The sequence below is a fragment of the Betta splendens genome, chromosome 7 (genome assembly GCF_900634795.4).
Source record: "Betta splendens chromosome 7, fBetSpl5.4, whole genome shotgun sequence".
In the NCBI taxonomy this organism is placed as follows: domain Eukaryota; kingdom Metazoa; phylum Chordata; class Actinopteri; order Anabantiformes; family Osphronemidae; genus Betta; species Betta splendens.
Window position 1 is genome coordinate 2,515,364 of NC_040887.2, and position 277,787 is coordinate 2,793,150.

Sequence of the window (277,787 nt, forward strand, 5' to 3'; positions counted from 1 at the left end):
GACCAATAACCTTGTTGTTTGTTTTAAATCAGTGAATTTAAACTCAGTGAATAGTGTCGAAAAGGAGGCATCAATAATCCGTCAGTTCAGCACTAACAGAATTGGATAAAAGCAGTTCCTGTTCTTCCCACAAATGCGAGTGTGTCATCGCTCGATGCAGTCGTGACCACTGACCTTTTAAAACAAGTGCCCTCTCTCTCGTTCCATCTCTCTTTTTCACATGCAGTCACATGCACCGTCTGCCAAAGCTCTGCAGCAAGGTCACAGTTTGCCCAAGCAGACACACTGGAAAGACACAGGCCGCAAAACAACAACAAACGCCCCCGCTCTAAACGTGTAAAACCAGCCTTCAAACCGCTGCCGTGCTCTACTTGACCTCCTTCGTTTGCTTCACCAGGAGCCGGTGTTCATGGGAAATGGAGAGCAGTACATCTGGAAGCCTCCAGAGGACGACGACATCATCACCTTACAACCCGCCTCCACTCCGTGGAGAGAATGGACAGGGGCACCCGTCTCCCCCAACTGCTAAGGAGGTAGTTCACATGCATCTGTGTTCATGTGTGGTGCTGGTTCAGGGGGAAGGGATCAGACAGCTGTGTGATTCCTGCCTGCATTTGATGGGCCTGCCAGCCTAACATCACTGCCCTGTGACCTACATGTCACATGAGGCTCCTGTTTACAGCCAGAGGTTACATTACATAGATCCGGGCTGAACCCTCACCCCGATCTGCCAGCCTGCAGAGTCCTCCTCTCAGTCTGACTGCGCGGCGGCATCACCTGCTCTGGAGCAGATCGCCGCTTTGCATTCCTAGAGATGTTCGTTAAAGGTCAGCCCATTGGCATCAACAGGCCTCGCAGATAGAAAATGATCTTCCCTGACTGGAAGGCGGGCTGAAAACTGACCTAAATACACATCATGAATATGGTATAGTATGTCTGGTGAGATGTGCTTTCACACGCAGCAGCCCCACCCCCCCCTCTACACTTTCAACCTGTCTTTTACTGTGGACTGAACACAGCGCGCTGAAAGCGCTAGCGAAGCCTGCTGGGGGTTCGAAGGAGTAAATCTGAGAAGATGGAGGCTTGTGTCTAAATAGACCACTGACTATAATTAGTCTGCGTTTGAGCTTCTCTTTCCTATTATTGTCTTTGTGTCAGGGAACTTTTTCATTCCCCTTTTTCCATCTTGAGAGGAGGCCTGAATTCTAACCACTGCCTGATTTCTTTCATCTGAGCTAAAAGATAAATGAAAGCCTATTCAGCTCTTCCCTGAGACACGTAAGGGTTAAAAAAGTGAGCGCCGCGGCGCTTTAAAGCGGTTTCTTGTGTGAGCCAGCGCTGCTGCATGTGGAGATTAAGGGGTTAAGTCTCTGCTGTTGGGCTCATAAATTAAACTCCTCCTCTGCGATTCAGGCTGGCACACAGAGTCGCTGGCCTTGAAAGCATTCTGCTATCTCTCACTTAGTTTAGTTTTTTCCTGACTATTTTTTTCCTTTTACAAATGTATCTTTTCATTAGTGGGCCGTGTTTTTCCATAGCAGAGTTTGTTGTTGCCCTAACTTGCCCGTATACTTTGTTTCTTTCTGGAGTTTGTCAGAAGGTGTTGAGTTTCCACTCCCACCTCACTCCCCTCCCCTCCTCTCCACTCCCTTCCTGGCTATTAGGAGGCGCTGCCTTCCTCAGCCAATCACGATGCACACAGTGTGTCCTACCAGATGAATATCAACTGTTAACAGACTGTTTGGAAACTCGTGCCATATTTGCTATTCATAAAGTTGATCACACACAGATGCATCAGTTGTACTGTTGTGTTTCCATGGATAATCAGTGTGTGCAGATATTCAGTTTGACTCCCGAAAGCCTCAGTGTGAGCGGAGCGCTAAAGCGGAATGAGAGGAGGCGTAACAGAAAGAGGCCCAGACACAGTGGAGGAGAAAAGCAAACATACAATGCACAGGCTTCCTCAACAGCTGCAGCCCAGTTTTGAAATCCCCATCATCTTGTGACTTCCTTCCTCTGCTGCACAGAGCTGCAAATTTGGTGTGCACAAATGCACACACACACACACACACACACACACACACACACACACACACACACACACACACACACACACACACACACACACACACACACACACACTTGTAAGTAAGCCAGGGTCTTTGTTTATCCAAAAAGGTCACACAAGAGACGTGTGGGGGTAGGGTGTGTGTGTGTGTGTGTGCGTGCGTGCGTGCGTGCGTGCGTGCGCGCGCGCATGTGTGTGTATGGTGCTTGAGGTTTGACAGAAACCTTTACAGGCGTTTTGCACTCTAATTATATTTCATCAGCTAAATTAACATCTTATCTTCTATCGTTCAACCTCAGGATCATATGAAAAAAGAAAAGGTAAAATGAACATACTGAAGCAGAGATTAATCCATATGTGTGTTTTTGGGAGAGAATGTTTGCGCAGCCAGAGTTTCTCAGGGACGCTAGAGCAGAGCAGCTGGTCTGGGCGTGAACACGGAGTGTAAACATGGCCATGTCCCACAATCCTTTGCTCCTGTGCCCATCTTGTGGAATTTTGTCACAGAAATGCCAGAGGTCACTGCACCAGTTTCTGTGCATTCCCCACAAGACTTCACATGTGCGTTTCACTTGTTGGTCCTAGATAACAGCTCTAACCGTGCATTGAAGCACACACCGACATGCAGACACACTGTGTGTGTGTGTGTCACAAACACAAACACGCATGCACCTGCCGTCAGTCAGCACAGTAACTAAAACATGGACCAATTCAAAGCAAATGAAATGTGAACAAAGTCCATTAGTGAGCACAACTGAGCGGTTTTTGGCCAGCATCCAGATCTTTCACACCATAGCCTGCTGTTCTGTTGCCAAAGCAGTTGTGGTGACATTTTAACAGGTCCATCCACTATAAAGTTAATGCTCTCTCTCTCTCTCTCTCTCTCTCTCTCTCGGCCTAGACACCAACTGACTGATAACACAGTTTACTCTGTCTTATCCTATCCTTCCAAAATAGGTCAGGTTGCAGCATAGAACAATCCTGGTCAACATGTGTGCAGCTCAAGCTTAATAAAAATATATGGTTGTGCTTATAGATTTTCACCTATAACCAAATCAAGCAGGTTAACTGTTACATTAACTGAGACGTTAGGTGCAGTTCTCCGTGTCATTAACCACTGATATATTCGGCTCTCTCCTTCTCAGATTGCTGACACCTACTCCATTGTGTGTAAATCCCAGAAGAAGAAACCCCCTATGGAAAATAATGGCGCAAAGACCCTCCCGCGCTCGTTTGGCAACGCTTCCCGGAGCCGAGGCCGAGGAGTCCAGGGCCAGGCACGCTCTCAGGAAGAAACCCTGCTATGAGCCGGTGGGAGACAGGTCGTGGTCCACATGCGCCGTGCCCGAGGCAGACCCTGCATACGCTACTATTGACACCCATCGGAAACGTGAGCAGGGGGCAGCGAGTAACAGCACAACTGGGGGTAGTGCCACTCTCAGGAGAAAGAAGCAAACACAGCCGCAGCAGCAGCAGCAGCAGCAGGTCACACCAGCAGCACCTCAAGGCTCAGGATCCACCGCTGTGCCTGCTAGGAGCCTGCCTGGTGGGGAAAACTTCTATGAGACCATCAGTGATGTGAAGCAAGGGGCCAGTAGCTCCAGCACCACCACCATCTTCACCTTCAATGACGGGATGGAGATGTACGTCACTGGCCTGTAGCTGACTCTGGCAGGAAGGCCTGAGGGGGATGTCACGGACATTCCTGATCACTGGTCTACAGGTTGCTGTACATATACACAAGGCCCTCTAAAGACACACAACATGACGGTCCATTCTGTGTTGACATCAGGTACAAACAGGGTCTTAATCCAGGTTCAGACTTCCCTTGATTGGTCTGTACTTCAGAACCAGCCTAAGCCTAGTCCAGCCTAACTATGGACCAAATTCATTTTAACCAAAAAAAAGAAAAGAAAAGAAGAAAACTGGAATAGACAACCTTCATCCTAACATGTCACCTGCCACACTCACCTCTTTGTGCATCATTTTTCATAATATCTTTATTTTTGTATGAACACTGCAACCTTTAAAGAGTTTGCAGTGTCGAAATCAAAACCTGAGAAAACACACTTTAATATATTTATCAAAAGAATTGTGCATGTATTGTTCAAACGTATACACATGAGAAAATACACAGTGGTAGCAAGGACGCTAGCAGTATTAGGAGTATGATGGACACTAGAGGCTACTGTCACTAAAATATACATAGATGCCTCATCGTATGCTTTGACATATGGAGATGAAAACAAATATTACAGCTCTCCCTACGCAAATATCCAAAACAGGTTCCCTGTGCCTACTGGCCTGCTGCCAGGCACCGTTGTGCGCTTTGTTCTTGCTCTATAGCACAGCTATAGAGCGCGGGCAAGTAAAATTGTCTCAATAATATATATATTATATGATTTGTTACGGATCCCATTATTTGGCAGGTATCCGTATCCAGGAGCACAGTAGCACGCTGCAACAATCCCCCCGCGCACACAGACACACACACGCACGCACGCACGCACGCACGCACACACACACACACACACGCACACACACGCACACACACACACACTTGGCAGAGTCATGCACGGTGCGCTGGTCAGGTCAGGGACATCGAGTGAGTTGTACAAGAATGATATGTGTGTCAGCTTTCACAATACAAGACCTTTACTGTATTTCTGGAATAAATAACAATCAGATATTTTGTAAATGAATAATAATAATAATAAGGAAGTGAAAAAGTATTTACAGTAACACAGGATGTTTCATTCTGTGCAGTTATTCTGTTTTTTGGGCACCGTAAATGTTTGGTTGTTGAACCATTGTCATTTTGCACAAGACCACTGCAGGGTAGGTTGGTTTGATTAGGTATTAAGGTGCTGTAAAGGGCATTTCCTAGCATTGTTCTGATCCAATCTCTGGTGTCAGGTAAAGCCAGAGCTCCCCTTAACTCACCAGGCTTTAGTCTGGTGGTTGAAATAGCAACTTGATACTTGGACTCCTAGAAAAACAAAGAACTGGGCATAAATATGTCCAGCTAGTGTCCTTTGGAAGGTTGCCCCTTGCTGTCTGCTCCCCTCTCTCCTAAAGACTCAGACACGGAGTTCTCTTCCATGAAAAACATCATCTTTCCCATGTAGCTTTGGAAAGCCGTCTGAAAAAAAGAGAACATAGTGGAAAAAGCAGTCTTAATAAATGGGCTTAAGGGAAAGAGGCAGATTGAAAGACCTCAGAGCGAGAGGGGAAGGATGGGATCATCACACTGTGAGGTAACCATGCAAAGAAGCACAGATTTAGGGAAGTGGGTAACATGCTGTGGTGTCAGAACGTATGTAAAAACAAATGCACTCTGTATTTTAATGCACTGTTTTTTTTCTTACCTACTGATAATGCCATTGGTTAAATAGCTTCATGCCACTGCCATGAATACTGTCCGTTTTGTGGTTGGTGCAGGTTTTTTCCTGCTTGATCAAAAAAGTGCATGCTTTGATATATGGAAACAAATATTGTGGTACTTAATTGCTCTCTTGTTTGTTGATCTTTTCTGTTGCTGTTTTTTAACCTTTTTGAGTTGTTCCCAAAGCAACATTGGAGGAAAGCCACGGAGTTTGAGGGCAGAGCATCGTTTATGCTGCTCTGGGGGGAACAAGAAAGAGGTTGTAGGAGGGAGACAGAAGAGCAGCCAGTAAAAACCTGGATGAGGATCACTGGAACTGGACACGACCCAGAAGACCCTCCTCATCCTCCCATATGTCTTTGTGTACGTGCACACGTTGGGCAGACACACATGCACTGCAACACTGAGCCATGTGCGTCTCCGGGTTAGAGGAGGAAGCACACTTTGCTTCCACTGGGTCCGGCCCACTCCCTCCCCAGCTATGTTCGTCCTCCAGTAACCATCACAGACCTCTCCCTTCTCTGCTACCCCTCGCTCCCTCGCTTGCAGGGGAGGGACTTTGATGTCCGATTCTGAGGGACTCAGGGAGTGTTATAAGGTTTTGGTTTGGGGGGGGGCTGTACTGTAGGTCAGGCCAACCCCACTCTGATATCAACAGTGCACCAATGGTGGAACCGCTGTCCTGAAATGAGAAATGTCCAACAGCTGAGATGCATTAACATGCTCTGCTGAGGCTTACCTTAAACAATGCTGGCATGAAATCACCATCACACCTAATCCCTCTCTTTGGCTGTCACTCCATGTGTCACGTTTTCTTTGAGAGAAAGCACTGATGTGATATATTTGTCGAACACTGTTATACACTGATCGAGGCTGATGTTCGTTGCACAAGCAAATACAGTATGATGATGTAAATGTGTAAAATACTCTGTTGCTGTGCTGATGTTGTTCCAATGTAACATACAGTATATATTATATTTCTTGAGAAAAAAAAGATGGTTATCACAGACACATTGTTCTTTGTGGATGCAACATGTTTCATGCTTTCCATGCAGATACATATGCTGTTGGTTAATTGTCTTCAGATATAATTATGGGCCAATACTGCTGTGACAGCTGTAGCCAATGTTGTATGTTCTTGAAGCACAGGGTTTAGATTAAAAATAATAAATATAATAAAATATAGTGTGACAGTGAAGATATGCAAAAGATTGTAATGTTTTATATTAATCTTCATAAAATATTAAAGTGAGTTTTTACTTTTCTAATAAAGTGGCACATTACAACGTGTTTGTTGTCGGTAGCCTTATTGCCTTCTTTAGGGTATCAATAGGCACCACTGCAGTGCCAGTTATTACAGGTCTTTGAGCAGCCTCGCAATAATAAGAATAGCTCTAAGCAAACAAAGGTTCTAATAAAAAATGTGTAAAGCTAAGCAATAAACCAGGAGTGACTGGGTTCTGCAGGCATTAATATATTAAACATGCATTTAGAGAGAAAGGTTGATATGAAAGAAAACACATGTCAACAAATGCGTTCATGAATTCCACATATCTATGGGCTCTGTAAAGACAGTTGTAAGAAAAAACATATATATAGAGTGAGCACAAGCTGTTTAGTCTGTACTTCTGCAGTGTCTACAATCTTCACCCTGTTTTTATTCTACAGGAAGTGGAGACATGAACACCATGAAAAAAGAGAAATAAGCATTTTTTTTATATTCCCATTGCAGCATAAACCAAAGTGTCCTCTGTTGTATTCACAAAGACAACCATGAGATTTACATATATTTTAAATCAAACACAGACCTACTGCAGAGATATTGTCTTGGACACTGGGAGAAAACTATTGTAGTTTACTTCACTTGCTCCCTCGTGTCCTGTTAGTAGTTTTCATTTTAAATGAAAGTTTTATATCTTCAATATACGATATAACTATATAACAAATATATAAAATGCACAACTGCGGCAAATAACAGTAAAACGCATATGTTTTGTCTGGTGCTTAACATTTTAACTACCGGAATATGCTTCTCTAGTAACATAACAGAGGTTTAACTTAAGTGGAAGTAATTTGGACGAAACGTGTTTACTCCTTCGCTAATAACGCGCTGGTAAAGTGCAGCTCCGGCCTGTTATGCTGCCATTTGATTTGCACAGACATAAATGCGCAGTTAGCTGCTGTGGCCCGCAGGCTGTTTTTCCTCCGCGCCCCCGCCCACTCGCCTGCCTCGCAGACCGGCTCGTAGTCTACAGACACCGGCCGGTAAACTGTTGGATACGCCCCCTCCCTCTTCCACCCACTCTGTTTGGAAAAAAAAGTGATTGGCGTGGTGAATCCGACCAATCGGCGGCCGCCTCACCGTGGACGCGTGCCAAAGTGCAATGTTTATGTACCCGGCGGACCAATGGCAGCGAAGCACAGGGGGCGTGGCATTCTTTTGGAGAAAAGAGGCAAAACAATCTTTCATCCTCCTGACCGGGCGGCTTTTTGGATATCCTGAGCAGTGGCGGCGGCGGCGGCAGTGGGAAAGTACACATGTAGACTAGAAAAGAGGGCTTTAAACAGACGCGCAGAAAATCCTGATAAATGTATCTAACGCCAGCAATTTGCACTAAAATCTTCAAGCAGCTGGTTTTCTTCGTTTAGTCCCCTTCGCCCTGCCCGAGTATGGATTCCAGATACATTTTGGAGAAGCCGTTGACCGGGCCGAGGGTCGGTGCCGCGGACTTTAGCTGCCGGTCAGGCCGCACCGTGCTCCACACGGCGGAAAAGAGCGGTCCCGTCCCATACAAACACGCAATGGACGGCGGTGCCGCGGCGGCGAGAAGCGACAAGGTCTCTCCAAAAAGGAACGGCGTGTCTCCGGGGGTTCGGATATTACAAGACGTGGAAAAAGTAAGTGTGTCTTGTTACACGTGCGCGCCGCCTCGCGCCGCTCGTTTGCCGGTAAAGTCAAACGAGCCCAGCCAGCGCGTCGCCTGCACCGTCAACCGGGCGTTGCGCTGCACGGAGGGTTTGGCAGTTCCCACCGCCCGTACACGCCGTTATCACGTTATCACCGGTAAATACGCCACAGTGATGCTAGCAGGAAACTCCAGCTACTGCGCATGATACTCTGTGGTGCACTGGGCGCTGCTTTTACACTTTTAATCCCTTTTTTATAAGACGTCACTAAGTCCACTAACTTCCATCGGCGCGTGCTCCTTGCTAATTACGTCGTATCCAGACCGTGTTAAATGGCGGCTCATTCTGTGTGCAAAGTTTACGGGGGCGGGCCTTCAAACTACCAGCCCGAACCCCTCCCCCCGCTCTCTGGGCGGAGCTACAGCGAAGGCTTCCTGGCCACACCGCGTCCCGGCGCCTCGTGCACTTCGAGTCTACATGGTCTTATGCTGTTTTTTCTAAATGCGGAAGTTTTTATTGTGCAGCCTACTTTAACCTGCGTTGCATGTTTATCTTTTGCCTTTTCAGGATTCAGTGACGCATGTGTGTTACTCATTACAGGATCAGTCATTAAATACTGTCACATGGTTATAAATTAACTCAGCAAAATCAAATATGGACAAATGGGCAATTTAAACACACACTCTTTCTATGTAATAGACGAAATTTCATTCAGGTTTGTTTAATTTAATATAGGTTTGACATTAAGCACAATACTACGCTTTAATGTAGGATTTGTAAATGCATACAGTACTTCTATTGTATACATTTTTGTAATGTATAAGCAAATGCTGATGAATACAAAAAGGCAGATATTTGCAGCACAAGTTTTTATTTTTGGGATGATGTAGTTATCGTTTTAATGACGTTAATAAAGAGTATGAAAGTTTTACACACAGTTGTTTAGTTGCAGAAGTTGATCTAAATCACCTTTGCGGAATTTGTAATAACTGCCCGCTGTTGAAGTACTGTTATTTTTTTACCCTAAACACTTTAGAAATGTGTATAAAAAGCAACAACAACAATGGTAAGATATCATCTTATCTTATTTTCCCTGGCGATTCGTGAAGGTTTTTAGGTAGAACAGTACACTTAGCTCTCAGTTAGTAAGAAAGAAGTCTTAAATTTAATGTCAAGTTCTGTATATAGAGTGACGTAAATGTGCTTTTTGTCATCTTACAGAATGGCCTGGGAGACCACAGAGACACTGGTTACACTGGTATCCTGAAGAGGGCTAGTCCCACTCACTGCCCTGGCATAAACAGGCAGTTGCCATGTGGCTTCATGCATTTGGACATCAGGAACCCAGGGAAACAGGCAGATCTGGTCAACAGCTTCAGGGCAACACAAGGGCTGAATGCACCACTGACAGAAAAACAACCCCTCCCCTCCACCCATATCCCTGTCCCCAGAAACAGGTATGGAAAGACTGAAATTGTGGTTTTTGACTGTTGCACATTGTCTAAGCAGGTGTTTGACCTGTGTTAACCTTTGGCTTCGGATTTGTGTGTAATGAAAGCGTAAGACTATGGACCACGCTGTTGACTATGAAACCCATTTTTGTGTGCACATCTTCTAATTTGACACAGCAGTTGAGGTGATTGAAGCAATCGACATACATAACAGTCATGCTCGACGCCAAACATGTAATCTTCAGCAGCATTTTGAGTAGAGTGGAATTCACCCTGTGGCTACAAATGCAGAGTGGTTTGGGCATGAATGGAGGTGGGGTGTGCTGGTCAACTGACCACATGTTTGGTGTTCCATCCGGAATAGTTATGAAATATGCCTTAAGAGAGTCAGTTTTGGAGCCAGGATTGCCCAATCACTTGTCTTAAGGAGAGACGGAGAGAAAAAGGAAGGCGATATTTACAGCTGCGTTGAGGTTGCATTGGATAAGTCAATTAGCTACAAGTATGTATTTTATGGGCAGTATGGTGTGGTGGTGGTTTGCACTGTTGCCTCACAGGTAGATGAAACGTGAGTTAATTGTTTACTCTGAATTGCCCATAGGTGAAAATTTAAGCATTATTGGTCTTCTATTCGTGAGTTCTGTGATTTGGAAATAAATGTGTAAGTTTCTGTGTACACTTTGTAATGCATGTAATGCTTTGCTGTGATTAAGTGTGGTGTTTTTAAAATTTCATCATTTTATTGATGCTAGGGCTTCACATCTTTTTCACAAGCTCATTTGTGTTTTGGCTCTTCTTTTGTAGTCCTTGGGCAAACATGCATGCACATACAGAGCAGGCAGAAAGTGCATCCAGGAACAGGCTCATTGCGCTGATAAGTGGTTATGTAACAGGGAAGAGGACTGGGAGAGGCTGCAGGCGGTGCCTAAGCACTATTTCCACAGCTTTGGGGATTGCCTGACTGTCAGACTTACACAACATGTGTACAAACTGAGTGGGTCTTTGTTTAATGCATATTGGGAATTATTTCAGAGCTTCAATGTGTGGTAATTTTCAAAAATTTGCACGAATCGGTTTTAAATTAAACTAGTGGAATAGTAGGGATAGTAGGCCCGCTGTATATCTGGTTAGAACATACTCATCGCACAAACTCTGTGAAGCTGGTCATGAGGAATTGTCTTGGAAAGTATTCAGGACTCAATGTGGATTTAATGCCCAGTGTTGCTGCAGTTGCTTCTTTTGCGTTAACATTTATATTAATAGTTGTATTGTACTCAAATAGCTGTTCTCATCCCTGGAACCAGATTTAAACCTTTTCTACACTGTTTACCAGCACCTCGGCATAAACGCTTTGACATGACACTACACAGATGCCGAAAGAGGTTGTGTAATATTATATAACTTGATGGTCTGATTAGCCATGCTTCTGTCATCTTCTGGTGACCTTTCAGATCGCTTTGCTGTCTTTAACTTGGATTAAATTGGATTTTGTTGTGCAGAGGCTCTTCTTTCTGACCATGAAACAGTCAGTCTTTTTAGCCTTTAGTGAAGCGAGTGTTCATTCTTTAAGGTAAACCTTTCTGATTCCAGCTCTGTCTTATTCAGATGTATGTACGCATGGTAATCGTCACTAAGTTTGAAAAGGCACTCTAGTTGTTGCATAAACAGTATTTTGTTTTAAACAAATAGACGTACGCAGTTATACAATACACTTTCAGACTGAAGTGAGGCACCTGTTCTTCTCCAAGTAATGGTCACAGTGGCAAGGTTGGGTTTGACATCCCAGTGTGTGTACACAGCAGTGAATGAGGGTGTGACCTATCCTGCTCAATGCCCAGATTTAGATAGAGTCAACAAAACCATTTATTTTTCATTTGCTCCCCATCAGTTTAGATAATCCCACCATTGTGCTGCAGGATTAAATCTGTTTAAAGAGATTTTACAGATGAAGTTGCTCCCCACTTCTACACGCTTTACAACAACTGTATCAGTTGCATAATGTTTCTCACATACATCAGTTAGTGCATTCACATCCTGTCTTGTCAGTTTGCAAAGACTGCAAACTAGGTCATGTCTTATTGACATGACAGGACACATACTGGAATATGAAAGAGCAAGAACTATTACAGTCATTCTTTCATGTGCATATTATTCATCTAAACACATAACCTGCCCAGCATATTTAAACACTGTCACCTTCTTCTCTGTGTGTGTGCGTGTGCGTGTGCGTGCGTGCGTGTGCGTGCGTGCGTGTGTGTGTGTGTGTGTGTGTGTGTGTGTGTGTGTATCCCTGTCTTTCTCTTGTTCTGTCTGTCTTTAATTTGTCCACTCTTCCTGTCAATACTCATTAGTCTGAGATCCAGTGAACTGATAACAAAACAAAGAGCCGTTTGAATGAAGAGAATAGAGGCCTGATGAAAAGAAGGTGGGAGTATTGTTTTGATGGGAAAAGCTGAAAGCTTTCTTTTCCTTATCTGTCCTTGGGCAGGTACACTGTCACCACAGTAGAGAAACATGAATAGAAAAAAACTGACTCGGCATAAACACGACATTGGAGGAAGCGGTCGTGGTTGGGGGCATTTGGCTTGTTTTTGACACAGTTACTTCCCTGCCTGCAGCCGATAGTTTGAGGCTGGGCAGGCGTGCTGGAGCAGAGTCCTCCACCTTTCCACCCCTCCTACCACTGCACCACCTATGCCTTCTTCTCTCCAGGGACAGCCACTTGTTGAAGTCGGCGTCAGAGTAAGCGCTACCTGCCCCCATCCTGCCTGGGATGTCTGGTACACGTTCAGATCGCTGACATGGCCCTTGAGCAGAGCGGTGCACTCACTGCAGGCAGCTGTTCTCTCGTTCCTGTGGTTGTTTGTCTTCAGCTAGATGAGTGCAGGACATAGACCACCAGTCTTGAGGGCTGTCCTATTGATTTCTCTACATGCACTTGGCTCTGCATGTTCAAGTGTCTGTACACAGGCCTGAAAAGTACAAGTAAATAAATAACTAAATACTTACTTACATACTAAGTATTGCACCTATTTTTATGTAGGAGCTGATAAGTGATCTTGCCTGCAGCTCTCAGCCTTCGGCTGTTCTGTCTCCTGACCTTTATTTACTAGTTAGCAGTTAACTGGAGCGTTGTCTCATTAGCTTTTATATAATTTTATGACTTTGCACCACACAAATGGAGGGAACAGCTCAGCCTGACGCTTGCTGACAAGAGGACATTTATTTGTGTGATGCAGCATTTTATTATTTATAGCTGCTTTTCTTGTTTGCAGACTGCAGGAGCTTAGGCTCTTGACACATGCCAAGGTGAAAGGTTGCCCTTAGTCAATGGAGTCATGCGGGGGGAGGGGCCGGCTCGTGTCAAACCAGGACACGGGCCGGCATCTGGCATGTCAGCTCGTTCAGCCCTGTATCTGGGTTACGTGTTGCACACACAATTTATGACAGAGTGAAAAGGGGAGTTCATCACCCTGCACTCTAGTGTTATCTCTGACTGATAGGTGTATAGAGAAGAGAAAAAAAAGGTTTTCACTATTTTGCTCTGCTCTGCTTTTGCTCTGAATCATTCGTTCTTTAGCACCAATGAGGCCTCTAGAAGAAACTCTGGATAAGAGGTGCGAGTGAATGAGAGTCTGACAAACTTGGTTTCATACTTTCGTGAGTGAATGTAGCTCAGTTTCAGGTCTGTTCTTGCGCTCAGGTTGGGATGAGGTTTGGTTTGACTCACAGGGGCTAAGAAATGTGTTGTGTGAATGAGTGTCCTCACAAAGATAGAAGCCAGAATGAGTCAGTGTCATAAGAGCAGAGGATTTAAGGAATGTTTTCAGCAGCAACTGTTCGGTTGCGACAGCTTTGTTACATAGAACAAGTTAGAAGTGTTTCCATCATATTGTACTTCACATTAACATACACGTTCCATTATTCATGAGCCTTTATACCTCACGCTGTGCATATTGGTGGAACACTCTACAGCTGTCTCTTGTTGCTGAGCTCTGGCACTGCTGCTGCAAAATGCTTTTGGGCTTGCTCACCCACACTAATAGACACTTACATAAGGCCTTCAGTTCTGCCTCAGTAGCATTAGGAGATGCCACAGTTAACTATCTCTTCTCCTTGTTATCCGGTCTTTGCACCACCCGCTCTTCATACTAGCAGCAGCTGCGCTGTGGCCTTTCCCTTTGTTCGCCGGCCTCTCCCATATTTCCCACCTTCTTCTTCATATTCCTCCTACAATTCTTTCTTGATCTCTCATAGAGATAGTACCATTCCCTTCAGATCGTTGCTGTTCTTGGTGAGTTATTGACTTATAAAAAGGCTTCAGATTATGTTACAGTAAAGTCAGTTTACAGTAATAGTGGTGCTTTGTCAGTAGACATTTTTTATTTATATAGCGTACTTAAAAAAAGGAAACAAAAACTTAAACCACTGATTACGTTTGACCAGATAATCTTGTTCATGTGCATACATTATATGTTCTGACCAAAAGGATGTAACCGTGGTCAATAAGAACCAGAACCACCAACCCACCGAGGGCTGTATTCACTGTGCCTGTATGCAGTGTCAACAACTCCTGATGAGTCCACAGAGACCTGGATCAGGTCGTCACTCTTGGACAGTCTGCGGTGGAACTTGGTGGCGTGGCATACACTGGCAAACCATGTCCCATAGGTGCCTATTAGGATTTAGGCGAGGACATGTCAGTCAGACAGTGCCATGCCACCTGTTCCTACTTGCACAAGGCAGCAGTTACCAGTTCTGTAGTTGGGCTGTAGCCCTTTGCAGGCTCTGTCAAGCTCTATCAGTGTAACAGCCGCTCTCCTGGCATCGTCTACTGTACCTGCTCGTCAGACTCAGACAAACTGGCGACTGTACAACTGTATGTGCCATCTTGGAATAACTGGACTACCTGTGCAACCTGCTTTAGCTTCTAATACTGCCTCATGTTGCCAACAGTGACAAGAACAATGACAATCTCAAACCTTGACTTGCCACCACATGCCAAAACCTGGCACAAAATCCATCCTATTCAAGCCACTTACTTTTGGCGTTCCATTGCACTTGTTGGCAGTTTTAGCTGCACCTAAGCAGGTGAAATGATCCACAACTGCTTGCGTTTAACTAAGTGGACAGGATGATGAAAATAATTTGTTAGATTCTGTCAGATATCAGCTTTGCTGTTTCTTTTTTAAAACTCATAGATGCACATCTTCAGCATGTTTGTGATACTGTTTAATTAGCAGTGGGCACTGACCATATCCATTCATAATGTAGTAAATGATGCATGTTCAGTATTTTACTCACTGTTAATCAAGTTCAAAGTTTAATTTTTCTGTGTCACAGAAGTTGATTAGCTAATGAAATTAGCAATAATGCAAATTTTGCCTGTTTTATTACATCTCACTTTCAAAGATTCACCAGAACAGTACAAGAAAGTTTTCTCATTGAATTCTGTCAAAGACTTTCCATGGTGGCTTTAAAAGTAACTTTTCTAAAGTAACTGCTTGCAGAATTTGCTGCAAGCTCCTAGTTTCAGGCATTTCAGTCACTGCACCTATAAATATCCTCTCTCTCTCTCTCTCTCACACACACACACACACACACACACACACACACACACACACACACACACACACACACACACACACACACACACACACACACACACACACACACAGTGTCTTGCGCAAGTCTAAGATAAGTCATCCAAGTCTGCTGATGACAAGCAATGAAATTCAGTCCAGGCAAACAGAGGGAAGTCTGAGAAACCCCTAACATTTAGTTTTAAAGCCACTGCATTTCTGTGGTACATTTTGACATGTTTTAGTTTTGTGTCAATGTAATCTTTGTAACCTTTAATATTAACAGTCTGAGTGTCCCTTTCCCCTGCCCCTTATTTGCTCCCTCTTAATTCCGTAACCTGTGAAACATCACAGCTTCCTTCACCTTCATCTCCAGGCTTGTAATTAAAGAATTATCGGCAGCCGTGTCCTTTAGATTCTTATTGGAAGACACTTGCACTGATCTTCTAGCATCCACATTGATTTTCTGTTGACATTGTAAGTAATGTGGGCATTGCCTTTTCAAAATGCCAGAGTCTACAATGGACTGTGTATTAAAAAGCTAAAGTCCTGCACAGATTGCTGTTAATAATTTATTTCTATAAGATTCAGCATGAATAAGCTATTTAAGGTAGCAAGCCACACCCAGGCTGCTACAACCAGCAGGCCAAGTTCCTTATAAGCTTTAAGAAACCCCCTGTCTTTTAGTATGTTTTTAGTGTGTGTGTCTGTGTGTGACAGAAGTGTATCGCCACACAGACCACTGCGTACTTTAAATTACACCTGACCTGCTACATATGATGATCATGAGACCTTTAGTTGAATGATCCTGGGACAGGAAGGTGGATTATGTTAAAACCATCTTTCTTCATGTTCAAAGGGTTTGTATGTTGCATGGGGCCTGTGGTCCCAACCCTTTAGCTATACTGTAAATGTTCAAAAAATAAAGATCCCAACATTTGTAGTTTAAGAAGAATAAAGGCTTGTGCGAGTAAAATTTGCGTCCCTCAAGATTTCATTTTTAATTTGATTTGAGTGAGGTCTGCATAAGTAGTAAGTAGTCTGACTATTGTATGCTAGGAATTTCAATGTGTTTAAATTACTTTTTTGCTTTTGAATCTTTTTTAAATAGTAGCAGACACATACCCAAGGCCTTCTGTGACCACTGCCAAGATAACGTGGACATTGGGGAGAGGTAGAAAGCATTCATGCTTACAGCACCAACATGGCACTGGACAAAGCAGTGAGTGCGTAACGCTGTTAAGCCAGAGCAGAGTCCTGATCACCTAAACAGGTCCAGGGCCATGGGAATATTCAGAGACCCATCATCCTGTAATTCCTCCTATCAGCCGCATTTCCACCTACACATTTACACAAAGACGCAAATATTCACAAATTCTTCGTCTTTTTTATATTTTCAAACTTCAGAGGTGAAGTCCCTTAGAACCACTTTGCATGAGGTTTGTCTTGTTGGTGTTTTATGCATAGACACAAGGCTGGTTCGACATCTCTTCTGCAAGAGCTCCAGTCTTTTCTCGCCCCTGTCTGAACTGCCCCAATCCGGTTTGGACCAAGAATCAACACCATGGTCACAGTATATATACTAACTTGTGTTTACAGTGTGTTTTGTTCACCATAATTACACCATGTGGAAAACTGCGATGTCAGGAGTGACACAGAGACAAACATAGACAGAGAAAGAGAGAGGAAAAGAGGAGCACAGCGAACCTGAAGCCTGTTACCAGCAAATTTAAAATTTGTGACAGTGTGTCATCTCTTTCGAATTATTACAAGCAAAGTTGCATCACCGTATTAGAACCCAGTCTTTATTTGCAAAATCCATTTACTGCCCATTTCATAGACTTATCGAGACATAACTTACCAGACACAACCATTAACGTGGCTTTACCAGAACCATACATTTATTAATATGACATCCTCTGCCTTTTTCTGTTTGTGTTTGTATGAGTTGAAGAGGCAGCAGAAACAGTTCAACACAAAAACACGGCATGGTTTCCCTGGGCCAAGTCTACCAGCTTTGTTTGGCAGGCTCTAGTATAAACTAACACCCTGTTTAAGAGTCTGGATTTTTAATATCCTCTCTGAATTCTCATGGAGGATCCGTTCTCTGTATCCTCGTGTCTGTCTGTAAGTAGATGTTTTATCATCATCATCTCTCTGGTGGTTCCATGATGTGGTCTTATTGCCTCCATTCGTCTTATTAACTATCCCACTGCACACATTGCAGGCTTTTCAGAGAGGCCATTTCTACTCACTTGTTCATGCACAATGTTGAAACAGTGATTACATGGACAAAGGTGAATGGCAATTGTTGACAGATTATCAGAACATTCACAAGACCTAAATATTATATATGTATATATGCACACACACACACACACGTACACATACAGAGAGAGAGAGAGAGAGACAGCTATATAGTTTGTTTTAATAGTTACATTATTATCACTGTTAGTTTACTCTATGTTTTTGTATTTATTGAGTTGCAGATATTATTGACAAATTTGTTTGAAGCGTTTGAAGGGTGCACTCTTTTTGATTTATTTTTTTTTCACATGATTTCATCACTATTTATTTCTGTGTCCAATACCAGAGTTGCACACTGGTGTCTTTGAAGAGTCACAGACACTCTTGCAAAAAAACAAATGTAAACAAAACACGCTTTCTTGGGTTTGCAGTTCCTCCTGGCAGAGCATGTCTGGCTGGGAGGAGCCAGAGGTTTCAGCCGCACAGGCCTCTCCACACTCCCTCAGAAGTCCTAAGCCCCGCTTTCATTAACTGCTCTTTTCTGCTTCAAGCAGTCTTTCCTCTGAGTTCCCCCTCTCTCGCTTTCTCTCTCTCTAGAAAAAGATTGTGATCAGTTTATTTTTCTGGCTGGAGTCTCTGTCTTTCTGATGCTACCCTGCAGATATTTGAATTCATGGGCGTGAGTAGAGCAGAGAGGGTTTGGAACAGCGTTGGTTTGCTTTTGCAAAAACACAGGAAACCAAGTGAGGGCCTGCGCTGGCTTGTAATGGCACAAGGGCACATTTCGAGACATAAAGAATAAGGAACAAAATAAGAGGATGAGTCCCGCAGAAAGAGAACTGACCGTTTGTTCACAGCCCTTTTAATCTGTTATAAGTTGCAAGACATGTTTCCTTCTGTTTCCTGTGGTCCATGTCTTCTCTTCTGCTCTGACCTGCTGAATTATATATTAAAGTGTTTTGTGGCATCCGCTCTGTCTTTACTGTACTTCTTTATCTTTTCTTTTTAAAGGTGGAAATGGGATTTTTTGATAACATATGCAATTAACTTGTCTTTCTTTACTAATTCCGCCACAAATCAGCAGCTGAACTTCTCATAAAGCTCTGGAGCCAAGGCCACTACTCAGGAGATACCACCCCCTATATTCCTCTTAGCAACAATATTGTTATCGAAGGGGACCGACAGCCGTTGCAGGAGACGTTGCTATGACTACAGCACAAGATAATCTTATTGTGCAGCTGTAAGTGACAGCGGGGTAATAAAGTAGTTGGTGGTCAGTTCGCCCAGACATATTAGAGATTTTCCTTTAAGCCAAACTAAGCAGCGAATGCGTAGTGTATCTGCCAATTAAAAATTTCGATAAAGTGCATTAATTTAATTTGTAAAATTTAGCTTTTTCCTCATAAGTAGATGCAGACATGGCACAGGGGGTGTTGCACGATCTACTGAGTCATCAGTCAGTTAATTACTTTTGTTGGATCAACATTTCCCTGCTGTCAAACTGACATTACTCAATATGCGCTAACCCTTTTTTGTGGATATCTGACCTGTGAATTTTTGCTGCCAAGTTGGATCTGCTGTCACCATCCTTTCTGTGTGGTTTATAACTTATAGAGCAGACATGGGGAGTTAAACACCACAGGGAATCATGCCTTTTGCTCTGTGTCCATCACGTATTATTTTGCCAGAACAAAGCTGTTGTTGTGCTTGTCCCTAAGGCTACAGATTGCATTTGAGGATCAAGAGAGAGAAAGAGAGGGCTTTTGTCCCTGGACTGAATAGCCATTACATTCACAGCCCACATTAAAGAGACACGGCTACTGGCTAAGAGCCTCGCCCTCTCCACAGGGTCCAAACCCTGTTGGGTGACATATGTATAGACTGCACAATAGTGGGTAACTTATGAAAAACACAGTGATGCTTACCTGAGTTATACATCAATACATTTATACTTTATTTACATTAGATTACAAAAAATGGGTGAAATGCAAAACAGGAGAAAGAGAAAATGGGAGCAACCAAGACAGAGGCATGGGATCGTATCTGTAAACATGGTGGGTGTAAGCTTGTGCAGGGTCAGTAGGGGAGGCTGTTTATTGCCAGTCATGACCATCTGCCTGCAAAGTGAACAAGGAAGTGTAGCAGAGAGAGTGAGATGTTACATAATACATTGCATTTGAGGCAGGATGATGGGGGATGGCCTAATTGCCTAAGTGGGTGTTCTATTAATACTAGGTATGGATGGTTCAGCTGCAAAGTGGGCAAACATTCACCAACATTGAGTTCTGATAGCATCAATATGCAAAATATACTATTTTAACTGCATTGTGCTGCTTTAATGGATACCTGAACTGAAAAGTTAAATATTTGCATATACTGTACAATAATGCATACTGGCTAGTCCCATGTCCTTATAGAGGTTGAGGCCAGCTAAAAGGCAAAAATAAGATAAGAGGTGCACGAGAGCATGTGACTGAAAAGTCTATGGTTAACAATTGTTGTGTGGGTTTGTGGTTCCTGTCTCTTTTTGTCAGCCTGCCTCATATTCTCTCCCTGAGTGTGTCTGAGTGGATGAGTAATGTGAACAAATGTTTGAGAGATGAGTTAATGAAAAGCTTTGCCTAAGCAACAGCCTGTCCCATCATACAACATATTACTTCTATTTGTATTTTACATGTGTGTTTGCATTTGTTTATTTTGTTTATGTACAAGAGAGAAGCTGAAAAATAGCAAAAAGCAAAACGTCACAAATGTGAACGTGTAACATATAAACGACTCAGTGGTGTTTGAAAGATGTTTTTCTGTATTTGCCAGTTAATTAGTCAAACACAAGTCCTCATGCCAAGCCATGGCACGCACGCACACGCACATGCAAAAAAGATTGTCAAAAGTAATTCTGTGTTTGCATCAGATTTTCTTACATGTCTAGACATGAAGCTATAGAACAATAGAAACACTCGGTGTAGGATAGGTTCTCCTGACCACCTTTGTAGCCCCAGATTGGCTGCTCAACCAACCCCCCAAAGCAATTCTGCTTATGTCTACCGCATCAACTCTGCTCCACTTTGATTCTTCCTGATATCGAGCGGATAAGGTGTGTGGTCAGCCAACTCAAAACAATGAAGCCCACTGATACTGCCAAGCCTTTTCCAGTCAGCCTCCCCCTCTTCTCCTGACCTTCTAAAACTAGCTGGTTTCTTCCAAGCTGTCTGAGTAACACACCGTTTTTGTTCCCTGGTAAAACAAGATGGCCCTCTAATGTGTTACCCAGGTCTTAGAGTGATAATCCACCACAGATTTGTCCATTGACAGGCAAACAATGACCCACTGTAGCTCTGTAACTGACAGTGTAAGCAGGTGTGTTAGTTATATCCATCATACACATGCAGAACGATTATTTCAAATTGCAGAACAGACCCTGAAACGGTCAATACGCCACTGATTGGTTTATAGCTCTCTCTGTGTGTGCTTTGTGACAGTTGGCCTGTATATCACAATGTGCTCTAAGCCAGGGGGTGTCTGCCAGGCTGGTAAGTAGAGGAGAGGTGCTGTGTTAAATATAGTGGGACAGCCCTGTCATCTCCCCAACAACAGCAGAGAGCAGGGTGGGGCCGGCGTAGCGGGAACCAGACCAGCCACAAGGTAGCATCATATCACCGTCAGCAGCATCAAACCAAGCCCAAATGTCCCGTTGGGGCCAATTTTCCAACTGTGTTGGAACTGACGTGGAATAGTTTATTCTATGTGATGATGCACTTTAGATCAGTAAGGTCTACAAAGTTTATGCTCTAATTATGTATATTACAGATGCACATGCTTGGATAAACGTTACTTTCCCCTTTTCTAAACTCAGAGCTTGTCGTCGCTACTTGTCTTGGCTCAAATTGGTTGACTCCCTCCCTCCCTCGCTCCCTCCCTCCCTCGTTGTATGTGCCTGGGCTTGGCTTGTTGACTTAAGCTGGCCCATGTGTTGCGCTGCTGCCAGAGGGGAGGGTTCTTGGCGCAGTCAAGGCCAATACATGTCGAGAGAGGAAGGAGGTAAGAGGGTGGGTGTGAGAGCGTAAGTGTATGGTTTTGTTTGTGCATGTATTTAAGTGTGCCAGCTGCCCCAACCAGAGGCATCCACAAACACTTGTAACACACGTGTGCACGCACACATGCGCATACAGTACGTATGCACCTTAACTCTTAACAGTCCTTCGTGGTTGTAGGGAAAAAGTTATTTGCATTGCACACTGATGGTACACTTCTTAAAATACAACGGTGAGTAACCAAACCTAGAATTCCTGCTCTTGCTTTGACAAGACGGAGTATGTGATGTTTTACACAGTGGGACTGATTTACTGAAGTTTTGCATCTACGTAAAACACATGTAAATGGTGCAAGCTGAAATTTCAGGGAGTACACAATTTCTTACCTGCAGTTTGGGAGTTTGGAGTTTTTATGTGCCACATGTTTATCTGCACATGTGGGGGAGCACTGTTGTGTTTATCTTGTCATCACTGAAATTTCTGTATGCAGTAAATATATCATGGTTGGGCTGAAAGGATCTAGTTAACATCCACTGGTCTGTCAAAAGCCAAAACCTGACACCCCAGCCCACCCCCAGCCCTTCCCCACCAACCCTGTATACATACATTCACCGCACACACAGGCCATCTTTGTTGACAGCGGTTTCAGCTTCCCAGTCACCTCTATCTGTGCTCTAAAAAAGGCGTCCCCAGTGTAAACCTGTTCAAAAATTAAACCTGTCGTAAGAAGATTTGGGCAGATTTCCTGATGTCAGTGCAGTCACTCCTCTCGGTCCATGTTTAATGTTTCCACAGTAACTTCACAGACAGAAGATCAATGAAGAGGCTGCGTCATTTGCATTTGGCTTGATGTGTTCTTGCGTGTAGGCATTGGACTGCGATGCCATTAGCTGGGTTTACGACAGCTGAATGTGGCAGCCATCTGCTTCTAACTGTAAATATTAATATCAAAGTAAGGCTGATAACAACAGGGGATTAGCCTCGCCACTGCCAGCCTGAGTAAGAGTCAGTCAGCGATTGGCCCCGTGACAGACGGGGTCCCAAACATGCCATTAGTGTTGTTTATCGCTTAACACATGCACACTTACGAACACTAGCACCAGATGTAATGAAGCTGCGGTGGAGTGTCATGGTTCTGCCGGGAACCAGAAAAAGGAAAAAGCTCAATGTCAGGAAATCGGGAAGGGGGGCGGGGGGTCATTAATGGGGGCTGCTGTGTGCTGGTATCTGGTTTAATGTTTGTGTGTGTGTGAGAGGGAGAACAGGGGATATCAAAGGCTAAATTAGCTCTGAAATCAGCTAATAGGCCAGCTGTCCTTCCAGCTTTTGTTTGGTTTTTAATCTGTCTCTGAAAACCGAAACACAAAGCAGAGTTGTCAGCACTGTGTCTACTAGCTACATGTATAAAAAAGTCTTACTAATAGCAGAGTGGACAGGACTCAGGATACGGTGTTTTGAAATACAATTTCCTTTAAGTCAGAGCCAGAAATCAAAGGTCTGCTGCTGCTTGACCGTATTTACTACAAACAAACAGGACCCTGCAAATCTTTGTAATCTGCACGCTAACCTGCAAAAGCTTCTGCCCAGGCAGCGGTGTGGCAACCGTTCCGTGCATACTCTGTGATGGCATTTGATAATTGTAAACAACAGTTTCTCCAACTACCCACATTGTAGTCAAAGCTCACAAACATACCCACACACACAAACATCCGAAGCCCATGCTTTCAGATGTTTAAGAGTACAACTGCTAGCATATTTTGTGGGAACATCACTCTGGAGGGTGCAAAATATTTCCTTGTATCTGATGCATTCCTCTGCAATTTGTTTGCTCCACATCCAACACATTCTGATCAGCGTGGGAGCCGAGATACCGTCTCAAGTTTTCCGGTGTCCATAAAATGCTTTTAAATCTATTCACTTCTAAGACCAAGTCTGAGTGTGTGTGTGTGCAGATACACGTATGCTTGCTGATTTACTGCATACTTCTGTGCATGTTTGTGGACTCAGGAGTGAGGTTTCCACGATATGTGTGTGTGTGTGTGTGTGTGTGTGTGTGTGTGTGTGTGTGTGTGTGTGTGTGTGTGTGTGTGTGTGTGTGTGTGTGTGTGTGTGTGTGTGTGTGTGTGTGTGTGTGTGTGTGTGTGTGTGTGTGTGTGTGCACTGAGACTCAGTGGATCTCTGCCAGGGCTTAGGGCTTGGCTGAGAGAGAACGCTTCAAACCAGTTTACTCTGGTTGTGTAGTGAAGTCTGGGGGCGGGACGAGGACCTCTTAAAGCTGCAGACCAGCCCTGCTTTTGCCTCCGTCTATGCAGCAGCGTATGTGCTTCGTGTCAGTACCTCTGTGCTAGTGTGTGTCTCCAAGTGTCAACATTTTACGACTGCTGGATTTGTGCATTAACTACAGAATTTAATAGATGGATACTGAGCTTAGTACACGGGCTTTAATAAAAACATGCTGGATTTTACATGAGAATTGAAATCGAGTGCACTCCAGTGTGTATGTGTGTCTGTGTGGGTGTTCTTGGCTCTTGAACAATTTTCCCTGTATTTTGCTTTCAAGGACGGCAACAACAGAGGTGAGGAGTGCAAAATAGATTAGACTGAGAGAAGTGTGGTGAGGCAGAGACTGCTTCATTGCAGGGTGACACATTATGTGCTGTTTGGTCACATTTTTATTAGAACACCGGATGCCAAAGCTCACTTTGGATGTGAATGTGCTTGTGAGTGCGTTCTGTGCGTGTTTTGTACAGTGCCAGTTCATGTCGGCAGTATAAATAAGGCTCGAGACGAGAGTGGACTGCTCAGCATGAGGTAGAGTGAACAGGAAGGGAGGAACGAGCATCACTCTCCCGCTCTCTTAAGCAAGGTTGCACAAGCTGTGCAGAAACACCACAAACCCCTTTCAGTCTAGCGCCTTCCATTACATCCTCGTGTACACAGATGCAAATACTCAAACGCACACAAACAGCACGTTGCCCAATATTCAGCTTATATTATGTCAGGAGTCCATGTGCTCCAGCTACTTATTGTGTTGGATTTCTTTTATCCATCATCCGAATGTTTTCTAAAATTGCTCCTAATATTTCGGGGGCCAATAGAGATTCAGATTTTTCTCCAGGGACATACTTGATGAGGCTTTTTTAAAAAATAAGTTTCCATTGCTTTAAATAGTCGACCATTAGTTTTACAGGAAATGACTGAAGTTTCTTGGTTTCTGCTGCGTTCGAGGTGAATCGGGGACAAGTGCACCCGGCAGAATGTACATCAGAATCCTTTGTGCGTGGTGGATGAGCAGTTTGTTTGTGTGTTTTGCAGGAACCCCTCAGGACATGCTGATAAGGAGGTGATGGCTGCTACTGTGCTGACCTCACTGTCCACGTCCCCGTTGGTGCTCTACCCTTCTTCTGCACCCACAGGTGAAATCACCGCCTCGTGAGCTCAGTTCACCCTCACGCTCTGACGCCGAGTCGTCACCTGCTCTGCAATTCACAACACAGGACTATTAGTGCTACACAGTTATCCTTTGCATGTGTGCTTGTTTACCCAAGCTCAGCATTTATTGCCGACTGTTGAGCCTTGACCATATCGCCACAGCTCATTCTGCCGTTTCCAGTATTGCTGTGTTTGCTATCAGACGGTCAAAGTCCTGTTAGCTTTTTGGCATTTGTTTTTTACCCTAGCATTAAAGCAACACTAGTTTTGCTCTAGGTATCACTTCCTGTTATTATCCTAGGAGGCCTAATAAATACAGCAAAACACAGCACGGTGTCACTCACTATATCTTGTCAGAGGATGCTGTGGGTTTGGGGGAGCTAAGCTTGATAAAAGCCTTGCATAACAAAAACTGTTACACAGAGGAGATACTGGTTGATGTGAGTGCTTTATCAAGCCTCATAAAGATGTCTGGCTGGGTATGAGTTACATTATGTATGTATGCAATAACAGTTTTGTGCTAATTGTAATTTGTTTCTGTCAACATTAAAAGTTAAACAGACATGACTGTGATTTCTTTGTTTGCTTTGGAGAATACATCTGCACTGAAATGAGTATGAATTAGATATGAATAATAACTCTGCTGGTCCATACATCTAATACTAGTTGTATTCTGTGAATTGCAGTTCCAGAGCCGGCCAGCAGGGGTTGGAAAGAGGTGCTGTCGGCTAGCTACAGCAGTTCCACCAGTGGCAACTGGAGCTGGGATGCCAGTGACCAGTCGGTGCCCTCCACACCTTCCCCTCCACTCTCCAATGACACCAACAAGAACTTCCTGCTTTCATCACAGGGCGACGATGTCAACGAGGATGTGACAGAAAGCCCTCACTTCATGTTTGAGGACCCCATACCTAGAAAGCGAAAGGTAGAACCCTCAAAATATATATTTTTAATGTCAACATTAAAACCATTATAACCAGACGTTATAACCACCTGATACTGTTTTACTTTTTATCTATCAACATGTTCCTTCAGAATCTGATCATGACACTGTCCTGACTACACACAGCCATGGGTATCGAAGTGTTCCCAGATGATGGCCTCTCCACTTTTAATTTAAATGAACAAAAAGCACAAGTAACACATTGGAGCCATAGTTGTAAACAAAGAAAAGAAGAAAAACAGCTCTAATGCACTTATTAATACTATAAATTAGTGGCAGGGAGAGACCTTGGCAAATGAACTAGAAACATTCAGAAAATGTAAACACCCTTCAGTTTAACGGCCTTTCACTTCGTGCTCGTGTGGATGATGGATTATTTTCTCTCTTTCATGACTCTGGCTCTCATTTTCTGTTCGCTGCAGAAACAGCCCAGAACATACGGAAGTCTTTTCACTGTCAAGAAGCTTTTCATGCCCTTTTCAGCCTTTACAAGGGGGAGAGGTTGGAAGGTTTAGTGAAGGGAGGAGGCAGACTGTGAGAAGAGATGAACAGCAAGAGTTTACAAAAGGTTCAAAGGATGAATTAAAATGAGGACAGTCAGATGCTGTAGTGGAGGAGAGGAGAATTGATGCTCAAGGTAGAGACAGGAGAATTGAATCACAATGTTTCCTTTAGCCACACAGTGACACCTATACCATCCAGTATGTGGGAGTCCTTACCTTTCAGGAGCAGGGCAACAGTTAAACTTATTGAGCTGCTGCATACATGAAAGGACACCAAGGGTGATGCTGTCAGAGACCTATGCCATTCATAGCTAAGCAGAAAGGAAATGAAATAGGATGATGTTTGGAGGAATGTAGACGTGCATTACGTGGAGAGCGGCTGAAGCGTGAGCTAACTTGCCGACTAGATCAGTGTTGTAATAGGGCTGACACCAGCCCAGAGGTCTAAACCTTCTGTGAGCAGCGGCCCCTTGGGTTGTAGGCTGTCTGAGGTTGTGTTATTAAACATGGCAATCACCCGTCTTACTGTGACAGCATTAAGTTGCAAGAAAAATGATTGAAGAATTAAGTGATTTGTGATTGTTTGTGAGATTAAAGACCAGCTTTTCTGTGTAGTCTTTACGAGGAGGGTGTTTTTAATGCACATAGGATTAATATGAATGAACTTAAAATGAGTGATTGTGGGGGGAAAATAGTTCCGAGAAGTTGTACTTGTAGGATTGTGCTGTTCTGATCTCACCCACCTCGCTTGGTGCTGCACTTTCTGTCCATCCAGCTCCGCCTCTCCTCTTCTTGCCCCTTTTTTCCGTAGGTGAAAGCCGTTGAAAGGCAACGCGAGCGCACACCCACAGCCTTTCATTAGCAGCGATGCAGGCCCCTGCTCGCAGACAGCTGCCTGCCCCCTGATATGTGAAAGAGAAAACACATTCAGCATCCACTCTGCTCATCCCGCTGCATGTTAACCAACAGGGTTTTCTGGCTTTTATCAGATTAAAAGTATCAAATATTTACCATACAGGGTTTAAATGAGGTGATCAGAGGTTAGAAGGAGGTCAAAGGTAGCATGCTCTTGTCTTTGTTTATGGAGGGGAAGTTGATGCACATGTGTTATCAAACATTAGGGGGAGCCCCAGCCTGCACCATGGCACCAAACGATATCCGGTATGGTTGATCTGCCCACAGTGTGCGGATATCAAGTAGAGATCAGAATGCTGTATTTGCTTTGCTATTTTTTTCACTTAAAGGGGGGAAAGGTACAGTTTCATTGTATCCTCTCTGTCTCTCCTTCCCTTTTACTGTGTCTAAACGTGCTGCATATCACATTTCTATTTTCGATACTCCAGAAAGAGATTTTTATGTAGCGTTATAGAGTTTGCAAAAGGGCAAAAGGGATGCAACCATTCAGTACCTAAAGTACTTAATCGGTGGTACAGATCGCACTGTAGTGTATGTTAAAGTCTGCCCTCCCAACATTTACAACCTAACATCTCTTTCAGAACTCCATGAAGGTGATGTTCAAGTGCTTGTGGAAGAACTGTGAAAAGGTCCTCAGCACCTCCTCAGGGATCCAAAGACACGTCCGCACCGTCCACCTGGGGTGAGTCGTCACCTTTAGTAATCCTTTCAGCGGCTTCAGAGTGACCATGTCAAACTCTGTGATGTAAATAGTTTGGTGTGGCAGGAAAGTGACCCAGCGCAGCCTGGACACTGTCCAACCGCCTGTCTTCACACTGGATCAGCTGAGCTTCTGCTGCTTCACACGTCACCGTGCATCATGCCTGGTGCTTCAATCTGTGCAACGCGGGTTTATGATGTAAACATGCTATAAATATATGAAGCATTACATGTGGTTCATAGCAAATGATTCATATTATGAACACAAGGCTTGTATTCACTGATTCTGCAGTCAATCTAAAATTATACATTTGAATCCTGTGAAATAAAAAGCACAGAGCATAGATGGTTTTGTTAAGGATAATTTAAGGGATATTAAATATGATACTGTGATGTTTATGTTGCATCTGTTAGTAGTAAGATAAGAAATATTGTTGCACCAAAACACTAAATTTAACCTCAAACCTTATTCAAGGATCAAGGTTTTATCACCAACTTTTTGTCTGAAGGCTTCTGCAGTGAACTGTCTTTCACTGCCCCCTGCTGTTCAGTCGAGCTGCTGTCAGTGATTTCTAAAGCTCTGCTTATTTGTTAGTCAGAGGATCTTTATAGCATCAGGTGCAGAGAGTCTTGATGTAATTAGTGCTTTTTCATAAAAGTACGGTTAAAACCATGAACAGATAAATGTCAGTCTCTTACATCACATACATGAGCCAATTCACATGTTTGACTCCTTGTTTATATAATTCAAATGGAAGGAAGTCATTCTCTGCTTTAAAAAAATATCAACTTGAGCGTAACAGACAACGAAAGCGATGCTGAAAGGATCGTTTTTCTGCTTTTCTCCCTCAGGAGAAACAGTGATTCAGACTACAGCGACGGAGAGGAGGACTTCTACTACTCAGAGATCGAGGTGAACATGGACAGCCTGAGCGAGGGCCTGTCCAGCCTCACGCCCACCTCCCCCACCACGGCTGCCCCCCCGCCCGTCTTCCCTCCGCCGCTCGCCGACGTCCCTCACTCCGAGCACATTAGCGTGAGCGCCTCGCAGAGCCACGCCCCGACTCTGCTGAGTCAGTCCGCTCCCTCCACACTCTGCCACATCCGCACTGACCACGCGTACCAGGTGACTCACGCACGCACGCAGCAGCACACACACACGCGGTCCACGCGTTTTACATGTTCTGCCGCAGCGCCAACAATAAGAATGAAGCTTTGTGGATCTTACTCAGACACAGAGAAGTTGCAGTTGTCTCTTATGGAAACTGCAAAGAGAACAGTGTAAAAAAAGTTGTGAGGTCAGGGTGAATTACTCCTACACCAGTGTGGGAGTATGTAACTGGGAGATTTTCTTTCTTTCCTTGCAAATATTAACAGAATGAGGTTAGAGTATTATAAAGCAAGTAAGCAATATATTACAGAGTTAATCATGCTTGACTTCCTGCTCGCAGCATTTCATTTAAACTGCTTCATAGGGTTTTTTGTACATGCTCCTTCGCTCCTTTTCTCCTCGACCTTTTCTTGTTTTCCTGTGTCTCTCAACTGTATGTGAGCGCTGTTCACTTCAGCGCCCTCAAAGGTAAAAACTAAACCGTTTTGGTTTAACTGGTCGTTCAACGATTCCAAGCTGGATTCAGTTCTTTGCAGTGGTTCAAGGTAGTGTTGAGTTTTCAGTTGCCATGACAAAATCAAATGCACATAAACGTAGAGGTGTATTGTGCTTATAACACTTTGTATTGTCTAATACGTTTTGCCATTTCAGAACCTTTGCATCGTAGCCACAAGCATCTATTACTGAACTTTAGTTTCTCTGCACTGTTTAGACCTTGAGTCATCATCTGTGTGTGTGTGTGTGTGTGTGTGTGTGTGTGTGTGTGTGTGTGTGTGTGTGTGTGTGTGTGTGTGTGTGTGTGTGTGTGTGTGTGTGTCTGTGTGTGTGTGTGTGTGTGCGCGTGTGTGCGTGTGTGTGTGCGTGTGCGTGTGAAGGCACAGTTGAGGTTTAAATGTCTTTGCTACTAATCATATGATCTTTTTTCCTCTGTATCTTCTGTTGTTTTCCTTCCTCTTCCTCCTTCTTTCTGTTGTGTCCTCTTCTGGCTATTGTGGGGTGGTTGTCCATGTTCCAGGCCACTGCTCCAGTGAGTATCCCAGTGGGTCCTGAGCTGGCTGGCTTAGGCAATGGTAATGGAACTGGGCCTGGAACTGGGCCTGGGCCCGGGAATGCCATCAGTGTGTCGTGGCAGTCCCCTCATGTCATTTTCAAAGGCGCCCCGGTGAGTGAGGCTTTGTCTCACGCCTTTTTAAGAAAAATCTGAGCAACCCTCCTGCTGTTTCTTCACTTGTAGCAATTTGAGCTTTTTGTTGCTTTGTTCCCTCGCTTTCTCTGTTTCCTCATGCCTCATAATGTTTCAGGCATGAGGCATCATTCTCTCTTTGTAGAGCACAATTCAACAAAAAATGCTTTTCAAGGTTCATAACAGAAAACTGTGCCGTGCATGTGTTTACAACATTCTAACATGCTACATGCTACATATCCTATTAATTATAGCAAAACTTAGATAGATAGATAGATAGATAGATAGATAGATAGATAGATAGATAGATAGATAGATATTTGAGGACTGAAATAGTGTAAATTCCAAACATTGTTGTTAATTCTCGGGACGAGGAAGCATCGTAGTGCAGAGCTCCACCATGTGACATTGGAGCTCTTCTAAATCATAGGAAATAAATAGTTTTCTGCCAGTAAGATATTGTAGGAATGAAAACACTAACTGAGGCTGCTTTACTTCTGTCTCGAAGAAGAAAAAGTCAACAGTATTTAATGCCGGAAGGGAAGACAAACAACGCTGATCCTTAACACGTTCACAGCTGTCACTAAAGCTGTCTCTGTGCCGTTTACCCTTTGTGTTTGCCTCAGTCGCATCCATGATAACTAGAATGCATAAAAACTGGAAGTAAAAATGATCATTGTTTATCACAGAGGTGTTTTCTCTATAGTGCTGTTATTGTATTTAAGCTACACATGATAATAACTGTCGACTCAAGGCGCTTTGACTGAAGGCTGTGATACAGAGCAATGCAACTGTGCCTCTCCACTTGTGCAGGGCCCCGTGACTCACGTCCGGACAGTCAGCATCGGTGAAAAGCGGCAGCCAGCATCCAACACACACGCCACTGTTAACAAGAACCATGCTTTAATAACTCCAGCAGCTAAGTCAGCACCAGGAACCAGGTACGTAGCAGTGGTTCTGCTCATGTCCGGTCTGGCCTCTGCATTTATATTGACACGTGTGTTTGTGACACATTCACACGACTTCCAGCTCACTGTGATGTACATATATGCATGTGTTTTGCCTACGTGGGTGTCAGGATGTCTGTGTGCGTGTCCTTATGCTGTCACATCTGCTGTTACTAAGGAAACCCCGTGGGGAGGCAAAGAAGTGCCGAAAGGTGTACGGTATGGAGAAGAGAGACATGTGGTGCACAGCCTGTCGCTGGAAAAAAGCTTGTCAGAGATTCACCGACTAATCCGGCCCCTTCCCGCTTCGTGAGATGAGCGCTTCTACACTCAGTGAAAGTGAGGGGGACTCTTCCACTGAGGAGACGAGGGGAGTTTCCTCCTGATGGAGCCCTCTGCGCTGCTTCAGCCCGGCAGAGGCTTCGCCTTCTCTTTTCTATTTCCAAACCGGTGGGTAAAAATAAACAAACAAAAAAAACTCTCCGAATGCAGGAGACTTTTTCCAAGACTAAGACATTTTCACTCTCTTGATGGAAAAAAAGGAAACGATTGAATTGAATTCTGAAGGTTCTGATTTGATTTTTCTTTCGCCATTTTCACAGCCTCAATGCAAAGCACCATTTAAAGACTAATGATACGCTTTTATAGTATACTCTGTCTTTGTTATAGGAGCATCCTGTAAGCTACTGCATATGGGGGGAGGTCACGGCTCTTTGTGGAGGTTCAAGGATTAACACCAGATTCGCCTGGTTAGGTCTTTGTAGCATATCCGTTTTTAGTTGCCACAGCAATTTATGTGAGGTCAGTAGAGAGTCTAACAGTGTCCTGGATATCAAATGCATAAACAAGTGTTATTTTATTTCTAAGGACCGGGTTATGAGTCTGATTGAGTACAGCCAGCCATACTTTTAATGCACAAACCCTCCCACCAGGAGCTTCAAACATTTGCCTTGTCCAAAAATACTTTTGAGAGATACACAATATATGAGATATATTCCCTCTCTTCCATTTTATACTTGTGACCTAGAAATATGCACCTTGAAAAAAATGTAGACACAGTATCTGCCGGAGAGAATAGGTCTCTATGTCTTATGCAGAGATTCTTGTCAGCAGTTACTTGCTAAAGCAAATAGTAGTTGCACTGTGCAATCAGCAGAACAGCATTTAAATATTGTCTTTCTTACTTTGTGGGTTTTTTGTAAATGAGGTGAGCTGACTGTGTTTCTTACCTTTGATGGCCATATGTTCTGAAAGAGCTGAACTGCCCTTAGAGTCTATACCTTTAAATGTAACACATCAGTGTGGGTAAAAACACACAGTTTGTTACTCAACAATCACTTCTGACAGTCAGTGAGTCAAACTGATTCATGTCCAATGTTTAGAAACCGAGTGGGGCCAAGCTTTGGTCTCTGGACAAATTAATATTGAATATTTGTAGATATAAACTCTTTTCTAGGAATCAGTAAGTTTCCCCCAGATCGTTATTAGATGCGGTGTTTAACATTTTATAATAATCAGTCATCTAGTCCAGTCAAAATAAATGAAGTCAGTGCAGATCAGAGGTGTATGTGGTCAACTTTATACTGACTTATAGAACAAAGTATCGCAAATTCCCTTTAGATTTGCAAAGTGGTGTTATTTTACAAGGCCTGTAAAAGTAAATGACAGTCCAGGTTCCCAAGCTTTAGATAAAATATAGATGGTGGCATTTTAGAAAGTAAATTTGTTACTGATAAACCTTCTTTTAATCATATTTGTTCAACAAAAGCACTATTCTTTACAAATGTTGGCCAATCTAACAGCCTTTAATTTAAACTATGAATTCTTATTACTTCCCAAGATATAAAGCAAAGGACAGAAATGCGTTTTGCTAATGTTAACAATCAAAGAAGCAGACAGAGCTGTGCATTAGTGGCTTTAGGCCTAGTGTTCAGTAACTCCTGCAGTCACAGAGATGAGCTTCTTTATTTCCCCCCTCATTAGTAGCATGAACCTGCTGCTCTAAGTCGACTCCAACATTAGCTATAAATAACACTTCTGATGGATTCAGGAACCACCTTTCCCCATCGAGGCTTTAACAATTTATTTAAATCATTAATTTGCCTTAATGGGCTTCAAAGTGTGGACTCTGTGTGTCCTCGCTTCAGATTAGATGCCTCACAAACAAAATGTGCTGATGTGAGTCACGATTTTATTATTTTGACCTGTGTGCTGCTTGTGAGCAGCTTTTCGAACGTAGATTCTGTTTCGTGTCCTGGGCTCCTCAAGCACTCCTGATAGTGACCTGACCTGATCGTCATAGCAACAAACGCAGTGCCTGTACTCCTCCGGGGAGCAGGCTATCTTCAGCAGACACTTCTGGACCGAGGTACAGTGCGACATCAGGCCTCTGTCGCCATAGAAACACCTGCGCTGAGCTTCGTCGCAGAAAGCAGGGAAACCGATGCATGGCTGTTAATCGGGGGCTTGAAGTCAGCGGGTGAAAAAGCATCAGCGAGGAAGCCATTCGTTTCTGATTCACGCCACCACATTGATCTGAAAATTAATTATCCTGCCAGTTGTTTACTCCACTAGTATCGCAGATAAGCTAGGTCTCCCTCTCAGCCAGGGCCGGCGGAGGTCGGCCTCTTCCTGTCTGAAACTTCACCAAGTGCCAATGACTAGAACAGAAAACGGAAAAAGCTAAACTGACCTGATGAAATTGCACTACGTTGCACTGCGTATAGACATGTTTTTATACATGACATTTTTTATACACAAATTTGAATGATTCAAACGATGGGAGGGGAGGGGCGTGGTCACTGCCCGGTGGGGTCGAGGCTCGGGACCTCTGGGTCATGCGGTGTTGAGCGTCTGGGCCGTGCTCTTCGGTCCGTGTGGTACAGGAACGTACAGCTGTGTACTCAGTCAGTCACTCCGCCTTCCCTTGGAGAGATCCAAGGCCCGGAAACGGCGCCTGCCTTGTCTCAATAACGAGACGCACCAGCCTCCCTCAGTAGCTACACCTCATCATCTTTATATTAGATGCTTTACAGTCTTTTATTGCCTGGAGGGTTTTTTTGTTTTTTTCCATAAAGTTCATCTTTGTGCTTCCTTTACTTAAAAAAGAAGAAAAAAAACAAGATCATGACTCTTTTATATTTTGCTGAGCTGAGGTAGTAACTGTGTAGATTCTGTTATTAGTGCTGGATACCACTTTTAACTCCTTCATCTCTGGTTTGGCCATAGACCGGGGGCACGCAGCCCCTCAGCTCTCTCTCCATCCTTAGTGTGAGCACTTTCTGTTTCCGCCAGCAGGGTTTGAGGCCGGCGCTCTGGGGCCGTTAGCGCGTGTGAAGCTAACGGGTTCCTGGGCACAGCGGCCGCTATTCCACCTCTTTTTGAGTTGCACTAAACTGGCCCAGCATCATGAAGCGCGCGAGCGCCTCTGGGCTTCACGGCCACAAAGAATTCTGGGTATAAAGTTGAGCTTGTACACAGGCGTGGACAACAAAACCTTATTGGTAAATTAGCAATTTAAGAGCTTTGACCCAGAAACTGAAAAGAGGAGAGTGAAGCTGTGTGTTAATGGGGAAACCAGAGCTCTGCAGGAGACGGGAAGCAGACGTGAGACACAGTGACGATACAGATGGATTTGCAGTTTCAGGGCTTTCTTGTACATATGCAACATGAGAACTGTGTTGTTTTCTTTGTTGTTGTATCTCTGTTATATGAAAAGGAAACGTTTTTTATAGTACAGTTGCAGAATATTTTTTTTTCTTTTTTTTAAGTCAATTGAAAAGCTATAGTGGAACATAACACGTAAAGATTCATTGTATATTGTAGCTTAGAAGCAAAGGGGAGAAAAACAACTTGTTGAATGTAAAACCTACAAAAAGTCTTTTTGTGTGTGTTATAATTGCTGGCTTGTGTTCACTGCCTGGACTGAACCTGTAGTGCGTCCTCAATTTTGCATCCAAGTCTTTTAACACCCACAGACAACTGTCGCCACACAGCTAAATCATATCAGATAACACAACCATGCAGTGTTGCTTTATTATACACCTACTTTGTGCAATGAGATGCTCACATAATGCACGAAGAGCGAACGTTTCTAGCCTGCACTCACGCACGCCGTTGCAGTCTTTTCCTCCGGGTTTGTGTGCTTTTGATGTTAAGTTGTCGTTAGGCAGGATGATGTCCAGCTTTTTGGAATCGTCCTCCTGCCCTGCACATTCCAACACACAGCACGCTCTTAGTGTCTTCCACTTGTTTCCTAACACACGTATTCCTCCTATTTCCTTCAAACTACCGTGATTAGTTCCGATCACCTAGTGCTTTTCCGTTCTTGTGCTCTCCAGCTCTACTGTGGTGCCACCCAAGCCTTTACCCAGTGTATTAAGCTAAACTAAACCCTTGAAATGTGCATTAAAAATAGCCTTCAGTTTTTGTATGTGCTACTTTCCTGAATGTCAGTTTTCACTTGTGTTTACACCAGCAGCAGCGAAGCCAATAGATCTCCTTCCAAATTAAATGTAATGCATCGCGATGGCAGCTCCACTCAATTCTCAGCTTCTTCTCCTTTATTTTGTCCAGGCTTTCACCCTGTGTCGAGCTTGTTTCTCATGTGTTTTACTGAGCCTCACACTGGCTGGTGTGAAAACTGACTTCTGCTTCTTTTTGTTCTCTCTTTGATTGATTGGTTGTCTGGTTAAATCTGAGGTTGTTGCGCTTGTTTAGCATCGCTTACTTTTCTCCGTTTTTTTTGTATTGTTAGGAGATACAACACTGAAGGGTTTCATGTGTTTTCCCTTTTTAGTAACTGATAACTCGAGGCTGATTTTGGTTTACCTCTAAAGATGCTCAGAGAGTTTAGAGGGAAACGTGACGTCAGCCTTGAATCTTGGGAGGCAGGATTTTCTCGTGTGTGTGTGTGTGTGTGTGTGTGTGTGTGTGTGTGTGTGTGTGTGAGCTCGGCCTCTGGTCTTTATCAGCAGTCCCACGCACCTGGAGGAAGCAGTTTCTAATAAGTGGTGCACTCAAGGAGTATTTGTGTGAATGTCAAGCCTATGATCAGTGCTTGAGAAGATGGATGACCATGTATGATGTCGATAATGTGATCTATGTGATGTAATGTGACAGAAAGAAAATAAACATGAATGGAAGAAGTGTGATGGCAGATTCTTTATTTAACATTGATACATGATGTAATTAGAGCCTCTGTCGATTAATTACTTCAGGAGATTAAAAATCAAACAAAGGTAATTGTGGTCAATAGCCTTGATCAATTTTTCTGTCCCTTCCTGTCTTTACTGCCCTCTTGTGGACGACAGCTGGTAATAAATCCAGCAGCCAGTATCAAAACAAAAGGCACAACACACATTTGTCACTTCTTTACAGCAGCAATTTCAAAATTTATTGAGACTGATTGGTTCTTGCAAATAATAGTCAAGCTAGTTCTTCCACTAAACATGAAGTTAGAAAGCGGCGTGGACCTGCTGGGCCAGCCCCAACATCAAAACAGGAGGCTCATGGTTGACTGTAAAAATGTTCTGTGATCAGTACTATCAACCCAAAATATCTGCACAAGAGCACTTAAATCTGCCCGGAACGAAACAGGTGTAAAAACAGGACAGTTTTTTTGATTATTTAACACATTTTGTTACAAACACAGGTTTATGATAATCATCAATATAAAGTCAGTATCATATTGAACAATATTCCCAATGAAAATAAACAAACCTCAAGCTTCAAGTGCGACCTTTTACAAATGAAAGACCTTTTGAAACTTGAGAGAAAATAAATAATATATAATAGTAATATAAATTCATATATATGAAGGTATACACACATCACTCTTAGAAGAACAAAATCTAAAGTAAAAAGCGCCAAATTTGAAATATAGTATAATATAGATATACCCATATCTATGGCTTCATGATTTGCACGTGAATCAAGCTATACAGGCTAAATGAGGATTGCAATTTGTACACGTCTAGAAATACCCATATTCATCTGCAATAGAGCAAACAGTTCCAGTTTTGCATCATGTGGAATGAGACAGTTGTGTGCAGATGCCGAAGACGTCGCTTTGGTATGACAGAATGAACACAGGCATGCAGTTAAGACCACGGAATCAGGGCACAGGAGGTCGTCTACACGCGGTGGGAAGGAGAATCTAGTCGCCCGTCATGATTTGTCTCATCGAAGTTTGATCCTCAAACATATTTTTTTGCACCACTAATCTGATCAGTCGCGTCCCCATAATCTCTATCCGTCGACACAGACACTCGGCTGTCTCTCAGAAACAAGCGCTCTCGCAAGCACGCGGGTGAAATGTCATTGAGGCACATATTGAGGGGTTGATGGCAGACATTTTCCTGAAGCACAACCCAGTATGAGGAAGAAGACGTACAGTACAGATCGTGAGAAAAGCGCAGGGTCGGGGAGTCACACATTCATCCAGGCGTCTCTCAGTGGCCGTGACAGCACCACAGGACAGAGATTAGTCGCTGATCACGGGCTCCTTCCTCACCCACCCCTGACATTCATTAACATCCTAACCCCCCAAATTACAACTCTTTGATAAATGGGTCAAAGAAAAACAACCAAACACAATAAATAATACAAAAAGGAAAAAGAGACGACTACCAGACTTGAAGACAGCATCACAAATCAAACGCTGAGCTGCTCAGTGGGGGATTAATGGGAAGTGCAGTCCACGGCACCTGTAGCGTAGAGGCCTGATGGTGGAACAGTTCCCAGAGTTCCTTCCCTTCACGTGAATAAAGGAGTCGCGCCCGTAGAAATCCAGCGAGCAGCGTCGGCGCGCGCTCGCCTGCAGGCCGGGTTTCTACCTGATTGTGTGTCATGCAGGGAAGCGATTTCTAGATGCAGTCTTCAAGCTGGCTGGTCCTTTCACACAGCCCTTCATATTCACAATAATACCACAACATGTGCACCTTTCCACACTGTGACGAATAGTGACAGGTTTCCAAAATAAAAACAACCCAACAACAAAACTGTTAATCACAACAATAGATCCAAAAGCACCTGCACACACAGACTGTGAAACAAAAGCACTTCATGTATACAAGGTACTAGATCGTTTTTGGTTTGATATAAATCAATTAGTGTACATTAGTGATGCAAAAAGCGTGTGCTGAATATACGTTTCAATCAATACCTAACAGAGAAGATTGACGTGAAGTTGTTTTTCCCCTTGGTAAAAAAGCAAGTACGACAGAAAAAGCGTTAACTGGCACAATAAAAGGTTGAGAAAAGCCCCATGGCTTGCTGTCCACAACAAGGCAAAGTATAAAAGCTTCTTTTTTCTTGTACAAGATAGAAAATATCAAAAAAAGAACACACAATAAAGCTTAGCATCCAGCACTTAATAAGAATTAATAATAGTAACATCAACAACAGTAATCATAGTTCTGATAATCATAATAAAGAGACGTCTCTGCCTCGCTTGAATTGTCAATAACTTTGCCAAAAACAGTGAAAGAATAGAGAAAAATCAATATAGACTTCTTTTGGACACTGGACACAGACATTCTTGCATTGAAACGCTCATCGGGTTTCAAACAGCACACGGAGAGTGAGAGGAGGGGACGACTTCAATAAATAGCAGTTAAACAAAACAAATTAATATTAACACTCTCTACAAATATCAAATTCAAGCACAAGTTCCAAAGCCGGAGAAAACATGATCACGAAAAGAAAGATAATACCGTGGAGAGTCTGCATATTCTGGACTTCAGAAACTGGAATTATGTGAGCAAGAAAAGCAAAAACACGTATCTAAACAAAGGCAGTTCCTCCTTTAGGTGCGAGAGACACGGCTCTCAGGTCCCGACTTCACAAACTCCAGCGTGAGACACAGAGAGAGACGGAAAAAGCCAATAGTGCGGACGCGGGTGCGTCGCGTGCTCGCGGTCCGAACGGAGACGCCGGCCTCGGGTCCGGGAGGTTCTGAACCCCGGAACTCACACTGTTAAAGCCGTTTCCGGTCTCTCTGTCTCACACCAACACTCGTCACCTCCCCTCCTTAAAACACCAAACATCGTATGTACATTTGTCCCCGGTATCGGTTGGAATGAATCGATAGAAACCATGTGGTGAACTGAAGTGAAGAAAGGATTAAGGAGCCCTCGGAAAGGCCATATGAAGAGCGGTCTGCACAGACTCAGTGATTTCTATATTGTGATAACAGTCAAGAGGACATAAAGTATATCCTTAAAGGTAGGTGCGGTCACCGAGTTGTTCAGGTAAAGATCGGATCAAAAAATGTAAACCATGGGTTCAGGGCTTCGATAGGAGTCAGTTGTCATAAAGTGCAAGTCTGTGGCAGTAGGACTCTGCGTCAACAATGTGCCGTCGGGCCGCTCGGTCCGGACACGCAGCTCTGCGCCGGGTTCAGGCTCCGTGAGAAAGGTCCGAACGCGCTCCTCCTGGCTCCTCCCTCACGCCGTCGCTGATCCTGGGTTTCCATGGTGATTGTGACGGCCAACGCACAAAGTTGCAGTCTAAGCGTGGCCCGTGTCCTTGGCAGCGTCCTTGTTGATTCTCGTTGCGACAGAGTAGAAAAACTACTGGACTCGGGCCCGAACCCGTCGAGGAAAAGAAAACACGTAAAACACTGCATCAGAAGAAAAAGGAGGTAAGCAGGAAAGGCTGGCGCTGCCGCCGCCGCGACCGCCGCCGCGACCGCCGCCGCGACCGCCGCCGCGACCGCCGCCCTCCTGTGGCAGTCGAGCTGGAGAGGAGCCTAAGTGTGTGTGTGGGCGTGTGAGTGCGTGACTCCTAATGGGTCCAGATCATTGTCGTGCATCACCCTGCGGCGCTTCCAGTCAAAGGAAGGCCCGTCCGCGGTGGGACCGTCGGGCAAAGAGGGCAGAGTTTGGCGCCCGAGAGAGAGAGATCGCAGCACATCTTGGTGACGGAGCAGGAGCCGGGGCCAAACTCTAGGAGATCCAGGCGAAGTCCCTCTCGCTCCCGTTCTGCTGCTCCCCCTCCGGCGCCGAGGAGTCGCTCTCCTCCTTCTCATTGTCCAGAGCTCCGTGTGCCTCAGCGCTGATCCCTGAGTCCTTCCACTTGCCCCCCTCCTCCTCCCCCTCACCCATCATCTCTCCATCCCCCTCCACCATCATCTCCTCCTCGCCCTCCCCGTCGCCGTCGCACTCCGCCTGGTCGTCGTGGAAACGGTCGCCGGGGTACAGCTCCTCCTCCGGGGAGATGTCTCCGCCCACCTCGCCGTTGTGGTCCAGCAGCGCGGCCATTCCTCGGCCGGAGCAGTCGGCGCAGACGCCGTGGCGCCGGGAGCCGTGCTTGATGCCGACGCTGGCGGCCGACATGAACACTCGGCTGCACACTTTGCACACGTACTTCTTGTCTTTGCTGTGGACCTGTTGCGTGGAAACAAAGTATTTAAAGCGGTTTGACGTGCGCTCAGAGTAAAGTAGGTGCGCTGCCCCCTGCTGGCGGGGCCGCGTGCGCGCTCACCAGCGTGTGCCGCTTCATGTGCTCCCTCCTGGTGAACTTCTTGCCACAGATCTCACAGGGGTAGGGCCTCTCCCCGGTGTGGGAGCGCATGTGCCTCTTCAGGATGCACTGGTGCATAGCAGAGAAGCTGCAGTAGGGGCACTTGAACTTTTTACGGATCACCGTGAAGTCATTCACTGTGGAAACAGAAGGGGGGGGGGGGGGGTTAACGCTGAATGAAACTCGTCCTCATAAACCTCGACGTCACTTCTCAGATATTACATTTAATTAGCAGCATGGTCTAGTAATGTACCATCAATTCCCAGGGCCACCCCATATTCAGTCAAAGCTACAGTTACCCTGGCAACAGCGCTTCCTCCATACTAAAGCAATAAAGGCAAAGAGATACTATAAACACACGACACAACAGTCAGTCTGCCTCAGTTTCTGTGGAAGGTTTGTGCTGGGAACAGCAAAAACACAGACGAAAGGACAAACACAGACAATGACAATAAGGCTGACACACACACACACACACACACACACACACACACACACACACACACACACACACACACACACACACACACACACACACACACACACACACACACACACAAAGGGAGTGTTCAGCATAATAAAAACAAAAGAGAGGAGAGGAAGAGCCAAAACACTGGTGTTCAACCATGAGCCAGTCTTACGTGGAGCTGGACTAAGCTAATTATCTCAAGGTCTAGACTTAAATGGTCATTAAGTCAGATGAAGGGCGTCCAACTAAACATATGTGTGCGTGTGTGAAGCCGAATCAAAGCATGAACTAGTACACGACCGTGAGAGATTAGGGCAAACACACTGGGACATGCTGCAGCTAAAGGAGGGACCCAAACACACACTTATGGATTTTTAGAATCTAAAAGCGATGAAAGATAATTACCTCGGTCTGCAAATCAACTCCTGCTCTGATTTAAACGCTCGACAGCACGAGAGAAACAAAAAACATGCACAAAGATACAAACAAAAAAAACGCACAACAGGTCTGAGCATCCAACAAAATGCAAACATTGTGTGTGTGTGTGTGTGTGTGTGTGTGTGTGTGTGTGTGTGTGTGTGTGTGTGTGTGTGTGTGTGTGAGAGCGCGGCATCTACTTGAAAAGAGAGAGACGACAGACAGAGATGTTTTCACCGCTTTCATTACAATTTAATTACAGCAAAGACAAACTACAGCATGATCTCCATCCGTTTAGAAAAGTACACGTCTCTGAACAGTGCATTGATCATTTGTCAGTATTTACACACAGTAGTAGCCTCCACAGCAGGGCCCTGGGCCTCCGTCCGTATCAGCTGACTCCGTGTGCTACCTGAGAGTGGGACCTCCGCTAGGCAGGGATTTGGCGTTTGGGAGGTTGGTTGTTCCCAAGAGACGCACAAGGTCCACGTTATCTGCACACATTACATGCATTAAGCGCTGCGGCCGCTCCAGATTATTAGCAGGAAGCTAATGAAGCTGGGCTGTGGAGCTGTGGAGCGGTGGAGCGGCCTTCTGGACACGCGCAGAGGGCCATTTTGGCAGAACCGTGTGAGTGTTGAATGTTAGCGTGTTGACGGCTCCCTGGTCCTCAGCTCCGTCCTCATCCCTCCACTGTTCCCACCGCTGCATCCCTCACCCTCCACCTCAGAACCACACTCAGGGACATCAGCAGGGTCATGAGGGTCCGCCCTTCAGCGCACACTTCAGGGGTCACGGGGTTAAGAAGGGTCGGAGCCGTGAAGGACCCATCACTGTTCCTTTGCAGCCACAGACAGCGACTGGACGACGCGGAGGCTCTGGGACAGCGGAGACGGGCCGAGGAAAGATGACACCACCCAACCCCCATCTACACCGCGCTGCCCTTTTGTTTTTACTGGCTTTGTCTCGTTTGTCCCCTCCATCTGACCGGAGGTGGTCACGTCAACGGAAGTTTCCTTCAGATACTTTTATTGGAGTTCCTTCATTTCTTTCAGGCCCGTTCCTGCTGCTGGTTCAGGTCTGGAGTCTGACTTGCGGGGCTGCAGCGCTCCGACGCTCCTGCAGGTGGTGTGGTTGTGTGGGCTGTGAGCCGCAGCAGCGCCTGGCTGAGCGTTTGTGTGCTCATGATGCAGCGGTGCACGCAAAGATAAAGATCTTTCTGCTCAAAAGCGGAGCGGAGCGGAGCTGAGTCAGGCCGGCGACAGTCAGACGAGACCACGGAGGTGGAAAGAAGCCCACCTGCTGGTGAGCGTGGCGTCAGTCAGCGGTTTGCATAGCAGCTGAGCCCGAGTTGGGAGCAGTCGTCTTAAAAAACTATTTAGGAGCTTGTAAAAAAGTGTGCGTTTGTCTTGGTGTCCTCGTTTTTGGCATGAGTGGGTCCAGATCCACCCTCAGACGTCCACGTTGATGCCGCGGCTGCGACTTTCTGCTCTCATCTCCTGCGAGAGCTGCCACAGCGGATGCAGAAGGCCGCCCTGAGACGGGTCCAGCGCCGGGTGGGTTCCCAGCGTGGGCCCCAGCCCCGCCCCCAGCCCAAGCCCCGCCCCCTGGCAGCACAGCTTCACGTGCGTGGCCAGGTTCTTCTGGGTGCTGAAGGCCTTGGCGCAGGCGGGGCAGGTGTGGCCGCGCTCCCTGGAGTGCACGGACGACAGGTGCCGGTGCAGGTCCGTGCGGTCTCTGAAGTGCTTCAGGCAGTACATGCACTGCATCAGCTTCTTCTTGAAGTGAATGGTCTTCTCGTGGCGGTCCGCGTTGGACTTGAGGGTGAAGCTGGCCGGACACTGGGAGCAGAGGTAGCGCGCGGGCGGCCCGTCGCCGGAGCGGTACGCGGCCGGGTGCAGGTGCTGCTGGTGCTGCTGGTGCTGCTGGTGCTGCTGGGCCGCCGGGCCCGGCTGGTGCTGCTGGGCCGCCGGGCCCGGCCAGTCCAGGGACAGCGCCATCAGGGACAGCGTGTGGCGGTACTCGTGGTCCCTGAGATGCTCCAGGCTGCTGAACAGCCGCTGGCACAGGGAGCAGGCGAGGCCCCGCGAGGGCCAGGCGTCCGCTCCGGCCTCTTCAGCCGGCGCCGGCGCCTCGGGCCCGGCGCTCCCGTCGCCCGTCTGATCCGGCTCCACGGGAGACGGCTCACCTTCCAGAAGAAGAGCGAGAGGGAAAGTGAGAGACACAGAAGCTGGACGAGAGCGAGACACGGCCGCTTCAAAGCCTGACTCGTACCTGCGCTGCATTCTTTCATGTCTTCTTTATCTTTTACACCATCCTGTAACACAAAACAGCACATTATGCCCCACACACACACACACACACACACACACACACACACACACATGTTGCTGCAGATGGCAGGGATGCTGTCTGGGCATGCAGCAGCACAGGAGGCAGGTGAGACAAGCTGAGAGACAACTTTTCCCCCGCTCTCGAGAGACACGAAGACATGAAAAAGGAAAAAGAAGTGATTTAAAGAGAAGCTGTTAGACAAACACAGGTGACAGCGCTCACGTTGATCTACGGCCTTAATAATATTATCTGCGTGAGGCTCGTATCGTCAGCGCACCCTTGGGTGCCAGCGAGCAGTCGTCCTCCCGTCTACGTCTCACTAAACTGCATCCTTCCTTCCTTCCCTGCTCTTCCTTCACCCCCTCCACTTCCACTGGCCCCTACGCTCCTCCACCTCCTCCTCCTCTCCAGAACAGAACACCATGCACTGGGCAAACAGATGGCTTGTCCGTAGAGATGGGAGGCAGGTCCACTGAAATCAAACGCTGCTCCTAAACGCTCACCCGCACACAGAGCCTGGCACCGAACCCACACACACACACACACACACACACACACACACACACAAACACACACACACACACACACACACACACACACACACACACACACACACACACACACACACACACACACACACACACACACGGTGAGCAGAACAAACAATTTCCCGGGCTGCGAGAGCAAACCTCTCATTGTCTACTAGTATTGATTTTGCTCAGTCTCATCTCACTACCTCAGCCGTTATCTGCCATCGTGAGTAGATGTGTCATCTCTAATGCAGCCACTGTAAACTACGATGCCGCTAACGCTGAGCTAACGCCGAGCTAACGCCGAGCTAACGCCGGCTTCGAGCTGAAGCTGCTTCTAGCTACATTAAAGAGGATACGGAGAGCGCGGCAGGAGCAAAGATTTGTGAATCTGGAGTGAAGAGAAAGCAAACAAAGCACAAGGAGGAAAAAGACAAACAAAAGAAAAAAACAGGAAATATGCCAAATTCCACACAGAGATCTGGATGCGGAGAGAGGTTGAGCGATGACGCGCTTGTGTATAAAGCATGATGAAAAACAACCCACTGACCCTCAGAACCGCTAGCGTGTCACCAATCACTCACTCCAGCGTCCGTCACCTCTCAACCCCCTCCTGTGTGTGAGGACGGCGCGGCGCTGCCCGCGGGACGCCGCCGCCTGGAGACGCGTTCCCAGAGAGCAGCGCCGCGCCGGAGCTGGACGGCTCCACGGAGCGCTTACCTGGGGCCAGGTGGAGGGCCCGGGGCCCTCAGGGGCCTCTTCCACCTCCATGTCCAACAGCGGGGGGGCCCCAGCCCGCAGACCGGGGGCCTCCAGGGGCCGAGGGTCAGAGGGGAGCAGCGGCGTAGGTGGGCAGTATGCCGATGATGATGGTGGTGAAGATGGGAGATGAGGAGAGAGAGGGAGAGGAGAGGGAGAAGGAGAGGAGCCAGCCCCCTGTTTGTTATGAGCTGTGGCCCCCGTGGCCCCTGGCCGGAGCATGCTGCAGTAGTTGTTGGAGCGGAGCCCTGAGGAGCACAGGAAACGAGTCTCACCCACCCACTCACGTACAACTGCAACTCTGCTAGCAGCTGGCCACCAGAACACAACGGCAGAGAGTGGGCAGGGGGGCACACAGAGGCTGCCAGTGCTGCTCTACCAAACACTACGGAGAGGGGGAGGAAGAAAAACTCTGAAGTTTCACTTTCCACCAGCCGAGGGGAAAGGGCCAGGGCTTCTCTACGCTCGCTTCCTTCGCTCCTCTGCTCTCCCTCTCCTTCCACCCACATGCGTGCACCGAGGATGGCAGTGTGTGTGTGTGTGTGTGTGTGTGTGTGTGTGTGTGTGTGTGTGTGTGTGTGCGTGCGTGTGTCCGTGTGTGTGTGTGTGTGTGCGTGCCTGCCTGCATGTGTGTGTGTGTGTGTGCGTGCGTGCCTGCATGTGTGTGTGTGTGTGTGTGTGTGTGTGTGCGTGTGTCCGTGTGTGTGTGTGTGTGTGTGCGTGCCTGCCTGCATGTGTGTGTGTGTGTGTGCGTGCGTGCCTGCATGTGTGTGTGTGTGTGTGTGTGTGTGTGTGTGTGTGTGTGTGTGTGTGTGTGTGCGTGCGTGCCTGCATGTGTGTGTGTGTGTGTGTGTGCAGGCATATCCTCTGTAGTGTGGAGGGAGATTGTTTTGGAGAGGAGCCATCTTGCAGCTCAAGACTTTTTGCACACGCAGGGTAAAGGACGACTGTATCGACCATGTAAGATGTTTACCAGCAACAAGTTGAGATACACTCTGTGAACACTTTCACATTTCCTACAGGGCCGTGAGCAGTAACCATCCTCGCTGCTGAAGCGGCTCCGTTCATCAGCAGCCAATCGCCAGCATCGCCTCCTTTTTCCCGGCGTGTTCTTCACGCGCTGCAGGTCGTTCCCCGCGGTTCCTGAGTTCTCGGGGAACGTCCCCAGAGTTATGCAGTGGGTTCTCCATTCACCGCCTTCGCCGCTGCACAACCGTGGACGCATTCCCGGAATGTGAAAGCACCGCGCCCGACACTCCCCACTCCCACCCACCGAGAGCACGCGAACGCATCGTCTCCCGTCTCTGCCCCAAAGACAGACCGGAGGAGGCGGCGGAGCAGGAAGCAGCTACAGGTGACGGGAGGCGCCTCAGACGCAGGCGGCAGGAGCTGGAGGGGTTCTGACCAACAACACGCTGTCATTCCTGCAGTCGTGTCGCTGGGTTTAACAACGCAGCTGTGAGAAACCTGCGTTTCCTGAGAACGGGGTCAGGAGCAGGTTTGCTGAGGGTTTAGGAGGCACCTCAAGGGTAACAGACAGACTGCCAGTAGCTAATCAACTAAAACTAGGTAAGCCAGTTAGAGGCAAATAACCAAATAGGATTCCAGGCTTCTCCATGACTCCACAGCAAATAGGTTTAATGACGCTGTTTTAGCAAAAACGTCACTTTGTAAACTCTCCTTCAAAACGTCAGAAAGTGAACACTTTGAATCCACATTTGAGACACTGATGTGAGAAGATGTAGGAATGAATATTGAAACGTAAAGGTTTGTGAGGATCAGATGGCGCTTGATGAAAGTTATTTCCATCTGTATTGACGCGTGTTTCTGCATCGCTGTTCTTCCTTAATGGCAACGTGGGACCTCAATTTTCGGCCTCCAGACTTTTGTTTTTTATCAAATGGAAAAAAACTAAACTTGTGTCACACTTATAAATACTGTACAAATACCAAATCCCCGGAGCTCTGCAGCCGCAACAGTGATTGTACAGAGTAAATCTTTTCCAGTGTAGACGTGAAGTGATGGAAGTGACCAGTGGAAAGGAAAGTTCAATAAGTCAGTATCATCCTATAGTTAATTGGATGTTCTTTACAGCCGGAACACGGTGGCAGCGTGGACAGGTGCGCACGATGGTCAGGAAAATCCATTGTCTGGCATTGATTGTCTGACGCACAGATGGAGAGTGGGGCCAAATCCCAACCATCTTAATTGGATTACGGGGGGTGATTGACATGGAGACAGGCTCCACTGTATTCTGGCATTCCACGATGGAGGCTGCGGCTCATGACGCCTGCAGAGAGGAGCAGCGCGCCGTCAACAAAGCCAGGGTCAGAGCGCTTTGAATTGCTAATTGTCAAAATGTAAATGGGAGGTTTTTAGCGGTTAAACTGAAGAACACTCGTTCTCGGTTTGGTCTGATGTCTGCATGTGTACCCGGTTAGGAACATGTTTTATTAAACAGCAAATTATACAGGAAGAGATGAGAGCGAAGGAAGACAGAAGCTCCATGTCAAGGCCTTGCTTTTCCTCCCTTGAATCCCCCCCCCCCCCCCCCCCCCCCCCCCCCCCCATGCACCTAAATCAATACTTTCACAGGCTTTAAGCTGAAATAAAACAGGGGGAAGAGACAGGAGCACAGGACAGAGGGGAGGGAGCGATGGGGAGTTTGAGGAATGGGTGTTAAGGAAGGGTGAAGGAGAAGTGGATGGAGGAAAGAGAGGGAGGGACGGCCGGAGAGGGAGTACGGGGGGGGGGGGGGGCAGGAAGGGTGAAGGAGAAGCAGGGAGGAGGAGAGGAGGAGGAGGACGGAGGCAGCGAGCGGTGATCTGTCAAAGCAGGCAGACTGATCCTCCGCCCAGTAATCTGAGGTACAGTGTTTGTTTATCTTCTGTCCTCATTTAGACGGGGAGCGAGCGGGAGGGACGGGAGGCTGCTGCCCATTTCCCCAACCCTCAGCGTCTGGGGAATTCAAAACCGGGTTTGGCTAACCGAACGCCCCCCCGAGGTTTCTCTGGTGACAACTGAAATACAGCTGTAAGACCCATTCAACATGTTTTTTTCCATGCAGGGAGCAAATGATTAACATTCTTTGAATTCTCTAAATAGCCTATTCATATAGTCAAGGCTGAGTGTGTGTGTGAAGTGAGTGTGTATCAAAAAGCCTTATTCTCTCTGGCGCTCGTGAGGCGTGTGTGTGTGTGTGTGTGTGTGTGTGTGTGTGTGTGTGTGTGTGTGTGTGTGTGTGTGTGCAGCCGTCTGATTCTCCTCTTTAAGCCAACAGAAACATCTCAATCCCACACACTTAACACTCGCACAAAAGGGGTGATGCCGTGCGACGTGCACGTGGGCCCGTGCACGCGCGCGCCCCTGCGAACGCGTGTTCCGCTCTATTCAGTCCTGGCCCTGTCTTTTATTTTGAAGGTGAGTGGGGCTCAGCTCAAAAGGCACCGACTAGGCTCCGAGTTGTACCCTTCCTTTGCTTTTCTTCCGCTCACAAAGACGTGCAGAAGTCGGGACAAAAGATCCAATTACCGGCCAGTAAAAGCAGAGAAACACAAACACACCAATTACACGCGCACACACGCACGCACGCACGCACGCACACACACGTCCTCACTGACAGTAAAACACTTGTTAATGTCGACAAACAGAGTTCAGTACTTTACTGTTTGTGACAATGGGTTCATCGTTTTAGTTGCTGTAGGAATTTGTCCTGCCGTCGATGTGCCGAGAAATCGAGAAATTCCAAGAGTGAAGTGAAGTGAAGTTGTTGCTTGTCACAAGTAACTTACACATGAATTAAACCAAAAGCAGTTGAAACCAGCAGAGTCACGGTCACGTTGGGAGAAATGAGTTGGTTTGTTGGTGTTGCTGTCGCTGTGTGGTGAGATACAAAGGTAGCGACATACACACACACACACACACACACACGCACACACACACACACACACACACACACACACACACACACACACACACAAAGGAACTGTCGCAGAAAAACAAACACATTTTGTGGCGACAGCGAGAGCGATGCCAGCAGAACGCGCTGCCGCTGAGTCACACACACACACACACACACACACACACACACACACACACACACACACACACACACACACACACACACACACACACACACACACACACACACACACACACACGTCTGGCAGGTGACGAGCAGGTGCTCGCCAGCTTCGCGTGTACTTCAGTTGGGGTCATAATGAGTGTGTGGGACCAAGCAGCCACTTACAGGACAGGGAGTGTCCTCCTTTGGGCAGGTACTCGTACAGCAGCGGGTTGTCGTCTCCCATCATCTCCGCCCGCAGCGACAGCAGGCTGTTCTTACTCATCAGCGCCGCCTTCAGATTGGCCACCGACGACATGGCGCCTCCGCCGGCGCCGCCGCCCGCCTCCTCCGACTCGCCGGGGCCCATGAAGCCGGGCTCGGCCGACAGCGCCTCCTCCTGCTTCAGGAAGAAGTCGAGGCGCTCGCCGCGGCTGTCGGAGCTGTTGGGTTCGGTCACGTCCGCCCCTGGAAGAGACGAAGTAACAGAAGAAGGGTGAGAGCGCTCCGTCAGCCGTCAGTGACTGACGCGGAAATGGCTGTGAAAAGCACACTAAGTGAAGTGTAGGTGGTGGAGGACAATGCTTCAAAGCATTTCACACAGCGCTCCTTTAACTTCATTTGAGGGATTACATGCTTCTCAAGGCTGAAAATCCTGACACGCTTGGATTAGTGAAACCATTTAAAGGAGATAAAACAGGACGCTGGTCAAACGACAAAACCCCCAACACTGTACTCACACACTTTGGTCGATTTGAATGTTTCACCCGGCGGCGATAAGAGTCTGAGCAGAACAGACCCCACGTATTAAAGCCATTCTTTCAGAGCTCTGAGCCGAGTCATAGTTTACACTCCGTGTTTCCAGCAGCGACTTCCAACACGTCACCGCTCTGATTCATCCCGTTCTCTCCTCAACTCCCTAACGTACCTCATCATCAGCAGTCTACAAAAATACAGGGAGATCATAAAGAGACAGCGCGAGAAGGAGAAGAAGTCAGACGCGGCGCGTGAGTGTGTGTTTAGCCGTCACTGTCATTGAAAGCAAAGTGTGCAGAGAAGCTGTCAGCGGCAGACGTGTCGCTGGAGGTTCCACTGCAGATCTACAAGACTGTCAGACCACAGCGCCGACGACGGCTTCGCTCAACACACACACACACACACACACACACACACACACACTGACAAGCAGATGCAATTAATTGACATTTAACTGATGACAGGTAGCTCTCGCTAACAAAGACTAAGACAAAAATACCCGCATGTGCATCACTAACTCAGAGAAGAACGGCCTGTCTACACCTAAAACAAGCGTCTGCACACACTCCTGAGCCGATGCACGCGCTGCTTTAAGGAGGGTGTGTGAGTGTAATTATGTTTGATTGTTCCGGACAGAAACCTTCTGACGTCCTAATACATAAGTCTAGCGCTCCACAAAGGCCCCGCTGCGACAGCTGGAATCACGCTCGGAGCTGATGGGAAATAAACAAAGTGAGGACAGAAGCGGGCGAAAAAATATAATGGGCGCAAAGGAAAAGCACCAAAGCGATGCCTGATGCCCATTTTGAGCACAGTCAGGCCGAGCGCAGTGTTTCCTGTGCAGCCGGCGCTCGTGTGCTGCAGCGGGAGTCAAGGTGACAGAGACAGTGGTTTGCCTCCACGTCTGGAATACCGATGGGTACAGAGCCTCTTCACAGCTTACTGGGTCAGCGCTGACCCCCCCCACCCCCCCCACCCCCACACACACCCACCACACATGCTGTCAGTCATTTTTCATGCTCACTACAGATAAATGATCGCGGATGGGATGGATGGATCCACGCACATACATATACAGGAGGCATCAGAAAAAGCGTATGGATATAAGTGATGATGCAGGGAAGGATGCGGGGCGTGACAGATGAGCGAGACACACATCTGAAGTAATCAGCGAGTAGCAGATACAGAGAAGAGATAAAGAAGAAGAAAGGAGAGAGGAGACATGAAGAGGGTGGAGAAGAGAAAGGCAGAGGAAGAAGGAGAAAAGGCAGGGGAGTGCAACGCGGGGGTGTGGAGCTGTGGAGGAGGCTGTGGAAGATGCACACAAAACACCCCCCCCCAACCCGCCCGCGCACACACAAACACACAAAGTTAATTAAGGAGGGGGTGTAGGGGTTGGCGCAAGGGGGCACGAGGTGCAGGAATTCATTAGAGCGCTGCCCCCTCCTTCAGTGGGCAGCCCAGCAGCCACAGGAGTCAATCAATAACATAGATCTGCTGTGGGCCAACAACAAACACGCACCAACACACACACACACACACACAGGGAGAAAGGAGAGGCAGAGAAATGGAAAGAAGAGGAAGTGAGGGAGCGAGAGAGAGAAGAGGGTCACCTCTGACCCCCATCTCCCGCCACTCATCTGTTCATTGGACTAGCGAACGACCCCTGACCACTTTTTCCCCACATCCCCTGGACACGTGCGTCTACAGATGGAACATGTCCACACTCCTCACGGCCGTACAGTAACAATGCACACACACACACACACACACGCACACACGCGCGCGCACGCACGCACGCACACACACACACACACACACACACACACACTCAGTGGGAGTTATGGAAACGTGAGCGCTTCGTGGTTTCCTGTAAATCTCCTTTCTGGTACTAAAGCGCCTGCGATGCTCCTGCATTCAGCACATTGAACCGTGCTGCATCTGCGGCTTCATCCACGCTCCCCAACAAGTGTGAGGTATTAGAAATTGACCATAAACAGGCTTCCGCATGGAATAATCCGAATATACACATAATCCTCCTTTACTTATGTAAGCGCTATCAGACATGCATAGATGGTGTGGTACTTAAACCTCATCCTGTTCTGACAGATAAAATCATTTACCACCCTGGAAACAGTCGCACCTAATCCCATGCACGCAGCTTATGGATTTCATCATACGTGCGCAGGGTTGGAGGATTTGCACGTACACATATTGTGGCGTCTTTGAATGCAATAGGTTTATCCGGAGTTTTGGAGCGGCGCTGGTTACATCACTCCTTTGTGCGTGAACGCCGGGAGTTAACGTGACGCTTGTCACGAGACAACTCCGTGAATGTGGCTGCTGTGGGATGCGCCTTTGAACCGCACGGTCAGATGCGAAAACAATGGCGTGCTCCTCATCGTCTCCTGCTCCTTTATTCCACCTGTACAGCACAGTGGTCTCCGTACAGTGGAGGGAATTTTCATTTTCCCCTTCATAAAAGAGTCCGAATAATTTAGATTTCTGCTTTCTGAAGAGATCCTCCGTTTAATTTGGTTGCCATGGTAGCCGGGCACCCTTGGCTTCAACATTTATGCTAAATAAAACCCCCTTTTAAAAGGAGAGACAAATATGTGGAAATGGTGGTTCTCTTTGTTCGTGTGTGTGTGTGTGTGTGTGTGTGTGTGTGTGTGTGTGTGTGTGTGTGTGTGTGTGTGTGTGTGTGTGTGTGTGTGTGTGTGTGTGTGTGTGAGCCATGCTGCAAGCTATGTGGGGGCTTGAGTGGGAAAAAGCAAAGGCGGAATAAGACTTGCCTTGGAATAAAGGATGTGTGTGTTGAACTATACTTCAAATGTGTTGAGAGGGATACTGCATTTATCATCCATTGAGAGAGTTACAGCTAATGGACAGAAGATACAGTTTTATGCGCTGTGGTTGGAGGCTGTGCTGTATATCTGAGCGCCCGCGTGTGTGCTTCACTAGGGGAGTCGTGTTATTAGGGAGTGCACTTTGACGCAGTAAAGAGGAGGCGAAAGAAGGCCTGAAAAGGGAGGTAAGGGTCAGCTGACCCAGTTTGACCTCTGACCTTGTGTTCTGATTGTACTCCAGAAGCGTGTCCGTGAGTGTGTGTGTGTGTGTGCGTGTCACAAAATATGCCTCTTCACTCTCAAGATGAAGCTAAACGCTCAGCGAGGGAGTTTTCATTTTCCAAAAATACAGTTTTCTCACAGATAAAATGAATAAACACAAACCGATACACGCGCACTTCAAGTCACGGCCTGGCTGTTGATGGTCACACTCCTTTATCACCTACACGCACGCTCACACGCGCGCGCGCACACAAGACACCACGCCTTCAAATCAACAGAGACAGTAGCCAAACACAATGGAGAGAAAAAGTCCAGGGTGGTTAAGCAACGAGTTACTGAGGCTTGTCGACCACAAGAGAGCTGTCAGAGAAGAAAGTAGGGCCTGTGTGCATGTTTGAGTATGGGAGTACAAACAAAGGAGAAAGCCTCAGTGTGTGTCTGTGTGTGTGTCTGAGACAGAGAAGCCTTGCCCCAAGCCCGCCTGCTTAATGGCTCGGCCGCCTGAGGTCCAAAAGGACGAGGCGTCACAAGAGGCGCGTTGTCACAGACTCCGCTGCCACCGCGTCGTCCCAATGACACAACGGCCACAAAATCAAAGTTCCTCCTTCACCTTTCTCTCCACAAACAGCTCCGAACACTTGTAAGAAAGCGTGATTAGCGCGCATTTGTCCTCGAGTGGACAAAGAGGGGAGGGAAGGTGGAACTTGCCTCCTCAGCATGCCAGAGTTTGAGAGGGTAAAAAAGTAATTTCAGCTGAGAAGGGGGAGTGAGGCATTAAAACAGCTCAAGAATTCAGAGGCAATTTAAAAAGCAGTGTGGGAGAGGGGAATGAAAAAAATGCTGGGTTAAAAGGAGGGAGGATGGAAAGTAAAAGAGGTTGTTATTCTCTCTCTCTCTCCCTTACTTGCTCTCTCTCTCTGTTGTTTTTAGGGACTAGCCGGGCCACAACCTCCAGGAGAGATAGGGAAGAGTGGGTGGAGTTGGTGGGGTGTGTGTGTCTATTGGATGGGGAGGGCAGGCATAAATCAAGCAGAGCCTGAAGGCTTTAGAGGAGGGAGGGACAGAGGGAAGAGAGTGGTAAAGGACAGGGAAGAGAGAGACAGAGAGAGATGATGGTGCTGCTGGTGGTGGTGGTGATGGTGGTGCTGCTGGGGGCTCAGAGAAAGAGAGAGAGAGAGAGAGAGAGAGAGAGAGAGAGAGAGAGAGAGAGTGGGTGGAGGGAGGAGAAGAGAGGAGAGGAGAGGAGCACAGCGATTGCAAGAGTGGTGGGGTGAGAGGTGGACAGTGGGGTGATGGAGTGTGGGTGGGTGGGTGGGTGAGGAGAGGTGAGGGGGAGGTTACAGAGGCTGTGGGAGGGAGGGTGGATACTGATGGTGGGGATGAGCGAGTGAGTGTGCGAGCACGTCTACAGTGAGCCAACGAAATGAGAAAATTCTTTCTGCGCGTCGAGACGCCGCCGCCGCCGCACAAGATGCGGCCGCTCGCGTGGCTCAGAGAGCGGCAGCGCAGCTCCCATCGCTCCCAGTAGCCCATACTGGACCGAGGTGGGACGAAAAAGGGCGGCTCAGCGCGTTAGCAACGCATTCAGTATCCAGTACATGATGAACTCAGGTGAGACGTTGTAACTGGGAGCTCCACAAATTAGAGTCCATGAAGGTCCACGACCTCCTCAGGCTCCAGTCTTTAGACACGAGAGACGCATCATTAAGATCTGTGTCAGATGTGTGAAGACCCAGGATGCGCTGATGATAAAGCGTATCCTAAATGTCCTCAGAGGCGATGACGTAAGAGCCTGTGCTTCCTTGTTGCATCAGGGCCAGTTAAAGGTGCATTCACCTGTTATCAGGTAGAGCTAAGTCTCTTCTGCTATTGTTAAGCGCCTCTCTGTCCATTGAGATCCTCAAAAATACACGTTCAAATGTATTTTGTTTTTGAAATTAGCTGCCATGCTAAAGAGGGAGAGATGGGAGGTAAAGAGGGAGCGGGTGAGTGCGTGGGGGAGGGAGAATTGCAGGGCTCAAGGTAATCTGGGGAGTTAATGCAGCTTAGAGGGACTGAGAGGAGTGGGAGGGAGGTAGAGAGAGAGGGGGAGAGAGAGAGAGAGAGAGGGAGTAAAGGCAAAGAGAAAGAGAATATAAAAATAATAGGGTCAGCAGGGAAAGAGTGAAAGAGAAATAAATGAAGATGTATCAGAAACAAAAGCTGAGGCAACTAAGGGGGAGACAGAGAGAGAGAGAGAGAGAGAGAGAGATAGAGAGAGAGAGAGAGAGAGAGAGAGAGAACAGGAGTGTAAGGGCTGGAAAGATGGGAGAGTGGAGGGGGGCGAGTTAAGAGAGTGTGTGAGATAAAGAGTGGGCTAATGAAAGGTAGGGTGAGGCTGAGCGAGTTGGTGGATAGGAGGGAAGTCGAGAGAGAGCGAGAGAGAGAGAGAGAGAGAGAGAGAGAGGGAGAGAGAAAGAGGGAGAGAGAGAGAGAGAGAGAGAGAGAGAGAGAAAGAGGGAGAGAGAGAGAGAGCGGGGGAGAGGTCTGCATGGGGAAAGAATGCTGGGTGGGGAAGGAAGGCAGACACGCAGGGCTTTGTGCTAAAAGCAAAGAGGGAGAGATGGAGAGATTGAGGGTTAGAGAGAGAGAGAGAGAGAGAGAGAGAGAGAGAGAGAGAGAGTGCAGTTATGTCTTGGCTTTATCCACAAGGGAGGAACTGGTGAACGGGCAGGAGCCCAACAGCCCCGTCCAGCCGGGCCAGGGTCACGTTTGGAGGGTGAGGTGGAGGGTGAGGTGGGGGAGAGAGTGGTTAAAAGCAGGGATAATGGAAAGTGGAGGAGGAGGACGACAAAGGCTCTGGGTGGGGAAGCAGCCTGTGGGTTAACACACTCCACATGGACTCACAACACAAACTCACAACACGGACCCACAACACAAACTCACGACACAAACTCAACACGGACTCACAAAACGGACTCACAACACAGACTCACAACACGGACCCACAACACAAACTCACGACACAAACTCAACACGGACTCACAAAACGGACTCACAACACAGACTCACAACACGGACCCACAACACAAACTCACAACACGGACCCACAACACAAACTCACGACACAAACTCAACACGGACTCACAAAACGGACTCACAACACAGACTCACAACACGGACCCACAACAAAAACTCACAACACAGACCCACAACACAAACTCACAACACAGAACCACAACACAAACTCACGATACAAACTCAAAACCGACTCTCAACACAGACCCACAACATGGACCCACACCACTGACTCACAACACAAACTCACATAATGGACCCACAACACGGACTCACACCAAACACGTCTGAGGAAACCAACCAACAGAATGAAGTATGAATCAGCTGCACGCTGATTGTCAGGTATTTAACCCCACACAACACACACACAACACCTGCTATAAACTATGAGGCTTCAGGTCCGTGTGTGCACCTGCTCCGTGCGTTCATTTAAATGTATCAGATATTTCCACAAATAATTGTCTTTTTTATTAAACCTCCCCAAATTACCTCCAGCGATTTAAATTCTAATCTGGCTGCTTTGATCTTATGACCATAATAAAGTCTGGCTTCTTTTTTTGTGCTCGTGCATAAGTATGCAGAGCCTCTGCTCCTCACGCCTCAGCAGCGACACACCAGTGAGGTGATGTCCTACAGGTCCGTCAGGCCGCCATCAGCAGCAAACGTCCCAATAGAGGACCTCTTTGGATTTGGTGAAGCTAAAAAGCCCGAGAAGACGTGCTGCGATCAGGGGGAACAGGTGAGCGGAGCGGAGGTGGAGGCAGAGACAGACGCCGGTGACGGAACAGGGCGGTTCCGTGGGTTCTGCCGAGGGCTGTTCCGTGGGTTCTGCCGAGGGCGGTTCCGTGGGTTCTGCCGAGGGCGGTTCCGCGGGTTCTGCCGAGGGCTGTTCCGTGGGTTCTGCTGGGGACGGTTCCGTGGGTTCTGCCGGGGGCGGTTCCATGGGTTTTGCTGAGGGCGGTCCTGTGGGTTCTGCTGAGGGCTGTTCCATGGGTTCTGCAGAGGGCGGTTCCGCAAGTTCTGCTGAGGGCGGTTCCATGGGTTCTGCCGAGGGCGGTCCTGTGGGTTCTGCTGAGGGCTGTTCCATGGGTTCTGCTGAGGACGGTTCCATGGGTTTTGCTGAGGGCGGTTCCATGGGTTCTGCTGAGGGCGGTTCCGTGGGTTCTGCCGGGGGCGGTTCCATGGGTTTTGCTGAGGGCGGTCCTGTGGGTTCTGCAGAGGGCGGTTCCGCAAGTTCTGCTGAGGGCGGTTCCATGGGTTCTGCCGAGGGCGGTCCTGTGGGTTCTGCTGAGGGCTGTTCCATGGGTTCTGCTGAGGGCGGTCCTGTGGGTTCTGCTGAGGGCGGTTCCGTGGGTTCTGCTGAGGGACGGTTCCATGGGTTTTGCTGAGGGCGGTTCCATGGGTTCTGCTGAGGGCGGTTCCATGGGTTCTGCTAAGGGCGGTTCCGCGGGTTCTGCTGAGGGCTGTTCCATGGGTTCTGCTGAGGGCGGTCCTGTGGGTTCTGCTGAGGGCGGTTCCATGGGTTCTGCCGAGGGCGGTCCTGTGGGTTCTGCTGAGGGCTGTTCCATGGGTTCTGCCGAAGGCGGTTCCGCGGGTTCTGCCGAGGGCTGTTCCGTGGGTTCTGCTGGGGACGGTTCCGTGGGTTCTGCCGGGGGCGGTTCCATGGGTTTTGCTGAGGGCGGTCCTGTGGGTTCTGCAGAGGGCGGTTCCGCAAGTTCTGCTGAGGGCGGTTCCATGGGTTCTGCCGAGGGCGGTCCTGTGGGTTCTGCTGAGGGCTGTTCCATGGGTTCTGCTGAGGGCGGTTCCGCGGGTTCTGCTGAGGGCTGTTCCATGGGTTCTGCTGAGGGCGGTCCTGTGGGTTCTGCTGAGGGCGGTTCCGTGGGTTCTGCTGAGGACGGTTCCATGGGTTCTGCTGAGGGCGGTCCTGTGGGTTCTGCTGAGGGCGGTTCCATGGGTTCTACTGAGGGCGGTTCCGTGGGTTCTCCTGGGGACGGTTCCGTGGGTTCTGCAGGGGGCTGTTCCGTGGGTTCTGCCGGGGGCGGTTCCGTGGGTTCTGCTGAGCCCACTGAGCTCAGGCTGCGGCCCCTCTCCCCTCTCTGCTCATCTCTCTCCCATCTCATAACATTAAGACTGTGCCTCTCTGTGCTTGTATCCTTGGCAACCTGCCTCCAACAATGGAGAGAGCTCTGGCCTCAGCATGGGAGGACTACGGCGCCGTGGAGAGGAGAAAGCGAGGGCACGGGAGGAAGCGGGAGACGGGGGAGACGGGGGAGACGGGCGAACATGCAGATCCCAATGAGGGGAGAGGGAGAGAGCGCAGGGTTAACGAGAGGAAGCGGTGCAGACAGATGAGGCGAAGGTGAGGGAGACAAAGCTCAGTGTAAGTGGATCAGTGGAGGTGTGTGTCACTGTGGAGCCGGCCGGCGCTGGACGGATCCGGACCCTGGATCTCACTCCACAAGCCTCTCGGCAGCACGGACCGCGAGCACGGACACAGGAGCCGTGCTCCGGCGACATGGATCAGAGCCGCTTCCAGATGATTATGGAAAAACATTATAAATAAAAAATGTGAGTCACAAGCTTTATGATCCCAGGATTCTGGAGAGACCTTTGCTACGGACCCATGCTGTTCTGCACGTGGAACAACTGTCATTAAGGAACAAGTGTAAGAGGTGAGAAGGTAGAAAATGACTGCGTGGACGGAGGGAACCCCCCCCAGACCGGCCGCAGCCCCTCTCCCCCAGAGGACCCCCCCCCCAGCGCAGCCGAGCTGAGCCATTGAGATTAATTGCTTATGATCAAATCAGCAGAAGCTGTGCAAATTAAAGAGCGCTCCCCCTCCCAGAGCCCCCCCCCCCCTTCACCTCGCTAACACCCCCCCTCCCTGCAGCCAGATCCAGTGGACACTGCATGTGATGAGCCCGGGAGCTTATTCAAGGCTACAAACGTGTCATTTCCTCTTTCCCCAGAGAGAAGCACAGAGCTCTGAAAGGGCTCGAAATGGAGCAAGGGGTCAGCCAAATGGTGCAAACACACACACACACACACACACACACACACACACACACACACACACACACACACACACACACACACGCGCAGTAAGAGTGAGTGCCCTGAGCAGAACTGCTGATATCTCACCCCACTTCTCCAAACTGCTCGTCTCCCTGTTTCTCTCTCACTCTCTCATTAAGAAGCCATTAGAGAGAAGGGCAGAGTGAGACCACATGACCCCTCCCTGCAACACACCCCTGAAAGGCAGAGAGGCATAGATGGAGCAAGAGAAAGGGAGGAAGAGGGGGGCGAGCGATGCAAGCAGAGTCCAAGGCACAGGGAAGGGAGGATGAGGGGCAGAGATAAGAGGGTAAAAGGGAGCGACTGGTAAAGGCAAAAGGTGGGAGGCACCGAGGAGTCAGTTTTATCTGCCTATAATATGAATTTATTCCATGTTTCCAGTACAGACTCTGGTATTTCTTAGCGAATGACAGATCACATCACAACCACCATGAGAAACGATACAACACATACACGTTTTTTGCAGCGCGATGATTCGCGCTGCAAAAAGGTGATAATATCCCACAGCACCGGCAGCTCCTCGTCTCTGCTTTTGTAAAACATTTAACGACTCAGATTGGATGATTAGAGCTGTTTGTGCGCTCGGCGGACGGGGAGAGAGGATGAGACCTGCTGGAGAGAGGAGGTATGCATGAGTCAGAAGTGAAGCGAGAGGTGGAGAGGCGTGCGATAAGTAGCAGCGACTTCAGGAGAAGGGGATAATTTGGGAGTGGAGGGGAAGACGGCTGGGCTGCTTCCTTAGTCGGACACAGGAATGTGGAGCGGGCGGATCCCAGTGTGTGTGTGTGTGTGTGTGTGTGTGTGTGTGTGTGTGTGTGTTTGTGCCAGACAGAAATCTCTAACCCCCACAGACTCCGGCTCCGCTTATCAAGGCCTGAAGCGAGGGGGGGGCGGGGGGGGGGGGGGGGGGGGGGGTCTGGGTGGGGGGGGGGTCTGGGTGTCCCCGCACTATCAAACCCACCTCTGGCTCCCGTCGCTCCCAAAACACGCGGCACGGAGCGCAAACCTTGAGAGCCAGCGTGTGTCGGGCCAGAGGCGCGGTGGGAAGGCCAAACAGTCCGACCACAAAAGGAGAGCGCTGCCAGGGTCACTGACAATTACAACATGAGCACATGCAAACACAGACTGTCTGCCTCGCTATCGCTCAGGCCTTCAGTCAGAGTCTGAGCCTCCGCGTTCAGGCCGAGGCAGGAAGGAAGCGCGTCTCACTCAGGACGCCAGTCAATAGCATCAATAATGAAGCTACAGGTACGGTGCTCGTTGAAGCAGCCGGTTGATGTTTACTGTACACACAGTGGTTGATGGTGCAGACAGACGGGGCTGAGGAGAGAAACCACAGCCAGGAGATGCACTGCTTCAGCTTTGGTACGTTCTCCATGCGGTGTAATGGGGGGGGGGGGGGGGGTTCTGGGTCAGACAGTGGGAACAATGGAGCTGTGGCCTCCTTTAATGAACCAAACAGCAGCACGTGGGTTCAACAAACAAAACTAAACTAAACTATTGACCGACTGTGAATCCCACCACATGATGTGTTCAGGGCCGTTCAGAGGGCGAGCTGGCGTTTAGGCCGTCACCACAGCGAGTACAGTCACAGAATCCACTGCACCGTTCAGACGCTCTCAAGTTCAGCTGTTCAGTGAGTTTATGGTCTGACCTCCGTTTCTGCTCCACTAAGATCAGCTGACATCTCAGTAGTTTTGCAGACATAAAATAATAAATATCATCTTTTTCCTCTTGTCACCTATTTGAATGTATTAATTACTAAAAACATTGATGTCCCCCTTAAAAACATAATCAACTAAAATGTGAAATTAAATCCAAATGAATTTTTTGTGGTTTTTAATCACTAACATGAGCTTTTAAGGTCACAGATTAAAGGAAATGTTCTAACAAGGAGAAGTGAAATAAATGAATTTTTAAGACATTACAGTCAAGGTTGTTTGAAGTATGTCTCTCTCAATCTCTTAATTTGTATATAAATTAAGACCTGAACGTTTTTTGCAAATCAGCAAAGCTATTATTCTAAAGGAGCACATTGAACAAATCCAGACCAGTGTGGAACATCCACTTTATTAACACCATTAGACTCAGTGTTGGAAAATTAAATATACATACTTTGCTCAACATTGAAGCCAGTTAACGTTTGGCTCCTCTCTGTCCGTCAAACCTTCAACCTTTAATGGTTTTGTGGGAATTAATGACAAAAGCTTGGAAATAAAAACTCCAGTCAGTGATTGACACTGCACATTTGGAACAGAACCTGGAAGTTCTGGTTTTACACAACAAATAGACACAGTCGACCGCTAATGAGGAAGAAGTCGAACCCGCAGCTTTGTTTTTATTTGAAGCCCATACCCTCGACGCGAAACCACACAAAGACGCACGCAGAAGAAAAGGCCGGAGCCCCGACGAACGAGATGAGCCAAAACAGAAGTGACAGCGTGAACTGACGAAATGGAAAGGAAGGTCCAAACAGACAGAGGGAAGGAGGGATAGAGGAGAGGAGGAGGGGACAAATAGTTGTGAAGGACAGACTGTGGCTTCCAGGACTGTCTTCAACGCCTCTATAACTATCAAACCCAAAAGGAACCACACAAAAATACACACACAAGCTCTTGTGGATGTACACAGCACAAGCCATAATTGTCCCCTGTGGTGATTTTGGCCTCTCCCTCCTAGTTTCTCATTGCTGTTGGCCAACTCTTCTGTATCTTTAACACTTCCTTTTTTTTCCTCTTTTCAAAAGGCGGAGGGGCGATTTGTCACAAGAGAAGGAATGAGGGATGAAGGAGAGAGAGAGAAAGGAAGGAGGTGTGGGGGAGAGGAGGGAAGGAGGGAAGGAGGGAAGGGAGAGAATGAGTCTGGTGGAGGAAGGGAGACTTTGCCCTGCAGCGGGAACACTCCCATGATTGTATGTACACATATGTGTGCGTTTGTATGCAAGCTGCACCTCAGCCAAACGGACACACCCACAGGCTGCCGACCTCCACATCCTGTTCGGGTTGTCCGTTTGTCCAAACACCCCCCCCCCCCCCCCCAACGGGTCTGATGGGGGTAGAGGCTGCACGGTAAACAGAACAAAGGCACCTTTCTAAAATAAACACACTGGAAAAGAGGAACTTCAGGTCGACTGGAAGTGAGAAGAGAGGAGGTTTACTGTAAAGAACTCCCCTCCCTCTCCGTCCGTCGCTCCGCCGGTGTTCATGCATATCTCACACTACGCTCGGCCCCCGCGCCGGCTAGCGAGCGGCGAACGCCGGGTACAGTGTGACACATAAGCCCCAGCGCGCGGTGCTGCCAGGCTCACGGCCACAGGGCCCATTACTGCCTATCAGATCAGTGGAGGAGAGGGAGCAGCATCACAGCGCACATCCAGTGTCCAGGAGAAGCCCTGTCTAAATCTGGAAAAGAAGCAGGAACAGGTCCTGCTCAGATCCAGGGGGTCGAACGCACCACATTACGTGTGAGAAACATGTTGCTGAACAGAGAACTCTCCCAAAATCCTGCTACTGTAGTTTTATGTGTTTGGTCGTTCAGGTTGAGTTTTAAAGTTGCCAATAGATCAACATATCACAAATGAGTTCAAACAAAATAGATACGAAACAAACAAGCAGCGCTCATCATTAAACTTCCTGTTTGCAGCCGCCAAACCATTATAATAATAAAAATTACTAAATTAACAGTATTTCATGACGCATAACCAAAAAGCCCCTCGTCTTATTTTAGGTGGCCTTGAGCTTTAAAGCTAATAACAGAGACGCCTACTTTGATTCAACTGATAAACGCAGTCGACCACAAGCCTTAATATATCTGTGTATAGTCATCTGGGGTGGTGGATGCAGTGTAAAGTGTGGGGGTGGGGTTGTAGCTGCGAGGATCCTGCCGTGAATGTTCAGCCACAGAAACCTCCTGACCCACCCACCGATGCACCGTGCCAACAGGACATCCTGCCAGGGTGCATTCTGGGTAATTTAATTCTTCAACCTGTGCGATCAATGCCAGACGGTGCAGACATAGTTTGACCACATGTGTATTTGAATGCAATGTGGATTGTCCTGTGCAAATATTTTATAGGACCTCTGCAGGCGTCATGCGTGTGTTTATATTCTCGCATGTAAGTCGGTGGGTGAGCGTGTGCAGCATGTGTGGGCTGTGGCTAAGTCACACATGGGCCCAACCCAGGTACACTCAGGGTGGGATGGCTAATCTTTAACCCCCCACACACTCACTCGCGCTCTCTCTCTCTCTCTCACACACACACACACACACACACACACACACACACACACACACACACACACTCCTTCTCCTTCTTATCCCCACCCAGCAACCCTCCTCCGTCCTGTTCCAGGGGCAGGAGGTGGAGTGGTGGGGGGTGCTGACGTTTTGGAAAAAAGCCATGGTCGGTGGTGGGGAGGGGGCAGCTTCCTGTCCAAAATGGCTCTTTTAAAGCCAGAGAATTATAAATAGAGCAGGTGTCAGTATTGAGAAGTGGAAGAGAGAGAGAGGGAGTGCTGTGAGAGAAAAAGACAGACAGCAAGAGTGTGAAAAATTGTGTGAACGTGTGTGTGTGTGTGTGTGTGTGTGTGTGTGTGTGTGTGTGTGTGTGTGTGTGTGTGTGTGTGTGTGTGTGTGTGTGTCTGTGTGTGTCTGTGTGTGTGTGTGTGTGTGTGTGTGTGTGTGGCATGGCATGATGGAGCAGTAGAAGGGGCTTTTAGCTGGTGGACTGCCCATCATGTCCAGCAGGATGTGAGGTCATATGACAAAGATGGCTAGTGGGCGGTGAGAAATAGTTGGTTACCACGGCGATAACTAACTTTTATTTCCATTTGATGTGGACCAATGACGAGGCTGATGCAAGATAAAGGGGGAAGAGAAGTAGTACGTTGTCGTTTGTCCCATACGAGCAAACAGAGCATTCAACCCCTTTTTTTCTAACGTACAACTCAGGAGGGGGAGAAATGAGTGTTTGTGGTGGCAGGGGACAAAAAGGGGGAGGAGAGGATGGAGGGGAAACTGAGGGAGGTGGGGTGAGTAGGCCACAAAAGTCAATAGGGTGAGAGGAAAGGACTGAAATCATCTGTGCAAGCAGAGGACAAAGATGCAGAGAACATAGGGGGTGTGGGCGATCAAGACGCGGAGAGAGAGAGAGTCCTGGAGTACAAAGACACTGAGAGACAACTGATAATAGACTGACTGTGGAAAAAGTGAGTAAGATAAACGAGAGTCATGAAGAAAATGTAGAGGGAGACTCCTCAACACGATGTAGTCACAGTGTCTAAGCCACAGCATGTCAGGCACAGAGCGGAGAGAGGGGTTAAAACGCAAGTCCACACAGTCTTAAATATTAAATCTATTTTGGTTTTTAATGAAGGAGGAGTGAATTAGGGAGGAAATATGAGAGTAGATTATTAAATGAAGAGGGAGAGAAAAAGTGGAGAGGTGTGCGACGGGTGAGGGGGTTGAAATCTGTTCACGGTGTTTTAAATATTAAACCTATTTCAAGTTTAATGAAGTGCAAATACTACGGGGAGAGTCTTAACTGGAATACAGAGCGGTAGGGGGCGAAAGGGGGATCCGATTCATTATTTCAAGTGTTCACCTTTACACTGCAGAGACTTGGGGAGAGGAGCGCCGGGAGAGAGAGAGCCGGAGAAGAGAAAAGTGAGAAAGTTTACGTGGGAGTGCAAACTAGAGGGCAGCCTTCAAAACGGCGGCCCGCGGGCCCCAGGTGAGGGGAGGGGGGGGGGGGGGGGGGGTCTGTGAAGATGAAGGCCTGAACCCAGAGCCGCCAAAACGCTCGCCCGCTCGCACAGCAGCAGCTCGGTCCTGCGAGCGAGAGCGTGTGCGTCCGTGGGCATGTGCGTGTTCGCGGCGGACGAGGGGAAACACACAGCAGAGAGGAAGACAGTCAGATAAAGATGTTGGATTTCAAAAAAGATTCTCGATGTAATCAATGTGCAACAGCTAGAGGGAAATGGAAAGAACAGCCCACGTGTGATTGAACTGTTCGTGTCTACATAATCAGATGCTCTAAGCTTTGTGTGTGTGTGTGTGTGTGTGTGTGTGTGTGTGTGTGTGTGTGTGTGTGTGTGTGTGTGTGTGTGTGTGTGTGTGTGTGTGTGTGTGTGTGTGCATCACACCGGCCATGTACCGGATTGCCAAAATCCCCCAAGCTGCCACTAAAGGTCACTGTGTGTGTGTGTGTGTGTGTGTGTGTGTGTGTGTGTGTGTGTGTGTGTGTGTGTGTGTGTGTGTGTGTGTGTGTGTGTGTGCGCTTGTTTGTTTTTAATACCAGCGAGAAAAACAAACAAAAAGTATTTCCAGTGCTGTTATTATGTGGGATAAAGATCAAGTTGGTGTTTGCCCCAAGTATAAAGGCACCGAAAGAGAAATCAATCATTAGCTCGTGTTTTCAACATCTGAGAGTGAAGGTGTCACACAGTGAATGAACACTGCGTCCGCAACAGAGGTGACACCTGTGAAATGAATGAAGGCATAGAAAGTAAAGATGATTATTTCAAAGATGCAGGACGAAAAGAAAAATATGAAACGATTTCTTTATGTATAGTACACGGAAACTGTGTGTGTGTGTGTGTGTGTGTGTGTGTGTGTGTGTGTGTGTGTGTGTGTGTGTGTGTGTGTGTGTGTGTGTGTGTGTGTGTGTGTGGGTAAATCCTCAAAGATCGAGTCAGGAAACAGAAATCTATTTTAGTGAGGACGCTTTTGTCAAGCGCATATTTTTAAAAAAATCAACTAATAGTAAATATTGTAGAATGTTCTGACGATCTTATAACTAGTCTGGAAAATCTGACAATAGGCATCAAGATTAATATACTTTTTTTTTAACAACTGGCAGGTTTTTACCACAGCGTCTTTGATTTGCAGGAGCTTTTTAATGCAGGTCTGGAAGAAGCAGCGAGGGCCAAACTAAAAATAAGTTCGGGTAATTATTAAAAGGTGTACGACATAAGCAGACAGCAGCTGTAGAGACTATTTAAAACTCTCCTCCTCAAAATTGTCACTTCTAATATAGGACGTGCCGAACAACACGCGCATCACAGGGATGCAAACAGCGCCGCTTCCTAATTCACATGTAACATGAAGTCAGACTTTTGTGTCGGCAGACGAGGTGAGCGCAGGGTGGGACGAGATCAAGCATTAGCGACGGGGAGAGGAAATGAAGTCCAGCGCTTAGTGACCTCAAGTGAACACAGCAGATGTTTGCAGGGGAAAGGGATCTTAAGACAACAAATCCTAATTCCGGAAGCCGCGTGTGCCAACACGGGCACACGGCATTTTCATACAAATGCTCGGACACGGCTTTGTGCTAATTCACTGATCCTTTACACGGCCACAGAATAATCCAGCACAATCCTGGGGCCGACATGGCACATACGATGTCTAAGAGCACAGCGTGGACGTAGAACGCAGATGAATGAGAGCCAGGAGGTGAATATGTGTCCAGGCACTTCTCATCAATAAGGAATGAAGCAATTAAGCTAATCTCAGACTGAAGGTGCCCTCTCTCCTTTCTACAGTAGCATATCCCTTCATGGAAACCAACCACTAGACTTCATGGAACAGCAGCTCCGCCACACACTTAAAGGAACTAATAACCCAAAGCCCAGACAACAACGGCTCGTTATACGAGGACTGGAATGATTCATTGATTGGTTCACAGTGTCATGAACAGCAGCAGGAGACGCGCAGGTGTAATGAGTGACATTAGAAAATATTAATCCTAACATTTCATGAACCATCAAATTATCACAATTTATATTTGGTCATTAGATTAATTATAATGAAGTTTCAAGTCAACATTATTTCATGATGTTTTTAAATGAGGCTGATCTGAATCTTAGCCACTCAGAAACTCCTGCTGTCGACTTCTACATTTTGTCGTTAGAAACTTGAAATAGAGTCACTTTCTAATTTGTTTTCCTGCCATGTGGCTTTACATCTGATTTGGATCTTCTCATGAAGGTGACAAAATCCTGGACTTAAGGGGACTTACGACTTAAGCAGGCAAACTCTTTTAAGCCCAAAGGGATCATGTGTATTTCTGACCCTCCCTTGGTCCAAGTAAAATTGTAAGAACTTGTGGGCTGAACCTGTTCATCTGTCCTCCCAGCCCTTTGCGCAACACACCCACCTCCTGCAATCAGAACCAAACACCCAACAGTAAAACCGTTTCCTGCGTTTCACGCGCCACCATCTGAAACAAAATATTAGCTCAGGTGTTACTTGATCTCCTACTTCTAAATGGCACAATCAGCCCTAAACAGTTGCTAATGTCATGATGCAAAGAGTCCCTTTTCCTCCATACTTCTTACTCTTCATCCTTCTGAGCCCGTTCCTGGAACTCACCTGAACGTGGGGATAAATGCTGGTTCTTTGGCTTGAACCCGGTGAGACTACACCACCAGCAACACTACACTTCCTCTAACCTTTAGGTGAGAAAACACCTCTCCGTAATGGCTGCTTCACCACAGCCAGAGTTAAACTCTACCTTCTACCATAGTTCAGATCTGTACAACTGAGTGCATGTGGTTTTGCGTGTGTGTGTATCTGAAGCTCAGCACAAGAAGTACTTGAGCATCATAATAAGATCTGACAGCAGGTCACAAAACCGAGGACCTTGAGGTAAACAGATGAACCCCCGTAGCCCGTACGGATGCTCTTTCCTCTCTTTTTCCTCTCTCTCTCACACCACCTCTCTCATCCATCACTCTCGTTCCCTTTTTCCTCCTTTCGCCCTTTCTAGAAGGTCCTTCCCTAAACCCCAGAGAGAAGGGGAGGAGCCCGGGATGGCGAGGACGCGCTGGTAATCCGTGCAGTGACCCAGGTCAATTCAATTATCCTGTTTTCTTTCGCTGTGCGACGCGTGTGCCCATTTCACAGCCAACTCCCTTAATGCGCCCAGGATTAGCTTCTCTTACTTTTAATGATCTACCTATCGACGCCTTGGGCCCCACGGCACACACACAGATAGACACACAAACAGACAGACACACACGCATACAGGTGTGTTTTCATGTCTTAGCTTTAGTCTAAAATAACTCATTAAATACATTCTGCAAGGCTCACAATCGGGGGAGGCCTTCCTTAAATAACTGCACGCTCATGAGTGTGTCAGGTGTCCATTTGTTTGTGTATGTAGGAGGCTGTGTTATATAAACAACAGTAAGAAGGAGATTGTACTAACCACCTGCATTTACCCATCACCTCACACCTTCAAGATTTGAGATAATCATCTTAGGCCTAACACGCTGTAGCAGAAGCTCACTAATCTCAGCCCCAGAGGAGGAAAAGAGGTCATTTTCTGCCGGTAAACTGTGTGGATGGTGGACACGCACCGAAGCGTCCACATGTGCCGAAAGGCAGCGAGCACTGTGTGTTTGAGCCGCCGTGCACGGCTGCTGCTCTGCTGGTGAGACGTCAGCGTTCTCAAAAGGAAGCATAGATAAATTAGATTCTGCTGTTGGTTCGGCAGCGGCAACAGCTCCCACCCAATTATCTAACCTAATCAGATTATCTCACTTGTCATTGACTAATTACATGACTGGATAACTAAGTAGGAGCAACATTACTACTGCAGCAACTTGGACAAAGTCTTAAATCAACTATACACACACTGAAAAGCTGGTCTATATTTTTGCGGATCTAGATGCCACTTTGTGCAAGTTTTGGGCCCTCTTTTGTTTTTTGGGAAATAGAAGTATGCGTTTGTCAGCCTTACCTGGGATGTCCTGTCCATTGTAGTTCCATCCAGCCACAGCCAGCATGGAGGGCAGAGGAGATCCCGGCCTACTGTCTCTGTCCCTCTCCCTGTCCCGCTCTCTGTCCCAGTTCCTCTCAGCCTGCTGGGTAATGTGTCTCACTGTGTCCTTGTTCTTCCTGTTCTTCCTTCGCCCTGACCCTGACAGCGGTGGCCAGTGCCCTTCCCCGCCTCCCATGGCACCACCTCCAGTCCCTTGCTCCCCCTGACCTTGGGCCGCCCCCCGCGGAGTGTCCCGGGGATGAGAGGAGGAGGCGGGAGACACCTGTTCCTCTTTGACAGTGACAGGCCTGTAGTCGTGTGGCCAGGCGGGCTGGGAGTCGTGGCAGGCTTCCTCCTGGCTCTCGTGGCTCTTGGGGGGTTCTTGGTCCTCTTTGCCATACGTGCTGCCTCCCTCGTGGCAGCTGGCGATGGCTGAGTCCCCAGAAGAGTTGGCCGGGCTGGTGCGTCGTGCCAGCCAGGGGGAGGTGCTACGACCAGACATGATGGAGGCCAGAGCTTCAGAAGCCATGCCTACTATTCCTCCTGCTCCTAAACCTGCTCCTGCAACACCCCCTGCTCCCACTAGACCCACCCCTCCAACACCGCCGCCGCCGCCTCCACCTATGCCGGCGGCAGCAACGGCTCCCATTTCAAAGTCGGCCAGCTCGTCTGCCATCTCCGAGCGGATGCTGATGTCCAGAGCTGCCTTGATGAAGCTGTGGCAGGCCTGGACAATGTCCGTCATTTGCAGGTAGCTGGCGGCCGACATGACCTCGATCACGTTCTTACTGGTGAGGGCCAGGTGCGCTGAGTACATGAAGTCCAGGATGGCTTTGAAGCCGGTCGCCGTGACGATATCCAGGTGAGTGACTGTCGTCTGGTGGTGAGGCTCTGCCCCTTTTTTAACCTGAAGTGAGAGGAGAGGGAGCGTTCACAGCAACGTGGCCTTTGTTTGCCCAGCGCATTGTTTCAAAGAACTCACTTACCTGGCAGTAAAGAGTCTTGAAGTAGCGTGAGGAGCCCAGGAGGACGTTCTTATGGGCCTTGAAGATCTTTCCGTCCACAATGACACAGGCGTCGCAGAGGATGCCGTGCTGCCGCTGTTCATTGAGCTCTCTGAGGAGCTGACGGTAGTGAGAGGAGATCTCCATGTCCTCCTTCCTGTTGTTCATCTGTGTAGCTGAACAAAACCTCTCCTACAAATGTCTGCTGAGAAATGAAACGACATGAGAGAAATCAACATGGTGGAAAAGCAGCAGCAGGAAGATGCTAACTAGTACAAGACTAGTAAAATCTGGTTGATGGTTGTAGTTATATAGCTGGTTTCTGTTCAATGTAACGGGAAAAATAAGCAAATTTAGCTGAACCTCTCATTTAAAGACAAGCCAGGGCAACGGTATCTCAGTAATGAGTGTGACATAAAAAAAACGACATCAATAGAAACCACATCTCAACGGCTGTAGTTTGATGTCTAAAAACAGCTCAATAACAAATAGTCAAAAAATCTCTGTGTTTCAACCGTGTCTGACAGGTTCACTGGTGTGTGTGTGTGTGTGTGTGTGTGTGTGTGTGTGTGTGTGTGTGTGTGTGTGTGTGTGTGTGTGTGTGTGTGTGTGTGTGTGTGTGTTAGAGCTCATTAAAAATGGCAGTTGAAGAACGTACGACTTTTACCAAACAGTTCAGAGGAAGAAAAACACCTCATTTAGTGCAGGACGACTTCGCCATTACATTTATCAATAAACAGTTTCATTTCCTTGTTAGTTTTTCATTTCGTTTCAACTGTGCATATTCAATCAGTCGTCTAGTTAAGGCAGAAATTCACTCTTGACCCTTCACCCCAGTATTTCTGATCTCACAGAGTTCAGTCTAGGTTGAGAACACAAAGTTTTTCTGACAACTACAGAGACAAAGAACCTCTAATGGCAATTTGTGGAGCTGCTCACCATTAGTGAATGAAGGCCCATTGCTGGAAAAATTCAATATTTTTAGTATTTACTTTCCATTAGCCCATAAAATGAATTTACTAAATGTGATCTTATGTTTAAGCGGATATAAAGCATTACTTCCTGCGTCTTTTGTGCTGCAGGTGAAGGCCACAGTAGGAGAAAAGTACAGTATCGCTATGTCAACGCGTTCAGCATAAGCAAACACAAGCTCGCACACCCACAAGAAGCAGGAGGCGAACGCACACGCTCAGCCAGTCCATTAGCCGGAGCATTAGCAGCCGCCGCTCCCGCTCTCGTCTCGCGCGGGGCTAAATCGCGGGGACGCGGAGTGTTACCAAACGCAGCAGTGATTTGTTTTGGGAACGCCACAGCTGTCAACCCTCATGGGCCGTCGCGGGACACGACAGCTCGCGTTGGCCAAGGTGACAGCAGCGTTTGCTCGGGGGCCGGCACACTTCAGGTCATGTTTAGCAAAGCTCTGCTCAACCTGATGGCTTGTAAGATCAGATAAATCCACAGTGTCTCCCACGTCCGCTTGGACAAACACACCTCCCATGAACGGCGGCGAATAAGAGGATGGCTGAAAAAGAAGGAAACTTCTGTCCCACACCTGATCAATACAGCTTTCACTTTTAGGGGAGTTTCTATAAGTTAGTAGCCCAGAGGAAATATAATAACAATATTAATAATAATAGAATTATAAACATGCATCATTAGGTGATTGGCAAGATGCATGAGATGAGGCAGATAGGAAATTTAGATAAACAGATTGATAATGGGTTTATTTGCAGATGTGTGTTGTTAAATGTTAAGTTCATGGTGTAAATGTGAAACGGTGAATATGTTTGTTTATGTCGTTAAAATCCAAACTGTTACGGGTGAGTATTAATTTGCTAAGAAAATGATGCGGGGTTTTATTTTGGTAACCGCGTATTTTTTTTAGGGAACGAAGAAGAAGAGGGAGCAGGAGCAGGTGGAGGCTAACGCTAGGAGTGCGCACGAAGACAAACCCAGACGCTGCGCACCCATAGCTTAGCTGCTGGGAGCGACAGACTGTCGGTCTGGAAGAGCAGAGGACTGTGTGGCGGCGGAGGCGAAAGTTTGAGCGGTAACGGGAGTTAGCAGCGCAGGACGGCAGCAGCTAGCTAACGCAGCCGGAGCATGCGTCGTGGCATCAGGGAGGAGGAGGAACCCAGGTATCACATTTGAATCATTTTATTTACTGCTCGGACGCGAGAGAAACTATCATTAATCCAGCAACGATTCGTTGTTTTGGTTTCATTTTGAGTGGACATTGATACTAAGGACAAATAATAAGTGTCTACTTTTGTAAAACTGGTTTGAGAAGTGTTTTATATAAATATATAATTGGCTAAAGATTGGATGTTTAAGTTGCTAATATCCACTTTATTTTGCTTACAGTTATGTGGTGAATAACCATTTATATTAAGAATTTAAGAGATGATCAAGTACTGCTGAAGTTACCCAAGATTAGAAAATATGAAATTCAATATTTAAAGTAAAGCTGTGTAGATTGATTAGAAATTAAGAACTCGGGGCCCCGTCTAGGACATGATGGACGGGCTACACATAAAACTTGTGAGGAGGATAAAAGTTGGATGTGAATGCGGAATTAAAGTGTCCCTCGGAGTCACAAAAGGCAAGTTTTCATGCAAGCATTTCTATCCTCCAGCTCACACATTTCTTAGAAAAAATGTACTGGCAGTCTAACCTTGAGATAGTTTCCTTTCTGTGTTGCCCTGATGGAGGTATTGAGTCTTCACCTCTCACCTTTGGAAACAAACCGAGCGGCTTTAAAGACACAGTAACTCCCTTCCTCATCTCTCTGCTGTTCTTCTCTCATGGCCACGGGCACATTCAGCTGTATAGTCCGATCTATAAGCCAGACTCCCTCTAAGGGGCATAACACAGAAGAAGTCATTTATTCAGTGAGAAATACCTCAATACCTCGCTATTCCACATTTTTTACAGTCAATGTGAACGGTGAGATAAAGGGTCACAGCACATGTTGGTCAGCAGCTCCCATTCGAGATGCACAGCATGTATTGGTAGCACAGAGTAGGCAGTGAAACGGAGCCAGCTTCATCAAATGAGAAGCTGAAATCATGCCTGGCATCGCTCGAGTGCTGCGTTCAGGATCCTCCAACTCTCCATTTGTGTCTGTTGGCGTTTTCAAACTCATTGTATCGATATGGAACAATGAATAATTCAGCAAGTACATCTTAAAAATATCACACAAATGTGTAACTTTTTGTTTCTGTGCTTTAAGGTCTTGTCAAGTTTTTAGTTCTGGAATGGTTCTGGCTTTTCCACCAAAATAAGTGAGTTAGATTTTAAAAAGTTTCAGGGACTATTGTTGAACTGTGCTGAGCGGATTAGTCAGTTGTGAACTTTTAGTAACTCTAAGCATAACTGGGAAACGTGCCATGGTTCCAACTTTTCAAACTATAATAAATAAACTTATTAATCTCTGTGTGGTTCCAAAACAAAAACTATTGACCTTTTAATTTAAGAAGTGGAAACTGACAAATAAAAGAGATAAATAAACCATCTGCTACTGTAGATACAAACTTAAAGTACTGTTTCATTTAGAAATATTTAGGTGCATTTAGTTAAATACAATTTATTGTTTATTGCTCAGACTAAAGTTTCCTGGAGGTACCTGTCTCTACCCATCAGTAGGTTGCTGTGCTGCTACACAGGAAGTCATGTTTCTCAGTTTGGTTTTCAACATAAACATGTGGTTAGTATCGTAATATGACATCACCTGAGGCAAAGGATTCCTAGAAAGAGAGGCAGAGATCCAACACCATGTTGCTCCAACAGACTTGGACACACACTGGGTTGGTTCCTAGGCAGGTGGGGGTGGGTGGGGTATTCAAAGCGCTGTGCTCTGCCCTCTAAACTCTTTGTTTGTCTAATTGGCTCCTTTAATTTCAGTCATGTCGCGCTTCCTCCAGTCAAAGAGCTGTTTTCCAGAGGAGCCGGTCCCCACGCTGCCTCTGTTCAGCACATAAACGCCCACAAGACTCTCTCCAGTGTTCATCCTCTCTTTTCATTGCCTCAAAGATCTACTCCATCTCACCCCACGAGCTTAGACCATCAAACGGACCAAAACCCACTCCCTCCATTATGTGACTACAGCCTTGATTTGTAGCACATTTCTTTCCAAATATACACTCAACGCATGAAGGGAAAGTAAAGTAAAATGAACTTGTCAGACAGGCAACTAAAGTAAGAAAGGCACAGATGTCTGTGTCTCATTCAAAGCATTAGCAGTCTCACCAAGGCTACAGAAACTAAAGCCTGCTTTCAGGATGTCACAGAGCCGAGAAAGAAAAGCTTTTCATGCCTTTATGAAATTTCACCACAGAAAAGCAAGGAAAAAGTCATCAGAAGACAGGCTGACAGTCTGCGAGGGCTGATTCGTGGTCAGAGACGATTGTTTTCAGTAAAGCATGCCAGTAGAGCTCCCAGTCCCTGTCACCCTTCTGAGGCCAAATCAGAAGTGACTGCCCTCCTTAACCCCCCTCCCTCCCCCCCATCCACGCACAATCAACAGCCCCTTTCCCCTCAATACTACACACAGGCTGTCCCTCCCCTCTAAATACACAAACACATGCATTCACACGCTTAGCAGAGTCGTCATGGCATCACACTCGGTTTGTCCTGGTCCCGTCACAGAAAAGTCACTTTAGGCCTCAGCCAGACAGCTAAAGAGATGAGACATGTGATGGAGTGAGAGAATGGGGCTTCCTCCTCCTTGTGTTCCTCCTAATGCGGCCTGTCCCTCCGAGCCACTTCTCTGCCTCCTTGACCACGCAGGACCGAGGGGAGACGAAGCGCAAGGTCCTTGTGGATGAAAGGAAGACGGACACTTTGTTTGTGCTGGGTTTAGCGCACACGGCTCCCACAATGGGCCCATGCTGTGATGCTACAAGGTATCCAGACATCACACTAGATTAAGATGCTCAACGCATAAAACGTATTCACACGTTGTGATAATACATGATTGCACAACGTATTCTAGCAAATAATACTCGAAGCTCCTGGTGAAACCTGTCTGTTGATTAACTCCCTGTTATTCTTGCATGGTTCATGTGTGTGTGCTATCGCTATTCAGGCACACTCATGCACTTCCAGTTATATTAGCGGCATTTGAATTAAGGAAGAGGCAAATTATCATTTAGTGGCCACTGTGCTGCTTTCAAAACGGCCATTCTCAGCTAATCACTCTAACGTTCAGACTGTGGCCGTCTGGTTTAGAAAACTAACAATTCAACTCATTATTTGATAAAAAATGGCTCTGACTGGATGAGCATGTCAAAGCGACTGAATGTAAGCGGGAAAATGAAATAAATACATAAATAACATGCCAGACGATTTCTCATTCAATTAATTGCAATATAATATGCAATCTGAAACAGTGTCTGATGAATATTTACTACAACATTTAATGTCATTGTTTTTCTGCAATAATATTTTTATAATAATAGATAACTTTGGTTAATCATATTTGTAGCAATAGAGACGAAAACACCCAGAATAACCAGCCTCTATTCCCAGGTAATGTTCATCACTCTACGACCGAGATTAGCTATGTTTTTCACTTCTCATTCAAAAGTGATGAAATATACAGCAACACGCTTATTCATTCAAAAAGCTTTGTCGATATTTTAAACAATATTTTGTAATATTTAAATGCAATTTTCCACTGGAGATTTTGTGGACGCAATCGACTCAGTTTAACTTCAGATTATTGCACTAAGTCTGGTAATTTGTCGAGCATTTGTTGAAAATGTCTTGACCGTGCATTTTGCACATGATAATGTACTGCACCCAGCGGAGCATTACGTCCGGCTGATGTGTCTTTAATTGTCGTTAAATTCTCTGGCACACACGGGTAAACTAAAAAAATAGCGCACACTAATTCGCATTTATCGTTGGCTTCAGGAGGGATTACTGAAAATGCAGTTCATTTAGAAAATAACCAAAGTCATCATGTGACAATAAACTGAATGTAGCATGAAAGAAAACAAAGCAAATGAATTTAATTATTAGGTTTTCTCAGCTCTATGGACATTTGACACACAGTCATTTTTGTTCTAGTCAGTGCTGATTATTTTGTGGGAACTCTGGGCTTATGCCATATGTACTGTAGATGTGTAAAGCAACTGTATGCAAACGCATGGCTTAACAACCTAAAATAGATCATAATATGCTGTTTATAGTGAAATAAGAAGCTTTAAAGGTAATTTTGTTCTGAAATAGAGTTTTTAGGAGCAGCAATGAAAATAGTAACTTAAGACGCACCCACATCTTTATGTACCAATCTATGATCAGTTTCTCGTTTCTACTTGAAAGGGTTCTTTGTTAGCGATGAGATCCCTCCTTTTCACATCCCCACTTTTATCTTGGCGCTGTAGTTGTAAATCAGCAGGGAGGATGCAGTAAAAACTGGCCAGAGATTGAAGAAGTGAATGAATTTGCGGTGGAGAGAGGAGGGAACGTCGAGTTTGGATTCAGTAGCCAAGAGCTGGCATTTATATTGTCATCAATCCCAGCTTCATGTATCAGCTACAACATTTTTATCAGTTAGGCTAAAAAGGCAACGCATTCCTTTTTGTATGTTTTCTAGTAGTGACTTGCACCAGTACACTATCATATCAAAGCAGTTTCTGTGGACAGGGCAAATTGTTGGCAGGGCTGCACTAAATGAATTATGCATTATATAGCTTAAAGCTTTCAAAACAAAGTGAAATAAATGATGTTAGTCTTAGCCTCAAGAAAAATCTATTAAGACAATCTTAGAAATGATATGGTAATATGTTTTAAAAATTAAGTGGTGCAAGATGAGAGACTTGGTTTGTTTGGAAATGAGCATGAGCAAACAAGTTGAGCCGAGGGAAGAGAAACGAAGATAAATGCAAAGGTAGACTCGAATAAAGGAAGAGATGAAGAACAATGCAAAGTAGAGAAAACAGAGCGAGTGGTGGTAGAGACAGCGAGGCCAGAGAGACAGAAGATAGAAAGAGGGGGCGACAGGAAGAGTGGGGAGAGTGAGTGAGTGACTGAGTGAGGGAGTGAGTGAGTGAGTCAGGCAGCCAATATTTTTTAAACAGCTTTGCTTCCACTCAACTGGGCATCAAGGCCATTATCCCGGGGTTAATCCCCAATCCGACGGAGCTGGCAGCCTCCCGGGACAAGCCAGGGTGGCAGCCCATCAACAAGGCAAGCACGGACAAAAATAACACACACACACACACACACACACACACACACACACACGCACGGGACACACACACACAGGCAGGCAAACAAGCTGCAATTAGACAAAATAACACGACACAGCTATTAACTGTCAGTGGCTCGCTCGTAGATTCCTCATCCTTTATTTATTCGTTAAAAATAAACACTTGTTCATTTTTTATCGGTGACTTCTTCGCGTGTTTCTTTTATCACACACCCTCCATCTGTTCACCTTTATTCTGTCCCCCTTCCCCACCAGCTCTAATCATGACACATTTTGCGCCGCTACCTTGCTCTGCCTTTCTCTGCTTGCTCTCTGTTGCCTTGGCCGGTATCCAAGGAGCCAAGGTGGAGGAAGAGATTGACTCAAAGAAGGATAGCCATGTCGTGTGGCGAAGCACCAAAGACGATCCAGGAGGCTTAGGGAGAATTAGCGCTACTCCCTTCATCCCTCACTCTCCCTCCTTCGCTTGCATCCTGCACGCTTTGCCAGGAAACAATACCTGGACCCTCCCCGTCGACACCTGAGGACCTCCCCGTGGCTCATCGTGCTTTTCGCACATGTTCGCGTTCCGTGCACCTGCCAAATTATCTGCCTCTGCGAGCCTCCTCTCGCGCAACCAAAGCATATGGTTCTGCACCTTGTCCTGTCCCTTTTAACCACACAGGTGTTAAGCCTGGAGTGATCTTATGGAAATCCAGCCGTAGTAAGGATGGATTGGGATTATCCTGGAGTGACCAGGAAACTGGCTCTGCCCTGGTGATAACCTCAAGACTAATGGCACAACATCACCTCTACCTCCTCCAAATGACCTCAATGGTGTCAGTGATATTATTAAACAAGAGCTCGAAGAAAGGTGTGAAAATGCTGCAGCACATCACAGCAATCCCTCTGTTTGTCTTTAACGTCGCCCTCGTCTTTAAAGTCCTGCATGTGTCTACAGTATGTGTGCACTTTCTGGGCTATCTTTCTCTCTAGGCCCCTAAGCCTGCTATGTCTCCCATGGTAACTCCCTGACTGACGACCCGGGGCTTAGCCTAAATTCTCTCTCTATTAAAAGCTGTGAAATGCAAATAATGAAACATCTCATTACCACTGTCGGAGAACCCAGAATGAAAAGAGCGGAGAGGGGCGAATGAGAGGACCGTAAGACAATGAAAGAGGGCTTTACAAGAGGGGAGGGAAGGTGAGAGCACAGGGAGAAACGGAAATAAGGGAGTGGAGCGGGAGGAGGAGAAGAAAAGGGGAAGGGAGGCAGTGAAAGGCAGGGGGAGAAGGGAGGAGAAGAGAGGTGAAGGCACGGAAACAGATAGTCGCACAGAGAGGCCTTTGTTTGAGATGTGTTGCTGTTCACAGAGAGAGCCACCAGGACCGGCCACCTATGCAAACAGGGGAGGAGTAACGCTGGGAGTCGCTGTGGGAGGTGTCGTTCCTGTTCCACTGCCGTGGAATAATTACGAGGCCAACGTATGCATGCGCACTGTCTGATAGTTCTGTCATTTCCACGGTGGCTGTTGGCGAGTTTCACTTCTTACCAAGCGCTGTCGGTCCAAACATGCGAGGCGCTACTTTCTCACAATTACTCAAGTTTAAGTCTCTGCGTGGTACAGGGAAGTGAAATCACCTTCAGGAAGTGTCTGCGTTGGGGGTTACAGGTGGGAGGCGAGTGCTGCTTGTCTCATGTGACAATCATCGCATCACTTTGCACTGGTCTCTGGGTGTAAAAACCCAATTTCATCACTCCAACAGCTCAGAGACTCATCTGGTGATGTACGAATTACTGCTATCACGGGAAGGTGGAGTTTTAAGGTGTGGGATTCTGGGAACTCGATGTATTGTGTAAGGGTTTTTTTTCTGGTCACAGTTGCATCATGGTTTGTCCCTTCTGATTTCCAAAGATGTAGCATACAGTTAATTTGAGCTATTTACACTACACTTGCTCTCAAAATAGTGTTATTAGGGAAAAGAGTCAGACAATCACAGAAGACGTACAGAAACTGAAGGAGGAAGTACGTAAGTGATCACAGAGGTGCACGGACACGATTGCCCTCATAGTTTTTCATCTGTGCAGTGGGGGATTATAACTTATTGGACAACAGCTGATCTCTAGACCTCCGTGAGCTGAGTTGGACACAGTGTGTATTACATCCAGGGTTATACAAAGGAGGATTTCACTTTCATCGATTCTGCTTCACTCTCAGTAGACTTTTGGTGCTTGGCAGATCCTGGTAGCGTTTCATAAAGCACCAAATGGCTTTGTAGCAACAGTGACAATGACAATACGCGGCTACGGATGGGCTCAAGACTCTCACAGAACACCCACCCTGATCTGTGTCTGCGTGCATGTGCACGGGTGTCCAGACTCTTTCATCGCTCTTAACACAAAACCTGTCACAGCAAAAAGCAACCTGTCACGACTCAGCTAGACACGACTGTACATGACTGTAGCACGCAGAACACAAGCAGCCTGTACCCAAGCTGTTAAAACAGTGACTGTAGCCACCAGCTCCAAAGGTCTCAGACAAGAAGACACACACACACACACACACACACACACACACAAAGAGCAAGAAAACAGTATGGAGGAAATGAAACTACAAGCTATCAAGGGAGAGAAAATGCAAAAAATGAGCATATGGAACAATGAACAATCCCAGTCCTAAAGGAACAAATGCCTGAAGGACTGAAAGCTAATTGTTATTTGTTAAAATGTGTGGTTTTGGTTGATGTGCGAGTGAATGACTGAATGATGGTGACTCACTGCTGATGGCCGGTCGCTATCTGGTGCCGAGGCGGGTGTCCAGAGAGAGTCTGTGCATGTGTGTAAGGGTAACTTGGTGTGACTGTCGCTCTGTCAGACAGCAAACAGAGGCATCTTTCTCAAATCCACACTAGGCCGCGGCTTACGATGAGCTCACGAAACGAGGGGAGCAAGAAAGGAAATAAAAAAAGCTGCGGCTTAAGTGTGTACTCGCAACTTCAACAGGCACACCCTCCATCCCCCCTGAGCAAATATTAAGAGAGACTTCACTCCGCGCTAATCTAATTCACAAACACTCCAGAGCACACACAAAGAAGAAAAACACATAATTTCACTGTATAAACTCAGCCCTCAACATGCACCATTTACTTATAACCAACATTCCTGCAGCCGAGCGTACACCAAGCAGCAGCATTTACATACAGATAGAGAAGTGTTTATTAAAAAACATTTGTATATAATGGCCCGAGGCTGCGTTGTCACTCATCAAGCTGATCAAAAAGTAACTACTATTCAGCGCTGATGAATCTCAGAGAGCTTTTGCGAACCTGTCCTTCAACTACAGAAATAAAGGAGGTGAGATAAAGGGAGAGGAATCAAGGGGAGAGGAGAGGAGCATCTAAATATGGAGACACTCGCGTTCTGGCGTCGGAAAAGATGGTGGGGGGGGGTATGTATAACAAAAGAGATGGCACCAGTGTGTGGGGGAAACAGAACATGAGTAAGTGGAGGACACTGCATCAGCGCGTCTCACAGAGGAGCAGGGCATCGCTGACGACTCTGTCCGAGGAGGACAGAGGAGCGGAGTCGCCGGCGATGCCTGGCTCCGCGTCGCCGCCGTTCCACGCTTCGCCGTCTGACGCCGACCGAACACTCGTGAGGCAGTTTCAAGTCGCTGCCCGACTTTTGGCTCCAGGCGACCGCGTCCCGGCGTGATTGACGAAGGCCGATGTTGAACCAGACAAATGCCTCACCTGGATCCTCCGCGGGGTCCCGGCTCTCCCCCCTCCTGTCAGCCTCCCCCCTCCTGTCAGCCTCCCCCCTCCTGTCAGTCTCCCCCATCTATCTGTCTGTCTGCCGCTTCACTCAGAGCGTGTTTACCCGAATGCAGTTTGACGCCTGACTGTCACCTGTTGACTAACATGAATGGCTGCCATGGCTCGCAGCACAGATCCCCCACCCACCAGGCAGCCGTGGAAAGTACAGCAAATTCTTAAAAAGAAGTGGCGTGGCCAGACGTCAGAGACACAAAGACCAAGGCAGAGACAAAAGCGCCACTGTGTAAACTCTCATCATCGTGCTCACCATTGCTAAGGACAACACCCACCTTGGAAACCTAATTTTGAAGAAGTCGCACATTCCCACATTGTGAGGCAGCGCCAGTATCAGGTGTCCGTCCAAACCACCAAGCACCAATCAACCACCACCCCCTTCGTGACACACCAGTGCACACACCAAAACAACCGGTGGGAGGTGGTGCGATACAAGACGGGAGGGAGGAAGGGAGGGAGGGGACGGGAGTGCGGGGGTGAGAAAGAGAGAGTCAAATAAAACAGAGGGGGGGCAAAGGGACATACCCAGGTGGAGACAAAGGCAGAGAGGAGGACAATGAGCAGAAAGAGAAGGAGAGGGGAGAAAGGAGCAACAACAGAGGTGACGAGAGCCCAGTGCGTTCAACACAAAGGCAGCGGCGCTTCTGCGTGTTTTGACGTTTGTGCTCGTGTTTGGGGAATTTGCCCCTCGCCACTGAAAAAGAGATGTGAACCTACTCACTTCTGTTCACATTCAGACCGGCTTCGCCTCCTTTGTTCGTAAAGGGAACTACTGAGACAGGAGAGCTCATAAAATGTCCAGAAACAATGACAGAGGTGCACTTCCACGGCTGATCTATAAAGTTCACAAACTAATACTCTGAGGATCTTTTTCACAGTGCTGAAAAAGCCCTTATGCATCAAAATACCCCCCCCTCCCCTCCCGGGACCTCACCCCTTAACCTAAAGAGGAGTTATTCTTACTTGGATGGCACAACTTGGCAGGTAAAACTACACCAGGCCCAAAAACTGTGCTCCAGCTGAAAGAAAAGGAACCCTGCATCCATGGTTACTCGCTGTTGAGTTAACAGGATGTCTAAATATGAGCTGGGGTCAGGGGGAAGGATAAAATGAGAAAGGGAACAGGGAGAGGGTAAAAATGAGAAAGGGAGTAGAGGAAGGGTAAAAATGAGAAATGGAGTAGGGGAGGCCACAGGAGGCACCTGGCCCACTTACAGCACAGGGAGGGGGTGGAGGAGGAGGAGAGGTGGAAGATTAAGGAGTGGGAGGGAAAAAGACAAGGAGAAGGTGGAGGAGGAGGAGGAAGAGGACGAGGACCTGGTGGGAAAGAAAGGCAGGGAGATGCAGCAGGGATTGAGCAGAGGGCGCGGGGAGGACGGCGGCTTGGGAAAAGGAAGGAAGAGGGAAAAAGGGAGGGATGGATGTGAGACGGGAGGCGAGAAAGATTAGATGAAATAATAGGCAGAGGTAGAAGGGCAACGGGGGAGGAGGGGGGAGGAGGAGGAAGAGAGGTGGCCTTGTGATGCGGAGAATGGAGGTGGTGCACGAGTTGAATGCGTGTCCCTGCACATGTGTGCGTGTGGGAGTCTAAAATTATGACGAGAAGCTAACACCTCACCCAAAGTATGAATAACCGATCACAACAGGCCAATGTAGGTTCAATCTCTTCTCCCAGCACATTTGAGCAGCCTGCCTTTACCACTAATATCCCACTAATACCACCCACAGTCCTCGCTCCACCTCACATCAATGAATATTTCATGTCCTGATGGCACTTTTAAAGCAAAAACTAATTAGCAAATCCAAGTTGATCTGGCATTAGTCATATCAGGCCAATTAAAAGCCCAGTCCTACTGTACATGTTAATGGCAGCGAAGTGGAATAATTGTATGTTGAGCAGGGGAGAGAATGTTAAACAGGCCTTGTTAGCAGCACTTTAGCACTCTAGCCTGAGTCCATGGCTGGATTACAAAACTCTACAAAGCAGGATAATGTTCATCAGGAACACACACACACACACGGAGGCACACACACTTTGAAAAGCACCAAACGAAAACCCCATCCATTAATTATAGTGTCACCATCAATTCCATGGGGTCAGGTCTGATACTTATAGCTGAAGAAGAAAAATATTTCCAGGGAAAATGATGGTTTTATGCTTCAGTAATAATATTAAACAGGGATCCAGATATTGGCAGGAGCTCACAGGTCAGACGTTGTGCAGTATTAGTGGGAGAAAACCATTTTCTGCTCCACACAGTGTCTCTGCGGTCAGCGCGAGTCAACACAAGGTTGTAGAGGCAGGATTTGTGTGGCGCTAAGCGGAGAAAGGTGTTGGTTTTTATTTGAGTCTCTCCAACCTTCGCTCCGCTGTGTGTGTGTGTGTCTGTGTGTGTGTGTGTGTGTGTGTGTGTGTGTGTGTGTGTGTGTGTGTGTGTGTGTGTGTGTGTGTGTTATTTTATGCAGGAGTTTAGATTGAGACAGACAGCACTGACACACACAGACTAAACTGTGCCGCACAAAAGAAACTGACAGAATAACAAGGGCTAGAACTCTTTTGGAGTGGATGTCTGTTTCATCAACCCCCCCCCCCCCCCCCCCCCCCCACCCCCCCCCCCCCCCCCCAACCCCCCTACCTCCTACTTTCCCCATTCTCTCTTCTTCACGTTCCCTCTTTTCATTCCTCTCTCTGCCTCCCCTGTCTCCCTCTCTCACCTGGGCTTTGATATGGAAATCTCTCACCAGCCAGAGCCGGAGGCTAGTTGACTGTTTCTAAAGATGTATTTGCTCAAAGCTGCTCAATTTCTCATCAAATGCTCACACTGTGTGTATAAAAGAAAACTCTTTCACTGGGAAAATAACAACTAGCGACCACGTACCCATACACAGCTTTCAGCGGCCTGCACCCCCCGACTTCAACAAAGAGGCTTTTCAACCCCAAACCATCAAGGTCTTAATAGCTTATATAAATTTGACTAAAGTGACGATGACCTTTCTGCGGCGAGGCAGGCTGAGGACCCCACTATCTTGTCCGTGGAGCACTTTCACGAAGCGTGAGTGTTTTGTGTTGACAGCACTTTCCAACTGGTTTACCGGAATTAATTACTGTGCTTTAAGGATCCCCAACCTGAGCCAAACAAAGTGACAACTGGAACCATTCAAAGGAAAACAAAACAATTTGTGGGAGGTTTAGGAACAAGTGAAACATTTGGGAGTCGATCTAATAGTTACAGTAGATTGGAATGATGAAACATTTGGTCTGTTTCTGATAAGGGAACAAAATCATGTGTTGTACAGCTCATTCACAGACAGTATGATGAATGTTAAACCTCAATCCAATCATAATTCCTATAAAAGCATCAGTCAGAATATAAATAAACCTAAAATGATCTAATGGACTAAAAGGAGGAAGGAAATGGGTCCAGTTTCTATCTCGTCCTTCGTTGTTTGGTTACTGACACGGAGCTAATTGAACGGATGATACAGAACGCGCACGCTTCAGTTCCCACCGCGTGAAACAACGGCAATCGTCACTTTGCTCGTTGCGATATTTGTTTTTGACGACGTCTGAACAAGTGGAAACATCGAACAGTGACTAAAGCGAAACCCACAATTAGGAGGGAATTAAGCAGAGAAGGAGCGATTCAATTTCAAGGCCTCAAAGACTTGGGACGTTGATGCACTTTATAAGTGCTGTTACAAAATGTCATAAATTCCAGCATTGTGTTTTGCCGCATCGATCGTCACGTTCCACCATAAAAGAAAAACGCCCTGGTGCGAGTGCACAAACTGGAAGTCCTCATCTGTTTTCTCAAGAACGCGGGATCCAAAAGGTGTTTTGCAATTTCAACTACTTCTGAGAAACATTCTGACATGTTGCCATTTTCCCTGCGCTAAACAGCCCTTTGTGTTTATTTATAGCAACAATCGAACGGTTTTGTGGCGTTTGGGCTTTTAATTGTCACGCGTAGATCGTAACACGTACGACAAATTACCTTGGAAAAAAAAAATAAGTTGGACAAAGGACAGCACAGAGCAGCTGTGTTATTTATGGTGTCGTATGTTTAGGTGCGTTCATGAATACGCACGTATGAAATATTAACACGCATGTGAAAAGACATGAGTATTTGTGCAGTGGTGGGGTTGAATTCACCTGTTCGTTCTGCTGGGGGGGGGTCAGATAAGGAGATGTAGAAGACAGCTGTTACACACACACACACACACACACACACATCCCCCACAGCATCCGCGTAACCCCGAGGGGATTAGGAACACCTGTATTCAGCGCTGCACAATGAGCTGTAGGAGCAGTTAAGCTAAAAAAGCCTTGGGAGTTATTAGGAGCTGGGGGAGGGAGCTGCTGGGGATGTGGGGGTTAATGGGCTCCAAACTGTCTCCACACAAGAACCAAACGTGAGAATAACAATATTCAGGAGGTGACAGAGAGAAGACAGAGTTGTCGGAAAAGCTCCGGAGAGACGTACGACGCGTACGCGCGAAAGTAAACGGTTCATTTTGCAGCGCGTTAGTCAAACAGGTGTTCCCATTAACGAGCGAGCGCCGAGGGCGCATGGAGACGAGCGGCGGGGGATGAATGAGCGGGAGCGGCTGCCGTTGCTGGGCCGGGGGCTTCTGTGTGCTGGGCCCGGCCCGGGCTTTGGGCCGGGGGCCTTGGGCCGGGGGCCTTGGGCCGGGCCGGGGGCTTTGGGTCGGGGGTCCGGGCCGGGGGCCGGGGCTCGTCTCTGCTCCGGGTCACGCACGCCGGGCGTGAAGGGGCTGTTTGTCGACCGGGTCTGCGGCGCCGACCGACCCGCTAGCACGCGGCCCGGCCCACGGCCTGCAGCGCCGCCCACGCGGCCGCGGGCCCACGCACACGGCCCTCAGATCGGAACCCGGCTCCTCGCTTCGCCGTTCCCCCCGTGTGTGGATAACATTTAGCGCAAACGGCACCGCCACCTTCAACAAACACCTCCGTCAACTTTGACCCGGGAGAAGCCCAAAGACAAATTTCACCCACTTCTTGTTTAATCAACTTTAGAGGCTTCATTCAACACGAGCGGAAAACGCTTTCCAACCGTCTCCGCGCTCGTTCGACGCACACGCAGATTTTTTTTTCCCATCTTGGAGCCGATCTCGCCTACACGCCTCCTCCACTCATCCTTGTGGCTGTTGTCTCGCTCTGTATTATTCCGTTTCCCCGCGGAACACAGATGGAGAAGGCGCAGACACACACACATGCACAGACACGACGTCCACCGCTCGGGTTCCAGTGAAGCTGCACAGCCTTCGCTCGTGAAACCTCAGCTGGACGGCAGGTGTCGAACCCCACACACGCAAAGCATTCTGGGAGACTGCTTCAATGCTGTGACGGCCGGAGGAGCGTTCTCCTGATCAGGGCTGATCGTGCACGCACTCAACCTTAAACAAACTGATTGACTGTATAGAACACATGATCATATCGAGTCAGTTTGAAAGGACGAACCGGATAAATCCAATGACGACTAAGACAGCTTCTAAGACCCGGTCTCTTAATCCCAGAGATCCAGTTAGCGGATGACAAACTGAGGATCTAGTTTTAGATCTAAGTGGCTGCGTGAGCTCAGCAGGTAGCTTTTAACTCAAAGTCAAGACAGGCTGTGATGTTAAGTTATTTACTCTAAACTACACAACCAAATAACTACAAACTAGATTACTTTCATACAGCGGCTGCCAGAACTGAGAGTCAGTTTAATGGTTTGATTTACTTAAAGTGAGTAGAACGTTAGAGGAGCGCGTGTCCTCTCAGCTGACAGCTGGTGTCCCTCTGCTGTCATCTAATCAGCAACAACCAGGCTTAACGTCCTAACAACCGAACCCTCCCGAGAATCACTTGGACTCGCCTTATTAGAAAAAAGTTTGGAGCCATCGGTACCAAGCGAAAGGTTCGAGGGGGAGCGGCGCCGGTGAGGTCTCGGTTCGCGGAGGACGCACCTGGCGGAGGCGCGAGGCGCGCGCCCGGCGTGGGGCTGTTCCCCTCTCACACGGTTAAGAATGGCAGAAAATGGAGGAGGACGGAACTGGCCGGTTTGAGGGCAGACAGCAGACACACACACACACACACACACACACACACACACACACACACACACACACACACAGAAGCGGAGGGCAGAGGCGCTTCACTCGCCAAATAAACAGAGAAAAAAAAACACTTGACGCCACACTTTTCAACTCATTCTGATCAGATGACGATCAGCGGCACCTCGGCCGTTACAAGAATTACCCAAAAGCACCATCTGCAAACAAAATCCCCCCTGTCTGGTCCGCGTCTCTGGGGTTGGGTGTTGACGCAGCAGAAATTTCCAGCTGGAGAAATCCCCCGTTCGGAGGCTGATCGAGGGGGGCTGAGCCCTCGTCCTCCAGGCTCTGAGCGCCTTTAATAATGAATCCCCTCCAGACGGCGGCTCGCAGCATCACCCCCGTTCTGTGCCACGATGTGCGTGCATGGCGATTTCCTCCCACAGCAGCAGCAGCAGCCGATGTGGCAATAGGCTGTCACGTTGTTCAAACTTTGTAAATATCGCCCGGTTTCGCCAGAGTCGATCAGCTGGAACCGAGCCCAGTGGACAATTGGGACAATAAACCCGGCGTGTGTTGAGAAACGTCTTAAAGTAAAAGACGCATCGAAACATTGTGCACACTAGACGCGTAATAAGTGCTGTCCGTCTCCTCCGCTGTGTCAAATGACTGGCGTTTCAGAGCAGCGCGGACACGCGCGCACATCATAAAGTAGATATTAATTACACGCGCGTCCTGCGTGGTCGTCCGCGTCGTGTGTAAATGCGCGCGACGAGTGACAGCTTTTCCACATATCGGCACGCGCTATCGACAGCTGGCTGTCACGTATGGAACAGGTAGGCGTACTTTCAGACGGTCGCTCGGCTATTTAGCTGTCAGAATCCACGCGTGCTGTGGCGAACGCGCCGCAAGCGGACTGGAACGACGGTAAGAAATAATAACAATAAAGCGCAGGCCGCGGCTCGGGAGCTCCCGATGACCAAGTGCCGCGATTGCGAAGAGTTGCATTGTGTCACGTCTCCAACCTGCGCGCAAACCAACTATCACTTGTGAACGCGACGGCTCCGCGAGGCACAAAACTAATTATTGACCCGATACGAAGGCGCAGAAATGCCGCGATAGTCGCCGAGGGTGAATGTGAACGAGGGTCGCCGGAGAAAGAACGGGCTGCCGCTGATATAAGGAAGTCAGACGTACCTGTTACCCCATGGGGTCTGGGTGGACGCGGCGGCGGTGCTTCGGCGTCCAATCTGACGTGACAGCGTGACAGAAGAAAGCAGAGGATGTCCACGGCGCGAGATACTGTCCTCCCTCTCCCCTGCGTGGCTTCTTTAAAGTGTTATCCCCCGTTTTCTCCCACTCCCCAGGCTTCTACGTCCACCAGCCCCTTTTTCTTTCTCTCTTTCCCTCCCCTGCTTTTCCGTGTCTTGGTATCAGGAGCCTCCCCCTCCTCCTCCTCTGTGCATGTCTATGTCTCTCTCTCCGTCTCTCTCTATCTCACTCTCCCCCACACGCACACGCTCGCTCGCTCTCTCTCTCTCTCTCTCTCTCTCTCTCTCTCTCTCTGGGCAGAGTCAGGAAATGAAACAACGTGAACGCACTCTGCTTTATTATCCCTTTGATCTAGAGAAGTCTAAGCTTTATATACAGACGTACCAATGGAAAAAAAATACAAAATAAAATTTTATATGATGATAATGATAATAACTGAATAATACTACTACTAGGGTGTGATGTAAGCAGTGGTGGTGTCGCATCCGTGTGTCGGTGGGGTCCTCTGGCTTGTGCGGCTGCTGTCATAGGCTTCCTGATGACCAGGGACTTACTCCGACTGACCCCCTCTTGTGGCAACAAGAAGAAAACACGGCCAGTCGCAGGAAAGACGCCTGGCGTTTACACTTTGACACTCTTCATCTGGTTAAAAAAACCTTTCAGAGCCTTGTGATGTGCTGCACGCGGGCCAGTTTTTTGGCAAAAAGTCTGGGGTATTTCCACTTGAGCCTGATGCCTCCCTTTCACACGGTGGATTTTTTTGTTTGTTTTAAGCGTTGGGGAAATTACGATGTGGCACATTTGAACACATTCACATACAAGTGAGGGAGACAGACGTGGGAAGTAGTTGCATTGCATTATGGTATTTACGTTTACAGATGTTGAATGTGCAGCTGATTCACCTGCAGCTTTAGAAGAGTCAGTTAAATGAGGTCAGTGGTTGGACAAACCTCTTTCCAATGCTTCCTGGACTCACCGAAGCCTAAATAAAAATGTGAATGTGAAAAACAAGCGGTTCTAAGTAAAAGTAAAGCGTTAAAGTGACATTTTACTTTTTCTTCTGCAGCCAAGTGTGACTCAGAAATATCTTAGTTATTAGGACGTTCATATGGATGGAACATTGTGTAAGCAGCCTTTAACGGCAGCAGTGGGCTGAGGTGCTGCAGTAGCTTCTATCTAAATACAGCTTCAAACAGTGGTTCATAATGAACAGGTATCTGAATGTGACAGAAACACTGACAACAGGCTTCAGCTGAACACATTCTGAGGTCAAAGGTCAAACCGGTTTAATATTAATAAAACTATGGTGTGTGTGCGTGTGCGTGTGTGTGTGCGTGTGTGTGTGTGCCAGGAGTGGGAGTGGGTGTTTAGGGCATCCTCGTGTGTGAATGTCTGCAGTAAAGAGGAAGTGTGTGAACTTGTTTCTTAGGAAATAGTCGTACTCACATTGTGACCAGGAATCGTTGTAGGTTTGAGGAAGTGGGAGAAGTTAAAGGGAAGAAAGAGGTGGCACAGTCAAACATGCAGTGTGTGTGTGTGTGGGGGTGCGTGTTTGCGTGAGGGGCTCTAGATATAGTGATGTGTGGCATGACACAGCAGGGTGTAGAGTCGTGCCTCCATGGATCTGGGCAGTTGGCTGCTGAGAACCGGATAACGGAGAATGTCAGGCCACGTGGATTAAGGCTGGAGGTCTGTAATGCCCAGGCTCGCTCGCTCGCTCTCTCTCTCTCTCCCCCTTTCGCTCATTTGCTCACTCGCTTTATCTCTCTCTCTCTCACTGTCTCTCACTCTTTCCAAGTAAGGTCCACAAACACAATCCCTGCCCGAAACAAGCTGCTTTACTCAAAGCCGCGCTTCCTCACGCCAGCTTGGCCTTCCAGCTTGTCTGACACGACAGGCCCGGCCCCGGCCGCCCTCTCCAGCGCCTCCCCGACCCCACCCTCCCCCCTCTCCCCCGCTCCGCTCCCCCCCTGTCCCCTCATGGATGGGTTTAGGCATCATTAGGCCACTTACACATGTATTCAGTACTAGGAACACTCATCCCAGCAATCCACTCAGGAAGGAGAGCAGTGGAGTGTGTGTGTGTGTGTGTGGGGGGGGTCTGCACGGTGAGGGGTTTTGTGTCAGTGTGTGTGTGTGTACTTACATTCAGACCAAGTCCTTGAAACACAAGGTGATGGGTGTGTAGCAGACTGGCATTGAGGAGGAGGTCGTTGCAGAGTCTGAGATGCTGCTCACCCGAAGGGACGCCGCTTTTCGCACCCAGCTCTGACTTTTACAAAACGGAAGTACCCGGTTGTTTTTTCCCCTGAAGAGGCCGGAGACGAGCCATTAAAAGTGGAGCAAAGCACACGTCTTTGCACAACACAGGAAGTGAGACCGGGTCCTTTTTGTGACGCCGCGCGTTTGCGCCGCGACAAAGGGACGAAGAGCACAAAACGCACTTTAGGAAAACTTTTTGAAGTGGAGCATTAATTTTCCGTGCCGGCGCGGCCCCCCGCTGAGCAACGCCGCCGTAATTGGCCGCATCGATTTAAACAGCGAAAAAAATCTACAACTGTCGTAAAAATAGCACGAGGCGCTTTCAAAGCCCCATCCACTACCCTTCACTATCAATTTACCAAGGGGAACAGCTGTGTGGTGCTGGTGCCATCCTAGCCCTGCTTGTATAGAAAGCACAGCCCGCGGCTGAAAGAACACTATCTCTACCAGGTGCAGGCAGGGGATGGGGGAAGGCTTTACAAAGGAATATTTGGCACAAGGTGTGAGACAACAATATGTGTGAAGGTGCAGCTTAGTGATACTCAAATCAGAATTGGGAAGCGACAAGGCATTTAAAAAGAGTCCTCCCTCGGAGAGAAAGAGCAAATTAAGAGTACGGGAACCGGGTCCATTGATGGTGGGAAGGAGAAGAGGCCGGAAAGGATTAAGGGGCAAGAAGACGGCATTAATAAAGGAGCAGAGCCGGCCAGGAACGAGCAGGTTCCTCAAACAAATCGTATATGAATGAGTAACAATGAAGAATGTCACCGGAGAAGCAGAATGAATCAAGGTGATTGGATTTAAGGGATGTATAATCATCTGGATGGAACTGGGAAGGTTGTTGTGCTCGCTGCCCACACGTTGTGTTGCTGTGAAGCGGAGGTGCTGTCCTTGTGTCACCCCTTGTGGGACCCCCCCCCCCCCGCTCCACCGTCTGCATGCGAGGGGACGGCTGCGCTCATCACCTCCTCTGTGATGGGAGCGGCGCCTGTTCCTGCTCCGGAGCGAAGGCCGGGCGCTCCTTCAGCCCTGGACGTCCAGCCGGGGGGGGTTCCAGCCCCCGTCTGCCCCCCCACCCCCACCCCCCGGTCACTTTACTTCAGGGGAACTCAGATCTTCCCTGTTTATCTCCGCTCTGTGTGCGAGTCCCACATCACACTGGCCTCTCTCCCTCCGCATCTCGCTATCTCCATCTCTCTTTCTGCACGTCTACCCTTTTGATCCCTTCCTCCACTATCCGACCCCCTCCAAATCTCATTTACTCTACTGGAAGTAGTAAGAGAGGGAAAAAAAGGAGAGAGTCAGAGAGAGAGGAGTACAAAACGACCTTCTCTTCCCCGAAGCAAGAACATCTTCTTATTGTGGAGGTCACCGTCTCAGTGCAGCCCCACGCTCTGAACACTACTCTGCTTGTTTTAATGATGCACAGAGCGGAGGGCGAGGGAGGGAGAGAGAGACAGAGAGAGAGAGAGAGGGAGAGTAAGAGAGAAGAAGACAGCGGCGGGTGGAGGGGTGAGATGGAGGGATCGGGCTATTTTTTCTACTGACTCTGCTCACCCCCGCCCCCTCTCCCACCTTCCCTCCCCATGTTATGCTCAGAAAGTGCACCTCTCTTCCACATCCATCTTGAAAGGTTCTTCTAAGCTGTCTAACCTCTCAGCAATATTATATATTATGGCTCGCCTCAACCCACACTGAAACCTGGGTTGCTATGCTACAATAATATGACCTCTCATCGCTTCTCCTTCACTACATTTCCTTTCTCATTGCGTCTTCTAATTTCTGCAGGGAGGCAGGGGAAGGGGTTAGCAGCCTCCCCTGCTCAGCCTCCCCCCACTCGCGTCGGGCCTCCGTGCCTCTTTAATGACCTTCCTGGGCTCAGCGCTGCTGCTTGATATGACCTCGCTGACCGTGCGGGGTCGCGACCCCATTCCACGCCACAACAAATTGCGTTTGACCCTCGCACAGAGACTAGAATGTTATTTGTATCACTCATCATCCTTGTTTGTAATAATCTCGCTATCTATGTGTAATTTTTTTCTAGGAAATGTTAATCTGCCAAATTACCTAAAATAAAACAAGTAAAACCTCAAAATGATTTTTTAATATAGTTTATTACAATCATAAAGTCAATAAGCACGTCCTGCTGCTTTCTATGAGCACCAATGTGAACAGGACTCAGAGGCGGGGATATTGATAGATATAGGTTAATATGTGATGCTGGTTCTGAAGTCTCAACCCAAATCTTAACGAACAGCCAAAATTCCCTGTTACATCATTCCTGTTTAATCCCTTCCCCCTCCTCCTCCCTCCCTCCCTCTCTGCCATCCTCTTCTTTCTCTCTTATCTCTGTTGGCCCCGTCTCTTGGGGGTCGTTCGTTTTTGTCATAATCACCTTGGAGATTGGGGACCGGTGCCCATGGCAGAGCTGAGCTGAGCGGAGGAGAGGAGTTTAAAAAAACGGAGAGAGAGAGAGCGAGAGCGAGAACAGGGGGGAGGCGGTGTTGAGATGAGCAGCGGAGGACAGTCTTGCGGGGGGATGACGGCTTGTCTGGCTCAGCCCCGGCTAATGTGAGGGGACAGCCTTGGCTTTGCCTTAACCACACTCGCGCCATCGATGCCAAGCAGAGCAGGGAGGAGAGAATAGACGGATGAAACGCTCTCCCTTTCAGCGCTGCCTTCTCCCACCCGCACTGACTGCTTTCGGAGGCGCGTGGGGCCCCGATGTCACACCCTGTAGGTGTTTAAGCTGCTTACTTACACCGAGAAGAGAAAGAGATGAGGCAATAGAAGACAGGGAGACAGAAAAGGAGAAGGAGCTGCAGAAAAGATGAGAGAGGCAGAATGGGAGAGAGTAAGAAGAGGAGGGGGCGGAGGTCATGGTGGTGGGAGGCTGTAATGTGTAAGTATTCAAGTTTGACTGTCTTCACATGGAGGAAGGCTTGTGTTACGTGGGGGATATTCATCACTCATTATGCATGTTCAGTCTGAGTGTCTGTCACATATCTGACTATGACAATCATGAACATGTCATGTTCTCAGGCAGTATCAGTGCAGCTGAGGGAAAGTTCCCAGACTTCAGGCGTAGGAGCGGCCGACGGGCCCGAGGCCCGAGGTTTAAAAAGGGGGCGGGTCAAAGGTCACGAGGCCTCGCTCCACCGGCGCCTGTTGATCCTCTGTTCCGTGAACTGCCTCCACGGTCGGAGCTGGCGTTTCTGTCCTCTCAGCAGCTTCTTGTTGCTTCTCAGACACTCCCTCCTCAGGTCACTGGCTGTGTTTGTCCCAGCCCTCCTTCCTTCAGCCCGATCCTGCCCCCCCCACTCCTCTCCTCCTCGCCTGACCAGTTCCTCTAATTTGGTTTCTAATTTTTTTTCCTGTACCTCATCTCCTCTCCCCTTAACGACACGGGGGTGAAGTACAGCCCCTCCTCCTGTGTGTGTGTGTGTGTGTGTGTGTGTGTGTGTGTGTGTGTGTGTGTGTGTGTGTGTGTGTGTGTGTGTGTGTGTGTGTGTGTACTCCACTTGTATGTAAATCCCCTAAACTACCCAAGGTTTTCTAGCTGCATAGTCCTTCTTTCAAAATGATGATTTGACAGCGAAGGCCCTTGGGAACACAAGCGCCACATACAACTATGTGTTAATATGCATCTGTTCAGAACACGAACTCACACAAACACAAAAATACACAAACAGAAAAAACACTCAAACAGTACGAGCTGTGTTGTATTACTTTGTCTTACATCTAAGGCATCAGGCTGATTCTGTGTGTGTGTGTGTGTGTGTGTGTGTGTGTGTGTGTGTGTGTGTGTGTGTGTGTGTGTGTGTGTGTGTGTGTGTGTTGTACCACCATTTCTTTCTGTGCGTCTATGTTACAGTAAATTGAGACATTCAGGAACGCAGTCGATGGACAGACACAGATCACAGAGGTTTGACTGTGGAACAATAGGAACGCAGGGAGAGAGAAGGAGGATGTGAGGGAAGGTGAACAGAAACCCTGATCAATACGTTGTCCAGGAGCAGCTTGAGACAGAGAAGGAGCAGCAAAACTGGAAGAGGGAACGAGACGAGAGGAAAAGTGGGTCAACTAAGGAGACGGAAGGATGAGTGTTTGCAGAGACGGAGGGAGAGAGAGAGAGAGGCGGTCGGAGCCTCAGTTCAAACAAGAGCAGGGTGAGGCAAAGGGGGGAGAGAGACGGAGGGGAGGAGCGCGAGCTGCTGACCCCGGTGACCCCCGGTGACCCCTGAGCAGCGATAGCAGGGGAGCAGGTGAGGAGCGGGGGGCAGACGGGGGTCAGGTGTTGAGGAGGGTGAGGAGGGTGAGGAGGGTGAGGAGGGTGAGGAGGGTGAGGACCCTCCAGCTCTGAGATCAGCTGATCCGCACTGATCACCGTGAAGCATCAGACGTCACCCTCACGTCTGCCTCCCCCCTCCGACGCCTCCCCGCGCGGCGTCTCGGTGCTCGTTCGCACGTTTGGCTGCGAATCATTACAGTCGCTGCTGTTTCTCCAGCGAGAGCACTTTAAACCAAAGCGATTGATGAGAAACCGTTTCCCGCTCGGCGTAATCGCCTGCCATTTACCAGTCGTGTCTGATTGTGCAGCGAGAGTGAAATAATCCCATGATGCCACATAATATGTATTCAGTAATTAGCAGATTAGTAGTCATTAATCAAGTGCCAACAATCACAGTTAAAGCTGGATTAACAAGTAGGAAACGCAGGAAACTGCCCGCGGCTCCAGGCTGTGACTCCGTGACTTACCTTTAAGTCGAGCAGCGTTTCCTGCCGGGAAGCGATCCTGCTGCCGAGCGTCTCCTTCTGAAGACGGTGACGGCGATTCTCTAACAATGGATGAATCTCATTTAGGGCTCGGTTTTAGTTGACTTATGTTATTGGCATATTACATGTTACAAACCTATGATATAACGTGATGTAAAGTCAGTGATGGTTATTAATGATGTGTGTTGTTGTTCTGTTCCCTCATAGAGGCCATGTTCATCTTTAATTCCGTCCCTTGAGATGAGAACCGGTGGCATATAAATAAAATGAAGGTGTTGTAATATGTAGTAATTAATACAGCTCCATAAACTGAGTTCACATCTGACTTCTTTAATGCGTCTGTAGAACAATAGAACACGTCTTTGGTTCTGTGTGACAGTAACACAACAGTAGAAGTTGTGGGATGCTCTGGCAGCCTCATATTATGTATACAGAGCGTTCTTTAGCTTCCTCCCTTCGTGACTGTGGAGGCTTCGCTCACATGCACGTTCACCCACTTATTGCGTCTCTATCATGTAAAATCAATAGGTATCGCAGGATGTTGAGTAGCACAGCAGCAGTGTGTGCTGTGAGCGTAATGACCACGAGCGCTCCACGTACCTCCATCTTCTCTCCCACACCCTCCCTCCCCCCCCCCCCTCCTCTCTTCTCTACTCCCTCCGTCTTGTTTTCTCTCTCTCTCACACACTCTCCCTTTCTTCAGCCTCCTCACAGTCCAGATGGCCTAGCTGCCCCCACACTCACTCCCCCACATACACTCACTCCATGCACTCCACCCCACTCCTCCTCCTCCTCTCCCCTACAGGAACAGCACTCCCTTTAGAGGAATATACCCCCCCCCCCCCAACACACACACACACACACACACACACACACACACACACACACACACCAAAAAACACCACTACCACTCTGCTCACACACACATTCACACACCTCCCCACACGCAGACTATTCAACACATCTCCACTGTCCCTCCACAGACCACAGGCTTATATACGCCCACTCATACACACTGACACAGAAGATCTCGTTCAGAATTCTCCTCTTCTGCAGCATAATGTCTGATGGGAATATCGTAGAAACACGGCTATTGTGTGCGATAAGCGGCGCGGTGAGACGCTGCCAATAATCAGATCAGAGCACGCTTGTTCCTGACATTTATGTCTCTGCTTTCGTGGGTTTATTGTTTCATTCTTGCCAATTAATCCGTAATAAATCGATTAGTGCGTCTCCCTTTGACGGGAGATGTTGATGAGTATCTGCTCATCGACATCTTGTGGTGACTCAGCTGTTGCTAAGCGCAGACAGCTTGTCTTTCAGCGAGACGCACGTGGTTGATCGCTGGGTGAGACAGCAGCCGGGGGGGGAAACGCCTTGAACCACCTGCGCAGACGCATGCTGAATGCTGGACGTCTGCGCTGACGCGGCACCGGGTGCGAAGCAGCCGAGGAACAGGTCGTGATCACGCTGGAGACGCTGCTCCGAGCCAGAGGTGTGACTGCTGCTGTACAGAGGAAGAGGGCTATTGTTGGACAGTGTGTGTGTGTGTGTGTGTGTGTGTGTGTGTGTGTGTGTGTGTGTGTGTGTGTGTGTGTGTGTGTGTGTGTGTGTGTTCATTGGCCGGGGAATAAAGGAAAGCGAGGCCGAGCTGGCGCAGCAGCGGTGTTTTCTGGGGTTTATTGTGGCGCTGGCGTGAGGGGGAGTGAGCCGGGGAGGAGGAGGGTGTGGTTAACGGTCGCAGCGCTCACAGGAAGCCGTGAGGCAGGGAAAGGGGAAGTGAACCACCCCCACACTGTTCCAAGGCCATGGCAGCGCTCTCCTCAGGGCTGGAACTAACTGACCTCAGCTCAGCGCCACACCTTCAACCCGCACGCACACGCGTGATGCACGGCCGCTGTGCACGTAAACAGTTATTGGCCTGTTGAAAACCGGCCATTAAACCTCCGTCTGCTGTAAACGCTCTGACTGCACATCACTGAATCAGACGAACTGCTCTCACTGTCTTCTGCTCATTACATTACGACCGACTGCACTGAGGATGCAGCACGTCTTAGCTCTGTGGCTACAAACCTGCTACAGTATCTGTTGTAATAAATCAAGATGCTGCTACTTGTTGTTAAACTCATCGTGGAGTTTAGAACAGAGACGATAAAGTGGTGACTGGTCGACTCCTAAAAAAACAACATGATACTAAATGAAAACTAGAAGATTTTATGGAAATGACAATATGTGGTTGTTTCTTGCATTAAAACCTGGCAGCTGCTCAGATTTATAACTGAGCAGCAGTGTGTAAAAGCATCAACACAGAGAATTCTATGTTGTAACCCAAAATCCTCATAATACTTGATTATAATACTTTTATTATCATGGATTTATTCAATGTTTTAATTGTACCTTCTGCTGTGTAAACTGAAACTGTGTAAAACAGGAGGAGAAATCAAAGCTGTGTAATGTAGAAAAAACACAAGACAAATTAAAAATCCAATCTATACATTTTTATTTTATAAAAATCCATTTAAACAAAATTAAAGATGTTTTGGAATCAGCGACAACAAATGAGGAGTTGTTTTATTTTTAAACTCAGCTTCAGTTGCGGCCGCGTGTGCGTGAAGTGGAGCGTCGCTGCTCGAACCTTCGCACGCTTTAAGCAGCCGCTCACGTTGTCGTTCACTGAATTCATTCCAGGCCGAATGATCCCAAACCTCTCACCAGCTGACGCCCAGACCCTGTACGCGTGCTGCTGTACTGGATGCCGTCGAACCGTGCGGCGCTGAGAACGTTTCCTTTGAAATTACTGCAGTGACGGAGATTAACACTAAGATGAAGACACTTCACAAAAACAAGCACGTTTCTTCCTCCAGTTCTCAGTGCGATATAATAACGGCGTCAGCGTGGATGTGACCCTGCTCATCCTCTCTGGACAAAATGCTATCTTGGTGACCAGGTTTAATCGCTCCACAGAGAGCTGGAGCCCATCCCGACCTTTGACCCCCGATGAAGGAAAGGTCACAGGGGTCACACACTTCTCCGGCCCAAATTTTGCACGCCTATTTTCCTCTGAATGGAGGTTTGGAAAATCAGTTTCCACGGGTAACGGACTAGTGAATTCAATGTATTATTGTAACAGAGTTGTCTTTATATGGTTCCTAGATGTGAAAACGGCAACAAAAAATCGGTGTTGTGGTGAAGACACAAACGTAATCTAACCTGGATTCATTTTCTGTTCTATTTTCTTAGAGGCGTAAACGTTTGCAGCTCTTGCTTCGTTAGTTGATCCCAAAATAAAAATAAGACCTGAGGCCTTAAGGGTTCAGCGTTTGCAGCTACTGGTAGAAGTCATGGCCTCCTGCGTCTGATGCGCTCTTTGTGTAAAACCTGATACTGTGGCCGCGCATGCTATCGAACACTGTAGCTTGTTATTTAGTTGCTGGGATAATTAGGATAAAAATGGAGACTATATTTTAAAGCTTGTATCTGATTGGATTTCTGGCGCTTCTTCCATTTCATTTTAGACCTCATTTTAAACTTCATTTTACAGCTGTGCGTTTCCGATTGAATAACATATTAATCTCAGTGAGAGGTCAGAATGTAAAAAGATATTGCACGTTCTCTCTTAAAAAGGATTATGCATATGCCACAGATACAGATTTCAACAGAAATGACTTTTACAAAGCAAATTTTGAAGAATGTCCTTCCTGGAGCCGAATGGCCACAGCTCAATTTCCATGTAAAATGAATTTTATTGAATGTATGATTTATTAAACAGTTCAGAGAACAATGGAAGAAAGATGAGCGATAAATCTTCCAGGCTGAGTGACCAGAAGACTCTACCGACTGTCTCTTAGAGATGGGAAACATCTGCTTGAGAAGCTGCAAATGCTTTGGTGCATCCCAAGGTTGAATGTCCCTGAATTATTTTAAGACAGTTTAGTGGTAAAGAATAAAATTTATATTAAATAATAATATTACATTTTACTAGCAAAATTTACTAGCATAATTGATCAGTTCAAAAGAACAATTTCTATTCAGATATTTAAAAATATTACAAGATTTATAAGCGATATTTTTAAAGAAGCATGTTTTATGTGATTTACTCATAAAAATGAAAAACGTTTGTTAAATTCAAAAGCAATTTAATGATTGCAATCATTAAAAGGAATTCAAAACTTTATCTGCATCCGATATTAGTATCAGCCAATCATCTGCGTCAGCACATTGAGCAAGAACTGACTTGTGAAAACAAAACAGAAAAAAAATATTATTATTCCATAAATCTAGGTTCTATTTTCTGCAGAAAAACAAGCGACACATTGAAAACACAATTAGTGAATGGATGACATTAAAATCCAAAGTGACTCTGACAAGTAGCTTTCGCGTGTTCTGTGGTTGGTGTGTGCACTGCTCCCTCTACTGGTAATTATGCAAAGTTATGATGAAGGAAACCATTTGAAAGGCACAAATCTGTGTAAGGTGTTTAATATTGCCATTTAGGAAAATGATATATATTTTTTATGCAGTGCTACACATGCAATACTAAGCTTTTGTAGTAGAAAGAAAATGGAAATGTGCATTTAGCTCATAAAGCCAAACCACAAAGTATTCATCTAAAAAAGCGCAGTGGTTTCATTGGATGTGCTCCACCACAGTCCGAGGCTTTGGAGGCTCACACTCTGCTGAAGCGAGTTAGCGTTTCATGGGCTGACGAACCTGAGATTGAGCCGGACACCACCATTCTCAGGATGGACAGTCCTAGAAAGAACTACTCCAGAGGTACGACATGACTGGACGTTCGCTCGGGCCTCGGCTGCAGCGTCCAAACTCAGCGTGAGGTTGAAGAACAGATAAAAACACGTCCGTCCTGAGATCAACGAGGCAAATTCCAGAGCAAAATAAGAAATCTCAGTAAACTGAGTCTATTTTATGGCCACGTGGAAGAAATATAGTTAATAAAGCAATACTGTTGACTAATGACTAGTGAAACGATAAAAAACTATAATTTGTGGCAACAAATGATTGTTTGTTGCTTTTATTATTATAATTCTGAATCTTTTTTCACATGTTAGGACGTTAGTTTACCTTAAAATGATTCAGGAGTGCTGAGGTCATTTTGAATGGTTGCGGCATGGAGATGGTCGGATTTTGGCGCCAGGATCAGAAAAAAATAAATCCGCTCAAGTTAAATTGAAAACAATGCCAATTATGAAAAAATGTCTTTCATAAAATAACAGCTACTATGTTTTAGTGAGTATTTCTTCTTCTTTCTTTTACAAAAATCTATACAAGGCTTAAAGCTGGGTTCCGTAATATATCAATACAATCTTCACACACACACGATAAAATGAAACATATCATATCAAACATGTCATATTTTCTCATTCATAAAACTCTACAGCACATTTGACTCGAGTTCCTCAGTGAACCCGAAGTTCAGCCAGAGCGAAGGAAACGCAATGAGTGCATGTTATACAAGAGCTTATGAGGTGAATTCTCATTACACATTCTGCAGACAGAGAACACACACATGCACGCAGACAGAAAGAAGGAAGAACAGACAACAGCAGAATGATCCAAACCCTCCTCACATGATTCACAAATACTTCACCCGCTGAATAATTCATCCTCAGATACTGAGCACCGTGCTTCTACTCACCATCATTCACAGTCCACATACAGTCAGCGCACATTAGCCAATCAAACAGCAATAAAACTATAACATCAAAGGTCATCAAAACATTTTCCTGTTTCCTCAGGGCAATGATGAAATGCTGCTACATGAACGTCTCCTTACCCAGAGCAGAGCTCCTGACCCAACATGTGGAGGCGCCTTCCTTCATGTGAAGTCGAGACCAACAAGGGCACGCAGGCAGAGGTTAGAGCAGCATGGAGCAGCGCTGGCGACATGAGGATGCAGAAGAAACACAGGTCTCTGGGTTATAACGGCCACTCCTGCTGCCTGCACCAAGCTGTGACCTCATCGGGCTCTGTACTACCAATGGGGATGCAACTCTTACACACTCAGACGCAGACACACACCACCTTCCTGTTTGTCAGTGCTGGTGGTAAACTTTCCACTGACGGCTTCATTCAGGTGCCGATGAGGCGTTCGTGCGTTTTGTCTTAAAAAGTAAAACACATGTGAACTGCATTTCAAAAACTTTATTTGGACAAATGTCATCACGCAATGTGAGACGGCGCTTGCGTGTGTGTGGGTGCGTGGGTGGGTGGAAGAGAAAGATGAAATTTTGCAACTGCGGAACAAGGCGAGCAAACTAAAACCTCTTAAACTTCTGCAAGACATAAAAAATACAAGTTTTCAAAAGTCTGACAGCTGAATATTTAACACACGCTGAACTAGAATCAAAATGCTGCCGACGAGCTTCCTGATATTCTTAGCTCTCGCACGTCTTTTCACTGTCCTTCTCACGCCTCCTCTCTCAGAAATAGATGCCTCTCGGGGGTCAATATCTGCCTAATAGGCTGCTGGTTCGTAATTGTCCATCAGCCTCATCAAATGTGTGTCAATCACGCTTTACCGCGGCTGACGTCTTGACAGCTGTCAGAGTGATAATTATGGAAAGTGATGGAAGATATCAAGGTTACTTTCCATGAGAAGAGGACAACCACAATATCCTTCCTGTTCATTGTCAAAGTGTAGGTAATGTGTCATTCTGTGTCGAAATGTTTGATAGAGGAAAAAATATTCAGCCTGAGTAATTACTTCATTTGCTTTGTGTTAATAACGGTATTTTTAAATGGGTCTGTCTCTACTGTAGCTCATTAAATATATGGTAACTTTAAATGAACTGATGCATTATGACACATTAAAACCTCCATTTCACTTTTATTAAATATACTCAAATAAAAAAAATCATGCTGCAGAAGAAGCAACACACAACGACTCGGTCTGTAACACAATCAGTGGATTTTCAGTGCACAACATGACTAACGAGCTGCACTCAGCACTAAGCACAAACTGTACAGGAGCAGATGGTGAGACAACGATAGCAACCAACAGTACTTGGAGTTTACACACGTCTCAATTTCATCCTAGTCCCTCAACGTTGTACAATAAATACTATAAATTGATCATTTGTAAAAGGGAATATCATATTAATGGAGGAGTCACTCAACCGTGTTTTCAAAATGCACCTTGATGTCGCCCTGCATCACATAAGCACGCTGTTGAAAGCGATCGGACCCGGTGACAGACACCGGCATAATTATCCTACAAAGGACGAGGCGATAATAAATAGGCACCAGTTGTTACAAGCATTTCTTAATCATTTAAATACTGACACATAGTAAAAAATATCAGGCACGAACAGGTCACTTTCTGGAAGTGGATGCTCCTCACGAATCCCTTGTTAAACGAGCGACTCCATCACAAACACAGACGTGACAGTGCAGGTGACCCACTTTTATAGCAGTAGAAGCTGTAGGATTCAATGGTCACGTAATCTATAGTAAACTATGTAAATGGAGTTGATGTTCCATGAGTACATGCTGATATTGCACGTGTTCAGAAAATCGTCTTTTTTCAGTCGGTTGGGTCAAACCTCACATTGACAAACGAGAGAGGCTGAAGCAGAGTTAAAAACACTGACAGATACACCTACACGTTTCCGACTGAAGGTGCTCATGGCGATGGAAGTTGAGCAACTTAAGTTTGTGTTCCGAATTTACTTTTGTGAAAGTTGTGAGAAAAGGTTATGTAGTAAAAATAAACTTAATTCTCCTTTACGGCGTGTGCAAAATTCACATTCAGCTGTGTCACCCACAGTACGCGTCTTAAGGCTAAATATATCACATCTCCAAAATTTAAACCAGATTGTCACAATTTAATAAGTAAAATAAAACATTTAGACTTTAAAACAAACTGTACATATAAAAATATTTTAGACTTCAACTTTCGTGACATTAGATAATATCCTTTAAAATTTCAACAAGGTGAATGTACATTAGAAACATGTGAACCTGTCTTCAGTTTGTTTGCCGGGACGTCGTTTGGCCCAGATTCAGCGCGACGCTAGCAAAGTGTGCACATCGTCCTGAGCGGCGCCGGCCTGAGTCCCACAGTGACAGTGATGTGTTAATCAGTAGCTGGGCTCGTCCATGTCCTCATCGCTCCAGTCCGGGGGTGCGTCTGTTCCAAAGTATCGATCCCCAAAGTTTCCTAGAGAGAAACACACACGTGATATTAGTTCACGCAAATGGAACAGATTAGCATTTACACACGCTAGCAACTTCCCACCATTACTCACCTATACCAGGTATGATGTGGAACAGATCGTTGACCTTCTTGTCGACAGCCGTGGTGATGATTTTGACCTGTGGGAATGCGTAAGCCACTGAATGGACTCCCATCTCAGCCATGAGCAGAGATACCAGCAGAATCTTGTCTTCCTGAACATCATGGTCCTGAAAATGAAAGCTGGCTACATTAGGGACATACAGTAAATCACTACAGGCATTGTTTTTCCTTATAACAATGAAGCCCACCCACCAGCAGGACTCGCACGGCCATCATGGCAGCAGCTCCAGTTGATACAGTACAGTCCATCAGAATCACATGATCTTCACTGATGTCTTTGGGTAGACGCAGGTAATGAAGCTGACAACGTTTCGAGACAGGATGTGGGTTATTACCAACATGTGAAATGCATGACCAGTACCTATACGTAGGTGAGATGTACAGAAATTCCCCAACCCCAATTTCCTGGAAAAGTCGCGCAACAGTCAGCAGTATAAGAAAAGACGAGAGGAACCCATTATCAGAACAGTGCAAACGTGAACGGGCACATGTTGGTTTAAATGCGTGACGGTGATGGTGCAAGAACGTTGGTAGGAGTTGTGTTTGGAGCTGTACCTCTGGTTCCCCTGTGTCCTGGTTGGTCTGGATGAGGATCTTGCCTATGCGGACGTCTTTGCAGACGGCCCTCAGTGCAGGCTCCATGGTCTCCCCAGCTCGCAATATGGACACACCTGTGATCTATAAACATGAAAAAGTAACATCATTAAACATGGAGTCGTTGTATCAGTTTTAGTGGAGACTAAATTCTTTTTAATGATCCTTCAAATAAAATAAGTTGAGGACACAGCAGGAAGTAAATGGAGTTCACTCACCCTCTTCCCGTGAAAACTCCTGCCTTCATAATCTTCTCCTTGGGGGGTCTCGACTGTGTGGACCTGAGATAATATGAAGAAGCATAACAGTGTGACCAGAATGCTAAAGCGGGCTATAGAGGAAGAGGAAAATGAGCTGCACTAAATTACATGTGGTGTGTGTTTGTGTACTAAAGCCCTGCAGGTTATGGTTAAGGTATGGAAACTTTCCATTGTGGTGATGTTATGTTCCATGCTGGTGTGCAGACCACTGTGTGCATCTGTCTGAGTCGCCTTTTTGCTGTTACCAGCACTTATTTCGCGTGTCATGTCTTTGTTGACTTTTACAGGGATTACACCTTTGTGTAATGGTGTCGTTCGTCTCAGTGTTTTGCACCTGTGACGGGAGGAAGGACAGCGCTCTCTCGATTAACAGACGCATCAGCCTCTTGGAGTAGAAGATGAACTCATCGCGGCTGGTTTCCTTGTTCCTGGACGTGGGGGTTCGGAACAGAAAGGTACAGAAGCGTTAAAGCGGTGGAGTTTTGCTCCCACTCAAACAGATGCAGGTATTAATGGTTGCAGCTCTTACCTGATGATTGTGTGCATGCCCCTGACCTGGGGCGTGCTCTCCAGAACACTTAGGGTCTGTGGCAGGGGTTGGGCCTGGTGTGCAGAAGCTAGGGCAGCCCTGTAACCACGGCAACAAATACAAGAGTGTGGAAAGTGCAGGGTGAGTGGAGTGGGAAAAGGGATGATGGACAGACACATGAGTGCGAGCGTGATTAACACATTTCTGCACACGTCGTAACAGTATGGTAAGTTCACACAGCAGCGTGCGCACATACTGTATGCACATTTAGAAAACAAACACACCCTCACACACACACAGACCAGTAAGTACATGCACAAATCATTTTTCAGAAGTAGTTAGAGCAAAGTTGATAATGGTGGTGTAAAACCACTGTAATAGGATTGCTTGGGAAAAGGCAGACGCAGAAAATTGCAAAGTACACAGTGCCAGTGTTGAGTATGTCAGTGGAAATTACAGTAGCACAGAGACCGTGATAATGGAAAGTAACATCAAAATCTGGTAAGTATATACTAGCGTTTTACATACATATGCAGATATGATGTATGATATGATACAAAGGAAAGTTTCACAGCACAACATACATATTGTAAATGCAATATGCATGATTGTTATTTTCCATGACAGGTCTCTGATACTTGCAATAATAACCCAGTATGCCACACTCTAAACATCAGGCTTCATAATCTAGTTAGCCAACGCTACCTTGGGCTCTAAATACTCAGTGGTGCAGCAATATTAAAACTACAGTATCCATAATGTCACTGAGATAAACATTAGCCAGATGCAAAAGAAAGATAAATCATAGCAAATCTGCTCACATATCCCAGCGGAGTTTCCTCTATGGGGAGAGTTTTTCGACGAAACACAATAACGATCGTGACAAAGAAAACACAGAAAGACGGACAACAAACACAACAAATAAGAGGAGGAAAAATGAGAAAAGACACAACATCAGGTGAATGAAGGGATTATCGCACACAGTGAAAAGTGTGACAGCTGAAACTTGAAAATGTCAAGGCTCTAGTAAAGACGCGGTGGTAAACTGACATTTGAAGTAAAATCATATTTCCTATTTGTGACTTAGTGACACTGAGAGAAATCCCTGCATCAGACCACGCTCTATAATATCTCTACAGGTCGCTCGGGTTCAAAGAGCTCGATGGAGTTTTGGACCAGTTTTGACATCTATACACGTGCATCCATTGTGTGTACGCGTGGGCGGTGCACAAGCTATCATGCGGCTGTCACTCTTTCACCATGTAGAACTGTAGAGGTTGGTATTTCAGCTCACAGGCCCCAGCACATCCTGTGTCTAAAGACAGACACCAAGCTCACTTCCTCTCGCTCTGTGTCTTAGATACTGTGGCCGACATTCAATGGAAAAACTCAGCGCTTTGTAGTAGGCTATTGGAAACTTTCTCTGTGGCTGAGCTATGTGATAGTCAACAATAGCTGTAGCAAGAGCTTCCTCTCGCTTGCTTTCTCTTATAGTCGCTGAAAGGAGGGGTCAGTGACTTGACTTGCTGGTATATTTTTAGACACAGAAGGCAGGAAGAGTGTGAGTTGTCATTTCTCTAAAAGGCAGAGAGAGGGAAAACCAACATCTTTACATTAAATGCTGGCTGCACCACATCACTTCCAAACTTTTGATCTACTTTCACTTTTATTTCCTTCATTTCATGCTGATGTGACCCAGGTCTGTGCATTGCACACTCGCCTATGACTTGCTCCTAATTAGCCATATTCAGTTTACAGACGCAGCACAAGAGTGCCGCCTTGTGATGTGCCGTGGCAGCCAGCAGCTCAATACACACTAGAAGTTGGTTTTGCAGACCTCTTGCTCTGTTCCTCCCAGTAAGAAGCTGGAGCTGTTGGGAAACTGGGCAGATGGCAAGGAGAGAATGACAGACAGAATAAAGGCCACTCTACCTGACGCTGAGCTCGCGCTGTGAGCCATGGAGGGATTTGGGTCGGGGGTGGGGGAGAGAGTGAGAGTGTAGTCCATCAACAGCATGTGAGTTACCGTGTGTGTATAGTGGCTAGGAGAAAAAGCCAAGTGCACTGTGGCACAAAGTGCTGCCCTTGGGCAAAAATGTGTCTTTAGCACAGGTTGCAAACAAATCTGACGTCCACTCAACACTACGAACTATGAATTTAATATTCCTATTGTAAGTCCACATTGTTGTCGCATGGCATATCTTCACCACGGGTAACTACTCATGGTTCATTTGATCAGTCAAACTGTAACTGCATTAGTGGAAACTCTATAAATTCTATTAATTTAACTTCTGGGTATAGCGGATATTTAATTAATCAAAAATGACGGCATATTCAAAATGAGATTATTATGCTAATAAATTACACAGGTTGGCATTTTTATCTCAGAAAAAAACTATTAGCTAGACTAGATAAAAAAATTGAATAACTTAAATGAAAATGAATTTTTAATGAATAAAAACACTATTTTTATTCATCATATATTTCTTATTATTTTCCAAACATAATATTTAAACTTAACATCAAATAGATTTAAATTAATAATAAATATTGACTTTATTTTTTCGGGACACATTTGCAGCTACAGTTACAGTACCTCCTCAAGCACCTGAATAGTGTTGATGTGTAAGTTGCGACCCCACTAACTCCTTCACATTAATAAGAATTTAATTGCAACGGTTGGAACCTAAATCTTGTCTCCGCCAGCGCTCACACGCTAAATAAATGCTCCCAGAAGGCATTCATTGAATCCAAATAGACCTCTTCACTAAATGTTTTCAGCTAGTAATTATTTACCTGATTAGCTTTTTCCATTTAACTCAGTGAACGAGTCCGGAACAAATGTGCACATTCATCCTCTGCTAAACCTTTGCAGTACACTGCCTGTCCACCAGAGGGGGCAGTAGCTTGCAAATGTTGCAAAAATGGTTGGAACTACTTTCATAACAGTTCTAAATATCCACTCAGTGTCAAGGATGAGCTCGGAGAAGAAATCTAAAATGAGTGGCTTTGATCCTCTACTGAGATGATGTTAGAACATAGCTGCCTTGTTAAACTGGCATGACATAAATGTGTGAGTATGTCCAAGCTTGATCTCTTACCTCCTCCAGCTGACTGTGGACATGCTGCACGATCAGGTCAATGGCCACCATGTTGCCACCACCTAACAGGACAACCCGCCAACATAACATGTGATGAAGACTGGGGTCACTGTTTTGTTCCTTTATTAGATCACATAGCAGCAGTTTTGTGTGCACCCACCACGTGGCACCACGATGTCAGCCAGGCGCATGGTGGGCTCGATGTACTGCTCAAACGCCGGCTTGACAAACTTGTTGTACTGCTTGATGACGCCCTCAATGTCTCGGCCCCGTTCTGAAATGTCCCTCCTGAGCCGACGCACGAGCCGGATGTCAGAGTCCGTATCCACAAATATTTTCATGTCCAGCAACTGAGAGAAGAACACAAACCAGACAAAGAGGTGTTCACGCGAAGCAGAACCAACAATGTACGGTGAGTCTTCACTGTAATTCAACCTGTAGTTGGGCAGCATGCAGGTTTTGATATACAACTTATATATATATGTATGATAACGAGTTCCTGTCCTGTGCTTTGAAATTTGTTTATATTTAAATCTAAAGGAACATCTGTCAGGCCTGTTTTGCATAGTCAGACCTGGTTGGTTACAGAAAATGAAAAAAGGATTCTCAGACGCGGACAAACGTGTTTGACCGTGTGCAGGTAACAATAAACGCCAACAAACCAGCTGAACACGTTAGCGAGACAAAAACACGCCTACCTTCAGGAGCTCTTTGTCGGCAAATGACATGATTCCCTCAAAGATGATGACGCTGGCTCCATACACAGTTTTCTGTGGGGGAGAAATGTGCATGCAAAGTGTGATTCGTGAAAGAATTTCTGCCCTGTACGGAGAATTAAAAACAACACGACGCGTCTGTGAGGACAGACGAGCGCTGTGGCTGCCGATCCCTGCGTTGTCACATTTTCAGGTGTGTTTTCATCCTCACCCATTCTTTCTGTCTCCCGTGAGTTGTGAAGTCATACACTGGGATTTTCACACTCTTCCCCTGCTTGAGTTTGCGCACTGTGTGCGTCAGCAAATCGAAGTCAAAGGCATCAGGGTGGTCAAAGTTGTAGTCGTTACTAGCTGCTAGAATCTGCTGTTCTGGAGTCAGGACCTGAGGAAACCCATCAAATGTGCAAAGATCAATCAAAGGAGTCATCAAAGGCAACAGGGCGTAGACACACATACACTACAAACAACTACACATCAAAAACACACAACTGATTAAACACTGCATGAAAACATGCAACATGAAAAACACTTAATGCTCAAATGGTTTACACAGGCTTGTGCAAAACCACTTAGACACAGATCAGCGTTCAAGAGCAGTTGAAGTTAGGGAACCTAAATTTAGGAGGACATCATGCGCCCTGTGACGTCTGTACCAGGTGGTGTGTCTGTGTGTGTGTGCCCTGAGGCTGGTTGAGCATTAAAACCCCAGAAGTGGCATTTGGCAGGTTCAGAGCAGCAACACCCCCTTCTCAAATGAACTGATTACACACTTAATATTACAAGCTGGAGTTACAGGTTCTCAGAGAGCTGTAAGCAAACACGAAGCGCCCTGTTCCTCCCTATTAGAAACAGGAGGAATGGAGTTAACATGACTCTAACTGGATATAAAATGGAGAGCAAATGTTCTGCATGCCGCCCTCTGGCAACGCTGTGTGCAAAGTGGAGACTCACTGGACACTAGTAAACCCCTCCGACTCTGAAGAGCCAGAACTGCTGCTGTCAGACTGTGACAACATTACATAACCAGCAAGTGGGTGGAGGTTTGTGGGGCTCACAAAGGCTCCTGCTTGATTACGCTCCCGTCTTTTCTCCCCAGCGTGATTTCTACTGAGCTTATCCTTTGCTCTTCCACTTTCTGTGTTTTGTCTTGTGAGTTTCCTTCTATCCAGTCTCTCCTCTTACACTCATTCTCCCTTCGGGATCCAACAGGAATTCAGTTTTTTCCCTCTGCATTCCTTCTCACTCTTTCTCAACTTTCCCTGAGGTTATGAGGTGGTTAGCAGCCATACAAGACAATCATGAGTAATGAAACCAAGTAATTAACTGAGGCCAGTGTCCTCATCTCCACGATCTAAACTTGAGAGGATGTAAACATAAACACAAATTCTGCAGCAACACACATTCCACACAGATGAATACCTTGTAAAAGGAGTCCATTGACAGAAGTACAACCCAAGGAACATCGAGAGCTTCAATGATTTTCCTGGCTACTGTTGTCTTTCCCGATGCACTGCCGCCACACAGACCTGCAGCAGAATATTAACGTTAGGACCCAAAGGCATTTTGCAATCATGTTTAATTAAAAAAGTGCCATTTAGAAATAGTTTTGGTTGGGTGTACTGCACTAGCCCTGGCCGCAAAGAACAGCCTGTACACTTGTGTCAGGGTTACTGCTGCATGTGATGACACATCCAGACAGTTTTTTCTCCTATTCTCTTGCAACAACATGAAGCACTGGGTCCAAATCCTCTTGGCAGAAAAACAGAGACACCTTTATTTCAACGCTAAACGTTGATAATGACACTGAATGTGTTTGTCAATACCCATTACCTGCAAATATAGCGATTGCTTATTTCTGCAAAGACACTCTCATGCAGAGTCTCAGTAAACATGTTTAGGTGTTAGACTTGATTCTTGTTACTATTCTAGGGCCAGTTTTAAACCTTCAATTAATAAAGAACATCATTTGAATGAGCCAAAGATACAGAAGTGTGAACTGTGTCTCCTACCAATGACAAAGGCCTCTTTAGACTGGGTTCCATGTTCGTTGTACCAGGGCGGGCGTCCGGCGGTGTAGATGGTCCGTTTGGACGTGCGTAGGAGAGGAGGTTCGGACTTACACTGGCTGGTGGTCCTTTTCCGGGGAGAAAGGCCTGTGCTGACTGAGGGGAGAAGTCGGTCCAGTGACCCGTCACCACCTCCACTGTAAAGAACACACGCACAGAACACATCACTGTCTGCAGTAAAGGAAGGAACGTGTCTGGTTTCAGTCGCATCTTATCAAGTGCATTATAATAATGCAGCTTTTGGTATAAGCAAGAAAGGTGGCTTTCATTTTACATAAAGCAGGATAGGATATGGATATTGTGCTACCTGCACCATGGGTTAATGTTTAGTTTCTTCAGATGAGCTTTGTACAGTCTACAAGTAAAACCAAAGTACACTGTATCTTCAGTCTAACGACATCGTGTGATCAGCACGGCTGCTTTACGTGTGAACGCGGTTTCCATTCTCATAAACAAATGACAACAAGCTTATTCAAAACAGGCACGAGGCTCTTGAGGTTCGTGAGTCCGGCACACATCAACTATATCACTAATCCATAGCGTTGTCTGTGTTACACACTAATTACAACCAATAGCTATGAGATTTCCCAGACTGTGTGAAAATATTTTTACTCAGTGCCCCACCCAAAAACCAAAGGCTACACATAAAAGGAGAATGTTCACATAATCCATGTGAGCAAGATCAAAAACACAGAATAACAATTTACCATCATTTTAAACTCACTGACATCTAATTGGACAGGGTCTGAGGAATCACTTGTGGATTATCTTTACAAGATACGATTGTATATATGATACCGACAGTAATGAGCAAATACAATCAACAAGAAACGCTGAGGAGGCAGCCTTATGTTACAAACACATGCTTCTCTGTGTCAGAAAACCAGGTAACAGTTGCTATCAACACTTACTGCAGGATCCCAGACATCCACACTTCACTTAGAGACGACTGTAGGAAGCCAGACGCCATAGCTGAACTTTATGCAGTATAAGAGGGCACTTCTTCCCCTGTTTATACTGCGTTATCCAGTCAACAACAGATCAGTATATGCAACATACAGTAAACCTCCCCAGGTGAAGTGCATATAGGTCACAGTTGAAGTACATACAAGAGAGCAAAGATTTGTCTTATCGCAGAGTTGGAGCCAAAGAACCGGGCTCAGACTGAGGACACCTAGATGAATGTCATGTATGAGGCAGCGCAAGTTATCTGTTAAAACCAAACCAAGGTGCAATAAAAGATTAGCTAGGTAATTACGCTGAATCGTGGCCTTGTTCGGTGGTTACAGCAACAGAACAGTCAACAATGACGCTAAACATTACAGACAGTGCTCTTTGAAAGTGTCTTTGTTTAAGAATGGCTTGACATGAGGTCACAGTTCAGGGCACCTGAGTCCCACACTGTGAGACGATGCTCGCGGAGCAAACAGTGGCTCCAAGTCACAGTCATTAAAACACTGCAGCATGTACTGTTGCTTAATGCTCATGTCTTTCCATGAAACTCTTTTTAGTTTGACAGTTATTAGTTGCAAATAAACGATGACTCACAATCCCCACATTCATTTGACCCAACCCAACCTTAAGCCTACTGGGGACAGGTACAGGTTGGTTCAGTTTGCTGTTGTGGGAAACACATTTTAATATTATTTAAAATATTTATATTTTTGACAATCATTAAAATATATACCAAGTTGTTTATGAGGTTCACCAACCTAACGCAGTCTCACCCAACCGTCCTCCAGTGGCTCCTCCTTTTATGAAGCTTGTCATGTTTCAGATTTTTGTTTTAAAGAGGCACTGACTCACATTCATTTGCTCTGGTAAATCATAGCACTTTGAAGTATTTTGTGACATTTAGCTTTTTCTCACGAACATAAACAAACACTTTGACATTTTTACAGTTTAAAGAACTACTAAGTGAGAGCAAGGTAATATGTCATGTTTCTGAAAAAAGGAGAATAATCATTCATTTATATCGCCATATGTGAAACTTTGAGACTCTGAGAGATCTGACTTGTAGCATGAATGTCAACAACACTGCTAAAAGCTACTAAACAACACTGTAGGCTATATTCCAGCTGCAGTTATCACTTTCCACTAATCCACATTTAAAAAAACAACAACTAACTTTCTCTGCAAAAAGCAGCTTTAATTTACCACATGACAAATTAATTAGGAAAAAGATCAAGAACAAGGAAAAAGATCAATAATAAATAAATAATTGCACTTACCTGCCATCAGATCTCAAAGTCCAACAGCCAGATATTCTAGCTCCCGAATAAGCCGGTAGTGAATTCATACTTGGAGACAGTATAATTGCGGCTTCCACTTCATGCAGTGCACAAATTGTGTCTTACTCTTATATTTTTGCCTGCCTATGTGTATATTATACACTCAAGCACAACAAAGCGCTTAGCAGCAGTGCAGTCTGGAATGACACATCCAGAGAGAGAACGTGCTAAAGGGTGGGCAATGTAGAGGGTAATCAGCTTTGATGAGAAACGAAACTTGAAACATCTGTTTAGCTTTCTGTTTCTTCCATTCAGTGGAACAACAGGGGGAGAGAAAAGGCACTGCAGCTCGGTCGAGAGAGAGCACGCTCTGACTCAAACTGCTGCAGAGCTTTTCCCTCCTCTTTCACTCGCTTTCCACTCCTCCCAGCCCACAAATGTAAGAGGATAACCTCCCCTCCAGATTATGTTCATTAGGCGGTATTAATAGCACCAGGTTTAGTGCCAGACCTTCCCACTCCTGGCACACACACACACACACACACACACACACACACACACACACACACACACACACACACACACACACACACACACACACACACACACACACACACACACACACACACTGTACACATGCCAAGTTCGGGTCATCTGTCTGTGACAGTCAGTGTCACAGAGCAGAAGCGAGTAACAAACACTGTGGAAAACCAAAACAAGAAAGAAAAAACTGTAGGGAAAGACAAGCGAGCTATTATCCGTGTCTGATGTTGACAGTTGACTGGATTCAAATAGAATGCTTCAGGCTGTGTTGGGGAGGTAAAGAGAGGGAGAAGATGACAGGGAGGAAGCGCAGAGGGGACGTGATGTGCTTTTTCCCCTGCAGGGACTCACAGTGGCTCTGTGTACCTTACACCAGAGTCTGGAGACCTGAGCACGACAGCAAACACACACATCCACAGGCGCTCGCACACAAACGGGGAATAAACAAGATGATGAAACCCAACACTACCTCTGCTGCTCTATCAGCTGACAGTCTGAGGAATAGCCCTGGGCGCACAGTTAACAAACAGACACACACTCACACACGCATCACACACACACACACACACACACACACACACACACACACACACACACACACACACACACACACACACACACACACACAGCGGCCATAAGATGTAAAGACAAGTGAACGGTTGCGCTCAGAGATCAGAGGAGACGGGCTCGTTCTGCAGTGAAGCAAGTCCAAACTTAAAAACGGTTCCAGGCACAGGCTGCTTACAAAAACACACTGCTCAGTAGCTTTCCCCACATGTGACTAAAGCGCACAGATATTTGAACGTTTTTACTTTGTTTATTTCCTTGGTAAAACCACAGAAAAAGACAAAGAGCCTCGTGTTCCGTCAGAGCTTTCACGCACTATTGTAAATGTTACTGTCGTGTTTTTATTGCTGTGGAAGACAGCTGCAAAGCGCGAAAGCTCCGTGGAAACGAGGAGCCTGCACGCGCTGCTATGCCAAACATCCAACCACCTCTCTGTGGCCACAAACACAAGCGCTACGCTCATTACTAGGCATTCATTATTCATTTGCCGCCGAACGTTGAGGTTTTCATTCATCTGGTGCTGGTTGAGGCTTTGCTGTGCTTCTGTCTGGATTACATTATATTCAACGAGCCAGAATGTCTGGCTAGAGCTGATTACATACTGTTATGAGGGTTTTCTGTCAGCCAGGCTTCTCCACCTTAACTGTGCAAGCAACACCCTCTTGTGGCACAGTAAGACAACCAGCAGCAGCCCAGTTGTACAGTGGCTGAATACAGTTACACTGTGGAATACTTACTGTAAGTATGGCCTCTATTAGTCACCTGAACACGTTGCTTTCCTGCAGTCTCGTGTGACCTTGCACAGACCAGCGTATTTTAGTCAGACACGAGGACCTGACTCATAGTGAAGACTTAAAGCCACCATGCTCTTCCATTTGCTAGCTAAAGCTGAAGCTGTCCCTTCCTTCTCCTATATGCCTGATTTAGCCCATTGCCATACATTAAGCTAGCACGTCCCAGCTAACCGCTAGCTGTCTAAATCATCTGATATATTTCCCAGTTTGGCGGAGGTGAACATTTTGTTTAGGGGACACCTCGTGTAACATACTGACCAGTACGACAACTATCACAGCCAAACACGAAACCGTTAAAACGACGAACTTCGACTACTCACGGTGGGATTAACTAACATATGTAATAATTCAGCCATTACACTCTTACTTCAGGCTAATATTAAAGCGACTTGTTGCCGTTTCAGCGACTGCACCCATCAAAGCACACAGCGTGTCTCCGTACAGATGCTAACCTACTGTATAACTGCCAGCGTTGCTAAAATATATTTTACTACGTTAAAAAATAACCACATAAAATGGAAATAAAAGCAAAGACAATTACCCGTGTGACACACAAGAAGTTCTCGCTTCGTTCTCCATCTTTGCGAGTCTTTCCTCCCTGCGAACGGCAGACATTACTACAGTACTCTGTTGACAATCAGGTGAATACAGTTAGCGCCGAGGCATCATGGGATTTGGAGGCGAGTCGTCTGACACTGTCCCGGGCTTCCACCAGAAACGAGCCTTAAATGGACTTCAAACCCCGAGTGCAGCGCTACCGACAATGACCGAGACAGCAGCGTGTACAGTTTCACACTCACACAAGGCCGTTCCAATGTTAGCAGGCCACGTGTGGATTAATATCACATGTGAATACAGTTTATTCATTTAGAAACATTCATATATTATCTCTGAATTACACTGTATATCAAAACGTATAGTATATAAACTGTAATATACGTATAGCAAAACACTTCTCGTACTTTATGGTGCAGTGCAATTGATTTATCAGGCAATTACAACTTAAGTTGTGCCATGAGGCTACCAATGACAATATTGTAAAGTTTAGAGTTAACACTGGGTAAAAGCTGTAGCACATCATTTACATAATTACATTATAAAACGTTTTTCACAGGAGGTGTTTTGATGTTATGGTAAGTAAAACAGAAATTATCTCATCAGTTTCTACTATTATGCAAATGTTTTTTTGCACTTAAGCTGTTTACCTGAGCAACCTCGGATTTATTTTGTATTATTACAGGAAGGAGTCCTGCAGCACAGGGTCCTACCAGCATCATTGCTCAGATGAAACAGCCTGAGTTCACAAAACAATGACTATGACTATATTTGTTTGGAACTTACCTGCCAAGTAGTTTTGAAAACCCTTAAAAAAGGTGATTTAATACAGATTCAAAGGTAAATATGCATCTTGACACCACAAAACCAAGATCCAAACTTACACTGACACAGTTGATGCAAGTTTAATCAACAAACCTTTATTAATTAGTTGAGGGATACTAATGCACAGGTAATACAACAAGTTTGGGAGAAAAAGTGTAACAGTTCAGACTCAAAGGAGGTCCTGGTGCCTCGTACATTAGGTACTATACAGATTAATTTCAAATATGGAAATCTTTAATACATTATTAGTATCATTTTACCTGTTACCTATAACCAGTTATGAGCTACAACATCATTTCATAAAACTCAACAGTTTCGTCACAATGGCACTGACAACAAAGACAGATGCCATTTCCTGCTTTTAAAGTAGGTAGCATATAAAATGAACCACTGTTGTCCAATAAAGGGTACAGTTGTCAGGCTGCCTAGGGGGATTTATAAGGATTAACATTGGTTGTGGAAATAACATTGCTGACAAAGGGAAGACACTTGAGCCTGCTGAATCCCCAGGTACAAAAGTCACACCACACACAGTCCAGGTAACTAGAAAGCGCCAAACAACACTCCTATTTCAAGCCTATTTCATGATATAGTAAGTGCACTAAATACAGAAACAAACACACATACATACGCCTTTTGTCCCATATTGAGTAGATAATAATAAAGGACGCTCTCACTGTGTTTGTCATTGTGTACGGAAAAAGCTCAATTTAAGTGACTCATCAAAATGGATAAAATAACAGTGTATGCCGACACACAGGCCTACAATGTTCTTTGTGGTGTACAAATTTTTTCAACCTTTTTTTTCATTTCATAATATGTAAAAAGCATTTTTAAAGCAAACAAATAAAATAGGGGGAGTGAAAAAGCCATACAATTTGAGAAGACACATCAATATTAAAATATCAGCAAGCCAACAAAACCAGCTAAATATGGTGTATTGCTGTACTCTCTAAACATGTTGCAGTTAGCTCACACTGCGGGATAGATATGTGTTTCCACATCATAGGAAGACGGATAGTAAAGGGTGTGATAAAATATAAAATACCCACTGTTAAAAGCAGTGCTAAACTATCATATTGCGACACCAAAGCTTGTCAGGTAAACACAGTCAAAATTATGTTATTAATGAAATGAGAAACAAGCAATTGATCAACTGGTTCTGTGCCACAGCATAACACTCGACAAGAAGTGTTACCAAGTCTGACATCCACTCGTTACAAAGGTGCTGTTTAATACACACGCACACACACAAACACCCACCCACACACACATACATAAGATCTTGACAAATTCTATTGAAATGGTCCAAGGACCAATCAGTGCTTGTCTTACTTATCCTCTTCACCAGTGAAACCTGGATAGAAGATAAAGGTCCAGAGACAGACACATGCATAGTCATCCCCACCTGAATAAGCTCCATCAGTTGATTAATTATGGAGGAAATTCAGCTCAAATGTTCAATTTACAATATAAAAGTTTGGGGATGACTCCACCTGGGATACAAAGACACATTTCAAATTGAATGTTTGTTGAAAATGTTCTGCTGACATCAGTGCGTTTTTCAAATGATGAATATTGACATGTGTTGGTGCAAAATTTAGAAGACTTGCCATTAGGGAGAACATGGCAGGATGGACTGATGGACTTATCTGAGTTGTATCAAGTCCTTAAGGTAGAGTGGCAAGAGAAGCACCCTTTATTAACTCTCCAGATTAACCTCACAACTATATCCAAAGCTATCAGGTTGCTATCTAGGTAACACACACAAGCGAATATAAAATAGATTTGTGATATTTCCTTTTTTAAGTAAGCAAGTCATTATTTTTATGGACATAGACTGCAAATATAAATCAAGCATTTATGGGTTTCTCATCTGCTCAAATAGCGAACATAGCTGTAGATTCAAGTATTTACTTTAAGTTTGCTGAAGTGAAAATATTCTCTGATTGCACACATTTTAGATTTGAAAAGTAATTAGATAATGTATCCTTTTAAAATCTGAAGATAAACTAGCAATAAGTGGCAGAGCAGACGTTCAACAGACCAGCTATGGCTTTGTGTGGCGAGTCATAATTCTATGGCCGTGTTGAAGTGCAGACAGAGTTCACGATGCTGCTCCATGTAAAGACAAATTCAGTTCATCCTTAAGCAAATTCTTCTCCACCATAAAACATTTCTGTTTTTGTGCCTGACAGCCACTCAGTTAGGTTGAATACTCCTGGAGTGCAAAAATACAAGAGGGGCACATCAAGGGTTCAGGGTTAAAGTGCAAGGCAATTACTTTGAACATCCAGGAATTAATTTATAAACATTATTATATTTGACTCTTCATTTGCATTTTTATGTTTCATAAAAGTTTTGTTTTCCTCATCCTCTCTATAAAAGATAGTATTTAATTCTTTCCTCAGCTCTTTGATTCAAGCTAAAGCAGTAGCCACAACATGGCCTCCTTTGAAATGGTGTCACATCATTTGATTGTGCTGCAATGGTGCAACAAGCTTCACACACTATTCATCCTTCTGTCCAACAGTTAGCTTTGCCAGTCTTATTTTAGACAGAGTACTTCAAGTTTTCATATTCAAACAACACAATGCCATATTCAGAATCAATGTTACTAACTTACACCTTACAGATGATAATCTCAATCGTTTTAGGGTATTCTGCTTATTGACTTCAGTATAAAAGAATCTTCTGATACCCAAGCATGGCTGTCAAAGCAGATACCTTCCATCTTCACGTGATACAGAAAGAAAAAAAACATCATTGAAGTGACATCCACCTAACTGTCAAAACAGCAGAGTGGAACATGATCATCATGAAAGACCATTATTTGACAGTTTATGACCATTGTTTAGTTGAAACATAAAAGTAAACAAAAAAGGTTTAACTATGAACAAGTACAAAAAAAATCTAGGTCAAAACAACATTGCACTACACACACTGCAAATATTCTGATTGCTCATGATCCAATGGGAGGAGTCAGGCTTGGAAATGACAGATGGCATTACTGTAAATATATATAGATATATTTATGTATATGTTTTATATAGATAATGTTTATGTACATAGTACAGTTTATCTGTGAAAAAATGTGAAAACACTAGCTATTGTATCAACCATGCTAATAGAATATCCTTTTTAAAACCTCTCAAACACAACTTGAATGACTCTTTATTAGTTTGCAGAACTACCATATTACAGACTATAAGAAAAGCTACTGTTTACACAACGCTGTCACTGTATCAGTCTGAGTTTTAGCTTTGATTGCTAAGGACGTTCTTGCTGTGTGCCTTCAAAGAGACAAGTGGAATGGAGAAATAAAACACTACTGTCAACCATGGGGGTTCCACACAAAGAGTTAAAGTCTGTACTAAATGGTTGACTTCTTCTCTTCTTGCAGTCGAGGTGTCTTTTAGCTTCCTCGCATCAGCGTCTCATCCTCTCTGGTTCCTGGGTCCACAAAAGCAGAGCTACTCTGACAATGAAAACCTCTTGGGTTTGCTTCGTCTGGCAGAGGAGGGGACGTGCTGTCTGACTTGGCCTGACTTGGCGTTGTCTGTTGGGTCAGGGATCAGGGTGGCGGGCTGTGTTGGGCCCAAGGAAGGAATCATGGAAAGGCTTGAGTTTTGACAAGTGCCAAGTGCTGCAGGGTGCGTGTGAAGGAGGGCGGGCGCTGGCGGGCGCTCTTTGGGCTTGCGGCCCCTCTTCTTACCGGCCGTGGCACCGTTTCTCACCTCGGCTTTGATCCCGTTGTTCTCCGGTACGTTACTCTTGCTCGGACAGACCACTTGACTGGCCGCCGCCCGGAACCAGTTCTACAGCAAAGACGCAGTTTTATTAGTCACAAACAAGAAACTAGACAAGAACTCGCTGCCATTAACAGGAAGCTGTTTTCACAATGACTCAGGAACCAAAATCATCAGATCAGTTAATATGGACGATGGTGCTGTTTCATGAATTACATCACAGTGCTGACATCTGGCCCATGTTTTGCGCTAGAACACATAATTGTACTTCAGTAAGTACTTTCTTATATGCAATGCATTTTGTGAAGCTGAGTTTTGTGTTTTTAAATTGCACAGTACTCGTAGTTCTGTTACAGTAGCTGACTGCCTTTATTTTGGCCTAGTGGCTTTGCCAAACACATGTATGTTTAGCCTGAGCTTTAATGTCAACCGGACATTTTATTGAAACAGCATCCCAGAGAGAGAAGGGGGGTGGGGACTCCAATGAGTATTTTTAGTCTCAAGGCTAGAGGAGCTGTTACATAAAGAGGGATTATATTGGACAGTATTGTATCGGTAACACGACAGAATAAAATATAAACTTTAACTTAGGCATGATATGACACAGGAGGGTGACCTTTCCAGCCCACTGACCCACCTGTGAGTGTGTCTTGCTGATGTGGTACTTCACCCCGCTCTCAGAGCTGAACTCTTTCTGACAGATCAGACAGGTGTACTTCCCCATTTCTCTACCACCCTACGACAGAAACAGTGTATAATGTTGTGCTGTGAAAACAGTTACAGAGGGGACAAACCGCCCTGAGCTGGTCATTAACTGGATAAACAGTAATTCAGGGTGTGTGTTATGTGTAGTAACTTTGCTGCTGTTGGCTGTTTGTACCTGGCTGCAGTTGGCGAGATGGGCCTTTAGTCCTGATACACTGGAGTAGACGGCTTCACAGCTCTGAAACAAAACACACGCAAACGGAGCGAAACCCTTGCTGAAGATAATCAGCACCATAAACCACAGATCTGAATCAACTTTATGATGAATTCAGTTATTGCTCTTACTTCATTGGTGCAGCAGATGAAGCCCTTCTCCTTCACCTGGTTCTTCCAAGCCTCCAGAAGCTCCGGGCTGAAGTTGGGGAGGCCCGGACGGGTATAATTTAACTACACAACAGAGAACATTCATATTAGCATGTGTGCTCAGGTTCTCGTTTAGGCAGATTGGGTGCGTTGTGCACACGTCCTCACCCTCTTGCTGTCGGGCACCAGGTCGTCCTTGATGCGGCGCTTGGTGCCCCAGTCTTTAGCCAGTTCGTCCTCTGCTATTTCCTGCAGGTGGAACACGGCCACCTGAGCCGACCGGCGCCTCACTCTGCCACTGGGGGTCCTTTCGAAATCTTCCTCCGGGTTTTTAATCTGGGCTGTTTTGATTTTGTCCCGATCCCTCTCCTTTTGTTTTTCTCTCTGTTTTTCCCGTGTTTCCCTTTCCTTATCCTTCGGCTGGTTGGACAACGCATTCTCCTCCCAGTCATTTTTCTCAAAATGGCTTTTTTCCCTCTTGGCTCCTGATGGCGACTCCTCAAAGACCACCTGAGGAGGAGTGTGGACAAGTTACTGACTCAAACCTTCCAAAATAAGCTAACGAACAGAGGTCTCCTACACATTTCCTGTTCCTTACCCTGTCTTTGCCGGTGTTGTTATTAGTGTCAGGAACGTTGTCCTTGTTGTTGGCGGCTGCCGTGGCCGTCGCGGTGGAGGTGATACCCGGCGAGTGTTCCGTTCGCACGTGGTAATCTCTGCCAGCCTTGGAGCGGTAGCTTTTCCCACAATGCTGGCATAGAAACACGGGCTTCTCGTCGTCAGAGAACTCTCCTCCACAACGCTTCTGGTGGTACTGGTAGCCCATCAGACTGGAGAAGTGGGCTGAGCAGCCCTGTTCGAGTGAAGCCAGTGGCAGAAAAAAAGATATTAAACAGAAAACTGGGTATTGGTTAATATTTCATGGTTATTCAGAACAGAAAAAAAGAAAACAGGAGGAAACAGTAGAAAACTGCTCATTTGTCAGTGTGAAGACATCACTGTGGAGATTTTTATTTCACTGCTTTCTCTTCCCTCCGCTTTTTAGACTCCACTGTGAGTAATAGGAAGCAGAGTGTTGATGTGGTTTTGGGCTACATTTCAAGAACAAGGCTTAAAGTAAAAGAAGCAGGAGGGAGGGAGGTAAAAGGAAGCAGACACAAAAAGAGGAGCCTGAGGAAAAGGGAGGCACAAAATCAAATCTGGCCGATGAGGAGAGAAGAAAACGTGACGCGAGAGGCAGAAACGTTGGACGCACAGACATGAAGGAGAGAAGGGAGGGAGGCGTACAGTACCTCGCTAGGACACTTGATTCGGCCCATCTGCTTCAGGACTCGCCGCAGCCTTTCTCTCTCTTCGTGCTCATCGCCCGTCTGGCCTTCGCTCCCCGAGGGCTGAGGGGAGACGAACACAACGTCGCATCAGCGTTTCTCCGCCACAGCACCGACGCGTCCCCCCGAATTCAAACGCCGCCGACCAAAATGTGTTTTCCACCGCACTGCGCCCGGATCATTAAGCGGTTCCACGGGAGGCGCTCACTCAAGGCATGTTTATGACAACTGTCAAACTCGTGTTTTCACTCCAGCGTCGGCTGGTGCCAAACCTCAGCCGGGGCCAGAAGCACAGATGGCGAGGCTGCCAGAGACCAGACGAAGGCGCTGCCACTGCAGGGCGTCCGCTCTGAGGACGCAAACCTGGAGCGGCCTGCGTGTCCTCACGTGTCCACACAGGCAACGAACGGAGGCGCGACTCCGGCCTCTGTGCAGGTGGGAGGACGAGTCGTGAGGCGGGTCGTCCATGTAGCCCGTCACTCAAGGCTCCAGGCAAGAGGAGAGACGCGAGAGTGCATCAGAAAGGAGCAGGCGTGGACGCTCCATCCCAGCAGCAGCCGTGACATCAAGGTCAAGCTCAGCGGGGGACCGGAGTCCTTCTCTCAGCGTGCTGTGCCTTCCCATGGTGCACTGGGGCTTGGCCATGTGTCCACACAGACAGACACACACAACCCCAGGTCAGAGCAAATCCTCCCATTAAAAACCTTTATAACACTTCATACGACTGAGGGATTTAACATCTGACCACAGCAGAACTTACAAAGCTTTGCTTTGCTCTGTGGGACTGGACAGCAGCCAGTAAGGTCAGACACGTGGAGACTGGAGACACTAACGACCCATTCATCTACACTGTCTGCTGTACACATGCATAAGCCCAGGCGGACACGCACTGGGCTCCTGATACTAAACAGGCAGCGTTGAATTATTCAGGAAACCTCATAGTGCTACCATAGCACTAATGCAGGACTGTCACGATAATATCTTAAAGAAGCTCTCTCCTGTCAGGGTTAAGACATGTGCAGAAGGAAACGTGAGCACTTCAATGACCAGGGCACCGACGCACCGATCAACCGGCTCGAACGCGTGATCGATCACACCCACAGATCGAGTTTTATCTATGTGGGTGCAGCAGGAGCAGCTCAGTGAACCCAGAAACCTGACACCTGCCGAAGCATATGGCGGATTATACCGACTCAGACGTTGACCACCGCTTCCTGAAGGGTTCTGTGGTGTAGCCTTGAATAGCTACTGTAACAGCCCTGACTCAACGTCCGAAGCATCACAATCCGTCCTCCGATGCATTTCTCCAACATGACTCACATTCATGGTTTGGGACGTCTGTGTGTTAGTACCTTGGTGCTGTGCTCAGCCATGGTGTGGTAGTTGAGGCCGGCCTTAGACCTGAACTGTTTGTGGCACTGCTGGCACTTCAGCGCGTCCTGGAGCTGCAGGGGTTAAAGAGTAAACACCAGCTCAAATAACACTTCTATTAAAGGAACAAACCAGTGGCCCACATTTGCCGCCTTTGGTCTTTATTGCTATTATCAATACAGCGTGATGTCATCTATAATCTAATAGCGTCTGTACAAATGTGGAGAAACGGGAAATGTTGTGAAACTTCAGGAGCCAATTTAGTGTTACACAAAGTTCCTTCACGTAGACTTCTGTCCTCACCTCTGTATTGATTTGGTAGTGTAGTGAAGTGTAGGTGTGTTGATGGTGAGCGACCCGGTGGTAATGTGGTGATTCTGTCATTGCTTAACGGTAGTCTGTCACTTTAATGGAGTCACACGGAGCCATTAAATGTCCCTCTGAGGGCCCAGGTCCACCGCACCACACACACACCGCCACAGGAAGAGCTCAGCGCATTAGAGATGCATTTGTTTGGCGCTTCCACATGGTTTATTAACAGGACCACAATGAATGGAATGTAGATAAACCAGACACGTGTCCAGTGACTTCTCCTCTGAGCCAGGCTACTGGATTAGCTTCCATAGTAGGAACAGTGGCGTTAAGGACATTACGTAAGCTTTCGCCCGATGCCTGATGTTGTTTCTATCCTTCCAATCAATGTATTTACTGTAACGGCTCCCCAGACCCTGCACAATGAGCTCCTCAGGGAGCAGGATCTAATATCACCGCAGCGGAGGCTATGATCTATTGTGAAAATCACAGCTCTGGGTTGAGGGAGCTTCACTCCACGCTCCCAGCTGTTTGTGTTGCTATGATACTAGATGCACTGAACACAACCCATTGTGTCTATAGCACAGTGCCACATGTGACACGCTAGGCTAACAGCACTTAGCATTAGCTCAGTATTTACAGCCGCAGCACTGGAATCACGCCGGTGTTGGCGTCTTATTAGCGCCAACGCTCTGGCGGCAGCTGTACCGACCTTCCGGCAGATCTCCATGTGTTTCTTGAGGCCGTGGATCGTTTTCCTGGTGACGATGGAGCAGGTGGGACACACCACTTCACCACGCTCCGAGATCGCTCGCTGCCACTGGGAGTCCGGAACGACACCTTCAACACAGGCGTGCAATGTCAATTAGTTCATCCAATATTACTGGTTTAATATCTCTGCAGGCATCAGACTCTCACTCTACTCAGTATTGTTGCACTCTTCTGTCTTACAGTTGATATGTGGGGAAATTCTCTTTATCATAGTTTAGAATCGATATGAAGCTATGACGTTAGCTCTGGTGACAGTAAATCCAACCTGACTGAGCTGCGGCTGGGTCCTTCTTGGAGGAGTGGCTTGTGTTGGGCCTCCTCTGGTGCTCCTCGCTGTGTACGCTCGCCTCCGGTCTCTTCACGCGGCCTGCTTTCAGCTTCTCCTCCACTTTAGTCATACCTGCAGCACACACGCGTTGGCAGACACTTAGTCATGGCAGTAATTAACAAGACTTAGGAGAAATACAAGCAGCGAGGACCAGATGGAGGACAACACTGAACAGGAGCAACGCTAGAAATGGAAAGGAGGAATGTGGGAAAGTGACAAAAAGGTGGTTGTTTGAGCTGGACTAGATCAGTGACTAACCAACAAACTGTTATTTGTAGGTAGTTATGGTTTACAACCCAGTGAATCCTACTTATATGAGTCACTGCGCATTTTCAGCATTTCTTTCAGACAGAAAGACACAGTCACTAAAATAAGATGTGCATATTACGTTTGCCTGCTGTGAGTCACTGATTTATTTAGATGTATACCACCTCTACATTTAGCATTGATCAGCTTCCATAGGGAGCGTTTAATGTCAAGCAATCAATACTGTACCAGTGTGTTTTCCACATTTTTACCTGTTTATTAATAATATAACGTATATGAGACTGCACAGTGTTGTCTGCATTTTTCCTAAGACGCCTTTGCTTCCTGCTGCAGAAACAGGATGAAGTGAGGCACTGGCTGGTACCTTTCAGTCCAAACGTTCCGGATATGGAAGGCTGCTCGCCAGTGAACTTCTTAGGAGTTTTTTGCTTCCGTCCTGGCTCAAAAGGAAAACAGAACAAGAAATGGTCAAACACATAATTGTGCCAGCACATTGGTAAAACCCCAAATAATGTGCTGTAATCTTACTGTGCCTCGTTCGCTCCGGGTCCTCGTCAGGGAACGGAGGCGGAAGGCTGCCGCCCTCGCTCTCGCTGCCCCCTGCGTCCGACGACGTGCTGCGGGACTGGGAGTGCTGGGACTGGAGCGGCTGGTGCTGGTGGGGCTGCTGGGACGTCTGGCTGCTGCCGTGCTGTTTCCGCTCACTCTTGTGGTGGGTCAGCTCCCCGTTCAGAGCGGGCGCGGACACGTCGTGGGTCTTTTTCACTTTGAAAAACACCGGAGACGGGGGACTGTTCTCCATGGGCCTGAATCCACAGACAGAAGGAGGACAGTTCGGCCAGTCAGCGTTATGACATTACTAGAAACATGATGTGGGTCAGTCTAAATCCCAGTCACCTTTTCTTGGGGTTGGACTTGACGGGAGTCTTCTGAAGTCGAGCCTGCTCGTCCTTGGGCTCCGCACCCGCTCTGTCCGGGTGGTTCCACAGCTTGTGCTTCTGCAGGCGCACCTTTGTGGCAAACACTGCCTCACAGTAGGGACAGCCATGACTCAGCTTCTCAGCTATGGTGGCCTACAAACACACATATGAGGAGCGGGGATTCAGGGCGAGCTTCCTCCCTGCACACGATCAGATGACAGTCGGTGGGAGCAAAGGAACGTTCACTTGGCTTATCGTAGGCTCGGGCTAATCAGCCACATATGCTGTATCATTACCAAATATTTTGGAGCATCTCCTCTTTCATGTGCACTACCTACATGGGTCAGTCATGACTGGCTTTAATTGAGGGTTCTCTCCAGTACTATAGCGAGTGTTAAACTCCGATGCTTAAGGAAGAAATAGCTACAAAGCAGGAAGGAGCAAAGTTTAGTGACTCACCCCCTGGCAGCGTTGATAGTGGTACTTGACGCCATAGATGCTGGGAAACTCTAACCAGCACCCTGAACACGGACACTTAACCCTGGAGCGGCGCTTAAACTCTTCCTTCCATTGTACTATCATATGGGCCTGCTCAGGGGTGAGGAAGACAGGTTTGAATACATGCAAGGATTATCGCTACACTCTACTGCATATTGCGCATTTTCACGGGGAGCTGCTCCTGTGCAGGAAAATGGGAGCCCACTTCAAACACCCACGCATTTCAAAGAGAGATACTCACTGGGATGCTTCTCAGCTCCTGCACGTCTGCTTTAGGACGACCTTTCCTCCTCCCCTCCGCTGGCTCATCACACACGCGGCCTGGCGAAACGCGGGAGGGAAGCATTTCTGAGTTAACACCGAGCACAGGCAGCAGCGCAGCCCCGCGAAGCGAGGTGCGTCCAGGACGGCGCTTTCCTCCAGCGCGTCCAGATGTGTGTCTGCGAGACGCAGACGGGGAGGGCAGCGAGGCTAAAGGCCTCTGTTGAGCCAAATAGATTAGCTATAAATCGCTGGAGCCTGTGTGAACCTCTGACACAGCACGCAGCAGCCGACTGCCTCAGCACAGGCTCTCCCCCCTCTTGTGTTTCTCTCGTTTTGCCACTTTCCACGCTTCCCAGCATCTCTGCATGTGGACCTGGAAGGACATCACCTCTCTGTCACTAGCGCTGCACTCTATCGCCTTCTATGCGCGGCGGCTGGAGATGGATGCGTGCACGTGGACAAAAGGAAAAGAGCAGAGGACGCTGAGGGAGAGAGAGGCGCGAACTGCAGAGGCAGGTGACTTCTTCCTCTGACCAAGCAGAATACTGAATGACATTGCTGCAGGTGGAAGCTGAGGCTGTACTCCACAACCATATATCTCTCCATGTGCTCTCAGCCCCCTGCATTGATCTGGCGAGACCAGATAGCGGCAGCAGATACGCAGCGAGCAGGAGACGGCGATGCTGCTGGAGCCGTTTCTGTCATATCAGATCTAGAAAATGTCACAGCAGCGATGACAGATCTTCGGGGGGGTTGGGGGGATGGGGGGGCAGCGGTGGTCTTGCACAGGCTCTCGTTTAAATCCTCTCCACTCCCCCTTTGCTGAGGAACACGGCGCTGCCAACGCTTTATTCCCCTGGAATCTCATTGACAGGCAGAGACAGGGCGCCCGCATTCCTGGTGGGGCGTGTGCGCGTCGGCCCCGACGTGGCTGCGAGTGCTCCATGTGCCCACTCGGATTATAGAAACGGTCGGAGCACTTCTCATCAAATAAATGAACTGACTTGCTGTCACCGCCGCGCACACGCTGGCAAAAGAGCACCTTTCAAGGAAAAGGCGCCTCTCTGCCAGTGATGCTAATAAGAAACTCTCCAGTGCCGACCCTCCACGACCTCACTTCCTCATTTCCCTGTGTTTTATTACACAGTATCAACTTTCCCTTTTCCCCTCATTTGTCTTGTTTTTTTCTCCCTCGCGAGCGCCGACACGAAGCCAGGCTGACGGATTACACGTAATCTTTTACTTCAGACTCGCAATAATAAGGCAGAGAGGAAAAAATAAGGCCCGGCTGAGCGGGAATGAATGGGACGAAGAAGCGCGGCGCAGTTCGTGGCACGAGGTGTAAACACAGGCATAAAAAGCACACGCTGAAACACATACGCGAGTACACGGAGCCATTACCAGCGTGTGCGAGTGTGATTTGTGCGCGTTGATATGAGTTAATATTCTCCCGGCGACGGAGCATTTCTCTATTAGCTGTGGAGCAGCAGCTGGAGAGGTGATGCAGTCGGCGATGCAGCTCTTACGCCGAGGAGGAAATTGAGCGTGCATTCTAATTCCTGTCTCAGAAAATAAAGGTCCTGTATAAGAAAGGCATAATTAATGAATTCTGCTCCTGGGAAAGATATGTTCCTGTTGCTATGGGAATAAGATCCACTTGTCTTAGTTACCATTATCAGAGGCCTCCCTCCACCAAGCAGAACAATTAAGCCCACATACACAGTTTAGGCTACAATGCAAGCAGGCATTCACGCCCCAGACGCGGCAGCGAAAGCGCAAGTTTTAAATGGAATATGTTCTACGGTCTGGGGTGAAATGGGCAGCGGGCGGTGGCACAGCAGCATCGCAGCAATCACAGCCATTGTCTCGGCATGAAACAAAGCGGGCCCATTGTGTGGAAGCCGAAGCCCCAGTTCTCAGGCGCGGGCCGCGGGGATGAAACAGCTGTTCAACTAATGTCAGCGCATGAGTCGCTCCCAGCTGTCTGCAACTGTTGCTCCGCTCGGCTTAATCCTGACAGGGGGGGGGGGGCAGAGCAGGGCCAGAGAAGAGCCGGGCCCAGGAGTGCTGGCAGCTGCCTAATGATCTCAAATAACCTCGGAGTTCTCCTAGCTACGCCTGCAACCGCTCCCCCTGAGTGCAAGGGAGCACATTAGCCGCACACAGGAGCGCACAGAGCAGCCATTTGTTTTCCTGCACAAACACTCACACAGACGTCTTTGTCTGCGGCTGCACAGCGTGCTTCAGACGCACTGTACACGAACAGCAGTGACACGACTCAGTGGAAATGCACCGACGCTGCCTCCGTCACACGCTAGGTGCAGAGTGATGCACCTGCGCAGGACGCACGCTGGGAAGCCTTTGATTTCCTGATTCACCCTGAACGCGCCGCGGGGCAGCATTCACCAGCACGCGCTCGCTCTGTGTGTGTAAGACACACGAGTCAGCGCTTTGACACCAGACACACACACACACACACACACACACACACACACACACACACACACACTCACACTCACACACACACACACACACACACACACACACACACACACACACACACACACACTCACACACACACACACACACACACACACACACACACACACACACACACACACACACACACACTCCTTTTGAAGATGTCTCCATAGCTTCCTCCCAGTCAGGTCACACTTGTTGACACACACACATCAAATTGGAATTCCAATATATTTTTATATACTCTATATCATGTTTCCAAGACTTAAGTAACAATAAATCTATAAGTTTAGAATGACTTAGTTCAGTTAACATCGAGGATCACTCTACAGAGATCGTTCTAGTAAACAAAGACTAATTAATTCCTTGTCTCAGATTCACTGAACTCACTGCTCTGTACTTTACGGATAATTACTTTATGTAGGAGGTCTTTACAGTAGCAGCAATAAACCACACTTAACGCATCCAAATGCTGAATACAAAGCTGAGGCTCCAAAGTTCTGCTACGTCTGGTGACATGCGATACCTCCACCGTCTCCTCGGCCCTGAAATGATTTTAGCCCTGCACATCAGCTCCACGTTACATATCGCTGGACACCTGATCTTCTGCCTCATGCCCACTTGGCCAATGTCCAGTGACGTGTTCAGTGTCACCCAATCACAACAGCTTCAAACGTGTGGTCAGTGGATTCCAGGGGGACGATGTCGACAGGTGAACTGTCGGACAGAGGACGTAGCATCAAAAAACACAGGCCAGAGCACATTGGCAGCGTGGACCACACACATATGCACGCACAGGCCCCCGCGACCACTACATGTGTTTATGCACCAGTGTATACGGCCCTGCATATGGGAGCCAGACATACAATGCCTGCTCCAGACTGTTTGCGCTGCCCTCCTTATGGACCGTGACTCACCAACTCCGTCTCTCTCCCATTCGCCTGTACTCCTCATCTGCCTTCCTCCAGCCTGCCAAGTGAAGGTGTGACAAATTTGACAAAGGACTCTCCTGAAGAGAGACGCAGCATCAGGCGGAGAGCAGCCCCAGAATTCAATTTAATTTCAAAACAAACATCTATAGCTCTTCATCGATTTTATCTTTCGGGATTTCAACAATTTGGGACGCCCAAAGCACCGGCAGATGAGCATTTCAAAGTATAAGTAATATGAGAGGAGTACAGGCCGAGGTGGGAGGAGGGGGGAGGCGGGTGGGAGGAGGGGGAGGAAAGGAGGAAGGATGGAGTGTGAGACGCTGCAGCGTAAGCAGCTGTACTCGCTCCGTTTCTGATGCCGCTGTGACTCCTTCTTCCCAAAGCAGGCGGTCGGCGCCGCTTTGATTCGGGCCCTTACAGACATTATGATCCCAGATCAGTTAGGATGCGGCACAATCCTCGCCACAGAACCAGGACAATCCCACACATCCTGGCTTCACTTGCTGAGGTTTTCGCCATTGTTTGCAAAAATCCCAGGACTAATCTCTGGCTTACACTTAGCAGTGCGCATATTTTACTGTAAGTTGTTTAGAGCTCTAGCGGAACAGTACAAAATAAGAAAACCAGGACTCCACTCGGCGTATTAATACGAAAACATCTGAGAGAGAACAAGAAAGAGCGAAACAAAGGGAGCAAACCTCCCTCACGGACCACATCCTCTCAGACGTCTGGTGTGGCAAGGTGACAGCTCAACCTCAGGACTCTAGGAAAGCACACACACACACACACACACACACACAGACACACACCCACAGACAGACACACACACACACACACACACACACACACACACACACACACACCCACCACAACCACACACAACACACAACACACCACACACACACACACACACACACCACACACACACACACACACGCACACACACAGACAACCACACACACACACACACCGCACACACACAGACACACACACACACAGACACACACACACACACACACACACACACACACACACACACACACATCTGCAGCCTTTGTTTCTAAGCATCAAAGCATGGAGGCCTTTTAGTGAAGCACCTGTAGAAAGGCTGTTCAGCCAGAGGCCTCGCATGCAGATCATGCAAAGGAGCATTCATTAAGAAATGAGACACACACAGAGCCGCTGTTTGGTTCAGCTTCCAATAACAATCACAAGTTATAACATAAAAAACATAAAGCGATGGTTGGAAGTCATGCGTTTCACATGCATTCATAGCGACACTGTAGCAGATCACACCCTTTGTGTGTAACCACTGTTATATGATGCTCTGCATGTTTTCTAGGAGCTTTGTGTTTCCCCCGGAGCTTTAAGACGCTCTTCTTAAATCTTCAAAGCATAATGACATCAAACTTCTTCCACGGGCAATGTTACCAGCTAAGCCTGTCTAAAGGCGAGGAAACCCCTGCTAATGTTCCAGATAAGAGCAACTCTCCAGCCAAGCCACAATATTCTTCAGCTGCAGCACAGAATGCAGATTCCTATCGCGTCCAATCCAACTGTGCTGGAAGCTGCGCTTAACAACGGACCCAACAAAGCCGTCTCCGCGCTCAGACCCACTAAACGCCGCTTCTAATTACTTTAACAGTAGTTTGGAGGTGATTTACTTGAAGCAGCGTCAAAGCCGCTCAACTGTGAAAAGTGAAAACAAAACAGACGCAGAGAGCGAAGAGTCGGGTTACGTGAAAAAGCCCCGTGAAGACCAGAACCACGGCGTCACCTGTGACTGCGCCACCTGAACACACACACACACACACACACACACACACACACACACACACACACACACACACACCGCTCCCAGCCATCCAACCAGCGCTGCTCGTGCAGTAATAAAGCAGCAGAATCTGGGAAGAGCCAGAGAACGGCCTGTCTGTCAGTCAGCGAGCGAAAACAATGAGCCGCCGCCAGCATCCAGGACTGGGAGCGCTGCTGCAGCTACAGTATTATATTAAGACAAATAAAAGTAATCTAGCGGTTATTAAGTGGTTTTGACACGTTGTGTGCCGCTCATATCATGAAGCTCCAGCCTGGAGGGCGCGAACGGAGGAAATGAACCCGAGCACCTAGTGTCGCTCTGCTGCTTCGTGCATCTGGAAATGAGTTGCTATTTCGTAGCAACCAAACAACTGGGTCATATTAGAGGAGCCCCAGTTTTCCAGGTCTGTCTGAGTCTATTAACAAAGTCGTGATGATCTCCTGGTTACTGGATTGAAACACGATTCCGACCCTCTCTTTCCAAAATATTCCCCTTCCGTCCAGATGGCTCGACGCTCCGCTCCTGTCAGTGCTTGTTTGTTTTGGTTTCCTCGCTTTAAGGCACTGATGCTGTAGTTTCCAGGCCCCTCTGTGATGAGAGGGCTGGAATTACATTACAAGCTTTGACCCTTACTGTAGTGGATGCGTTGGTTCACTTCTAGCCTTTACCGCACAGAATCGGCAAAGCTGGGTCGCACAAACAGATGCTCCACCGTCCTTCACAACCTGCGACGGGAAACAGTCGTAGACAAAGGTTGCGCGGCTCATCACTCACTGTGTTTGTTGTTGCTGCTGTTGTTTTCGGGGCCCGGCGTGGTCCTGACGGGCTCCTGGGGGTGTCCGTGTTTGGGGTTACGGCTCCTTGGCAGACCCGAGGAAGGCAGCTTTCCGAGCCTGGGGCCGCTCGGGCTCTCCATGCCTGCGATGGTGGTTGAGGGGGTAGAAACACACAGGAGACAGAGCGCTAGAGGCCATATTCTCTTCTGATGCTCATTAATCCTGTTCCATTGCCTGTCAAAGCGTTATTAGCAGCCCCCACTGCACCAGCAGTTTGTGATGATGCTGCCGCCTTGTTCTACAGTGCACTTCCTTCATGTCGGCCATCAGTGCTATTGGACTGGAGATTATCTGAGTGGAGGCACACACATCATCTGCAGTGGTAATGAGAGTGTGACCTTCCATGTTTCATTTCAAAATCAATACACTAACTTATACACGAACTCCATGCTCTGCCCATTAGACAAGAGGTGAGTCAAAGGGAAGCGGGGCCACAGAGAGCCCTTCCCACGCGCGCCCATCTTTCTTCATGCGATGCATCCACACATCGTCTTTATACCATTATAAATTAAACATCATATAACCTCCATGCCACTATCGTTCTACTACCATGTTCCTGTCCTGGTAGTGAAGTCTCATTCCCTGTCAGTGTGCACCTGAGTAATAGATGAAAGCTGACAATCACTAATTATGTTAATTGGGAGCGACTACAGTCCGACGTGCGTTCTTCTAGCACATATTCATGTCTTCCCTCTAATGAATTACAAACGCACACAATGGGTCACAAAGTGGAGCTCCCCCGTATCTGCTTACACGCCTATTCACCGCGCCGGGCGATGACGGCTCATCCATCACCGCGATGATGTGCTCAGAGTTTGTTACAGGTTCTCGATAAATTGGGGCTAAAAGGCGCGCTGAGCTCGGCTCACAGCTGCAGAGAACGTGCACGCAGCACAAGACGTCTTCCTTTTCCTGTATGGTGTGGAGAGTATTTGACTAGTGAAAATAAACAGATGTGGTGAGTGAGATAAGGCTGCAGAATTATCACAGGCGCAAATGATTTCAGCTCCTCGTATATTTAGTGGCTTTCAACGGGGGAGTCTAGTTTTTCTGAGCAATGCATTTGTGCTTTTATGTTATAAGCTGCGTGCACATTTTTCTATAATATCGTCCTAAATGTAACACTACAGCTTCTACATGTGAACGACAGTCCTGCATCACCCTACACCGAGCTAGACACAACAAACCCCGGTGACACCCACACACATCTCCTCACACAATCTGCTGACAAACACCCTGGAAACAAGTATTTTAGCTCCGCACGTGGCGCACTGCCATGCTGGCGAGCAACTACAACAAGGTTACACAGTTGCGTGCTCGTGGGGCTGAGAATGAGAGCGGAAATAAAAATTAAATATAAAAAAACAACAACAACAACAACAACAACAACAACACAACAACTCTGCTCCACTTTCCAGCCACACCTACCTGGACTGGACGGTCACCCAGCACCGGGGGCCGGGGGGCCCGGGTCACCCACGTGAGGGGGAGCGGGGTCACGAGACGCGGGCACCTGAGTGGGCGTTCTTCCACCGGTGTTTGTTACATGGCAGTCACACCTGCCGCGTCACGGAGCGCTCGCGCCGGGGTCGGGGGCCCGAAGGGGAGCGGACGGTGGTCAGCGTCGTCCCGTCCCCCCCGCTCTGCAGAAGGCGACGAGGCGGAGGGGGAGAAGAAAGCGCGAGGCAGTGGGGGAGAAATGACAGCCTCGCCTGTGCATGGAAAAAAATCCTGGATACTTATTCCTTATTCCCAGCTCCCAGTGTCCGTGCCCCCCTCCGCCTTTCCCGCATTAATATGTGCACCACGAGGCGCTTCTTCGCCCTCCCGTCACGTTCAACGCTCCAGAAATGTCAGAAATCTCCGCCAAAGACACACAGGTCCCCGACTCCTTGAGGGAAAATATTAGAATACGGGATGGTTTATATAGGCAGTGAAGCAAAATGGCGACTTTATTACGAAGGAGGAGTAAAAAAAATCCTTGCGCTGGCTGGAGCTGAAGGGAGGCACAAAAATACGTTCAGTGCAGTAATTTCGACGGCTGCGAGACAGTAGTTGAGAGTAAAAGGAGACGAAACGCGGCAGAAACGGCGAATGTCGCTCGGTTCGGGTCCACTTCTCGCTTCCTTACCGCGGGATTATTTCGCTTTTTTATACGGATATTATCTCGGCGGCCGTGTACAGTATTACAGTAACGTGTGTTGGGTCATGCGCGAATCCACTCCACCTTTGACAGTTGCAACTACAGTCTTGAGGCAACTTGCGAACTCTCGCGTGGTTGTTTCCTATCATCCGCTGATTAATATCGGGAGATTGTGTCTAATAAACTCGCTGCGACGCCGGCGCGCGCTGCTCCACCGACGTAGCGCCGATCCGCTGCTGGCGTAAAAAAAAAGAAGGGCCAGCGTTTAAATTCCTTAAATCGAGCCTCGCCGAGCGTTTTTTCCACGCGGTGCCCGCTGAACGCCGTGGCCACGCGTCCTCCAGCCTATCGCGCCTCAGCAGCTCAGACGAGGAAGGTGATTATAGTCCAGCGTGAGTTGGGCTGTTCTAGCTGTCAGTGCCTCACTGGAGGCCGGTGCTGTAGTCAGTCAGCGCCAGGAACCACTGGAATCTCAAACACATCTGAAATGTGTCACATCTGCATAGTTAGAAGCGGACGAGCTGTGCGCAACGGGATTTGTTCCGCACCGCACGCACCAGGCTTTTATTTTAGAAAGTCGCACAGCCTCGTTCCAAAACCCAAGGTCAATAATACACATGCTAATGATACAGTTGGTTAATGTCAGATAAACTATGCGGATGAGCCGCTGCATTTTAATTGCTCCAGCTCAACGTTGGCCATAGGCTGCTGCTCTTTCCCCATTAAACAAAACCAATAATACATGTTTCACTTAATGACGTGAAGCCACATATTTATTGAATCCCAGCTCAATAAATGAATAATTCATCGCATCACTGCCACCTCACTCGCTTTCAGTAGAACAACAGAGGGCTTCTCTTAGTCTTTGATTGGTGCCAGTCATCATGACCTAAAATTTCCTATTAGTGGAAATGATCTGAAACCATGATGTAATGGATGTGACAGTTCCCAGCATGACCAGTGCGGGGCAGGAGAGCCTCGCTTTCCAAGTCCTCGGTGAAACGTTTCGCCCTCATCGTCACTAATACGTGATAATTGCTTTAACTTGTGTTGTTGAGTTGTGTTCTGATTTGTTATATTAACTTGTGAGACAGAATAGCTCCACAAAACCAGGTCTTCTGTGCTCTGCCTTCCTTCATCTTTTATTTATTTACAATGTATCACTTCACATTGACCCAATTATATTTATATTTTTAATATTATATATTATTATAAGCCTACAATTAATGCAAAGCCTGCAGCACAGAGGTTGTTTTGCTTTAGACTTGTTTTTATGCCAACTTTGTGTGCGCCAACCGTCCACTAGGTGGCAGTGCTCATCTGTGAGTCGCCACCAGTGGGTTTGAGCTCTAAGAGGGACCCTGAAGCCACATTGTCAGTTTTCCAGCGGGTGGACGCATTTTAGAGCATTGTTGGTACAAGCTCAGCCAAGTAGACGATGAGCCCGAGCTTCTTCAGCCGACAGTTGGACGGTAGAAACCAGCTGATGGAGTTAAATGTGGCTCCTGTTCCCTGATGATGAATAGTTCACAGGGTCTCGTTGGGGCTCTGATTAATCCTTTTACCATGGCAGTGATGTATGTTCCCTCTCCTCCTCTGCTTAGTGAGCAAAATCTGCCTACTGGTTTTTAAACCTGGCCAGGTGAAGTAGTCTGCGTCCCCCAAAAGCTCTTAAGGGCACATCCAGCAGACGACTGTGTTATTTATCTTTTGACCTTTGCAGTCAAGTTGAGTGAGCACTCGCGGTTTCTTTACCAAATATTAGCACACAGCAGGAAAAATACAGCTGGATCAGCTGCTGATGTGAAAGGACACTGGGTTGTTTTTTTATTACAGTGCTGTCAGAGGCTTGAGATCCATTTGATCAAAGCTACATAAACAAGCTGGTCAGAAACTCTTGGAGAATAATGACAGAAGACAAGCTTTCAAAAATTCTAAACATCACAGGGAAATAAGACAGTTAACAATAAACGGCATCCAATTAGCTGCACCATCCGACCATCTGCTCCTCGTCAGGGCGGAGACGGCCCCTGTTCACTGAATCTGTTATCATGCATGTGCCTTGTTATTAACAGGTGAGATGCTCTGTGTCTCCAGGTAATTGGATCCCAGTGCGTTTGTGTGAGCAGGAGACAGGACTGTGTGTGTGTCTCCAGAGGGAAGATGCAGAAGTTTGAAGAGTCGTGACTCATGGGTCCTGAATGACAGGCCAGAGCGCAGGTGTGAGACGTTCTGTGCGGTGCTGGGTTCTATTGGGCCTCTTCCATCTTTGTGCATGATATAACAGGTCTATGTCAACGTATGCAAACGCACCTTTTAAGGTGACAGTGAATTAATGAATCTGTTAATTAACACTGTGGAGGATGGGAGCAAAGGAAGCATCAGCTGAGGCTCGCTGGTTAAAAGCCAAAGCAGAGCAACGCGGAGGAAGCCGGGTCCACGGCTGCTGTGCTGCCGTCCTGGCTTGGAGCCTGAACAGGTTCCAGCAGCGGGGATTTCAGGATTAAACCTCTGAGGTGAAGCACGTTTCGTGCCTCTTAAATCACAGCCGCTGAGTTTGTGGGTGTTTGTGTGCAAAAGGAATGTTTTAAAGCACAACCTGAGAAAAACAAAGTGTAAAAAAGAGGATTGGAGCTACATGTGTGTCACAGTGAGTGGTTCGTGGTGTGAAGACCAGGCAGTCAAAGCTCTTTACACTCATTCTAATGCAATGTTGTTCCAGTTATGTGGAAGTGATTGAAACAGTCACTGTTACGCTTTATTCGCTCTCACAGAGACCTGTCTAGTTTTAGGAAACGAGCATGATGATGGACTTTTCTATTGAGTTACAGATGTCAATGTATTGGTGAATACATTTACAGGCCTAGTTTTACAACCTAAAATGTCTATAACTCCTTCAGTATCAAGTCAAGATAAACTGGAGTTTACAAAACAAAGTCCTGCTTTAAACGTGCTGTAGCAGAGATTCACAGATGTTGTTTGTTTTGTTCAGACAATTTCACGCACACCTTGTTTATTAGTTGTTTTTGCTTCAGTATATTTGAAAACAAATGAACAAACACTAGGTTTATATGAAAATCAGGCAACACTAGATTTCATTTCACTTTTCTTTCAGTTTATTCTAAAAAGACATTGTTCGTCCTGTTTCATACCACACGTCCTTCTATCAACAAAGCAGATACATATCAGCCTCTAAAATTCAGTTTAGGAGTAAAACATACATGTTAATATCTGCGTATCCAAAATAATACAGAGCGTTTCCTCCTTTGTAACAGTCAGTGGCTCACATTAGCTGGACATTCTTGTCCAAGGACAGAAGGATGGATGTCATAATGGGAGCGTCTTTCTCTTCATTTGTGTGACTTGACCTTAAAGCTGCTGTAGCGTAGTTTTCTGAGCATTTGAAACCAGATCCTAGAGTCACATCAGGAACTTAGCGTGACTAAAAACCAGAGCACAGAGACTGTGATGACAGAGTCACACACACACGGGTCAGAAGCAGCATTATTACTGGATGTCGGCCATATTGTGCATCCCAGCTGTAAAAAAAACCCTCTTCATTTTCATCTCTTACAGTTCAAATTATTGCTTTTCAAGCTCAGACTCACACTAACTCCATCCGTTCCATTAATTAAAGACTAGAGTACTGTCACAGTATACACAGGTTAAACTGCATGTTATTCTACAATGCTCGTATCGAGTATATGCTTTTAATTTCTCACTGACATTTTGCAGATAAGTCACGAAACAAACAGACTGACTGTGTGAATGACATTCAGCTGGAAGTGTTATTGTTGATCCTCCGACGTCCTGAGAGGAAAATGCACTGTGACCTACATTATGAGCGAGGGATCGATTATACTGTCTCTGCTCGGACGCACTTCACACCACATCTACTTCTAAACGGCTCGGTGTCGCTTCGCAGGGAGACTGAGCATGGGATCCGTGCATGGGAATCTGTGTTCACGTCCTCCATCTTCAGCGTCAGCGGGTTCAGAGACGTACGTGATGTAAAATCTGACCGGAGGATTAATCAATGACCCAAACCACAGGAGACGTAACCTGCATCTGTGCGTCTGTCCAAATAAACCTGTGTAAGTCTTCATTTTCAAGGTTCTGTTGGGTTATGATGGAGCATATAGAGTGTAGTAGTGAGGGGCCAACACCACAACTATGACTGAATCTTACATCTTATCACTACATTACAGTTTGTGTTCCTGCCTTGAGCGGACTCTGTCCCTGTGAACCAGATTGGCCCCTGAATGAGAGTCCTCCTCCTCATATTTGGCAAGTCGTCTATAGGCCCGTCCTCTCTTTCACCCATTGAGCCGCTCCTCCGTGGCTCCCAGAGACGCATTGTGACAGGGGATGAGGGAGCAGCTGCCAAACGTGGCCAGGGATGAGCTAAGAGAAGTTCCCAAATGAGGCTGAGGAGAGAGGGGAAGGAAGGAAGAGGAGGCACATAATTAGGATTCACAGGGATTAAAGCTCTGAAGCTCATTCACACCACCAGCATTAGCCACAGCGTCTGCTCGCATGGAGGACGCGCCGCTGGCCTCTCCTCAAAGTCCACTGCTGGGGTTTGTTGTCTGCTGCCTTGAAAACTCATCCACTGGAGTGTTGGTTCCTGACACTTGACTCGTCCAGACTGACCACGCAGCAAGAAGAGCGCTGGAATAAACAGACTTTAGTGTTTCTGAGGGGAATTTAACTGCCAAAAGAGACATTTTACACAAAACCTTATTCTGTGTTGGAGTCACACCAGTGTTAGTTCAACTACTCAGAGCTTTAATTAGACCTGAGATGTGGAAATGAAAACTCACATCAAATATGGCAAAGCCTTTATTATAGCAAAAATACATATTTTCTACATATTTACATGATTGTTACATACATTTTAACTCCAAATGCCCCATGTGGCCTTAATGAATATAATATAAATTACCCAGAGGTTTGGACTTTTTCATAGTGCCATAATGTGTGTTTGTCCCTCTCCCTCTTCAAAGGAACAGATGAGCCAGGTGGTTTCCGTGACAACCAGCCAGTTTGTTGCATCCTGAGACGACGGTGAGTGTCAGCAGGAAGAGAGGCTGCTCCGCGCTGACGTCCTCCTCTGGTGATGAGTGAGGGAGATGGGCCACCTGTCTGGAAGCGCAGACAGATGCACGGCGGCGGCGGCGCGGCGGCAGCGAGCCCGAACCAGGAAGTCACAGCGATGGAGAGGCGTCGCTATGACAAAGGAGCTGCCTGGTAGAAATCATGCTAAACAAACAGCAACTGGGCGAAGTTGGTGGAGACGAAATGAGGCTCGAGGTTCATTCACATCCTAAATCAGACGCACAGCGCGTTGGCAGGCGCCATATGGCGCCACGAGTAAAGCTTCGCTAGGACGGGCGACATCCCGAGAGTTTAGAGCTGCAGGGTCATTGAGAGCGTCTCCCACGGCAACCGAGGGGCTCAGACGACGGAGGGCCGAGGGTCGAGGGGTGGTCGGAGGTTATTCACGGCGCATTTGGTTTCAGGTAATTACCTCAGAGACCGAGAAACACAGCAGATGGCGACACAACAACAGACTGATGAAAATGGGACGTGTGGAGAAGGGAAACGAGACTGACAGTTTATTCTAAAGATATACCAACAACTGGAGGCGGAGGAAGGAGGGCAGAGCAGCAACTGGGCTCTGATGTGAAGCTTCACACCGGTTCAGTACGAGGCTCTGAGCGCTTCCACTGACTGATACAATGAAGCCGTAGCTGCTGAAAATACATGAAATACAAAACAGATGATTGATGCATCCACATCCAAACAAAGGGACGTGAACCAAAGAGGCAACACTGTGGCTTTCAAAGCGTCACATACAAGACGGGGAAACACTGCAGTGGAACGTACACCAGTGGGTTCATACCAGGAATTTGCATTTGCTTTGAAGCTCTGATGTAAATTTCTGGGCTGTGTGCATTTTTCAAACGTTAGCAGCATTAAAACTTGAATCCACTGTGGTTCATAAACTAAAACTTTGCCCAAAGTTCAGTGATGCTGTAACGGACGCGTGGACGTAGATGTGCTGCATCATCACACAGTTTCCTGCTGCTGTGTCTGTAGCTACGGCCAGAACCTCAGGCGGACGGCCCGGCCCGGCCCGGCCCGGCCCCAGAACAGTGACTCTTAACAGGGAAGGAGGTTTCGCTTTTTATTTAAAGGTGTGGAACAAAAGTGGAACCAGAAAAGTCAATGAACAGTGAGAGCGAAGTCTCTAAAAACCAAAGTGAAACTCTGAACTCTGAACTCTGACCATAAAAACACAGAGATCATTTTAGAATAACCTCATTTTCTATGGGTTCCGTGAAACAAACAATATCAACTCTCTTTCAGTCATAGACAAGCGGCTCCTAAATATTCTCCCACGTCCTTTATGGAGGGGATAAATTGTAACAGTGGTAATGTGACTCCATGTGGAGTGTGAAATGTTATTGCGTTGCTGTGAGCGGCGAACGCGCCACAGACAGATTAACACGGAGCTGGAAGCCGCTGTAACGGCGCCGTCACAGCAGCTTCTGTCCCTTTATTAACCTCCTTAACGGTCTCATTTCTTAATCTGTGATCTGCCACGTTCATCCTCACGGTTCCTCCTCTGTATCTGCCAACCATCCACCGCTGCACGCTGCCCGTCTCTCCCCACATTCAGATGTTATTCCTCTGTTTTTTGTGCTTTTGTCTTTTTTACAGCAGTATTTTATGCTTTTTGTGTAAAACCTCACTGACGGCAGCTCGTTACAGTGCTGATGTGGATAATGTGAGAGCCTTGTGAAATTGCAGAGATTGGTGACAAACTGGCATCAAATCCAAGCGTATTCATTTTTATGCTCTTTTCTAAAGTTATTGTGGGATCAATATTTAATTCTCGGTGAATGCATCGCAGATGAATCAGACCTGACAGGTGGTGTGACAAGTGGCGCCACTAAATCAAAGCAGAATTGTACATGCACTGGGAGAGTGGTTCTGAAGGAGCAGCTGGAGGTGTGAGCGGTGCCGCGGGTTGAGACGAGCAGCGACGAGTGTGACGGCACATTCTGAGCGTCCATTATGTGAAAACTCTGCTTGTTTGTTACTCACCTCCAGCCTCGGCCTCCGCTTCGCCGTCGCCTCCCATTTTACAGTCAAAGCATCGGCCTCTATCCTCCATGCTGCACCACATCCCATGTAAAGTAGGCCCAGTCTGTGCTGATGCTTTTGAATGCATGGTGCTGACAGGCACCCAAGTAACAGGAGCTGATCTCATCTAAGAGCTGAAAGATTTAGTTTGTTTAGACTGATCAGCTGATTTTAAAGTTCACACCACTGGACTCCAGCTCAGGGATTTGAACCTGTCGGACCCGAGGTGTGGGCGGCGATCTGCATTTCCGCCCCCTCATCAGGCTTTTCATGAGACACCTCCACCCGGCGCCACCTCCACCGCCCCTGAACCGAACCCCGCGGACCTCAGGTGTCGCACGAAGCCGCCAAATTAGCTCGACCTCAGAGCTCGGCGTCGGCGCCTGCTGAACTGGCAAATTACATTTGCATTGCTCTATTAATAGTAGGGTTCAACTGCAATCTAATTATTGCTCCAGCCAATAGCGTTGCTGCGCTCACTTCAGTTCCATTCAACGTGCCAATGATTGGCATGAAAGTCACAACAGTATGAACAACCAGAAAGTAAACACTGAGCTGAAATGAGGGGAACAAAGAAGAGAAATAATAATTGTCTTCATTAGTCAAGGTTGGGCTGGTGGTTCATTCATCATCAGCGATTAGTAATATTAGAATAATAATTAATATTAATATCATTCCTCATGTTAGTTTATATTCGATTCTTCTTCATTGCAGTTGACCCCAGATAAGTAGATTCTATTGTAAATGTCATCCCACAGTCGGGAGCGCGTTCGTGTGACGTTCAGATGATCCTGTTTGTCTTTTATATCACAGATTTCCTGTTTAATCTCCCTCCCTCTCACTTTTCACATACAGTAGCTGCAATCCTTCTCTCACACAATGCGCTTCCATTCACGGCTGACAAACACTTTCAGATCCCAGAGGTCGGTCAGGAAAAGATTAAAATGGACGCCAGACCCTCCGTTATTTATATAATATCTGTCAAACGCTTAGCGCGAAGCCGACAGCAAACAACAACGAGCAAAACTAAAAGACGAACGGCAGCGGATGAAGAGACAGCGAGAGCGCGATCTTGTCAGACTGCAAGGATCACTGCATTTACTTGTTTGAATGCTGATGATTGTAAGAGCGCACTCACCATCAGTTCATGAGGATCAGCTGATTGCAAGAACAACTGCACGAACACAATGTTCTATTTTGGTCCAAAGCACTTCATCAAGTGAGATTGAACACTTAGAGCAAATGGCTGTGATTTTTTTTGGAAAGCTCTGATTCTCAGGATGCTCAGAAAAGAGGAGAGCAAAGCATCCGAACATTGATTTACACCAACAGTCTTCAGATTCCCTTTCACTCAGGAGTTCAGGCAGGAGAATATGGGTCACGATTGAGGAGAGTGAAAAACAAAAGTGGATGAATATCATCAAGCGAACGTGCTTTAAGGGTGAATTTTGTCCTATTCCTTTAACCCAAAGGGACATTTTATTGCCAAAGCTGGAGTCTTCACTGAGCCTCTGAAAGGCAGTTCTATGAGAGAACATTGTGGTGACTGAGTCACAGCCGCCAATGAGCGCCTGTGAATCCAGGTCAGCAGCAATTGACTGAGCAGGTTTATTGACGGCTGGATAATAAAAGTGTTTACCTCCGTCATCGTTCAGACCTAATCCAAGGCTCCCATCAATAAAATACACTAACAGCTGCAGCTGGAGGTCCAGCTCCGTCTGTGGCTTCAGGCCTGCGTGACGCCCGGCCGCCTCCCCCCAATTCAGAGCAGCGGCCTCACCCGCTGCTTCTCACCCCCACGGTCGCGCGCAGAGCAAGAAGCGGGACTTACTTCTACTGAGCAGCTGCAGGTTGCGCACCTCCTCTCGGACCTGCAGCTGCAGCACCTGCTGGAGCACCTCCTGCCGCAGCGTCTCCTGGATGATGCCCATCCTCTGCAGCTTCTCCCCGTTTAAGCGCAGCAGCGCTCGGCCTGGCAGGAGACACACAGGGGGCGGGCGTTTACACAGAACCCTCACACCTCTAATTGCTAAATTCACTAATGAGCTCATTTGCTCCCACGCAAAGAGATAATAAAGTAAATCGTATCTTCTTATGAGACAAATAACCGGGAAGAGGAAATCCGCTCAGCTCTGTCTCATCTCTGTCCAACTTAAATCTAGACACATTCTTCTTTCTTAAGCACTTTCCCCCTTTTGTCACAGCCACACACTTTAAGACGCGCGTTTCTCTCGGCACTGGTTCATGCAAATGTCAACGTCCGTGTTGGAAACGCATTCACGGCCATATGTGGGTTCGTCGCTGAGGCGCCGCTTTGTCGCCTGCACTGCGGTGGAGCCGTTAGTTAAAGACTGTGGCACCAGGAGGATTTACTGAGCCGCCTGTTTTCTGTGGCTGCCTTTTACTACCAAGTTTGGCAGTTAACCCTGGGGACACACATTTAACATACCATTACCCACAGTAAACAGCTCTTACAAGCAGGCGGCGCCGCATGACGCGCGTGACGCGTGTGCGACAGCGTCCGGGTCGCGGCGCGCGTCCTTCAGACACGGAGGGAACCCATCATATGTGAGCAGCTCTGCACTGCGCCCCACTCCATAATTAGACCCGTTACTCATGCTCCCAATGCTTCCAGCTCCCTCCCTTGGACATTATGTATCTAAATGTCGGCCGTTTGATTTCTGTATTTGTGCATTATGCAGGTTCAGTAGAGGTTCCACACAGTAAACGTGCTTTATTTATCCACTGAAGCCGATAAGTGTGAGCAGAACAGAGGATCTAAGCAGGTTCTGTGTCCTCTGTCCCTTTGAGCCCATGGAATATACGGTAAATGTGTTTAATAAAGAGCCCGTGTTAAGTTTATGAGGGCAGAGAGCAGGTTTACTGCTGTGACTGACTGAGGCAGGTGTTATATGTAGTGAGCCTCAGTGGAGGGGATTTTAAAACATCTGCAAAAATATAGTTCCTCATTAGTGTAATAACCTGCAGGTGCCCTAAACAAACGCTCAGGAAACGTTTGAGGCCGTTGGAATGACGCCTGTTTGCATCGGTCAGTGCCGTTCATGGACGCACAACTTCTCATTTGAGTTTGTTGTTTGTGTGATGCTGACGCACAAAGCAAAGCCAGACTCAGTCTGATCTTCATGTTCCTCCTCCTCCATTTAAAGGGATGTACTGTGACACGGGCGGCGCCTTCTTTGTGGAGCTTTGTTCAACTTGACTGACTGATACTTTGCTGCCAGCACACGCGTGACTGAGTTATGGATTTTCTTCTCCTCACACCGCTGCTCTTTGAGCTATACATCACTGAAACCAGCCAAATGAGGCCAGAACTGTCAGCCGGTCGTCTGCGCTACAACCAGATGGGCTGGAACCAGGCGGACAATCGCCACCTCCACTGTGGACAAGGCTCCAGTGTGTGTGTGTGTGTGTGTGTGTGTGTGTGTGTGTGGCTTAAAGACGGACTATTTACTTCTCAGAGTGGCGGTGCTCTAGTTTCTGACACGTAAAGTGGAACAGCACGGCCAACTACCTGAGGCCACGCAGTAATTTCCCATTTATTCTGAGGCCGGTGCATTATTAGTATTGTTTTCCCTCTCTCGTCGCCCTGCAGCCTCTCGTGCGCCACCGGAGCATCGCTGCCCTTGGTCCTCGCGTGCGAGCGTCTCTGTGAGCGTTTGCGTGCGCACAAACGAGACAAAGCCGATGAGTGGAGCTCAAATCAATTCCCCCCAGACAGTCTTAATACATCTCCTGATAATTGCCTACAGATCGGGAAAGCAGCGCTGTCAACGGGAGAAAAGAGAGACAAAAACAAAAAGCGGCTTCAAGAGAGATCACTTCCCTCAATTTGGCTTCAGAATAAATTGCTATTAACAGTGTCTGTGGCCTTGGCTGGAACAATAATGAGTCGTAAGGAGATGTTGAAAGCAATCCCAATATGAGGAACAAAGACTTCAGCCCTCAGGTTGATGCTTTGATAGAACCATCCCCATCCAGACCTTCTCTACAGGCCCACAGACTGTATTACATCATGTGTCTGCTTGTACTGTATAGTAGCAACCAGCAGACACACTGTGGATGACAAAGGGCAGTGAGAATAGAGCAGGTGTCAATAAATGGAGCTTTGACTGGAAGTATCTGATTATGAAGACGTTTTTGATGCCGTGTGATGACGAGCTGTGAGAGAGCAGCTCTGGACTGATGTGCGTTAAATGACCTTTTAAAAGCGCTTTAGTCTGATGTGACACGCAGCTCAGAATGGCTAATAAAGCCGAGGTGCACAACAGTAAATATGTGTGTGACTAGAAGTAAAGACCGCTTCCACATTAATGCAGGAGATGCTCTGAGCTCCTCAGGCGCCGTTTCACTGGAGCCGTGCCCTCACTAAGAGGCTGAAAGAGGCAGATTCACTTCTGGGTCACTGGACTGAGATGATGCAGACGCAGACTCCGGTCCTGGCTTCCTGCAGAGACGCAGCATCCTTCTGTGCACGGCGCCGGCAGCGCTGTCAGTGATGCTACTCTGATAGTGACCACGTGCATTCAAAGCAAAGCACTGAACGTCTGCACGGGCTTTAACCAAAACCGCTCCAGCTGCGGCGTCGGCGCATGCGTGGGAATAAACACGCCTGTGCCCTCGCACGCCCACTAAACGCACGTGTGTGAGAGAGAGAGAGAGAGAGAGAGAGAGAGAGAGAGGGTGCTGGTGAAACTCTGCCTTTTGTTCAACAACTTTCTCCTTTTTCTCCTAAAATCTTTCATTACTACTCGTGAACGGCTTTTAAATCTGCTTTGGGGAGATTTGGATGTAAACCTGTTTCCAGCTGAAAACGCTAAGCTGTGGAGCCACAGGCCTAAATAAAGACTTTAGAGCAGCCTCTTATGCTGTCGCGTCTCAGCCGAGCTCCACGGGGCCGTACCTGTGATGGCGTGATGAGAGAAGGCCTCCACATAGGTCAGGTAGTTGTGAGGACAGTGTTTCTTAAGCCACTTGCAGACGTCCTGCTGGGTCCACAGCACCACGGGTTTGGACAGACAGGACAGCGTGGGGCTGGTGTGATACACAGTGAAGGCTTCACCCGGACGCAGCTGGAAAACACAGGGGACACAAACAGTCAGTGAGTGGGACCGTCTGTGAAGCAAGCTGTTTATTGAGCTTTTCATTTTTTCCATATCATCACCTTGTTATTGAGCAGCCGCCCCTAAACTTGCAGCGTGTGTGTGTTTATGTACCACATTCATTATAACGGACCCAGATCAGCAGTGACCACGTGTTTGTAAAAGGCCAAGCCCATGTTTCGCGTTTGAAGCTCCCTCGCTTCACCTTTCGACCCGAGGGGGCGGTGCCAGTTTCCCCTGCGTTGCCGTGGGTTACCTCATCCCCCGCGCGCCGCTTCACCTCGCCGTCAGCGGCTGATCTCGATACAGTAATTACATTCCATATATTATTTGGGTGCCGGCGCGTTGTTTTTCTGGGTGTAATTTTCCCCGACAGCAGCGCCTTCATCAGGCGTCAGCGCAGCACTGGTGCAGTTCTGTCGTCTCTCTTCATTCCTCTCGCCGCTCGTCGCCCTCCTTCGTCGTTCTTCTGAGCGCTGTCAGACAGAAGCCTCGTCTTTGTGTATCTTGGCCATGTGCAGGAAATTAATATGGACATTAATAAAGTCACGAGCAGTTCACACGGGCAGGAAACACAACTATCTTGTTGTTGCCTCGTCGCTCCCTCTCTTGTGTACTTACTCTCATATCTAATCCATTCATTCAGGCTCCGAATGAGCCAACTCCACAACAAAAGGCCTTGGCTGATTCTCAACAGAAAAACACAGAACTGCTGCCAAACGCTCCGCTGCATAACTGACTGCATTTAATGGGATTATCTATGCTGAAATGCCATAAACACACATGCAACATGCACAGCGTCTACAGATTTATGTGCAACGCTTTCTCTGGGGACATCAGGTCCCACAAACATCTTCATTTTACCGGTCATTAAAGACACAGGTCCAAGTATTTATCATGTTGCTGCTGCTGTAATAAGACGTCCCCCTGTCTATTTAAGCACCAATCAGCCCTATCAGGCTCTGGCTGGTCTCGCAGCTAAGTGTGTTCTGCTTTGTGGGTCTTAATTGAAAACAACTCTGCTTCTTTGCTCCAGTGTGTTTGCTCCTTTCCTAATTACCCGCACGCTTCTACCCCGACTCAGCAAAGAGCTAAAGTAGCAGCCCAAAGTTACTGCTCAGGCCATCGTTACTGGAGAATGGGGAAATACTGGAGGAGGAGGTGACACGTTGAAAAATATGAAGCTCCGTCCGTGTCAAATCAAGGTGCTGGGATTCGGACGTCAGCAACACAATTTGGAAATAATAATTAGAAATAAAATAATCAGAAATCGAAAAGCAGTAGATTTCAGACTCGCATGGATTAACCAGGGACCAAATGAATTAGAGGGAATGTAATAACGTACCTTTACTGGAGCATAAAGGAAGCTACAGCAGCATTAAATGAGTAAATGTGATGTGTTTTACAAGCGCTGAGTATCATTTAACACCTAGAACAAGTAGGAAAACACATCAAGGCTGCGCTTCAATTAAAGTCATTATTATGTATCATGACTCGTTAATGCGAGTGTGAGGAAAAGAGCATGTCAAGAAACACTGAACGAAGAACAAAGAAGGAGCTGAGGTGAACAAAGGGAGAAAAAGCGAAGGCTTTGCAGAGCGGCCTTCATCATCAGCCTTCATCATCAACCTTCATCACCAGCCTCATCATCATCATCATCATCAGCTGAACAGAAGGGAGCTCGCTCGCTTCTTCTCCTGCACCGTCTTTCTGTCCCTCTATCACAGTGAACCTGATCTGCCCGGCTCCCCAGTCGTCCCTCGTCATCCCCCACTCACCCTTTGCTGCCTCCCCCGCTCCCCGAGACCTACTTCTGTCCAGCGGGAGGAGCGCCCTCATTCATAATGTACAAGAGAGGAGGGGGAGCGATGTGGAGCACAGCAGCGAAGGGGAAGCAAGCGGTAAACTAATGAGACGGAGGGGAGAGGAAACGAGGAAGACGAGGAAGACGAGGGCAAAGGGAATGTGTACCAAAACCACTGGGTCAGTAAACCAGAATGTATTAAACTGGTCATTACTTTTAATTTGGCTTCAAACCTGCAACAATTGCATGAGCTAGTTTTGCACATTATGGAAGGAGGACGGATTCATAATTTATAACCAGGACCAGGCTGGACACTTACTGCTGCCTAGAGATAATAAAAGCCATGCTTCAGACTTCCTTATGGACTCATAATGACTGGCTTCAGCTCTAAACACCTAATAACCGATACCTCTCTAACACAGTCCATGTATTGAGTCAGGCCAGTTCTGTGTCCGTGCTCCTCCCCATCTTCTGCCTCCCTCACATCCATTTTCCCCTCCGCACTTCTCTATCGATCCATCTGTTTGTATCCTCAAACTGCTTATTTGTCCTTCCCTGTTTACTTTGTTCCATCACGTCTCTCATCCCTCCTCTGCCTCCTCATACATTCTATCCTCTGCCAGCGGCACGCCCCCCGTCCCCCTCTCCTGCCTGCCTTCACGTCTGTGTCCATTTAGGTGCCTGTGTGTGTGTGTGTGTGTGTGTGTGTGTGTGTGTGTGTGTGTGTGCATACTCTGGTTCTGAGCTGAGTCAGGGATTAGCCAAAGTCAGAGGAGCGTGGGGAAGCCTCAGAATTCACTCTTTGTGACCGATAACACCTCTCTCCTGATTCCTGCCCGTCTCTGCACATCCAGACGCTGTCTGATATTGATCACTGATGTTACGCCAATTAGCAGTAAAGAGCTCAGTGTGTGTGTGTGTGTGTGTGTGTGTGTGTGTGTGTGCGCGTGCGTGCGTGTGTGTCTGTGTTTTGTGTGTGTGTGCGTGTGTGTGTGTGTGTGTGTGTGCGCGTGCGTGCGTGTGTGTGGGTGTGTGTGTGCGTGCGTGTGTGTGCATGTGTGTGTGTGCGTGCGTGTGTGTGTGTCTGTGTTTTGTGTGTGTGTGTGTGTGTGTGTGTGTGTGTGTGCGCGTGCGTGTGTGTGTGGGTGTGTGTGTGCGTGCGTGCGTATGTGTGTGTGTTTTACTGAAGCCTGGTTCAGTGAGTGAATCTCACACCCAGCTTACACCCCACCCCCCCCCCCCCCCCCCCCCCCCACAGCATGTGAACACGCCTCCTCCGTCTTCCCAGCATGCTCTGCTGTCTGACCTAACGACTCTCGCTCTACCTTCAGATCTACTGTCGCCGTCGTAGCCCCAAAGACACGATCCTTCATATCTCCATCACACCTCTGTCTCTCGACCACGTCTCATTTCACCTCATCCTTCATCCTCTCCTCTCAGTAACCCTGAATCTTCCCCTTGGTCACTGGCGGCTTCTGTTGCATCATTCATCACGTCCCACTGCTCGGTGCTCAGTGATTCTGAGGACTGTGTGCACCTCTGTGACTGAATAAGGCTCAGTGTTAGAGAAGCCCCAAATCCAATTAGAAGGAGTTTGACTGAGCATTTTGCATTGTATATTTGTGTTTCCTCTTCATTAGTTGACTGCTTTGAGCCCCACTGCTCATCTCAGTCGCCCTCTGAACTGGTCCTGATGCAGGAAACCACAATGGCTGCTGTTACTTCCTAAACTGTGTCTTTGTTTTTCCACCCATTTATTCCTAGGGCTCGTTTAAGTGTTCACCCACACGCTGTGTGTCAGACGGCAAGAAAGCCCCCCACCCCACCCCCCTCCACCCATCTGGCCAATTCAGGAAGGTGTGCCAACTACACAATGAGTCATTATTCAGAAAGAAATCCTATTAGCAGATACCATAGGTCTGCCTTCAGGTCTGCGTACAGCAACGGAACAGGGAAAAGGAGGATAAAAGCTGCATTTAAAAAAATCATTCCACAGGTCAAGTGTGTCTCTTTGGTTGAAGCTAGATTCAGACGGCAGTCACTAGTTCAATCTGCAGTAAACGTGCTGTAAACGCGCTGCAAACACAGCGTCTGCCGACAGCTCTGCTCCACGCTGCGTTTCCATATCAGCGCCGTTAACCAGAGGAGGAAGATTCCCTCCACATGCAGAAGCTGAGCTTCACTCATTACAGACGCTGTGTGCACAACACGCGTAATGGAGAATAATTGAATCATCGCTCCTGAGACGACTGGACGCACACGCGTTCGCACACACTGGACTGGACGTTCTCCCATTTGTTGAATAATACATGAAGGGGTTTGTTGCCAAAGCAGCGATAAGCCTTACTTAATATGGCATATAGGACTTTAATTATCTAGTCTCTGTGTAATCACATGGAAACAGCTTCCCACTCATATTTTATTAAGCCTTTACAGCGGTTATAGCTGAGGGGGCGTCTTTTCTCTAATTATAAACAATGGTGTGGTGTATATGTGCTGTATAAGTGCTCAGGGGCCGTGGGGGGCTGTGCCTTCGCCTTCCTCCAGCATCCAGGCAGGAGCTGCAGCATCGTGTGCTGTTTGGGGTCAAACGCGAGCAGATTGCTTTAAAATAGGTTTTCGTCCTCTTTGTTTTGCGCCAGAACAGATGGGATTGAATTTTGCAGCAGAGCGGAGGACGCTCTGGCTGCTCGCTGGAAGGACTGGGAGCAGCGCCTCAGCTCCAGTGCCACGGAAACGGCGTCGCATATGTGTTAAAGCTGCTCGTGAGCGTGTGGGGAAACAAGCGCTGAGGGAACGCGTGACATTCTAGAGCCGCGGCGTCTTCTGTGCACTGGTCGAACTGCACAAGCAGTAAAACTGTTAGACTCCGTGCTGCCGTGAACAGGAGCCTGGCACTGGTTCCCTTCAGACCTCCCTCCCCCGCAGCTCTGCGTGTCCTGAGGGTCCGGTACCTGTACCTGCACGCCCTCGGTGCCCGGCTGCTGCAGCAGCTTCACGCTGCGCTCGTGCTCGTGCGCGTGCGCGTGCACGTGCGCCGTCTTCTGGCCGCGCCCGTCGTGCCAGGTCAGGTTGCTGCCGCCGGCGCGGCGCGGCAGCTGGCAGCTCAGCTCCTCGGCCGACAGCGTGTGCTCCAGGGAGGCGCGGCAGAAGCTGAAGCTGGACGCCGCTGGGGGGAGAGAAGAGCAAACAGTGATGAGTACTCGCCTTGCGTCGGCTCTGCAGAAGCGCTGCTCATGAGCCGTGCAACAAGAAAAGCAGAAACACCACAAAATAAATGATTGCTAATCCTCCGAGAGCTCCACGGGCTGCGTTGGTTCCAGATTACACACTCAGTGCAGCTACAAACAGATGGCTGTGCTGGTGATGGTGGTGGTGGTGGGCAGCAGCGCTACTCCACTGTGATCTCCAATTATGCTGAGTGCATATTCACGGAGGCAGCGCATGATTTTTGGAATTGTGTCTCTTTTGCAAGATTAGTCCTTGATTATTTAAATCCTGCGCCATGAATATTTGATTTTTCTGTTCCCCCTCCCTCCGTCTCCTCCTGTTTCCTCCCAGGACTGGGCTTTGGCTGCACGGACGAGCTGTTAACGCGGCGCCGCCGCTCGCCGGACGGACTCGACTAGCGACGCCCTGAGCAGCGATGTGTCAGTAATGTGAAGGAATAAAAGCAGCACTACTGCTCACGGTGGAGTCTTTCCCATGTGTCCGTGTGAGTGTGGGGTGGAAACGAGAAAGGCTTCGCGCTCAGTGCCACTTTAATTATTTCTGTCCGAAACAAAGTCCAACTAAAAGTGAAACTCAAACAGAACTTGCACTTCCAGACTCTCTGGGGCCTCACGGCTCTGGAGTCTCGCTTCTGCATGTGCTCGTAATTGCAGTCGCTAAATGAAATGCAGTATTATGCATTCATCATTTTTTAATATGAAAACGATCTCTTTGCAGCTGAACTCACTTTGTGAAAAGCCTCCTTTCATCTCCCACAAATCACTTCCTAATTTCTCCCACTCACAAAGACAGTTTGCATGTATTTCTCTTCAGGTCTCTCCCGCGATCGTGACCTCTTTCTTTATAAAGAGCCAACAACTAAAACCTCCATTCCCAACGTGGGGAAACGAGTCTTCCTGGAACATTCGGGCCTCACGACACAGAGAAACACGAGCAGATGAGACGAGCTGAGGAAAAGAAGCAGCTTTTTCAACCCAGCGCCTGTTCCTGAGCAGTGGTGAGTACACAGCCACGATGGAGAAAGAACAAGAGGGTGGAGCTGAAATAGAAGAAAGCTCTGCCAGGAATCACTGATGTGTAACCTTTGCTGCCGCGCTCGCAGCGTCTGCACCGTTCTTCCAGCTCGCCCTCGTCTCGCTCCCCTCCGTTCTATACGCTGCTGCCTCTGTATCGTCTTATTCAGCGGCACCTTTCTTGTTTCGCTCTCTGTGAGTGTTTCTCTGTCTCTTCCTGCTTGTCAGGTCTTTGGGGTCATCGGGAAAAAAATAGGATCCCAGGCAGAGCCCTGAAATAATTAGTGCCAGTCAGACTGAGAGGGGAGGAGACAGCAGGGAAGAATGTGGGAGCTAAAGCCTAAAGAGCCTAAAGAGCTGCCAGTCACCGAGAAGGAGACGAGGCAGCGCTCACAAGGGAGAGGAAGACGTACAAGCAGGGAGGAGGAGGGAGGCCATGCTAATTAGCTCTGGATCCACGCGCACCGACAGTAAACTCATCAAACTGTGTGGAGGTAAAGGAGCCCGCGGCGCCGCGTTAAGAGACCACAGAACGTCTTCGCTCAAGCTGGTGGAACCAGAGCGCTTCCATTATTAGACAGCGACCACCCCGCCGCTCCAAGGGAAGTGCGGCGTGATGACTTCCACTGGAATCTCCATCCGTGCCACATCGCAGACCCCGCCACCTCCAGCGGCCATAAAATACAGACAAAGCACCCGCTCCGCGGCTTAATGGACTCGCTCAGCTTAACCTCCTGCCTCGTGCGGCGAGTGTGAATTCAGAACCAGCCAAAAGCCATTAAATACACAGACCTTCCTAATGACATCTATTCTACAATGAGTCCACTGCACTGGGTTTTAACTGGACTCACGCACACGGACACAGTATTTGTGATGTGGGGTGATTACTGTCCTTCCCCTGGAGCCGGAGATGTAATCTGTCACCTTTCCCTGTCTGTCCCAGCATTCGATCAGCCTGGACCACTGCCAAATCCCCTCCATCCCATTCATCACTAACTGGCGTTGTATTATCTCTCCCTGCCCTTGCTGGTGACTTTTATTACCTCAAGTGGAGCTGGGGGAAGGAAGACAAGGGATGATGGAGGGCGGATGGAGAGGGATGAAAAATGAAAAAGCAAAAGGCACGATAGGTGTCAGTGAATAAAAGAGGAAATCAGATTTACAGCGGCAGCAGCTTTTCTACAAACTCCGGGGTCCGGACGTGCAGATGGGGGAGAGGGGGGGTGACGGTGCCAAAGTCAAGGGCAAAGTGTCAGACAGGAGTTTGTGTGTCAGCGGGAGCGCGTGCAGACGGACGCCTCAGCCCAGCGGAGTGCGACCTCGTATCTCCTCCTCTGCCGGAGCAGCGCGTCCCAAGCGCTCCCCGTTTGAATAGATAATTAGCCTGTAACTGCAGGTGCGGCGCCGTGGAAGGTCGTTCCCGACCAAATGGCACAGTACATTAACACGACACCGCTGAACCCCGAACGACTCCTCTAAATCCTGCTGTGTTGGCTTTTTCCTGATTTTTATTTTTATTTTTTTTGCTTTGCTTGAGCTTGAGGAGTGCGTGCGCGCGCTGGTCTCGTCCTCATGGGGAGGATGAGGCTAATGGTCTGGCCGGTCCAACTTGTTTCAGGCATCACAGCAGAGGATGCTGTGGTGTCTTTACGCTGGAATACATTGGCGTCGGTGGCCTCTCTGGAGACAATCTCTTACTCAACCGAAAGATAAAAAATTCTATTTGCCGTCCGAGAAGGAGGAAGGAAAAATATCATCGTCGTCCACATGCATCATCTGCAAATGGATGAAAGTTGATGGTGCAGTGAGTTTATGTACAGTACTGAATACAGCGTCTACCAAGACTAATGACCAGCTCCTCACATGCTTCAGGAACACGTTGGTGAGTGAGAGGCTATTTACAAGTCTTCTACAGCAGCAGACCTGGTCCTAACCCCTGGAATAAGCCATGAAATTACTCAATTTTAAAAGAGCAGGGGAGAAAAAAAGAATAATCTAGTTGCAGCTTTAAAAATAAATATAAAACCCAGGACCCTGGGGGGGTTTCCCATGATGCACTGCGGTCTATTATCCACGCTGACACGAGACATTGTCGCAGAGGCTGGGGCTGAGGTTTACCTTTCACAAACTATCAGCGTCATGGGAACGCGCAGATAGGGAAATGGGAGTAAACAATGGACATCGGCGACGCAGGCGGGTTGAAGATAACGACACACCAACTCTAATAACGGCAAAGATGAGGGAAATGCCAAAGAAATGCGTGTGTGTGCGTTAAGCAAATGCCAGCAAGCTCACGCATGAATGTGACTCAGGACTCACACACATCTGTGAAATCCCTGTCTGCCGCTGTTCGGCCCGTGTACGTGTGCTGCAGATACATGTGTTGGGCTCTGGAGTCAAACTGCAGGCCAGTGCTCGGCTGCAGCCGACGGCACGGCGTGAGCAACAATCAGCAACGCCGGCGCAACCTTGGCTTCCTGCGTTCAGGCTGCACAGTGAAGAGGGTCCGGCCTCGAGGGCAGCGTGACTTTTATGCTCTAACTCTCCTTTCTGGCCCAGAGACGGGGTTATTGATTATCCATCGTCGTGTCAGAGAACATACAATTACAGATCACTTCAGATAAAAAGCGCACACCGCACGCACACACACTGTCCATCGGACAGCGCTCGAGGACGGAGGCTGTCACATCCACTGCTGCTCACAGCCGCTCGCTGCGCGTCTCACACAGGAAGGAGGAGGAGGACGAGTGACAGGAGGAGAGATGGGACGCGGCTGTGACGCGGCCGTGCCCTGTTTACGCTGAGGGTAAACACACGAGAGAAGAAGAGTAGATGGAAATGAGTACAGAGCAATGTCCTATTGGCAGGAAATGTTCTAAGGAAGGGAAGAGGACAGAGGAGAAGCAGGAGACGAACGAGGACGAGTGATAGGACGTGAGACGAGACCAGTGTGGTTCCTGCACTCACATTCAGCAGAACCGCCGTAATGACGGCTGCACACATTGTGCCCACTTTTCCATTATGTCCCGCTCTTGTAGCTCAGGTCACTATTCCCATGACGCGCTCCTGCACAAAGTGTGTGTTTACAGCACAAACAATACAAATCCATAAATGATGCACTCAGCAGACTGTGGAGCAGCCACAGAGCTGCAGTGGATCAGTTCGTGTTTGCTGGGTGGTTTGTGAACTTCTGTTCAAGAACAGAACAGAAACAGCTCATTAAAAACCTTTGACAAATTCATCCACATTAGCCCACGACCGAACGAGAGGCGGCGTCACACGGGACGAGCTGGAAATGGGCAGCGCTGCGTTTAAAGGTCAAACAGGCAGCAGAACTTTCTGCATGGTTAAATAGTTTTAGATGAACGTGACAGCGGTGTCCGTCCCAAAGGTCACGCTAAAATCTGTCTGCTTGGATCCGTTTACGTTTAAATGTAGTGGAGCGTGGGCCTCCGACACCCTCTCATCCACACTTGTAATGTGACTTATGACGGCACAGATGTGAACTGCAGATGTTTTGGTGCCATGTTTGACCGAATGCCAGGATGTGGGACTGGTTTAGTCTGAACTCCAGCTGTTTTAACAGTCATGTGGCAGTTTGTCCGTCCACAACTTAGTGGATCATAGGATGTTTGGGGACAAATTATTAAAGCTCCAAAAGACTCCCTGTCCTCAACCTCGCCTTGATAAAAGCACAACTAAATAACTAGAAGGAAATGAGCAGGTTTCTACTCACACAGTCTGCATCCACTTCAATTCAATGACTTTGCGTTCCAACGTGTCCAGAGGCCTGCTGGTTTACTCACTAAAGCAACTATTTCCTACTTCTGCAGCGTGAACAGCCCACCGGTACCTTCAGTGACAGCCTGCAGGGCTGTTCGGCACGGCTCCATCACACGCTGTCTGCGGAGCATCTGCTCCACGTTCCCTCACCTCATAATTCCTCCCACGTGGAACAGGCGGCTACGGACGTTTACCTTCCCAGAGTCTGCACTCACACATCCACACGCTGCCGGCAGTGATGAGAATGAACCACAGCTCACAGTGATCGCCACGCGCGGCCTGGGAATCGATGCGCCGCACAGACAGGACGCGGAGGGCAGCGCTCAATACTATCGAGTGTCACACCACCACGCTAGGCTGTTTGTGCATGTATGTCAGCCTTTATTTACCTCGCTGTCATATTAGACATGTGTCTGAACGAGACGCTGAACACACGCACGCACACACACACACACACACACACACACACACACACACACACACACACACACACACACACACACACACACATGCACACACACACACACACACACACACACACACACACACAGGTTATTGAACGCAGAGAGGGGCGTGAGAACAATGATGTGAGTATCTGACCATTGGGAGTTAGTTGATAATCTGCTCTGCACCATCCCTGCTTCCACACAAAGAGACAAAGAATGAGAGATGAATGAACAGAGGAGGAAATCAGCTACAAAATGGACGCGAAGCTGATGAGTAAAAAAAGTTAACGCTCTGCTGAAGCGAGAGAGAGAGAAGGATGTGTGGGTCTGCAGCGGAGATAGACAGGTTTCGTTTGGAGATTCGTAAGCTCCATGAATGATCAGCAACAGCTACTTGGCGGCGGCGGCGGCGCAGGTTCTTCTGTCAGGCAACGAAACACAAGTCGCAGCTTTGAAGTGGCTGAAGTCTGTTGTGCTCCTGTGATGTGAGCCGGGGGGGTACCTGCGGCCTCCTGAGGGGAGGGAGGGGGGGACCTTCCACACACAGGCTTCAGCAGCACCACAGAGGCAGGTGAGAGGAGCAGCTCAGCCACAGGCGCCGAGCGTCAAACAGAGACGCGAGGCTCCGCTCGCTCCCATCACAGCGTCGCTCACGTGCTGCTGGTGCTCAGCAGCGGTGGGAGGCGTCTTCCAGCCGGACGCACTGCCCCCCCCCCCCGCCGGCGCTGCTGATGCCTCCTGCAGCCTAATTGCCACGTTATCAGCTCCACTCTGGCACTGCCGCTGCCGGGACCTTCAGTGGGATGGACGTGGCAATTACTGCTCCCACACTCACACACAACACACGCCGCCGGGTTGCAGGGATCGCAGGGAGTCTACAGACATGCAGACAAATACAGGTGCATGGAAAAAGAAGAGGTGCTTAACGTCCAGACGCTTTTTCTGGATTTTCATTTTCATTTTGAGGTGGGAACCTAAATTGAAAGCATCATCCCAGTGGTGACGAGGAACACATCATTAAATCAAACTCTGTTATCTTTCGATTGATAAGTTCCCAAATGCTGTCGTCTAATGACACCAGATGCTGTGTAGTCTCTGCTCTGGGCTCCACACAAACACACACCCTATCGACCTTGGTGTGTGTGTGTGTGTGTGTGTGTGTGTGTGTGTGTGTGTGTGTGTGTGTGTGTGTGTGTGTGTGTGTGTGTGTGTGTGTGTGTGTGTGTGTGTGTGTGTTTCAGTAATTCTCAGCTCTCTCTCCCACTGAAGCATTTCCTTATTATCGTGAAGCCACTGAGACGTCACACATGCAGATACGCGCGTGCACAGACTTGAACACAGTCCAATTATCACACAGACACATCATGTTAACTATGGAGCATTAACTAGCTCATGCATGAGCAGCCACATGGACTGGCTTTCACACACACACACACTGGCTGTTTCATCTACTCAAATTCTGGCTGACTGTAGGTAATTTTAGCTGTAGATGATGATAAGAGCCAGGAGGACAGTTTTAATATCCAACCCTTGATTATTTCCATTAAACCAAATTAGATGCACCTCAAACCCATCCAGACTGATATCGCACACTTCAGTGGTTTCTCTGCTGTCACCAGCAAAAGTTTCAGCCTTATCGCTGGTGATCCGCTCTGAAAAGCTTTTATTCCATCTATTACATCAGAATTTCTAACACGCTGAATATGTGACTTGTGTCAGTTTTTATTCGCAGCTCAAAATCGTCCTTTGTGCCCCGATCTGTGACTCAGATCTGAGCCCGTGGAGCAGCAGTGGCCTGATATCTGGGGCGAGACCGCAACGCTGGGGAGGCAGCGTCGGAGCCCACCCCCACTAATTCTGAGCGGCAGCGCTGTGACATCAGCTGTCCACAATGGTAGGGTCTCGCTTAACTTTGCCGCTTGTCACTTCCAGCCCAATGTAACAACTATTTCTATCAAAGCAGACGAAATACCTGCTTTTAGGGCGACGTGTTGGGATCCTGCACAGGATCTGAAGCCGAGGTGCAGATCTTCCATCCTGCAGGGGTTTGTGCACAGGTGGAACCCAAGTGTTTGTAATATTTCACTGGAGTCTTTTATTATCACACACTTCGTGACCATTTAGACGACTAAATCCTGCTGCCGCTATCGCCCACTCTTATGGGACAAATCCCTCCTAATCTAAGGATAAGGTACAACAGCCACATGTCTCAGTGGATTTACACAGAATCAGGTCAAAAGGGTGCAAACACTCAGAAGCGTATTAGTGTAGACAAAGAGTCACAGGCAGCTGAAGGAAGCAAAAGAACTTTGTGAAGGATGAAAACGTCTCAAAGAAAAAGGAAAACAATCACATACTTCACTTCACATTCTACTGATTCAGATCCACTCAGCTTACACCAAAGCAAACATCACTACGTGTTGTGTTAGAGGCCGCATTTCCACGTTGTCGTGAGAGTGAATCATTTAATTTGAAGTTAGGAAAGGGCACACGAGGCAGCGGGTTTCATTTAAGCTAAAAGGGATCTCCTCTCTTCTGCCTTCAGGACATTTTCTGGCTCTGGCATTAAGAAAATCGGAGTCAGAGTCGGGTTTTATTCGTCAAATCCTGTTTTATGTACGTGCAGAAATCTGCATGTCACATTAAACTACGCGTGAGCGTCCGTGCAGTGTGAGGACGCGGCGATAATGCATAATGCATTGGCCTTGGCATGAGGCTTTTCATGATAGTGCCATGTGGCTTTTACATATAATATATCTCAGGCAGAGTTTCCCCTGGGCTCAGTGAGTGTGGGAGGGAGAAAAGTTTGCCAAGTGGAAACCTCAGCGTTGCTCCAGAGAGATCGCATAAGGGGATGACAAGAGCGAGCGAGGGAGAGGGGACTGCTGTCAGAATGGAAGCGGATGAGACGGAAGTGGGAATAAAGTGCAGTTGAGAGGAAACATGGACGCCCGGAAAACAAACGCGGGTGAAACGCGAGGAAACGCAGCATCCGTTCCAGGGGTTAAGCTGCATTTAAACAAGTCCTCCTCCCCAGCTCAGCTGCCGCGCTGACACGCCAACACTTGGCTGCCTATTGACATGGCAAATTGAGGGCCCATTGGAGCAGCACTGTGACAGCCAGTTGAGGCCAAACTGTCAGAGGCGGTGCATTCACAGCGCACGACTACAACAACACATTAGGGGAACAGAGCAGGGGAGGAGGTGGAAGGAGGCCGGAGAGGCAGGAAGGCACCAGGCGAGTGTGAAATGTAGGCTGGAGAAAGGGAAGAGCTCAACGGCTGATAGGGGGAGGACAGAAGGCAAAATTGAGTTCTATTTTTGGAAAAGGTATGAAGGATGGAGGGGGGTGAGTCTGAAACGTGCTCCGTTTCGACGTCGCACGCGCACAGATTCAGTCCTACACGGAGACGGACTCCGCGCATGCAGATCTGCAGATCATGCTATTAGATTGCAAGTGGCAGTGTAATTGCTTCTGGAGTGGATGGACGTGACTGGTGCGTCTGAGTGAGCAGGGACCTACGTCTTGTTAGGGTGTAGCTGGTGCCATTAGCCATTTGGGTTAATGGGCAATCGGCACCACGAGCTCCAGCGGCCTCCACGCTCAGCAGGTGGAGCAGGTCAAACTATTAAGAAAGAGTGAAAACCTCCAGCTTACTCCATCACACAATTAGACTGTTTGTTTAGAAGAAGCTAATGGGAGGGGCAGAGAATGGGGGGTCTCCTTGAAACTGGAGGCTGAAAGACATCTGGTTTGATGAGACCGAGGAGACAAGGATATTAAAACACGGCCTCATCTTGTTTGGTGCCATCTCATTTACTCAGGACAAATAATGGGGATCGGGAGCAGGCGATATTCATGAACGCTACATTGTGCCATTAAAGCATAAATGTGATCTACAATAAATGAAATGAAATAGAAATAGACGAGCGGTTGATTTGAAAGGCCAAAGCTCAATGATTACGTTGATTAAGCATGTGTTGGGGAAAAAAACAGATTAGACTAGAACTAGAGGGAGAGACAGTGATTGAATTTATGGGTATTAAGTCAGTAAGTAACAACAGTGTGATACATGAGGGACACAAGCCCGGTATGAAATTATGCCTAATTAGAGAAATCCTTCAATAAAAATGGCATGTGCCTTTATGATTCATTCCAACACCGGTTCAGGTTCTGTCCCCTGAACCGTCTCCTGGTGCACAGGGCTAATTAAAGGGGAGAAATTGGATATGGGCCTGTGAGCACTCTCATTTAGGGAGAGGAAGGAGAAATGGGGGGGGGGGGGGGGGTTGTCGGACCCAGGACAAGGGCACCGGATCAGAACAGTGAGGTCCTGTCATTTCTGTGAGTACAGCATTAGGGGAATGGCGGCGCTCAGCAGAACGGAGGAGGCAGGTGAAGTGTGACGCTGCAGAACACAATCCAGAACCACCACAGTTCTTAAGCCACTGTCCAATTGGACTGAACTGGATTTTTCCTTATTTTCCACCCCATCAGTCCGTGAAAGAGCCGGAGCGTAAATGTTTGTCTACCGATTGATCCAATGATCCACCTTAGTCCCACAGTGGGTCAGAGGTCAATGAAATGTTCTTCATCAAAGCCAAGTTTAAATTAAAGCAACCACTAAATATTAATTATTCTATTATTATTAGTTTTTACAGCTGTGACCACAATAATAAGCACAACTGCTCTTCGTCTACACTTGAGGTTTGAGGCTGAAGGCCACATTATCCAGATCTAAGAAGATCAAACCTCCCTGCTTGTGCTGAATTAATATTAATCGTTGATCTTATCAGGTGTCAGTGAATACATTAACAATATAAAAGATATGAAAACTCCTCTACTCCTGAATTAGACCAAACAATACCTTGACCTCACTGTTATAAACTGTTACAAATGAGTTGAATGTCTTACTTCCTGCTTTGATCTGCTTCATTTATTGTCCAGTGAGAGACCAGAGACTGCGTTTTTAGCACGTCTGTCTTCAGACCTCAGCTGGTGCCAACCTCATAACTGGAAGAGGTTCATCATTCAACATCGCATCAGACGCTCCACCGGTTAAGAGCACAGGTTGGGGCCCCGGCACAGCTCCAGAGCAGCGTTGGATCATGGAGGACATGATGGATGACAGGAGGGCGTCTGTGCTCAAGAGGATTATCTGTGTATTATACTGAACGCACGCCCTGCTGTGAGGAAGCAGGGCTGATGATGGACAGGGGATGGGGGGTTAGCGCTTGCTGCTTTGTTAACACAAAAATAACTGTGTTCCTTTACCACGGGGCCAGAAGCACATTTGGCTCCAACACCAGAAGCCCCAAATGGTCTGCACGGCCTCCACCAGGCGCCGCAGCACATGCCAGCAAACCAACAAAGGGTGTGTTTGTTGGTGGGGAGCTAATTCTCTCACCCTCCCACCAGCAGGGGGTCCCTCCTCGTCTGCACAAACACACATGTGCACAAACATCCTCCGAAAGAGAAGGGAGGTCCTGGCTGCACCTGGGCGTTGTAGCAGTGATTCAATCCTATTTTCTCCTCTAACATCGATAACAGCGCTGTCATTGTTGTCGTTGAAACATCTGCCTCTCCCGTTTCTCCACGTCTCCCACTCATGTCCACCGGATAAACAGCATCCGCTCTCCTCCTCCACCCACATGCTCAGACGGGCAAATAAATGGGTTGCGCCTGGAACCCGGCTCCAGCTGTGTGCTCGAACCCGCGCGCTCGCCGGGAGGACGGTGATGCGCAGCTTGGAGCCCTCCCCACTGCATGTGTCTGACAGTGCACAGCTGGATGGGAGCCACCCATGCGTCCTCCACATCAGCCCGGATCTGTGGGCGTGCGCGTGCGGAGCGCGGCCGGGCCGGTCTCACATGGGAGCACACCCCCACCAACCAGGTGGCCCCCGTGGCTGTTCCCGTTCCTGCAGCGGCTCATCGTGTGTGCGGCCTGGTTGGGGGTAGGATGCAGCCAGATGTTGCACGAATGGATGAATTTCGTCCACTCTGAACTGTCAAACGTGAAGGCGGACGCACGGTAATTAGTAAAACTCGCTTCAGCCGAGCACGACGGAAGCAAAGCGTCCTACGAGCACATTAAACGGCCATAAGACAGAGCTGGCTATTACATGTATGCTATTTACCATGTGACAGAGACGCTGGCAGCCCACCCAGCAGTGACAACACAAGCAGGTAACTATGTTCAGAAACACTCGTAGGTACGAGAGGAAGCGAACGCCCCACAGGGCAGCGCTTGTCGCTTCGCTTTCAGGCTGCGGTGAAAAATGAGCGTGTTCCTCGTCCCATCACAGATTTAGATGTTAATCTTTAATATGTCCCTGCCAGCGCTTAATAATGGATTCAAAGCAGTAACTTATTTAAGTGACACAGCACTTTTAATGTGGCATCAACAATCGTGACTCCGTTAACGACGCTTAAGTGTGAGTCAGTCGAAACGGTCCAGCTTCCACATCAACGCCTGGACGTCCTACCTGCAGCCATGCTAATTAGCAGCTAACCTCCTTCTGCAGACAGAGGACAGATGGGAAACACACTCGGCACCACACTAATGCTCTCACACACATTACTGCCCTGGAGCAGCGAGAGGCTCTGATTAGACTTCACTTAAGTGAGTTGAAGCCTGAAGCCAAAAGCAGGCAGACAGACACAGAGGAGGACACGAGCGCTACAAACAGCCAGGACGAGCCACAGCTGATGAACAAAGATGAATAAATAGAGGTTTGAGGAACATTTCTGTTCAAAATGAACGCTTTCGCTCCAGAATCATGTTACAGTCACTGATGTATTTACAAACAGAACAACAAATGCTGCTTCTCCATGATGGAGCGATGGTGTGATTTATTCAGGTGGACCAGGTGTCGGCCCACAGCAAACACCAGTGGAGTCCAGGCCAGACAAAAGCTCCTTCCTCCAATATAACTTCAAAACAGAATCTCTACGTGCTTTTCAGCTCCGCTCCCGGCTGCATCTAAGTTTTAAAGTGGATCATGTTCAATTCAACTTAAGCAGACTGTAAAGTTTATTTTATTATTCATGCTCACATTCTGTCAGAACAAGTAAACTACCACTATTGCAATTTATGTCTAGATCCCATATGAGGCTTTTAAAGGCATCCAGTTATTACCGTTATAATATTGAGTCATGACTGTCGGACATGAAGTCCTTGTGTGATGTGACGCTAAAGACAGAAACGCGCTCCTACCGTCCACAGCCATCGTCGGTCTCAGCGTGTATCTCTCCGTGGTGTCAACAGGACCCTCGCATCCTTCCGCCCCCGAATAAAACGCACTGTGTGAGGATGAGGAGCGCTCCTTGCCCTCTCTAACCCGCTATGTGAGCATGGAGACAGCTGTTACTGTGGTCGCGGTGGGAGAGAGAGGGGATAAAGAACTAGATCACACGCCCGCTCTGTGTCCGTTCACGCATTTGTTGCCCGGGACGTCGCGAGCGGCGCGATATAAAGCAGCTTCTTCCGAATCTCCGCCTCTCTACGCACCTGACCGTCAGGAGACGAAAGGTCATCACGCCCGACACCAGCTGCTACTGGCTGCAGACTAGATAGTACCGCTCTCTCTCTCTCTCTCTCTCTCGCTCGCTCTCTCTCTCGCTCTCTCTCTTTCTCGCTCTCTCGCTCTCCTACACGCGAGCACGTCCCCCTCCCCCCACACATGGAATAAAAAGTGGGGGGTGGGCAACAAGAGATGTTTGGATATGAAATATCATATATATATACTGGATATATGTAGTATCAGAGGTAGTATTACTGTATAACATACAGCAATACATTAGGACATTACATTAGGAAGTGGCATCAGCCAATCAAATCCATGTATTACTGCAGGTAGTTTACTAAGTGTTAAATAGGACATGGTCCTTCTGTTTTTTTAACTCTCCTTTACTGGAATCTGAATAATGTGTTTCATTCCTTTTAGACACATTTTTACAAACTCACACATCGTGTTGCACTTGATTTGTTTTCTTTAATCATCAGCAAAATCCTGTTTCAGACTGTTTATTTTTAGAAAACCCAGAACTGCAGAAGAACCTTGCGCAGCTGTTAAACTTCCGTGTTTGTGTAAAGTTTGTGCAGTCTGCGTTTAAAGCGATGACCTTAATTAAATCAACAGAAAGCGTGGACGTGTGCGCGCTCCCACTGACGCTCACACAGTTTTCACGACAAGCAAAGAAACAGACGCGAGGAGCGGATCGACGGGGAGCTCGCGGAGTCGACGCTTCACTTCAAAGCACCCAATCTGGGAGCGAGTGGTGAACGCGTCTTTGCCAATATCTCCTAAAAACACGCCCGCTAATTGAATGTGCTGGCGCTCAGCTGCGCGCGGACGTGCGCAGCGTACGGCGCAGTCCCCGAAAGACCGCGAGACGCTGCATCACAGCGTCTGTGTCGGAAACACGGGAACCTCCCTGAAGCGGCGACGCACTGGATCATCAAAGCACGAAGAGGGGGAAGAAATGACGGGATGGTTCATCAGGGCTTCACCGAAACACACGCTGAGCCGGGAATAAAAGAGCCACACACACGCACACGCACGCACGCACGCACACACGAGTACTTCTTTTTACTTTCTTTTCTCAAGCACACTTACACTCACACACACACACACACACACACACACACACACTCACACACACTCACACACACTCACACACACACACACTCACACACACTCCCACACACTCTCAAGTTCCAGCGTAAAAGCGAGCAGTCGCAGCTTGTATCTTTAATTCATAGCATGATCAGTACAGTGAATAATGAAAGGACGGGGACCTGCAGGGAGCAGGCGATGAGACTCGCTCTCCACTGGTCCACACAGTGTAGTGACAGAGGCAGCAGCTGAAACATGAGCAACTCCCTGCAAGGAACACATCATGCACTTCATTAAAGAATAGTTCCTGAAATATAAGATGAAAATCCATGCTTCCCATAGTCTTTGCATTGAACACGTTCATCCACACAGTTTGGAAAATATGAAACACAAAGAGTGGTATGTTTGCAGTGCAATGGCCCCGTCTGAGGTTGATGAAGAAGCTGGAGCTCTCTTCAGCTCAGACACAGAGATGCTATTGATACTGGAGTGTGGCGAGAGCTTTGCCAAAGCTGGTGTCACGGTGAATGGATGTCCCTGTGTTGACAGTGAGAAATAACGCTGCCAAACAGCACAGAAAATTGAGGGGGAGAAGGAGCGGCCAAGACCGGGCCAACCTTTGGCGCATTTAACGCTAGGAAACCGAAAGGACTCAAAGAGGATGGATTTCAATAGAACGTAAGCGTTTTGTTCGGCCTGTGCTTAATCTGATGGGGGGGGGCTCCTTCAGGTGGAAGTGAAAGCAATCTAATGAATTCCCACAGGAAGCTATTTATTCTATCGAGATGAGAGCAAGTGATAGAGAGGAATCCACTTTATAGTGTTAAGTTGTGGCCCTGAGCTGTTTTCCTAATCAGAGACCTGGGGGAGTGTTCTGTAATTGTGTGCACATATTGCAGAGAGTCATCCTTCAAAAAAGAGCTTTGTGTCCTCTCCCTGGGTTTATTCAGCACGTGGAGCAAAAGATGACAGAACCTATTTGAGAGATATATTCCTCGTGCCACTCCCTGATCATCACCTCTTGTCTCCTGCTCGGCCCTGCGTGTGTGTGTGTGTGTGTGTGTGTGTGTGTGTGTGTGTGTGTGTGTGTGTGTGTGTGTGTGTGTGTGTGTGTGTGTGTGTGTGTGTGTGGAGCTCTGCCGAGGAGTGAGGTCACCGACAGAGAGTGAGTGGAATGAGAATTACCTTCCTCTCCTCTACACACACACACACACACACACACACACTCGCACACACACGCACAAAGCATGTTTTACCATAATAACATCACATTCAAAATACACATATAGATTCAATGCAGTTTAGAGTTGACAGAAAGTAAAACTTTAAACCTAAAAGTCGCTCCCACAACTAGTCCTCCTGCTTCAGCATAGATAAACCACACTCCAATGCTGCTTAACTGTGTTCTGATCTTTCCCACTGCTCTGATGGTGGATGATAGAAAAGCAACCACAACCTCTGTCATGTGGAAACAACTGTCTCAATGCAAAGAACTAGAACAGATACCAAACTGATGCATTGAGGCTGATTTTCAGGCATGGAGTGAGAGCTAGAACGACAGCGGTGAGCACGTCATCTTCATAAAGCGTCTCCCTTGTTACGTCCCCTGAGACGCTTCTGATTGCAAAGAATCCAACTTGAATCAATCTTTCTACTTCTGAGTACGACAGGATGCTGAGGTCCTCTCTCTCGCTGTCACTCCCACCTGCTTCGTTTTGAAACCCACTCATCTCCTCTCTCTTTTCTGTCTCTCCCACTCCCTGTGTCTGTGTTTTTCTGTCCATATCTGCCAAAACCCAGGGAGCGCGGCAGAGGAGAGCCGTGTCCTCTCCTCTCCTCTCCTCAGGAACGGGGAAACAGAATGCACCGCTGAGCCTTTGTGTCTAAATAATCTAGCCAAATAGCTGCTCGCTGAAACAACAGGTCAGGAGAATGGCTTCAGTCAATAATCTCATTTAACCGCTCAGCCATCAGGGGAACAAATCGACTCCACACTGAATCGTGTTAACTGTCAGATGGTTTATGTGGGATATATAAAAACCTCACACCAGAACAGCAGCACTGCCAATTACTTGCTTTCCTTTCTTCTTCCTCACTGAGCACAGACAAATGCAACACGGGCATCAGGTAATAGGATATTTAATGTATAAAGCATCGACACTTCTCCACTTTGCTGCTTCAGCTGTGTGCGCTCTGTGACTCTTCAGCACGAGTCAAATCTAAATATTGGATCTCAGGTCCGGGAGTAGATCCAGTCTTCGTGCTCAGCGTTGCTCGCTTTTTGAGCTTCCAGCGAATAACCCGCCCCACAGATATGTGTCATGTTCTGCCGATGCATTAGTATTCACAGCGCACCGTTCACCGTCTCTTTGTCTTTGTACACAGGCTCAGATCCTGCTCGAGACTAATTACCAGACTGTCCTTATTCAAACCTTTGTTGTCGCACTAAGCTCAGTGGATCAATAAAATTCTGAGCATCTGTTGGGCAAAACGACTCTGGTCGACCACTCTGTGAGGAAGGACCTACTAGCAATTTGCTGTTGTCCTTTCACAAGGACACTTCTCTTTCTTTTAGAATAATACACATTCAGTAATCAGCTCTAAATAAATTATTAATCCTCCCCAGTCTTTCTTCTTAGTGTGAAGTCAGGCTTTGTGCACGTAGACTACTTTCAACTTAGACGCTAATTGAGTTTAACACTTGTGTATAATATTGAAAAATGACGACGTCCCTGTCCTATTTTTCCAGTTTTGTCTTCGCTTGCATTGTATTTTTGAGAATAATGAGCTAAAATTAACTCATCTCAGCTAATAGGGACGTGTGTGTTTTGTCTTTGAGTGTGTAGGTGTGTGTTTGTAGATGATGAATGAAAGTATATCAATAATCTCTATAGAGTTTCTTTCTTGCACACAGTGGCTTTCTCCCAATGAGTGGACCATAAATGAGTCATGGTGTAATCTGAGGCAATGTCAAAAGTTTTGACATCTTTTATGCAACTCCAGCTTTATCCTGGTTACCATCACTCTATCAAAATCAGTCGTGATGCTGCTCCTCCACTCAGAATAAACGAATATATAGAAAATTCTAAATATATGAAAAAAGAAAAACTAACTTGTGTAATTATTCCATTTCAACTTTTCCTGCTTAGACAAATTATGTTAATTGTTTACTTCAACACAAGAAAAATATGATTATCACTGTTGCCTTCAGTATTGAAATTCCTACAAATAACCTGTCAATCACACAAAGACGTTTCAAGATTTCTTAGAATTCATTTATTTGTTCATTTTTATTTGAGGGAAAATCAAATGAAAGTTGCTCTAAATAACTCTGTGCTGTCAACAACCAGTTAATTTAAAATGTCTTATTTTCATGTTTTCTTTTATACTTGCTTCATACAGTTTTGGGCTCAAAGTAACATTTATAGAAAGCATCAGTAAATGTTTTATGACTCTACATCAGAGAATGACTCTAGGTATTTGGCAACCACAGTTACTAAGCCTTCATGACCCCTGAGCAGATATCTGCTGTCTACCGCTGCTACTGTGGAGGCTGGTGCTTTCCATGCTGTTGTGCTTTTGAATTTTGTATCCATATCCTAAATAAATTATAAAGAAAAAGGCTCTAGATAACTGGGGTACACATGACAATCAGGACAATCAGCAAGTCTTTTTAATAACTTCTCCAATTGTAGAAATTGTGTTTGATTTAAAGTTTGAGCCTATTAAGGGCTTAAATGAGATTATCTTTGAAAATAATTTAATTAAAATCAAATATCCACTACTTTAATCACGGGAACATTAAAGAAGCAATGCCGCAGTTGGATGAAATCAATGTTTGACTTGCTCTTTATGTTTAAATAGGTTGTCAGCTGTGTGAGCTATACATTTTCTAATGTGTCTGATAGTCCATTTTCATCATAACGTCTTCCCCCAGGAGCGACATAATGTCTGCCCTCATGTCGGTGTAAATGAAGAAAAATGTAAAGGCCTGAGCTGAGGCTCAGACTGTAGATGGGTGAAGTTAAATGTGATTGAACTAAATTGATGTATGGCCTGGATTCAACTCATGGGAAGAATCCCAGAAATGTCATGTCTGAATGTAATTAACTTTATTGCCGTCTTCTGTCTCGTGTTTGAATATGAACTCTACAACGCTGATATTTTCACCCAGAATGTAAGATATTGCTGTTAACACACTAACACTTGTCTGTCAGAATTAGTCTACTCTGAAATTACTTGTAAAATGTATGGCTCTATCATCTGTACCATGTCAAGAACATGGCCTGAAGCACAAATCAGTTTTTTATTAACTACTCTTGTGAAGAACGACATTGTGCTTCTGTTAAGAACTAGTAAAACTGATTTGCTGTAAAATATAACATGGTTGTTTTAAATTTAGGAGCCCTGATGATGATCCTGAAGATGGTTCATCTGAATTCTGCAATACTCAGAGTTCAAAATCTGGCTATTTCTTTTAATAAAGTAATGAGACAACCAAAAAATAAATTAACCTCCTAAATACATGAAGATCATGTTCTTTAATTAAATCAAATTATTATTATTAATCATATGATTAGTAATTATTACTAAATAAGTGACTATAGGCATGTTATTTATACACCCAAAGACTAAATTATAGTCATTAAGAAGTTACAATTTTTCAAAGGGAAATTATCATTACCTGTGAAAGATTTTAAACATGAAACCTTATCCTACTGCAAAGAAATTAGGTTCATTGGCAATATTATTCTATAAAGCTCATAGTCTCCATTAAATGTGATAAATTGCAATATTTAAGCATGCATATTAATTGTCAGGGTACGGCGCCCTCATGTGGCCTATTTGAAGACATCTGTTAGCTTAAAACATAATAAATATTCTAAAGAACTACTTTAAATCCGGAATCACAAGGAAATGTGAGAAATTCTGTCTCATACCAACGATTCCGAACAAAATAATTTTTTTAAGAAAAGCGAAAACAAACAGTGACCCTCCTGTCCTGTGGGAGGCGCTGTTACACCCCATCAGACACTTCGTGAAGGCCGGGGTCGCAGCTCACGGGGAGCGGAAGCGCGAGTGTTGTTTATCCGGCATCGAGTTCCCTCGCCGTTAGAGCAACGATGGCCAGCGCTGCAGCGAAACAGGCGCCTAAAGCGGCCCCGAAAACATCGGCAGGGGCCACCGGGGCAGCTGGGGCTAGCGGTGGCCCCCCGGTAATGCCCCTCGCCTCTCCACTGATGGGGAAGAAGAAGAAGCCGTTCCTGGGCATGCCCGCACCGCTGGGCTACGTTCCAGGACTCGGCAGAGGGTAAGCTAACTGCCCTAGCATGGTTAGCTAGCTTGCCAACCGACAACAGTTCTGTGGCTAGCTTGGTTATGAAGTCACTGGTTTGTCCACGTACCGTTCGTAGTGAAATAACTAACTACTAAGTCAAAGTTAAAAGGATGTTGAACGTAAAATTCTAGCCAGAAGCGACTTCTTAAATTTAAACCAGTGGAGATATTTTCTCTTTTTCTACCGTTAGCGCTGTAATCTTTGAATTTGAATTGACAAACGTCAAAAAGTATAAAGTAATTCGGTTCTAACAATAAAATTTTAAGATACATTTGCAGCCTGCAGTTACATGCGTATTGCATAGAAGCAGAGTTTTTTCCCTTACAGTTTTCTTATTGTAATAATTGAATGAATGAAAGGTGTAGTGAGGCTGTGTATCTGGTGACTCTGCTAGAGAACAGAATACGAAGAAAACACAGCCATACATTCAAATATGGTCTAATTCATTGTGTTTTTTAAATGTTTCTTCATTTGATAATTCCCAAATTGTCCTCTTGATCTTTGTAATTAGGATTTCTTATATGCTAATGAGATTAAACAATTGCTTCTCTTCAGTGCAACGGGTTTCACCACACGATCTGACATTGGGCCTGCTCGTGATGCCAACGATCCAGTGGATGACCGCCATGCACCCCCGGGGAAGAGGACGGTCGGGGATCAGATGAAGAAGAGCCAGGATGACGACGATGAAGATCTGAATGACACCAACTATGATGAGGTGCTTATGATGAGTTGTTATTCTATATTGAAGTGTTGTTTGCAAGGTTGTGTTTAAGCCACTCATATCAATTTTGGTTAGTCTTTGCAGATGAACAATGATAGGCTTATGTCTAATTATTGGTTTGTCTTTTTTGTTGTAGTTTAATGGATATGCAGGTAGCTTGTTCTCCAGTGGGCCCTACGAGAAGGATGATGAAGAGGCAGATGCTATTTATGCAGCACTTGACAAGAGGATGGATGAGAGACGTAAAGAAAGAAGGTTAAAAAATGGCCCGTTTTTGAAATGGTAGCATCTTGTTTTTTTTAACATGTGAATTACAGGGGTTTTAACATAGTGTTTCTTTTTTCAGGGAGCTGAGAGAAAAAGAAGAAATTGAGAAATACCGTATGGAACGACCCAAAATCCAGCAGCAGTTTTCTGACTTGAAGGTCCATGACTGCATATATTATGCTTAATTATTACACTTCTTTTTTCACAATAATAATTACATCTTTAGATTTTTATATTCTGTAATTATATTAAAGGTCATTACAAAAAGAAATCATATGTTGTCACAAAAAAGAGCAGTGTCAAGTTACACAAAAGCACATGGCTAATATTCCTAAGTGATTTTCAGTCTTTTCACTTCTTCTGACTGTATCTTCACAGAGGAAACTGGCAGAGGTATCGGAAGAAGAGTGGCTGAGCATCCCTGAGGTGGGCGATGCAAGAAACAAGCGCCAGAGGAATCCCCGCTATGAGAAACTCACTCCTGTCCCCGACAGTTTCTTTTCCAAACACCTGCAGACGGGAGAAAACCACACCAGCGTCGACCCTCTGCAAGGGGTTAGTATGAGTGTTAAAAAGACTTTTTTTAATAAACATTCACATCAGAGAGGATGATGATGTATTTTCAACTTAAACCAGCAGGAGTCAGGATATATCACCTCTCCACACAATACAGTTGTCAAATGTTCCTTATTTATTCAGTCAAGGAATCTAAGTGAATCACTAGTTTGTCCCAAAATGACCAGCTTTTATTTTAGGGGATGTGATTATTACCTCTTAGCACATTATTGCAGTGAACAGTAGCCCCAGTGGATCCTGAAACCTTATGTAAAGTTCAATATACTGTTTAGGGTTGTAGGTTAGAAAAATAACACTGATCACAATTTTGATGCAAAATTTGATATTTCAAGACCATGTGGATCTTTTTCAGATTTTTTTTTAAATATCATAACATACTTTAATGCTTTGTCATTGTTTCCATTAGCTGGGGGGTCTGAACACACCTTACCCAGGAAGCATGACTCCCGGCTTGATGACACCAGGAACAGGAGAGCTTGACATGAGGAAAATCGGTCAGGCCAGGAACACACTCATGGACATGAGGCTCAGTCAGGTAACTGATTCTCTCAATCCCCTTTTTTCCACCACAATTATTACTTTTTGTTGAGATGTCATAGCACACAGTTCTGCTGTTCTATATATTGCTTATTATTTACATTGTATATATTTATATTTCCATTTATCTCCACTGTTTTACAAAAGGTGTCAGACTCTGTGAGTGGACAGACGGTTGTAGATCCAAAGGGCTACCTGACAGATCTCAACTCCATGATCCCCACATATGGAGGAGACATCAGGTAGAAACACACTGAGGACACCAAATGTACATGTTTGTTGTCTGTGTATATGCAGTGCACATTTGTGTAAATCTGACGATTTGTCTTCAAATGTCTAGTGATATTAAAAAGGCTCGTCTGCTGCTGAAATCAGTGAGGGAGACCAATCCTCATCACCCGCCTGCCTGGATTGCCTCTGCCAGGCTGGAGGAAGTGACAGGCAAATTGCAGGTGGCTAGGAACCTGATCATGAAAGGCACAGAGATGTGTCCTAAGGTAAAAGATCATAGAAGAGCATCTTGCCAGTAGATGTGTCATATGTAGAATATACAGAATGTAAGGTTTATATGTTCAAACTACCCACCAGAGTGAAGATGTGTGGCTTGAGGCAGCTCGCCTGCAGCCTGGTGACACAGCTAAAGCAGTAGTAGCCCAGGCTGTTCGACACATGCCACAGTCTGTCCGTATCTACATCAGAGCTGCAGAGCTGGAGACGGATGTCAGGGCTAAGAAACGAGTTCTAAGGAAAGGTAAGGCCTGAATATATGGTTGAGTTAGAAAGTTAAAGTACTACACTTCCTGTTTGCCTATTGTGACATTGTCAAGAAGCTCAGTGTTGAATGATGAAAAGCTGCCCCCACCCCCCACACACACTTAGGATTCAATTAAAGTGTTACATTTGTCAGCTGTGGCTCTGGCTTTTTGTCAAAGCCAGGCACCTTATGTGAACTGCAGTGTCAATGCCCCAGCACATGCACAGGCTCACACCAACCACCCACACACACACACACACACACACACACACACACACACACACAATAGGATGTTTCCCAGCAGCATACTCAACTGACAGAGATGGATGTTGAGCTTCCTCTCCAGGGGAACTAACTCCGCCTCTACATGTTCAGTTACCTCTACTCTACTTAGCTCTATTACATAAACAAATCTCAACCTTCCCCACAGACACATTTGAACCCTTCTACTATTGCTGACTATGCTGTTTGGTGCTTATATTTATCATCACTGTACTCAATGAAAACGGTGATGACCGTGGTTCCTCCACTTCTTTTCCTCTCATGTGTTGCCAGGGTAAATAAAATTAATGTGCAATTCCAGCCACACATCCTCATAGTAAGCTTCCATTATTTATAAAAGTTGCTTTAATTGTGCCAGAATGGTTAAAAGGTCAGCAAAGTCAACATAATGTGATTTCCCATAGTTGAAAAATGTTAATCATGAATTAAGCTGTGTAAATGCCTCCATGCAGCCCTGGAAAATGTTTCTAAGTCTGTTCGACTGTGGAAGACAGCCGTTGAGCTGGAGGAGCCAGAGGATGCCAGGATCATGCTCAGCAGAGCTGTGGAGTGTTGCCCTACTAGTGTGGAGGTACGCTAAGGATGCCAAAGGCTACAGTTTGGTAAATAACCCTTTACCACCTGCTGATATACTGCCTGTCCTCTCTAGCTGTGGTTAGCACTGGCCCGCTTGGAAACATACGAGAATGCGCGCCGTGTTCTGAATAAGGCTCGAGAGAACATACCCACTGATCGCCACATTTGGATCACTGCTGCCAAGTTGGAAGAGGCCAATGGCAACACTCAGATGGTGGACAAGATCATTGACAGAGCCATCACTTCTCTACGTGCCAATGGTGTGGAGATCAACAGAGAGCAGTGGATACAGGTGTGGTATTGATGATTTTAATTTAAGTTTGAGAGTGGGAGATGGAAGGGTTTTCTGCTGTTTAAATAAATGAATCCCATGAGATGATGCACATCAAATGAAAGAAAGGCCTGTTTTTATTACTACAAAGGTAACGAGTAATGGAACATGTGAATTCTATGGTAAAGAAAAAGATCTCTTGTTTTTTGTCGTCAAGGGAGTGGAGCGTTGTCAGCTTTGTTAACTTGCCAGAATACTTTGGCAACGCTTTCATCTGCGTGCAACCGATTACAAGCCAGTACAGTGACTGACATTTTGTTCAGTGCACTTTATAATTTTGCAATCATGTCTTTTTTGTAATCCCCTTTCACATGTCTCACCTTGACAAAGTGTGTGGCTTTCCTGGTTTGTGGAGGCCAAGAACAATCACTGTAATAGTACCAACGAATGAAACGTACAGGATCTGGGTGTTCTGAGGATGATTTTGTGTATAATGAGACCCTCAGAGATTCCTGACTGTTTTCATGAAGGAGCAATTATCTATAGGCTATAAATCATCTACATGGATTTCTGGTCTGGGTGGTAGAGCAAACTTTTGTCACACCAGGTGTGTAAACCTTGCCATGATAATTCCTTGAAAATTCATAACTATTGGTGCCAGCTGTTCTCTCCTCATGATTAACTCGTTTGCATATTTCTTCATGTCCCATGCAGGATGCAGAGGAGTGTGACAAAGCAGGCAGTGTGGCCACCTGTCAGGCAGTGATCAGAGCTGTCATTGGTATCGGCATTGAGGAGGAGGACCGCAAACACACCTGGATGGAAGATGCAGACAGTGTGAGTAGCATTTCCATATTAACACCCTGATGGTTCCTCATGTGCTGTGTTGACTAACAGGCCCGTTTGTTGTTTCAGTGTGTGGCCCATGGAGCGCTGGAGTGTGCAAGAGCCATCTATGCCCATGCTCTCCAGGTCTTCCCCAGCAAAAAGAGTGTCTGGCTCAGAGCCGCCTACTTTGAGAAGAACCATGGCACCAGGTGACAAGATTTGATTTCTAATGAATGAAAGAGGCAGTCAGTATAATGCAAACGCTGACATTCCTGTTGAATCAGTTCTTCTTGCATCCTTCATCACCTACCACCTCTTTACATGGCTCATTTCATCTCACAGGGAGTCTTTGGAAGCCCTGCTCCAGAGGGCTGTGGCTCACTGTCCCAAAGCAGAGGTCCTGTGGCTGATGGGGGCCAAGTCCAAGTGGCTGGCTGAGGATGTGCCAGCAGCTAGAAGTATCCTCGCCCTTGCCTTTCAGGTGATGCTAAATTCATACAACCCACCCTGTCATTGTAATATGGTGGTATCTTGGCCCTCTTCTGCAGGTGCTGCATTTTTGACCCTCCTCTTATTGTTTTGTCAGGCTAACCCTAACAGTGAGGAAATCTGGCTTGCTGCTGTGAAACTGGAATCTGAGAATAATGAGTATGAAAGAGCTCGCCGACTGCTGGCGAAGGCCCGAAGCAGTGCTCCAACAGCCAGGGTGAGAGTGAACGACCACGTTTTTGTTCTGTCAGTGTTTGTTAGTCAAACCAAGGTGTATCATCAGCTAGTGTACAAAGTTCATCTAAGTTGACAGACTGCACCAGAATGCTTCAGACATATTAAAGAATCTGCTGTAAACCTTTTGGCAGCAAGTGGAGAACCATCGCGTTTATAGTTTTATTGCTGACCTCATTCACCACCAAGTTATTTTGATATAAAATGTTTTCCGCACAATGTTTAAGGAAATTTTGGATGTTGGGTTTTATTTTTCATTTTTCCTATTTTTCACTAGCTTTGATGTCTGTTTTTCTCAGGTTCAGACTTGCCAGATTTCACACCCCACAGTTAGCACCGCTCAGGTTGACAGATATTAAAACATCACTCCATCTGCAGTCTTTAGTGCTGTATGTGCTAACAGATAATGACTAAGTTTGCAGTTAAGCTGACGAGGAAGCTGGCATATGATACATATAAAAGCTAGTGAGGTATTAGCGTGGTATAAACTGGGTAACAGTGCCCAACATCAAAGATGTAAGAAGCTTAGTGGAATTTGAGTTTATGCACAGACTGAAGAGCTTCTCCGTTTGATTGTATTCTCTGCAGGTATTTATGAAGTCAGTGAAGCTGGAGTGGGTGTTGGGAAACATAGAAGCTGCCCAGGAGTTGTGCACCGAGGCCCTAAAACACTATGAGGACTTCCCCAAACTGTGGATGATGCGAGGCCAGATAGAGGAGCAGTGTGAGAACATGGATAAGGCCAGAGAGGCCTACAACCAAGGGGTGAGACGGTTGAGTGCGTAGTATCAATAGATTTCAAGGAATTTGAAAGAAAAATTGCACTTATGTTAATGATTTCTTTCTCGTAGTTGAAAAAGTGCCCCCACTCTGTGCCCCTGTGGCTGCTGTTGTCTCGCCTTGAAGAGAGAGTGGGACAACTGACCCGGGCCAGAGCGATCTTGGAAAAAGCGCGACTCAAGAACTCCCAAAGCCCCGAATTATGGTATGAAAACTGTGATAACAAAATCCCACTCCAAATCCAAACTTATCATCAATTAAAAATAAATGTGACAACCTCATGCAAAATAATGTAACTCTATGCATGTGATCATATTAACCAGGTTGGAGTCAGTGAGACTGGAATACAGGGCTGGACTGAAGAATATCTCCAACACACTGATGGCCAAAGCTTTGCAGGAGTGTCCCAATTCAGGTGAGAACATATTGTTTGTTTTGAGTAAATGATTTTGCAAAAAGGCAGAATAGCTGCAGATTTTTTATTGCCACAGAAAATAATTTCTGTTTATATTTGCTATTTTGTTCTAAACCCTTTTCTTCCTGTAAAGGCATCCTTTGGGCTGAGGCAGTGTTTCTGGAGGCCAGACCACAGAGGAAGACTAAGAGTGTGGACGCTTTGAAGAAGTGTGAACATGATCCCCACGTGTTGCTTGCTGTAGCCAAGTATGACTTTTCACTGTGTAAAAAGCACTGTGTTCACAGATCCTGAACACATTATAATGGTTTACATTCTGTATTAGCGCACATTTTGCGATGACACTGATTTCTTGTTTTTTTTATTTTCCTTATGATTAAATAATTTTAGGTTGTTTTGGAGTGAGCGCAAGATCACCAAAGCCAGAGAATGGTTCCTCAGGACAGTAAAGATTGAGCCAGACCTGGGAGATGCCTGGGCTCTGTTCTCCAAGTTTGAGATGCAGCATGGCACAGAGGTAAAAATGGTACTTGTGTCTGTACCAGTGAACACACTCATTGCATCTGATCGTGCCCGAGTAAATAAGTCTGACATAAAACCATCTTTTTCGGTCTCATGTGTAGGTTAAGTTTTCCTTAGACAAGCTAACCTGTTAAACTTTTCCCCAACTATGAATATTTTCTTTGAATCTAATTGTGTTGTATTCAAGAGGAAGGAATAAAACATTGACTGACGTTAGACATCACTCTAAGCATCATCGTACAGCGATGCTTTTAAAGTATTCAAATCTTTTACAATTCTCACTATTCGGGGGCACTTTTTGACACTTTCCTTTGAGGATGCTTGTGACTACATGGTTACTAGAGACAAACTTTAGAGCAAAGTCTAATATTGGCTTTATTCCTAAACTGTATGTTGGACGCTGCCAAAACTGCATCTAATTCCACTCCTCTGTCTCCATCAGGAACAGCAGGAAGAGGTGCGAAAGCGCTGTGAGAATGCAGAGCCCCGCCACGGTGAGCTGTGGTGCGCTGAGTCTAAACACGTCCTGAACTGGCAGAAAAAGACGGGAGAGATCTTAGCACAGGTAGCCAGTAAAATCAAGAACACGTTCTGAGACTGGGAAGTTCGACCTGAAAACACCTGGGGGACAGATGTGAACAGCTTTGGGCACGCTCGGCTGCTGTTCGTACGAAGTATTCAGTCATTGTCATATTTAGTTGTTTTAAACATTTACATTTTAAAATTATTGCTTAATGTCAAAGTGAAAACACATTTATGAAAGGACCAATATAAAACCCATTACACACTTTGCGTGGCTCCATGTTTGAAGTTTCTGTCTTCATGGAAACAAAACCTCCTCAGTTTAGTTGCAGAATCTTGAAGGTGTCTATTCATCTAACAAGTATCTTGATTGGTGCGTGTGATAGATTGTGACGGTTTGTTTTCACTTTGACATTACTTTGGTTTCTGCTCATTAGTATCATTCAGATCTCATTGTGGTAGTGCAAATTGCATAAGCAAAGAAACCCAGCTGTGATAAGGTATCAGGTGAGAAGTCATTGTATATGTTTGAACAATACCCTGGAATTGTTTGAGACTTTTTTATTTCTTGTCCTAAAACCTAGGAGCAGACTTTGCTCGCTGTTAAACCGTGTAAATAAACTCTTTGTCAGAGACTGGATTTGTCCTATTGTAGTAATGAGCTGCTTTTTATCAAAGCTTGCTGTGAGCTGTGTTTCAAAATATGTCGCAGGCATCCAATAAACACAGTTTCTTGCTCCATTCTCTGCTCCTCTCAGAGTCATATTAAACAGTACTTTGTTGTGGCTATGAGCCTGAAAGTGACATTCGTGGTCTGTGTGAGTCATGCCTTCCCAAGGGTTCCCACATTATTCCTCCCATGCAGCTCCCACACTCAACATTGTTGTTCTCACTGGGAATTCATTGTAAATCCATCACTGAATTAGGCTGAAATTCATTAAGAGCAGTTCCCGTCGTCAGCTCTATAAAAACTCTAGTGTCTAACTGCACTTTAAACGTTGAGCGCAGATACACTCGCTCCTCGCTCCCTCCTCCTTGTCACTTTCCAACGAAACCGAAAGAATAGGCAAGTGATTGATTGCAGAAGATTTCCTCGACTTGACCGGACTGGAGTTCGGTGCAATCCAAACCCCAGCGTCATCAATCCATGACGGGGAAGGAAAGTGCAGCAGCAGCGAGTTTGGTGATGTTGGACACCAAGCAGCGCCACATCGGAAGCCTGTGTCTCCGCCGCCGCGCTGCCCCGTCCACCTGAGGAAGCGTGCGCGTACTGAGTGGGTGCGTTGGGTACGATGAGCTCGGGCGCATCGGGAGTAGTGCTGTGGATCTGCCCGCTGCGCACAGAGATGGCTTTGCTCGTCTGAGGATTCTGCAGTAGAATATGATAAATGGTGAGTGTGGCTGGTGCGTCTTTACGCAAAGCTCGTCTGTTTGATACGTACGCGCAACGATCGACACTTTGTTGACGTGATTGGCGTGTGACGCAAACAGCTGTGGCGCGTTCACACGGGTCAGAGGTTGATAAACTGTGTGTGTGTGTTGCCTTCACTGCCCATCCTAACGCCTTTCTCCCCCCTCCCCCAGTGTCTGCCCGGAGCTCTACTCCGCAGTGTCCTGGTGGTTCTCTTGTTGGCACCCTCGTGCGCTAAACGTAGGTGTCATTATAAAGAAATACTGGGCTCCTACAGTGAAGTCATCTTCGTTGAGCTCCAGAAGCTGGTATGGGAACACAAACAAAATCATGACAGAGACACTTTGGTTGTTTAGTCAATCTCAGCTTAATCAACTTATCTTGTTGACTTTGATGCTTTTAGTGTCAGTGTGGCTCATTTCAGTCAGCTGCAGCTTTAATGAACCATATGGGAGAGACTTCTTGATATTTGGTGATAGGCTGCCCTCCGGTGTTTGCCACTGTGTTCATTGTGCCTGTAAGAATGAATGAATTTATTTCTCATGAAGCCATTTGTGCTTGTTCTTTTGCAGAATTTGACGGGTTCATCCAATACATCTCTAGACAGAGACCCGTGTCCCTCAGTTAAGGTAAATAGCGTTATGTGTTTTCAGCACCATGGACAGGGTAATAATACGCCCCGTTATTTGTCCTGATAGTGTCGATTTCATCTATTGCAGTCTGTGATACAAGCTCCTTGTGTGATACAACATGCAGAGATTATTTTCTCTACAGAGACAAATCCATTTTGTTGTATCAACAGATGCTACTAGATGTAATCTGTCTTGTTTTCTCTCTGCTTTGACGATTGTTTCGTGGCAGGCACGTCGCATCCTGGCTTCTATTTATGGTATGACAGAGCAGGTGCGGTGTCAGAGGGCCGGAAAGCAGCAGTCCGACCTGGAACGGCCACTGGAGAGCATGGGACAGCTCATCATTCAGAAATGCAGTCCTGTGTCTGTGGTGAGGACAGTGATTATGGCTATATGCCAAGATGGCAGTTTATCACTTACAGTTTTGTGTTTAGAAATGCTGAGATGAGTTGTGCCATGGAGGCTGATGACATGTGCTTCTGCTATTTGTGTTTATATTGGCTGAATGTACAGAAACACCTCCCTGTGCCAACATGCCAAGATTGGTTGCATACCAACACTTTTGTTTTGGTTGGATGCTTTCAGGGGAAGAGAATGACTTGTTCGGCTTTCCGGAAAGTACGAGGAAAGAAGAGAAAGAGATTCAGATTAATCCAAGTTATCAACTCTCTGATCACTTGTTGGCAGAAGCTGCAGAGTGTCTACATGCTCTCAAAGTAGGAAAAACGGCATCTTCCTGGTTCCTGTAATCTGAGCTTTTGTCTCATGAAGTTACCCATGTGAATTTCTAGAAAGCTCACAGCTTTACACAGAGGATATTATATGTACGATGTATTTGGACAGCTGTTTTAATCAAATGCAATGTCATGAATGTTTACTATTTACTGTCAAGTTCTCAGTGTTTTGTATATTACAGTTATACCAGACTTTGCATGTCAGCAGTGCTATGGAATAGTTTTATAGTAACCACAGATAAGCTAAATATCCACAATGCATTAAAATACTTGCACACATATTCTAAACGGTCTCCTGTTGTAACAACCATATGTTTTGTGTTTTCATTGAAATTATCATAACCATGAACTTTTTCTCTTATTCAGTTATGTTGTGAAGTGTACAACATTTATTAAAACATGTAAATACCAGCCTAATATTTTACCTACACTTCTTCCATTTATTATTATTATTATTATTATTATTATTATTATTATTATTATTATTATTATTAGTAGTAGTAGTAGTAGTAGTAGTAGTAGTAGTAGCATTACTAAGGTTACATCATTAAACTATTTTCATATCAGTACATAATACATAGAACAAAATCACGTTTTTATTGGCAGTAGCTGTAACTCCTGATCGGTGCGATAGAAGAAAAATATACATAGCGTGGGTTAAAAAATGGATATTGATTACACACATTTAACTTTTAATCTAAGGTAATTGTACCTCTTATGTCGAGAGGAGGACGACGACAGTAACACGCTAGGAATTGAGTTTTATCGCTACTTCTTTTGTAGCCGGAACTATTGTAACAATGCACTGTTCCTGACCGGAGCGGAACACGTGTTGTACAGCATCAAATAAAACGCTTTCCTAACGTAAACACGTAGCGACTAAAAGAATCGTGGTGCGTTACGATTAAATCACCGAACGGCTTGTCAGTTTTATTTACGGTGTATTTTTCCTCTTTCAATTATTAAACCGCAGTAAAGAGCCGTTTTCAGTCAACTAAATATTCGGAAGATGAAAAACTATCTAACATCAGTTTAACTCGGAGTTTAGTCCATGTGTTTCTTGGCTTGCTCGGGTAATAGGTTTCAGCCAAAGCAGAAGAGCAGGCATGTCCAGCAGCAGCAGCACCGTAGACATGGACCCAGATGTGGCTCTGCGGCTCTTTGAGGAGGGCGCCACCCTGGTCCTGCTCGGCGTTCCTCGGGGCACTGAGCTCGGCATCGACTGCAAGAGCTGGCAGGTGGGTCCTCGCTTCCGCGGTGTGAAGATGATCCCCCCGGGTCTGCATTTCCTCCACTACTGCTCCGTTAACTCCCCCAGCTGTGGAGGGGAAATCGGCCCAAAGACAGGGCTCTTCCTCACTCTGAAACCCAGAGAGATCCTTCTGGCCAACTGGGATCCCAAAGAAGAAGACCTCGACTTCTCTGCCTCCAAGAATGAAGAGGAGGTGAGCCGCGTCAGGGCCACGTTGCGAGAGCTGGATCCATACCTGGGTCCCTATCCATACGAGGTGATGAGGAAGTGGGTGTCCCTCACTGACCGCCTGAGCGAAGAGCTGGCCAACGACTTGCAGCCTCTGTCTGGTCGAGTGTGCGCCTTCAGCGACGTAATCCCAGAGACTCCGTTCACACACACCAAAGACAGGGCCGAGCAGCCGAGGAACGACACAGAATGTCAGAGCATGCGGGAAGGACTCGACCGGCTCCCTCGCATGAAACAGAGAGAGGGGACAGAGTTGCGCTTCTCCGTCATTCCCGAGAAGACCTACCCCCCGGGGGCAACGCCAGCTGAGATCACTCAGTGGAGTCTGGATCTGAGCTATGCTCTGGAGACGGTGCTGGAGACCAACCACAGGCTGCAGCCACTCAACCTGCTGGGTATGTGATAGACACATAGACATATAATCATAACCGGCACATCTGATTGGTTAAAGTCTCATAAACTGTCTTTCATCCATTTGCAGGTGAGCTACAGTTTGCCTTCGTGTGTTTTCTGTTTGGGAATGTGTATGAAGGCTTCGAGCACTGGAAGCGTGTCCTGACTCTGTTGTGTCGCTCGGAGGAGGCCATGAGGAAGCGCAAGGATCTCTATCTAGGGCTCATCGCTGTGCTGTACCACCAGCTTGGGGAAATCCCGCCCGACTTTTTTGTCGACATTGTGTCACAGAACAACTTCCTCACCTCCACACTACAGGTGAAATTCATCTCTAAGTACATTTTGACCATTTTGTAGCCTTAAAAACATGCGGAGTGTTTACCACAGCCTGTTGAGTACAGTCACATCTTGATGTGTGAAAGAAATCCAGCAATAGATAATTTTATTGCTTGCATTTTCTGCTGTTGTGTGATAGTGTGTGAAACTAATTCACTGCGAATGTGTTTGGAACACAGGACTTCTTCCAGTTTGCCAGTGGCGCTGGAGTCGACAGCACACTTCGCAAGAGAGCAGAGAAGTTCAAAGCCCACCTGACCAAGAAGTTCCGCTGGGACTTTGATGCAGACCTGGATGACTGTGACCCTGTGGTGGTGGAGCTGCCTGAAGGCGTCACAGTGGACTGATACTGATAGGAATAAACCCCAGGTCCAAAGGTTCTCAACTTTAACATTTTGGCCGACTGATGTCACACTAGTTTCAGTAACTGTGGTTCTCTGAACTGTGCGTGTTGAGGGTGTCCCATCTGAACGTACCAGAGATGAGGTGCTACAGTTCACACAGTGTTTACTCGGTGGGACAGTAGAGCCCTCTGCTGGTTGCTGTCTGTGGTTTTCTCTTGTTTAGAAGCGTCAGAGCCTCAGCATCACATGTATTGTCAAACAACATCTAAAAACTAATTTCTAAATCTAATAAAATATGTTATAGAATAATTGCAGAAAATTATAGACACTGTTCTGTTCATTTCAGGGTTTTGACTGAACTGAGCTTTTAAATTAGTAAATAAATATACAAAAAAAGTAGCCATAATTTCCCTGAGACTAACTAACTTTCTTCTTACCAACATTTTCTTTGATTGATTAATTAACGCCAACATTGTTATTAGAAAATTACACCTTTGATCTAAGATGTGGTTCCAAGTGTCATCCCTTTCTCATCCACTAGATGGCAGTCATGGGCTTTTTTTACTTTCTAAAACCTGACGTACCCATTTTTTTATATCTTTACAATTCAAACACTCAGTCAAAATAAAAGCTGCCGTGTTTGGAGCTGGGAAAACCCAGTTCAGGTTGGAACTGACTGACCTCTGTGTGCAGCAGGGCTGTCAGGGTGGGATTATCCCCAAGCCTTTCTCATCTCATCCATGATGATTTGTGAGCAATACCAGGTGGAGGAGTGAGTTTATGGTGCACAGAGGACCACTGGATCAACTTGATAACATAATTACATGCCATTTATTAGCTGTGTGTGTGCGCATGTGTTCTTGGCCTGTGATGGATGGGACAGACCTTCAGTTGGCCTTTGCTCCATCAGTCCATTCTTCTGTCCCTCTTGAACTTTCTCTCCCTGCAGCCCGGATGCGTCTGCTCTGACACGGCCTGGCTCCATCAATTACCATGAAGCTGCTGTTAAAAGGAACTGAACCCATCTAATGTAATTATCTGAATCAATGGAGTCTGGGGCCAGTTGATGGAGGTCCAAATGCCAACAGAAAAAATCCATTCTCCTCCCAGAAGATGACAGATGGTATTGTGAAATCTATGGTAATATGAGGCTTCATGATGAAAACTTTCCTCTTGAAGATTTAAACACATCTTAAAAGAAGATCAGCTCGTAGTTGTCCTGCAGCCCTCTGCTCGTCGCTGTTTTCCTTGAATGCAATTAGATGGAGAGAATGGCTTGGAACGTGCGATGGAAACCTATGAGCACAACATCAGAATCAGAAAAGCTTTATTGCCAGGTCCTGTAGAGAGCCCTTTACAGAACTAGGAATGAGACCTACTACAATTATTTGTAGATTAATCTCCCCCTCTGGGGATGCTGTACCATACATTATCAACCAAGACGCTGGTAGGAATTCCACCGCTGGGACGTTGTTGGCGTTTCAGCCCCTTCATTAATGCTGGAAATGCAGCGTACAGCAAGTCAGCTGAAAACCCATTTAAGTGTTTGTCCTGTGCTGCACAACCTCTCCCCGTCTCCTTCCATGGCAGCCATTTTCCTTAAGTTTGCTTGCAGTGAAGCATGCTGGGAGATGAGCTGCCTTGATTGTGCAGTACCTTCGACCCTTGTCAATCATGGTGGAGCTTTTTCTCCAGTAGATGTGAGTGGACTCACAAGCTGCTGGTCCTGCCAATGTAAACACAGGCCCCTCACCCACCTGTGTGTGTGTGTGTGTGTGTGTGTGTGTGTGTGTCTGTGTGTCTTTGTGTGTGTAACCACACACATGCCGAATTAAACAATTGTGTTTAATAACATGTGCAGGGTTAAATAATCAATTATTAATTGATCTAATGGTTTTTGCTCAACCAAGCACCTGCACAAACAGGATGTGGCTTGATTTCATTGGTCACTATATTCTAACATCAAGACATACATATTTACGTAAACTGCAGTTTCTGTGTGACTGTCACTCTTGCATGTTTTCAATGGAGGCTATTTTTTTTAAACGTACAGGTTTGAGCCTGTAGCTAATAATTATTTCTACATGAAAGTTAAATGATAACTCGTGCATGCGTGGTATAAATGCTATTCCTGTACACACACACACACACACACACACACACAGTTTCCACCAGCTGCTCCTTTCTCTCACCTTTTAGTTCTGTTTTCCTTCTCGCTGCCTGAGGAAATGTGTTGATGACCAGTCTGTGACTTCTCTGTATCCCCTCTCTGCTGCAGAACCACAGGCCTTCACATGTCTGGCTCACATGACCTGAATGTGAGACAGGCACGTGTACATTTTCCCAGGAGATGTATATATGTGTACATCTAAAAGCGTGGTGTGGAGGGAGAGCTCTGGTGCCCACATTTAGTGTGAGTGATGAGTGTGGGTCCTAAAAGTGGGAAGGGATGAGATTGGGGGAAAAATCCTTTTGGAAATTTCATACACACCAGGGGAGAAAGAGTGTGTGAACAAAATGTCGTGTTCTAGCGATCTGCTGAAGTGATTAAAGGCAGGAGCTGAAAACAAGGCGCTGAGGCGTTTGAGGCCTGTTCAGCAGGCGTGTGTCTTTGTCCCTGTCCGTGCTGTGTCTGGGCCTCCTCTGCACACGGCACGACATGACAGCTGGCTAATAAGTGTCCCAGGCTGAAGTTTTAGAGGTGAAACAAGTACAGGCTGTAATTAGCACAGACACACACAACCTCGTACCATGCGTGTTGTCCCAGAGCTCATAAATATGTCTGTGCATGTGTAATCATGAGATCTGACTCTGAATGAGGCATCATTTAGTCAAAGCAAGCAGAAACCCTGTGGTGCCTGCTGCCTGTCTGCAGATATCTCCGTCTCCCACCACCTGCGCGTCAGATGACTGATCCCGGCTTCCATTTTTAGTGTGTTGTCTTTGGATGTGGCACTCGGAGCGTGAACTCTGGCAGACCCTGTCGCAGCAGAAGGAATCCCATCATCACACGCGGTCTCCGCTTCGGCCTTCGCTCCCGCTCCTCTTTTTCCATGCGTGTCACCGTGTGTGTGAGGGTTCTGACGCGAGATCCGAGCCGCTCCACACCCAGAGGAGGACGCGCTGAACGGCTGCAGGACGGGTGGAGGCGCCGAGCAGCCGACGGAGCCGCTTAAACACATCCTCCAATCACTTTCTATCAGTGTTCTCCTGTGCTTTTGTCTTGTCTCTCTTCACCCTCTGACTCCTGTAGCTCCTGAATAATTCATTGATTCCTCATGTATTATTCAGCCTTTTCAGACACACTGTCTACATCTGCTCTTTCCTTAAAGTGTAAGTGTAGAAACGGTTTGTTTCTCTTCTCTGTGAAATGTGCCTCCATCATGTCAGGTCCTGAGCCTGCAGGTATTAATATTTCTACCAAAGACAGTGGCTGTACATAATTCACGAGATGTAAACATGCCCTGGAGTGTTTCTGTTCACATCCTCATGTTCTCATGTCATTACAGATGATGTGAGTCCTTTGCTCCACGTGACCCCTCTGTATTAGAAGTAAGTGGGTTCTGATGTAACGCATCACTTTGTTCCGCCCTCTCCGTGTGTTCAGCTCTGCAGTGTCTCATTTAGTTTCCTGCAGGGCAGGTGCACGGTGCAGCTCGTCAATCACTCTGGGAAGCTTGGGATTTGTTTTGTGACACAAAGAGCTTTTTAAAAGCTGCAGAAACAGCCTCTTATATTTACCACCTTCTTTAACACGCCCGTAAATCTCCCCTTCCTGTCTCCTCCGTCTACCTTTTCTCATCCCACCCTCCTCTACTCCGTTCCACCTCCTCGTCCCCGGCTCCTTCCTTCCCAGCCTCACGCTGAGTTATGACACCATCATCTAGAGTAGCCGAGCAGAGGGAGCTGCACAGGGTCTGTTATCAGCACCCTGTTGGTGCCTTTTCTTCTTTAATATTTCATTTGATTGATGAAACAGGCTTTGTATATATGTTGGTGATTGGTTCACATTACATCTGTGTGCCGTTTGTTTTATGCTCTTTATCATGTTAAAGGCCCCAAATTCCTTCTTAATCATTAGCAGAACATCAACATCAGTAATCATGAGGGTATTTTTTAATCAAAAATAATAAGTAGCTGAAGCTTAGTCACATTTCTTTCCCTCTTCTCCAGCGTGAACTCTCCTCCAGTGCTGCCAGAATCCCAGGCTCGTCTCATCTGATCGTCCCTAATCTGAGCCCTGGCTGTCTCCTGTGCTATCCAGCTGCTGTCACCACTGCAATTAAGTCAGTCTAATTGGACGAGCTTCTGTCAGTGTGTGTGTGTGTGTGTGCGTGCGTGTGCGTGGGCGTGCATGTGTGTGTCTCTGTGTGTCTCTATGTATGTGTGTGTGTGTGCGTGCATGCGTGGGCGTGCATGTGTGTGTCTGTGTGTGTGTGTGTGCGTCTGTGTGTGTGTGTGTGTGCATCTGTGTGTGTGTGCGCGTCTCTATGTATGTGTGCGTGTATGAGTGTGTGTGTGTGTGCGTCTGTGTGTGTGTGCGCGTCTCTATGTATGTGTGCGTGTATGAGTGTGTGTGTGTGTGCGCGTGCGCGTGCGTGTCTCTATGTATGTGTGCGTGTATGAGTGTGTGTGTGCGCGTGTATGAGTGTGTGTGTGAGTGTGTGTGCGTGTGTGTCTGTGTGTGTCCGTGCTGTGGCCCGGCTCTCTGGAGCCAGGTGGCCACGTGTTTGGCTCACAGGAGGCCATTTCTCTGTCGACGTTAAGCCACGGGCCATAAACGCAGCCGTGTGATTCACACTGAACCCAGTTTGACGCGGTGCCAGGGACTTGGCAGCAGACGCATGGGAAGACATCAGATATGACCAGGAATGGGACGTTTGACTAACGTTTGAATGCAGATATGACCCGAGCGGTTTGAGCTGCTTCCAGCATGTTAATGGATGATAGGAGGGGATAATGGCCCTGGTTAAACATGGATGTGTGGCGCTGGGAATCCAGTGGATGTGTGTTGGGAGGACGGCTCCTAACGCTGACGCTGACGCTGACGCTGCTGCGAACCAAAACCAGAGAACACTGAGCCGTCTGGCTTCAGCCACAATCCGCCAACATCAGGGGCGTGCTACAACTGTGGCGTGTCGGCTTAGCGATAATTGTGACACGCAGCCTAAATGAACTAACTAACAACTGGCAGGAGCTGCTTTTTATCACAGTGTCACCAAGACGCAGCAGCGCGGCCTTTTTCTGCCCTAAACGCTGTGGCAGCAAATCCAGGAGGAGTTCCCTTCATGCAGGTCCACATGCTCTGACCCCCCCCCCCCCCCACCGGCCCGTGGCACCTTCTTTCCATTATCCACACCTGTGCTGTGGTGCTGGTAATGTTTACCTCACGGGCCCACGGTGTCTGGCCAGTAAACAGAGCCTGGACCCGCTCCATGTTTCTGCTCTGGGTCTTCTCCACATTAGCTCTGAGCAGCTGCCTAATGAGAGTCAGGCTCAGTGTCCTGTCAGGACCAGAGGACGGTTACTGTTAATCTGCCAGGACTCTGGAAATGCAGTCTAACCATCAAAGACATGAATTTGCTCAGATTATCTAAATATTTTCTTGTAGAACATCTCAGAGTTTGTTTACTCAAATATCATATTCATGGAGGAAAACATGAGCACTGCATGATCAGCGTCTGCTGCTCTCCTGCTGAGCTACTGTTCTTTTAAAGCACGTCTGCACCAACCAGACGTAACGTCCCCGTATCTCGTGTGTTTCCTTGTGTCTGTTTAGTGATTTCCGACGCATATTTACACACGTGTACGAATGCAGTCGTGTAGAAGTGTAAGGGTGCCACACACACACACACACACACACACACACACACACACACACACACACACACACACACACGCCACAGCCACAGCCACTTCCTGTGTTTTGCCAGCTGGGGCGTCAGAACCTGCCGGGGGTCCGCACCTCTGGAGGACGTCCAGTCCAAGGCAAACACCGGATCTGAGCGCTCGTTCAGTAAAGACGGCGTATGTTGCCTTTACACACAGGGATGCAGGGAGACGGCTACTGATATTCAGCTTCCTGCCAGGATTCAAGTCCCGAACAGAGACTCAGCGATGCTCTGCTCTCATTTATTAAACAGAGTCGGGGGGTTTTATCCACGGGATAATCATCGTCCTGTAATCTTTAATTAGAAGGCGCTCGGAGCAGGTTTGTCGTCATGATAAAGATCCGTCTGCTGCCGCTATGAAGCATATTCTCCACTTTCTATCGGGAATGAATGACAGAAAAATGCTTTTTCACAGCCGCCGCCTTTGTTCCACTGTGTCTTTAACGTCTTTGAGGGACCTTCTGCTTGGTTCTCTCTTTGTTGGAGGCAGCGTTTCACCCCCCCTTCTCCTCTGGCAGCCCTGTCACTCTCATAAAAGCAATAGAATGATTGGCAAATCAGGGGCCGTCACACGCTCCGATCTGAAGTGCAGCTTTTCATGCAATAATTTCACACGCCCGGAAAAGACCTCAGTCTGCATTAAGGACACAGGGGCTTATTCTGAACGTATTTGTTTGTGTTTTAATGCTAAGAAGAAAAGATCAAGGGGGCGGGAAACTGGGACACAAGTATTAAAAGGCATTTATCAAACGTCTGCATGCAGCCAAACGCAGTGAAGCCGCCTTTCTCTTTGGATTCAGCGCTGACGCCTACAGGCTAATCTGACTAAATGACTGACTGCGTCGTGCCTCGGCTTCAGCGGTCGCTCTGAAGGGCTCAGAGGCTGCAGTCTGCCTTTACCCACTCACAGGGCCTTATCAATAATTGATTAATTAATTAATAATGTTCAGAACACGCCTTATCGAAACGTGACCTCGATACCTGCAAATGTTCAAAACGCAGGACGGCGACTGAGGATAAAACAGTGGGTTGGAATTAATGAAGATGGAAGTTCATTAGTACCGTGTGCCCCAAAGGAGAAGCTTCAAAGCCCATGTAATAGGCATGAAGGTATTTAGTATGATTAATGGACTCTGTGGGGGGGGCTTTGGGTCATGGGACCTGGGTTGAGGTCAAGGCCAAGGTCATGTGGGTCATGGCGCTGATTCACGCACAGTGCAGGTAAATACAAGTGTCAGTGTTGACCTGAGACCATCTTATGTGTGAACAGGCAAATACAGTACGTCCATTTTCTGCCCATGTTCTCTTTAAATTGGAAACATAACAGAACATGTGATTTATTTATAACATAAACTATTAAGAAATGTGTCATTTGCAGTAATGCAGCTTCTAACTGTTTAATTGATCACCTGTTAGAAGCCATGAAATCGCACCCACACATGCGTGGGTTCTCTGTGTCTTTGTGCTGCTCAGCTCCATTGTCACCAGCTCTGGTCTCTGACTGTGTCTGATTCTGTTCGCCTCTGGACACAAACTGCACAGTGAGTTCATGGAGCTGGTTCCCCTCCGGAGCCGGCTGCGCCCCGCCGCTCTGTGACGCTATGAGAACAAGGCGAGTGAACCTCAACAATGCAGCCGAAAAACCAGCAGTGAGGTTGAAATGCTCACTTTGTGTCACAGGCCGGTGTCTACGACGCACTGCAGACCTGCAGGGTGGTGAAAGTGACGGCAGCCCATTATCCCTGCTCCACCCGCTCATTAGTGCAGCATACTTCAACTGCAGAAGAAGAATCCTTCCCCTCCGGCGTCGCACCTAATCCAGGCTGGAGCAGAACTCCCATCGTTCTTAAAACGAGGCTTGTTTGTGTAACTGTGTGTCAGATGACGCATTGCGCTGCCCGTCAGGAGAACCTGCAGGAGCCTTTCTCTCCAGCTCCCACGCTTCAGCCCTGATTTATTGATACGGATCCACCTGATTACATTCCACACTGAGTTATGGCAACAGTCCTCTTGCCGTTTGTTGGAGTCAAGTGTGAGGTCAGGCAGCCGTGTCAACGTGATGTATGTGACGTGCACGTACAGTTCGGTATGAATAGGCCCTGGCAGCAGCTGGTGCACGTCTGATGTGCGTCCTGAGCATCAGGGTCATAAAACAGGCTTCAGTCCAGGACACAAAGGAGAGGAGATACATCGATCTCAGACTTACCCACAGATTGTTGTAAAGCACAGAGCTACTGTTACTTGGGTTTTATGGGCAAATGCAGATTAAATGCCAATCTGAGTTTTTCCTTCAACTTCCAGCTTGTGTAATAACAATAATAGTCATAATATTATAATATTTAGGGTCTCAGCGCAGGAAAAGGACGGCTTAGCAAAGAGAAAATGTTCAGGGACACAACTTCCTTAATTTATTCAACCAAATCCACCATAGCAAACACAGCCCTGATGTGTGAGTGGTTGCATGTGGCTCACAGTGAAGCGAGGATGGGTCTCACACACACACACACACACACACACACACACACACACACACACTGGCTGACTGGTTTCATGTATAACAGGGACATTTACACCGTGTTATCGGACCTCAGCTTTCAAATCTCTCGGTGCCTCTCCTCTGTTCTGACCCGGCGCCAGACAATGTGAAATGAGATTATTATGTGTGAACTCAGCAGCCTCTCGAGTGGTTTTATGGTCCAGGTGGGAATAATCAGAGTTAAAGACAGACAATAGAACGTCCTTCACTTGATCTACTGGGACTAAACGCATATATTTCATTGTGTCTCCAGGCAGACATAGCGCAGACTGAGGCCTCACCTTATTAATGTTGTGTGATGCGGTTGTGTGACGCGTGCTCCTCACCTTCTAACCAGTGATACCTCCTGCTTGCAGCTGCACGTGGTCGTTGTGCTGCGACGGCGTTCCCTGCGATCCGTGCACAGATCACGCGACCTCAGTGGGAGAACGGATGCATGTCTATTGACTCCAGTGGCCAAGGACGAGCCCATCTTTCCATTTTTCCACCTGTGCCAGGCTGCTGAGCTATAGGAGGCATGTGAGTGTAGCTGCTGAGTGAAGGAGGGGGGGGGGTCTCTGTGACCTCTTAGCTTCCTGAAGCGGACCTGAGGCAAACTCAGCAGAGACTGACCTCCTCTGACGGAGTAATTAGCGTGAACAATAACGCACAATTGGTTACAGTTGAATTAGCTTGAACCCATCTAATAAGGCATGCGGTGCACCAAGTGGCTCAGTGAAGCGCTCAGGTCGGGGAATGATATGTGCTCTTTGATGTTTTAATGAAAGGCTTCGCTCATCTCAGCTCCCTGAACCAGAGAGAAGCCAGAGAACGGCGACGAATGACCAAACAAACTACAAAAACACTTTCTAAATGTCAGTTACTGCTAATTTAAGTCGCTGCTGCTGCTCTCGTCGCCAGAGAGCGCATTGTTTACAGGAGCATCTCCATCTGCAGGCGCTTTGGTTTTAATTATTTGATCCCTTCTGTACATGATGCAACGTGTTGGGAAAAGACAGCGTTTAATTGTTGACTTTTCTGGAACTGTCAGGTGCGTTCAAGTGCAATCAGTCGCCACCGCTGACTTGGTTTCGCCGTCTGATTCGTGTGGACCACAGCATCAGCGCCATCTGACTGTAATAATCTGCAGCCTCATCTGTTGTCTGTTTGCTGGTCTCCACTGTCAAACGCGCCGTCCCCTTTCAGCTCACGCAACGCGGCTGCTGTTCAATTGTTCTTTGTTGGCAAAATTAAGATAAGCTTCCCATCAGTCTGATGTCAGCTGAGGAGAATCTGGCTCAAATGCAGACCAGACCCGAGCGGCGGAGAAAGTGCAATTTACAGTTTGGTTCTGCGTTCATTCTCTCCCCTGCTGCTGATCCCAAACAACTGATTCCAACGGTTTCGGCCTTTCAGATAATCTGTGGTTGGGCATCAGGCAGCCCTGCTGTAGACTGTAATGCTGGCACTAGTGGGAGGAGGACGGGTGGGGGAGAAAGCACAAGGGTCTCTGGAGAGCAGCTCTGGATGATCTGAGGCTGCGGAGCAGGAGGTGCAGTGGGTCCAGTGGGTGCTAATGGTTCCCATGGTTGCTAGTGGTTCCACTGGTTGCTAGTGGGTCCAGGGGGTGCTAGTGGTTGCAGTGGGTGCTAGTGGTTCCACTGGTTGCTAGTGGTTCCCCTGGTTGCTAGTGGTTCCACTGATTGCTAGTGGGACCAGTGGTTGCTAGTGGGTTCAGTGGGTGCTAGTGGGTCCACTGGTTGCTAGTGGTTCCCCTGGTTGCTAGTGGTTCCACTGGTTGCTAGTGGGTCCAGTGGTTGCTAGTGGTTCCACTGATTGCTGTGGGTTCCACTGATTGCTAGTGGGTCCAGTGGGTGCTAATGGTTCCCATGGTTGCTAGTGGTTCCATTGGTTGCTAGTGGGTCCAGTGGTTGCTAGTGGTTCCACTGGTTGCTAGTGGGTACAGTGGTTGCTAGTGGTTCCACTGTTTGCTAGTGGGTCCACTGGTTGCTAGTGGGTCCAGTGGTTGCTAGTGGTTCCACTGGTTGCTAGTGGGTCCAGTGGGTGCTAATGGTTCCCATGGTTGCTAGTGGTTCCACTGGTTGCTAGTGGGTCCAGTGGTTGCTAGTGGTTCCACTGGTTGCTGGTGGGTCCAGTGGGTGCTAGTGTTTCCACTGGTTGCTAGTGGTTCCACTGGTTGCTAGTGGGTCCAGTGGATGCTAGTGGGTCCAGTGGGTGCTAGTGTTTCCACTGGTTGCTAGTGGGTCCACTGGTTGCTAGTGGGTCCAGTGGTTGCTAGTGGTTTCACTAGTTGCTCGTGGTACCAGTGGGTCCAGTGGTTGCTAGTGGGTCCAGTGGTTGCTAGTGGTTCCCCTGGTTGCTAGTGGTTCCACTGGTTGCTAGTGGGTTCAGTGGTTGCTAGTGGGTCCAGTGGTTGCTAGTGGTTCCCCTGGTTGCTAGTGGTTCCACTGGTTGCTAGTGGGTTCAGTGGGTGCTAGTGGGTCCACTGGTTGCTAGTGGCTCCACTGGTTGCTAGTGGTTCCACTGGTTGCTAGTGGGTTCAGTGGGTGCTAGTGGGTCCACTGGTTGCTGGTGGTTCCACTGGTTGCTAGCGGGTCCAGTGGTTGCTAGTGGGTCCACTGGTTGCTAGTGGGTCCAGTGGTTGCTAGTGGTTCCACTGGTTGCTAGTGGGTTCAGTGGGTGCTAGTGGGTCTACTGGTTGCTAGTGGTTCCACTGGTTGCTAGTGGGTCCAGTGGTTGCTAGTGGGTCCAGTGGGTGTTAGTGGTTCCACTGGTTGCTAGTGGGTCCAGTGGTTGCTAGTGGGTCCAGTGGTTGCTAGTGGTTCCAGTGGTTGCTAGTGGTTCCACTGGTTGCTAGTGGGTCCAGTGGTTGCTAGTGGGTCCAGTGGGTGCTAGTGGTTCCCATGGTTGCTAGTGGTTCCACTGGTTGCTAGTGGGTCCACTGGTTGCTAGTGGTTCCACTGGTTGCTAGTGGGTCCACTGGTTGCTAGTGGTCCCACTGGTTGCTAGTGGGTTCAGTGGGTGCTAGTGTTTCCACTGGTTGCTAGTGTTTCCACTGGTTGCTAGTGGTTCCACTCGTTGCTAGTGGTTCCAGTTAGCAGGGCCCAGTCTGACTAAGGGTCAAAGGGTGGTTCACTCAGGCTGATTCTGGATCCTCACTGATATGCAGAGTGTCACCATCGTGATTACTGTCCTCTGGTGGGAAAACGGCACAGTCATTTAGCGTACGATCGCTGCCCACTCTGCTTCAGACAGTCACAGGCTGAAATCGCAGCGCGTGGATGAGGCAAAATCAGAAAATCCCAACTAAGAATCAGCCGACGCAGGATTTATAGCGCATGCAGCCAGTACTATTTCATTAGAACGTGGGTGTCAGGGGAGGACTAGCCTCTGTTGCCTCTGATTTGTGAAGCTGAAATTATTTCCATTCCATCAATTAAGTTGAGTGGTAGAGGAGCCATGTGTTTGTGGTTAAAGTGCTTGGCTCGGAAACGTTCTACCCTGAGCTGAATGCTTAAACTCAATGGGCCCTGTTCATCAGAGGACTTCGCAATCTGTGCTTTGAGTTATAAAATACCATTCAGAGCCGCACTGTACTGTAAGTGTGTGTGTGCCCCTGACTGAAATAGACTCCCAGCCTTTTTGGCAGCGCAAAGGGGAATTTATCCAACTGCTCTGCATGAGATTTCATCAGTGGTTGTGTTGTTTACCGTGGTCGGATTTCACGCAGGGACTTGTTTGGTCTTTGTGAGGGGAATTCAGATGTACATTACTGCATTAATGAGAGGTCACAGTCTTATTGTGGGAAGGAAAATGCGATGCTTTTATTGATTGGTTGACGACGCAGACAGAAGGCAACTTGTTCAACAAATCGTAAAGTTAAACTGAAAATGGGTCCGATGGTGCAAACACGTTTCTGAGTGTCAGATTCCAACCTGCTGGTTAGCGCGCATCCGTGTCCATCACCTTCCCAACTGGATTTGTGTTTAAGGCTAATTACCGATAACCCACTAAGATGTTTGTTTTGATATTTTTGTCTTCACATGTTTGGTTTTAATTCTATGCTTTGTTAACTTTATTTTTCTTACAGAGCTTATTTTAGCCCAGTAAAACAAACATTTCCCACTAAAACTGCAACATTTACAGTAATATCAATAATGTGATGGTAAATAATAAAAACTATTATTGGACAAATATTATTTTTTATTACTATAAAACTATTAGATGGAGGATAATGGCAGCAAGTCAAGACCCACAGCAACAGGTAAGTCTGACTCCAGGCGTGAGTTCTCATACAGATACGGTTCCAGGCTCGAACTCCAAGGGTCGCGCTGGGATTCACGTGTCCCGCTGAGCCGCGTAAAGTAAATGTTGTGTAGATCCCACAGTTCGGGCAGAGGGTTGAGTGAGTGCATGAGGCCGGATTGCTGGACTCATGCATGTGCATGTTTGGCATTCTTGGTGGTTCTCCAGCAGAGACAGCTCTCATTTCAAGCTTATTGTTATGCGTCACCAAACCTTTGATGCTGGCAGTAATTTGTTGTTCTGAGGAGTGGGTTTATGTCTATAGGTAAGAAATCAATAATTCATTTGCAAGAGAATACGTGTGGCAGTTGGTTGCTCACATAAACTCAGCACATTAGCATGTGATCAACAGTCTCAGACCCCTCAGCTGTTCATCCATGCTCCCTCCCATATGTCACATTCTGTGAGTGTGCTGAGCTACGAGGAGTTGTTTTCTTCTCTAGAAGTGACCAGAGAGGTTTTCATTATTTTCATCTCCAATTTGGCGTTTTCATGTGGCTCCAGAGGTTATGTAACAGCCTGGAGAGCAGCTGCTGTTACATCAGCAGCCGCAGCAGCAGGACAGTGATGTCCTTGGAGTTGCGAGCACAGCTGAAGTCACTCTGGACAGCACATGTTAGGACGCTGCCAATGCTAAGAGGCACTTAACTGATTTAGGGTCTGTTTGGACACATCACTGATAGGCAGAGTTTGTCCATCAGATACCGTCTTGAGAATCAAAACCATAAAACACAGGATGCGCCACATTGCTGGAAAGTTTGATTTCTGGAAATCCTTGACTTGACACATCAGTGAGGTTAATAAATAACTTTGTTTTCATTGGAAATTATGCAGGAAGCCAGGACAACATCTGGATTTTGTTTGATCAGGAGGCCACAGACTCATCCTGTATCACAGACCTTGGGAACCAACGCTAAGGTTTATCTTCCTGTAAATGTCCAGCTGTGTGTGTGTGTGTGTGTGTGGGTTGACTTCAATGTTCAATTTAAAATTCAGTTGTGAACTTTTACAATCATTTTAAACACACACTTCTGAGACTGAAGGGACCGACAGAGAGGTGCATAGAGAGGGAGAAGCTCAACTACGGGGGAAGTAAGATACACGTTAACTGCCTGTATCAACTACTCACTTAGTTACTTTAGTCTCTATTTAGTCTTTTAATAGCTCGTTATACCCCTGATTTCATCCTTCAGGTACTGCAACAGATCCTTTGCTAAAAGCCAACGATGAACTGAAAACTGACTTCATGAATGTTACGTGTTGCCCATTTTCTGGATCCACATCCCTGTTGCCCTGAAACAAAGCGTAACAATAACAGGCCTCTCTCACCTTAACACAGACACTAACCAGATGGATGACTAGGGGTTTCATAAAACCTTCCCAAAGGACTCTGTCCCTCCTTTGTGGGTTAGGATTTACGGCCTGTGTGGACTCTGTGAGACCCCTATTATGCTACTCAAGTGACTGCGAGTCCTTCTCTCCATGTTACACACTCATACTCAAGCGCTTCCTAATTGCACATTTTAGGAATACCTGCTTGGATAATTAGAAATTCCTCTGGGAGGGAGGCTGTGCGAAGGCAGGAATACTAGAGCATTATTTCATTGTGTGTGTGACCTCCACCTTGATAAAGCTGAAGCTCAGACTCCAAAAGGACGTGGCTGATGGGGATGTTGCATAATGCAGGCACTGTTACACCATCAATCGAGATGACGGACATGAAAAGAAATGCATAAGAGAAGGAGATGAAAGGCAGACGATTGGTCGAAGGGGGGAATAAAAATGAGTTAAATGAAAGGCCATGCGGAGCGGAAGGTTAGAGGATCTTAGACGAAGCAAGTCAGAGCAAGGAGGACATGATGCAGACAGATGTGGAGAGAGAGGGCGAGAGAGAGAGAGCGAGCAGTGGCTAAACCAACAGTCAACAACCGGGTTAGAGGTCAAATCAGCAACAGGTTCTTGGTGGTCTTAAACATAAACTGAGGGTCCCCAGTGTCTGAGGAGGTCAGTTTTATTTGTGGGGGAATTCAACCTGTCATGTTAATGATTAGTAGGTAAAAAACAGCTCATTAGGTCACGAGTTGTTTGTGAGTCAGTGAGCTGTGTGACAGTGAGACTAACAGCCCCGCTGCAGGACGCGCCTCCACCTGTGGCGCTGATAGTAGAACAGCGCAGGACTGGAAGGCTTCAAAAAGGCCGACTCGTAAAACAAACCAAGTCCAACAAAAAAGATGTTCCTGGGGAAAAAAGGGAACTCATTTGGAATTCTGGAATCCCAGGAAGCTGGAGGAATCAGATGGTCGCGAAGCTGGCTTCCTGAGAGGATGTGTGTTTAGATTATAGATAACCAGCCACTGAAACGCGTTCTCCTTCCTTTCATCTGCAGAAGAAGAACCCAAACTGTAAATTGGAATGACGAAGTTGGAAAGAAGAAGCGGCCTCAGAGCGACCTGTGTCATGGAGGCAGTGGGCTGATGGGGAAGGGGCCGGTGCTGCTCCCAGGCTGCTCCCAGGCTGCTCCAGCGGCGCTGACACGGTGCTGGGTGGTCTTGTTTTGGCTCCTACGCCCATAAAACCATCGCATTGCCTCAGACTTGTCATTGTCACAAGTGATTAACACACGCGACTCGTGTTGTTTGAATGCTGAATACAATGAGTCACTGGGTTGGACGGCGTCTTCCTAAATGACTTTGATTATTTGGCGAGGATCTCGTATGAATGAAACAAGGAAAACTAATCAAACTGATCACGCAGAGATCAGTAAACAAAGCAAGAGGTTTGTTCAGGATGAACTGCGCTTCCCTGTTGAACTGTGTCAAATCCACGACTCCTTTAACTCTTTAATCGGCCTCCTAGAACAGCGGAGGCTGATGCTGTGGGTGCCACAGATCCTCTGCTGAAGCCAGCGGAGCCCCAGCCGCCGCTCCGGGCACTCGTTGAACATATGGAAGCAGTATGTGAAGAACGACTGGTGCGTTGGCAGCACATGAGAGAACGCCGAAAGCCAGGGATGGAATCTGAAACACAAATCTAGATGTAAATTCAGGTTCACACTCGAGTCCGGACACCCTGGAATTCCAGTGTCAGACTTCATGCATGACGCCCATATTGCTTTTACTTGTAGAAGCGTGTTGTGTTTCACAGCAGAACCGGCTTTGACCCAGTGCGTGAAGGGACGTTGCCACCGTGAATGTTTGTGTTTTCCTTTATTACTAGGTGGAGCCGGGTTCTGATTGTTAGGAGGGATAATACATGCGTCTGAAGCCAATATTGCATCTGTGGCTGTTCACAAGTCAAACCTGCATCAGGTCTTTGCACTGATAAGAACTCGGACGAGGCCCGTTGGGAGTTTAGCGCAGTCACGGGCAGAGGTTTGAAAACGGCAGCCAGGTGATTTTCTGACACATTCTTACTCGTTTCACTTCCCTCCTGAAAAGGCCAAGCGTGAAGGGATTACAGGCTGCAGACATGTCCAAATATCCCCATCATCACCGTAGGCTCCGGCTGTCGGCTCACGTTAGTGTCAGAGCCCCCACCAAACACTCGTGTCCCCCTGCATTAAGCTCGGCGTCTCCCCCCAGGGCCCCGGCCCACAACAGGCCACACCTGGTTTAACCTGTCTACAGATGTTGGCTTTGTTTGGGTGAGGGAGGCCCGAGCTGCTGAAAAGTGGGATGAGAATGATTCATTGGCTGAGCTCCAGCACTCCATGATCCAGTATCCTTGAGCTACTGTCGGAAAAAATTCAAGTGGTCGGTGGAAGAAAAAGAAAAGCGGCACCACAAGATCAAAATCCTCTAAATGAAATGACACAGCTCAGATCCTGGTTCCGTAGAGAACCCTGAACCTCTCATCACCCCCTGCTCGCAGTGAGGTTGGCGCTGCTGCTGGATGGTGATTTCCCTATGAGGAAACGTTTGATTAGTTGAACCTGACGAGGGAAGACCCCCAGAGACAGCGACGTCTCCCCCCGACCCGGACCCCCCCCGACCCGGCTCCGACTCCGCTTGGTGCCGTGACGTTCCTGCAGCCCCGTGTTGTTCTCTGGAACGGTCTGCTTGGAGGCACCGTTAAACTGGGCCGGGCGACGCTAACGGCCGTTTCAGCGACGGCCTCGTTCACTCGTCGCGTGAGGGGAGGCTCTCGTTTGCACCTGTGTCGCTGTAGCGACCGCACACAGAAATGTGATGCTCCCAGCTTTAATTTGCCAAAGTCACAGGTGCACGCGCGCACGTGTTCCTGCTCCTTCACACGCGAGAGGAGGGAAGGAATCTGGTGTTGGACCGGGCTCCGGCCTCAGAACCTTTGCCCATCGGCTGCAGGAGGAAGTGGTGAAAACAAGAACACGCTCCCTTCTCGAACTTTTTCCCATCGTGACCCGTTTCGTGGGCGTGAGTCGGGAACTCAGCTTATTAAAGCGCTGACTCGCTCACAGCTACTCACACGGCACGTTTTAAAGTTCCTCTGTGGCTTTTCCCGATCACCAGCATTTTACGGCAACACATTCTTCACCAACTGGATCATGTGTTTAAGCCTCGACTGGAAGGTGGCTTCCACGTGAATCGGACCGCGCCGGTCCACCCTGGGACCTGTTGTGGTCTTTAAACAGAGGCCCCGTCAACCAGATGGCCTCAGATCAGACTCAGGACCAGCGATGGCAGCACATGGGAGCTGCTAATGACACGTTGACGCAGAAGAAAGGAGCGACTTTCTTACGTGAAACACATTTGTTTCTGCTCACATTCTGGGAACATTTTCCCAGGTGGCTTTGAGTCGTTTGTCAGGAATCTGAGCAACGACAGCTATGTGCTCAGTTTTTAGTCTGAATGACAATGACAGGAGAAGCAGCACAGCAGGTTCATGCTCCTGCAGCACATGATGGTGCATTAGAAGCCGGGCCCCATTCATTGGAAAGGTTCCTGCGGTGTCTGACGGTCCGACACTGTTGTACAGTTACAGAAGTGGTCGCGGCAGATTTGATGGTGTGTAATTACAATATGTCGCATTGTAACACTAACACCGCTTCCATTAAATGTGGGTTTAATTAGGATGACGGATGGTGTGTGGCTGACGCGAGGCATCTGCATCAAAGCTTTCAGAAGACAAGTTTCCTAGTTGTAAACACGACTCGGGCGTTGACATAAGTGACAATCGGATGAAAGCTGGCGATTGCTTTATGACTGCTTGAGTAAGAAGACGTTCACGTCCGTAGAGTCCACGCGGCGCTGGAAGCGTGATGGTGCGTCTTCGGCGTCACAGTTCCTCATATGTGGCTGTTGAGCAGGTGAAAGTTTGACAGAAGCTTTCAGTATTTACAGTCAGTGCTGCCGCAGCTCACTGTTAAAAGCCTTGACACCATATGGTGATTCTCTGATTTTGTCAGAAAGTCAATAACGTAAGTCACTTCCTGTTTTGAAGTCGCTCCTGTGGAACCATCCAGCAGAAAAGACAAATATTTTCACCAGGCTTCAGATCGTCAGCCGGTCCTCGGCTTTCACGTCGAGCGGGGAAAGAAAAACAGGAGCAGTGACACTGATCCGTCATAGGACCGGTTTATCAGCGGAGGCAAGACGAGGCCAGAGGGAGCGCAAACAGCAGAGAAGCCCAGAATGGAGGTGGGGCCCTGAACGGCGTCGGCCGAGTACAGATTCCTGCGATGGCACCAAGTCGGGAGCAGCGGCTGCGTGTGAAAGGGCCCTTTGTCTGCGGCCCAGGTTCCAGGTTCCCGGGTTCAGCTAATCAAATGGCTGCCGGACCGCTTTGAAGGTCCGCCCGCTGGAGCCGGCGTCCACACAAAAGCAAACAGTGCCGTGGCAGCAGCTGTTCACGTCCACCGGCGGCCACTGTTTGAGCAGGGAAATAATGGAACACTTATGGGCTTCTTGGCGTTGGTCCTGTGTTCATCACCGCGGCGAAGCAGGAAACACTGGAGATGTCAAAACGTGTGGAGTTCCCCATTAAAGCCTCAGAGGCGTTTTTACCCCCATCAGAGACACGGTAACACTGGGAGCGGCCTCAACCTCAGCAACAGCAGCCTGAAAGGAAGAGATGACTTCATAAATGTAAAGACTGAGTTCCAACAAGAGGAGGACAACAGATCTTCAGTGTTTGATGACTTTCGGAGCGTTCTGTGGACGGGTCGTGTGCAGCCTGATTAGCTGTGTATTTGTTTTATAATTAAGGGCCCGTTCTGCACACGTCCCGCGTTCCGGCCTGAAGACTTGTGTCTCCATGCACTGATTAGCGAGTGTGCTTTCGTTTTCATGCAGACTGTGTGTGGACAATCATGGCGCTGACCCGACACATCAGCGTTGTCTGCACCGGGTTCTGGTATTTTAATCAGACCCAGATCTTGTTATTCTGTCTCTTTCTAGGAGCATCTGTTTGTGTTGCTGTGTCGGGCCCAATCAGAGGCTCTCATTCGCTGCTAAATGACGCTTCAGGGTGGTTTGTCTGATTGGGTTTGCTGCAGCTTCTCCAGCACCAGGCTCATCGACACAGATGTTGCTTCAGCCAAAGCCTCTGCACTGCGAGAGGATCTGTGCTATTGTTTGAGCCCAGTCGGGTCAGGAAGGCTTATCAGTGAGGATGCAGACTCGTAGCACTGCTCCCCGTGCTCGGACCTGATTACGCAGCGCTTCCAGTGTGGAAACCCAGTACTTTGCACTGGAGGTGAAACTCATCACACGCTTGTCGCTTGCATTAAAGCCTGTTGCGTTCTCACAAACAAGCCGCGTGAAGTCAGTGTGCAGGCATTCCAAGCACACGGCCCAACGCCCCGAGCTCCCAGGCCAACGACGCGCCTGAGGCCCCGTGGGACCGCGGGCCGAGCCAGCGCCGCGCCAGAGACCGGACCGTCGCAGTTCAGCGTGCAAAGCGTGATGAAAACGCCTGTGACTCCGCGACCACTCGCTAAAAGCGAAACCTTTTGTCGTCTTTCTGTTTTTTCTCTCTCTCTCTCTCTTTTTCCATTGGTAAATCTACCCGACTACTGTGTCTGTGTCGAATCAACCACAGTGCTGCTGATGCTCGGAGCTTTGCGCAACGGGATAATTTATGGCTGATTTCAATTCAGTGTATTTTGCCTTGTTTACTTCCATTATATGTCGCAAGACTGCGCTAATGAAAACCTGCAGGCGCCACGACGTATCCCCTCGCTTTCACTTTCTGTCTTCCTGCTGAAACAGAAACGTGCCGCTCTGCTTCGCCCTGATGTTTTTTCTGTGTTTGCTTGTGAACAGATTTTTATCTGCACAGCTGATCTTTGCAAAGGAAGCATTGACCAGATATCGGAACCCCAAACTCTCTCTTTGGCCTCGATGGGAACATTTAGCAAACATCCACTCACTAAGATACTGTAATTAATGCTGTTCCACACATTATGAAGCCTGTTCCCCTTCAGCCAAGTTGGTGTGTGTTTTCCACGGATTCCTCCGAGCTTCACATCCTTTTATCGTTCATCTGACGCTGCCCTGTCCCCTTTGTTTGGGTTCCATGCTAACGGAGCCAGATTCCTCTCTTGCCACTGGCCTCGCCTTCAGTCGCTTCTATCAGATCTGTCTAATCCTATATGTTCTGAACTACCCCTTACTTTGTTGCTAATTCCAGCGATTAGAAGCAGAGACTCTGTTCCCTCCCTCTCTGGCCCGCGTCCCTTCGCTCCCACTCGCTCCCACTCGCTCCCAGGCCCTTGATGCCTCCAGCTGGCAGGGCTGAAGGACCTGGGACAGCTGGGATATGTGACCACCCGGATTACAGCAGTCCAGGCATCCTCATCAACAGCTCATCAAGACGGGCTTTGGGAGATGACTCCAAGTTCATCACTCCAACTGTCGATTCACACCAGGAGATAGAGGAGTTTTTCCACAACAACGTGCCTGCCAGACGTTACATAGCACCTGGCTGTTTAATGCCTCACAGAGTGACTTCAGGAGATGAGAGAAGGGCTCGGGTTGCAGATTATCCCTCTGTGTGCAGACTGATCACAGCACACAGAGTCCAAAAAGGAAAAGGTTTTCAGCAGTAACACTTAAATCCAAATCTCAGGAACATGAAGCATTAGAGAATGTCATGAACTAACGCTTATGGGTCCCAGCGGTTCGAGGCCCGTTAACCGCTTGCTATAAACTGTAGAAAGTCTTGAATCAGAATTTGGAAATGGAAAGTGTGTCGCGGTCTGTTCAAACATGCGGCGCCTCATCTATCAGTTCAAGTCATAGCATGTGAGCTTTCAAACACTGCGCATACAAATGATAGCGCTGCTGTAGCGCCGTGCGCGCGCTGTCACCTGATACGAGTGCGTTGGTCGGGGAATGAACGAGCTGAGTGAGGAGCGGCGTTCAGGCTCGTTCAGGCCTCATCAGCGGTGGAAGCTGTCGCCGAGGGTTCGGTTCCTGAACCGGGTGGACCTCCTGATCAGCCACCAACGCTGCCGTGAAGCACAGTCCGTGTTCTTTATAATCTCACATGTATTTTGTGTGATTTGGCCTTTCAGTGGCCCATCGGCGCCACAGCTGGCTGCTTCCCCAGCGTCAGTGTGACCTAATTAGCGGCACTGACACAAAGTCTCAAACAAACACGACTCTGTTACCTCGTGTTGTCTTTCCTGATTGCATGCACACACTAAGTTACTCTAAATGGGCCGTGGAGCGTGAGACGCTTTTTCCAACTGCAGCCTCCACGTTCAGGCCGACGTGGACTCAGTCCCCGAAGTGTTTGAGCCGAGCAGCTGCATTTGCAGGTTAGAGGAATAGGAGAAAGAGCTCTCAATCAGCCTCAGGTGCCGTTTGTGCATAGAAATGGTGGTAAATGGTGACACAGACCGTAGCACGCTATCATCATCCGCCTTGAACCGGGCTGAGCCTGGTCCACGGGCACAGACGGACCCCTGGCCTCGGCTGAGCAGAGCAGCGGCATCTAGTCCTGTGCAGCCCGGTTCTGAATGTTGGGCCTAATCGTAAATGTCAAACAAAGAAAAGGAAAACAAGCGTCTCCTCCTGCTCTCCAAGAAGCCTCAGTCGTTACTGTGCTAATTCCACATCAGAACACGAAACGTGACGCCAGCATCAGCAGCAGCCAGAGTTCATTCAGACGTCTGATGGGAATCCAGCTCTGCCTTGTTTACACATCCATTCAGGATGATTTGGTTCTAAACCATTGAAGTTTCTCCTCCATTTAGGTCTTTTGACCTTTTCCCTCCGTTTGCTGTATTTCTGACAGAGATTTGAGCACTTTCCTCTCCTTTGTGCCAGCTCACACTCTGCCAGAACTCCCATGCACACTGTCATACATAAGAGCCTCACATGGTGATAAATGTGTGGTTCCACAGGCACCAGCACAGCTGTTATGCTGGTTAACGGTCCGCTTGTGCTGCTTCCACTCTCTCTCTCTCTCTCTCTCTCTCTCTCTCTCTCTCTCTCTCTCTCTCTCTCTCTCTCTCTCTCTTTCTCTCCCTCTCTCTCTCTCTCTCAGACACAGAGCCAGTTTAACCAAGGTTCTGGTAATGAGGTAGTCGGTGGCAGGACTCCATCACACTGTGCCAGCGAGTTTCAGCCCTGACCAGCATCTCTGCTTCACTGACCTCTGCTTGTGTGACTGGGCCAATGACTTGGTTCTCAGAATGGACAAAGGCCCCTGTGTTCACCTGTAACTGAGACTGATCCGGTGAGTCCTAATCTGTTATCTCTGCACTGTAAACACCTCACGCCGTTGCATAAGAAAAGCTCAGCTTCGTGTGGGCCGATCTCGCTCCGTTCCTCTCCACGTCCACTCAGAACCAGAACCGGCTCACGTCTCGTCCTCCAGGAGGTTTCCGTGCTGCTGTTTCAGGCCTTTGCTGCGCTGGTTTCATGAGGCTGTGTTGTGTCTCCATCCAGCCCTCGTGAGTTCTGACTCCCCCAACTTAACTGCCTGCTAAGTACTCGCCCTGGCAAACCTGGCACACACTCTGTTTGGCTCTTGAAAACCTGGGCCACTGATTATAAGGCGATAATTGCTGAGCACAGCTGATGACGTGTGTGCTGTAAAGAAAGCAGGGCTCCTTTCTGTCCGTTACCTTCAGACAACGTAGAGACAGACACAGGTTTCATCCAGGTTTTAGCTTGTTATTATGCTGAGTTATTATGTGGTTCAATGAGCATGTTTCTACCTTTTCTGTGTGTTTTTCTCTGAGTATTTGCACGTGTTTGTGGCCCGAGTGCATCAGCGTGTGAGCTGTAAGGATGGAATTAAAGAAATGCCAAGGAACGGGGCCAGACGCGATGACTGCAGAGAGAGGGACTGTATCGCGAGCTGAGGGGTGTGCGTTTGCAGCGCGCTGGCTGGAGGAGCCTCTACAGACATCTGCTAATGATTTTACAGATGTGCGTTGGGGACAGAGAGGGGAGAGTTTCACTTTAACAACAGAAGCTGCATTGTGCTTTGTTTAATTTCGGTGCATTATGTTCTGTTTTGTGGGCCGGGGGCGCGACGTGTTGGCCCGCGGCGCTCGCTGCACCGCTGGCGTCAGTCTGAGTGTGCACGGACGTCGTCACGTGCACGGCTGCACGGGTTCAGGCACAGATGGAGCGAACTGCACATGCTGGAGCAACGGTGGCAGTGCTACCTCAACTATATCTCATGCCGCCCTTCAAAATAAAGCTACAAGCTTCTTCTCTGAGATTTGTCATGTGAGAAGGACTCTGCACTCAGGCCTCAAGCTGTCAGGACGGACTGTGACATGGCTTCTGCCTGCCGTGAACACAAACCTGCCCCTCTCTTTACCACTGGGTCCGGGGAGGAGGAGAACAGGAAACGCCTCAATGAAAGGAGCATAGAGAGCGAAACCAAGGCCGGGCGGAAGGTGAAGGGATCAGGAGACAGAGAGGGAGATGGGAGGAGACAAGGGCCTGATGTCACTGAGCAGTTTGAGAACTTGATGCACCACTGATCCCAGTATGAACTCAGTCCCTATGACAACTCCAGCATTCAGAAGCACTTTCCCACTGGGAAGGTCGGAGCTCCATTAAAGGAGCACTTTGTAGATCTTTAGTTTTTGCTGCAGACCCAGTGAGAGGAGCCCAGAGTCGCTACTGCTCTGATGTAATGAGTTAGATCTTCACTTAAAAAATACTAATCTGTCAAAAATACCAGTTTATGCTTAAAGAAGCTTAGTGTAGAATGTGCGCGTAGCGTCTGTGTTAGCGTCCGTGCGTATGTGCTGGTATGCGTCTACATCTGTGCAGATGTGCTTTTATGTTTATTGGCACAGGTGCTCGCTGCAGCGTGGGCCACGGCTTTGAAGATGCCAGATCAGGAAGTAGGGAGCTAGAAGGAATTCTGATGAAAGCGAGGCTGAGAAGCAGAGAACGGTGGAGGTGAACGTTTTCTCGCGCAGCAGATGCAAACTAAAACGCGGTTTGCGACCGTGAGCCCTTTCGTCCCAGCGTTCGGCGCCGCGTGTCCTCCTCTGTCTGCGCTCATTAATGCGTCTTACGCTGCTTCTGTTCCAGCCTTAGCTCTGCTGCGTGACCCCCCGAGCCCAGAACCCTCCTAATTGCGGTGAGATGGTGAAAAGAAACAGATGCAGCAATTAGACTCCTATTGGGTTAAGGTGGAGGAAGAGTCACAATTACAGCAAGTCAGTGGCTATAATCAAAATCACATCACAGGCTTTGAAACTTCAGATTGACTCCAGTATTTTTACATTTATAGTTTGCAGCCCGTGTCGTACGTGATGCTTGAACTGTGGACCCAAAGGTCTGCTGCAGTGTGTGACTGGCACCAGCAAGTGATCGGGCGTGACACACACAGGCTATTTTAGAGTTTTGGTTTGTGTTAAATGGTGATGTTTGAACAAGACGACGAAAATACATCAACCTCAAAGGACGAGAGTCAGGAAGTCCTGCACGTTTATGCTGCAGATCTGTGTGAGTCCAGTACGGCGTCGCACGAGTTCTGTTCCTGCCAGTGACTCGTGGTGTCAGCGTGGCACCAGTCGCACCAGTGGCACCAGTGGAACCAGTGGCACCAGTGGCACGCATCCGCTCCCTCCACATGTGTTCCACATACAGTGTCTCCCTTGGTTTAAAAGTGTAGATCTGCGGCTAATGTCTGAGCTCAGGAGCCGTTGAGCCTAGAAATCCTGTCTGTGGACACAAGCAGCGACGCTGTAACGTAATCCTCATCCCTGGAAAACACGACCCACTGCGTGTTCTTTGTTTTTTTGGGGAGAGGGTAATTTCTGCCTTCCCTTTTCTCTTTTGGATTGTGGTCTCTTTGTGGTGAAGTAAAACATAGTAATGGCCGCTGGCACCAGCCTGTGCGGCCTCCGCAGGGTTTCCTGGTTTTCTTTTATGCCTAATTGCTCACCACATGTGTGACAAATGACGCCAAATGCCACAATGGAGAGAAACGCAGCTCGGCTCCGATTTACGAGCTCCACAGAAACACTTGGCCTTATTTATAGATTTTCTTTACTAGACCTGGCCCCGAGAAGCGGCGAGTGACTGGACCGAGTGCCAGTGCACATTGTGCACATGCGATGCATTAAGTGGAGTGGGATCAGTCAGTCAGGTGTGTGAGGCAGCAGGTTGCTCTACGCCATGAGTGAAAACAGACTGAAGAGGAGACGAAGTCAGGCTTCTTTATCTTTATCGTTCTAGAATATGCAGTTTCACAGTTCGGTACAGTATTATTGTGAATTATTACATTTAACATTTGCCAAACCACAGACCTGGGTTCAGATTCCTCTGCGCTCTGGTCGCATGTTGGGTGATAATAACTGATGCTTCACACGCAGAAGAATGTCCTGCTCATGCAGTGGTTGGGCGTTTCCAGCCGTCTAGTGTTTCCCTGTGTTATCCTTCCATTAGCGCCCCTTACTGCTGTAAATGTACTTAAGCTTCGTGTCCATAAACTGATTTGACCGGCTTCGTGCTGCTGATTAAAGCTTCGGTCCTGGTGCAGCGTTCGAGCTGCAGCGCGGCGCCTTTGAAGCGGCTCCACTGCCGTCTCAGCTCTCGTACTGTAGGTATGTGAGCCAGGTCCGTCCGCAGCCGGAGACTGCATCCCAGATGAGCACCGCTTCGCTGCACGTCTGTGAACGCACCTCACAGGAGGGTCAGACGGGGAACAGCATCAGGAGACATGCGACAGCAGCGGTTCCCACGGTGCCGCCTGCGTCTGTGCTGTTTATGAATCAGAAACTCAACAGCTCCGCATTCTCATGATCTCTGCGCACTCAGGTCCATGAACAGTGTGGTGAAAATGGCTTTTCTAACGCATGATTTTTCTTAGTTAACACAAATCAAAGCACGTGGCTCAAAGCTGTGTTTAATTTCACTGAGCTATTTGACACACGACAACATTATTCTCTTCACATAGTTTACATTTTTCCTCTCTGGGCTTTTTTTCAGTTTTCTCTTCTTCCCGCTCGCTGAGGTCATACGTGATGGAAACTAACAACATACTGACGCAGTGGGAAGGAGAGAGGCCACCGTGACTCTGCACTGAACTTTGTGAACCGGTTATGAATGAAGGCCGGGTTTTGCGGAGGCTGGTGTCACCGGCACCGATCGCACTGAATCAGCTTAGAAAAGGAGCCAAGCTGTGGCTGCAGGTTAAATTCCTGTAATATGATGGAGTGACGAAGGAGGAGGTGGAGCAGTTGGAGACAGAAAGAGAGAAAAATGGCTGAGGGCCTGTGGGGCCGAGGGAAGGAGGGCGAAGAATGAGACCCAAGCTTTGCAGACGGATGACTTATAATCAGGGAAATCGGCCTGGAAAGGTAACGATGGCTTTAGGATGGTGAGTTTCTGAGCCTCTAAAGGGTGAACCTCAGGTAAACTATGAGGACACACACACACATACACACACACACACACACACACACACACACACACACACACACACACACACACACACACACACACACACACACACACACACACACACACACACTTACAGTAGGACTTACTTTCTCCTTTTTTTATCCGAGAAAAGAGAACAAACACAAGAGCACAGGGAAACTATTGTATTCTCCATTCTCTCCCACTGATAAAGCAGAGATAACATGACCAGTAATCGGTAAAATAGAACCCAAGCTTATTCATTCCATTGATTTATTTCCTTTTTATGGTAATAACACAATCCAAAATGATACCAGAGACATGAACTAACAATCATGCTGAGTTTTTACACCAGTTCTTCTAGTGGGAAAAGAAAGAGGGAAAATATTCCGCTCGTGACTTCTTCCAGCCCAGCACCCACTTAAGTCACAGTGAAACTCCTAAAGCGCCAGTGCAGAGTGGGCCGAACGCGCTGGAAGCCTGCTTCAAGTCTGTCCAAACAACAATAATCCCCCTTCATCATGTGTGTCTGTTTTGCTGCTGGAGAGGTTTCAGACACGGGGGATAAAGAGGAGGTGAAGCCCTCGTCTCACACACATGGAGGACGTTATGCCCGTTCACACACCCTGCAGCGTTATCATGAGACACATCTGCCCGGTGGTGCTTTCACTGCACAAACAGTCAGTCTGAGCCGCGGAGAGAGGACGACGCAGAGGTTTGCTTTTACTGTAACACTGAGAACCGAGTCAAAACCAACCTACAGAGACTAATTAATGAATATTCTGCTGGATGGGAAACACTTTTAAAGATTTAAACAGATTGTCTTACATGAAAAGAAAAACTGGACTGGAAGTTGAAACCTTTTCCATTTCCAGTCTTTATTTATTTGATGAAATGGTCAAACAGGTGGAAGTTGTCACCAGCCGTAAAAACAGCCATGTTTTAACGTCCATCCACAGAATACAAGGCAACACTGGGCTCTGTGTTTAAATGCACACGCTGCCTTCACTGTCACTCATCTGGATTCTTTGCAGCTGAGGCAAAGTGAAAGGACACGTAGTGTATGTTCAGCCGAGTGTGTGGCTCCACGTGCGCCTGTTTGTGCACGTGCACATGTGCTTTTGTTTGCGCCTGCTGGTGGAGGCTGCCCATCAGTCAAACCTGGAGCTCTGCGTCACAGTGGGAGCAGACCTGGCCAGCAAACTAGCCTTTAATTGCTTTGCAACTGAGAACACATTGCTGAGGAAACAAGGGCCTCATTGTGAGCGAGCGTTCATCTCAACACACCTCATATTTCCTGCCGACTGCTGACCCCCACCAGCTCTGCAGCGTTTACAATGAAAAACAAAGCCAGCAATTAATGTACCAAGTGTCAGACGCAGCGGCAGAAACGTGAGAGTCTGGAAACCAACAACAGGTCAATTTACTGTAACTGTCATTGGACACTAGGACTCATTTTTCACCACATACTATACTGATACTTTTCCCATCACATACTATACTGTGACTTATACAGTACATACTATATACTTTTCACTACACAGTATACTATGACCTTTTTTCAAAACATTCCATACTATGACTCATTTTATTCACACACGCTAAGACCCTTTTCACAACATACTATTCAAGCCATGTATTTACAGTCACTTTTGTCATCACATATCAAAGTATGCCACTTTTTTTACCACATACTGTACTACTGTATACTATGAGATTTTTTCATCACATACTATACTGTGACACTTCCTATTCACATCATAATATGACCTATTTTTTTCACCACATATACCGTGACATGTTTTATTCACATAATATACAATGGCTGTTTTTTCACCACTTACTAGCCTAACTTTATTCAGCACATGCTACTGTATACTGTGACACTTTTTATTCACATACTATATCACCCTTTTTTCATCATATACTATAAATTACAAAACATATTTTTTTCAGATTTATACTATTACACTTTTTTCACCAAATACTGTACTATGACACATTATTCACACGTATTATACTATGGCACATGACATACTAAAAGCTATGAATTCTAATTATGAAAACACCAAAAACCTACACCAGACGACACCATCAAAATTCTCAGGATAGATCAACACTTTTGATCATTTAAATTGGATTTGTGAGAGTTCATAATGCTGAATATTTGCTCACACCTGTAGGTCAAGACCAGCAATATCAGCATCAGGTTTAGATTCTTCAAGAGCCTACAGTATCTGAATGGAGAGTGATCAGCTACAACTGCAGCTCTTCTGGTGCAGTTTCACGGTCTCCAGCTAAATTGTTTTGCCAGATTTTTTTTCAGTCAATGACATTTTTTCTGTGCAGATTGTTCAGTGATTAATCGTATTCCACTGCATTTGGTGTCAGATCTACCTGCAGTTAATGTGTGGAAATGTGTCTGGAGAATGAAGACATAATGTGAAAAACATGTCATAGTCTATTTTGCAAATAAAAGGTTTTGTAGCATGATATGTGTTGAAATAATATGGGAATAAAAAATGTGTTGTAGTATATTGTGATGTAAAAAGTGTCTAAAAAAAAAGTATAATATGTGATTAAAAAAGTGATAGTATGTGATGAAACACACATAATACTGTAGTATGTGGTGAAAAGAGAAGTACTGTAGTATAGTATGTGGTGTAAAACCGGTCAAAATTTGTCATAGTGTACTATGTGAACAAAAATGTCAAAATATGACATGTGAATAAAATGTGTCATAGTGTATTATGTATAGTAGCGTGTAAATAAAAAAGTGTCACAGTATAGTACGTGATGAAAAAGTGTCATAATATAGTATGTGGTAAAAAAGTGACAGTGTCATGTCATGAAGGGTCACAGTGCAGTATGTTCATTATACATACTGTACTATGTACATAGTATAGTATAGGAAAATAAAATAGTGTTAGAGTATAGTACAGTGTATGTTGAAACAAAAGGTTCATAATACTGTATGTGATAAAACTGTAGTACAGTGTTTGATGGAAAAAGTGCCATAATATATTACAGTATGTCATACTGTAGTATAGTGTGGTGAAAAAAGGGACACAGTATAGTATATGATGAAAAATGTGTCACAGTATAATATTTCAATAAAATGTGTCTAAAACAGTGTCCTAGTATAGTATGTGATGGAAAAGGGTCCAGTATGTGGTGGAAAATGTCAACATAATGTGTCATTATAGTGAATAGAGTTCAAAAACTGTCATGTCTGTGGTTTACTGCTTACATCGGTACATCAGCGTGCCTTTGTGTTTCACTGGGACAGAGGCACACATGATGAGGTATTAAAAGTAGTGTGTTTGCGTATGTGTGTGTGTGTGTGCGTGCGTGTGTGTGTGTGCGTGCGTGTGTATATGTGTGTATGTGTGTATATGTGTGTGTGTGTGTGTGTGTGTGTGTGTGTGTGTGTGTGTGTGTGTGTGTGTGTGTGTGTGTGTGTAGTGGTGTGTGGTGTGTGTGTGTGTGTGTGTGTGTGTGTGTGTGTGTGTGTGTGTGTGTGTGTGTGTGTGTATGCGTGCATGCGTGCGTGTGTGATCGCTGTCATGCCCGGGCCATGATGTGAACCAGATGTGGGCTGGTTGCAGGGTTTCGTACCCACTGGTAGGAGAGCGAAGCCTGTGCCTGTTGATCACAGGTCCAGAGAAACGCTGCCACATTTAGCAGAGTGTGGATTTTTGGCTGTCTGCAACGAGCTTATGCTTCAGATGAATGAGCCATAAATCACACAGGCTGCTGTCACTGAACTCACTGGTGTTATTATGGCCACTCCAAAGCCATGATCGATAAATTATGTCAAAACATGGGGATTCTGTTTAACCTAGGAACTTTCAGGCCTGCATGGACCCTAATGCAGCTGATGTTCCAGGATTTATTTTAATGCTAATTTCACCAAAGAAACTTAAAATACTAAACTTAACTGTTAAAATCAGCAAAGTTAAGTAAATGGAATCAGAATCAGGACTGATGGGACACTGTCCCACTGAGCTACTGTACTGTACACATACAAAATATTTATTAAGGCAGAGTAAAGCAGCAGCTATTCACCAGGTAATCATGCTTTTATAAAACAGAAAGCCTGTAATCCGAATATTATCTAACAATATTGACTGGCTCCCAAGGACACACCGGGAAAACGGCCCAGAGTGGAGGAGCTTTGACTGCTTTTCTCCCACTGGACAGTTTCTGCTTCTGCTGGTGGCCACTAATTAAAATTCCCTTGCAATTAATCCTGAGGCTGTTCCCAGGGAGGCTGCAGAGAGCAGCATGTACTTCCCTCCCTCTGTTTGCCCCTGTGAAATGGAGAACAAATGGCATCAGTTGCAACAATCTGAATTTGGAAAAAAACAAACAAGAATTCTGCAGAAGCAAAACAAGGATCGTTGACTGTTTTTTTACGAGTTCATTTCCTCCTGACCTTATTGTGGAAAAGGAGCTACAGTATTTGCACCACAGGAAGACCTGCTGACCCCCGTGAAAATCCTGTGTTTGTTCCCTTGTGAGTGCTGGTAACAGCTTAATTCTCAGTGGTGACAATTGGCAAAAGTAGTTTTTGTCTTTTAGTTTCTTCATTTGGTACCACATGTTTCATATCTGACACATTTCCTTGCGCTCCATGTGAAACGTTACCGTCCCTGAACCAACAAAGAACACTTCCTCACTGGTTGGTGGAAACCACCAAAGGCCCCTTAAGGCCCACAGAGTGGAGAGAGTGGGTAATTTACCGCCGCCCGTCTTGAACTGTTGTCGATGGAGACCAGATTTTACCACAAGTGACACAAGGTAACGAGCTGATTTTATGGGGGAAATGATTAAGTGTCACACCACCTGAGAATTACAGCAAATGCTTAGCGTCCAGAGCAGCAGTCCTTTCACATCTGAATGCTCTTTGGTAGGAGCTGTGTCCACACACGTGCACTGATGCTGTTTGTTATGTCCTGCTACAGTAAAAGAGGACTGGGCTGCTTCCCAGTCACTACTGTATGATGGGATCAAGTGTACCTCTCATGCTAAGCAGCTGATGTCACTAAACTGGAATCCATCCATTCGCACCAAGTCTGCGTTGCTGTATCTACACATAAATTAAAAGCAGGAGGAGCTGGAGAAATCCTGGAGACTGATAGTTAATGATAGGGACGGTTCGTGAAGGGGTTAGAGCGATGAAACCATTCATTATGTTTGTCAGTCATCACTGTAAGTCTTCCTATGAACAGCTCCTATGAGGCAGAGAAACAATATGAGGATCTCTTAACTGATAAATGCAGTGTAAGGTAAAAACTGTATGTGCCACACAATTATTATTTTTTCCATTAGTCACATGGAACAGGAGGATTTGATGCCATGATCGCAGTCCAAACCACGTAAACACCAGAAAGCTGAACAACAGAGAACACAATGTTTAGTAATTTTAGTGTATTGAACATGTTTAATATTTTAAAGTTGCATAAATTTAAATGCAGGATTTGAAATCTGCTCACAGACGTAGCCCAAAGTGCACAAAGTCCAAATACTGCTATGTTTCCACCATGCATCAGGTACAAGAAGAAGAACAGAAGCAGAAAACCATAAGAACAAATGCAGGCGCGAGTGAGAGCAAACAAAATCCACAGTCTTCCTGAATCAGCTGTGATTCACAATGAGCAGAGACCGTCTTCATTTCATCCCAGAGTTACAGCTCTCAGCAGGCGCTGACAGGTCGTTACAGCCTGTTCATGCATCAGCGTTAGTTACATTATTAACACAGTCCAGATACAGTCGCATCCTCACATCTGCTCACATCTGTTTAACATTGTACCAGTCGCTGCAGGGAGAAATGAGATGTCAGTGCAGCGCTGGCAGCATAAACACAAACACTGGAATAGTTCTATCTTCACTGATGGAACTAGATGGTTTCTGGTGACTCTTCAGCAGGACGCTGCTGCAGCGAGTCATGGGATTGTAACAATGAGAATAATAATGAGAATCACCGGTTTCCACTGTCTGTGCCCATTCCAGCCGTCTCCGCTAACTCTCACGTCTACGTGATGTGTCTTTTCGCATACTGTGAAAGTGTGTGTGTTTCTTTCACACTGACCTGTAAATGAAGAGAACCTTCAGTCCAGTGGAAGAGTCCACACTCAGGTGGGAAGGACGGCAGAGACAAAGAGGCCGGTTGAGACCAACTTCCTCCATTCTCAGGGAATTACTGCTCAGACAACATGGGAGCAGATGGAGGAATGTTTCTGAAGATCTTACCTCCACCCATTTACCACAAACACCTCAGAAATTCCAACAAATATTCACTAAGACACTAAGGAAACAGACTCTTTGTAAAACTCACAGTGAACCTATTTAGACACAGGATGCATGAATGTGGAGCTACAGTATGTGGCAGAGCTCCATCCACTGAACAGGGCCACGGTGTGGATCACAACTGAAGCTGTGGCTGGGATTTTAATGAGTGACTGCGGCGAAGCACGGAGGAGGTCCATTGTGTCCAGATCTGCAGCGTCTCCTCTGCGCTTTGATGTGCGGCAGCAGACGGAGCGAAGACGGGAGAGAAATGAAAGCGCTGGGGCTCAAAAGAACAAAAGACCTGAGAGCGAGAACGTGTGGCAGAGACGATGGGAAGTCAAATGTTGAAGAAGTGGAATGAGTTGACTCCTCGGACACATGTGCGTCTAATGCGTGTGCATTCGTACTGTATGTGAGCGTCTCCCCTCGTGCAGAGCAGCTGGAGCTGGAGCCGGGGCCGGGGCCGGGGTGGGATATGCAAATGCAGCGTCTGTCTGCCGGCCCCTTCAGAGGCAGCGGAGCAGCACGCTGCCGCTCGCACACACACCCTCGCTCACGCCGCGCGCGGAGGACCTGGATGCTCGCGCCGAGTCAGCAGCTTAGCAACGCGCGTGCGTGCGTGCGTGTGTGTGTGCGCGGTGCTGAAGCCTTCCTACAGACAGGCTCCTTCCTTTCCTGCGTCCTTCTCTCCTCCAGCACACCTTTGTGTTGCTCCTCTTCCTCCTCCTCCTCCTCCTCTTCTTCCTCCTCCTCCCGCCTGACTCTCCACTGAGCTCCGTCCTGTGCGTTCAGACTGTGCTCTAGTGGGTGTGATGCTGCTGATGCTGTTCAGGCTCCATGTCTCCTTCCGGGCCCGTTGAAGAAGCCAAGACTGCGAGTGTGCTGGGGGACTTGAACACAACACCCTGAGGAACCTGGAACTCACTTTTTTTGCCTGTTCTCGTCATCAGCTGGTTGTGTGTGTGTTTGTAGAGGAAAACTAGAACAATGAGGACCAAGTTGTACCAGCTGCTTGTGCAGATCTTCCTCTTAGAGGCGTTGCTATGTTTGGTGGACAGCAAAGGAACCTTCTATGGAGGCCACGTCAACCCATTCTATGGAAGCAGATACAACCTGTACAAGGGTGGACTCAGCCCTCCCTACTCTCCAAACAAGCCCATGACCCGCCACAAGTAAGTGCTTCGTCCGCTGAGGCTAACGCATGTTCTGCCCCCGGCTCACGCTGCTTCCAAGCAGCTCCAGCGCCTGCAAACAGGTCCTGCCTCGAACTGTACTTCCCCTGAGGAAGAGGCATGGTTCAAGTTAGGAGGTTGGAGCCGGTAACGGATCCCTGAATTGACTCTGTGTTTCGCTCTTACTCGCCCTTAATCAGCCCTTTTCTGTGGTTCACACCTAAAACCATCTGGTAAACAACAAATGACACGCTGCGCTATGAAAACAAAGCCGTCATTATGGCCTCCTTTACGCCGGGACGGGAGGCGCTGAGTTGATGACAACAGTATTGATCCCTCGCTGCCGCCTGTGCGTGTGTTGAAGAGGAGGGGGCTCACGGAGGGTCCAGCTGGGCACCAGCTCCCAGAAGGGAGGGGTCCCAGTAACACGGCTTCTCTGTGCTTCAGAGGGAGCCATGGTTTTTGCAAAAGCACTGGGTGCTGCTGTCATGTGCAGCCACATGAGAGAAGCAGGGTACTAATCCCAGACCATGCATGATGAAAAGTCTGCAGGTCATGAATCAGAGGCTTGTGGCTTTGTTTTTGCCTGGATGGAGGAGCCGAGCGTTTCGGTTTTCCCTCCTTTCCTCCCGTCTCTTTTGCTTGGCTTCCCCCGGGAGCAGTTATGCCTTTGGACAGCTCCCCAGCTACCTGCTGTTCCACTCGACCCGCCACAAGGACCTCAGCCCTGCTCGGCCTCCCGCGACCTCCATCAGGGCCAATGCAGAGCCCGCATTCGCTCGCTCACCCTGACAGTTCAATCGTCATGACGACGGTCCCATCAGGCGGCTGCTGCGGCTAATGGGATCCAGTCCCACACCTCAGATTCTGCACTTCGATCAGAACAAACCTTCAGTAAAACACAGGAGCTGCTGAATTAGCTGAGGCTTATTGGGATTTGTAACTGTGAGACAATTAGCGAACATCAACAAGTCGATATAGATCAATGGATTAACTCAACTACTTCTAGGTCACGCTTCACTGCCCAGCAAAATCAATCCATCAGTATCACTGGTAGTGTAGAAAAAGCTGTGTGGCTTGTACTTTACTGGTCCCTGCTTCACGCAGGCGACTGGACGCTCAGCCAGCTGTCGCGCTGACGGCTGCGCTTCATCCCGCGTCACCCGACCGGTTGTTGCTGGTCGCTACAGTAGTAATAGTCCCTCACACGCGCCTGGCTCCATCTGGGCTGTTTACGAGCCGGCCGACCCGCCTCGACGCGACGGACCCTCAGCGCCAGACCACCGCCTCAGATATCTGAGCTCCGTCCTTGTGCGCCTGACCGCTCGGTGGAAAGAGAGGCTTATAAATAACACGCGCTACAACGTGAGCGCGAGCCTTTGTGTTGTGGCCATAAACGAACGCACTCTACACGCGCTGCACATGTTTATTATGTGTCTGAGTCACATGCGGCAAACTGTGAGATGTTTCCACATTCTCAGCTGCTGGCGAGCTGCACAAGCAAAGCAAGTGATTACATGTAACAGTCACTCCATTCAATCACAGTCGCCAACTGTGGCATCACAACACTGTACACGCACCAGTGTTTAATGGGGTTTCAGTATTTTTACATGCATGCTCACATTCTGCAGCATCTCACTTACTGAAAACAAGGAAGGATCTTACACACGGTGTTTCCCACCGTAGCACACAAACACAGCAACAGGTGGAACCTAAAATCCATCCACTGCAGAAATCAATTAGGATCTGACTGGATCCCGCGTCTTCACTGGTCAGATAAGAGAGAGCCTGAATGATGCATGAGACAGGGGTCGATGGGGAAAGGTCAGCGAGCTGCTGGAGGTTAGAGCTGTGAGCCGCTCTCCAGCTACGGGTCACAGAGGCTGGTCAGCAAACTCCCAAGACCCCAAGCAACATGAATACATCCAATGCAACATGAAGATGAACACATCATCATGCAAAATTTCACTTTAAAATGCTATTTATATACTCTATACTGCCCAGCTGCCACTGAATACAACCCCAGGACACACACAGCGAGTTTAATTCTGTTTGAAAACTCTTCTATTACAAACACACAGATGCATTGTTTCATAAAGAAGATTATGAGCTTTGGAAAATGCCTGCACATAAGTTATTGCTGTGTTTTCCAGTAGCAGTGTTTAAGCCTCTTAATATGTTGCAAGAGAAAAATGGAACCAAGCATAAAAAAGTACAACTGTGTCAGCAAACGCAACTTAAGGATTTAAGTTAATGTTGAGAGCTTAATGTTACAGCTAAAGGATAATTCATGTCTGTCATTGCTGTAACAAGCATTAGAGGTTAAAATCCAGAATGTAAGCGCATGCAAAAGCAGCAGTTTCCCTTTAAGCCATAATAAGCAGGTCTGGCTTGGATATAAACTTGTATATGAATGAATGATCCTCTTAGCCACAGAGCTGGGAGTATCACATCTTTCCTTTAACCCTAATCAGTAGCCACAAGTGTAACGTCAGTAAACTCTGCAGCATGGGTCCTGTGAGACATGCCAGTTGGCTGGAAATAGGATTCATTAAATGCATGTATGGAGAGGGACGGGCCCTGGAGGAGCGCAAGCCCAGAGACACCATTGTTAAAGGTCCTATTAAAGATTTCATGGTTTTCTGTGAGGCCTGCTCCAGTCATAAATCTGTCAGAAGCAAAAGCATTGGCCCGAGTTCAAGCAGTCAGGAACCCTGCAGGTGAGCAAGTGGTTAATTATGCAGTATGCTGACCCCTAAAGTCAAAACAAGTGAGGCAATGGAGGAAGAAGTGGCCAAGAGAAGGCAGGAGAAGCAGAAGGGAGGATTCCTAGATACAGTAGGGAAAGTAAAGCAGAGAGGCGGGTTGTGAGTGGACCCAGAACCGGGCCCAGCGCAGGTTGGAGGTCTAACAGACATGATGTTGGCCAAGAAACGTTCCACAGGAGAATCTGAGATGGGAGCTGTGCTTCCCCCCAGAGAGGCTGCGGAGCGGTTTAGGAACGGTAATGCTATACTGGAAATATTTACGGTAGTACCAGAGCAGCAGTCAAGGAATGACATGCTCCAGTGATAGAAGAAAGGCAGGATTCTGGCAGCGAGGGGGAGGTGTAGCGGCAGAACGGGGCCAGTGAGGCAAGAAAAACAGCGAGCGCGGCGGCTGTGACGGAGGCGAGCGCTGTGTTGACTCTGAGGAGGAGCGCGGAGGGTCAGACGAGGGCGGGAGGTGAGGAGGCGGCCCAGTCAGCTGGGGCTGGAGGTTCCGTCAGGGCGGATCGGCTGAAGTCACTCCTGCTGGTGTTTGACACAAAAAAAACATCTCAGTTTACAGAAGATGTAGAAAATTGTGAGCCAAATAACAGTTTTTATGGATCTTTACTAAGCAGCGCTTGAGCGAGACGCGGCTCCGATGGCTGAAACCTGTGGAATGCGCTCACGCTGGATACGATTAGAATGAGAACTAACCAGGAGCAGCAGCGCCTCTGACTATTGGGGGATCGTCCTGATATTTGCTGCATCCTCTGCATCGGCCTCCTGCACCTGATCAGTGTGCTGCCTTCAGGTCCAGCGTTCCTGTGCAGCCCCGTCTGGGTTCTTAGATGAGTTGATTGCTTCCTGTTTCTCTGACCTCCTCCTGAACTCACTGAGCTCCTCCGTTTCAGGCTGTTTGACAGGTTGTGGGTTCTGTCTTTGTGCTGCTACACTTCACCTGCTCCCTCCGTTTGACACCTTTATCTGAATGGCTCAGATTATCTTGCTGTTTCACACAGAGACCTTTACTGGTCAGTGGGAGAATCTAAGTCATAAATAAGGTTGACTTGACCTGCGTGACCTTCATTGTCCTGCATTCAGTGTCTCATCCTGTGTGACCAGTCCTTCTGTCCCGTCGTTCCACTTTTGACCCTCGTCTTCCCACATGGGAGGTTCAGTTGATGGAGTATGTAGTTTCTATGGAGCTTCATTGTGTGCGTGAGTGTCATTATCAACTCAACATTTGTCCTACTGTCTGAAGGTGTCTTTAAACGCAGCGTAGGAGGTGATCTCCTGTCGCCCCAGGGAACTGAATTGATTTCAGCCCTCGACTTTGATTCTCACAAGGCCACAAAAAAAAACCTCTGTCTGTAAAACACAGAGACTCAAATGACACGGACCGGTCTGTGAAAACAGGCGAAGAGAAAGAGGCAGAAACAGAAACCTGTAAGCAGGAGAACATATTTCATCTGCTACATCTGGATTCCTGCACCTCAGTCTGAAGCTCATTGGCTTCTACAGACATGCACCTGACAAACGAATCAGTGAACGTGGTCATTCCTCACCTGAATGATCAACCATGCGCATAATGTGAGAAGAGTCACTTATGAGCCCGTACACACACACACACACACACACACACACACACACACACACACACACACACACACACACACACACACACACACACACACACACACACACACACACACACAAATGCAGAGTAAGTCTTCAAACCATCACACGAACAGTAAAAAAAAAAATGAAATCCCCAAACCCTCTTTTTATACAGATGAAGTACCGGCTATTTCCATTTTGCAATAGTGCACTCAAACACTTCCTACAGCTCGTACTCGCTGGTCTCGCATGACATAAAGTCATTTATTTTGGCACCAAAGGTTGTGTGTATTGTTTGACCAGCAGATGAGAGCAGAGGGAGAGATAAGTCTTGACTCCTCTCAGGGACCATAAAGGAAAACACCTGCAGGTGGCAGCGACCGGACGGAGGCTATTTGTTGAGTCATCGTGTGAAGGGAAAGCGTTAAGAGCGATGTGCCTGTGAGTACGTGGTTGTAACCGCATTAATCCACCACCACTTCGTCCACAGCGCGCGGCCAGTGGCAGGTTGTCAGGCTGCTATGAAAGGATCTGTGTCGCTCTGACTCCTGCCCTTCTTCTTCTATTAGCATATGTCAGCACAGAGCTGGTGTTGACACACACACGCACGCACGCACGCACGCACGCACGCACACACACACACACACACACACACACACACTGTCAGCCCTTTGCAGAATGCAGCAGCAGTGCAGCGGTTTCTCACCCAGACTCTGACAGCCCTGTGTGTTTGCCCTCTGAACCTGTTAATTTGGCGTGCAGACGCTCCCTCCCCCCAAAACCCCTCGATTGGTCCCGAAACAGCTGCGCAGCAACTCCGAGCGCTGCACGTGTTGCTAAACGCTCCCCGCTGAATGCAATAAATGCTTCACATGTGAGCCTGCGAAGTGTGGATCATCGTTTCCTGTGTTGCACGGGGACCAGAGGAACACTTAGCTGTTGCTATAGCTGCAACCGGCAATTAGGAGAAAGGAAGAGAGAAGGTCCAGCTCCGCCGTGATGCAACAGCTGTTCAAAGTAGTGAAGTTGTAGTAGTGATTCTGCACACACACACACACACTGTAAATGTCCAGCTTCAACTAAAAGCATCATCGCTGTCACATGACCCTCCTTTACCTTTGTTCATCCAATGAAGACTGATGCATCCTAGTGTCATCATGGTGCTCACATGTTTAATGTCCCCCTCAGGAACCACTGCGCTTACGTGGTCCAGAAGAACATCACATGCACCATGCAGGATGGAGTCGCTACCTACGTGAAGGCCGAGTACACCACCAAGTGCATCTGGGGCCAGAAGTGTCCCGTTGTCATGTAAGCGCCATCGGTGCTGAAACACAACGCAAACCTCTGAGCGTCTAGATGTCAAACATGCAGTGAGGCTGTGCTGCCCTCTAGTGGCCGTGTCACGTGAAGGATCCGTAGTTAGACACACAGCTGATAAAAGATGTATTTGTTGGCTGTTATTTATTAGTTTTGTGTGTACTTACTTATTCAGCTGTAGATGTGGCCAAACCCTCTTCTTTTCATACACTTGTCGTAGTAAAAATAGCAAAAGTTGCATTCAGATTATTATTATACATGTTACACATCGTGCTCCAGACTAATTATCCCCTAATCTTGACTTTATTATAATTAAATGCACATGTGTGTATATTTGTTTATGACTGTATTGTTTCGTCTGTTTTCAGAAGATATTCTTAATAAGATAACTGTAAAGTTCAGAGCTGACTCTGGTTCAGTCCTTGAAGTCACATTTACACTAGTGTATCTTAATCTCCTAATCTTCTAATCCAGGTTTAATCCCATAGAGAACAAACTCATCCCTTTATTTCTATTCTGCTCCCACAAACCTCCCCTGTCCCATCGGTGTGCTGTTATTATGATTCCTTCACAATATTTATGATTTTTCCTTCAGGTACCGGACGTTTTACAAACCACAGTACAAGGTGGGCTTTAAGACGGTGACAGAGCTGGAGTGGAGGTGTTGTCCCGGTTTCTCTGGAGAGAACTGCTACGATGGACCCACATCGTTGCCCGATGTCATGATGCCACCGTTTAAGGGTGCGGCTCTGCCCCATCGCCCAGGATTGAAGGGGTTCCCTCACGGGCCCAGACCCCCTGTGGAGCAAAGACCTGGAGGAGGCCAGCTGGAGCCGGGCAGACCCGTGCCCGGTGTACCAACAGGTCAACTGCCTGCGGGAGGTGGAAAGCCAAGCAACGGTGAGGGGAAGTAAAGGATTCATGTTCACATGTAAAGCACCAGACTGACGACGACAGTTTTATCCAGTCCTTCTCCTACTTCCTGTTCTTTCAGTGTTGACAGATTTTATTTCATAAAATTCTCCTTTCACTTTGGAAATACAGAAAACAAAATCTCCGGTGTGACGGGCGAGCGCTTGGATCGTATCGAGGTGGAGATCCGGCGCCTCGTTCTGGGTCTGGGCACCCTGAACGGCGTGGTGGCCGGCCTGGAGCAAAGGCTGCGCACCTCCCTGCGGGAGGACGCCAACCGGATGCTGGTGTCCCTGCTCCCCGGTGGGCCCCGGGCACCCGACGCCACCGTGGGGTTCGGGGTGATGCCGGATGGGACTCCTGGCGGACTGGACGGTGGAGAGAGCGTCGCTGGATTTGGAGACTTGGCAGGAAGAGTGACGGAAGTGAGGGACGAGCTGCGAGCAAAGACTCACATCTTGGAGGAGATTCAGGTAAGTGCGGCAGGAAGATTAGCTACATCAGCGGGTTTTCTCTCCTCACACCTGTCTGTGGCTTCAGGGAATGGTCCTGGGTCACGACGGCCAGCTGAAGCGGCTGATAGAGGCCAACGGCGAGCCCGTCCCCGGCCCCGCCTCCACCGCTCATCTGGACGAAATCGTAGACGCCAAGCTGGCTGTGGTGCGGACGGAGATCCTGGACGGCTTCGAGCGGCGCCTGACCGGGATGGAGAACCACTGCGACGAGAAGATCGGGGAGGTGCAGAAGCAGTGCCACAAGGACAACATGGACGGCCAGGAGCTGATGCAGCAGTCTCTGGACGGAAGGGAGACGGGCATCAGGGAGGAGCTGGGATCGCTGCAGGCTCAGATCCAGGGACTGACTGTGACTGAGAGCTGCTGTGGACAGGTAAAACAAATACAGGGGATTCTGCAACATATGTTCCTCCGATGAGACTCTGATGTGTTTTACTTCCTTCTGCAGGTGAACAGCCTGTCCCAGCAGATGCTGCAGCTTGAGGAATCAGTGAAAAGTGTGACAGAGTCTCAGCGACAGCTCGGGATCGTCTTCAGGGAGCAGAACTTCCACGTGGAGACGCTGATCGAAACCCGCCTGGCAGATCTTGAGGAACGCCTTATCGCCACCGAGGGCCAGTGTGATCGAGTGGGGGAGCTCCCCGGGGGCCTGGACGGCTTCAAGACGCTGCTGGAGGACAAGCTGAAGACCCTGGAGGAGAGAGTGTTCGTGGCTGTGGAGGAGCTGAGCAACGCCACGGCGCCTGCTCTGCTGGAGGGTCAGGTGGTTCCTGCGCTGGAGACGGAGATCGAGTCTCTGAGGAGGAGAGTGGATGGAGACCTGGATGACATACACAAGCAGATAATAGACCTGGAGCTCCTCTGCACGTCCTCCTGCTCGCCGGCCACGCCCCCCGCCGGCGGCGTCGGCGTGGAGGAGGACTGTGACGGGCTGGAGAAGAAGATGACCGACGGCCTGAACTCCCACTCCAAGCAGCTGGACAGCATCAACAGCACCCTGCACAACCTGCTCCTGCGGCTCGCCCAGGAGGAGACGGGGGGCGCCGTCCACGGGGAGATCACCCTGCTCAAAGTCAACATCAACTCTGTGAACCGCACCCTCAAGGGCCTCAGGGACTCCGTTAGCTTCATCGCCAGCGAGGTGGGCCACGCCAACGCCAGCTGGGAGGAGCGGGAGCACCAGCTCATCAACCAGGTGCAGGGCATCACCAAGCTGGTGGGCCACCAGGCCTCCCTGCTGGGGGCCGGGGAGAGGCGGCTGGCCCAGCTGAAGGGGGAGCTGGTGGCCTTGAAGCGGCGGCTGTCCGGGGAGCTGCAGGGCTGCAGGAGCACGGCCATGGAGGTGCAGCGCGAGGTGAAGGACGTGGACAGCAGGGTCAGCCAGGTGGAGGGACAGTGCGGCAGCCTGGGGGAGCTGGCGGAGCAGCTGGAGCGCATCAGAGCCGAGCTGGAGAGGCACTCGGACTCGTATCTGGCCCAGGTGAACGGAACCCTGGCCGACCAGTCGGAGCAGCTAGCGGAGCTGAGAGGGACGGTCAAAGACTGCACGTCCAGGGAGGCGGCGACGCCAGCGGGAGCACAAGAGAACAGGCCCCAACACTGAGCTCAGATCACGCCCTCAGCTTCAAAGCCCACATGCGCACACGCAGGTGAACGGAACCGGTGACGTGCGCTCATGAGCTCCTGACCCCAGATCAGACCAGTAGTGAAGCGAGGAGAAGCAGAACAGAACCCCCCCCCCCCGAGCGGACGAGCGGCGTTCTGGTCCAAAGGGCATTTGTTTCATCTCTGACCATGAATGTTTTATTCTCACGTTTGACCTTTTTAACTTATCTGAAGTGACTGCGTTGTTAAGCTGATATCTGTTTGAGTCCATACATCATAACAAAACAAGGCGAAGGACGTCGGACTAATATGCTGCTACGGGTTTCAAGCACACTCACCATCCTCTGTGTGGACACTTGTCTCTCTCAGAATACTGTACATCAACTTGGTGCTAATGACGTTTTTGTAAACTCCTGTTTTCCACGTGTTTTAAATGCATATGTCTTTCTACATTAACAGGTGTGTGTTTGTGTTTGTTCCGAGCTGCAGAGAAGTTCCTGAATTCACTATTGGGGACAGTGACTTCACATGACCGTGTGCACTGAAACACTCAGGGCTGGACACACATGTTATTATGTGTGAGTTCAATTGGGGCCCAGTTTCAGCCATAATAACTACAACATTTGTAAAATAAATATTGTTAGTTATTACCAATATTAGATATTACCAATGTAAGTCATGACCTTAATGACCAACAACTAACTACGTCACATTTAACAGCCAAAAACTAGATCTCCCTGTAACAACCAACTGACGGAGAGGATTTAAAAAGCTGCATCATCTATTTTCCTTTAAAGCCCAACATTACACAATCAGGACAGAAAACAGATTTGAGTTATGCCTGAGCCTGTGGTCGGCTGCTGCGTCTGCAGGTTTCACAGTAACAGCATATAGTTTAGGACGGCAGCATCTTTCACTGATTCGCTGGCTGTCAGCCGGTAATGGGACTAGAAAGGCACCATTAATATACCGCGTGATGCAAAGCATGTTGCCTGCTGTGCAGCAGAGATTCTGTTCAAACTACATCTCCACCAATTATACAAAAGGAAAACCTGATAAAAAGCCAATTTCTCCAACAGACACCAGAGAATTGTAGCTGTGGACTTATTCCTGGTTCGTGGCGACCTCTGGACATCGATCGGTTGGTGGGGCTGAGTCCATATGTTTTAAATCCAGGCTGAGGGGGTGTAACTACAAAACCCTGGCTGGGAAACAGGCTCTGGCCAACAGTCAAACCTCAGATTCCGTCCTGGATGTCAACAGGGAACTAACTTCCTTGTGGGGCTCCCGAGGGGATTATGAGAATTCGCCTTTCCGGTCGCATTATGGGAGTTGTGTGGGTTGTTACTGCAGGAATAGGGCCTGTAACAGGGTCCTTATTCCACCACAGCTTCTCCCTATCCCCTCTTCTTTTTACTGCGGCATGCATCATGATCTTTGGTGAGTGGCTTTGATTGCAAATTAAAGAAACAGCACAGTTTCCTCTGTAGGGAAACCAGGCTCAGAGAATGGAATGACTTTGGACACGGGTCCACGGGAGGGAGTTTCTGCTGCTGCAGATGAGGTGTTGCTGAATCTGATCAGGACGCCTCCCTAGCGCCTCCCCTTGGGGACAGACCAGGCACATGGAAGGAGTGCACAGAGCAGAACGAGACCACGCTGTGCAGCTTCAGCGCCATCTGGCCTGGGAGAAGCGTCCATCCAACCACCAGGAGGCGCTAGAGTTAAGGCTGAGGAGCAGGAGTCATGAAACTGCTGCCAGAGATCTGATCCCTGATGTCATTTGAAAATACTGGGATTGAATGGAAACAAAACTGCGAGGCTGAAGTGACATGAAGAGATGATAAGGTGGGTCGTTAGGTGAACGCGTTGGCAGAGAAATCAAAATGTTTAGAGAGAGAGAGCTTAGACAGGACTTAGTGAGAGTCAATGAAACGCGGTGAAATGAGCCGTAAAAATGTGTTGACCTTGCACCACCGGAGCACCGTCAGCAGGTCTCTGGCACGGCATCAGCACATAGCTTTAAAAGACAACATCTCTCAGTAACTGGAACAGGATGAAGCCACCACAGTGGAATGAAACCCAGAAGCTTGACATAAAGATAATAACGCTGCAAGGGCCGCACCACGAATGGCAGGAGCAAAATACTGAAGCAATCAGGAGCACGAGAGGAGGCGTGAAGCGCAAGCAGTGGGTGTGGTGGTGTGAAAAGACAAAGTGGGTTTGGCTGGAACACTCAGGAGCTCCGCACGCTCAGGAGGAATATTCAAAGTGATGGAGACGTGAGGAAGGCAGGGCAGGGCAGACAGGAGGTCAAAGGTCAGACACGGGCAGAGAGCAGCGCGAAGCGGCATGACACGGCGTGAGAAGTGGAAGCAGATGTGTTTACAGCCTCGCTGTCCCTCGGCTGCATCCCTGCTCTCCTGACGCGAGCCGCCACAGTCAGCACGCGGCGACCCGGCCCGCTGAACCCGCGGGCTCGCCAGCGGCCCGGCGGCGACACCGACGTGGCTGCAGAGGAGGGAGGGGGGCGCGATCAGGCGTCAAACAGGGCAGAGCTGCTTGGAGCAGCCATGGGTGAAGCTCCTACCTGACATCATAACAAACAGTTACATAATCCGGGCAGTTCCACGTTCGTGTGGCTTCCATATATAGGCCGCGCTCCTCCGCTGTCTTCTGCTGTTGCACATGCATGAGACAGCGCATACTCACGCACATGTGCACACAGCGTCCCGTAAGGCAATGTTGTGCTCTATTACTCACACGTCTGATCTAACCCGATATGAGCGCGCGGCCCTCGGATGCACCGCGTCGGCGCATACGTCGCATGGAAGGTGCACACGCACAAAGCCAGAGCCTGCGAGGAGCTAAAGGGCACGTCCGCGGTCGTCCCTCAGCGCCCGGAGGAGGTGCACGCGTGTGTGTGTGTGTGGGGGGGGGGGCGCCAGCCACCACTCCAACGCCCCTGAAAGACAAACGGCGCGTCCTGATGCACGTCCAAATGGAAGACGCTCTGCAGCAGACGAGCGGCAAATGGCATCAAAGCCTCCGAGCGCTGAGGAACCCGAGGCCCTCGAGGGGCCGCGCGTGGGAGAATTAATGAAAGGCGCGCGCGTCCCGTCGACGTGCCAAAGCGACTCGGCGTCTTTGAGTGCGCGCGTGCTGGACTGAACAGCGGCGCGGATGTTCGCATACCACAGCCTTGTGTTTCCAGGGCTCCGTTAAGATGTGGCCTCTCCAGCCAGGCTCTGTGCCGCTGCCAAGCTCCTCTCACACACACACAGCAGCTACTGTTACACACCAGCAAAGAAGCGGGGCCTTTCTCAGGCCGGGCCAGAATAGATGAGGAGCGCTTGGATGTTCAGGGAGAGTGCGAACGTGCACACATTCAGGCGCATATATTTAAAGCAGCTTCCACTTGTGGTGACTTGCAGAGATGCATAGTTAATGTGGCGAACGCCACGGGGCAGGCGCTGCTCTGATTCAGTGAATCTTAAGTGACCTCTGCATTTCACGCTGCACTCTGGGTGACAGGCTGGACCGTCCCAGCGGCCGCCGGTTCCGTCTGGGGCTACGAACACAGCCACGCCGTCTGCAGAGCAGCCGGGGTGACGAGGTTCGGCCGCGAGGCCAGTGAAAGATGCTGCATGTGAGTGAGTGAGGATCACGAGAGAAACCAGAGCGCTGGTGTTTGAAGCGGAAACGCAGACAAGAATCCTCTGTTTGGGAGCGTTGAGTTTCGCTGCTCACAGTGAAGAACCCCAAGGGGCCCATTCAGGAATTTAGCCCTCATTACAGAACTAGGTTTTAACGTTCAACATTCATGTTTCTATGATCACAAGTCACAACAAGTTCCTGTCAAGTACAGAGCAGCAACATATATTTCGCTACTGACCGATCCTGCAAAAGTAAAGCAGCGTGAACGGAATCCGTCTTTAAGAGCAGCAGAAGCTGGGCCATAAGGCACCGAACGCGACAAACACACAGGCCGAGACGAAGGTACTGGATCTTTACAAGTTCAATTTTATTGGTGTATTTTGACAATAACAATGATGGTATAAAAGAAAATCTCATACAAATTTCAATAATCAAAAGATAATATGCCAATACACAGATTCACATAAGGCTGACATCAAGTTTTAACAAGTGGCTTCAAATGGCTTCAATTCAAGGAGATCTTTTCTTTTTTTTTAATCCTCCTTACAATCAGAGAAGCTGGAATTTAAATTTAGTAATCTGCAACCTTTTTCTTTTTTAAACAGTTTTCATACAAAAAAATAATCTGTAGAATTTGGAGTGGGTGGCGTCGCTGGGTCGGGTGCCTGTCGGGTGTTTCCTTTGCTTTGTAAGCATGTGGCGTTTTTGGCTGAAACGTCAATATCCTGCAGTGCTTCCTCTGACCTACATCTTACTCCAACTGCTGTCACTATTAAAGAGGCATCACATGCAGAAACAAGGACACTGATCTTTAACTGACGAGCGATACCTACTGTACAGCTCCCATGACATGTCTCCTACTGCTACGGCATAATAAGTGCAGGGAGGCCTCTGTGATGCAGAACACCTCTGAAATTATGTAAGATTCATGGGCTAAGGATATTTTTAATTAAAACAAAAAAAGGCTGTGCTGGGAAGCAGTGATGTAAAAACACTGATGTCCATGTGTGAGCTTCACGAGCACTTGAAATGGCACCGGAAAACCCCCCAGCCACACTCCTCCAAAGCCTTGTTCTTTATGCTAGCATCTGTAGTGATTTAAGACCTTATAGAACTTCTAAAACACTACACACAACAATATTTACAATGATCATTATCTTGATATGCACTTTAAATATTTTCGCTTATAAAAAGAAATAAAAACTTGAGTGAAAAAACACTGCAATAAATTAAGAAGCTTTAAGGCTGCCAGCTTTGTCAGACGCCTGAATGAAACGGCCCCTTCATTCAAACTGGCACATCATGGATCAGAGCAGATGAGAATATGGTGAGAGCAAGTGTCTTAAGAGCAGCAGGCTTGGTCATCGTTTGGACCGAGACCATGTAGACAGAGCAAGCAGGAACAAGACTAGTCAGCATGCTCGTATCGCCAAATAAAATGAGCCCGGCTCAGGACGCGCAGGAAACCGCCCGCTGATTTGACCCCCGATACCGAGCGGTTCTACGCAGCCGGAGAGTCTAAGCCTGAATGAAGGTGGCTGATGAAGCTGCTCATTCTTCACGGTTGGTTGAGTGTAGAGCCTAATACTGGCTCCTAAGAATATCTACATCGGTGAGAGGGTGTTTAGTTGGGAGGTCCTTCGAGATCTGAATTTTCAGCTGAACACTCAGACTAAAACCATTTGGCTTTGTTTTATCTTCAACTAGCTTTTAATTTAAAGCAATGACAAGTTTAAAAAAAATATATATATATACATATATATGTATAAGATACAGTGTGTCAAGGCATTGAGAACTAGCCCAAAAGAAAAACTGCAATTTTTACAACAAGGTCACTATAAATCATCATCATCATCAGTGCTGGAAAACAACTCAAACAAAAACTTCAAATTCTAGATGGAGGAACGTTCGCCATTTCACTCAAACCCACTTGGAAAAGAAAATGAACACAACTGTTGCTATTGTCCTGTGACTTTCACCGAGTACCTCCTGAGAGACTGGCTGGGAGGTAAACACGTGCCTCTGCTCGTGGCAATGAAGCAGAGCAACACGTAGAGAGATTCGACGTCCTCGACAGGGTGAAATGGTGACAAGATTGCAAAATGTGTGAATGACATCACTCGCATGCAGGCGCAACCGCTACCACGCACAACTCTTTCATTTATAGAGATTAAATGAAAGCGCGGTGAAGCTAGAAGGATGTTCTGTGCGCGTTTATGGTTCTACGATTGGTTCCAGTAAGCACATAGACAGAGAGGCTCTCAAACGAGAACTCTGCAAGTTCAGCACCATTGATTATCAATTAGTATAAAAGGAGGTGCTCAGTGAAAGACGGTGACCACTAGCGTTTTCTGATTAGGTGTCTTCCTCTTCCTGTGGTTGTCACACAAAATGGCCTCCTCCAATGTATCTTTTCAGCAGATTAATACACACCAGGCTACGGGTCCCGTTCCATTTCACCAAAACCGGCAAATCATGTCGTCCGATGAAGAAAATCTACATCTCAATGAAATGGAACAGCTCCCTTTTTGCACAGACCTGAACCTCACAATCCCACACAAATACACATCACTACAACTTTCAGTGCATCTAACACAGTCTGTCATATGTCATCTACTAAATCATCACATCAACAATCGCAAAAATGATAAAATCAAAAACAAGATGGAACAATTACAGAATACAATTGATAAAAACGTCAAATAAATAAACTGAGGTCCAGCCTCGTTTCTTATTTCTTCATGGGAACAAAACAATTTGTCAACCACTCATATTTCTCCCAAAAGACGCATCTTCAGAAATGCTTCCAAGGCGATTTGTGTGAAATGAAGTAGCTGCATGACTAGAGGACAAACGGTGAGGAGAGAGAGTGTCTGTACGTTTTCTTGTAAAATGAACTACATTTACAGTATTGGGATATTTTAATCAGAATCAACACTGTCAAACACACAAATCAGAGGCATGTCTTAACAAGTACTGTGTATGCACAGAGTTAGGCTCCATGTCATCAAGCAACAACTTCACTGAGGCCAACAGCGACAACCTGATTACCGCGAACTCCCCTGACCACATGCTAACAAAGCTAATTAATCACCTGATTTGTAGACGAGCGTTCGATTATAAGCACTTGCTTTCACCCGCACGGCCACGACTACACACAAGTATCAGTTAAAAAAATAAAGGCAGCGATAGAAAGGTTGTTGAAGAGATTCCACAGTGCCCACAGTGAAGGAGGGCTGCCTAACAGTATTACAAACACTAGACAATCTGAAAAATAACAAAGCAAAAGCTTCTGTAAACACCAGTGACAGTGACAGCAATCAAGTATTCTCTACCTCCAATTCTCTTCTGTAAAAAGGAAACACAACAAAACAAAACAAAAAGAAAAACAAGGTGGTGAGTAAACATCAAGGATGTGGGCTCTGAATATAAAACGTCTCATCTCTGCCTGTCCTGGACCTACACAGCAGACGCCCAGCAAGGCCTGAAGCAAGTCTGTCACAGTTTCAGAGGTGAAGCCCCTCCTCCTGAAGACCTTGCATGAACAACAGGTTACATACAGGCTATTTGCATAGCTCTCCCTCACATATATACATAGACACACAGAGGTTCTGAAAAGGGCGGTGTGTTTGCTTAGGCAAAGGTGTGTAGAGTGTGAAGTTTGCATACGCAGTCACTCTTTCTCTTTAGTCGAATGACAGTATGCTAGCACCCGCGCTGTTGCATGTGTCTAGTGAGGAAGCCAGATCTCGGTCCTGCTGTCTCAGATTACAACTTATTGCTAATTGCCATTTGCAGGCAGCCAGGACCATCCAAAGCAGTTATGCAAACACAAACATCACAGTCTTTAAATGGTATGTTCACAGGATAAAGTAAAGTTGGTAAGAGATGAGTAAGGTATTCATATTCTCTAAATGTAGGAGAAACTATTCCACAAACCGTATACATGACCGAGAACACTCACTCATTTTCGCCTGCTCACTCCACTTATAGATTTGGCATTCCTTCTGCAGAACCAGCTGCAAGAGTCCACTCCGTTAAAGTTGCTGTGTGGTGCTGTCTGTGTGTGTGTTTGTGTGTGTGCACATGCAATCGTTTTCACAGGTTTACTGCATTTGTGAAAAGAAGAAGTGCAAGCGCAAAGTTTATATAAAAAAGAAAATCATAATCAAAGCCTCAGGGACGATATTCGCACACGTCAAACTCGAGCAGAAGCGCTGTGTCCGTGCGCGTGGTGCATGGGCATTCACTTGAATACGCGAGCGTGTATCATGGCGTTTTTTTAATAAACAAGCATGAGAGTCTAGGGCAAGCTAATCGTAGACTGAATGAGAAAAATTAATGAATGAATGGATGCTGAAGGCCAAAATGGTGCAAAAGGCATGTGGAGACAGTGCTTGATAAGACTCGATAAGCCCAGATGAGAGAAGTGATGGACTGTGGCACAAACAAGTGCAGCATTTATCCCTATTTTCTTATGATTGATACAAGTCTCCATTTTTTTTCTTAAAAAAAAAAAAAAAAAACAAAAAAAAAACAAAAAAAAAAACAACAAAGCCCAAAAAAAAGTCCTAAGCAGTGCTGCAACTGGTGAGATATGGCTGATGTCCCAGAGGACTTTGATTCCCAGGTGGTCCGCAGTCCAGCTGTGCCTATGTCAGTAGTCAGCTATGGGTGCAAGCTTTCTGCTCAAACTGACTGTGATGTTGGTGTAGAGAGGCCTCCTGGACAGTTGGGGGGAGTAGTTCAGGTTGTTTAGACCATCCACTCTCTGTCGCTCCCTAGAGTGGCGTAGTAAGCTATACCTGCAGGAAGGAACAACCCAGTGAGCCGCGTGCACTAAACAGGTTTTATCAGCCTACATGGAGTGTTTACACAAACATCAACCTCCACATACTGTTACCATTTGGACTGACAGCATGTATGTACCATGTTACACTACCCATTGTGACCATCCATGGTGATTTTCTGCAAAGTGAATTATTGTTAGTCTTGAACGCTTGTCTAGTCTTGAAGGGGGCTGATTCAGGAGAATGTGAGAAGAGAGCGCACAAGTGGAATGTAGCCCGAAGCATACAAGCATGTCACATGCAAAGTCTTTAAAAGAGCCGGGTTTCTCTCAAAGTCACTGCTCTGGCTTTCCATGTGACTGGCTTATATCACATGAGCCTAACCCTCAGTCCAATAATCAGCTTCCACCTTTTAAACAATTGCTGAGTCTGCGTGTGTTATGTACAAAGACACAAACCTTCCCAGGAACTGGGCTTCCCCGCGGTGGTGATGAGGAATCGACATGTAGCGCCCATGCTCTCCGTGTGGCCTGCTCACCGTGTAGTTGGCATACTGCACCCTACACAAACACAACGCTGATGAATCCAGTGCACTTTGTCAGCCTGCACAAGCATTCCAGCATATTTACTGGTATAGTCCCACATAGAGCATACCATGTGATGAACTGCTAGTATCAGAAAGAACGGAGGTAGAAAAAGACAATACGACCGTATAAAAACACACACACACACACACACACACACACACACACACACACACACACACACACACACACACACACACACACACACACACACACACACACACACACACACACACACACACACACACACACACACACACACACACACACACACACACACACACACACACACACACACACAATAAATATAGAGAACCCTGAGTGTGTTCAGCTGCCTGCAGAGTGTGTGTGGGTGGGGGAGGGACAATGTCACTGTGTGGCAAAGGCCAATGGAAAAAAAACACAATACAAAGGACTGCTGTGTGACTAACCTATCCTGAGCACACCTAACGTCACTGATACCGACAGTCCCGTTGTGCAGCTTTGTCAATCAGGGAGTGGCTGACAGTTTTTATACTTGTATAACAAGGCTTGTGTAGCAAGATAGTCCTTCAGCGTTTAGCTTCAGGCATTTATTTGTGTCTGCTAGAGAATCAATGAGTGTCCTCACAGTTGCAGAAAGTCTGACATCAGATGTGTGTGTGTGTGTGTGTGTGTGTGTGTCTCCCTCACCTGTTCCAGAGGTCATCGTCCTCTCCTCCCCAGCCCCAGAACGCATTAGGAAATCCATTAATCTTTTTGAACTGCTTGACAGTCAGGCCACTGACACCGCCAAAGAACTCATTATATGGAAGCCTGGGGGAGATAATTACAGAATTCATATTATGTAAGGAACACATTTACTGTATGTCCCATGTCGTGTGGAGAATGAGGTAGGACTCACATGTAAGAGTACTTGTCAAGCCTGACAGCAAAGTGTCGGGGCATGTCTGTGCACCCGTAGTAGTTTCTGTCGTTCTCCATTAGGTGGTCAACGTCATGGAAAATGAGGCAGTCCCAGTTCAGGTCCTTCATAGCCTCCTTGTAACCCACGTTAAAGAGCATGGCACGGTTGAATGGCTCTGTGCCCCCCTACAGGCAAAAAGGAGGTTTCCTGACATCTGGACATTACAGCCCGGTTACACCTGAACCTGAGTCTAAATATGTTTGTCCATACCTGCTCTATAACATAAAAGGCAAACTGGAGTCTCTGTTTCTGCAGGACTGGCACCAGATGCCTCAGGAGGATGGGTAAGTGCTCAAGTCGGTTCCTGAATGGGATTAGTATAGCCACCTAGTGAGACAAAATTATGTTTTGTGTTATAAACTGTGTGAAGTCAGACTTGTGCATTTAAATAAGAGCCATGAGCTGCAAATAAAAGTATACAATACCCATATAAATACAGGAGCAGTATCAAAAGGAAGGATTTGGCAGCATTAGCAAAGTCGTGTCTGCACTATGCTCTTAAAGCTTTGTCAGTTTCTCAATCTGATGGTGCTCAGCAAAAATGGGGGAACGGCTAAAACATAAACCACTACTGTAACTACTATGAAAACCTATGACTAAAGCGATGCAAATATTCATAGGTCTGAAGTGCAGAAGCATAAAGTGAAAGTGTTTGATGAACCGCCATGAAGAGCGCTATTTTTGGTTCTTCATTTGAAGCAAAAAAAGGAAATGTCATTGGAAAGGAACAACTGAAAACAATGAGATGTTAGTAGTGAAATACTGTAGAAGAGGAGTACGACTGTCGGCCAATCAACCAACATACAGAACACGGTTCCTCTGGGCCAACGAGCGGCAGGCGCTCAAAAAAGGCCACTTAGTAGAACATAGAGAAGCCAGGTCAAATATGAAACCGTGCTGCAGCATGTGCAGACACCACTAGAACTGCAGGGTTTCTGGTAGTTAATGCGAACATTTCCTACACGCAAATGTGACAGACCACACCTTCCTGATCTGCAAAGTGCAAACGCACAAGTGGTGCAGAAGCATGTGTACGTTGCAGGCGTCTGTGTGGGAAAGCCTGGTTCTGAGGGAGATTCGTTCCTCTAAAGAGGAACCATTTCCTCTCCACTGTTGTCATTAAAATTTCAATATTATACATTTACATTACAGTTCATTGATTGGCTACAATGAAAAGCTTGCTTTATGTGGGATGTGTTGGGTGTTACGAGTCAGTCATGTGTGATGAAGTGTGGCGGCAGCAGAGCAGACGTTGAAGCAAAAATCAACATTCATTACAAAACACATGACGAAAAACTTTGTTGCTCAATAACTGTCTTTTTTTCTTCATTCTCACTGCTCTTCAAAGGTTTCTCAGAGTGACAGAGGGAGGGATCATGTCACTATAATACCCATTCCTAGATTGCTTTCATTTTGGCTGTATGACACAATCTACGGCAACAGCTTCCATTTGTGAAGATGATTATGTTTTACGACATGAAGGATGTTTTTTTTCCCTGACATGGATCTGTAGTGTGTTGAAGCAACTGAACATTTACCACAACCTGGAGAATCTTGTCACAAAGACAAAACAAGAGCCGGTGAGGCCAAGCTGGTGGCCCATGCTTACCTTCCAGCGAGGTAAACAGTCTTCAGGCTTCCAGTGGCCTCCTAGCGCGATGCTGGGTTCTCCCTCCAGCAGAAATCTCTCGACCTCCTCCAAAGATACCTCACTCATATTCACCTCCAGCCTGCCCTCTGAGTGCGTGTGTGGGGGAGGGAGAGACACAACATAGATTGGACAAGGCATAAAAAGCCATTAGAGTAAAAAAAAATAAAAAAACGAGTAAAGCCAAGAGGATTAACATGGAGATATTGATAAAAGAAAGACACAGGGAGGGGAATAATGTGCATCAAAGTCTACAAGGGCAAGGACATTATCTGCCATTACAACACATTTGCATGAATCATTAGTCAAAGAAGAAAAGAAAACAATTATCCATACTGTACTTACTCATGGAGGGCAGCTTCTCAGGGCAAACCTGTGAGGGGAGGTAAGTGAAGCCTTCAGGGAGATATGTGGGGGGAGGAGCATCGCTCTCGCTCACGTTGAAGTCATAGGAATAATCTGGATTAGGAGACACGAGTATTAAATGTCAACATCACCAAAATGTAAACAACTAATGTAAAGTAGTGTGCTATATTTTGAGATTCAGTTACTACAGTCCATTCTAGTACATGTCCCATTATTTACACCTGTCAGATTCAAACTGTACTGTTTCTTTCCGTTCCTACTGTCTTGTTTCAGCCTGTATGCCTTCACCTGTGCCATTGATGCTGTAGGCTCCTCTCACCACCTGCTCCAGAACCTGAGCCCCAATGTTCTTCATGTTCTCCCGGATCTGAATGCCTCTGGCTTGGACCATGAACACATACTCATTAACTGTGGAAACAGGAAGGAAAGAGGCAAAGTTAAAGCATATTCTCGTTGCTACTGTAAACCTCTTTCTACCCAGCAGGTTGGACAGTGGCATCAACAGCGAGGCTTACGGGAAGTCTTTTACAACAATTGGGTTGTTAAACATGTTTTAAAAAAAAAATATTCTCAGAAAATCTACTGGGACTTCAAACTTCCCTTTCCTCAGTCCACTTCCTTACTGAGGACTAAAACAGAACAAGCCCAGTGTTAGGGGACATGCTCCCAGGTTAATGCCTGCTCCAGTGTAAGCACACACTTCCACCTAATCTGGCCCAAACTGATTATCTGCCTTGGTGACTTGCAGGGGATTTCCCCGAGCACACATCAATGGGCTTTGAATCCAGAGAAACCAACTGCTGGAATGTTAATCTGTAATGATGGGGGGGGGGTACAATTCAAATTTATTTAAGAGGGACTGCATTTGAAATGACAGCTTTGTTTCTTCTGTGTGGCTGCTTTCTGATTTCTGTCAATACGTGAGTCAAAGCGTCAGCACGGGTGTCTGCTAGATGTAGCAGTGACCAGCAAAAACAACCAGAAACATGATCCGCCTGCAGCGTCACTTTATACAGAAATATCATGTTACATTACATTACTACTGATCATTTCAGCAGAATATCTTGACGATACGTTCACACTTTGGAGGCGCAACCTACTTTGAGCTGAGGTGAGGCTGCAGCAGGAGCAAAACCGTGACATGAAGACTGGCCATGTGGTCAATGAGTCACCCACACTTCCCACCTTACTTCAAACACACACGTCATTTTCCAATACAAGCTTGCATGAGGCGCTGGGTGAACCGTAAATGACCATGTGACTCACACTGGTTTCTGGTGACGGCAAATAATACAGAGGGGAAACAAAAGAGCACAACCTTCAGAATAAGGTTCAGGATAATCCACTGCTACTACTGTGTCTTTATTTGGAGCATGACGTCGCCAAATTTACGGATCTCTACCTCAGTGAATCTGTATCCAACTGCACAATCTCTGGACATTAATCCAATCAGCATTCATCTTAAAGCCATCCCAGTATGATCCACACCCTTCTGGAAATGCACATAGACGTGTGCCTGTGTGTGTGTAGTACTGCTGAGTGAGAAATCCACAGGATGCGATTTGTCATTCGTAATTGTATTACAGTTTCCATCACATTCATCTTGTTTTATAGAAAATGCCTGGCTTGCAGGACTAGAGACTCGTGGCTAAGCGGTAACTGAAATCAATGTTCCCATTTTAACTCTACAACACACAAATGTAACGGTGCAGCTAGAGCAAAGCTGCAAAGGATAATAAAAAAGAAGAACAGAATAGATCCTGTTCACTCTTTAATACACAGAAGTAGGTTAAGGCACACATGCATGCACACACACACTCGCCCCACAGAGGCACCATATGATGGAAAAAATGCTATAAGGCGTGTTGTGTGTGATCCAGTCCCACAGGCTGTGTACAGTACGTGCCTCTCATGCCTACACTCAATCCTCGTGTGCAAACATACATCATGGGAAAATACAAAATGGGAAGCAATTTTCCCATAGTGCACTGGGGTGAAAACGTATACTGTCCATATAGAAACCGCATAGAGCCAGTTCAGCCCCTGCAGAGCGAAGCACACTGGGAATCCTACTGAAGCTTTGGTGCAAACAAATTTTTCCAGAAAAGTCATTTAATGAATTTTTTTTTTTTTGCAGGAGGGGGTCAGCAAAAGTCTGACGAAAGCACATAGCTGTTTACAAAGCGTGCAGCTCCTCTATCGACAAATGAACACCCCAATGACCGGAGTAATTGTTATTAATAGTGTGACAGCCAGTGACAAATGCAGCGGAGTGGAGACGCTAATACGCGGTGATGGGCTACAACACGAGGCCATTAATGCAAGGACACACACAAGGAGCGGCACTTCAACGTGTGATTAGTAACAGACACTTTAATGATAGCCATGATACACTTGAAGAGCAGAAGCCCCCGCCAGCCCCCCCACAGGATGGGAGACCTTGAATGACCTTGTCTCTCGTGCTCCCACAGAGCGTGCTGCAGGCAAGCCAAGCCCACGTCTCCCTCACTTATCTGCCCTTTCCTCTATCTGCCCTCATCTCCCCGTCCTGCTGCGTCGCTGTAATGTGGTTTGTATCACTTTCTGTCAAGTGCATTTCTGCCCGTCATTAAAGCTACAGCAGCTACAGCGACAAGCACGCCGTACTGTAACCGAGGTTAATGGAAAACAGGGGGGAAAAAGACACAACTCTCCTTGTTTCTTTGCCTCTGAAAGGCAATTAGGTGACTGTTGGTAGCTCAGCAGTGGTAGGTGATCGGTGCCGTTCTGCTCTGTCCCTGATAAGAGTTTCCTGCCTCCAAGCAGAAATGGTTTCTGCACACACACGCGCGCGCGCGCGCGGCCATAATGCTAAGTCGTAGCTTTCCGTGTATTCCTACTGCCACAGATAGACTGTACACATCACTCCTCAGTTGATGCTGAATGTGTCCATACAACAGCTCACATCTACACTGTAGAAATTAAACTGCTAATTATTCTAGACCATCGTCTCTCACAATTAGCTGTAACAACTATCTTGATTTGAGTGCATTGATCTATTGAGGATGTTCAGCACTGATTGAAATGGTGACTGACACTATGGATTTTGGATTGGCTGCAAGTTGACTTTTGTCAAAAAGCTCTTTTTACTGTCTGCTGGGTCCCACAGGAAGGGACAGTGGTGTCAGTAGCCTATTACACAGGGAGGACCTTAATGATCTGTACGGGAAAAGCCCTGAGCATAGTGGATCGATAGTCATGCACACATACAGGAAAATGACACCTTTCTTTCTCCCTTTACCTTAACTTTACTTTAAATTGAAAAAAATGCTGTCGTCACACATTAAAAATCCACCTGTGTAAACACAGTGTGATTTGTTTTTTTCCCCCACATTATTCAAATAAAACAGTGAATGTGTTGCTGTTTTATGGCGGAAAGCATAAATATAAACCCATGTCAGCCAGTCACATGTCTCAAAGATCAGTTAAGGTACATTATATCCTGTTTGCTCAGGAGCATCTTTAATCAAAACCACAGCATGTGCTGAGTGTCATTACAGCATGTTTCGGTGTGACAGCCTCGTTTGTACTCCCTTTCCTGCCATCGCCTGGCCTCTATACCGCCTCTCCTTCAGCTTATGCAACCAGCATGTGTAAGTCTTTGTTCAGCGTAATTCTGTGAACATCCCAAAAGTCACATATTTGTGAAAGGCCCAAGGTTTTCATGTCCGTCTTTGTTTGCCGTGTGCACTGGTGAGTACAGCATTACCATGGGTACCGCTACAAGCTGCAACGCCCGATCTTCTGACACCTCGGCCTGTGACTCACCGTGGTCAGCAGTCGATCCCATAAATTAATTTAAAGCACTGGAGCAATAAACATTCTGGCTGATTAGTCTAATTAGATGTTCAATGGCAAATTTTATGATGCTAGTAATTATACTCTACAACCACAACCCTGAAACACTGTACAATGTTTAACTATTACCACTTACTGTAGTTAATCAATATAAATATTTCCTTTTTTTTTTTAATATTAGCTCATCACACACTGCGGCAGTGTTTACTTAATTCTCTATGCTCTAGGATACAAAACCATCACTAGAGACTCCTTATCATCCACCAACCTTAGCAACAGCCTCTTATACATATCTAAAAATAATTTACATGCATTTGTTACTTCATCCAAAGCACCATCCCCCAATCTACTTCTGTAGGCTGCAGCTTTATACTAAACGGAGAGCCTCTTTCTCTGCGTGTCATGTGATGCACCACATTAGTTAATGGAAAGGTCACACTTGTACATAGCCTACTGTGGCTCTGACAAGCTCTTTCATTCACCACAGGAAGGAAGAAGCAGCAGTTAAAAGCCAGGGAAAGGAGGAGGATGGATGTATTAGTAGTAATGTACCAACACTGGCCAGGGGGGAGTGTGGGACAAGCACAAACAACACATCTAAGCAAATAATGTGAACATAATTTTGTTCAGCAAATGTCTTTTCTGGTTGTGAACTCAGTGAAACACACAAAGACCAATTATAACAGTTGCTGCTGATAATGAGGACAATATTATTCAGTGCTAGCTGCAGTCACATGACTGTCATAAGTGGATCATGAGGTCACACACACACACACACACACACACACACACACACACACACACACACACACACACACACACACACACACACACACACACACACACACACACACACACACACACACACACACACACACACACACACACACACACACACACACACACACACACACACACACACACACACACACACACACACACACACACACACACACACACACACACACACACACACACACACACACACACTCTATTGCAATGAAAGGAATAAAGAAATTCTTGTCACGTGCACAGAGCAAAGTCTATTCCTTAGTGGGCTGATAGACAGGAGACAGAGAAAGCAAGAGACCATGACAGGAAAAAAGAAACAAAAAAAAAAAAAACACTAAAGTCTAGATTCTTAGAACAGATGTCTCTTTGACAGGATGAGTACTCCTCATGTACCGCAACAGAAATTACGTCAGCACTTTTCACAGTTCCTGGCATCCTACCCGCTTCCTGAGAGCATTCAAATCACTTGTCCTCCCATTCGCCTGGCTTCTGCTTCCCACCTCCTCTATGCGGCCATCTTCAGCCGTCCAGTGCAGGTCCTACAAGCTCGCTCCAGTCGGCCTTGTCGCAGGTGTGGCTTTTGTTAAAAGTAATTCTTTTGCCAGAGCTAAAATAAAAATCTTAGAAAAATGAACACTTTCTAATTTTTATTAACATGTTTTCAAACACGCACACAAATGGTGTACGTACCGTTCGTCTTTGGTTAAACCTTCAAACTAGATCATGTAGCAACTTTGTCCATTTGCCATGTGAAATGCAACATTACACACTCCCTTAATAAAAATCCCTGCATGTGACAACAAAGGAAAGGTTGTAACTAACTTCAACCGTGGAGCCACTGGCCTTGAGAAACGTACTTCTGCAAACTCGTTATGACTCATGCAGCACCTTCCCACAATTTAAATAGAAGAATAAACTAGACTAATGTGCACACCCGCAATAAAAAAGCATTCTTGTAAAACAAACCGCCATGACATATTGTGCCAACTGAGTTTTTATACCTCTTTCATGCACAAGGGTGAGTTTCCAGACAAGTATGATGATTACATAACGTGGGGTCACATTCTTCAGGCGCTGCCAGCGTGAGCCTATGGGGCAGCAGGAAGGCTGCGTGTGCATGAAAGCCTCACCGTGCTGCTACACTGTGACAACAAGCAATCTGCGCCTGCAAGAACAGGCTCATTTCATCTTTCCGGCACCCAATTAAATACTCCACAGAAACAACAGTGCAGATGTCAGGAGCTGGGGCGTGGCAACAGCATTGATTCAGACTTTGCCTGGTGTTGAAGGGCTACTCTACACCCAAGTCAGCAAAACCACTGCTGCTGCTGCTACTGGTGCTGTGTCTGTGAGAATATGCTGTTCCATTTCCTTTGAACTGTATAATAAAGCCTAATAATGGAAGTGTCAATTTTAATTAAGATGAACCCCACTGTATAACAAAGGTACATCATTATTTGTGATTATGTGAAGATTCTCTACAGTAGATGGCATATTCTAGAGCAATACAGTCACTACAAGGTCAATTAAATAGGAAGTGGACATGAATATTGCATCGTTGTCTCATGTGTCTTAACAGTAAACTCTTGGCATTAAACTCAACTGCTCTGGTTATTTACTGTAAGTACCATTAACTGATAAGATCCTTATCTTTTTCCACAACTACTATTAAATAATAAGCAGTGGAGCGGCACTATTGACCAACATTTAAAAACGTGTCATAAAACATGTGCAATGTAATGGAAGAGAGATTAAAAGAAAAAGGGTGGGACGAAAAACTGCTCATCACACTCAGACACAGCATACACCAAAACCACGCCAGCAGGGACAGCATGAGGTCTACATGGAGTTCACTTTGGGGCTCAACCCCTCCAACTGCTCTGCTGTCCCGTGTGTGTGTGTGTGTGTGTGTGTGTGTGTGTGTGTGTGTGTGTGTGTGTGTGTGTGTGTGTGTGGGCAAACCCTCCCCTGGGTCAATGTGTCGGCTGAGCAACTACATGGCAGAGAAACACAGGGTCCAGATATTGAGAAAAAAAAATTACATAGACAACGCTGCGGTGCCAGGGACCCTTGTTTTCACTGTGCTGCAAATAGCAAATAGTGGAAAAACAGATCAGAGGGAGAGAAAGTGAGAGACAGAACAATTGCGTATATGTCTGTGTGGGGGAGCTGGAGAAAGTCACTTTCTTTTCTTAGAACAAAGTCTCTTTCAGTTATCTTTTATTCCTGGTCTAGTGGTGTCTGTGTCATTGCCTGGGTGGATGAGGGATAAACAAGGCCAGATTCCCAGCATCATTCATGCTGACTGCTAATGCTGATTAAACCTGCATCCCAAATCCACTGCCAGTATGAAACATAAGCCTCTCCATCATTAACATGGGAAATGCACATAACAGGTAAAAGAAACACAAACGTTTATATACTAAACACTAATGTGTACAGGATATCAATTGTACAGAGCAGACAAGGATGCATGAGGAACACAGATAAAAAAAAAAATCATCCTGTTGGCTCCTTTCCACTAGCTTGTTTTCCCAGTACTTCATCTCCCTAAACTGACTCTGGGTAGTTTCCCAGCATCATTACTGTATTACATTATATCACTAGAACGTTGCCAGTTGTACATGTGAAATCTTGTATTAATCAGTTACCCGAGTCCTGTCCTGGTGAAATGGCTTTCCTTAAGGAAGACAGCTGTGATTCTGGTGGCCTGAGCCAGTGTAATGATTCATCCCTGCAGCACGGCCGACACTTCTGCCAGTCGATTTCCGCATTTTCTTACATTTGGCGGCATCCCAGAACACATTCTTGTGTTATTGCAGTGGCTCAGCGGAAGAAATGAGTAGAGATTATGTTCACACATGTGAACACTGACCCACTACGCTGCCTCTGCCTACCTTCTCTTGGCTGATGTACTTTTCACATCTGCTAATATACTAAATTTGTTCCCTGAGCAGCACTGACTTTTGAGGTGTGACAGGGTTTCCAGTCTGTCTAATGACGTCTATTAGTTGGGGGTGTTTTTTCTTTCTTTCTTCATTTCCAATGTTTTATTCTGAATAAAACCTCAAGTGTTTTATTCTGGAACTTCATTTTTGTTTCACTTTATCTCCAGAAAAACAAACTAGACATCTAAAACATGCCTTTTTGATCTGGACACACACGGCTTGGAGTTAACCAGAAACAAGTCTTAATTTTTACAAACTAGGTAAGGTTTCACTAGGCTGACCACGAGCGCAGACTGTTACTCTAATGGTGTGGATTTATTTTGAAATATTCTGGAGCAAATCCCAGACTATTCCAAGAATTCCTACCATTACTTGGTGAAAAATGCTTTGAGGTTAGCTGCTCTCTGTTCTAAAAGGTAGTACTACAAGAACCGCACCCATCCAATATTGAGGAGAATAAGCCGTGATAATAAATAATGAAAGTCAAAACAATGGCAGGAACAAAGACCTTTTGTTCAAAAATTAAAAGACATCTGATACTAAGGTCTGGACCCCACTAGCACCTGGATTATGGTCTGTATCGAATGTATACAACTGTAGTGTGCATTTTTTAAAGGGTTCGTGCACTGTTCAAACTTTCCAGCTTTGCTATGTACAGACAAGTCAGTTACACTCTGGCAAATTAAAGTGTTGATAATTCATATTGTCTAAAGCATCACATGTGCACTCTGGACCATCTCTCGAGGATCATGTGCAGATGCTGCAGAGCACTCAGCCACACATTACTTATTGGAGGTGCAGTCCCAAGTCAAGGCTTGATTTTGACACATTCTAATTTAAATCCAGTTAAGGGTTCCAGAGAATATGCTCAGCTCACTTGAAAAACGTATTAAGTGACTTTATCAGTTTGATTCTCTTTCTTCTTCTTCTTCTCTCAACAAATTGGTGGGATAATCAATTACATTTAAAGATGTTACTCTATCAAGTACTGCACTCATTATCTTTCAGGGCAGGTACCACAAGCCTTTAAAAAGGTTGCTCTAATAAACCTCTACTCAAATAAAACTACTTTATACAGGACAGTTCATGCAGACATTTCCAGACAGTTTGTGCATAACAGAACAAATACAGCACTAGTTACTAATGATAGTTTCAGACAACAAACTCACATTTATACCCATCATAATAGAAACAGTGCAGTTTGTTGTTAATGACATGGCCTGATCATGGAAATTAGGATATAAATAATTTGTGTCCTAAACGCGACAACTTCAGTGTCTCTAAATAGATTTGTTGCACTACATCTAAACATATGGACACCTCAGCCTGCCATCACCTTTGGTGCACTTATGCCCACCATCTAGTAGTGATGGTGGTCAAATATTGAGGCTATATATGGTTGAGAATGAAACATTGTTATAAAAAAAGGATGGCTGTGTTTTAGTGGACACCTCTGTGCTTGTTATGACTATATATCAAAAGGTCAAACGTTATAATATCTATATTTAAAACAGGAAATTAAACAAAATGCACTTTAAGAAGGAGAATCAATGTTTGTTTAAACTGTAAGTGTATAATATAATCCATCATCCTACAGATCATCACAGTAATTAATTATTGCCATAAATTAGGCAAGAGTTGCTGTGAATGAAGTGTTACAAAACAAAGTGTTATTCTTATTCATACAAGTTTTAACAATATTTACTGAGAGGATCCATTTACAGTCAGTTTACAGTAATCGTGTCCTTAAGGATTTATTGTGAGCCAGATCATCATAGGGACGCGAATGACATGCTTTTGCCGTTGCCACGATAATAAAAAGGGTTTAGTCTTGGATGGGAACAGACCTTCGGGGAACCATGGCAACGGCAGGGAAAATGTCAGACCCTAAGTGCTACAGCCAAAGAAATTTCAGTGGCTGAACTGCTGGGTATTTGTCTGTCTAGATTTTTCTTTTGACTTTGATTTTACTTCATTGTAGATTAATTACTGTTGAGGTTTTAATATGTAAACAGCCAAAGAATGGAACTAGAAAGGGGCTGTATACTTTTATATTTACACTAAAATATAATTTAGCTTGGCACCAACGCAAAATTTTACTCCAGCTACTCAGACTCTGAAAATCAGCCCTGTAGAGGCTGGGTTGAGTTAAATGGATGGATCAGTTAAGTAGCACATTGGGGTAAAGCACTACGGGGCTGAAGGATAGAGATAGATGACTGTACAGATAATAAACACACAGTATGTGCAGCAGGCCCACCAAGCACACATGGGCAAAATCACTGGCATAGACGGCAACCGTGCTTTCCATAGTCACAGACACACTCATATGCCCAAAAAAAAAAAACGAACCCACTCACTTACCACTGCAGTACACAGAGACACACACTACTATTAACACGGCAAATGGATTTGTGTTGGAGTCTGGCCAATGCTAAGTACTACAGTAAGTTTTTAACTTGTGCAGAACAGTACATTTCTTCTTTTGTAGTTTGTTTGTTTAAGAAGATTTGTGTTGATGTGCCGATTTGTGTGGTCGCCTAACAACTCAAAAAACAAAACAAAACAATAATTTACTCCATCAGGTCTTTTACGGTAAAATGATAAATTTATGTGGCCCTTCCCACTAAGACAGAAAAACAAAACATAACTTGTCTGACTTTTACAAGCACCTTCCATCATTAATACTTTTCCCTTTCACAAGCCAGTTCTTATCCAAATTAGGATTCAAATGTCCAGAGCTAAGGCAGCCACTCATTTTTTATATTCGAAGGCTGGCTTAGCAGGAAGTAGGTGCATAAACAAAAAGACACATAGATAGATGAGAAATCATGTGTGCACAGACACCCACAGGTTGGTTGGTGTGACCAGATGTAATGGAATGTAAAAGCAAAATACTCAAAAACAGACCTGCACAAGTTAGACAGGTACAGTACACACACACAGACACACACTTTTAAAGTTGTAAAAACAGAGTAATGGAGCTATTACTGCACAGCACATGTTTCACAAGCTGCATACTCTCTATGCCTATAATTGCTTTACTGGGCTCACAACCATTCTAAATTTAGACAGGTTAGCATATTTTCAAAAGTCTGAAAGTAAAGGCCCAGACAAAAAAGGGACTGGTTGAGTGTATGTTTATCATTAGCTGTTATGATAATCTGTTATAGTTGCTGATATTGCAAATCTACCAAAGACACGATAATTTGAAATTTATAATCATGTCCAGTCTGTAAAAGCAGGAGGTGCTTACAGGCCAAAAAAACTGGCTAGGATTTGTGTCTGAGACATATACTTAGTGGTAGTCTACACCCGCACCATAGGTCTGAGGAAAGAATGGCAGTTATATAAGGCATGCGTAGGTGTCAGGGAGGAGGGCTGGGTCACTTCAAAGTCTGATATCTAATCACTTAGTATATGAAACAGTCTGTTAGCATACAGCTTGTTGTTCCTTGTCGAGACGAGGCGTCAACTCTGTTTACTTAGTTCTCTTTGTATTATAATGACAAACTGCAGGACAGCACAGATCCACACCGAAACCTTTCTACATTCCTTGGCTATATGTGTGTTGACACCTCTTTACTGAGAAGCTACCTGGAAATCATCTTCTGCAAAGAGGCTGGCGGGCCACACCTAGAATTACTGTAACACTATATGCATGAGGCTCATGCTGTGCACCCCACACAAACACATCATTCAGATGAGAGCATTAAGCCTGGTCTCCAGAGATAAAGGGAAGCACCTGGCTTCTTTTTGCTCTCCCCGGATGTGGAGGTGGTTGTGTGTGGAGGCGCATCTGTGTTCAAACCCAGAAATAGATCCTCTGTCTTTCCAAGCTTTCGCTCCAGTGGGATCCTCTCATGTTTTAATTAAATAAACTGCTGCAATCAGACCCAGCTGTGCCCCGCATCCCGAGCCCGCATCACTCAGCATCCACGCTCAGGGGCAATATGGATGCTGAGGTGCTAGTGCACGAGTACAAGGGACCGGCGAAAACGAGAGACGGAAGGAGAGAGTGAGAAATGAACTTGGTTGTGAAATCGGGGCATTCTGCAGGGAAGCCACCATGGAATCACAGGAGGTTCTACTCAGGTATTCTAGACAGGTTCGGCAAAGTGCAAACTAGCAGAAGGAAATGAGCTTGTCTCATCTTTCTCCCCACTTACCCCTCCTCATTCTCTCTATTCCATCAGTTTTTTTTCCTCGTGCTATATTATTATTTGGATTGCAGTGTGTTATTATTTTTTGCAACACTGTTCACCATAATTCAGTAACATTTAACACAGCATCTATAACTCATATTTTAATGAGATGCATAGGGTGGTCTAAGGCTGCTGGAGACACCAACCAGGAAGCTCCACTTGTATATAATGGCAAATTCCAACATTATGAGAATTGAGATGAAGAAAACCACTTATAAAGAACAGAGATAAACCTAATTTAATACCGTTGAAGCAATATTGAATTATGGACAGCACCATGCAGAGTATCTATGCTTTCAGATAAATCTAACAGTACCAGAGTCAATCAAACACAGCACTGCTAACAATCTGTAATGGAGCAATGCATGGTTTATATACTACACTTTAGCCCATTTCTTCACAATATGGAACTGTTTTGTATGTTGAGGAGGACCACAACAAGGAGAGGTCCGACAGAGATCCTGGCATCACAATTACTCTGGAGATAATGTATTCACTTAGGGGCTCTTTAGACTGAATGCTAATGCTGTGTCGTGGTTTAAAATGGCTTTGTTAACTGGCTCTATTTGACAAGCTGTGGGCTCACTAGAGCATCAATGACCACAGGATATCAAACCTCGGCTAACAGATATACATGAATACTACTACCAGTGAGTGGATCACACAATCCTTGTAAAAACAATATTCTCATTAAACAGCCATTATCCAAACTCCTCATCAACCCCCCACGCAACCACCAGTCACCGGACTTCCTTATTCAGGCCTGAAACTAGATCCCACAGAGGCCCAAGTGTAAAAGACTTAACTATAGCTTTTAGTAACAGCAGCAGAAGTTGCTATGCTCCTAGTTACCATTCATATTTAATGGACTTGTGCTGCTGGCCCTTGTTCCATTTCTAAATTAACCCCCAGAAAGCCATGTGGCCATTTCAGCACTGCAAAGTCAACACCCAGGAGGATGGTACGTCCAAGCACAGCTCTCAGTCTGTTACAGACACCATCAATACTTGAGCTGGAAAAATAGTGAGCAAGCCTTATTTTTATCCCAGTTATTCAATGATTTATTTGTTTCCCATTTAGAGGAATCATTGCTGGTTGTTATTTGGACTTACGTGGGCTATTCCTGTCAGTAATGTGTCCTCCATATGAGAATTGATTGAATTATTGATCAAGTTTTCCACAGCAGGTACAAAAGCGTGAATGGATCAATGTCCATTTTGATGAGTAAGAAGAACCAGCTTTGCGTTTAATGTTTCAGAATACCTACATCGGTAGGACATGAACACTATTTCATTAAAAAACATTTATATAGAGGTCTTCTGTCAACATGACGCTTCTGTGTGTGTGTATGTGTGTGTAGACATGTAGACGGATCACCAACGATTGTCTGGACTGTTTTAAAAGGGATTACATAGTACTCATAACTGTTTTTTGGATGCTCAGCCCCCGACAAGCATGCCTGTTCTGCCAGCACAACAGGAAATTCCAACCAACGGTGGCTTAAGCGGTAAAGAAAAAAAAGGCAGGGCAGACGACTTAAGTGCACGTTGCACCCTTAACGGATTCCTTGTGACCGTTACTTATTTTGCTGCCCAAACTATAGGAATATAGACAACTACATCGCTGCATGTTTGCACGTTTTCTGAAATCCAGTTTGTGGTAAAATAATACAGCTCCGCCTCTGACAGAATCAAGAAGAACTTTGTCCATTAGGCTGCAATAAAATTTATGATCGTTGAGAATCGCATTGGTGATGTGATGATTAACGAGAAAGCATAGCTACACCTGCATATCTATGCAGATGGGTGAGCCATGGCCTAAACTACAAGGCCTCAGACAGAGTGGTGGATGAGACTCTGAAGCAGACCAGGGTGTCTGCACACACACACACACACACACACACACACACACACACACACACACACACACACACACACACACACACACACACACACACACACACACACACACACACACACACACACACACAGAGCGAGAGAGAGGCAAAAGTGACACAAGAAAAAAAAACGACTAGGGAGGAGATGATGAGGCACAATAATTAATTAATGATACCCAGGATTCGGGACGCGCTGTATTACACAACTGCATGTGACTTACGAGCAGCAAATGATGCATTAGGGAGTGACTTGTTTTTTGGCGATCTCAGCTTGACATCACAAGTCAATCGGGCCTATGAATCCGTGACTTGACTATAACATGACCTTTGACGGGCCGGGAGACGAGTAACAAATGCACAAATACACACACGCACACAGCGTCACCGCCGCCTGATCATGCGACGCCGACAGCGAACCCCCAAATCACAGCTACAGCGTCCCATTCCGCCCGCTGGATCCAGCGGTTGCCATTAGCCCCGCAATCACTGCTGCCAGGCCTACGGACATTAACATGACGGTAGCCGCCATGATACTAATGGTGCGATTATAACCTCGGCCAGGTACCGAGTTCGACTGAGTCTCATCATCGACGGAGGCGTCGAAGCTCGGCAGCGGCGCATGGCTTCCTCGCTCTCGTCTAACGTTCACTCCCAGCGGCGAGAGGAGCTGTCACACATGACCTAACCGCTCATACAAACGCCGCAGCCTCATGCTAACGCAGGAGAATTCCGTGTAAAATCGCCAGCTACGTTGGACTTACCGATTCCGGGGGCTGAGTAGATGAAGTACAAAACGGAGGTGGACAGCGAAAAAAGGAATAAAAGCCCCAGGAATGACCTTCTTCGGAACCGCAAATTTGTCGGCATTATACAGGCAGCCACAGCACACAGGCACGTTTCCGTATGTAGAACGACGGTGGGTCGGTTCCGATGTGTCCAGATGCCAGCGCCACTGGTCCGCGGACGGTCTGGGTTAAATGAGCCGAGGAGGAGGCTGGTCAGTCTGCGGCAGCGGCGAGGAAGCGGGCGACGAGGAAGTCGGTGTGTTTCCGCGGCACCTCGAGCACAGGAAAGGAACAGTGTTCAATCAAGACATTCAGACGCCATTCCTGAGAGGACAGATTCAGCGAGTCCAGCGTCGGAACGGCGAACGGCGACAGAGGGCTCCAGTCAGGCCTGGTAGTTTGAGCGAGAAACCATAATTTAGCTCGCACACTACGTCGTTGATGGTGCTTGACGCTCCCCAGCTATGCCTGCCTAGCCGCCCTATGAATGGAGCTGCCCTCCGCAAAATGAGCAATCGCGGAGTGGGCGTTAACGCCGCCGACAGACATGGACGCTGCCTCTACGTGAGGCGCCGTAACCTAGCGACTAACAACACAGGCGGCTAGGATGTGCTAGCTTAGTGAAGCCGCTACCCTTGTCATCACACACTCAACCCCAGCTACTGTACACGCTTGGACACAATTAACCGGAACTTAATCTTACCATAAAACTGGCTATAAGCGACGTGGCTTCAAAAAAACACTACTTTCCATTCACAATAAACCCAAGGTGCAGCTATAGCTAGTCTACGCTAATGCCGTAATTAGCACAATTAGCCAATTACACCACTAAACGGTAACTAGCTTTCAGTAGATGAACTAATATTTTACAGTTTTTTTGATAGGAGAGTTTTTACATCTATAGCTATAACTAAGCCTCAGCCAGGGGTTTAGCCCCTAAAGCTACTCGTTCATAGAACATATTAAACCATTGACATATTACAGCCAAAAACCTTCTACCTGAACGCCATTAAACACTAATAAGAAGTGAACATCCTGGAATAACTTTGGCCTGATCTAAGCATAGTGACATCCTTTTTCTAGTATCGACAAGTATTTTTGTTAGTTTATTAAATATGCTAGAATCCTGCACTTAGTAAAAATCTTAAATATTCTTTAAACCTTTCCTCAGCTTTGACAAACGCTAGTTTTAAGGTGTTATTATGGTGTCCAGCCAAGCCAACAAAGACTAATCTGTGTAAACTGACCAAGGGCCATATACAAAATAACCATCAAGTTGAATCAACACTGTAAATCAAAAGCTTCTATTGTGTTATATTGCAGGGTTATTAGCCTTGCTGTTGCTGGTTGTACCATATGGTAAGTGACACGTATCAAGCAATATCATTGAGATAAGTGACAATATATGAAAATTTGATCCAGATGTATAATTCAGTGTGAAACTGGGCAGCACAATGCATGTCTCCATACTAATAAAACGCAGGAGATACACAATATTAGGCGTTACAGTTTAATACTAATAATCTACATTTTCATAAATTTTACTTGTGGCAATACAGCAGTGTTTTTTACCTCTGCGGGTAAGTTCGTTTAGCCTATCGTGAAGTATTAAGGGAGAGCTGACGGTGCGCAGTGAGGCATTGTGGGAAATTGAGTACACACGAATTACTATGAACATCACCATTTTGTTTAAAGCACTGTATATGAAATATAATGCAAGCTGGCCAAATATGTGCACATTTAGGAGCAACAACAATTTCATTAATTGGCGGCCGCGTTTCTCTACCATTCTGTTATACTGTGATTGCAACGTCAAAGACTACAACACCCTGAGATGCACAACCAGGAAGCGGATTTGTGACATCACCAGAAACACGGAGATGTCGACATGTAGCGAACAGTCTTTTTATTAACGTTGATTTTGTGTTGTAATTCCTTGGTTTGAGAATGAGAGACGACATCCGTATAGTTTTGTGGCTGTCTCTTTTGCTTTTACTTTTAAACCCGTGCGTTCTACAGCGAGTTGGACAAGAAAACTCGTCGGCTGAAAGAAATGACAAAGTGGCTCAGGAAATTCCATCTGAAGACCAGGCAAAATTAATAAAACATGACACAGAAGATGGATCCGATTTAGTCGTCTCTAATACGGAGGCCCATTTAGTCAGGTTTGGGACAATAAATGTTTTTCCCCTATTTAGAGCGCAACGTAACGTTAGCTATACGTAGCAAAAGTTGAACCCATAAACACGTTGCTAACATGTAGGGTCAGCTGTTGTTTACGTTATTATGTTATAGAATTGAATATTCAATGTGATGAATAGTTCTTGTTAAGACAATCTCTTCTAGTCTTTCTTAAAACACAACAAAAACAAAATATGGACCACCAGCATGTAAAAAGCCAGCAAACCATGAAAGTTAAATTAATATCTATACTCAGTGAAAACACAGTCTTACATGTAGGTAAAGTGTTTTTGTTTCACTTCAGCAAATCCAATGACACTGACAACAACAGCAATGACACCCTCCACGCTACAACACCTACTGTCAAGCCGACAACACCGGCACCCCCAACCCCTAAGCCCATTCTGCCTGTGCAGACCGGGGTCAAGGCCCAAGAAGAAGAGCAATCCAGTGGGATGACTATTTTCTTCAGTCTGCTGGTTATTGGTGGGTTGTTCGTCTCCCATTGTCTTTCTGACTCATTGTCTCTTCTGCTGAATTTTTTGCTTTGGCAACTGTCATCATAAACTCACCAAGATGTAACATATTTTTGTAGACTGGCTTCTCGGTAAGACAAGTATAACTATTGTATTTCATACAATAGGCACCATTTCCTCATAAAACTCATACATGAAGTGATGTATATCGTCATTGCAGTGCCAGTATGAGGTTGATGCCTCAGAAGAAGGGAAGAGGAAATATTGTGGTCACATAATATTAAGTGCAAAGGCGTGAAAGGTTTTTTCAGATGTGGAAATAGTTCATTATGCACTTTTGGTTGTCTAGAGTGTAACTAAATGCTTAACAGTGGTTTAAATTTCATGACTCATGTCGCTCACTTTTCTCTACATTCTGCTGAGTCGCTCTGATTTTCAATTTTACCAATCTTGTATTCTGATCACTTAAAGCTACAGCTCAAACAGAAAGAATGCAGCCATAATCATTGTTACAACACAAAATACTCTATGTGTAGTCAACTGTTCCACATGGGAGAGTCTCCCAGAAAAAACACAGCAGTTTCACACGTTCCTAACACCTATCGATTCCTCTGACCTTTTACAAAGCTGGTCTGGTGAACTCCTTCATCTGTGATGCTGCCTCTTGAGGTGGCTTTAAAGTGGGTGAGCACAGATCACCCTCGTTACGGTTTGGTTTCCTTTACAGCACAGCAAGTAGGCATGTTCAGTGCTGCTGGGGCTTTAGACCTATTATTTATTTCATGGACAGATAAAGGATTATTGCAAGTATTGCTCGTCTATTGCTCGTTTGGTATTTTTTGCTTCATTGTGGCCTTTTGCTCTATTACAGTACTAGTGCTACATGCACATTTATTACTGTATATTTGTACACATACTGTAGTTGCCTGTGAGGCTGTCACTGGCTAATTATGTGGTATTTGTTTATTTTTAATGTCAGAACCATCATTTGTTTGTCGAACAATTGCTTTTATAATTACTTCAATTTGATTTTAATCCTGAGTTATGTGACGCTACGCAAAATTGATCTGTGCCGTCAGATTTAGGAAGAACAGAAGAGAGAATAGATGTTTATACGATGTACTGTGGAGGCTATTTCGGTGATGATCTGAGTTGCTGTGACATCGAGTTCAGGATGGATGAATTTGTTTGTCCTAAATATTCATTCACATCTCTCCCCATCCACCCCAGGTATTTGCATCATATTGGTGCACCTGCTCATCAAGTTCAAGCTGCATTTTCTTCCTGAGAGTGTGGCTGTTGTGTCTCTGGGTGAGTACATCTGGTGTAATATGTCGCTATACACAGATTGAGTTCAGCAAACTCTCCTTTTTCTCAAGGACTGTTTTTAGTATAACAAACAAAAGTATAAATTGCACAGCATACTGTAACTAAGAAGATTGTCTCCTAAATGTGTGTCACAGCAAAGAGACGAGAAGCACAATGTTATTAAAAATGAACACAGATTCATCTTCATTTATTAATTTGACATACTCCAAATCGCTCCATAGTCCTGCCAAATACATATTTGTGCATTTCCAGGCTTCCTTGGACTTCCATCTGTCTTGGCCTTTTTTCCTCTCCTGCATACAGAAAGAGCTCACAGAGCAGAGGACCCTGCTGAAGAGAGATAACTCTCTGCTTACAATTCAGAAAAGCCCTGCTTTTCCATCCTCAATGCTTCCTCTCGTTTGTGTTATTTCCTATGCGCTGCAACCTTTTATCTGCCTTTTTTACACAATGTTTGGATTCTTTGATTGCTTTTTTAAATTTATTGTTCCATCTTTTGTCTCTTTCATGTCTGTGTTTGTCACCCTGTTCATATGGTTGTGGTTTCTTAGCATCTTCTCACTCTTTCCAGGGATTCTGATGGGAGGTTTCATTAAGATCATTGAATTTCAGGAACTGGCCAACTGGAAGGTAAGATTTGTTTTCACGCCCTGTAGGTCCTTTTCTTCTACCTACAATTCAATGACCACCTTTATTGTCACAGCAGAAAAAAGCTCTTCTCAGTTATTAGTCCTTGTTTTTCCTTATATGTCCAGCCCAGCAGTTTAGCTTAGCTTGCAATTTGGTATATTGCTGTTAGTGTAGGATAGTAGTTTTTGCAAGAAGGGGGGCTTAGAGAAAACATGTTAAATTCCCTAGAAACCATCTCCCAACTCCAGCCCAGTAAATATCCCTGTGCTGTAGCTTTTCATCTCTTTTTTGTGCCTGTCGTTTTGCTCACTTCAATTTCATGGCTTCTGTTTTTGTCACAAATCCCATCTCTCTGCTCCCATTCTTTTACCTATCAACAGTGACACACGCTGTTGTTTGCTCGCTATCTTTTTTTTCTGTGTCCCTTTGAGCCCTCCGTGCTTCTTCTGGTTCCCACAGCCTTTAATTAACATTCCTTGTTCTCTGCCAGTGAGTGAGAGAATGATGGAACTAGAGAGAGATATGCAGAGTGAAGGGGGGGAGGAAAAGGGGACAGATTGTGTCAATGTGTCCTCTATACAGGGGGCCATTGTTTCCCAGCTGGGGGTCTCAGCTGCACTAGTAACCTGAGCCCCTGTCCTGTGAGCCTCCACACTTGTCTCTGTTTGTGTTTTACGTTCAGACGGTAGAGCTACTCACCTGCTCATATAATGAAAGTTCCAGGCTCTGTCTTCATGACCTATTAGCACTACACAGCTTTGTAGAAACTGTCTGAGTATAATGAGGTTACAAAGAGATATGCAGCAGCTTCGTTACAGGAGCATGGATATGTTAAGTGTTTTATAGCCCGATGGAGACTTCAAAAGACTCAGGCCGCGATGCAAATCCATTATGTCTGACCCATTTGTTTTTTAAAGAGCCCTAAGGAGCACAATGCACCATGTAACCTGTTATACGAGTAACGCAGCCGGTGTAAAACCCGTCATCTCTTCTACAGTATTTCATCTGCAGCTCTTTTGAATGCATCGAGTGCTCTGAGAGCATCACCGTTAATGGAAGGCCTCTGTCCTCCACTATCACATTTAGTCTGACTTTATCTGGGATCTTATTTTGCAGGTTCAAACTGGGTGCTTGTAGTTACATTAAAGGCTTGTGTCATCTCTGCCAGTGCTGTGTTTTAAAGCTGGCCCACTTGGTTAATTTAGCAGCCCTCCAGGACTCCCCCACCCGCGTACCACTACCAACTTTTTTTTATTCCGGTCGTCCCCTTTATGTGCTTTTCTTGTAGCGTTCACTGCTCTCTCTCTCTCTCCTCTCGTGTGCCCATCTCTCCCCTGTGCTCTGACACAGATTGAGGGGGAAATAGCATGCTGGTACAAAGTAACACACCAGTTAGGCAACACGGAGGAAGCGAGTCATAGGTGATTCACTTTCTTATTGCTGCCGTGCCTTGCTGTTAATCTGTGATTTAGAATTTATGGATGTGCTGTAAATTGTCTTATCTTGATTTTGCTCAGTGGCTCGAGTGGTGTTTTGAAGCTCTAAAGGGCAGCACATGCTTGTTTTTAGATCTCTCCCACGGCTTGGAAAGAGAACGACGCAGGGAGCGCTGTTTTAATTGTGGTTCCAGGGGCCTTTTCCCATGTGGCCATGTCACTGTTTGTCAGAGCTGAGCTTCCAGCGTGCATTCTTATCGAAGGCCTCTCCATCCTTCTGGCTCATATTTTTCTCTTATCTTTTACTCTCTTTTAACTATGTTCTCTTAATCTTTGGCATTCATCTTCTCTCATTCAGTTCAAGCTGTGTTTCAGAGCTTCCCAAGAGTATGCCTATCTTCTGCTCCCCGCATTTATCTTTTTCATCTTTCCTCCTCTTACTGCATATTTTCAGCTGCCCGTCAATCTCAGTGTTTCTGAATTCTCATTGTACATCTAAGACCGCTTCTCATGGTGTCAGGAGGTCCTTTCATGTAGTCTTACCTCAAATCAATTTGTATTTTTAGTTAACTCTTTTATCGTTTATCAAGCAAAAGAGTGAACATTTTCAATGTAATAATTAGTTTGAGTAAATTGAATATTTGCTATTGCCAAACACAGGAACCGATATGTCGCATTAGGATGTGAGACAGACACTGCAGCGGAAATTGTATTAAGGAAAAGGTTAACTGGTTAATTGACAATGAGTTTACCTCTAATTGCAGCCTGTAATCAACAGTGAGCAGACGTGACATCTAGTCTAAATCCACTTATATGAACCTGTGTATCTGTGTGTGTGAGGATTGGTTTAGGGTTAGATGTTTAGCTGTGATGATTAGCGTTAAACCACGAATTTAGACGATACATTGGAACGTCAGTGAGCGTCTAGTAGTAAGAACTGTGTGTCTGTCTGTGTTCCTCTTCTGTCTCAGGCATTAATATATATTTTAGGCCCTGCAGGGTGCAGGGCCGCTGTATTTCACTGTGGACAAGAGGCAGTAAGTGAGGTAGTAAGCACCAGTCCACCGCGTATTTGTGTGTTAGACACTCTAAGCAGAAGCGTAGCCGTTACGCCAGCGAACTGTGGACTTTCCTCAATAACAGTTTTAGGTGCTTCCGCCACGTTTTTTTTTGGAGTGTTGACAAATTTGCACTGAACATGCATCCACCCAGGCAGGCATGATTCAACTCATGCACAGTGAAGTCCGTCATTAACCAAGTGTGCTATGGTTTCATTTTTCTCAAAACACCTTTTCCTTTTGGGTCATTTCTTACCTAATTCTTTAGAGGGAAAGAACTATATTGTACATGCAGAAGGTTGTGAAACTAATTTTACTGACGTTTTATAGAATTAATGTAACATTTTGGATTGATGTATATTAACTCTGACACTGACTCTTAAACTGACTTTCATCAACGAACCACTTCAAAGTCTGATGAAGTCTGATGACATTCATCATAGCTACGGATAGTTTTTTTTCTCCATGTCCATCTGTTTGTGGGCTCCAACATCTGTTTAAACACAAAACACATTATTGACTAGAGTCGTATTTTTAACAGACACTGCAATAATATCAGGCACAGCCCAGAAGTGGGCTGTATGAACTCTCACTGATGCATGCACACAAAAACCACACTCATTCTCTCTCTAGTTTCAGAAGAAAGCACATGGTGCATCATGCATGAACAGACCGGCAGCCGGAGCGTAATGCACGGGCACATGATTCCTGCGCCTGGTCTGGGAGGCCGGCCCATTCGGCCGAGAAGCAACAATGATTTTATTATGTTGCTGAAAAATCCGAGCATTGGGGTGTGTGTGTGTGTGTGTGTGTGTGTGTGTGTGTGTGTGTGTGTGTGTGTGTGTGTGTGTGTGTGTGTGTGTGTGTGTGTGTGTGTGTGTGTGTGTGTGTGTGTGTGTGTGTGTGTGTGTGTGTGTGTGTGTGCGCGCGTGCGTGCGTGCGTGTGTGTGTGCGTGTGAGAGCGGGTGGAAAATATTTTTAAAAAGTGAGAAGGAGTGAGAGGTCGACAGACGCTGCATTGAAACGTATGCAAGAGTTTGATCAGTGGCACCAGCATCACGTGAGCCGTGTGTGGGAGTGTGTACATTTTTGTGTGTGTTCTGTCACTGATCACTGGACTGACTTTCGGCCAAATGGCTGGAAACATGCGTTGAGGATTACATAATAACCACGAGCACATGCTTAAATCGTTCAGTGACTCACATAATATGCTCATATTCAACAATGCTGATTAGCATTAGGATTTGTGTTTGGATTAAAACAAACATTGTGGCCTTCGTGATGACAAGACCAGACAGAACGTTTATAAACTCAGTCCAAGTTGCAAAACATTAGGGGTGAAGTGTTTCCTGTTCAGTGTTCGTAACGGGCTACACGTCTGTTTTATGAATGTATGATTTGTTATGTAGTTATTTTAGCAGGATTTATATACAGCGTTCATCTCCACAGTAGCTGGACTCAACGTTTCCCTGCTCCTTTACGACATATTGCTCCTGGCTCTGAGCCGAGCTGTCGCCAGCTTGTCATCTGACTACCGCTGCTTTTGTACCATTAGAAATTGTAGTGTTTGTAACTTGATCTGTCTCTCGTAGGAGGAGGAGATGTTTCGACCCAACATGTTCTTCCTCCTGCTTCTGCCTCCAATCATCTTTGAATCTGGATACTCTTTACACAAGGTGTGGAAAAAATGTGTCACATTCTTATAAACCGACTCGTTTAGGGACGAAGAATAAACGGGAACCAAATCAGCCTCAACGTCTGCTTTCACCTTTGGCATTAAGGCACCAAAGCAGAAGCACGTCGTCTCTGTCACTTCAGTTTTAGCGTTTCATCCTGTCCTCATTCATACAATATTTTTCACATCATACGACTAAAGTTTAAAGAAATCGGCAAATGTAAAAAAAAAGTTCCTCTTAAAATGCATTGTTCTCATAGTTTTCTTTTCGTTGGTCCAGCATTATAAAAGGCGGTAGTTCTAGTTCCACTGTGTTATCACTAATATCTTCTCTGTGCTGACCTTCGTTTCAGTTCAATGTCAGCTCGTCATTTAGCACAAATGTCATTCTTTACAGTCCATGAATTCCTAAGCTGTGTGTCTGTATATGTTTAGGGAAACTTCTTCCAAAACATTGGCTCCATCACCCTCTTTGCTGTGATTGGCACCGCTATCTCTGCCTTCATAGTTGGAGGAGGGATCTACTTCCTGGGACAGGTGAGTTTTTTTATAGCTGTACTCATAACAACAGGGTTGATGTGTAAACATCTGTATAAAATGAGTTTTTGTTTTTCTCAGGCTGATGTGATCTATAAGATGACCATGACGGACAGGTAGGTGCTTTAACTGCTGTAGATCTGTGTTAAAACCTTTACGGCTCCAGACAGACAGATTGTCTCGCCGCCAGAGATGAATGACTCATTTGCTGCATGCTACTCCACCCCCATGTGTGGTTTTTCAAGACAGGCTTGTGGTCACTGTGCAGCAGGTGCTGTTGTTCAGCAGCATTAGTGGATTCAAAGACAGTTTTGCCTGTGTAACAGATTTTACTGACATTTAGGGGGAAGTTGGGAAAGTCCTAAGTGATTTTCTGTTTGCAACTGTATCTGCACATGCCCTCCTACAGATTCACGCAGCTCCAGCTTTGTACCGTAAATGTAAATGACAATGTACTGTATGTGAATGATCCATTTTACTGTATTTTCCTGTTGCTGCTCATGTTCACGTTTCCTCTCATTTCTCTCCCTTCCCTCCTGCTGTAGCTTTGCTTTCGGCTCCTTGATCTCAGCTGTGGACCCCGTAGCTACAATCGCCATTTTTAACGCCCTGAATGTGGACCCAGTCCTCAACATGCTGGTGTTTGGTGAAAGCATCCTTAATGACGCCGTCTCCATCGTCCTCACCAAGTAACAGTCTCCTTCTGCTTCCTCACAATGTATTTATATCAAGATGTCAAAGCCTTTAACTGTACGTCATCTTAGAAACCAGCTTGTCAGTGATGAGGGACTCTTGCAGCTTTCTAAGCATGTCACAAAACCCGCTCTAGTTATCGGAGACGATCTATTTAGAGTTTCAGTGTCTTAGAAGTGTTTGGCAAGACTGTTCTGTGTCAACAGACAGGTGGCTCCACACAAACAGAATCCTGACAGACAAGTTTGTTGGAAGTGGAGCGTTGCTGTGACACCTTTGTTGGTTCACGTCCTTGTCTTCCTACAGTATATGTCGCCTCTGTCCACACTTTATTTCTCTCCTACTTACAACCTGATAAATTTGCTAAGTGATCTCAAGTGTCTGTGTACAGTAAATGAACGCATGAATAATAGATAGGATGAACAGCCTAGGCAGTTTGCTTGCTATTGGAACCTCAGAGCGGCTTTAGTAGAAGGTACTGCTTGGTTTGGCCCTGTCTTTGATTGCAGTGTTAAAGGCATTAGCTACATCTTTGCCTGGGAGAAAGGTAATGAGTATTGAAAATGCATTATCAATTATTTTTTCTGCCTGTTTATCAGGATGATGGTACAGTAATTATAAATTGGATTTAAATCGTACCAGCCACCATTCTATTTAATGCAAACGACAAATTTAAAAATATCTGTGACCAGACAAAAGTGTTAGAATTTTAGGAACAAGACATTTAAATATAGGGGCCAGGATATATATGGGAACAAAACAAAAAGAAAAACGACTGGGCTACAAGTATAAAATCAGGACAGCCAAGGCAAACAGCCACAGCTACAGCAACAGCACAATCTTTGTGACAGCAGTGAAGAAAACTGAAATAAATCAGCAATCAGCAGCCGGTCCCATGTCAAAATAATGGAAAGGCCCGGCTGAAGGCAGCCAAACCACACTCACGTGTGACGCATGCCGGGTGTGGGTCGTCTCATTCTCTGAGGCCTTTAAGGAAGAAAAAATGTGTTGGTGATTTAGGACAAGAAAATAACAAAAAGATACTTTTATAGCTTGGTTTGATACATATCATAGTTGATGTGGAGTAAATGCTTGTCTTGGTTTATTGTAGTGGTTCCATATGTCAATAAATGTCATGTCTGAATAACACACATTCAGATAAGATGGACCTCATATTATTATTATTATTACTCCCATCAGACCACAGGCCGACAATGTCCAACCAACCTCCTAATGGTTCATCTACAGTTTGACACCTTCAGAGGTGGAGTGCTGCTGCCCCCTGCTGCCGGGAAGGAGAATGGCAATAGAAGCTAAAGCAGCAATAATGATAATGTAGCTTTGTGCTGTTGTTTTCTTTCGTCTTGTAGCACCGCTGAGGGCTTCTTTTCCCGCTCAGACAACTCCGTGGTTACAGGCTGGGAGACGTTTCTGCAGGCTTTGGGTTACTTCCTTAAAATGTTTTTTGGCTCCGCTGCTCTGGGAACGCTCACCGGGCTCATCTCGGCTCTCGTATCCACACCGGTTCTGCTCATGTGTCTGATAGATAGATGTGGCTGGACTCTGTTTTACGTTTTAAATCCTTAACTCAGCGGCCAGTTTCTCAAACACTTTGACCTGAGAAAGACGCCGTCCCTGGAGTTTGGGATGATGATCATCTTCGCGTACCTGCCCTACGGCCTGGCAGAGGGCATCAAACTGTCCGGTGGGTGCAGACGTGCACGTTGACATAGTTGTGTATGGGACGTTTTAACGCCATGCTTTCTCCCAACAGGTATCATGTCGATCCTGTTTGCTGGAATTGCGATGTCGCACTACACACATCACAACCTGTCGCCCGTCACCCAGATCCTCATGCAGCAGACGCTGCGAACGGTGGCCTTCATGTGTGGTCAGTCGGTTGCTTCAGATTCTCCCAGTCAGATGCTTGTGCACCGTTTCTAACGAGTTCTCATTTGTAATCTTTACCCAGAAACGTGTGTGTTTGCCTTCCTTGGACTCTCCATCTTCAGTTTCCCGCATAAATTTGAAATATCCTTTGTCATCTGGTGCATAGTAAGTGTTGGAACTTATTCTACCGATGACGTTCTGATTTCTCTGACATCCTCAGGTCCTAACCGTGTGCTATTCCCCCTGCAGGTCTTGGTTCTTCTTGGTCGAGCGGTGAACATCTTCCCTTTGTCATTTCTGCTGAACTTCTTCAGAGACCACAAGATCACGCCCAAGATGATGTTCATCATGTGGTTTAGTGGTGAGCTGTGAGCTTCTTGTTATTAGTGTTCAACCTGGGGTTTGACAACAGCTAGAAATGAAACATTTAGACCAGTCTGTGATGAATGTTTTGTCCTATTAGATTTTGCTCAAATGTAGCTTTGTTTAGTACCAGTGAGGTTAAAATCTTTCATGTAACTGCTTCACCTCCCCTGACAGGTTTGCGAGGAGCTATTCCCTACGCGTTGAGCCTTCATTTGGGCCTGGAGCCCATCGAGAAGCGCCAGCTGATTGGTACCACCACCATCATCATCGTGCTCTTCACCATCCTCCTCCTGGGAGGCGGGACGATGCCTCTGATCCGCATCATGGACATTGAGGAGAGCCAGTCACGTCGTAAGAACAAGAAGGACATCAACCTCAGCAAGACACAGAAAATGGTAAAGGATGAAGCACTTTGACGTCAGAAGCAGAGGGTTTGTGGCTGTCGTCCTCAATGTGCTATTGGCTTATCGACCTTCAGACTCTTACTTTTCTCTTCAGTGGGTAAAGAATCTGGTAAAGACGGTGATCAAGTTTCCCTCTCTTATTTGACCACCTCTGGCTTCCTTCTTTCTTCAGGGTAATGCCATTGAATCAGAGCACCTATCAGAACTGACAGAGGAGGAGTACGAGGCCCACATCTACCAGAGACAAGATCTGAAGGGCTTTATGTGGCTCGATGCTAAGTACCTCAACCCCTTCTTCACTCGCAGACTCACCCAAGAGGTGAGAGATTTAAAGGGACAGAGCTCCACCACCTCACGTGGTCACGAGCGAAGCTGCACGTTTGCATGTAATCCCCTAAACGTACTCATGTTGCGGGTTTACCAGTTTACTCTCCGGGCGAGACTGTCGGCCACAACGAAGACAATAGGACAAAAAACAGCCAGACATTTGTTTTTCACACTTTTAGCAGGTCCAGCTTGATGTGTTGTGAAGTACTTGTTTCAGTCTTGGCCAGAAACTTAACAGGCCAATCTTTCTCTCAATTTCTTTCGAATAATTCTTTCAATCAATGTTTTGGTAATTTCCCCATTGCGTTACAATAAAGGTACTGTTCTATTTCTGTATGTTCATGTCTGTATTTTGTGGGAACTTACTGTACGTGCACGTTTGTGTCTGGCAGGACCTGCTGCATGGCCGGATCCAGATGAAAACGCTGACCAACAAGTGGTATGAAGAGGTTCGACAGGGACCCTCAGGCTCCGAGGATGAAGAAGATGAAGCAGAACTTCTGTGAAAACGCTGAATGCACAATGAATGGGGCTCGTGGCCTCTCTGGCCACCAAGAGTCTGAGTGACGTTCAGCCCAGGGCTTCGGCTGGAATGTGCCAAAGTCACAAAGTGGCATTGAATACTTCATCACTGGATGAAGAACGAAAACACCTGTGAAAAAGGAAGTTCCTGATCTGGATGCCACATTGTTACAGGTCCAAGAAACACTTGACCAGTTATTTCTTTGGTTAGGTCTGTGTGTGAAGCGAAGATGTGGGGGGATAATATTTTCAAGTGAAGCCGGTTCTATTTGTGTGGCACCAGCTTATTTAATGTCTGCCGGGCGCTTTTGTTTGTGTTATGGGAAAAAAGCAAGATAATGTTTCTGCTCTGTAGATTCGTGGTAAACCTCCTGCCAAGTGGTGTTTCCTCATTGGCATGCATTAACGAGTCAGACGTTCATTTATGAAGCTGCCACCACATCCTCTGGCTATGCAACAAGAAGAAAGGCAGGAGGTCAAACCTTCCACGTCTTTCGCCCCCAGCTCACAGGAGAATGACTTCCGTCCTACACATCACTTCTGTTTTTAAAAGAACGTTTCCGTATTTACTCCATTCTGTTGTCACTACACTGTTTTGTTGAGTGTGTTTCATGTGAAGGGTTTCTGATGAACAGCCTGTACTTATGGGCGGGAGCTGTTGTACTTTTCAATGTTTTTCAGAATTAAGTACCTAAATACATATAAACGAATGTGTGGGCACCAGGAAATATGAATGTTAATATATATTTTTTCTATTTATTTATCTATCAGATGTGCTGCTTGTGGGATGAACACCGATCTACTACTGTAGCTCTGTGAGCACTGTAAATTATTGAAAATATACATCTACAATAAATCATATTGAAATCTTTGTTTAATTACTACCGTCCGTACCCGTCAGTGCAGGACAAATCCATATAAAACAGTGTGCCACTGACAGAAAAGCCTCTAAATAGCATTATTATTTTGTAGTATTTAGTATTATATATTTTTTCAGACTCATACATGAAATCATGTATGTAGTCAGGCATTTATCTGATAATTGCATTTTGTGTAAACATGTGGGACCAGTAGGGGGGGTCTAGATCCACATCATCAGACCATCACAAGTTTACAGGGCTGTACCATTTAGAAGTCATGAATCCCGTCAGAGTTACAGGTTACAGGTGACCCCGGTTCCCTGAGCGGAGAGACCATTTCTGCTCAGTTACATATTACATATGTACGGGAACTAAACCTGCCATGGTCAGGGAGGACTAGTTCCTGTACATATGTAATACGTAAGCAGTGGGGAGAGACGTCTCGAAGCGATAGAGAACTCCCACTACACCTTCACTGAAGCCAGTTGGAAGCATAACTAATAAATAAATACACTCATTCCCAGCTGAGCCTTATCTGGAAAAATGAGTGGTTGGAGTGCAAAACCTAAAGAATTGGGTAATTGTGTCAAATGTGTCAATCAGTGTTCAATCAGGCCAATAAACAAATGTATGAATGTAATGTACTGTAAGAGTTGAGCACTGACACTAGTCCTTTAACTGAACTGGGAATAAAAACTGAACCTATCACAGCAATAACCTTAATCAGTTCTTTACTTCAGTTCTGTAAAACATTAGAGTCACGTCAGAGATAAAAGCAGTAATTCTAACGTCTGTGACATTTAAACTAAATCTGAAATGTTAAGTAAAGTTTATCACAGAAACTGCTTTTTAGCAGTATTTACATGCAGTAAATTGTTAAAGCTGCTTCACAAACACAAAAACAATTGTGTAAATGAAATGTGTAACAAAGCTCATAATCCTGCTTAATTACTGTATTTAATACCACTCCCACATGTGTCTGAACATCAATAGATTATTATATCTTTTGTGCTGAACAATGGTTCATTCAACATGGACTCAAAACGCAAACCAACCCTAAAGTTATGTTTTAATCTGCAAAGACTAGTGAAGACTGATGAATTAATGACGGTGCATAGAAATGGAGATTTCCATTTGGCGTTTGGGAGCAGCTGCATGAATCAGGCTCTTGGGTTTAAATATTTCACAGCAAACTTCAGTGCGAGGGAACTTTGATGCGTCCTCAGGGATCAAGCAGCGTTAAGATTGAACCTTCACACAGATGAATGGAGAATATTACACGTTAGAAAAAAGTGGGTAGAGATGAGTGGAGGACACATTTACTGTTGTAATGTGTGCAAGCTAGTCCATGCTGATACCCTCATGATGTATATTCACATTTACTCACGCTTCAGAGCAGGAAGGATCTGCAGGAGGCAGCACAACCTGTGTGATGAGAGACATTACCTGCAGGTTCAGGCTGCACCGCATCAAACAGCTCAATTATCAGACGGGAGGCGGCTCGAGCTGAGTTACACAGGCAGACGCCAGGACATCCCATCACTACCCAACAAACAGAACCCCTCCTCGGGTCCGGGGTTTGTCCTGTGAGCGACGGGTGGGACTCGTGCCGACAGTGGAGAGAGAGATGCAGCGGCTGTGAGAGGGTGGATTGACCCTCTTAGCATAAAGTCGATGGTGTCAATGGGAGCAATCAATACCGCGGAGCAGAGGCCGATGGTTAATGTTCTGGTGGTAATTAGTTGATAGGATTAAGAGGCTCATGGCGGTTAACCACCCTGACGACCATCAATAGCTGCTTTCTGCGTATCATGTCTCTCAGTCACACTGAATCACTGCCATCATCAGTAACCTACGTACAGTTTGTTGTTCTTGGATGAAACATCATTTTGAAGGTCATGCAGCTGGAGATGCTGTGAACACCGTGGACTCCACCGCCCCCTGCAGAGCCCAGAGGAGAGCTGCCTCCTGTACCCTACAGGCTACAGGCTACATGCTACAGGCTACATGCTACAGGCTACATGTTACAGGCTACAGGCTACAGGCTACATGCTACATGCTACAGGCTACATGCTACAGGCTACATGCTGCAGGCTACATGCTACAGGCTACATGCTACATGCTACATGGTCCAGGCTACATGCTACAGGCTACAGGCTACATGCTACAGGCTACATGCTGCAGGCTACATGCTACAGGCTACATGCTACATGGTCCAGGCTACATGCTACAGGCTACAGGCTACATGTTACAGGCTACAGGCTACAGGCTACATGCTACAGGCTACATGCTACAGGCTACATGCTGCAGGCTACATGCTACAGGCTACATGCTACATGCTACATGGTCCAGGCTACATGCTACAGGCTACAGGCTACATGCTACAGGCTACATGCTACAGGCTACATGCTGCAGGCTACATGCTACAGGCTACATGCTACATGGTACAGGCTACATGCTACAGGCTACATGCTGCAGGCTACATGCTACAGGCTACATGCTACATGGTACAGGCTACATGGTACAGGCTACATACTACATGCTACATGCTACAGGCTCCCACTCCTGGCCTCGGGTTAAAGGACGTCCACGCTGAGGCTCCTCCTGTCCCTCAGCTACTGTATCAGACCTTTAAACTAGCGTCATTATCCCAAGGTTTTGTTCAAGTTGCAGAGAGCTTCTTATGCACAATTCAGTTATAACTGTACTTTAATCCAAACAGTCTCATGTGTGAAGCTGTTTCTTGGTGGTTGATATGCCAGCGCTTGTAGCAACAAAGATCTACAGTAACAGTAGTAGTTTCCTTATGTTGAGCGTCATGTCAATGTACACGTCTGTGGCAAAGCTCGAAGGTCAGGATTCACTTCAGTTAAAACTGATCAAAGAGAAAGAAAACAAATATTATTATGAAATTTAAAGATGGTTTAGTGAGAATTGGGTTAATTTCATTTGACACAGTGACTCAAATTAAGGCGAGTAGAGACCTGCTATGTGTAACTGATTCATGCCTCGCGTCTCTAGGTGTTAAGTGTTGTAAAAATGAAAACCTCATCATTTTATTTGTTTTGACATCCAACACCCACATGTGGGTTTTACAAACCCAGCGCGTCCTTGACTGAGCTCAGACAATGACAGAAATACAGCCACTCAGTAAACGGCAGCGCCCACATGAACGTAAAGCTGCATCCATTCAACAGCGATGCGTCAGGCTCCTCACACGCATGTGTGTGCGCACATGCAGCGAACAATGAACTTTTATTACCTCTGGGACACGGCTCACTGCAGATTTACAAGGGGAATGAACTACAGTGTCAATAAAGAGATGCTCTATGTAACAAGCTAACAACGTCCCAGCTGAATATTTAAAACATCAGCAGCAACCTTGGAATATGCACCACCAACAAGTTACGGCTTCCTACTGTAACACAAGGCCACAGTGCGAACACTGCACCATGTGCAACAAAACAAAATTATATTCAGCTACTGCATGGCTGTAGACGTGTCTCCCTTCACAAAAGGCTTGACACATTGGACAGGTCTGCTTTTCCTCTTGACATTTAATAGAAAAAAAAAAGCATAAAATAGAGACTGGGTGGAAATGAAAACACTGTCACCTGTGAAAGTAGACACACAATGCTTTGTTTATGGAGTATAATGTAGTTTAACTAGGTTTATGTTGAGGTTCCCTGGTTGCTGTCCATGGTGCTGATCTGATGTGAGTTCAATGTGACTGACAGCCTATTATCCCAAGTCTCTTGTTTCACATTGTTCTTTAACAAACTTTTGGTAATTAACTTCAGCTGCTGCGTCTGTCTTCTGTTTGTTAGTGCTTTACTTCTTCTTGTTATCATTTAATACAGGAACCCAGGCCTCTACTTAGTGAGGGGTTTTCAAGGCTGACAGCTTTTTGGTTTCCTTCATACATTTAGTTAATTAACCTGAGCTTTAGTGTTAATTTTAATTATTTACCTTTCTCTTGTTTGATGTGTATGTTTTCCACTAATTGCAGCTTTCAGTACTGCCATTCAGCAAGCTTGTATTGCACTTCTCTCATGTCTATAGATCTTTTCCTGTGGTTCAAGGTAACGAGGCACTTAAACATTGTCTTAAATTAACAAATATTTCTGTCGTTCTTTTACACTGCAAAACCAATGGAAACGTGTAAGACATCGACTTCATGGCTTTATAACTCGTCAGATTCTCCATTCTACCCAATCAATAAAATGTTCATGTTCAACACAGTATTTCAGCCTAAAGTGAAAATATACATGTGTTGCAATACTGCAAGTTAATTTATAAACAAATCTTGAGGTGAATTTGGATTTTGATTGAACTCCATTTTAAACTGAACTATTCAGACATTCACTCTGCACTCTGGTCCCGTATGTGCACTGAAGTCAGATGATCCTCCACAGGATTTATAATAATTGGGAGCTGTCAGTGAAGCCGCATGCCCTCCAGGCCCTACAGTTTGTCTGCAGGGACCTGCCCTTGAGCTTAAACACGCTTCACGATGCTGTTGCACCAAACAGGACCCCGTAAAGAAGAGGAGGAGTCATAATGGAACATGAATGCAGGCTGCACGCTGGCCAGAGCAGGCGGAGGCATGACGGGACTTACAACGAGCTGCAAAGACACTTGTTTACACGCCCCCTCCACGAGCGCACGTCTGCGTGTGATGGATTACATAGAGAGCGTTCAGAGGGGGCCTGGGTGCGTTTTCTCCTATGCTCCTGGTGCAGAAGCGTGATGTGTGGATAAGAGAAATTAATGGTGTTGAAAATGAATGCAGGCAGGCCCTCCACTGGGCTCCTGGTGGAGAGCCCCCCAGCAGTGTGGACAGATGGGCTTTAAATGAAAGAATGATACACCCTGACGATGGGATGATGATACTGAAACCAACACACTATGCTGATTTAACTCCTATTGAAAGTTGAGTGGAAGGTAAAGATGTGCCAGTAGAAAAAAGGTAGAAAAAAGCCTAAACACCTGCCACAGGGTCAAAGCCACGGCCAGCAGCCGCTGAGCGTGACTGGTCGGCCAGCCGGTCTGCGCTGATCTCTACAGGGACTCTATTGTCAGGAGGAAGGTGAGATTCACCGGAGCCAAAAATCCACATCAGCTGTCGGCTGCTCGGCGTCGCTGACTCCTCAGCGGTGCCACCGACGGATCACGTTCACGCCACACTTCACCGGAGCAGTAATGCTGCAGTAAAGGAGCCAAATGAATAAACCATCACACTGTTCACAAGTTGGATATTTCTATTTGCTGAAGCTTTCATTCACTTGGCTTCAAGAAAGTTCAGTAAAATTTTAATTAAAGAAATGCTCGACATATTTTTTAACAATCGAGAATCTGTGAATTTCATAAAAAGGAATTCCAACAAAGTTTCCACAATATTTTATTATTTGGAAAAAAATAAATAATAGTTTGAAGTTTGAGTGATTATGCTTTGTACTGGATTTCATGGCATCATGGAATACAGTAAATACTGTTCAATGAGGTCAGTGTTTGTTATGCACAAGTTCAATTTATAAGCCTCAGCTTTTTCCACTGGCAGATCTGTACACGATGGCTTTCAGGTACAATTAATTTAGTCAGGTCATCAAGATCAACCAAGTCAAGGTACACGTCCTTGAACTGGACGGACACAGACACAAGAAGATCTGAGCTATGGAAACAATACCAGAGGAAAACAATGGCTCTGGAGAACAAACACAACGGGAGCAGGACGGGACCTGGGGTTCAACTATTTCAGCTGGAGCTGCAGATTTGCTCTGTGTATTGGGGTTAATTAGCAGCATCCTGTCTGGTTCTGACCCGAAGCCACTGGGTCAGCGTAGCTTCTGCCTGCCCACCGCACAGAGCACGCGCTGCCCAGACGTGTCGCGGTCCCGAGGGAGGAGCCGTCAACCAGGACGGCTCGGTTCTGCTCCTCTGCTGGCCTCGTTTTGTGCTAAATAGAAAAAGATTTTGTCACGTGTTAGCGCGCGACCGCACTGTTTTCAGCTCAACTAATGGGGCTCAAATTGAGCTTCAGAGAAAACAAAGCTAATGTGTGTGATTCCTAAAACACAGATCTATTAGACATTCAGCCTTTGGTACTGAACATATTTTACTCACTGCTTTGGCCCACAGCCTCTGTCTGAGGTCAATGCTGCAGCGTCAGCCTCGTTTCTGTGCACGTGGGGCAGCTCCTGCCGTCCTAGCGTTGGACCCTCTCACTGCGACTGCATAGTGTGGTCTGCAGTCAGACGTAGCTGTTCTGGACAGACAGATGGTTCAGCGTGTGCGTTCGAGGCGACAGATTGTCACTAGGGAGTTTGCCATCAGTCAGGAGGTGAGTCATCTACAGTATGTTGATGCCAGGATAGATATGAGGCAGTGACGCGCTGTCCATCCAGCCAAATATGTCTGCACATAATCTGTTTCCCACCCAGAGATGGGAGCGATGGAGGAAGGCTCCACTGCACATCCAGTAGTTTAAACTAAACCTGCCTCACCTTGTGGCATTAGCTGTGTATGAGCTTCCACATGAGCATTACCTGCCCAGTGGTAACCAGGTCAAACCAGACCCAGACAATAACAGTTTCAGCAGTGTCAGAGCTAAGCTTCATAATGGCCGAGGTTGTTTGAATATCACTGATCCACCGCAACAATCAAGCCTATTTATATCATAATCACCCCAGTAACAGACACAAACCCCCACTGACACAATGTACTGTTTAATGCCATGTAAATCCATCCAAGTGAAGAAGACACACACACACACACACACACACACACACACACACACACACACACACACACACACACACACACACACACACACACACACACACACACACACATGCCTATTTAACACACACAACGTTAGTGAGCGAGACAGTTGAGGGAGAATAACTTCTGTTTAATCTGTATTCTGTGATATTTAAATACAGAGTTGAAAAGATACAGATGCAGAAATCGACTGAAAAAACTGAGAAGCTGCATAAAAACACAGACAATGTTGACTTTGAAGATTTTGTTATTATCTGTCACTGGATTAACGAATAGCTGAACTTAAGTCCTGTGCTTAATTTTTAAATCTTGTATTTACATGTGTCACTCGTTGAGTAAACCAGCTCTGATCTCGTCTGTCGTACAGACCAAACACTGAATCTGTGCAAAGCTGCAGAGTTTGGCGTTTGTCATCGACAATAACAAACCTTTGGAGTGATTTTATTAAATGTCACACAGATTCAGGCCTGAAGCTCCTGAACCTGAAGCTTTCCTGTAGGGAAAGACTGAAACGATCACATTATTGATTTCCTGAGTGGGAGTGTCCTGCTGCCGCACTGCTTATAATAAAGGTCCCAGTGTCCTGTGACACCAGTGTTTGGTCCCCAGACGGACCACAGTGACTGGTCCAAGCGTCGGCTCCTTGACCTTGGCAACTCCAGCCATAACCCAATGTCATCCGGCTCATTTCTCCACCTTTAGACTTCCCCGTCTAACACACTCATACATCTTTCAATACAGTAACACTGTGGCGAGGTCAGCCAGGCAGAGTCTGAACAACAACTGGATATGAGAACACAACAACATACACAGTTTTTAAACATACAATCTTATAGTCATTTGGGTTGAGTTTGTGTTTAATAACTTTTTATCTAGTTTAATTCAAATCAATTCAAACTAGTTTCACGACACCAGTCCATCAGCTAACAATGGCTTGTACTGTAGATGCATTAGTAGTTACAAGATGCATCCTAACCACTCATGCTGCTGTACGCCTGGTGTGTACGAACTCAAAATGGCCGACGGGCTCGTAAGAAAAATTTATGTGTATAGAGAAACAGCGACCACTTAATGCATAGTTTACAGCATAGCGTACGCCACGCAAAAGATGCTCCAGGTGTCAGTGAATCTGGTTGATAAAGACACATTTACATGCAAAGGAACATAAATGAACACGGAAAATGAGAGGAAAATGAAAACGCCAGCACTAATGCACAGGCTAATGTGCAGGTGGATGCGCAGGCTGATGCGCAGACGGATGCGCAGGCTGATGCTCAGGCTGATGCGCAGGCGGATGCGCAGGCGGATGCGCAGGCGGATGCGCAGGCGGATGCGCAGGCTGATGCGCAGGCTCACTCAGAGCCACGAGCCGTTTCCCTCGCTGTGCTGCTTGTTTACCGCATCTCAAGGTCACTATTATCACTGTGTCAAGTTGCAACAAACAAATTGGTCATTAATCAGCATCATGCGGCTGAACAGATAAGCTGCTTCTGCGGGATTAGACTCAGACTGACACTTGAACTTATCGCTGCTATGATTAGAGTGTGTTGCACATGAAAGGACTGAAGGCTGCATTTGGAGATGATGTGAAAAGCTCATCTCTCTAGTGGCCAGAAAAGCTCTTCAGCATCTGCCAGATGTTTTCCAATTACTGCTCCCTCAGTGCACGATGGTGCCGGTCAGTCAACTCTACCCTCATACTACAGTAAAAGCTGCTGCTTTGATGCTCGTACACCTGGTTAATCAACCAGCAGTCGCTGCTGCTGCTCTTTGCAGGTCTGTAGCCATGATACGTTCACAGTGCTGCATACTGAAGCCATATCCTGCCAATCGTTCCTCACCAGGTCATTATTTCCTGGCTCAGCTATTTTGATTTGCTTTCTGCCCTTCGCCAACTCCTGCTATTTTGGTGAGTATGTTACTCCGTCCTGCTGCGACCTGTCCGTGTTTTGACTCCAGACTCCTGCTGAGCTGTGACAGATGCTTTGGAAGTTTGAAAGGTAACAGTATT

General features: G+C 46.8%; 11 protein-coding genes and 1 long non-coding RNA gene across 26 annotated transcripts in view; 7 read left to right on the plus strand and 5 right to left on the minus strand.

Moving 5' to 3' along the window:
- Positions 1-6,743, plus strand: part of LOC114858674 (uncharacterized) — a 30,754-nt gene extending 24,011 nt beyond the window's left edge. Inside the window, exons 8-10 of the mRNA XM_055510264.1 lie at positions 398-526; positions 3,026-3,060; positions 3,214-6,743. Coding sequence (XP_055366239.1) covers positions 398-526; positions 3,026-3,060; positions 3,214-3,730 — 681 coding nt within the window. The 3' untranslated portion in view covers positions 3,731-6,743. The remainder of the gene's footprint in view (positions 1-397; positions 527-3,025; positions 3,061-3,213) is intronic.
- A 1,100-nt stretch (positions 6,744-7,843) lies between these two features.
- Positions 7,844-36,557, plus strand: slc2a4rg (SLC2A4 regulator). 2 transcript variants are annotated; one of them, XM_029156302.3, is made up of 9 exons: positions 7,847-8,351; positions 9,582-9,817; positions 24,987-25,087; positions 25,790-26,028; positions 28,046-28,146; positions 29,016-29,289; positions 30,290-30,436; positions 31,271-31,398; positions 31,583-36,557. In XM_029156302.3, the coding sequence occupies exons 1-9, from the start codon at positions 8,124-8,126 to the stop codon at positions 31,692-31,694; spliced, it is 1,566 nt and encodes a 521-aa protein (XP_029012135.1). In that variant the 5' UTR covers positions 7,847-8,123; the 3' UTR covers positions 31,695-36,557. The 2 variants fall into 2 exon arrangements, with proteins under 2 accessions (XP_029012136.1, XP_029012135.1); XM_029156303.3 differs by lacking the exon at positions 30,290-30,436 and having other exon boundaries at positions 7,844-8,351.
- On the minus strand, positions 36,553-88,804 carry zbtb46 (zinc finger and BTB domain containing 46). Of its 7 annotated transcripts, none has more exons than XM_029156293.3 (7): positions 88,508-88,804; positions 70,210-70,429; positions 69,203-70,130; positions 49,688-49,969; positions 45,400-45,686; positions 44,090-44,132; positions 41,804-44,003 (listed from the first exon to the last, which is right to left on the minus strand). In XM_029156293.3, the coding sequence occupies exons 2-7, from the start codon at positions 70,393-70,395 to the stop codon at positions 43,267-43,269; spliced, it is 2,463 nt and encodes an 820-aa protein (XP_029012126.1). In that variant the 5' UTR covers positions 70,396-70,429; positions 88,508-88,804; the 3' UTR covers positions 41,804-43,266. The 7 variants fall into 7 exon arrangements, 6 of the variants coding, with proteins under 6 accessions (XP_029012129.1, XP_029012126.1, XP_029012125.1 ...); XM_029156292.3 differs by having other exon boundaries at positions 70,210-70,432; positions 88,508-88,803; XM_041071539.2 differs by lacking the exon at positions 88,508-88,804 and adding an exon at positions 87,516-87,858 and having other exon boundaries at positions 70,210-70,432.
- Positions 72,032-103,011, plus strand: LOC129604311 (uncharacterized). Its single transcript, XR_008695107.1, has 2 exons — positions 72,032-72,365; positions 101,374-103,011. It is a non-coding gene; the product is annotated as an uncharacterized LOC129604311 (long non-coding RNA).
- On the minus strand, positions 102,445-116,033 carry uckl1b (uridine-cytidine kinase 1-like 1b). 4 transcript variants are annotated; one of them, XM_029156297.2, is made up of 15 exons: positions 115,877-116,033; positions 111,144-111,337; positions 110,554-110,660; positions 109,346-109,516; positions 109,117-109,188; positions 108,579-108,768; positions 108,419-108,480; positions 106,139-106,158; positions 105,318-105,416; positions 105,123-105,216; positions 104,747-104,809; positions 104,490-104,612; positions 104,127-104,234; positions 103,885-104,041; positions 102,445-103,796 (listed from the first exon to the last, which is right to left on the minus strand). In XM_029156297.2, exons 1-15 carry the CDS (start codon positions 115,948-115,950, stop codon positions 103,717-103,719), a joined length of 1,614 nt encoding a protein of 537 aa, XP_029012130.1. In that variant the 5' UTR covers positions 115,951-116,033; the 3' UTR covers positions 102,445-103,716. The 4 variants fall into 4 exon arrangements, with proteins under 4 accessions (XP_029012130.1, XP_029012131.1, XP_029012133.1 ...); XM_029156298.3 differs by lacking the exon at positions 106,139-106,158 and adding an exon at positions 107,250-107,266; XM_029156300.3 differs by lacking the exon at positions 115,877-116,033 and adding an exon at positions 113,432-113,827.
- Positions 116,034-116,788: 755 nt separating this feature from the next.
- znf512b (zinc finger protein 512B) lies at positions 116,789-136,308 on the minus strand. 3 transcript variants are annotated; one of them, XM_029155952.3, is made up of 17 exons: positions 135,085-136,308; positions 133,595-133,738; positions 127,569-127,648; positions 127,289-127,417; positions 126,807-126,982; positions 126,438-126,715; positions 126,274-126,351; positions 125,580-125,714; positions 125,256-125,383; positions 124,213-124,305; positions 122,825-122,923; positions 122,131-122,385; positions 121,701-122,042; positions 121,515-121,616; positions 121,345-121,407; positions 121,102-121,200; positions 116,789-120,533 (listed from the first exon to the last, which is right to left on the minus strand). In XM_029155952.3, the coding sequence occupies exons 2-17, from the start codon at positions 133,734-133,736 to the stop codon at positions 120,189-120,191; spliced, it is 2,544 nt and encodes an 847-aa protein (XP_029011785.1). In that variant the 5' UTR covers positions 133,737-133,738; positions 135,085-136,308; the 3' UTR covers positions 116,789-120,188. The 3 variants fall into 3 exon arrangements, with proteins under 3 accessions (XP_029011785.1, XP_029011786.1, XP_029011787.1); XM_029155953.3 differs by having other exon boundaries at positions 126,274-126,345; positions 135,085-136,305; XM_029155954.3 differs by lacking the exon at positions 127,289-127,417 and having other exon boundaries at positions 135,085-136,306.
- A 2,584-nt stretch (positions 136,309-138,892) lies between these two features.
- Positions 138,893-165,951, minus strand: samd10b (sterile alpha motif domain containing 10b). Of its 2 annotated transcripts, none has more exons than XM_029156835.3 (5): positions 165,568-165,951; positions 152,830-153,044; positions 147,873-148,041; positions 144,783-144,923; positions 138,893-140,226 (listed from the first exon to the last, which is right to left on the minus strand). In XM_029156835.3, the coding sequence occupies exons 1-5, from the start codon at positions 165,578-165,580 to the stop codon at positions 140,204-140,206; spliced, it is 561 nt and encodes a 186-aa protein (XP_029012668.1). In that variant the 5' UTR covers positions 165,581-165,951; the 3' UTR covers positions 138,893-140,203. The 2 variants fall into 2 exon arrangements, with proteins under 2 accessions (XP_029012668.1, XP_029012669.1); XM_029156836.3 differs by having other exon boundaries at positions 152,836-153,044; positions 165,568-165,947.
- Positions 165,952-172,008: 6,057 nt separating this feature from the next.
- On the plus strand, positions 172,009-180,825 carry prpf6 (PRP6 pre-mRNA processing factor 6 homolog (S. cerevisiae)). The gene is made up of 21 exons (XM_029156659.3): positions 172,009-172,280; positions 172,863-173,025; positions 173,168-173,286; positions 173,378-173,456; positions 173,677-173,853; positions 174,281-174,409; positions 174,559-174,653; positions 174,752-174,908; positions 175,000-175,162; positions 175,900-176,018; positions 176,097-176,315; positions 177,009-177,131; positions 177,210-177,331; positions 177,465-177,603; positions 177,709-177,828; positions 178,434-178,610; positions 178,697-178,830; positions 178,949-179,040; positions 179,174-179,288; positions 179,431-179,557; positions 180,005-180,825. Exons 1-21 carry the CDS (start codon positions 172,093-172,095, stop codon positions 180,155-180,157), a joined length of 2,910 nt encoding a protein of 969 aa, XP_029012492.1. The 5' UTR covers positions 172,009-172,092; the 3' UTR covers positions 180,158-180,825.
- A 2,742-nt stretch (positions 180,826-183,567) lies between these two features.
- On the plus strand, positions 183,568-185,813 carry aar2 (AAR2 splicing factor). The gene is made up of 3 exons (XM_029156660.3): positions 183,568-184,736; positions 184,823-185,052; positions 185,250-185,813. Exons 1-3 carry the CDS (start codon positions 183,968-183,970, stop codon positions 185,415-185,417), a joined length of 1,167 nt encoding a protein of 388 aa, XP_029012493.1. The 5' UTR covers positions 183,568-183,967; the 3' UTR covers positions 185,418-185,813.
- A 32,988-nt stretch (positions 185,814-218,801) lies between these two features.
- On the plus strand, positions 218,802-228,613 carry LOC114859467 (EMILIN-3). The gene is made up of 6 exons (XM_029157630.3): positions 218,802-219,438; positions 224,994-225,116; positions 225,721-226,025; positions 226,170-226,510; positions 226,578-226,925; positions 227,001-228,613. Exons 1-6 carry the CDS (start codon positions 219,254-219,256, stop codon positions 228,153-228,155), a joined length of 2,457 nt encoding a protein of 818 aa, XP_029013463.1. The 5' UTR covers positions 218,802-219,253; the 3' UTR covers positions 228,156-228,613.
- A 3,544-nt stretch (positions 228,614-232,157) lies between these two features.
- On the minus strand, positions 232,158-255,130 carry b4galt5 (UDP-Gal:betaGlcNAc beta 1,4- galactosyltransferase, polypeptide 5). The gene is made up of 9 exons (XM_029155659.3): positions 254,589-255,130; positions 240,437-240,556; positions 240,128-240,241; positions 239,744-239,871; positions 238,345-238,461; positions 238,072-238,259; positions 237,861-237,983; positions 237,063-237,164; positions 232,158-236,619 (listed from the first exon to the last, which is right to left on the minus strand). The coding sequence occupies exons 1-9, from the start codon at positions 254,692-254,694 to the stop codon at positions 236,472-236,474; spliced, it is 1,146 nt and encodes a 381-aa protein (XP_029011492.1). The 5' UTR covers positions 254,695-255,130; the 3' UTR covers positions 232,158-236,471.
- A 630-nt stretch (positions 255,131-255,760) lies between these two features.
- slc9a8 (solute carrier family 9 member 8) lies at positions 255,761-269,014 on the plus strand. 2 transcript variants are annotated; one of them, XM_029155658.2, is made up of 16 exons: positions 255,761-256,777; positions 257,098-257,279; positions 258,500-258,580; positions 259,170-259,228; positions 263,315-263,398; positions 263,833-263,934; positions 264,016-264,050; positions 264,480-264,623; positions 265,998-266,139; positions 266,227-266,332; positions 266,402-266,518; positions 266,600-266,682; positions 266,767-266,878; positions 267,058-267,278; positions 267,460-267,606; positions 268,007-269,014. In XM_029155658.2, exons 1-16 carry the CDS (start codon positions 256,560-256,562, stop codon positions 268,118-268,120), a joined length of 1,947 nt encoding a protein of 648 aa, XP_029011491.1. In that variant the 5' UTR covers positions 255,761-256,559; the 3' UTR covers positions 268,121-269,014. The 2 variants fall into 2 exon arrangements, with proteins under 2 accessions (XP_029011491.1, XP_029011490.1); XM_029155657.2 differs by having other exon boundaries at positions 263,833-264,050.
- Positions 269,015-277,787: the final 8,773 nt, after the last annotated feature.

What these genes read in the sequence shown, in the direction of transcription:
- slc2a4rg (XM_029156302.3), top strand. Translation starts at nt 8,124, where the DNA reads ATGGATTCCAGATACATTTTGGAGAAGCCGTTGACCGGGCCGAGGGTC. An exon ending in CCATACCTAGAAAGCGAAAG is followed by an intron (nt 26,029 to 28,045) that starts GTAGAACCCTCA and finishes CATCTCTTTCAG; the next exon opens with AACTCCATGAAGGTGATGTT. An exon ending in GTCCGCACCGTCCACCTGGG is followed by an intron (nt 28,147 to 29,015) that starts GTGAGTCGTCAC and finishes TTTCTCCCTCAG; the next exon opens with GAGAAACAGTGATTCAGACT.
- zbtb46 (XM_029156293.3), bottom strand. Translation starts at nt 70,395, where the DNA reads ATGAACAACAGGAAGGAGGACATGGAGATCTCCTCTCACTACCGTCAG. An exon ending in TCAAGACTCTTTACTGCCAG is followed by an intron (nt 70,131 to 70,209) that starts GTAAGTGAGTTC and finishes CTCTCACTTCAG; the next exon opens with GTTAAAAAAGGGGCAGAGCC. An exon ending in GGCCCTCCACCTGGCCCCAG is followed by an intron (nt 44,133 to 45,399) that starts GTAAGCGCTCCG and finishes TTTGTGTTACAG; the next exon opens with GATGGTGTAAAAGATAAAGA.
- uckl1b (XM_029156297.2), bottom strand. Translation starts at nt 115,950, where the DNA reads ATGTCTGCCGTTCGCAGGGAGGAAAGACTCGCAAAGATGGAGAACGAA. An exon ending in GGCATGCACACAATCATCAG is followed by an intron (nt 105,217 to 105,317) that starts GTAAGAGCTGCA and finishes CCCCACGTCCAG; the next exon opens with GAACAAGGAAACCAGCCGCG. An exon ending in GGAGTTTTCACGGGAAGAGG is followed by an intron (nt 104,613 to 104,746) that starts GTGAGTGAACTC and finishes TCATGTTTATAG; the next exon opens with ATCACAGGTGTGTCCATATT.
- znf512b (XM_029155952.3), bottom strand. Translation starts at nt 133,736, where the DNA reads ATGGAGAGCCCGAGCGGCCCCAGGCTCGGAAAGCTGCCTTCCTCGGGT. An exon ending in AAGTCCAACCCCAAGAAAAG is followed by an intron (nt 126,716 to 126,806) that starts GTGACTGGGATT and finishes CTGTGGATTCAG; the next exon opens with GCCCATGGAGAACAGTCCCC. An exon ending in TGGCTGAGCACAGCACCAAG is followed by an intron (nt 122,924 to 124,212) that starts GTACTAACACAC and finishes GTCTCCCCTCAG; the next exon opens with CCCTCGGGGAGCGAAGGCCA.
- samd10b (XM_029156835.3), bottom strand. An exon ending in CCGAGGGCGTGCAGGTACAG is followed by an intron (nt 148,042 to 152,829) that starts GTACCGGACCCT and finishes TGTGTTTTCCAG; the next exon opens with CTGCGTCCGGGTGAAGCCTT. An exon ending in CTCTCATCACGCCATCACAG is followed by an intron (nt 144,924 to 147,872) that starts GTACGGCCCCGT and finishes GTCTCCTGCCAG; the next exon opens with GCCGAGCGCTGCTGCGCTTA.
- prpf6 (XM_029156659.3), top strand. Translation starts at nt 172,093, where the DNA reads ATGGCCAGCGCTGCAGCGAAACAGGCGCCTAAAGCGGCCCCGAAAACA. An exon ending in TGGACATGAGGCTCAGTCAG is followed by an intron (nt 174,410 to 174,558) that starts GTAACTGATTCT and finishes GTTTTACAAAAG; the next exon opens with GTGTCAGACTCTGTGAGTGG. An exon ending in ACAGAGAGCAGTGGATACAG is followed by an intron (nt 176,316 to 177,008) that starts GTGTGGTATTGA and finishes TGTCCCATGCAG; the next exon opens with GATGCAGAGGAGTGTGACAA.
- aar2 (XM_029156660.3), top strand. Translation starts at nt 183,968, where the DNA reads ATGTCCAGCAGCAGCAGCACCGTAGACATGGACCCAGATGTGGCTCTG. An exon ending in GCAGCCACTCAACCTGCTGG is followed by an intron (nt 184,737 to 184,822) that starts GTATGTGATAGA and finishes ATCCATTTGCAG; the next exon opens with GTGAGCTACAGTTTGCCTTC. An exon ending in TCCTCACCTCCACACTACAG is followed by an intron (nt 185,053 to 185,249) that starts GTGAAATTCATC and finishes TTTGGAACACAG; the next exon opens with GACTTCTTCCAGTTTGCCAG.
- LOC114859467 (XM_029157630.3), top strand. Translation starts at nt 219,254, where the DNA reads ATGAGGACCAAGTTGTACCAGCTGCTTGTGCAGATCTTCCTCTTAGAG. An exon ending in AAGCCCATGACCCGCCACAA is followed by an intron (nt 219,439 to 224,993) that starts GTAAGTGCTTCG and finishes TGTCCCCCTCAG; the next exon opens with GAACCACTGCGCTTACGTGG. An exon ending in CTGAGAGCTGCTGTGGACAG is followed by an intron (nt 226,926 to 227,000) that starts GTAAAACAAATA and finishes TTCCTTCTGCAG; the next exon opens with GTGAACAGCCTGTCCCAGCA.
- b4galt5 (XM_029155659.3), bottom strand. Translation starts at nt 254,694, where the DNA reads ATGCCGACAAATTTGCGGTTCCGAAGAAGGTCATTCCTGGGGCTTTTA. An exon ending in TGAGAAGCTGCCCTCCATGA is followed by an intron (nt 239,872 to 240,127) that starts GTAAGTACAGTA and finishes ACACGCACTCAG; the next exon opens with AGGGCAGGCTGGAGGTGAAT. An exon ending in CTTGACAAGTACTCTTACAT is followed by an intron (nt 237,984 to 238,071) that starts GTGAGTCCTACC and finishes TATCTCCCCCAG; the next exon opens with GCTTCCATATAATGAGTTCT.
- slc9a8 (XM_029155657.2), top strand. Translation starts at nt 256,560, where the DNA reads ATGAGAGACGACATCCGTATAGTTTTGTGGCTGTCTCTTTTGCTTTTA. An exon ending in ACGGAGGCCCATTTAGTCAG is followed by an intron (nt 256,778 to 257,097) that starts GTTTGGGACAAT and finishes GTTTCACTTCAG; the next exon opens with CAAATCCAATGACACTGACA. An exon ending in CCTTTGTCATCTGGTGCATA is followed by an intron (nt 266,683 to 266,766) that starts GTAAGTGTTGGA and finishes TTCCCCCTGCAG; the next exon opens with GTCTTGGTTCTTCTTGGTCG.